The 288,358-nt window shown below is 45.4% G+C and overlaps 3 protein-coding genes across 6 annotated transcripts in view; 1 reads left to right on the plus strand and 2 right to left on the minus strand.

The window, feature by feature from the left end:
* Positions 1-50,704: 50,704 nt before the first annotated feature.
* Positions 50,705-121,769, minus strand: PNO1 (partner of NOB1 homolog). The gene is made up of 7 exons (XM_078649400.1): positions 121,484-121,769; positions 102,054-102,203; positions 86,502-86,585; positions 84,883-84,943; positions 78,825-78,942; positions 52,928-52,998; positions 50,705-52,541 (listed from the first exon to the last, which is right to left on the minus strand). The coding sequence occupies exons 1-7, from the start codon at positions 121,676-121,678 to the stop codon at positions 52,474-52,476; spliced, it is 747 nt and encodes a 248-aa protein (XP_078505526.1). The 5' UTR covers positions 121,679-121,769; the 3' UTR covers positions 50,705-52,473.
* A 520-nt stretch (positions 121,770-122,289) lies between these two features.
* DNAAF10 (dynein axonemal assembly factor 10) lies at positions 122,290-194,220 on the plus strand. Its single transcript, XM_078649401.1, has 8 exons — positions 122,290-122,646; positions 147,053-147,153; positions 165,445-165,575; positions 181,777-181,878; positions 183,128-183,243; positions 185,854-185,988; positions 191,192-191,289; positions 193,747-194,220. The coding sequence occupies exons 1-8, from the start codon at positions 122,461-122,463 to the stop codon at positions 193,952-193,954; spliced, it is 1,077 nt and encodes a 358-aa protein (XP_078505527.1). The 5' UTR covers positions 122,290-122,460; the 3' UTR covers positions 193,955-194,220.
* Positions 194,221-275,689: 81,469 nt separating this feature from the next.
* The window catches only part of LOC144761836 (uncharacterized), a 538,733-nt gene continuing 526,064 nt past the window's right edge, over positions 275,690-288,358 (minus strand). For 3 of the 4 annotated variants that reach the window (XM_078647062.1, XM_078647060.1, XM_078647063.1), the window contains one exon: positions 275,690-275,928. In XM_078647062.1, the coding sequence (XP_078503188.1) occupies positions 275,789-275,928 (140 nt within the window). In that variant the 3' untranslated portion in view covers positions 275,690-275,788. The remainder of the gene's footprint in view (positions 275,929-288,358) is intronic. The other variant, XM_078647064.1, reaches the window with a different exon arrangement.

A 288,358-nucleotide genomic window follows, 5' to 3' on the forward strand; every position in this document is an offset into this window, starting at 1 on the left:
CCAAACTATGGAACTCTTTACCCCCAACATAAGACCCACTGACAACCACCTTATCTTCAGAAAACTACTCAAGAATTGGCTCTTCCCCACATAAGCACTAAATGACAACAGAAATTAACAGTATATCTCTCTGTATATAAGCATTTATTTTCACTATAGATATGTACCGATCTTTGTGTATTGCTTTGTATAAACATGTAGAATAATTATGTTGTTGAAAAAAAAAAAATAATAAATCATCTCTGGTCTACATGTACTGACTTCCATTGTGCATCCATGTACCTTCCATGTACTTGGATCTGTGTGTCTGTTACTTTTCTCCTGAAAAAGCATATCCAATGCACTACCCTATTTATCATTCTGTACCTCTATCAATATCTGTAATCAACATATACTTACCTCCTCAATGCATCTATATACTTTCAATGTACTTCTGGATCTATATATTTATCACTTTCTTCTAATTTAACATTTCAAATTCACTACCCTATTTCTCAGCCTATACTACTCTCAATATATCTTCTAGCCCAACCTTCTGAATCATCTGAAACTTCGTTATACTACTCTTTCCAATGCACTACCCTATCTCTCACCCTATACATCTATCAATATATCCTCTACATACACTCTCTCATTTATCCCAAACCCCATACCACTACTATGATCCCCTAAATAACTCTTCCTAGACTCTCTCCTACTCTACCTCTCCATGCATCATCTGACACCTCCTCTACTATACAGATCCCCCAAAACAAACCTTTCTAAACTCCTCCCTCTGACTCTTTCCCTCAAAAACCCATTCTTACTCATCCAAAAGCCTCCTCCTACTGCTATGACCTCAACAAAGAAATCTTTCACTCTTCTATCTTTCCACTATATTTTTCAATTAAAAAAAAACAGACTAACATGTTCACTTCTCAAATTCCATATTCCCCTATACTAATTCATTACTAATCCTTTATGGGTTCCAGAGTAGCGTGCTACTTGCCAATAAAGCGTTTCAACACCCCATCAGGGTTACCAGCGCTATATAAATGCAAGCCTTTTTCCTTTTCTACCCCTCCCCAACCCTTCTCAATCCAAATAACTGAATAACATATCCACCACTCAAATTACTTTCATGTTTCACCATACTAATTCAACACTATTCCTTATGGGTTCCACGGTAGTGTGCTACTCGCCAATAAAGCGCTTCAAAACCCCATCAAGGGTTAGCAAGCGCTACATAAATACAAACCTCTTTCCCTCTTCTATCCCGCAACCTATCCTTCTCCATACAAATAACTGAATAACATATCCAGCACGGAAATTACTTTATATTCCACTATACTAATTTTCAACACTAATACTTTATGGGTTCCGGAGTAGCGTCCTTCTTGCCAGAAAAGCGCTTCAACACCCATCACGGGGTAACAGGTGCTACGTGAATGCAAACCTTTCTTCCCCTTTTATCCCTCCGCTATCCTTCTCACTCCAAATAACTGACTAATATCCACCACTCAAATTACTTTCATATTTCATTATACTAATTCAGCACTAACCCTTTATGGGTTTCCGGAGTAGCGTGCTTCAACACCCCATCAGGGCTAACAAGCGCTATATAAATACAAACCTTTTTTTTCCTCTTCTATCCTTCTGCTATCCGTCCGAATCCAAATAACTGACTAACCTATCCACCACTTAAGATTTACTTGCATGTTTCACTATACTAATTCAACACTAATCCTCTATGGGTCCCGAAGTAGCGTGCTACTCGCCGAAAAAGCACTTCGACACCTCGTCAGGGGTAGTAAGCACTATATAAATGCAATTACAATACAATACAATGCAATATGAGGAAGCGAATCACAGGCAAATAGGGAACACTTAAGTGACGAGACTTCTACGTTGTTATCTCACCAGATAACAAGGCATGTAACTGGACAATTCAGGCTGGGGCATTGGGAGAATTATATGAGGCTCATAAATAAAGAACTCATATTGGGACGGTAGGGGGAAATATGCCGGCCGCATAGAGAAGGTATATAGGGCACTCGAGGGTGGGAGCACATGGCATTGGGAGCCATAAGCTGGAAAGCAAGAGTGTTAGGAGACAAATAAGGCAGTGAAAAGGTGTCTATAACAATGGGTGGGGTGTGGTATACAGAGTAAACCTGACATGCAAATAGTATCCCTGCAGGGAGTAAGAGCATCATAAGTGACTGGGTGATGGCAAAGTGGTTTCCAATCCACACACAGTATATTGGAAAGGACAGGAATTACTGGGATTAGCATCTTGGGAGTGGCAAGTAAGAACAGGATTTTGTGTATCCTTACAGTAGCTTTAAGGGGTAAAAGGTGTCTTTAGCACAGATCAATAGGCACTAATGGTTGAAGGGAGGGAAAAGCACTTGGATTACAGGGAGAGTGCAATATTGTATCTGGAGATGGGTGCCCAGGGACATTAAGAAGGTAAAAAATGGCATGGTACAGTGCAAATGGCACTAGAAAGGAGCATGTGAATGGCCAGTGAATTGGGGGAAATTGAGACAGAGAGGTAGGTAGGGTGCATAGTGCCACATTGTGGCAACAAAAGTCCTTGGCAGAGTTTGCTCTTGCAGAATGATCCATGCCTGTCCATTTTTTTAGTACTTTTGCTCCTGTATTTTATTCCACAGCAGCTTTCCTTACTGAAGAACACTATAGCAATCATTTGTGTTGTCCCGCTCCACCCAGCTTCCTCTACCCAACAAAGTACATAGATTTTCTGGCGACCCCAACGCAAAACACACCAATTCATCAAAACCTGCAAACATCACAACACTCAAAGAGGCATAACCCTACTATACTCACATTGTCAGGACACTTCAGGAATGCCAGGACCCTGACAACTCTCCAATCGGGACTATGGAATCTCAGGAACACGACTGGGCTGGGGCAGATTCTAAATCTCTACATCTCCATGATAACCATCCTCTGCAACTATCTGATGAAGTGGGGTATGGGGTTTGCTTCGTGCAAAGGATTGGTGCAAATTTCGGACCCCAACTGTACTCGAGTGGATGGATCTTTGTCTCGAATTGGGGTTTAACATGAAATATTCAACAGCTTATCAGTAACAGTGAAGCACATTTTCTTCACAAGAATGACAGAAAGTAGTAGGTTTTGCAAACCAAAGTTTTATAAGCAGATTATAAAAGTTACAAACTCAAATCAGACAGATTATTCATAAATCAATAATCACCTGGTTACATTGATGTAAAGGATTTGGTCCCCTGAAGGGAAACTCGCTAATGCTGACCTAAGGTTTCATGTGAGGTTGGGGAAGTTTAATCAGCAGATGTCAGCAAATGAAGCCTTTAAGGCAGAACCGAATCAAAGTTCCAGTCAGACAGAGGAGAAATGTGTTTGCTTGAAAGATCAACTCTATGTGCAGAAATAAAATAAGGCTAGGGTCTCAAGAGAGGCAGAGTGCATCTGCATTCAAAGGCAGAGAGGAGCAAATCTGACTGCCTAACTTAACAATGTAGGATTAAAACATATGAAGCTTATAACTACACGGTCTTCAAATTCAAACTGTCCTCTGGCACAGATGCACAAAACTAATCATAATGTAAGTTTGAAACTATCAAGAATATGTTTGCATGCACATAAAAACTATTGAAATAGTTAGTATTCAAATTATTGTAGCTAACTCGGCTTATGAAATTAAAACAATGAGTGGGATAGTATATTAACAGCCAAGGGCACAGTTTTGATGTTAGCAGAAATTTCCACTCTGAAGCTGTCACAAACTATGGCTATACACATGAGCAGTAATTTGCAAATTGCAAGTGTACAAGCAGATAAACAATCAATAGTCGTTTGTTGATGTCGATGTATGTATTTATTTCATACACTCTTGGTGTACATCTTCAGAAACAGCCAACGCGTTTTGCCCTAAAAAGGGCTTTTTCAGGGCTGTAATAGCATACAACATAAGCATAGTTTAGACATCTGTGGTGGAAAGTCATAATTTTTCTTATTAAAGAGCGAGAGTACAGAAAAAGTTAAGCTTGAGAATGGACAGTCTTCGTCCAAGAGAAAAAGGACAGCGCCTCAATAATCTCATGAAAAGACAGGAATAGCCGTAGTGTAAGAGAGTGACGATTCAAAGGTGAAAAAGACTGTGAGAGTGAGAGAGGAAGAAGAAAAAAGGGATGTCTAGGCCAAACAGATCACAGGAGCCATGATGTAGTCCCCTAGTCAAATCAAACACCCAAGTGCCAATCCGAGATGAGGGTGTTTTTAAACAAGTGTTTAAAAAAGTCTCCTAGTTAGCCAGCTTACCAAACGTATAATGGCGTACAAAGTGTGCCAACAGGATTCAATCTGGTGATGCTTGGTTGGTATCAAGCGTCCAACTTCAATGAAAATGATGCCTGGTATGTCTAAAACTTTCTGACAACTGAGCAGCTGCAACACATGCCTACTCGCAGTGGGGCCATGCCCGCCACATTTTCCCCTGACAAGCAGAGCGTCTGTTGGGCTGAACAAAGGTCAGCCCAACAGACTCTCTTCCTGTTCAGATCAGGCAGCCAGGAACTAAACATGCGCTAAATATGCAGGCGCCTGGCTGCCTGAGCTGAACTTTGCCAGGCTGAGGATTTCACAGTCCTGTGGGCGTCACCTACTCAGTATGGAAAAAGTGCCTTGAGTCCATCCCCTCAGGACGAGGGGGAGGGTCAATGATTGCCTCTGATTTGGGTGCTTTAGTTCCAATTCCTGAAGTGCCAGGGCTGAATGTAAAAAAGTGACACTTCGTCACAGAGTGGAGTGGGGTGGGATGGGGTCATCAGTCTTACTGACCCCATCCCACTCTGTGATGAGTGAGGGACTGCTGTGTCCTCTCATTGGCTGACCCTAGAAGGCAGAACTCCCAATTCTACTGAGGCTTCCCTCACGGACAGCTGCAGTGAAGGTAAGCTTTATGTTTTTTTTTAATGTTTGGTACGTGTATGTATTGTATTGTATTGTAATTGCATTTATATAGCGCTTACTACCCCTGACGAGGCGTCGAAGCGCTTTTTCGGCGGGTAGCACGCTACTCCGGGACCAACAGAGGATTAGTGTTGAATTAGTATAGTGAAACATGCAAGTACATTTTAAGTGGTGGATAGGTTAGTCAGTTATTTGGATTTGGAATGATAGCAGAAGGATAGAGTAGGACAAAGGTTAGTATTTATTTATCGCTCGCTTGTTGACGCACGCTATTCAGGGAGCCTTTAAAGGATTAGAGGTGAATTAGTATGGTGAAATATGAGGTAATTTCAGTGGTGGATATTAGTCTGTTACTTGGAGTGAGAAGGATAGCGGATGGATAAAAGGGGAAGAAAGATTTGCATTCATATAGCACTTGTTACCCCTGATGGGTGTTGAAGCGCTTTTTTGGCGAGTAGCACGCCACTCCGGAACCCATAAAGGATTAGTGTTGAAAATTAGTATAGTATAAATATGAAGTAATTTGAGTAGTAGATATGTTATTCAGTTATGTGGGCAGTATATTAGTATAGTTGAATATGGAACATGGAATTTGAGAAGTGAACATGTTAGTCTGTTAATTTTGATAGAAAAAAGGAAAGTGGAGGGATAAAAGAGTGAAGGATTTTATTTTTTTTATGAGAAAAAGGGCAGCATTTCTGGCCCTAGTCCCGAACAGGCCCAAACAGGCAACTACCCTTGTCCTCTACACCCTTAGCCTCGACGCCCGGGCTGAGACGCCCTAAACCTGGCTTTTTGTAGCCCTAGTAATCAGGTGACCCCTTCAGCTAATGGGAATCCTAGCCCTAACACTATCCAATCACAACACAGGCCCTAGCATCTAGAACCAATAGGAGACCAGGACCTTGCAGCCAATCTTAACCCTAGTCCAAGCACCCAATCAGTTCAAAAAACCTTATCTCTACGTCCAATAAAGGCCTTAGCCCTACCACTAGTCCCAACCCAAGTCAAAGCAGCCACTGGTACAGGTAGTCCTAGTCCCTACTTCCAATAGAAAGCCTAACCCTACTCTTAGTCCCACAACTGGTCCAACAACCAATCACACCAGAGGCCCTAATCACTACTTCCAATTAAAGCTCTAACCCTAGCCCTAGTCCCACCCTACTCCCAACAACCAATAACATAGGAAGCCCTAGTCCCTACTTGCAATAGAAATCCTAACCCTATCCCTAGTCCCAACCCTGCAATGATTGATTCACAGACCGAGAAACCAACCAGAACCCTCAAATACTCAACCAATGAGGACATTAACCCTAACCCAATAGAAACACCAGATACAATCACCAATCAGTGTACACATGTGCCAACCACTAGCAGACCATATAAGGTCCCAGCAACCTCAGACAAGGTTTGCTGGCCAGGGAGTTGGAAGCTGCTTGCTCCTGTTCAGAATCTCCTAGGAGACAGACAGGCTCAATCCACAACTTTGGACTTCAGCAGGTAAAGGCTTCACTAACTCGAAATCTAACAATACTAATTGAATAAAGCTTTACTCCCCCTGCTGGCCAAAAAACGAAGTGCACAGGCCCCAGTAAATACAGTTTCAACAGCTCACAGAAGCACCCTCTGATGTAGAAAATTCCTGTTGCTGGGGGGGGGGGCAGGGGGGCTGGCCTCACTGGCTTGTGAACACAAAATGGAGGCTGGGGGTGCACTGTTTGAGCACACAGGCCTAAGCACAGAGCAAAGGAGAAATTTGGAGGGAAAACAGATTTGTCACCAAGGAATGAGAGGGACAGACTACAGAGGTTGGACTGCAAATCCCACAATTCAACACACTAAATGAAGGCAATCATGGGCAGGGAAAACCACACATTTAAAACACAACACAGGTGATAAAATATGCAATTACAGGCAGGCTAAAACTACAATTTTTAACTGTAACAACCACAGGCATAGACAGTAAACACAGAAAGTGAAAATCGTTTTTTAAACAACTTTTTGTCTTGGGCAGAGACAGCACTAGTCTGTCTCCTTACCACTTCCTGGACTCTGCTCACTGCAATCTGGGCCACATGTAGGATGCAACTCACAAGATGGCGGAGAATGTATGTATGTATGTATGACTATGTATGTGTATTTATGAGTGAGTGTTGTGAATGGGTGCGTGTGTGTGAATAAATGAGTGTGAGATAAAATGACTGGTCGCCAATGCAACTGAGGCTGATGATTTTCAGACATATGGAAAGCTCTTAAGACGAATGAGAAGAATCCAACGCATCAGCTGTAATGCAGCAAAGATTGGAATAGCTCAGGATTATGCTAATGAGACAGAGGCATATGTACTTTTTGTGACGTTTCCGTGGCAATAGGGGCCTTGCCTTATTTACAAGGCAGCGTTAAGCCACTTAACCTGGCTTAACGATGCCTTGTAAACAAGGCCCCTTTTCATACAATGCTTAGCATGAAAGGGGTGAGCAGTGGGTGTTGCAGTGAGTGTTCCACCGCAACACCCATTGATTTTGACGCTGCCCCCTATTTACAAGGGCAGTACCAAATTTAAGACCAGGGAAAACCTGGTCTTAAGTTAGCGAAACAAGGAGAAATGCTCTATTTTTCCTCCTTTTTACTTTTTCCATGTGTGCTGCCTTCTGCAGCACACATAGAAACAGCAAAAAGCCTTGGATTGCTTATGTACAGGAGGGTGACCCTTCCTATACATAAACAATCTTTTAAAAAATGACATTTTGGGACTTCCATGTGTGCTACATTAAGCTTCCGTTACATAAACAATCTCTCCCCTGCACGCAGACCCCCTTGCACTATGGTGCAAGGGTGCCTGTATTGGTGCTAGGCTACTAATTGTAGCGCCAGCTCAAGGGGAAACGCAAGGCTGCACCATAGTCTCGTAAATATGGTGCAGTTTTGCTTTTCTGATGCGGCGGGTAACGCCTCATTCCACCACTTCAACCGTACAAATTCCACACAGTTTTGTGAAAAAAAAGATTCCTTGCCCTAATGAAAAATTAGTCAGATATAGCATCCCTTTCTCTTTTGTAAACTCCCAAGATTTATAAATTCCCAAATGAAAAAATACAGAATCTTCCTCAAAACCTTTGACTACAGGCTTTCATCAATGATCTATCCCATGTGGAAATGGATACCTAAAGCCGAATACTCAACTGGCATTTCAGATTATGTGTTATGGTAGTTCATGAATCCTAGTGGTTCCAATTCTTCTCACATTCTGGCACGCGTAGTTACTTGATTCAATTGTTTGCATACTTAGGACTTTAAGGGGCATATTTACATTTCCTGGCGCATCCGTGCAAATCAGCAGGGATGCGTCAGGAAACTTGCGACATGCATCTCAATCCTTGCGCCACCGCAGATGTGCCGCATTTACAATGTGGCGCATCATGGCGCAAGGAAATGCAGATGCGTGTCGCATTTGCTGCCGTAACATTGGCGCAGTGCTGGAGTTGCATCACGGGCGCGACGCAACTGCAGCACTGTGCCAACCCTGCCTATGTCTAACACGGTGCGTCAAGCCTTACGCCTGCTTCAAGCAGGCGCAAGGTTTTGACGCATCGGGGTCGGAAAAGCGACTGAGTGAAATCTTGTAGATTTTACTCAGCCACTTTTCCGAGGCGTTCCAACGATGGAACGCCCCCCCCCACGTCAGAACACCGACATGAAACCTGACACAGGTTTCATGTGGCGTAGGGCTTTACAACGTGATGCATCTCCCTAGGTGCATCACGTCGTAAATACCCCGCAGCATGGCGCTGGCTTTATGCCGCCGCTGCGTCACAGAAGTGACACAACGGCGGCGCAAAAGTGGCGTACGGGGCTTGTAAATCTGCCCCTAAATGTTTAAATACTTTAGTCCCCTAAGGATGCCTCGATGGTTCACGTTTGACATAGATAGCAACTCATTCCAAGCACACCATCATGAAGCATCCTTAACCCTTACTATAACCTAAGGAAAGAAGCAATCTTAGCTATACTAACCACTAAATGTCATAGAAAACACTAACTCAGCATTCATTATATTCACAATTGGAAACAGGTAAATACTACGAGCTAATTATGTATTAATATTCTGGTAACCCCCTAGCGGAGATCAGTATCCTAACGTCATGAGATTTATGGTGTATTTAGATGATATAGCATGCCACCTACAGTCAATAGATTTGGTCAATAGAGTAGACTAACGATGAGGAATGAAGTCTATTCCCCAAGATTCTCCATTTCTGGACCGTCATGCTAGAGGTACCCCGCTCTTTCTGGCCCTCATGGCTAATCACTACAGCTTTGCTTGACTATCTAAAATCATATCACATGGGAAATTAATATGCAACGCTAGCCTGGACCTTGTGTGGAAATCCCAGGCTGGGAAAAATGTGTCGCAGAGTTTTCATAGTAATGAAGCTGTACCTTGTTAGTTTGTCCACTGCGTTTCTATAACTATTCCATCCCCAGTGAGCGTTGTGAATACTGGTTACTGAACAGCTAGGTTCCTGATCCCTGGTTCCAGGGGTTTAATGTCTACGTAAATTTTGGAGGGTGAGCCTAGGCTTTTTTCCCCTCTTTCTCCAACTTTACTTTGAATCAGCTATCTCCAGATGACATTAATTAACATTGAGGCACATGTCCATAGGTGACTGCAGGCGCAATAGGAATGGGAGCGGGATTTGGAATGCACAATTTCTGACGAGCTCTGACTGTACAGTTCCTTGTTGATTAAAATTGTTTCACTCTGCAGCATATATAGGCGTGTTTAGTTTGAATTTGTACACAAGTATTATTCTTCCCCGGCCAGGCTGCAGACTTATATGGTTTGCTGACTGACGCCAGGTGTCAGTCAAAGACGTAACTGGGAGCGTGCAGGTCTCACGCACTTATCATGGTAGTGTCTGTGAGGCCCCAAGGTCGCAGGCGCATAGTGCGTGTAGCGCCACGGCTGCAAGAACACTCGGGACACTGTGTGTTAGTTTACCGCGTGGTCCGGACTACCCGCCGGCCACGCCTACTTTATTATATATGCGAGGGCGTTACGTCACGCGATCGCGTGTGCGCACCTCTCGGTGCGCAGCTACCTAGACCGCTGAACATTACATTCCTTTTAACCTTTATTTAAAACAAACAAAATATGGTACTGTTGTTAAAGTCTCAATATATTGAAGAACAGGGCCGACAGGCCAGTTACCAGCATGATGAGGAGACAACTCGCGATCAGCCCACCGCAAAGTCCGCCAGCTGGGATGAAGGAGCGGGGTTTCTCCTCAGGCCATACCCAGCCGCTTCCCCGCGAGCGGGGGACCTCCGTGGGGTCGCTGGAGGGGACCCTTGGTTGCTCCGGGGCTCACCTGAGGACCGGGGGGGGGGGGAGGGGGGGGCTGAGCCTCGGAGTTCTGGGTAGTGGTGAGCTGGTCTCTCCGTCTCCGTCTGGGGTGTTACTCTCACTGTCCTCTGCTCTGTTGTGTTCTTCTGGTTGGCTGGAGGCTTCTCCCTCCGGTGCTGGTTCTTGGGGATTCGCATTGTCCGGGTGAACCTTTTTGAAGAAAGATACATCACGGGTGACTGTTTCATGTCCTCGTTGGGCTGTCACCATCGTGCCCCTGCGGCGAGTGACCGTCCATGGTCGGGGTTCAAACGGGAGTCGAAACTTGCTCCCTGTATACCTGTCTTTCACGTAGACGCGGTCTCTCTCATGGATCTCTGGCTCCTTTGCTCTTCGCCTAAGACTGGCGTCATTGTTGGACCGAGTCCGGTTGGATAGAGTTCTTTGCGGATCTACTTGGCTCGAAGTCCAGTTGGGGTGATTGGGGATGGTGTCTCTGACCACTCGTCCTAGGGCGGATGGGCCTGGCGCCACTTCGGTGGTTCTGTGTGGCGTGAGGCGGTACTCCCTTAGGAAGCTGTATATTGCCTTTTACATAGAGACCTCCTCTGCATGAGCTATTCTGATGACCTTATTCAGCGTGCGCATAAATCTTTCTACCTCCCCGTTAGCTTGAGGCCAGCGGGGAGTCACCTTCCTGTGGTGGATCCCCCAACTTTTCAGATATTCAGCGAACTCCTGCCCTTGGAAGGGTGGTCCGTTATCTGTTTTGACGCTCTCGAAGATGCCATGTGTGGCTATGGTCTTTTCAAACTTTGCGATGACCTCCTTGGCAGTGAGGGTCGCCACCACTTCTACTTCTGGGTACTTGGTGAAGTCATCCACTATGACAAGTACATATCTTCCATCGGGAAGGTGCCCGAAATCAGCACTGGCCCTCTCCCATGGCCTCTGTGGGTTGTTCTCGGTGATGAATGGGGGTGGTCTCTCGGGCTGTCCCGCCGCTTGGCACCAGTGGCACGCCCTGACCGTTTGCTCCACCATATTGTCCATTTCCGGGAACCACAACTTGGCACGGAGCCTGCTTTTGGTCTTTACTATGCCTTGGTGGCCTCGGTGTGCTAGCTCCACCGCTTGCTGGGTTAGGCTCTCCGGCATCACGATCCTCGGGCCTCTTAGCACACACCCCTGGTTGTCCAGCGATAGTTCCTCCTTTACCTTCAGCAGCGCTTCGATGGACGTTTTGGCTTGCGGTGTCCTTCTGCTCAGTGAGGCCTGGACCGCCCTCCAGTCATTCGATTGAATGGCCTTCGCCACCAGCTGGAGCACCTCGTTGTTCCGCGTGGCTCCGATGATCATCTCCAGACTCATGGGTAGTGGTCTTGACCTTTCTAGCACAATCTTGACGTACTCCTCCGTATCCTCCGCGTCTTCTCTTTCTCCTTGGATCGCGGCTCGGGGGTGTCTGGATAGATAATCCGCTGGATTCGTCGCTCCCGGTCGGTAGTCCACTTGGTAGTCGTATTCCTGCAATTGGAGGATCCACTTTTCAATTCTGGGGGGTGGCTTGGATACCGTCCCTCGGAACAGTGGGATCAGTGGCTTGTGATCCGTCGATACTGAGAACGGGTGTCCGTACACATACACATGGAAGTGTCGGCAGGCCCAATGTATCGCTATCGCTTCCCGTTCTATCTGGGAGTATCTTTGCTCCGTGTCTGTCAATGACCGACTGGCGTAGGCGATGGGGTTCCACTCATCCTCTCCTTGCTTTTGTGTGAGGACCGCTCCGAGGCCGTAGGGGCTGGCATCGACTGCGATGTTGGTGGGCTTTGCCGGGTCAAAATACGACAGGGTCTTGTCTGCGGACAGCGCCGCCTTGGTGTTTTTGAATGCTTCTTCTTGCTGTTCACCCCATTGCCAGGGGGTTGTCGATTTTGTTAGCTCCCGGAGTGGTCGGGTGAGGTTTGACAGGTCTGGGATGAACCTCCCACAGAAGTTCACCATGCCCAGGAAGCTCCTCACTTCAGATATGTTGGAGGGGGCAGGCACGTTCTGCACGTCCTTCACTTTGTCTGGGTCCGGTGCTATTCCCTCATCGGAGAATGTGTATCCAAAGAAACTGATCTTGTTCTGGAGGAATTGGCATTTCTCCCTATGTAATGTTAACCCTGACTCCTTGATCCTTTGCAATACTCCCTGTAGTCTCCGGTGGTGTTCCTCGACTGAGTCTGCGTAGACCAGAAGGTCATCACTGACGTTCAGGACGCCTGGGAGTCCACTCAACACCTCTCGGATCATGTTCTGAAAGACTTCCGCGGCACTGGATATGCCGAAGTTGAGACGCCGGTAGCGCCTGAGGCCCACGTGGGTCGAGAACGTGGTGATGTATCGGGAGTCCGGGTGGAGGGGTAGTTGATGATAGCCTGACCGGAGGTCCATTTTGGAGAACCACCGTGCTCCATTCAGTTCCCCGAGGATGTCATCAATTGTGGGCGTGAGGTGCCTCTCCCGCTTGACCGCTGCGTATGTCCACACATATGCGGACCTGTCCCGGTTGTTTCGGCTTCTGCGCTACTACGATTGGGGACACCCACGGGGTCGGTCCGCTGACCCTTTCAATGATGCCCTGCCGTTCAAGGGTTTCCAACTCTTCCTCTACCTTCTTCCGGAGGTGGAAGGCGATTCTTCTGTGTCTGAGGGTGACAGGCTGAATAGACTGGTCGATGTGGAGAGATACTTCTTTCCCTTTTAGGCATCCGATGCCCTTGAACGTGTCCTCGAACTCCTCCAGTAGGGTTTCCAGTTCCTCAGTCAGCACCGCCATGGCGAAAGATATCAGTCGGAGTTCCTCTGCAGCCTGCCCGCTGAGAAGCATGCCGCTGCCTTCTCGGGTGACATATATGGTCTAGGGGGTCTTCAGCTCCTGGTGCTGCAGCTCCGTCCGGAAACAGCCTATCAGTGGGATTGGTGTCTTCTGTCCATAAGCGAATACCCTGACCTTCGCAGCTTGCAGTGGCGGTTTGGTTCTTAGCTGGTTGTAAACGTCCGCCGCCATGAGTTCTATTGAGGCTCCGGTGTCAATGGTGGCCCTCACCTCTTGGTCGTGTATTTTGATGCGACATTTTGGGAGGCGCCTCTTCTTCCGCTGTGGTTGGTCGATGGTGAAGACATAGTGGACAGGATAGTCATTGGTGTCATCGTCCATATCTTCACTATCCTGACTTTCTTTGATGGTGTGAGCTGCCTCCTTCTTCGACTTGGCCGACCTGCATACTGCTGCGAAGTGGTTCATCCACCCGCACGAGCTGCATCTCTTCCCCCGCGCCGGGCAGTCTTGGACGCGGTGGGGTTGACCCCCACAATATCCACAGTCTCTGCGTTTCTCTTGTGGCTTCTTTCCACCGTACTGGCGCGTCTTGGGCCTAACAACGTTGATCTGTTCAGCCGCATTGACTTGCTCCACTTTGACTGGTCGGTGGAGAGCTGCTTCCATGTGCGACGCTCGGGCTTGGGATAGTTCTTTGGAGCGCCCCAATTTCAGGATGTCCGCTAATGGTTTTCCGTCCTCTTGCAATATTGTCACTCTCAGCTTTGAGGAGAAGCATCCCTGTATTATATGTCCCCGTATTTCCTCTTGCTCGTCGCAATTCTGCTTAACAAATGTACATATTACTTATGGTTATATTTTTCTATCATTAACATGTATAGAACACTATATAAATAAGTAAATTTTTTATAGGAACTATTCAGCTACTATTGCTCCACTATTGGGAATATATTACCTACTGGCGGTCGCCAGTAGGTATATATAGTTAGGATTTTTTCCCTATGGGATTTTTGAAAATTCTATGTCTAATAACTTTGGCGTTTGTGGACGGAATTGGCTGAAATTTTCAGGAAAATGGAACATTTTGTTTCTGAGCAGCCCCTGAAAATTTTGGGGGGGTTCGTCCAAAATTATTTTTTTGGGGGTTTTTTGGGGGGGGGAACAACAAAAAACAGGCGTTGAAAAGGGCTCAACAGGAGCAAAAAAAAATTACTGGGGGCGGTTAGGGCAATTATGATTGTCATAAGCCAGGTTGATGGCATTAATACTCATGTTACCACATGATATCAACGCACCACAGTGCATACAAGTATGTTTCATGTGCCCAAAATTCTCTTGGATGTTTGGCACAGTTTCCCGTGCCTCTGCTGGTGTCAATGATATTGACGATGTTGACCTGGCCACAGGAGTTGCTGTTGGGTTTTGTTCCATATCCCGTATTTCCGCCCGGCTGTAATTAAGTGGATGCTTCCTGGTCATGTGCCGATGCATGGTATAGTTCCCATAGCTATACTTTTTATCAGTCCCTCTTGATAATTTCTCTTTGCAGATGAGGCAGGTCACATACCTCGCATTCACTTTCTTTTGCCCTGGAGGGATTGAATAAAACTGCCAGATGAAACTGGCTTTCCTATGGGAAACCCGGGGCACCTCTTCCAAGAACTGTGGTTCTTCTCTCTCCTCTTCCTCTAGTTCTTCCTCTTCCTCCTCTGTGTTGGTGATCACCTGGGGAGGTGGTCCTCTCTTCCCATGAGGAGGTGGAGGTGGTGGTGGGGGTGCACCAGCTGAAGCAAGTACTGAAGTCATTTCTCAAGTATTAATAAAGGTCTTCCTCTCACAATGATGAAAGTCAGAGTGAGGAAAGAAGGAGGGGTTTTCATCATTTGGAAAAAACAATACTTCTCAACCAATGAAAAGTGTTATTTTTAGGTCACCTGACCTAGCCTTCCATAATTATGAAACTAAAAGTGAAATGAACCAATGAAAAGCTTTATTAACAAGTCACATGACTCTAACTTTCATGTTACGCGCTGCGGAACGCTCCCCGGTTAGCTTCCGGTTCGCTGCGCTTCGCGCCTCGGTCCGCGCCCGGGGACACTTCCGGGTGCGCTAACGCAGTACGTCACAAGACGCATTTCGCGGCAACGCGATACGTCGCGCTTTCGCGCCGCGGATCGCTTCCGGGGAGTTGCGTTTCGCGCCTCGGTCCGCGCCCCGGGGCACTTCCGGGTGCGCTAACGCAGTACGTCATAAGACGCATTACGCGGCAACGCGATACCGTAACTATGTTGATTTGTTACCGGTTCGCGGACCGGATCGCGGAATCGAATTGAGCTAACGGGAAGCTTCCCGGTTCGCGGACCGGGAGCGAAACAAAAAAAATATTTAAAAAAAATTATTAATAAACATATAAAATATATTTTTGGATTTAAAGAAGAATACATTTTACAGCTATAGATATTAGCTTTTAAAAAACCAATGAAATTCACTGAAAAAACCATAGGTTATAGACCATATATAGTTAGGAATTAGCATTTACAAAACCTTGAAAATTCACTGAAAAAACCATAGGTTATAGACCATATATAGTTAGGAATTAGCATTTAAAAAACCTTATTTTACTCACACAAAACCATTGAAATTCCATATATAGTTAGTTGCACTAACTATATATCGCGCACCCGCAATCCACTGCTGATCATGTCACATATTACATCATTCATGACATGGTCAGTGACATCACTGATGACATCACTGATGACATCTCAAATGACATCACTGATGACATCACTGATGACATCTCAAATGACATCACTGATTACATCACTGATGACATCTCATTTGACATTACTGATCACATCACTGATGACATCATTCATGTGATAATACGATGAACCTCTTCAGACTCTTATATAACCTTAGATACACTCAGTGTAAACAGACACTCATAGACTGTCACTCATCCATGGAGTTACTCAGACACTTAGTCAGTCATGCAAAGAATCAATCACACCTCCATTTCCTGAACTATACAGTTATACACACCTTACTTATTCAAACATATACTAAAACATATTTACTCTGTTATACAATCCCTGATACAAGTTCACAATAATCCATACAGCCACTCACACATTCACTGGCTCTTATGCACAGTTATTTATATATGTCAACTTTCACATGTACTGTGTTTTACATATGTACTTACTTTGACATGTAGCACTGAGATATCCATTCACTCACCAATACACTCATGCACACAGTCAACCGGCCATACAGCTGTTTCCACATGCACTTTTGAACCCATACATCTAGTCAATCAACTGCTCACACATCTATGCAGAGAGTCATACACCTCCCAGCCACCCACACACACACTCAGTCTCCCATACAAATGCTTTGGCAACCAATCAATAACCCATACAGTTAATCATATAGCTAATGATCAACACATGCAGCAGTTTACAGAACAACAGACATAATGATGCACAAATTAAGACAGTTTAGTCACTAACCCATGCACTCAGTGAGACACATTTAATCAGTCACTCATACAGTCAGCCATGCCCCTACTAAATCCTTCATCAAGACACTTATACATCCACTCATTCTTCAATATGTAAGACATATTTTAACTTTACAGAATTATACAGTCACTGGATGTAGTCATCAGTGATGTCATTTGAGATGTCATCAGTGATGTCATCAGTGATGTCATTTGAGATGTCATCAGTGATGTCATCAGTGATGTCACTGACCATGTCATGAATGATGTAATATGTGACATGATCAGCAGTGGATTGCGGGTGCGCGATATATAGTTAGTGCAACTAACTATATATGGAATTTCAATGGTTTTGTGTGAGTAAAATAAGGTTTTTTAAATGCTAATTCCTAACTATATATGGTCTATAACCTATGGTTTTTTCAGTGAATATATATATATATGTGTGTGTGTGTGTATATATATGTATATTCACTGAAAAAACCATAGGTTATAGACCATATATAGTTAGGAATTAGCATTTACAAAACCTTGAAAATTCACTGAAAAAACCATAGGTTATAGACCATATATAGTTAGGAATTAGCATTTACAAAACCTTGAAAATTCACTGAAAAAACCATAGGTTATAGACCATATATCGTTAGGAATTAGCATTTAAAAAACCTTATTTTACTCACACAAAACCATTGAAATTCCATATATAGTTAGTTGCACTAACTATATATCGCGCACCCGCAATCCACTGCTGATGATGTCACATATTACATCATTCATGACATGGTCAGTGACATCACTGATGACATCACTGATGACATCTCAAATGACATCACTGATGACAACATCCAGTGACTGTATGTTTCTGTAAAGTTAAAATGTGTCTTACATATTGAAGAATGAGTGGAAGTATAAGTGTCTGGACAAAGGATTTAGTAGGTGCATGACTGAATGTATGAGTGAGTGATTAAATGTGTCTCACTGAGTGCATGGGTTAGTGACTAAACTGTCTTAATTTGTGCATCATTATGTCTGTTGTTCTGTAAACTGCTGCATGTGTTGATCAGTAGCTATATGATTAACTATATGGGTTACTGATTGATTGTCCAAGTATTTGTATGGGAGACTGAGTGTGTGTGTGGCTGGCTGGGAGGTGTGTGACTCTGTGCAGATCAATGTGTACTTGTATCAATGATTGTATAAGAAGGTAAGTATGTGTTAGTATATGTTTGAAAATGTAAGGTGCTCTATGTTTAACTGTATAGACAAGAAAATGGAAGTGTCATTGATTCTTTACAGGACTGACTAGGTGTGTGAGTAACTCCATGGATGAGTGGCAGACTGTGAGTGTCTGTATAGGTGTATGAGTGCATATGATAGTGTTGTAAAGATGAGTGATTGTATGTATGAATGATTGTATGGGTGAATGAGTGAAGGTGTGTGTAGACGTAGGAATCAGTGAGTGCGTATGTAGTAACTAGTATTGGTGTGTCAATGGTTTCAAAAATTATACTCTGTATTTAACACTGGGTGAAACAGAGGTTATATTAAAATGTGAGGAGATGCATTGTATTGTCACATGAATGATATCATCAGTGATGTGGTCATTGATGTCAAATGAGATGTCATCAGTGATGTCATCAGTGATGTCATTTGAGATGTCATCAGTGATGTCATCAGTGATGTCACTGACCATGTCATGAATGATGTAATATGTGACATCATCAGCAGTGGATTGCGGGTGCGCGATATATAGTTAGTGCAACTAACTATATATGGAATTTCAATGGTTTTGTGCGAGTAAAATAAGGTTTTTTAAATGCTAATTCCTAATGATATATGGTCTATAACCTATGGTTTTTTCAGTGAATTTTCAAGGTTTTGTAAATGCTAATTCCTAACTATATATGGTCTATAACCTATGGTTTTTTCAGTGAATTTTCAAGGTTTTGTAAATGCTAATTCCTAACTATATATGGTCTATAACCTATGGTTTTTTCAGTGAATTTCAATGGTTTTTTAATAGCAAATATCATAAGCTGTCGAATGTCAAGTACGTGGTAAGTAAAAACATTTTCGTGTTTATGCACACTGATCTGCTTTGAATGCTGCCCCCCCCCCCTCATTTCTATTAGGAGTACTCTCTCTTTGCAGATAGTGAAGGGTAGTTAACGCAGGCCTTTGCCCCCGTTCTAATCCGTCGTGCCTGCTTCTCTCTCCATTTGATTGATTGTTCTCTTTGGTTCATTCTCTATTTACAAACAAGCACAGAGTCGCAATACTCTGTTTAGTCTTTGCAGATAGCGAAAAATCGTGTAAAAAAACAAAAGGAATCGAGCAAAATCAGTAGGCCACTAATGGGATCTCTTTTTGACCTCGCTAAAATAGAAACATTAGGAACAACCTGTTGAAAATAGCAATGTGTATGTACATAAGCGGCGTTCATTTGTGTTCACAGTACCCCTTGTTGATTGTTTGAATCGAGCATTGAATTGTTCGAAGTTGGTTCTCTTAAGGATCTTCTCTGCCTGAAAACGAGGAAGAATAGGAATATTCTCTCTCCCTTTGCAGATAGTGAAGGGTAGGTAACGCAAACCTTTAACACGTCGTGCCTATTTCGTTCCTCATTGATTGATTGTGTGCCCGAACATTGACTGTTTGGGAATTGGTTCTTTTTGGAGGTATTCCCTGTTTGCAAATAAACGTAGGAAAATCTTTGCAAGTAGTGAAAGGGTACGTAATGCGGACCTTTCTCCCCCGTTGTAATCTGTCATGCCTATCTACTCCCCACTGATTGATGCACCTGTTTCACCCGGACCATTTACTAGAGATAGGTCATCTGGCCCGACCAGAGAGCACCCCTAGTGAAAAGGACATATGCAATAATACCGAAGTGATCACTGTATCCTGTTAACAGAAACTTTAGCATGAAACAACCTGGAAAGAAAAGAATAGGAAAACGAAAATCAGTAGGCCACTGATGAACTTTTTATTAAATAACAAACAAAGAAACGATAACAATACGTAATGATAAAACCTATTATTGTCCTAGAAACAAGAAACGTTAGAAGTAAGCCCGTAATAAGAAACCTGAAAACATCGCCCCTCACTGCCCCAAAACGTGTCTGTCCCACCGCCTGCCACGGCCAAATAACGGCAAACTGGGAAAGATACAAGTCAGCAGACATCCGCCCCATTCTAGAAACTTCCAAAGTGCAACAGGTTTTCGGCTACGCCCAGCCGGAAGCAACACATATAAGGCGGGTCCTGCTGCCAACCGTCGGCCAGGAGATCATCACGTAGGGTGTAGCCGGAGGAGAGGCCGAGGCCAGCGGGACCCGGCCAGGGGGATTGACAACACTGGAGAGTTTTAGGGGGGGGGGAATGTCCGTGTCCTCGACCCTCCCCTCTCTCTCCCAGTCCGGCCGCGGTGGCCCTTGAGAGTTGCAGGTTGTCCCCCCACACTCTCTCCCGGTCCGGCCACCAACGGCCGGGGGCTGGGGCCGACGGGATCCGGCTGCAGCCGATGAGCCAAGGAACCCGTTCATGGGGCCAGAGCAAAGGGCGCCCGGCCGCCAACCGCCGGAAGCCCGGGCCGAAGACAGACGGGACATTTCTTCTTTCTTCTATATTTGCTGCAACAACCCTGGGAGGGGGATGTCTTGCACATGCCTCCGACCCCCCCCCCTCTCGTCCTCATCGCCTGGTCCGGCCATAACAAATGTCAAGCGAGACGCCGTGGGGTGCACTGGGAGGGAGAGACGGTGCGAACAGGCCTCTCCCGCCTCCCCAGGTGGAGGCTTCCCAGCTGCACTCTCAGCGCTCCAGGCGCCCGGAAAAAGGTTCTTCCACTGTGGCGATGCTGCAACGTCTCGCCCGGCAGGGTGGAGCCCGTCCGCTCATTTGACCCCGCGATCGCCAGTAGCTACCGAACTCTCAAAATGGCGGTCGACCTGGCAAGAGCGGGCACAGCATAAAGAAATGGCCCGGTCACTGGTTGACTCCACCACCGTAGTCCTCCACGACCTTGAAGATTCTAGAGGAGCCGCGGGAGTCCCCGACCCCCGCAGACACCCCCGATGGGGAATGACTGCCATGATCGCCCGTGGAGTGACGAAACTGTAGCCGCGGGACGTCGGCGCTCCCATGCTGGCGCCAGCCTCAGTTTGAATGACTAGAATCCTGCAGACCTCAGTTCCGGTGAAAGCACAGTGTGACCCGGTAGGAAAAATTGTTGCACCCCCTCCCCTTTTTGACTGATGGTTCAAACCACCGATCCTTTCCTTTGCCCTTTTAACGGAACTTTAGACTGCCTCCCCCCCCCCCCCCGCGGCGCCCCACGCCGTTATTTGCTGGGCGGCAACTTACTAGACATCACCTTCGTGACATCCAGATTTCAGCGCGTTCTGCAGCCTTGGAACTATTCGCACAACAGACCGCTACTGACAACCCACCCCCCGGGACGCCCCACGCCGGATACCCAAATCAGTGCGGCACCCAGGCAACATCTTCTGAATTTTCATAATTTGAAAGAACTAGTAACATGTCCTCATCAGGAATTTCCTCTTCAATCATCTCATCAGGAATTTCCTCATGAAAAGTCTGCAATGATGATTCTTGTAACTCTATGGTCTCCAAACATTCGATAAATTCGCCATCAAGAGATTGATCAAAAAAATCATTCAAGTCATCTCCTCCTTGTGAGAATATTTCATTATTGGTGCGGTCAATTTCAATAAATGTAGTGGATAATTCAAAAGAAATTGCCACGGTCTCTTCGTTGTTTAAATGTTTTTACTGTTTTCGTTTTGTTGTATATATTTATAAGTTATTAAAGTTTTATATTCCTACTACTTTGTTGGAGTGCTATATATTTTTAATGTGACACATAATTGTAAAAACTTTGATATACAAAGAGTCATCCCTGGAATCTTCCGCTTCAGGCTCGGTCCCCTCCCCAATCACAATACAGGATGGTTTTCAGATAGTAGGAACACGTGTGGTGTGACGGATCTCATCGGGTGTGGGCCTTGATCTACTATAACTCCTTTGAAGAGGGGTGATTCTTTACAGCTGGGGCCATAAACTACATCTGCAGGGCTAGCTGATAGCCTAGGACCGGCCTGGACAATCGGACACAGAGGAAGAGGAGTGTCAGAGGGTGCGGTAGTGAATAGGGCGAAAGGGAGGTGTCGGGCGGGCACAGAGTGTGATTCTCAGGGAAGAGCAGCGCAGATGGGGGGAGGTTTATTGCCCATGCATAAGACAGAGAGCGGGGGTGACCAGTGCCTGGGGAAGATGCTTGCGAGGGTGGGGAGCCATGCTACGAATCGACAGCGTGCAGAGAGTGGGTCTGGTCAAGGCATCTAAAATGGCTGCCGTGCACGACAAAAGTGTGGCATTTCAAAAAAGGCAAGATGGCGCAGACAATGTTTTTCAACACTTCCTCATTTCCTTCGAATCGAACGTTAACAGACGTTGGTGCATATTACCAAAGTTAAGCGATATTTATCGCTAACGATGCTTAGCAACGAATTTTTTACCGCTAAGCATCGTCAGAAATTATCGAAGATAAACCTTGCTATTATCAAGGTTTATCGCAAATGCGATAAAAAACGGCCGCAATGCATGAATATCGCTAAAAAGTCCGCGATATTCATGCATTACCGAGCTAATGCTCTTAGCCATGTTATCCACCTCCCATTGGATAACATGGCTAAGAACTGCTCAGGGCAGGTGTTAGTTTCTGGAAATATTCGCGCTTAGCGCGAATATCTCCAAAAGTTGGTAATAGGAGATAGATATCTTGCATGTTGTAATGCAAGTTATTGTGGTATATGGAACTCATACCATAATCTCTCAGGAAAGCAGAAACTGATCCTTTTGGGACCGCCTGAGAAGGCCTAGGGGGTGAGGGGTACTCTACTTTGCCCCCTTTTCACGTTCCGAACTATTTTATTTTACTCTCTTCTGTAATTACACAAAATGGCAGCGATAAGATGCATCAGAGACAGACAGTGAGAGAAAGGAGGCCGGAGATGAAGAAGAGATGTCAAATACACATTGGAGATAATATAGTGGGAGAAGGGAAGTAAATATGAGTAAACTTACCATGTAACATAAAAATGTTGCACTCTATACTATAAGTCTCATTTTATACTACAATCACTTCGCTACAACCTCATAAATTAAAAATAAAAATGAATAATGTCTCAAACAATTTTTGATTTCTAAATATAAATTTATTCTTCTGAATTTTCAAAATTTGAAAGAACTAGTAACATGTCCTCATCAGGAATTTCCTCTTCAATCATCTCATGTGGAATCTCCTCATGAAAAGTCTGCAATGATGATTCTTGTAACTCTATGGTCTCCAAACATTCGATAAATTCGCCATCAAGAGATTGATCAAAAAATCATTCAAGTCATCTCCTCCTTGTGAGAATATTTCATTATTGGTGCTGTCAATTTCAATAAATGTAGTGGATAATTCAAAAGAAATTGCCACGGTCTCTTCATTGTGAGCCATTTTATTTTGAAATTGCTTGCTGTAAATTGCAGAAAAAAATAATCACTTTCATTTATCGTTTTTAGTAATACATAATATAAAACTAACTTTATCAAGTATTTAGTATAACAGAAGGACTGTAAATAAATAACAGAAAACATTTTTCAAATTATCTTCAAGTGTACAACATAGTTCCCCTTACAAATTAACAACTCACCTTTTTAAAAGTAGGAGAAGTGTTAGTACTGTGTAAATCAAACACCAGAAATTGACCACCAAAAATTCCTCACAAATGTACCTCAGACAGTAGTATCACAAAATGGCTGTGGTTTCCTCTCATTTTAGATATATACATAACCAATTAACTTTCATCACACACAAATACAAAACCAAAGTAACATTTTAATTGGTTCTAAATTTCAACACTTTCAAATGTGTTTTCCCCATGCAATTTTCCATAGGACATTTAGATATGTCTACAGCCTGAATGGCTGAACGGAATTACACCAAACTTGGCAAAATGGTACATCAAACCTAAGAGGTCAGGGAGGATCTACTATGCCCCCTTATGGTCATTTGCCCCTTCGCTTTGGCCTCCTCTTGTCTCTCGATCCTACCGAGAGACAAGATGGCGGCCGCTACGGACTGTTTGGAATGTTTACAGACGCCGGAGAACCAATCAGCTTCGCAAAGCTCCGTAACGCGAAAAGTACGCGAAGCGGAGCGCTGTTACAGATATATATCTTTTTTTGAACGTTAATTTCTCAAAATCCACTGGAGCACATATATTGAGACCTAGCAAAGGCACATCGGGCTACCAGTCCCTACAATTTTGCCAAGTTTCGTGCAAATCCATTCAGCCGTTCGATTATTATTATTTTTTTTTTTTTTTGCCCCGCGGGGCCCTTTTAAAACCTCCACATCAAACCTAGGGGGTCAGGGAGGATCTACTATGCCCCCTTATGGTCATTTGCCCCTTCGCTTTGGCCTCCTCTTGTCTCTCGATCCTACCGAGAGACAAGATGGCGGCCGCTACGGACTGTTTGGAATGTTTACAGACGCCGGAGAACCAATCAGCTTCGCTTCACAAAGCTCCGTAACGCGAAAAGTACGCGAACTGGAGCGCTGCCCGGTCCACTGTTACAGATATATATCTTTTTTGAACGTTAATTTCTCAAAATCCACTGGAGCACATATATTGAGACCTAGCAAAGGCACATCGGGCTACCAGTACCTACAATTTTGCCAAGTTTCGTGCAAATCCATTCAGCCGTTCGGGCTAAAAGTGAGGCCAACCGCCCTATGGAAAACTCAATGTTAAAAACACGTTTTGGGACCCCCCTTTTTTCTCGGCCCCCCCTTGAAGACCCCCCCCCAAATTTTCAGGGGCTGCTCAGAAACAAAATGTTCCATTTTCCTGAAAATTTCAGCCAATTCCGTCCACAAACGCCAAAGTTATTAGACATAGAATTTTCAAAAATCCCATAGAGAAAAAATCCTAACTATATATACCTACTGGCGACCGCCAGTAGGTAATATATATATATATATATATATATATATATATATATATATATATATATATATATATATATATATATATATATATATATATATATATATATATATATATATATATATATGTATACAAAATTTTTAAAAAAATAGCTTTAAGTACTGCAACACTTGAAAGTCTTAGTTTATTTAATACAACTTAAATCTAGATATATCAACCACCTTACTTATACATACATATCTTCTGTTCTGTGTGCTTATGTTTCTTTATGTTTATTACTGTACTCCTAATTCAGCATCTCCAATGCACTACCCTATATCTCACCCCATACCTCTTTCAATATATCCGCTGCCTCAACTCTCTGACTCATCTCAAACCTCAATCTGCTACTCTCTCTAATGCACTACCCTACTTCGCACCCTATACCTCTCTCAATATAGCCTCTACCTCCACTCTTTGACTACTATGATACCCAAACAATCCTTTTCCAGACTCTTTCCCACTTTACCCTTACCATGAGCACCAAAATAACCCTTTTTGGACTCTTTCCTCCTCTACCCCTCCCTTGCATCATCTCAAATCTCTTGCTATTTAGATCTCCTAAACACTATTCCTAAACCCTTCCCTCTGACTCCTCCCCCACTCCTCCACTCATCCCAAACCTGCTCCTCCTGCTAGGATCTCCAAATATTTTGTTTATGCAACAGTGGTCCCATGCATACAAGAAATGCGTACAACAATAAATATAGACAGAGTCGATCTATATTATGAGCGACATGTCCAGCCGGACAGAGGTCTTTAAAGTTTACTCAATAAACACTTAGTACAAACACAGAGAATACCTTCCACAAATCACCTAGTGTGGTACACAAGCCTGTGCCCAGCCCTAACAGATCAAATACAGAAGGCAGATATAGAAAGCGAAGAAGGGCTTTTTAAGGCAAAAAAACTTTTCTGTTTTCAATCCAATTGTACAGAATTTGTAAAAGAAGCACCATTACATTACATAGTAATCAAGTTTTGTATTAGGTGCTAAATAGGTCGACGGCGTTTCGGACCCCCTATTAAATCATGGAGACCATCATCAGGACATTCAGTTAAAGCCTTAACATTAATTAGCCTCTAGTTGCCTAGAAAAAGAAAGGAGATATAAACATTTAGGTACAGAAACTCCAGAATTATATACAAGTGACTTGTAGTGAAACGTGCACCACTTCGCTACCCTAGCGGGTGGAGTTCATAATATGTGATGAATTCAGGTGTGCATTTACGCGGCCGGACGACAATACCAGAGTCTGGTCATGCTGGTGGGGTATACGTGCCGGTGTTCAGGATTGGCGGTGACGCATGCACATTCAGTCAGCTGTGGAAGTGCCGAAGGTTCGGATCTGGTCAATAACGGCAAGGTATGCTTGCTGGTGTTCAAGTTATGACGGTGTCGCATGCACATTCGGTCGGCTGCGGAAGTGCCGGTGGTTCGGAGTGGAAGCAGCTGGACAATTAAGGAATTACCGTGACTATAAAAAAGTGAGAGTTGGGAACGCTCGGAGCCTTTATGGTAGAGGCGCTGGCGGAAAACATACATGCTTACCAGTGACTCCCACTGGAGCTTTGCCAATGGGAAATATTAAAAGGAGTTCGATGTGATCGCCCTAAAAAAGGGGGAAAGGATAATTAGGGCATGCGGAGGTTGTTTACGGAGCTATGGGCGGGTGAGCGCGTATTCTTACCAGAATCGAGCGCACAAGTCCGCGGTACAATGTTGTATCCGTCGGGGCCTAGGGGAACCTGTTGGGAAACCAAGGCGTCAGGGTATTGCAAAACCAGCTCGTGTCGAGGCTAGTAGAAGAAGGATTACAGCAAGGGACTTACCGGATTAGTTGGGCTGAGGGTGTGCTCCCTGGCGTGCTCGTGGGAGGAAGTGAAGACTGAGGATAAATACGTGGGGGCTGATTGGACGAGGAACATGTGACGTTCCTGGGCATGAACATGGAAGATGGACACAGGCTGTGCGGCCATCTTAGGAGAGAAGGTTTAACCAATAACCCGGGGATAGTGCGTAGGGTGAAGTGCATGTGACAATTATTTACTTTTAGTGAACCACATGAATTACATTTGAATAAAAAGATTACAGAAGGAAAACATGAATGACTCAGGGCCATCATAGCTGGATGGATATTAAATCAAGGCAGTCCATTCCTACTGCAGGTTCAGTCCAGAATTCAGACTGTTAGTCTTCAGAATCCATTTGAGCTCTTCTCTGTTAAGTAAACGTGTCAAATCACCACCCCTAGGAGGAATGATGACCTGCGTGATCACAGTCCAGCGGATGTCATTTTCCGTGTGCCCCTTGTCCACGAAATGTTCAACCAACGGGGCATTGGGTGTTTTACAACGGACCCGACTTCGATGTTGAGATATCCTCAGCTTGATTTTTTGCTTCGTTTGGCCAACATAGATTAGATTGCAGGGGCAAAAGATGGCTTAGATGATATTACAACTATTACAGTTGGCGAAAGTTCTTAATTCATTTCTCACATCTTTGTATACAAACTCTTTACCATCTACTGAGAAGTCACATACAACACAAGTCCCACACTTAAAGTGACCTCGGAGAGGTGGAAGTTGCCAATGATCATGGAGTGTGGTATTTCTTGCATTTGCCGAGGGCAATGCAGCCCTTACTAGCTGATCTTTAAGATTTTTGTTTTTCTTAAATGCAAAGAGGGGAGTATCCCAATTAAGTGGGTCTGAGTTCAATATGTGCCGGTTCTTTTTTATGCTCTGTTTGACACGATTGGAAATGGGTGAGAAAGTGGTAACACACACCAACTTGTCAGAGGGTTGTTTTGGTTTAGGCTCCAGGAGGGTGTGGATCAGTGTTAGAACCACTGGGCCACTATGTCAATTTTTTTCTGAAGGACTTTGTGCCAGTAACCCAATGCTACATCAGAGACAGCATGCATATGATTAATCTCATCGAAGATCATCCCTACAATCCCGAAAATGAGACTCTATGTACACTTGACGTGGAGTCTCTATATACAAATATACCCCAGAGAGACTCCCTGTTGGTTATGGAAAGCATACTTAACACTCGGTCAAGCCCCCACAGGGTTCCCACTCTGTTCATTGTACAACTCCTAGAGATCTGCCTCACCCAGAATTTCTTCATGTATGATTCACAATACTACCAGCAGGTGCATGGCACATCTATGGGCGCTATTTTTGCCCCTACCCTGGCGATCCTCTATATGGATTGGCTGGAGACCAACACTACCCTCTCCCCTAGCAACCCATTCCATCAAGGGTTGCATACCTGGAAGCGTTACATAGACGATATCTTTCTTATCTGGGGTGGCTCAATAGATGACCTCCGTGGACTCCTACACTGGCTTAACAATAATTGTAATGGCCTGACATTCACCCTGTCTCACAATAGGCATAACATTTCCTTTCTAGATCTAAACGTTCAACATCAAGATGGGACATTGTATACTTCCCTTTTTCGTAAACCTACGGAAAGAAATACCCTGCTAAGTTATGACAGCTGTCACCCCAGGGCCCTGAGGGACAGTCTGCCATACTCACAATTCCTCAGACTCAGGAGAAATTGTTTCAAAAAGGAGGACTATTTCAGTGAGGCCAATACCCTATTTGAGAAACTTAGAACTAGAGGCTATCCCAGGCGTCTAATCAAAAACTCTATGAAAAGAGCCTGGTACTGTCCCCGCGAAACCATCCTGGAGACTAAACCAAAACAACCCTCTGACAAGTTGGTGTGTGTTACCACTTTCTCACCCATTTCCAATCGTGTCAAACAGAGCATAAAAAAAGAACTGGCACATATTGAACTCAGGCCCACTTAATTGGGATACTCCCCTCTTTGCATTTAAGAAAAACAAAAATCTTAAAGATCAGCTAGTAAGGGCTGCATTGCCCTCAGCAAATGCAAGAAATACCACACTCCATGATCATTGGCAACTACCACCTCTCCGAGGTCACTTTAAGTGTGGGACTTGTGTTGTATGTGACTTCTCAGTAGATGGTAAAGAGTTTGTATACAAAGATGTGAGAAATGAATTAAGAACTTTCACCAACTGTAATAGTTGTAATATCATCTATGCCATCTTTTGCCCCTGCAATCTAATCTATGTTGGACAAACGAAGCAAAAAATCAAGCTGAGGATATCTCAACATCGAAGTCGGGTCCGTTGTAAAACACCCAATGCCCCGTTGGTTGAACATTTCGTGGACAAGGGGCACACGGAAAATGACATCCGCTGGACTGTGATCACGCAGGTCATCATTCCTCCTAGGGGTGGTGATTTGACACGTTTACTTAACAGAGAAGAGCTCAAATGGATTCTGAAGACTAAGTCTGAATTCTGGACTGAACCTGCAGGAGGAATGGACTGCCTTGATTTAATATCCATCCAGCTATGATGGCCCTGAGTCATTCATGTTTTCCTTCTGTAATCTTTTTATTCAAATGTAATTCATGTGGTTCACTAAAAGGAAATAATTGTCACATGCACTTCACCCTACGCACTATCCCCGGGTTATTGGTTAAACCTCCTCTCCTAAGATGGCCGCACAGCCTGTGTCCATCTTCCATGTTCATGCCCAGGAACGTCACATGTTCCTCGTCCAATCAGCCCCCACGTATTTATCCTCAGTCTTCACTTCCTCCCACGAGCATGCCAGGGAGCACACCCTCACGCCGACTAATCCGGTAAGTCCCTTGCTGTAATCCTTCTTCTACTAGCCTCGACACGAGCTGGTTTTGCAATACCCTGACGCCTTGGGTTTCCCAACAGGTTCCCCTAGGCCCCGACGGATACAACTTTGTACCGCGGACTTGTGCGCTCGATTCTGGTAAGAATACGCGCTCACCCGCCCATAGCTCCGTAAACAACCTCCGCATGCCCTAATTATCCTTTCCCCCTTTTTTAGGGCGATCACATCGAACTCCTTTTAATATTTCCCATCGGCGAAGCTCCAGTGGGAGTCACTGGTAAGCATGTATGTTTTCCGCCAGCGCCTCTACCATAAAGGCTCCGAGCGTTCCCAACTCTCACTTTTTGATAGTCACGGTAATTCCTTAATTGTCCAGCTGCTTCCACTCCGAACCACCGGCACTTCCGCAGCGGACCGAATGTGCATGCGACACCGTCATAACTTGAACACCAGCAAGCATACCTTGCCGTTATTGACCAGATCCCGAACCTTCGGCACTTCCGCAGCTGACTGAATGTGCATGCGTCACCGCCAATCCTGAACACCGGCAAGTATACCCCACCAGCATGACCAGACTCAGGTATTTTCGTCCGGCCACGTAAATGCACACCTGAATTCATCACATATTATGAACTCCACCCGCTAGGGTAGCGAAGTGGTGCACGTTTCACTACAAGTCACTGGTATATAATTCTGGAGTTTCTGTACCTAAATGTTTATATCTCCTTTCTTTTTCTAGGCAACTAGAGGCTAATTAATGTTAAGGCTTTAACTGAATGTCATGATGATGGTCCCCATGATTTAATAGGGGGTCCAAAACGCCGTCGACCTATTTAGCACCCAATACAAAACTTGATTACTATGTAATGTAATGGTGCTTCTTTTACAAATTCTGTACAATTGGATTGAAAACAGAAAACGTTTTTTCGCCTTAAAAAGCCCTTCTTCGCTTTCTATAACTGCCTTCTGTATTTGATCTGTTAGTGCTGGGCACAGGCTTGTGTACCACACTAGGTGATTTGTGGAAGGTATTCTCTGTGTTTGTACTAAGTGTTTATTGAGTAAACTTGAAAGACCTCTGTCCGGCTGGACATGTCGCTCATAATACAGATCGACTCTGTCTATATTTATTGTTGTACGCATTTCTTGTTGCATAAATAAAGTATGTTCCCCGAGGTCCCCTGCTGACTGAATTGGGGCCCCTTGTTGTTGTTAACAACACAGGATCTCCAAATAAACACTTTCTAGACCCTTCCCTCTTCTATTCCTCCACTATCCTTTCAATCCAACTAACAGACTCACATGCCCACCACTCAAATATTTTTCATATTTCCCTATACTATTTCACCAATCCTGTTTGGGTTTCGGAGTAGTGTGCTACTCCTCTAAAAGTTTGTTGATGCCTCATCAGGGGTAAAGCACAAGTTACTACTTGTGTAACGATATATCTGTAAGAGACATTAGTTAGTATTAGATTCCTTACCTTAGAATATCCCCAGGCGTCAGACTGGATCCGGAAACTTTTGCGTAGCAGTACCCTTGCGCGTCGGTAGGCGTCGTCTGCGGCTCCGCGTCCGTCATCAGCGTCGTGGGCGCCGTGATGACCACGTCGGAGTACTTAGACGCCGCCTCCGCATGCTGACGTCAGTTCTTAGACACAGCTTTTCCGCGCCAGAAACGCAGAGCCATGTTAAAAACCAACACTGATGCCATTGAAACTAGGGCCCTGAAAGGGGGAAACCCTAACCCTAGATATCGGTTCGCAGAACGGGGAGGATGGGTGGGTCGGTAAGGAATCTAATACTAACTAATGTCTCTTACAGATATATCGTTACACAAGTAGTAACTTGTGCATCTGAAAGAGACACGTTAGTATTAGATTCCTTACCTTAGAATAGATACCCCAGCAATACCAACCCCGGTGGTGGGTCTGCGAACCAATAATCACACCAGAAAGTCCTGGAGGACAGAACGGCCAAAGAAGCCATCCCTCCGGACTTGGCTGTCCAGGCAGTAGTGTCTTGAAAACGTGTGCAGTGATGCCCACGTAGCTGCCTGACAGATGTCTTGTAAGGGCACCCCCCTTCCCAGGGCAGCTGTAGTCGCCGTGGCTCGGGTGGAATGAGCCCGTAATCCAACAGGGGGCTCCTTTCTAGCCAAGGAGTAGCATGCCTGGATACACAAGATGATCCACCGGGAGATGGTCCTCTTGTGCACCGCTTTCCCCTTCTTAGCGCCCACGTAACCAACACAGAGTTGGTCATCCACCCGGAACTGGCGTGTGCGATCCAAGTAAAATGAGAGCGCACGTTTTGGGTCCAGACGGTGGAGCCGCTCTTCCTCTTTAGACGGATGCGGTGGCGGGAAGAAGGTTGGCAAGGTGATAGACTGTCCGATGTGGAAGGCCGTGACAACCTTGGGCAGGAAAGATGGCTTAGTGCGCAACACCACTTTGTCCGGATGGACAGAAAGGAAAGGTGGAGTACAAGAAAGGGCCTGGAGCTCACTCACTCTCCTGGCAGAGGTGATGGCAACCAGGAAAGCAGTCTTCAGAGTCCAAAGGCGAAGAGGACAGTTGTGAAGTGGCTCAAAAGGAGCGCACATCAGAAACGTAAGAACCAGGTTCAAGTCCCACTGAGGCATTACAAACGGAACAGGAGGGAATGTGTGTGTGATGCCTTTTAGAAATCTATTTACAATAGGGGACTTGAACAAAGAAGGTTGATCAGGCAGCCTCAGAAAGGCCGAAAGGGCAGAAAGGTAGCCCTTGATAGGGCCCAGAGCAGAGCCCTGCTGGGCAAGAGAGAGAAGGAAGAGAAGAACCTCAGAAAGAGGGGCAGCAAGAGGATCCACAGCCTTTGCTGTGCACCATGCCACAAATCTGTTCCACCTGCAGGCGTATACCGACTTTGTGGAGGGACGCCTGGCTGCCAGAATGGCGTCACAGACTTCAGGAGGCAAGTCAAATGGCCTCAACTGTCGCCGCTCAATCTCCAAGCATGGAGGTGGAGACTGGACAGGTTCGGGTGGAGGACCGTCCCCTGCTGCTGCGACAGAAGGTCCTCCTGAAGAGGCAGACGAACCGGGGGATCGACTGACATACTGAGTAGCTCTGGATACAAGTACCTTCGAGCCCAGTCCGGAGCCACAAGGATGACTTGGGCCCGGTCGCGCTTGATCCTCTTCAGCACTCTGGGCAGAAGTGGTATAGGCGGAAAGGCGTACAGTAGACCGCAGCTCCACCCGCGACGAAAAGCGTCTCCGAGCGAGTGCCGCCTTGGAAATTCCAACGCGCAGAACTGATGACATTGCGCGTTCTCTTCGGTGGCGAATAGATCTAACCAAGGCTCTCCCCATTGCTGAAAGAGGCCTTGCGCCACGTCCGAGTTCAGACGCCATTCGTGATCCATCATGCACCGACGGCTGAGCTCGTCCGCCCTGGCATTCAGAGAACCTGCCAGGTGTTGAGCCACCAGGGTCACGCCCTGGCGTTCCATCCATTGCCAGAGGCGCAGAGCCTCCTGGCAAAGGGTCCATGACCCCACCCCGCCCTGTTTGTTGCAGTACCACATGGCGGTGGTGTTGTCCGTGAACACCTGCACTACACTCCCCCGGACAGAGGGGAGGAATGCTTTCAGTGCTAGACGAATCGCCCGTAACTCCAACAGGTTGATGTGGAGCCAGGCCTCCGCCGGAGAGCAGAGGCCTCTGATCTCTGCCTCTCCCATGTGGCCTCCCCAGCCCTGGAGGGACGCATCCGTCACAACTACGTGCTCCGGTTGGGGAAGGGAGAGGGATCTGCCGCAGACCCAATCGCGGTCCGTGAGCCACCACTGCAGCTGTCTCGCAGTGCCCTCCGAGATCAGGACGCGGTCGGACAGGTTGCCCTGATGCTGGGCCCACTGAAACTTCAGGTCCCACTGCAGAGCCCGCATCCGCCACCTGGCGTGATGCACCAGCAGGATGCAGGAGGCCATCAGCCCCAGTAGCCGCAGCGTCAACCTGACCGAGACCCGGGATAACGGCTGAAAGATGGGAATCAGAGCCTGAATATCCCGGACCCGCTGTTCGGGTGGATAAACCCGAAACCGCGCAGAGTCGAGAACCGCTCCGATGAAAAGGAGCTTCTGAGAGGGGCACAGGTGTGACTTTGGCACATTGATGGAGAACCCCAGCCGGTGCAGGAGATCTGCCGTAGTCTGGAGGTGGCTGACGACTGTCTGGGGCGAGCCCGCCTTCAACAACCAGTCGTCGAGGTAGGGGAAGACTGAAACCCCTAACCTGCGCAGATGAGCTGCGACCACCGCCATCACCTTTGTGAACACCCGTGGGGCGCTGGTAAGGCCGAAGGGGAGCACGGTATACTGAAAGTGCTCGTGGTCAACCGTAATCCGCAGGTAGCGCCGGTGGGCCGGCACGACGGGGATGTGGAAATAAGCGTCCTGCAAGTCCAACGCTACCATCCAGTCTCCTGGGGACAGGGCAGCTAGGACCTGAGCCAGTGTCAGCATCCTGAACTTCTCCTTCCGGAGGAAGCCGTTGACGTTCCTTAGGTCCAAGATAGGGTGTAGGCCCCCTTTGCCCTTCTTGGGTACCAGAAAGTAGTGGGAGTAGCAACCACACCCTACTTCTGGCCCAGGAACGCGCTCGATGGCCCCCTTGGCCAAGAGGGCCGTAACTTCCTCATGCAGAAGTCGCAAATGATCCCCGATACACGGTGGCTCTGCAGTGGCATGGCTGGAGGAGTCGCCTCGAAGGGGAGGGAGTAGCCCCTTCGGACGATCTGCAGCACCCACCTGTCCGAAGTGACGGTGCGCCAGTGGAGGTGGTGATGGCGAACCCTGCCCCCCCCTGGCGTCACATGGGCCTGAAAGCACGGACTAGGAGGGTTTTGAGGCGGATGCTGCGGGGGGAAGGTGTGGACTGACCTCGCCGTTGTCCCCAACCGCCGGGACGGCGGTTCCCACGGCCGCCACCGCGTTGGGTATTACCCTGCGGAGCGTGGCTGGCGGCACGTGTGGGTACACCCCTTCCGTGGCCACGAAAGGAATGAAAGGCAGCCGATTGCTGGCGCGGGGCCGAGAGGCCCAAGGACTTGGCCGTAGCCCTGGAGTCCTTAAAGCGCTCGAGCGCATGGTCTGTCTTGTCGCCAAAGAGGCGACGGCCATCAAACGGCATGGCCATCAAGGTGTGCTGGACATCGGCCGAAAAGTTGGTGGACCTCAACCAGGCGTGACGTCTGACCGCCACCGTCGTTGCCATCGCTCTACCCAGTGAGTCGGTGGTATCCAGTCCACACCGTATAGAATATTTGGCTGCGTCCCGGCCCACCACAAGGGCTTGGCCGAGTTTGGCCTGTACCTCCAACGGACACTCTGGCAGTACTTCCGCAACCGTATCCCACAGAGAGTGGGTGTAGCGGCCCAAGAGGCATGCGGTGTTGGAAGACCGCAGTCCCAGACTAAGGGAAGAGAAGATCTTTTTGCCGTACTGCTCGTACCTCCTGGATTCCCTGTCCGGCGGTGCCGACGGGAATGTGGTCTGGGAATTGGAGACCTGGATGACCAGGCTCTCGGGGTAGGGTGGGTGGACAGGAAACATGGGTCGCCCGGTGCTGGGCGGTGGCGTCTGGCCACGTTCCTATCTACGGGCGAACCCGTAGCGGGCTTGGACCAAGTGCCCAGAAGAACGTCGGTCAAGGCCTCATGAAAGGGCAGCAGAGGCTCGGCCGAGCTTGACTGCGGTTTAAGGAGCTCAGTGAGGAGATTAGTCCTCAAGGCCGCGACGGGGAGCTCAAGGCCCAAGGCCTTGGCAGCCCTCATCAACACCACACTGTAGGTTGCCCCCTCCTCCGAAGCCACGGTAGGAGGGGAGACAAAACCAGTGTCTGGAGAGGTGTCCAGGCCACTGGCCTCCCCAAGGTCTCCTGCCCAGTCCTCATGAGACTGACACTCTCGGGTCAGAGGGTCCTCAGACCCCTCCCAATCCCCTTCATCACCCATCTCCTGAAACTCAGGGTTCTCAACTAATGGGGCCTGCTCATAGAAGTGAAACTCCCCAAACGACGTTTGGAGCGGCGCCCATCGGGGCCGTCCCGACGTCGGAACAGGAATGAAGGGGGCATCGGGGACGGCGCCGCCCGAGGACGGCGCTGGAGGCGACACCTGATGGTCCGACGCCGGGGAGGTCGTAAGGTCCACCGGCGACGATCCAGATCCCGAAGAAGGTCTAGCGGCGTCCCTCGGCGCCGGGCCCGAAGGCGCCGGCGGCGCCGGAACCGCTGTACCCCGGCGCCGGGCCCGAAGGCCCCGGCGGCGTCGGGATAGCAGGAATCGGCGGCGTCGGGGCCGAAACCCCCGACCCGCTAGAGGTCCCAGACGGGTCCGCTGGGCCCGAAGGCGCCGCGGAGCCCGTCGGAGGAGAGAGTTTCCTCATGGCCATGAGGAAGTGCTCGATCTCCTCCGGCGTCGCGTTGAGCCCAGGGACCGGAGGGTGTGGGGCTGAACGCGGCGCCCGCGACTCCGACAGAGCCGCGTGGGCGGTGTCACCCGAACCCCCGGCCGCATCGCGCGAGCGTCGGGGGGAGTCCGCAGAGCGATGACGCCTCTTGGACTTCTTGTGCTTCTTACCTGACGACGACTTCGACCCGGAGGAGTGCGGCCTACCTTCGGAGCTGTGATGGCTCCGAGCCCGCGACCTGTCCCTCGACCTCCCGTGGGACCGAGACCTCTCGCGGCGCGGGACCGACTGCCGGAGTTCGAGTCGCCTGCGGGACCGCTCCCGCCTGGCTTTCGAAGAGAGGGCCCGGCAGTCAGAACAGGCCTTGTCGTCGTGATCGACGCCTAGACAAGTTAAACACAGGTGGTGAGGATCCGTGACCGACATCATGCGGTCGCAATCCTCGCAGTGCTTAAAGCCGGGCATCCCTACGGCACCAAGCGGAGTCGAAAGACTTCGAGAAATGATCAAAAAACGATCAAAAAGTTAGTCAAAAATTGACTAGGGTTACTGCTTTTTCCAGATCTGCGCTTGCTGGCGCTGGAAAAAAGAACTGACGTCAGCACGCGGAGGCGGCGTCTAAGTACTCCGACGACGTCATCACGACGCCGACGACGGACGCGAAGCCGCAGACGACGCCTACCGACGCGCAAGGGTACTGCTACGCAAAAGTTTCCGGATCCAGTCTGACGCCTGGGGATATTCTAAGGTAAGGAATCTAATACTAACGTGTCTCTTTCAGATAAGTGCTATATAAATGCAAACCTCTCCATCTTCGATCCCTCCAATATCTTTCCAACCCTGATAACAGACTTGCATGTCCACCGTTGATATAAACTTCATATTTCCCTATACTAGAGTAGTGTGTTACTCGCCGAAAAGCGCTTCAACGCCTCGTATGGGGTAGTAAGCACTATATAAATGCAATTTCAATTACAGTTATAGGGAGGGAGCAGGACAGTGCCATATCTACAGAGATCTGGCTCTCTCCTGCCCTCTCCCTATCACTGGCTAAGGTGTGTGCACCAGGCCCCCACCTTAGCGCCACAGTGCTAGGGTGCTTGCATGTGTCTACCATAGGTTTTTTACTAGAAGAGTACCCTTCCAGTACAAAGTACTATGTTTAGACCCACTTTAAAACTTTTCCTAATTTGTATGTGTGCAGCAGGCATGTAAATTCGGAAAAGAAAGGAGAAATAAAAATTTCTCCTTTTAACGCTTCCTTTCAAATGGCGTTAACTTATGGTGCTAAACCCCGTCTACTATTGTTTGCGGATAGAGTTTTGCGTCAAAAGGCATGGGTGGTTGCATGGGAATGCCCATGTACCACCCGTGCAACGCCCCCTTGGCGCAAAGTACCCAAATCAGTGCTTTACGCTGCTTTGTGTTATTTTTAGGGTACTTTCTAGAGCAAAACAAGTTTTGCACTGGAAAGTAAATTAGGAAAAAATAAATTTTGTGCCAGCGTAAAATGTTTACAAATCTACCCGCCAGTGCGGATAGGTCCAGATAACTCTCCGAGTAGGGCGCCAAAGCCATCTTCGATAATTTCGGGCAACCATGCACACCAAAGGGCATATTTACGAGCACCTAGCGCTGCCGGAGCGTCACTTTTTGTGATGCTTGGGAAGCGCAAATACCAATATCATATATATATGAGGCCAAGCAAAGCCACTGTGAGTGGTTTTGAATGGCATCATAGATATGGAGTAGGGAAAGGCAACGCAAATCGCTGCGTTGCCTTACTCTATGCTTGGGAGGCATTCCATGGGCGTTGTGGTGGGTCTTCCCACACAATTCCCATTGATTTTGACACTTCCCCAGATTTACGAGAGCATGTAAACCTGGGGAAGGGTTAAAACTTTGCGTAGAGGAGAAATAACCTTTGTTCTCCTCATCTTTTCCTCTTTCTATGTGTCTGCAGAGGAGAACGCCTCTTAGGATTGTTGCTGTGCAGGAAGGTCCCTCTTCCTGCACAAAAAACAATCCTCCAGAGAACACAGGCACCCCTTGCACCATGGTACAAGGGTGCCTGAATTGGTGCTAGGCTGCAGAAACAGCGCCAGACAGGGGGCAAGGACAGGAATGCACTGTATGCATAAATACAGTGCATTCGTGCTCCTTCACTTTGGTGTAGGGCAGCGCAGCAAGCGGACTGGCTGTGATGCCCTACACCAAATCCCCATAGATGAGGGCCCAAGTTGTTCCCATCTCAGCTGAATAGAGCAAAGCAAGTTTCCCTTTTTTCACTAGCCATCTCTATGCTCTTATTGTTAAACCCAGAGGATCAATGCACATATGTGATTTGAGTGTCAGGCCTAGTTACCCAGCATTAGGTACACAGAATTGCAGGACTTACGCTCTAGCATGGGATGCAGAAAGCTCTGAGGTCCTTGTATTCAATAATACGCAAAATGAGCCTGCACAACCGGATAATAGAGCTCCAGGCTAGGAGCAGTTAACGAACCTTGTTCATGTGGATGAGAGAATGTCGTCCAGTTGATTCTTGTCTGTTTACCAGCCCAGGCGAATCTAATCAGCAGGCTTTGCAATTTGTCTGAGGATATTATAGGACATGAACAAACATTCTTGGTAAAATGAACATCTTCATGAGGGCTATTCCACTGGCCGGAGATAGCGGAAGTTTACTCCACCTCTCTACTGTGCGGAAACCAGTCTATAGCCACACCATAGTTGCAGAGAAACACCTCCTCATAGCTTCTATGTAGCTGGATACCCAAGTATAGTCAAGAGTCTGATGGCCACTTCAGTGGAAGGTGCAAGGTGCAGTGGACATCGCTTCGTGGAATCAGTGAGGGAACGCCAATAGATTTGTTCCTGCTCATTTTAAATCCTGAATGTTCTCCAAAACAGAGGGCCTCTCAGATTGTTTAAGGGATGTTATCGACAGGGTCTCTTACATAAAGAAGGAAGTTATCTGCAAACGCGGATATTAGCAGTCTATGACCAAAGAACCTCAGACCCTCTCTACGCGTCTCACCCAGATAGTACCGGCCAGCGGCCACGACACCAGTGCATATAATAATGGCTAGAGTGGTCAACCAAGCCTTATTTCCACCTGCCTACTGCGATTTGAACAGAGGTATGACCGTTCACCTGGATCCTGGCTATGGGCTGAGAATACATTAGAGAGCACAGCAAACATTTAGTCCCATTCAACCGAATTGAAGGACTTCCTAACATACAAGACCACAAATCTATTGACATTGGGCTTGAGCAGGCATACAGTGCAGAAAAAAGTGCAAAGATTATAAACAGTTGTCCTGCACTGAATAAAACCAGATTTTCTGGCAGAACCAACAGCCATGAATGAAGTTATACAATTATCTAGGATATTCGTGTTTGTGTAGAGAAGTGAAAGTGGCTATATGATGAGCAGAGGGCTGCTGGTTTATCTGAATTTTAGAGCAGGACAACCAGGGCCTTTCGCATTGTGGTTAGGAGATGACCTCTTTCCAGCTCCTCGCCAAATAATGTCATCACGTGAGGAGCTAGTTCCTGCCCGTATTTTTTATAAAAGATTGTGGTTAGGCCATTTGCACATGGAGAAAAATACTGGGCATTCTTTTCATAATATTTTAAAGCTCCTCAAGGGTCAACGGCATCACTAAGACCTTGTTGTGCGTGTCCTCCAGTCTGGCCAGGGTCAGTTCCTTCACGTACTTTCTTGGGATCCCCCCTCGAACTCCCTGTAGCTGATGAATATACTACTGTATAATATTGCTTACCCTATCGCTGAGCTCCAGGGAATTGTAAATCTGTACACCATTTTCAGATGTAATGGAAATAAGATATTCCACTGAACATTTAGGTCTCTGAAGATGTGCCATGGTCCTACTTGGACATTCTCCTTCGCTATATGCCCTGGCCATAGCATATTTTCCCAAAAATATAACTTCCCTACCACTACCTACCATAACATAGTATTCCTCTCATCACCCATCCAAATATGTAATGGAAGAACAAGTTACTAACCTTCAGTAACACCTTTCCTGCTAGAGACTATCTACGGGCAGAATCCTTAACTTGGAGTACTCCCCAGACCGGATGTTTTTTATGTTAGATACACAGATGGGGAAGATGGAAGGGTGGTAAAGAATTTGCGTCTAGATAGAGTCTGTACCATCTAAATCATTACCAATGGTAAGTAATTTGTTCACCTGTTAGAGACTTTTAGCTGCAGGGTTCCTTAACTTAGAATAGATACCAAACCAATGTCTCCACCGAGGTGGGTCTGCAGACTTGTATACTAAAAAGTCCTGGAGGACGTAACGGGTGAAATGCCCATCTCGCCGGATCAAATTGTTTAAGCAGTAATGTTTGGCAAACATATGACAACTGAATTCATCTTCGCCAGACCGGGCAGACTCCTTCCCCATCAGGCTTTGTGTCAGGAGGCACCAATGCTTGTTTGTATGCCTCCTCCTTATCAGCGCACCACTTTCCGGCAGCGCGGGATATCTAAACTCACCACCACAGGTCCCGGCCTGTACATGCCCATCGGAGGCTGGGCCATCCCTCTGACATCTTACCCAGAAGGTACCGATAGTTACATTGCTTATTTTAATTGGTCCTTTCTTTTCGTTTTCCAATAGGCTGTGTATTAGAACAGGAAAGTGCTCGTTGCCGTCTTTCCTCCCGTGATTCAATAGAATTCTCAATGTAAGTTTTAATGGGAAAGAGAAAGGCTGCTGACGTGGCCAGCAGCCCCCATACTGCAAAGAAAGGTTCCAAATTAGCAGGAGGGAACTGATCTATGACAGAATTGATGGCCTTTTTGGAGGAAGTAGAGGAGATATTAAATCCTCTTGTCGACTCCGATTTAAAGGGTTCTCCAAAATTAACCTCCCAGTCCTCGACTGGTTCAGTTCCTACCTTCAAAACCGTTCTCAGAGATTCCTTATCAATGGCGATTTGTCCGCTCCCTCCGTGGTCACGGTGGGAGTTCCTCAAGGATCAACGTTGTCCCCCACCCTCTTCAATCTCTACTTAGAACCCCTTACCGAAGTCCTTCGCTCTGCAAACTTTTCCTTCCACATGTACGCTGATGACACCCAGATCTATATAAAAATCTCCTCTCTGGAGGAGATCCTCACATTGAATGAAGCCCTGAAAGTGACCGTCAGATGGCTCTCCTCCAACCAACTCAAACTCAATGCTAAGAAAACCGAGTTCCTTCTAATATCCCCACCCAAGAGCAACCCTGAGATCCAGTCTTGGATTAAAGCCATCACAGCCTTAAACTGTACTCCAACCATTGTGGACTCTGCCAAATCTCTGGGAATTACCCTGGACTACAACCTGAACATGCGAGACCACATCAACGCAATGGCCAAATCTCCCAGATTCCACCTGAGCTATCTATGGAAACTGAAACCCTTCCTTGACGCTCCTGACCTAAAACTAGCAGTCCAATCACTAGTTATCTCTAGACTAGAATATGGCTGCGCAACCCTCTCCAGCTTACCCAAGACCTCGCTAGCTCCCTTAAAAGCATGCCTCAACGCAGCCGCTAGACTACTTACAGGCTCCAGGAAATTTGATCATATCACTCCTCACCTGAAAGCTTTGAAATGGCTTCCCTTCGAGGCTAGGATCCACCTCAAGCTGGCATGCATCACGCACAAGGCCCTTCACACTAACTCCCCTGCGTACCTTGCACAGAAGCTTGTGATATCCGGAGGAAGCAGAAACCTACGGTCGACCAATGCCCTCCTCCTCCAGCCTGCACGCTTCAGGAAAATAAAAACCCACAAACGAGCCTTCACCGGGACTGCACCAAGAATATGGAACTCCCTCCCTCCTGATATCAGAAGAATCCCTTCCCTGGCACGCTTTAAAAAAGAGTCGAAATCCTTTCTCATGGGTAAATTCCTGGGATAATCCCGCTCCACAGCCACAGCCACAGCCACCGGAGAGACTATTTCTGCGACCCTGTACAGGACTCATGTTGATATCCTACCTATTTGTATGACCCTGTCTCATCATATTGCCCTGATGTACAGCTTTCCCCTATCCCTAATGCACTATACTTGTGTGATATCCTGCCTTCCTTATGACCCCACGACCCTCCCTGATATTCTTCTTCTCCTACGATGACCCGACTCGGCAAACTCAGAAGCAAGGTAAGTCAACGCAGCGCGCGAGATTGTATTTTTGAAGCACGAACAAGCAAAAAAAATTGCGAACTTGCGAATTGTTTGGCAATTTCGCGTAATTCGCAGAATGCAAAATTGCCAAAAATCCGCAAATTTCGCGAGCGGAACGAATTTTTAGCTCATGCTTAGTTTTGACATTTGGGGTCATGCCAATTCTAACATCCTAATAATAGCTGAAAATAATTGTATCTGGTCCCTTTTCTCTCTTCCATAGAGCTCGCCCCTGACCACACTGCATCTCGATATGGCATTTTTGAAAATCTCCCAAAAAACTAAGTACAGGTGCTTGCTCTATTTGCATAGACTTTGGACCTCGTCTGCTTTAGAAGTTTATAGGGAACCCTTAGGGTTTTTTTTGGCCACACCTGATGCCTACAAAATACCATGGCTTATGCAAGTAAGAGTTACATCAAGGAAGCTGGGGTTTCAGGAGCTTTGGGCATGGCCGCAGGAGTCGAACTTCATTTCGGAAATGGACATTAAATCGGCCTACTGGGAGTATGCATCTGTAGAAACAGTAGTAGCATCCCACGTACGGCAGTAATCCACTTTAAAGTGCTCCCTGTGTATGAAAAGACGACAGATGATATCACGCCCCCCTTGGCTCACAAATTGTTTTTACAATTCAGGTATCAGTCTCTCCCTACTAGAGCCTTCTGTACAGAGTGGGCAAATGCACGATACGTGGGCAATGAGCGTCCAGCATATGGTGGGCCTTTAATCAGAGACCATACCCAATATCTTATTTTTTTGCCCTGCTTTCTACTAACAGGAAAAAATTGTTATTGCCCCTGTGAGGGAACCTGGGCACTAGGAGGCACTTAAGATGTTATGGACGGAAAGTTCTAGGTTGGGGGTATTCGCTGCAGCAAGATACCTTATGGCTGCCTGGAACTGGCGTTCAAAGTGTATCTGTCACGGTAGTCATGTGGGAGGTCTCGACTGAGCTTTTTTTTCTCTTTCACATCTAGCATCATTCCGTCCCCTTGTGGACAGTTCTTTATGCACTTTAACCTTTTGCACTAATCATGTTTGTGTGACTGTATGTCGAATATTGGTTTCTAACTTACTTTGTTATATGTCTGGCTAAGAGTCCGACTAGAAAATTGCACTTTAATGCCCAGTAGTCCACTGCTTTTTTGCAAATCATTTCGGGCTAAAAGGTTGAATAATCTGGGTCCATATGTGGGTACTAGAAAACCTTGCACTGTATTTTTGTAGTCACACTGTTTTGTGTAGTCGTCCCAGGGACCAGTAAATACCAATACATGTTAAATCCCGATCCCTTAGTACACTACTTTTCTAGATGGGTGGCCGGTCAGGTCTCGAAATCCACTTCCAGGATGTTTTTATGCGATTTAAGCATAGTCCTATTAAAATTACACAGGCCTTGTATCCTGTATTTAGGGGTACCTGCATGACATGTTGTATAACATATTGAGGATCTAAGAGTATCATATTTGCACTTTCAGCTTTTTGATTTGTATGGCATTAATGGCTATAGATTGGATGTTTTTGTTTGTAAACTCTTTTTATTAATAAAGTTGTTGGTACAGCATATATCAATATAGTCCCAACAGCTCACGTCAATTAAAACAGTTGAATGTCTCATATTCATTGGTCATCCCATGTTCAGATTGGATGGTTTTAATGTGATTTTGTACTTGTACTTTTATGATATTAGGTTGATCAAAATAAAATGTCATCATGATGACGACAAACCTGCAGCAATGACCCCCCGATGGCCACAACTGGGACTCCTCTTGCCAACGCAGTGGTCACAGCCTTACCTCCTGTTGAATGAGACCACAAGCTCTCAGGGGATTGTTTTTTGGCTACTGCGTAGCTGATTTTAAAACAGAGGATGATCCATTTAAAAATGGGTTAGTGTGTGAACTGCCTTGCCTTTCTTCAGACCTGTAAAACCAATGAAGTGTTGATCATCCACCTGGAAGTCCTTAGTACGTTGTAAAATTAAAGTGTCCTTTAAGGGTCCAGATGGTGGATGAACTGAAAGCGCTTGCAACTAAGTAACCCTCTGGGCAGATGTTATTGCCACAAGGAAGACTGTTTTGACGGTCAACAGTCTGAAAGGGCAGCTGTGCATAGGCTCAAACGGAAATACGTGGATAACTAAATTAAGGTCCTACTGGGCATAATGAAGGGAGTAAGGGAGAATTGTGTTAGGAAACGAGTCACACAGGGCACTTGAACAGGGAAGGTTGGTCAGGCAACCATAGACCGGCAGAAATGGCAGAAAGGCACCCTTCAACTGTGCCCAGAGCAAGGACCTGCTGGGCAAGGGATAAGGCATACAAAAGGACTTAAAACAATGGTAAAGAGGATCAACAGATGCAATTAGATTAGCAGTTTACAGAGCGCCTGGTTACTCCAAATGGAACTTTCCCGCTTTAAATAAATTCTTCCTCACGGTCCGTGATGAAACTCCCAGTCCACTGCCTCAACACCAATCAGCCTGAGATGCCCTGAAAAAACATGTTTCTAAGTTCCTACTGACCAGTACTTCTGAAGTCTGCTCTTAGATCCAGCGGCAATTGGTTCCACATTTTTGCTGCTAAAAAGCTGAACGATCAACCTCCCAACTGGGCTCTATGTTCTTTAGGATTAGTAAGCCTGGCAGTGCCCGTAGACTTAGGATTCCTAATAGGTCTATAATGGGTGATTAAAGGCAACAAATAACTAGGACGTCCTCATTCGAGATTCTGACAAAAGCATAAGGCTTCAAAACTCACTCTGTCGTGTACCGGAAGCCAGTGGAGTTCTGCAAGGGCAGCCCCCATAGGGGCTCGCCTTGAGATGTTCAATTGTAAACGAGCTGCAGCGTTCTGAACTCTCTGCAGCATTTTCAAACTGTCTTTAGTAACACTTAAGTATAGAACATTGCAGTATTCCAAGCGGGATTTAATCACCGCCTGGATAATGAACTTTTTTGCTGCTAGAGGTAACAGATATGATATTTTTCGGAACATTCTCAGTAGGCCAAAACACGTTGCCCACAATTTTTAATCTTGGATTTTGGGACCGGGGTCGACCCCAGTTCAGAATGCCACCAGGTATAAGACCAGATATAGGGTTGTTTGCCAACTACCCCATTGTCTGTTTTGCCTGCATTTAATTGCAGACAATTTAATGTCATCCAATTAGCAAGAACTTTTAGGCAAGCTCTACGCCTAGGAGCTGCCTCAGCTTCATTTCTAGAGTGATAATCAGCTGAGTATCATCAGCATAAGACACTAATTTCACCCCAGGGTTTGCCACTACCTCCGCTAAAGGGTGCATGTAAATATTGAACGTCGGGCTCAAGGCCGGCCCTGTGGCACTTCTTGCAGCACAGATCAGGACTCTAGAGGTGAAATGTCGCTGAAAGACTTGGAAGGACCTATCTTGCAAAAAACTATTAATCCAATCCATAGTAATCACCTCTGACTCCAATATCCTACAGTCGTTCCAACAGAAGGCCGTGGGATACTGTGTCAAAAGTAGCACTCAGGTTCAGCAGGATCAGAGCTGCTGTTTTACCCTCGTCTGCGTCCATTTTCAGTGATTTGGAGGCTAGAGGTAATGCAGATTATGTGCTACATAAGGGTCTGAACCCAGATTGGGTCTTGTGATGCACCTGGTTATCGTCAATGAATTTAGTCAGTTGAAGATAGAGGGATTTTCCTGCTATTTTGGCAAAAAGAGGAAGCAAAGATACAAGTCTTAGATTTTCAGGACGCGCGGGATCCAAGGAGGGTTTCTTCACCAGAGGGACCACCATAGCATATTTCTAGTGACTTGGGACCTGCCCTGAGCAAAAATATTTAACAGGTCCGTAAGCACTGGAGCAATAGCTTCCTTCCCTCGTAAGAACATGTTAGGTGGGATAGTATCTGTGGGAAAACCACGTTTAACTGCTGAAAGAAGTTGAAGTATATCCTTCAGGGGAAGAGCTTGCAACTTAAACAGCTCTTGATAACTCATCCTTTGGGGGGAGGAATTTATGATTTCGGCTGACCTCTGGGAAAGTGGCATACATTATCTCGATTTTTTCCAGCAAAAAAGCCAACCAAGCTCAATGGAAGAGGGCATCAGTGCCGTAACACGCTCGAGGGAGGTAAGACCCTTTACAATATGAAAAAAGTCCTCAGGAGCATTCTTAGTGGATTCAATCCTATGCACATAAAATTCCCAGCATGCTCTCATAATCGGTTTGTGATATTTTTTTAAAGCCTCTAAGAAATTTATTTTGTCCTCAGGTAGATAGTTCCTCCTCCGGAGACGTTGAAGACGTTTACATCTTTTTTTAAGAATTTATAATTCTTCTGAAAAACCATTCAGCTGATGGGTTGTGACTGGAACTATCACAGGGTTTCAGTGGCGCTAAGGAGTCCACTACTTTCGTAATTTAGGAATTTCTTTATTTGCTGGCTATCTGTGGACAGGCATCAAGCATTGGGGTAGTAGATGTCAGTTTTGCCGAAAGGCTTCTGGAGCTATTTGCGACCATTTTCGAGCCATTTTTGGCACAATCTGCTGTTTTAACGGGCCTGCATCTTTCCAGGACTCCATGATCTGAAAAGGAAGAATGAAATTCTCCGACCACGCTACAGGAACCGGGGGCAGGGTTTTTATCAGAGTACTATTTGAAAAGATATCATCAAGAGTGTGTCCCTAATATGCATAGGGGTGCGTACTAGCTGTGAAAGTCCTAGCACCTCTGGTTTTGTTTTTAGTGTGGAGGCTTCTTGGCTGAGCTGGTCCTCAAGATTGCCTGAGTAGATTCAAGTCCCCTAGGACCACAAAGGTAAAGTACCGGATGGCATAAGGTGGTAGCATCTCCGCCAAAGCATTAACAAATGCCCTGCCTGTACCAGGCGGTCTATAAATTCAAAAACCTGCCACCGCCCAGTCACTGTTAAAGGATATAGAGAAGAAAGCCACTTCACACCCAGAGATCAGAATTACTGTTAACTTGGAAGACTTTCTTAAAAGTAACTGCTAAGCAACCACTCCTCTGTACAGGTCTATCTATTCTTAAAATGGCGTAGGCCTCCGGTAACACATCCAGCATGACCGGTGCTGCCTGTCCATTAAGCCAGGTTTCCACCAGGCACAGCATAACTGGTTTCCGATTGGGAACTATCTCTGCAATTTCATACTTTTGCTTACTTAGGGATCTGTAGTTCAACAACATACAAAGTAGAGAGCTGGTTTCGTGGCCTATATCAATTATACTCATGTCGCACTTAAGTGAGATGTCAAAGGAGAACTGACACATACCACAGCCGTCTGCATTTATAGAGTGGAGACAGTCCTCGGCCACTGCTGTTCTACATAATAAAAGCTCTGAAGGCGTGTAGCAGTTGGGCCCCCACTCCAATGGGCAGGGGGCCTGGCCCCTGGCGCAGTCTAGGCACAGACGGGCGCAGACTGGCTTGCCTTTGGCACGGCCGTGCATCTGCTATGATATTGCAGCCCGCCTCGAGGGTGTGGCTAGGCTCCAACTACGGAGCTCGAGAAGGCAGCAAGTGCAAGCCCCATTGCCACCCACACGTAAGAAGAAACGGCAGGTAGGTAGGGTATGCAGCCAAATAAAACTGAAAGGCTAAAAGAAGTGATTAACAGAATTAAAAAATATAAGAGCAATAAGCACTTTTAATAGAGACAGGGGAGCCAGGCACCTCACAGCGCCTAGCGTGCTACAAGGAAAGAAAAGCTGGGTATAACTCAGGAGCCAGGTAACTCCTTGCGCCAAGAGCGCTACAATAAGACAACAAAATGGAAAACCAGGCTACCAAGGCAGTGTACGTTCTCACAATGGAGAAAGAATCCCCCACCAAGCCACACATTTGTCCCATCAGCAGTTGTAAATCGTTTTCTTGGAGGAACGCCAGGCTGCCAAGATGACATCACACACTTTGACCCTCAACTGTTCCACTCGATCTCCATGCACATGGGTGAAGAGTGTGCAGGATCCTGCCCTGTTGCTGGAACAAGAGATCCTACCGTAGGGAAAGCCTAATCGAAGGACAGATGCTTATGCTCAGGAGTTTGGGATATCAGACTCTCCTTGCCCAGTTTGGGGCCACTAAAATTACCTGGGCCCAGTCGTTCTTAATCCCCCTGAAAACTCTGTCCAGGAGTGGCATTAGAGTAAAGACGTATAGGAGTAAGGGAGCTGCTCCGGATCAGCGCTGATGGTGCATAAAAGGAGGAACGCTGGTCAGCACGCTGGGGAGGTACCTATATAGGCACTGTGCATGTCACTTCCAGCATGGAGCCGAAAGACGCAACTTACCAGCACACATGGGGATTGCAAAAAAATGTCAGGATCCAGTCGGACACCTGGGGAATATTCGAAGGTAATGAATCTGCGGCTAGAGGTCTCTACCAGATCACATCTTTTATTGCACTTCCTAAAGTTCAAATCAGATTCTGGAGAATACATAATAAATTTCCATAAACTAGGCCTACTAGATTCTAACAATTCCTAGAGCTATAAGGGAAGAAGATGCTACTCTATGCCACATGCTACTCCAGTGCCCACACATTAAATCATTCTAGTATGAAATCCTAAACTTTAGCCAGGCAAGTCTATACACTAAAATCTATTTAAACTACCCTATAATTACCCTGGCTATCTTTGCGGCAACTCCTATCCCACTTTTGGAGGATTCAAGCTTCATTTTAATAGATCTATTTCTGGCCATAGGTGTCAAAAACATACAACTTTCCAAGAAGTAAATGAAGAAACTCCTAATTCATCCATGGTTGTTTTTGGTTATACTTTACAAGGAGTGCTGACAACTCGCTCTGCTCCACTCCGACACAATTCTAAACAACTTAGTAAGAAACTTGATCTCCATCTTCCAAAAAACAAATTATCACGAATTCAAGATGAACCTGCACTCTCTCACTTAGAGAGATACGCTCCCCCCATGAAAACTAACATCCCCTGCCACTACCTTTTGTCATTTTATTGGTTACCCGAACAAAGAACTTACCGTTACCAGCTAAGTGTCTCATTTCCTGTTTGCAGTCTTTCCAATCGTTTTCTTTATTTTGAGATGCATTAAGTATATAATCATTACATAAAATCTATCCATTGCCATTTCAAATGTACAATGTCTTCCAGAATGTGTGTCACAACAGATCTCGCAAACTGATGCTACACAATTAACACAAACTGAATTATGTAATTTTATATCTTCTGTATTGTATAAAAACTAAATAAAATCTTGAGAAATAAAAAAATGAATGAGTGCATCTACCATATAATATATACAATCACTAATATAACAATACAGTGGAATCCATTGGTGTCTGGACTCGGGATTGTAGTATCTACATAAGACTCCAAGGGTAAAACAAAGTGTTGCAGTGAAATCAGCTGCTGTCGCAAATTGGTCCTTAACGTTTTGTTTCATTCTTGTTTTTTCTTGTTCAATGTGTCGAGCAATTCCTTCAATTTTGAGTGCCTATGTTGATCCCCAGTTGTTTTATTTACAGCACATTTTTGTAAAAACATTTTTACACAAAAGGTCTAAACCTTTCTCCCAACATACACCCCTATGTTTGTATAGATCTACATTACTCCTTTACCCCAAGTGACCCAGTCAAGACTGGGAGATGAACCAACACACAAAAAAATGTAAGTGGTGTATTTGTATAAGGCTTAAGTAGTAACTTAAGAGATGTAGTGATTGTAACGAAGTAGGTTTAAGTTGACATTTGTTCTATGTTTCTACACAGGTGAATCTCCTAGGCTATTCGTCAAGAGAGATAGATATTTTATTGTCCTGAGGAAGGTGGCCTCATCCAGCTTTAGACCACCAAAACACGGCAATGCTTATTTTTTAGGGTTAAATTTGAGGAACGAGGTGTTGCATGTAAATAATGAAATAGTGTCAATACTTTGATTGGTTCCTTCAAACTAACCGCTATCAATGACAAATGTATATGTCTCATATTGTGTCTCTCTTTTTTAAATGTGTGTGTAATAACTATTTGGATTGTTTTTTATTGTGACTTTCTATGCACGTTTCATTTTTTTTATGAAATAAGATTACATTTTGGATTTTTTACAATTGTTTGGTTCTTCCATTCAAGACGGGTGGAGTGGAATTTTTTTAGTGTTTCATGGTATGCAAGTTGAGAAATTTTATATAAATCTTTCAAGAGTAATTGCATTTTAAAACCATTTAAAGCACTACATAAAAAGCCAGCTCCCTACAGGGAGTCTGGGACACACCCCGGCTTTGGTTATTTGGGTGTAAATTTATGACAGAATTGGTATATTCTGGTCTTTTTTAAGGTATTCTTAGCAAATTGTGGAGTTCTGCAGACACAGATATGGAATTGTGGGCTTTAATGTGGTTGAACTTGCAGTTATTGTGATTTTTCTAAGGTCCTGAGTTTGTGAATTCTGCTGTTTGTGACACGGTGTAGAATTGTTGCTGAAACGGTTTCCCAATATAATATCACTACAGAAAAAACGGTTATGGTATAAACTTTGCCTGCACACAGTCTGTCCCAAGCGTCTGAAGAGTGCTTACTCTATGGGTCAACCGAAAACCCCAATTTAATCAATACAAATGACCATAAAAATGGAGGAGAACAAAGTTTTGAAAAGTCAATCATTTTTTTTTTAATTTATACATTATTTACGACAGACCATATGGGAGCAAAAACATTAGTTGAAGTGCAATAATCAGTTTCTTCCACATGTAGGTTGTTTTTACACAGTCTTTATTCACACTAATCTTAAAAAATGTTTGGATAAAACATGATGATATATTCACAACCAACAGCCTACGCGTTTCATCCCAAATCACAGTATATTCACTGGACTGTTGAGCCAAAATATAAAAAGAATTCTCCTTAGTGGCTAACACCACTTGGGTTTTGTTACTGATAAACTGAGCTACTAAACTGCTAACTCACTGATCTGCTGATGTAATGCAGTGGTTCTAATAGAAAGCCTTATTTGCAGCTTAATGTATATAAGGGAATGCTATATCAGTTACTTTCATGTTAAGGTCAGGCATATTTATTGAATTACTATTTACTCTTATAGTGAGAAGTCATTCACGCTTTTGTGGCATGATTGTGTGTTATTCGGATACATGCATGCCAAGTATTCACTATGTCAGTGGGTAAACAGTGTTAGTATTAATAGAACACCAGCCATATGATCTGCATTATGATTATCACCATTTAGTGAGGACCACTTCTAAGAAAATGCAGCTATTTGGAGAATTAGTTAAGGTTAGCACCTATCTTCACAGAGGTGACCACAGGCTCGTAGGGATTCGGGTCAGCTCAGTACGCTACACATGTCAGCGCTGTCACGTTACAACTGCCTGCATCATCATTCTTACCACAATTCAAGGGGGCCACATTTGTGCAGTTTCTGCGATACCTATCTATTTGAATACTTGTACAGCAGATGCATGTCCGAGTTGTGAGTAACTGAGGCTCCTAATCGATACAAAGCACAATCGGCACACCTCACAATATCTCCACCACTATTTTAAAGCTTAGCTGGGCCCGGCGTCCAGTTCTTGCAAAAGCACTTAGGCTATTTAAGGTTGACTGCTTGAGGAGGGGAATCTTAAAAGTGCATAATTGCATTTAATGTCAAGAAAGCAGACTAGTGAATGCAGAGAATTATTCAGATATTCCAGTCAAGAGTGGAGCAGTTATCTTAGGCAGCCATCTTTCTTCCCAGTCAAACCAGACAGACCCTTGATTTGAACTTTTAACAGTATATATTGTTTAATACCAGTGCTAATTATTATGGGGAAAAACTATTGTAGGACTTGGCTCTGTGGCACGATAAATGTCTACCAACTGTTCTTACATAATGCTTGCCTTTAAATAGGAGGCTAAAATGTTTTAAATTGCAATATAACATTTCTATTCTCAATCATACTTAAAAAGGCTTAGCACTAGAAAAAAAATTAAAAGAAGCAAGATTTTTTTTAGATGACATTTATTAGATTCATAATTGCACAGCAATAGGTCTTGGACACAAGTAATACCCTTGCAGATGTCAATGTTCCCCAACCTTTCACTATTTTTGTGAAAACGGATAGGAAGAACACACATTTACCACAGAGTTGATTAACTGCGTTGTCAATGCAAATCTCTTTGAATATATTACTAGAATTTTTATTAAATACCAGTTTGGTGTCCTGAATGTTCAATACAAACCAGACAAAGCCTGAACAATAGACGACTACAATTGCAGCCTTATTTTGAAGTTGCAGGAATACCTTCGAGTGGCAGCATGATGCAGAATAGTCTATGCACAAATGTTGTGTATAATCTTATTTCACAATGTCTTCAACCTCACATCAACACTTTAAAAGCAGACCGTAGCATTCTGCTTAAAAACGTTCCGCCGCTCGGCTCGCAACAGCCCTGATGTTACCATATACCTTAGATGGAGGACTTCCTGTGAACAGAAGCACAGAATTAATTATGCAGGTCCAGCTCAGGGTATAAATAAATACAACATATTCCAGATTTTAAAGGTAGAGCAATGAGAGAATTATTTGATTTTTATTTACATTTGTATTAACCATGAATAAAGTAACAGGCAACAGAATCACTTAACTAGGGTAATTCAAAATCAAAGCAACTTCAGAGCAACCTGATTCGTCCCAGTTGCCAAAGCATCTTTCCACTACACCACTTTTCCTATCACTAAATGGCAAAATCTATAGTGTTGCCTCCATTTAGGAACTATAGATCACAAACATTCACACTTATCTATCAGCTGGTCATACACTAGGCATACAAGTCTTAAATAGTTCTTTTCATCAACTTAGTATCTCTTACCTAGGATAAGGTTACAAATAGCTGTTCGGGCCATCTTGATATTCTGAAAGGATCCTAGGATGTGAACCTTCCTGAAGGATAGAAAAAAAAGACAAGTCAGGAAAATAAAGCTAAATCTGGAGAAATATCAGATCACTAAAAGCCATCACAAATTATACAAAAGACAAAAAATAACAGTTACATTTACTTCAACTTCTCAATAGCAGTTATTGCTCCTTTTCTTGGGCAAAAATCTTTCTAGAGTAAAATTTTAAAACAAAACATTTGTACTCTAGATTCCAAATATCTTACTGCAATACCCACTTACATGTTTAAATTGGTTTAGCCAAGAAATTCACCCAACCCTCCCCCCCCCAAAAAAATATCATCACAAAAGTTCTGCTTCCATTAGTCCCAAATTGGTACACCAACCTGATCTAGCATATAGAAACACTGTTTTAATGTAGAACAGAGAAACATTTTGAAGTCTAATGCCCTGAAAATGGAAAATGTTACTTCCGCCAAAGAAGCTTAAGGGGGGGAGGGGGGATGTGGCGGTGAAAGGAATGCAGAGAGAGAAGAGAGAATAGGCACAGAATTTAGGAACATCCATCCCTTATTGTATGTCAGGTCCGGAGACAAGGATTATGATTTATAAACGTTACTTCGCGGATTATAAAATTCACGGCAGCCATATTCACATTAGCTTAGAATAGAAAACTCCCAAAAGTCTACTGGAGATTACAACAACCAATCACGTATTGGCAGTCATACACAGTCCACTGCCATTGTCCATGCAGCCTCTTTTCTTTGCTGCTCAGCAGCAGCAGAGGAGTGTTCCTCCCTTTTCTCAGCATGTTGCCTGAGATTTGTCAATACTAATTGCTATGATTTTGTTTTTTTGTGTGTAAATTTGCCCTAAATTGCCTCATATTTACAGGTTTTGTTGCCTATTCTGGCAGCGGGAGTGTCCCTGCACTCCTTGCGTGGCAGTAAGGTATTACTTTTGAAGGCCGGGGGCCGCGATTGAGGTGTGACCCTCAAACTGCAAGGTGGGACTGTCACTACGCACCCAGAGAGGCCCCCTCGCTATCCATGCATTTGTCAGTTTCCCATAAGAACCGGGAGACGTGCACAGAGGGAGTGTTCTTCAGAGCCTTGACCCAGCCTGGAGAAGTAGGCCCGGTGCCACGGGGTCTATAGAAGTCTGTGTAAGCAAGTCTGAAAACCAGACCAGACAGTAATAGTATGAGTGATCCTGCACACCTCCCTGTGGTCTGTACAATTACTATGGGCCAAGTAAGCCAAGTTTCTTCACGCCTTGGGGCCTGTTTGTTCAAAGGATAATCCTCATTATCACCCTGTGGGTCTGTAATTGCTGAGCTTTTCATTCTTAATCATGTCACCTTTGGACCTGTACTGTCTCACTTCACTGCCTTGTGGTGTCTTTACGGTCATTAGGCCATTCTGGCACTGTCCCAGGCGGACCCTTCATATATTTTTAGGTGTGTGTGGCCTCAAGGCCTCGACCCTCACGGACTGGTGACCTCTGGTCTCCCAAAATATATACTACACCTCCCAGTGCCACATGGACAATTCCATCTGTCGCCATATCAAACACTCCCCTGGAGGCTATGCATTTATCTGAGAGTGTGTACGTCGAGGTGGAGGAGGATTTGTCCTTCCTACCATGGGACGATGACTTCTATGAGGCAGTGCCTGCCTCCATCCATAGGGCAGAGGCGATGGCCCCGGCTGAACAAAGCCTGTACAGGCATATCTTTGATGACTGTGCCCAGATGTCTCATTCCCCGAGCACTCCAGAGCCTGGGTCCTCTTGCCCAAAACGAAAGATTACTGGGGTGGAACAGGACATTTTTCTGCACCTCAAGTGGGAGATTCTATCCCACACTCAGCTCCCCGCCCATGCCCTGGGACCGGCTGACAAACAGCTGGACTGCAATCCACCTGTTTCACCAGATGATGGGACGATGACGATTCCCACTGGGACTTGGAAGCAGAGTAGGACCCCTCGCAGCCTTGGCGCCCTCTAGCTGCCAATGGCACCTCCAAGCATCCCCCTACCAACACGATGTCTGACATGTTGACCGTGATAATATAGTCAAGTCGTGCTCTGCGAAATGGACTTCAGTGACTAAGGTAGCACAGTATGTTGCGGGCCAGCTCCGTAAGCCTCTGCAAAAGAAAGCATGCAGTCATTCGGTGCGGAATGTCCCAGACCATCACTGGAGGCGGAGGTAGCCCTTAGCCCCGAAATTGCTACAAATATAGCCACTTTCTTAGCAAAGTTCATCAAAGATCCCAAGAAAGGGATCAACTGTTACTGGTGCTCATGCCAGGACAAACTCCTGGACATTTTAGGGCCACTGACAAAAATCTTGGATAGGGCACGAAAGGCCAAGGTTTCAGGTCCTCCGATTTCCCCTGAGGCCCTCTCCGGCTTTGCCCAAAGAGCCATCATCTATTTAGGGAACACCAACTATGCCCTTTCTACAGAGCATCGCCACTACCTGCTCCTCAAGGTGGACCCTAAGTTGGGCGACATGGCGTCCTCAGAGGTGGGGAATGGTGGCCCAGGGAGCCTCTTTGGCGATCCCTTTACAAAGGAACTGGGGAAGTTTGTGGCCATTTTTTCATCCCTTGCCAAGGCCTAAACTTCTATTAAGAAGATCTTCCACCCTCCAGGGGGCCGGCCTTGGTAGAGACTGCTCAGCTGGTCGCTTCTCCTCTCAACCCCTCTCCCAGGGGCAAGGCTTCGGATGCGGACTGTATCAGGATCAAGCCAGGTTCCCGAACTTCTATCATACCAGAGACAGGCCTCCAGCTCTTCCAAGGGCAGGGGGTCACCTGGCTTCATTTTTCCACAGGTAGGTTTCTCTCACGACAGATGCATAAGTCCGGAGAACTGTTCAAGGTTTCCAGATAGAATTCTATGGGTCTCCAAGACAGGAGCCGCCCCCCAATAAGGTTTTTCACATCAGAGAACGCACTCAGACGCCGAGGTCAAGGCCTTCCTCGGAAAAGGGGCCATATACCATAATGCTCCTCACCCCTCTGGCTTCATAAGCAACATCATCTTGGTTGACAAGCGCGATGGGGGCCAGAGTCTGGTGATCAACCTCAGTGAATTCAACTAATAGTTGTATCACTACTTCAAGATGAAAGGGATCCATCTTCTGCAGAATGTGATCCAACCATTCAATGAAATGGTGCATCTAGACCTAAAGGATGTCTATATGACTGTGCCAATCTGTCAACCCCATTGCAGATGCCTCCATTTTTTTGGGAGGGCCCAAATGTACAATTTCATTACATTCCCCTTCGGCCTGTCATCGGAACCGTGGTGCTTTATGAAGGTTCTCAAACCGGTGGTGCGACAGGGGATGAGACTCATGATTAGGGCTCCCGGTTTTATGTTTTTTTATTTTTTACATTCCCGACATTTGACATTTCCGTCTGTATTTATTTATCCATATTTATTTTTTGGACATTTAATATGTACTTATCCATATTCATTTCGTGTTTTACAGATAAATGAAGTTATAAAACTACATTTCCATAATTATTTAACTGATCGACACACAGTCACTCTTTCAGGTCTGCCGTGTTTTAGCTATTTAAGCTGCCAAATATTACATAACAATACATCCACTGGTAAATATTAGCATTATACCACAAATGTATGTTGACATATACAATTATTTAAAGAAATGTTATCCTGTTTTTTAGCTTACCATGCTGTCCACCTGCTCAGCTGTTGGACTATAATTCATGAAGGTCAGCACGGAGAGTCACTTAAAAGAAGTCCAATGTTCTGTATTTGTCCACTTTCAAAAATAAATGCAGACAGAAAACATATTGCTTTCTGTCTGTATATATCTGTAAAAAGCCTTACTCATGATTTACTTGGACGACATGCTCATTATGAATCAATGCCCCAGTATATTGTCCTTGCAACTGCAGATGGCGGTCAATCTCTTTGAAGGGCTGGGGTCTGTGATCAGCGAGCGCAAGTTTCTTTTGGACCCGTCTCAGACGACGGAGTTCCTGGGGTTTGTGATAGACTCGGCGGCGTCCTTCAGTCTACCATCCCGGAAGATGGCAAAGATCTGTCATAAGTTGAGACAGAACCTTTCCAGACCATACACTTCTTTACACAAGATAGCTAGGATAGGGGGCCTCCAGTCATCCTCAATTCAGCTGATCTTTACCAGGGGGCTTCTACAATACCGGGCACGGCAGCGCCACAAGGAAGGGACTCTCACATTCCCAATCGGTGCCCTTGTCAGAGGAGTCACGAGAAGAGATCCAATGGTTGCTATCCCACATGGAGGCCTGGAATGGGAGGGCAATCTTCGGTTCCAGCCCAGACAAGATTATACAGTCAGACACCAGCAAATTAGGCTTGGGTAATCGTTGTGGGCAGCTCTCCACCAGGATACAGGTCACATGACAACAGAGCTTACACATTAACTGTTTGGTGCTCCGCGAGGGCTCCTTCGCTGCTGGACCAAGGACAGTATTTAGTCTTGCGTCCTTCTAAAAATGGACAATGTTTCAGCGGTATGTCATATCAACTACCTGATAGGGGTTGTGGCCTTTTTACCTCTTGCCTGGACCATCAACTTCCCAGTTCATTTAGCCACACCGGATGATCGACGGTTCGCTCTGCCTCATGGCGTAGTGGATTACAGGCATAGATGGAAAATCCTGGGATTTTTCGAAACAGGCTGAGATCCTCTTGTCCAAGGCTTGGGCCGATATCACGGTCAAGTGATACAGATCGGCCTGAGTGAGATGGATGAGTAGGCGCATATCACAAGGTTAGATCCCGTGGAAGCTGATATAGTCCAAATACTCATTTTTTTGCCAGAGCTTTCCTCAGAGGGTTTGGCCTATCGGACCCTGTGGGAGAACATCCTGTTGTACGGAAACTGTTGCAGGGAATTCGGTTATCTTTGCCACCTGAGCTGCTATATTCTTCTCTTTGAGAGGTCAACAAGAACCTCAATCTCCTTCTTTCCTGGCAGCCTCATTGTTTTTTGCCCCGTAAAGAGCATTCTGCTAAGTTGGCATGTTACTGTGCCTGATGCCATGCTGTAGGGTCTTGGATGTTAGAGTCTTGGATATTGCAGGTATAGTATTTTCCCTGCAAGGGGTATATTTTACGGTTAGTAGAGGACTAAATCGCATAGAAGAGTAATTTCTTACCCCGCTTTTGCAGATTCTCCTAAATTGTGTTGTCCAGGGCTTGAACGTATATGAAGAGAGGACGGAGGAGATCCATCCACCAGGTGAAGGGCAACTCTTGATTGCCCTGCGGAAACCGCATAGAGTGGTTTCCTCCCCTACGATTGCTAATGGATACATTGGGTTATGAGTGACGCAAGCATCAATGTGAAGATGGTACAGCTAACTTTAATTAATGAATAGCCAAAAAGAAAGTACTTTTTTCGCAAAGTTGTTTTTATTGTTTGGAGTGGTAAACAATAGAAGGTGTATTGTTACTATCTAGTAAAAACACAAATACTGCAAAAAGTACATTTTAACATGTAAATCACACAAACATCAACAATTAGTTGAATTACCTTTTCTAGCTATTTTTTTAAACAGAGAATGCCATTAGGAAGTTATAGTTTGCTGTAAAAACCAGAGATAGATACCTCTGACAGCCAAATAGATGGTCATGGTGTTCTACACATGAAAAGGCAGATGTAGGATCAAGACAGAAAAATGAGACACCGATAGAGGTAGACTTATACAGACAGATGGATAAAGAGATAAATTGATAGACAGATGGACACACATACAGCTAAAAGAGACTGATTAAGGTGGAATCAGAGATCATGGTAAATAAAGGCAGACAGACAGCTAGTGATAGAGATAGTGAGAGAGCGTCAGAGTGACAGAGCAACAAATAGATCTGCTAAGTGGAGAAAGAGACAGAAAGAGACATGCAAGGAAAGAGGCAGATGGTGATAGAGTAAGAGATACAGATGAAGAGACTGAGAAACACATTTAGAAAAAGACAGCTAGGGGAAAGTCAACAACAGAGGAAGATGGAGATAAATACATGGTGATACACAAATGGAGACAGAATTCAAAATATTCAGCAGCTAACAGGGCAATCTAAGTAGAGCGTACACTTAAAAAAAAAAAAGAAAATCAGAGCTTGGGAGAGCACTAGGTTATCAAAGAATCACAGGCTTAACAAATGAGCGAAAACCCTTCAGTTCAGAACTGCTAAGCCAAAATATCTCAATGCAAGATACAAGTTATCCAAATAAATAATGAATAGTCTCAAAGTCCCAGAGAACACAGTCGCCTGCCAATGAAATTCAACTTAACTGACAAGGAAATTATTTTTGGTTGTTGTGTATGCAGAAAAAAACGAACACGGTCACGATAGATAATGGGTCATAAAGGCGGACACATTTCTACATTCCATCTATAGTCTCAGAGGCTGAACCAACTTTTATTTGCTAGTCAAACTAACCAATGGCCAAAGAAGGCTGATGCAAAGCCCATTTTAGCTAATTGGATTATGTATTTTTTCTCATAACACGAGGCAATCAACACCAAAGAAATCCCATGTCAGAACTAAAAATAAGACGGTTAATAACCTGCAACAATAGAATTGCAACATGACGATAGATTCAAGTGATTTGTACATTTCGGCCATCTAGCGGATGGTTGGAAAATCCAACCGGTGCAGACATTTTTCATTGACAGCATCATTAACTGTCTAAGACCCTCTACTATGCGTACCAGTGCAGCATAATGCCCATGCATCTGTACAAGTTTTAGATTTTATTTTTATATGCTAATGTGGAGAAGTGTGGCTCACCGGTTAGAGGCGGCAGACCCAGAAGCAGAGGTCGGCCCAGGACCAGGGTTCAATTCCCGACGCGGCAGGGTACGGAACCAATGTCAGCGGGCTCGATAAACCTCGCCGCCTCTCTAACCATGGGTCCCACGCTGCAACTCTGGGCAATAGCTTGCTTAATCTCCACAACGGCCCCCTCGCTGCTGGGGATGCCTGGCTTCACCTTGGGGATGCCCAACAGGGACCATCTCACAGGGAAAACCAGGACGGGTTCCCCAGCGGCACACAGCGCCAAGAAACCATGCGGTGAACGTGCGCTCTACAAATTCAGACTAACAGAACATAACAATGTAGTTCTAATCAGCCGTAATATTTTTTTTTATGATGAGCCAACTTCCAGAGCGGTATGGTGAATCAGATGTGCAACTAGAACTTCTTCAAGCTTCAAAACTATTGCAACAGGGCAGTAGATGTTTTCTTTTGATGAATGAATCATTATAGATTCACATGATTCGCACAACACAACAAATAGGATTAATCTGTGTGGAATCACAGGAATGGGAGAAGTCCTTACTAAGTTATTCAATATCCTTGGGCACCTATGTAGCCGATCTAATGTGCCAACACAGCAATGCTTTGCAGACATGTGTATGGAATTCCAAGCAGCTTTCATGCTTGTGTTCTGTAACTTTTAAGTAAAGTGGCTGCTACCACAGAAGCGATATGGACGATAGATGCGTCAGCCAAGGATCACGTGCATTTTGCCTTAAAATTTGGTCTTAGGCGTTTGGATAAAACCATATTTAAAAACCATGTTACCTGGTTGTAAATAGTGTTAATATTTACACCTGACAGGATGTTTTTAGAACCAATATCTTGCACAAAGTACATAGTTCCATTCACTCAGGGGATTCAGCACCGTAGGCATTCCATACACTCTCTATTTTATAAATAAGCGCATCCACTTCTTCAAATAAGATCTATTCTCCACCATCTATATAGCCCACTGCCTTTGAGGCACTTTAGCGGGGATCATCCTATATCCGACAAAACAAGTTGGTGAATTACAGTCTAATGAAACCAGACTTTAACTTAGTGACAACTTGAGTAACAATTATAAGATTTGTGTTGAAAACAAAGGCTGACAGTTACGTATTGTTTTAAGTTAAAACTGCCCTGGATAGATTATGGCAAAACACATCTACAGCTAGATATATTCTATAATATTAAATTATACCCTCCTCTCTGTGGTTCGGCTTGGTTGAGTCTCAACAGCAAAAAAGATATCAAACAGCATGTAAAGGCAAGGAGAATCTCAATTAAAATTGTAGCGAAAATAATAAACCCAAAAAAGAATCAGACATGAGTCAGAGGTAAACGATAGGCAGCATGCTTTCAATCTCTTCCCATGATATCTGCAGTCCAGATATTTTATATGATGACACCAACTTGCAGTATTTTGCGATGCGAATACATATGTCACCAATTAAAGCGCACAATACCCAATGTTTTTTCAACCCCATTAGCTCCAATAATTAGATAGACCAAAGTTAAGCTAGCACGGACCTATATGGAACAAAATCGATCTTGCTTTTTTAGCAAGCAGCACTGTCGAGGTCATAATGGAGAAACAAAGTTACAGTAATCTTTTTCAGTCTTCTAAACGAGACCTGTTGGGAATGGACTGTCCCTACAAGGTGTACATTGGTGTCTCCTACCCTGCGAGCCCAACTGCTAGTATTCGTGTGTCCCAGTTTTAGAATTTGGCCCAGTCTCATGCTAACCTAGCGAGCAGCATGAGGACCTAGGCCTGCCTTTGACAAAAGTCTTGGACCTGGTGAGGTGCACCACCTCAATCGTGACAGAGATTACTGTTGCTGCCACAGGTTCATGCGTGTAGTGCGGTGGTGGCAGCATACTTTTTTTTGTAGTGATCATAGAGTAAATTGCAACGGTTAGTGATGTACCTGTATCCTGGAGTTAATTACCAGAGTGTATGGATATATGCGCCTGGTGTTCCATGAGCAACTTACACTCTGTATGATCATAGGAGTAAACCAGAGAGGCACAGGCCTACTACGGGTTCTATTTTGGTAGCCCAGATCTGCTCCTGTGCATAAGAGATTACTTTCCCATAAAGTGGAAATGTATTACTGGCATTTCCAAGACTGGTGGGAGAGAATCGCAGATAGTGAAGTGAGTAAAGGGGAGTTATACTCCCCCTTAGAAAAACAAATAGATTCTTTGATGCAGAAGGCTGCTGATTAGTCTTCCTGTAGATTGCCATTTGGTGGATTGCAGAGATATGAGTGGGGTTTCAGTTCTTGTCAGTGTATGAGGGGTCTTTTAAAAAGGGTCAGCCTTTAGGTGTCTCTTCCTGATCACGATCAGGTGTGGCTATGTTAGTTAGGTGCAGACTACTCACTCCTCTTTGTGCCTCTATTATGGGTGCCCCAGCCTGGAAATGATCCGGATGTGAACAGCATTACTCGACACAAATGCCGAGTCTGAAGACAGCTGGAGAAGGACACATTAAGATGCCAGACTCAAACCAGTTTTGAAAGTGCAAACTCAATTCACATTCTTTGTCTGCTGTACCTGTATAAGAGTGGTAGTTGCCAACAGAATTGTATTCCCGGTTCAAAGTTCTCTGAATTTGGCGTGTCCCAGAGTACCCAGTGGACTACTTCGCAATCAGAACTGGAAAGTGCCGGACAGACAGCTTCCCAGAGATGAGGGGACATTACCAGGAGTCTGATCTGGAAAAAACAGCTTTCTCTGTCCTGAAATGTCTGCAGAGTCCTGCCTGACAAAGAAGGAAGGAGTGAACCAGCCCTGCGGGAGGAGCAGACTGTTGATGTGGACATGACTAGTTGACCATGGTACTGCAGTCCATCCACTATAGACTCTACAAGAGCTTCATTTTCATGCTCCTCACTTAAAGCCGGTCAGTGAACAGAGCAGAGGATCCGCAGTACTGCTGAAGTGTGCCAGAGTGAACACCCTTATCATCCTGGCTAATGCAGCCCTGGCACTAGCCAGAAAGTACCCGTTCAGCCTACATTCCTGAAGAAGGGATTGGCATTGACCTGTGCCACTGGTTTGTCCAAAGAAACTATTATGGATGGGCATTGCCTTGACACTTATCAGACGGTCCATGCCACTGAAGTAGAACACTGAATTTGTGACAACTGCCCCCAGTATGCCCTGAATAGATTGAATGGGCGGTTATAGCACCAGCACTTACTACTTATATGTTGCATGCACTACGCACGAAGACTTCTGTAGTACTTAAAAAGTGTCCTGTAAAATTGTGTCAGTCGAGTAGGGTGCCCCTACGCATGGTGCAGCCGCCATATGGACTAGCATTTCTCTTCCCTTCACCTTCCCCCCACATTTTGGTATATTTGTCAATGTGCCCTTGTTTTATAGTTGTGGCCAGTATATATTTTCTGACTGCAGAATTCAGGGAGTTGGCATTCCCTAAATACCTTAGAGTCTTGAGAAGCATGTGGCAGACCCAGAGAAAGTCTCCAGCAACATAATATCAAGGACTGTGCTGAGATGAGAGAGCATTAGGTAATCTGAAGCAGGCAGGCAGAGCCCGTAGTACAGATAGGTGCCTAAGGGAACATGGGTTGAGGAAAACTTATTTTGCGAATTGTCGCTTAAATAGTTGAGTTCCACTGTCCCGCCACTGGATATATAGGCGGGTGTGTGTTCAACAGAATAACACAATAAAAAGAATCGATCCAGAAACTAAACTAATTTGGCAAATGCATCTTGGAACACACTACTGTGATTGCATTTATATAGGGCTTACTACCCCAGACAAGGCGTTGAAGCGCTTAAATACTGAGACGTCCCTGGGTGTAAAAAATGTGTTATCATCGGGTTTAGCACACATAATGCATTTCAGTATTTTACAAGCATTTGCAATCAATCTGTCTCGCAATTGCAAGAGTTAGAGCTATTGGCATTGTAAATGACAATGTCTTTTAACCATGTGTCTTGGTTTGGAGTGGATGTATGTGGTTTGTAGTAGAATTATGTGGGTTGAATTGGAATGGTTAGTTGTGGAAATGTGTGGTGTATTCGTGTAGTGGAATTATGTGGCATCGTTAATAGATGGGGTGAAAGCTGCACAGAATAGACAGAAAGGTAATTAAAAAGGCATAGGTAGTTTGTGCACGAAGTGGTGAATGAACAGCAGACAGAGGAGCAGAAAGAGTGTTTGAGAAAGAAGGGGAGTATAGGCCACAGAAGCATAAACAGGGTGTACCAGTGCACGCAGAAAACACCACAAGAGAAGGGGAGTGCGCTTTTGAGGGACAGAAATCTTAAAAAGGCACAGGAAATAAAGCGTGCATGAAAACCTTAAGTGAACCAATATGAGAGAGTGTCGGGAAAAGCATGTAAAAAAGTGAGAAAGAAGTGTGAGAGAGTACGAGTGAGAGAGTACGAGAGAGAGAGTACGAGAGAGAGAGTACGAGAGAGAGAGTACGAGAGAGAGAGAGTACGAGAGAGAGAGTACGAGAGAGAGAGAGTACGAGAGAGAGAGAGAGTACAAGAGAGAGAGAGTACGAGAGAGTACGAGAGAGAGAGAGTACGAGAGAGAGAGAGTACGAGAGAGAGAGAGTACGAGAGAGAGAGAGTACGAGAGAGAGAGAACGAGAGAGAGAGAGTACGAGAGAGAGAGAGTACGAGAGAGAGAGAGTACGAGAGAGAGAGAGTACGAGAGAGAGAGAGAGTACGAGAGAGAGAGAGAGTACGAGAGAGAGAGAGAGTACGAGAGAGAGAGAGTACGAGAGAGAGAGAGTACGAGAGAGAGAGAGTACGAGAGAGAGAGAGTACGAGAGAGAGAGTACGAGAGAGAGAGTACGAGAGAGAGAGAGTACGAGAGAGAGAGTACGAGAGAGAGAGAGTACGAGAGAGAGAGAGAGTACAAGAGAGAGAGAGTACGAGAGAGTACGAGAGAGAGAGAGAGTACGAGAGAGAGAGAGTACGAGAGAGAGAGAGTACGAGAGAGAGAGAGTACGAGAGAGAGAGAACGAGAGAGAGAGAGTACGAGAGAGAGAGAGTACGAGAGAGAGAGAGTACGAGAGAGAGAGAGTACGAGAGAGAGAGAGTACGAGAGAGAGAGAGAGTACGAGAGAGAGAGAGAGTACGAGAGAGAGAGAGTACGAGAGAGAGAGAGTACGAGAGAGAGAGAGTACGAGAGAGAGAGAGTACGAGAGAGAGAGTACGAGAGAGAGAGTACGAGAGAGAGAGTACGAGAGAGAGTACGAGAGAGAGAGTACGAGAGAGAGAGTACGAGAGAGAGAGTACGAGAGAGAGTACGAGAGAGAGTACGAGAGAGAGTACGAGAGAGAGTACGAGAGAGAGTACGAGAGAGAGTACGAGAGAGAGTACGAGAGAGAGAGTACTAGAGAGTGAAAGAGAGGAGTGGGGGGGGGGGCACCCAGGGGAGGGAAGGGACGGCGAAATAAGTGCACAGCTCGAGGAGGTACAAGTAGCTTGTGTGAGCAGGCATTTTAGAGAGGAGTCAAGGAGTGTGAGGGAGGGATGAGAGGGGGCAGAGGGAGAGGGGGTAGCGGAAGTGTGAAGTAGAGATGAGAGGCAGTGGGCGTGTGGGAGAGAGAGGAAAGGGTTGGTGGAAGTGCAATGTATAGATGGGTTGTATTGGAATTGTTGGTTGTGGAATTAGGTGGATAGTAATTAAATGGTATTAACTTATTGAATTTTTTAGAGTGATATTGTGTGTTATGCTGCTGGATAAAAAAAGACAAATGTGTGAATTCACCCGCGTGCGATGTTCAGAAAGGAAAATGCTACTTACCAGTATGCATCTGTTCTTGGCATGTAGAGCTGCAGAGTTGTACACTAAGCATTAGATCACCACCTGGTGTAGGGCTAGGATGATTGCAAGTTGTTGTCTCTTGGAAGAAGTCTTTGTAGTCACGAGATAGGTGACTCCTCCCTTGGACAATACTGCGCATGGGCATCGGCTCCATCCTTAGATTGTTTTTCGCCATGATGGGAAATGATGAAGCTAGTATAAGTAAAGAAAGAAGGATGTCCATGCATGTGCATCGAAGTAAGATGAAAAACTTGAACGGATACAAGTCCCGGGGAGGAAGGAGGGCATGTACAACTCTGCAGCTCTACATGCCAAGAACAGATGCATACTGGTAAGTTATTTAAAACAAGGGGTGGTGATGGACAGAGTCTCTGAATTAAGCAGAGTACTCTCACCCAGTCAAGAGATCAGGGCTAGATCCAACACCGTTTTTTAGCTCATTGCACCATCCAGTTTCAGAACCTGGCTGTATGCAAATTAGTCTGTCCCTGGCCCAGTGCATCATGGGAACAGGGCAGACCAGACTACAAAAGCCAATTCTTACACTGGGAAGGAAACAAGCTTCCGGGGACCGGTTTCTGCCATTTCAGGCATCTTCGGCCCGGCTTGCTTGAATCCTGATGGTGCAATGAGCAAGGGACTCACATCTGAGTATACCCTTCCACGCTTAGGGTGGACAAAATTATTTACAACAAGGGGTGGTGATGGACAGAGTCTCTGAATTAAGCAGAGTACTCTCACCCAGTCAAGAGATCAGGGCTAGATCCAACACCGTTTTTTAGCTCATTGCACCATCCCAGTTTCAGAACCTGGCTGTATGCAAATTAGTCTGTCCCTGGCCCAGTGCATCATGGGAACAGGGCAGACCAGACTACAAAAGCCAATTCTTACACTGGGAAGGAAACAAGCTTCCGGGGACCGGTTTCTGCCATTTCAGGCATCTTCGACCCGGCTTGCTTGAATCCTGATGGTGCAATGAGCAAGGGCCTCACATCTGAGTATACCCTTCCACGCTTAGGGTGGACAAAATTATTTACAACAAGGGGTGGTGATGGACAGAAGTCTCTGAATTAAGCAGAGTACTCTCACCCAGTCAAGAGATCAGGGCTAGATCCAACACCGTTTTTTAGCTCATTGCACCATCCCAGTTTCAGAACCTGGCTGTATGCAAATTAGTCTGTCCCTGGCCCAGTGCATCATGGGAACAGGGCAGACCAGACTACAAAAGCCAATTCTTACACTGGGAAGGAAACAAGCTTCCGGGGACCGGTTTCTGCCATTTCAGGCATCTTCGGCCCGGCTTGCTTGAATCCTGATGGTGCAATGAGCAAGGGACTCACATCTGAGTATATCCTTCCACGCTTAGGGTGGACAAAATTATTTACAACAAGGGGTGGTGATGGACAGAGTCTCTGAATTAAGCAGAGTACTCTCACCCAGTCAAGAGATCAGGGCTAGATCCAACACCGTTTTTTAGCTCATTGCACCATCCCAGTTTCAGAACCTGGCTGTATGCAAATTAGTCTGTCCCTGGCCCAGTGCATCATGGGAACAGGGCAGACCAGACTACAAAAGCCAATTCTTACACTGGGAAGGAAACAAGCTTCCGGGGACCGGTTTCTGCCATTTCAGGCATCTTCGGCCCGGCTTGCTTGAATCCTGATGGTGCAATGAGCAAGGGACTCACATCTGAGTATACCCTTCCACGCTTAGGGTGGACAAAAATATTTACAACAAGGGGTGGTGATGGACAGAGTCTCTGAATTAAGCAGAGTACTCTCACCCAGTCAAGAGATCAGGGCTAGATCCAACACCGTTTTTTAGCTCATTGCACCATCCCAGTTTCAGAACCTGGCTGTATGCAAATTAGTCTGTCCCTGGCCCAGTGCATCATGGGAACAGGGCAGACCAGACTACAAAAGCCAATTCTTACACTGGTCCCCGGAAGCTTGTTTCCTTTCTGGTGAAGAATTGGCTTGGTAGTTTGGTCTGCCCTGTTCCCATGATGCACTGGGCCAGGGACAGACTAATTTGCATATAGCCAGGTTCTGAGCTGGTATGGGGCAGTGAGCTAAATAACGGTGATGGATCAAGCCCTGATCTTTGGACTGGGTAAGAGTGGTCTGCTTAATTCAGACACTCTGTTCATCACCACCCCCTTTTCTGAATCGCATACTGGTAAGTAGCATTTTCTGTTCGAGGCATATGAGCTGCAGATTGTACACTATGCATTGATTGTGCAGCAATGTCTCCCTTAGCGGTGGTCACCTGTATCCGTTGCAGTAGTTTGAAAGAGAGTTCCAAGGACAGATGGGCCTACAGCAGCTTGCTGCTTGGCTTGCACATCAGCACAATAGTGCTTGGTGAATGTGTGTGGTGTAGACCATGTTACTGCCTTGCATATGTCCTCTAGGGGTATGTTTCCTAAGAAAGCCATAGAGGCTCCTAGTTTGCGAGTAGAGTGCGCTCTAGGAGGAAATGTTAATGTATGTTTAGCTTTAATATAGCATATTTGTATAAATTTTACAATCCACCTTGCAATCCCACCTTTTGAGATGGGGTTGCCTTTGTGTGGAGGAGAGAAAGATACAAACGGTTGTTTTGTCTTTCGAAAAGATTTAGTTCTATCTATATAGTATAAGAGAGCCCTCTTAACATCTGTGTATAAGCCCTTTCCGCTACAGAGTCTAGGTTTTGGAAAAACACCGGTAACTCTACGGATTGATTTAGGTGAAAAGGAGTGATAACCTTTGGAAGAAATTTTGGATTAGATCTAAGAACCACTTTGTTAGGATGTATTTGAAAAAATGGTTCTTGTATAGTGAAAGCCTGTATCTCACTTACTCTTCTAAGAGAAGTAATGGCAACAAGGAAAAATGTTTTCCATGTTAGGAATTGCAGTTCACATTTATGTAGCGGCTCGAAAGGGGGCCCCATGAGTCTTGTAAGGACAAGATTGAGGTTCCACACAGGAGAAGGTGGCAATCTGGGTGGGATTATTCTTTTTAATCCTTCCATGAATGCTTTGATTGCAGGTACTCTGAAGAGAGACAGATGTTGCCTGTTTTGTAAATAGGCTGCAATTGCTGCAAGGTGCAGGCGTATGGAAGAATATGCCAAATTAGACCATTGTAAAAGGTAGCAAATTATATTCTGGATGGAAGCATCCAGGGGATCAATTTGATTATTGTTGCAATAAATGGCAAATCTTTTCCATTTAGCGGCATAACACGCTCTGGTAGTGGGTCTCCTAGCCTCTTTAATGATGTTCATACAGTCTGGTGGTAGGTTTAAATAACCAAATTCTAAGACTTCAGGAGCCAGATGGCCAAATTCAGTTGGTTTGGGTCTGGGTGTCTGAGTTCTGAATGGTTCTGTGTTAACAGGGAGGGTGTGAGCCGTACCTTTTGATGTGGAACTAGAGAGAGATCTAGTAGTGTGGTGAACCGCGGTGGGCGTGCCCATGTGGGAGCTACTAGGATCAGTGTGAGAGACTGTTGTCTGAGCTTGCACAATACTAATGGAATGAGTGGGAGAGCGGAAAAGTGTACGCAAATCTGCCTGACCAGTTCATCCATATCGCATTGCCTTCGGACAGTGGGTGTGGAAACCTGGCGGCGAAGGCTGGGCATTTTGCGTTTTGGTGTGTGGCAAACAGATCTATGTGTGGGTGCCCCCACCTTTGGAAGAATGGCTGAAGAACTTGTGGATGTAGTCCCCATTCGTGAATCTGTTGTGACTGCCGACTTAACAGATCTGCTATCTGATTGTGAACTCCTGGAAGGTGTTCCGCTAACAGATACATTTGAGGAATGGCCCATCTCCAAATGTTCTGTGCAAGTTGGGACAATTGCAGTGTCCCCCCCCCCTCTGTTTTTGTATATAGTACGTGGCTGTCATATGGTCCGTCCGGATTAGGACAGCTTTGTTTTGTACTTGAAGTTGAAAAGTCTTGAGTGCTAAGAATATTGCTTGCAGCTCTAGATGGATGATATGGAGCAGTTTTTGTTGATTGGTCCATTGGCCCTGAGTTATGTGATGTAAGAGATAGGCTCCGCACCCTGTGAGGGATGAGTCTGTTGTGAGCACTACTTGTGGAACAGGCTCGAGGAACGGCCGCCCCCTTGTCAAGTTTTTGGTGTTCCACCACTGCAGAGAGCGATGCGTGCGGCTGTCTACCAACACTATGGGCCAGATGTAGGAGCCCAAATACCGGCCGTTACCGACCGGTATTTAGGAATTGGCATGTAGGGGCCATTATTTTACAGAATCGGTAAATTTATCGATCTGTAAAATACCGAATCGGTAATTTTACCGATTCGGTAAATCCAAATGTAGGTGACACTCCTGAGAGTGTCACAGGCCCTTAAGAGTCGGTATTTTACCACACAATCCTATTGTGTGGTAAAATACCGAATCCAGGTGTGCATGCACATCTGTGCATGCACACTGTGCAATGTGACACACAGACATGCCCTAAGGGCATGTATGTGTGCCACATGTCACATGCCTTTACTTCGGGTGCTAAAGTGACACCCCCTGCACACATGCAACATTCGATATTTACAGATTCGGTAAATACCGAATCCGTATTTCCCATTGATTCCTATGGGCTTCACAGCTCATAGGAATCAATAGGAAATACCGATTTGGTATTTACCGAATCGGTAAATACAGAATGTTACCGATTCGGTATTTCTATTTTAAAAAATACCTACATCTCCCAGCTTCATATTTACCGATTCATAAATACCGAATCGGTAAAATTCGGTATTTATGAGTCGGTAAATGTCCCTCACCTACATCTGGCCCCAGGTCTGTTAGTTGACCTTGATTCCACTGTTGTGCTAGGCATTCTTGTAGTGGGCGCATTTGCAACCGTGCGTATGGTACTATGAAGATGCAAGATGCCATCATGCCTATTAGTCTCATAAACACCCTGGCTTGCAGAGATTGTTGGTGTTGAAAAGCTGTGACTAAGGCTTGAATGCGCTGTATCCTTGCTGGACTGGGATATGCTAGAGCTGTAGACGTGTTTATTGTAGCCCCTAGATACTGATGTACATGCGAAGGCTGCAGGTGCGACTTGGTGTAGTTTATTGTAAATCAATCAATCAATCAATCAGTGGCACTTATAGAGCGCGCTACATACCCGTAGGGTCTCAAGGCGCTGGGGGGGGGGTGCCGCTACTGCTCGAACAGCCAGGTCTTCAGCTTCTTCCTGAAGGAGAGGTGGTCTTGGGTCAGGCGCAGGTCGGTCGGGAGGGAGTTCCAGGTCTTGGCGGCCAGGTAGGAGAAGGACCTTCCTCCCGTAGTCGCTCTTCGGATGCGGGGGACGGCGGCGAGGGCGTGGTTGGCTGATCGGAGGTGGCGTTTGGGAGCGTAGAAGTTGACTCGGCTGTTGAGGTAGCTCGGGCCTTGGTCGTGTAGGGCTTTGTGTGCGTGGGTGAGGAGGCGGAAGGTGATTCTTTTGTTGACGGGGAGCCAGTGAAGGTCTCTCAGATGTCCGGAGATGTGGCTGGTTCGTGGGATGTCGAGGATGAGTCTGGCTGAGGCGTTCTGGATCCGCTGGAGTCTCTTCTGGAGCTTGGCGGTGGTACCGGCGTAGAGGGCGTTGCCGTAGTCCAGTCGGCTGGTGACGAGGGCCTGGGTGACGGTCTTCCTGGTCTCGGTGGGGATCCACCAGAAGATCTTCCGTAGCATGCGTAGGATGTTGAAGCACGACGAGGAGACGGCGTTGACTTGCCTGGTCATGGAGAGGGAGGAGTCCAGGATGAAGCCCAGGTTTCGTGCATGGTCTGTCGGTTTGGGTGCGGTGCCCAGGGCGGGAGGCCACCAGGAGTCGTCCCAGGCGGAGGGTGAGGAGCCCAGGATGAGAACCTCCGTCTTGTCCGAGTTCAGCTTCAGGCGGCTGGTCGTCATCCACTCGGCTACCTCTTTCATCCCTTCGTGCAGGTTGGCTCTGGCGGCGGCGGGGTCGTGGGTCAGGGAGAGGATCAGCTGGGTGTCGTCGGCGTAGGAGATTATGCTGAGGTTGTGTTTGCGTACGATGGCCGCGAGGGGACTCATGTAGACGTTGAAGAGGGTGGGGCTCAGAGATGATCCTTGGGGGACGCCGCAGATGACGTCGGAGGCCTCTGACTTGTACGGTGGTAGGCGGACTCTCTGTGTTCTGCCGTCGAGGAAGGAGATGATCCATTCCAGCGCCTTGTCCTGGATTCCGCTGTTGCCGAGGCGCCGTACTAGGGTGCGGTGGCAGACCGTGTCGAATGCCGCGGAGAGGTCTAGGAGGATGAGGGCCGCTGTTTCTCCATTGTCCATCAGGGCTCGGATGTCATCGGTGGCGGCGATGAGGGCGGTCTCGGTGCTGTGGTTGGCTCGGAAGCCGGACTGTGAGGGGTCGAGGGATCCGTTCGTCTCGAGGAAGGCGGCCATCTGTTTGTTGACGGTCTTCTCGATGACTTTGGCTGGAAACGGGAGGAGCGAGATGGGGCGGTAATTCTTGAGGTCGGTGGGGTCCGCTGTTGGTTTCTTGAGTAGAGCGCTGAGTTCGGCGTGTTTCCAGCTCTCCGGGAAGATGGTGGTGTCGAAGGATGTGTTGATGATGTCTCGCAGGTGGGGTGCGATGACGGCGTCGGCCTTGTTGAAGACGTGGTGAGGGCAGGGGTCGGTCGGTGAACCGGAGTGGATAGAGTTCATCGTGCGGATGGTGTCTTCGGTGCTGATCGGGGTCCAGGCGTGGAGGGTGGTGGTGGGGGGTGGTTGATCGGTCTTGGTGTGCGTTGGTTGGTTGTTGAAGCTGTTGTGTATGTCCGCGATCTTGTTGTGGAAGTATGACGCGAGGGAGTTGCAGAGGTCTTGCGATGGGGTGATGTCGTTGTTTCCTGCGCTGGGGTTGGATAGCTCTTTCACGATGTTGAAGAGTTCCTTGCAGTTGTGTGCGTTGTTGTCCAACCGGTCCTTGAATGCTGTTTTCTTGGTGGCGCGGATCAGCTGGTGGTGTTTCCGGGTGGCAGTTTTGAAGGAGGTCCTGTTGTCCGGTGTCGGTTCCCTTTTCCAGACTTTCTCCAGAGCTCGGCAGTTCTTCTTGGAGCTCTTGAGTTCATTGGTGAACCATGGGGCCTTCTTGCTGCCGGGTCTGCTAGGCGGGGTCCTCAGTGGGGCGAGTTCGTCCGCGCAGTTGCTGATCCACGTCGTGAGGTTGTCGGCGGCCTGGCTGGGGTTCGCTGAGCTGGCAGGAGGGTGCTGGCTCAGGGAGGTGGCGAGCTGGTGTGCTGTGATCTTGTTCCAGCTTCTGCGGGCCGCCTGTTGCTGGTGGTGGTGAGTCGTCGTTCTCTTGAAGGTGAAGTGGACGCAGCTGTGGTCCGTCCATTGAAGCTCAGTGGCGTGGCTGAAGTCAATGTCTGTGCTGGACGAGAAGACTGCGTCGAGTGTGTGTCCGGCGAGATGGGTGGGGGTGGACACCAGTTGCTTGAGTCCCAGGTTGGCGAGGTTGTCGAGCAGGGTGCTGGTGTTGCGGTCGTTGTTGTTCTCCAGGTGGAAGTTGAGGTCCCCGAGGAGGATGTAGTCGGCGGAGGGGAAGGCGTGCGGGCTGACGAAGTCGGCGATGTCCTCGCTGAATTGCGTGCGTGGTCCCGGGGGTCGGTAGATCAGGGTGCCTCTGAGGGTGGTGTTCGGGTTGGTGTGGATCTGGAAATGCAGGTGTTCGGCGCTGGTCAGGGTGTTGTCGGTGCTGGTTGTGAGGCGGATGGTGCTCCTGTGGACGATGGCGATGCCTCCTCCCGTCTGGTTGGCGTTTCGGTCCCTCCGGACGATCTTGTAGCCCTCTGGGATAGCGATGGCGATGTCAGGAGCTGAGGAGGTGTTCATCCAGGTCTCAGTGAGGAAGGCAACGTCAGGGGCTGTGGCGTCTAGGAGGTTCCAGAGTTCGATGGCGTGTCTGTGGACGGAGCGGGTGTTGAGCAGGATGCACTTGAGGTGGGTGCTGCTGGAGTTCGACTTGGCTGGTGTTGGTGCGAGGCAGGTCCGGGTGCAGGAGAACTTGCAGGCGTGGCAGCTGAAAGGTCCGTGGGTACGTCGTGGTGTGGCTTGGTGGCAGCCTGGGCGTCGGCCGGTGTTGAGTGCGCTGAGAGTGGCGGCTGAGTACGTCCTGCGGGTCGGTCGGGATCGTCGAGGTCCAGGGGTCCTGGCCCTGGGCGCGGTCCAGGCGCGGACGGGCGCAGACGGGCTTACCTTTGGCGCGCCTTCGGCGCACAATCGGCGCGCCCGCTGCGCGTCAACGCTGCGCGTTCGCACGGTCGCCATTTAAGGCGAAGTGCGCGGGTGGGCGGAGCAGCTGGGAGGCGGGAGCGGGGAGGGTTACAGAAGAGAAGAAAGGGGCGGGGACAAGCGGCGGTGGCGGGAAGGGAGGGCGGAGGACAACAAGGAAGGCAGAAACACGGGTAAAAGGAGGATAAACAAAACAGGCACAAATCTGCGACCAAACAAGGGAAATAAGGGGAAAAATAACAAGTTACACGGAGTAAACTAAACAGGCACAACTATTAGGCAAAACAAGGGAAAAAGGAAAAAAAAAAGAAGATACACGAAGTTTTGGAAATACAGGCACAAATGCTTGACAAAACAAACCCTGCTGCGGAGGCAGCCGGCAACCGGCAAAACGCGGCAGTAGCGAGGCAGAGGGCGGGCAGGGGCACACGCAGCAGCTGGTGGCCGTGCGGCGCGGGGGTGTCCCACAAGTAAACCCTAAGTCGTGCAGAGTTTGAATTGTCTGATGTGTGTGTTGGACACACTGATTGAATGACTTGGCTTTTATGAGCCAGTCGTCCAGATAAGGGAAGACATGTATTTGTTGTCTTCTGAGATGTGCTGCTACCACATTTTGTGAATACTCTTGGTGCTGTTGTCACTCCGAATGGGAGGACTTTGAACTGGTAGTGTTGTTCTTCCAGTACAAACCTTAAGATACTTTCTGTGGGCAGGATGTATGGTGATATGGAAGTAGGCGTCCTTTAGATCTAGTGTTGTAAGGAAGTCGCCTTGTTGCAGCAGTGGAAGCACCTGTTGTAGAGTTATCATATGAAAATTATCTGATTGTATGTAATGGTTGAGGGGCCTGTGGTCGAGAATTGGCCTTAGTGTTCCGTTCTTTTTGGGAATTAGAAAGAACAGCGAGTAAACCCCTGTTCCTTGTTCTTCTAAAGGAACTATTTGAATAGCATCTTTTTGTAGAAGTGATAGAACCTCCTGTTGAAGCAGAGTGAGATGGTCTGTAGACATTGGACGCTGCCTGGGAGGTATGTGTGGAGGGGTTGCTGTAAGTTCTAGGCAGTAGCCATGTTGGATAGTCTGTCTTACCCACTTGTCTGTTGTAATGGAGTTCCAGACAGGTAGGAACTGTGTTAATCTGCCCCCTACAGGAGTGAAATGCTGTGGGGGGAGCAGAGGGAAGTCAATGTTTAGTGGCGGAAGAGGATCGGTTGTTATTGTTACCGCGACCTCTTCCTTTATTATTGCCTCTGTATCCTCCTCTAAAGCATCCCTTGTTAGAGGATGTTTGGGATTTGAAAGATGTTGTAGTGTCTGCTCCAGTTTGTTTGGAGCCTCCTCTGTACGAGGAGCGACGAAAAGAGCTTCTAGCTGGTGTGGACTGTAAAGCCCCCATAGACTTTGCGGTGTCCGTATCATCTTTTCCAGCGTAGTGTCTACTTCTGGGCCAAATAACTGGTTCTGAATAAATGGTTGGTTTAAAATGGTGGTTTGCACTTCTTGTTTAAACCCTGAAATGCGTAACCACGCATGTCTCCTGAGTATGACACTGGTGTTTACAGCTCTAGATGCCGTGTCTGCGACATCTAGCGCGCATTTTATTGAGGCATTGGATACTAACTTGCCTTCCTGTATAAGGTCAGTTGCTTGATCTTTGTACTGATCTGGTAGGTGCTCAAGTAGTTTTTCTAATTGGTCATAATGAGCCCTATCGTAACGAGAGAGGAGGGCTTGTATATTTGCTATACGCCAGATGTTTGTAGCTTGTGCAGCTATTCTCTTACCTGACGCGTCAATTACTTTTGATTCTTTGTCAGGTGGGGGTGCTTCCTCAGAAGTTTGAGAGTTTGCCCTCTTCCTAGCATTGGCCACAACTAATGAGTCTAGTGGCAGATGTCCTTTAATGTAGACGGGATCTGTGGGTGCTGGTCTATATTTTTTCTCGATTCTAGGGTTTAATATTCTAGAACGTACAGGGTCTTTAAATACCGCTGGAGCGTGTTTTATAACCCCCTTGATCATGGGAAGAATTTGAGCAGACCGCTGAGACTGCTCAAAGGTATCTAGGAGAAAATCTTCTTCCATGCTATCGGAATGCATAGGGACTCCATGGTAAACTGCAGCTCTGTTTAACAGCTGACCAAAACCAATGGTATCTTCTGGAGGGGAAGGCTTTGATGGGTATGACTGAGGTTCAGGGATGTCGGGCACATTTTGTGAGTTTGAAAAATCCCATATAGGTACATTTTTTGGGTGTGAAAAATCCCATACACCCTCATCTACCTGGTATGAATCAGGGTCTTGCATGTCCTCCCCTCCACCCAAATTGTATTCATCATCATTCTGCTGTGGGGAATGTGATGATAATGGAGAATGTACATGAGAGATTTGAGGTGATATGTGAGGAGGAACAGGAGAAGAAGGAAAGAAAGGTGTAGGAGAGGAAGGGTGCATAGGAGATGTTGCACAGTCCTTTTTTGGCAGGAACCACAGGTGTGGGTGGTGCATCTGCTGGTCTTTTCTTGTGAGGTGTAGCACCTACATGACCTGTTTTTGGGTCTATGTAGATCTTCTTTTGTCGAGGATCTGGTCTAAAAAGTTCTTCCTGCTCTACAACCTTCTTGGGCGTCGATTTTTTCGGTTCCAAAGGAGGTTGCCGTGTCTCTTTAGCCTTGGGAGGTGTTATAACGTCCTGTGGCATATTTTTTGGTGCCAAAGGTGTTGTTTTCGGCTTTGTAGGCATGTTCGAGGATTTGGGCACCTCGGAATCAGGCTTGGAGTTCTTCGGCGTCGAAGGTGTAGAAGTAGACGGCTTCGGAGCCGGTGCTTCTTTCGGTTTCGGTACCGGTACGTCTTTATGTTTCGGTGCCGGTACTGGTTTAGGCTTCGATGCCGACGGGTCTTTTGGCTTCGGTGCCGAAGGGTCTTTTGGCTTCGGCGCCGAGGCGTCTTTATTTTTTGGTGTCCATGGCAGAGGCTAGCTCGGTGTTGAGGCCCTAGAAGGCTTAGTTGGTTTCTTCGGAGCCGGGCTGGAAATCGGGGCTTTCGAAGCAGGTATTCGGTCTCGACTGGGCCCTTTGGGCGGAGTGCTGACCTTTGCCTTTGGTTTGGGCAGAATATGTGGTGCAGGGGCAGTAGTACTCACGCGCAGACCCGGTGGAATGGAGTCATCTGAGTAGTCTGCCTCTGATACGATCTGGAGATCAGGTGAGTCTTCTTCGGGACCGAGGGGAACCTCTTCTTCGAAGATGTCTTCCGGTACTGGAGCTGATCTCCTCATTTCGTGTCGATGTGCTCTCCGATCCCGGATGGTTTTCTTCGATCGGAAGGATGCACAGGCTGTGCAGGTCGACTCGTCGTATCGGCGATAGGCAGAGGTTGCAGACCTCGTGGTAGTCGCTATGTGGAAACTTTGCTTGACATACCGGGCATCTCTTGAACGGAGTTATTTCCATGTGGTGTAGGCCGCACGGCGTCGATAGGCCTAACAGCCCACTTCGATGACCGGAATGGAAACGATGGTGTCGAAAAGTATTGTAGTTGATGTCGAAGGTAGTTATTGGAAGTTTGTGTAAGTTCTGCGCTTCGAAGGTGCTGAAAAGTCTTTTTCTAGACGGAGCGGAGAAACTTTCATCCAAACCCAGTGGCGGAAAAAAACAATCTAAGGATGGAGCCGATGCCCATGCGCAGTATTGTCCAAGGGAGGAGTCACCTATCTCGTGACTACAAAGACTTCTTCCAAGAAGACAACAACCTGCAATCATCCAAGTCCAACACCAGGTGGCGATCTAATGCATAGTGTACAATCTGCAGCTCATATGCCTCGAACGTGTAACTTTTGATGTGTTGAAAAACTGAACCCTGAACACTTTCTAATAAGAACTCAATACTGAAGCGGGATGGGCTGATTTTAAATGTGCTGCTGCAAGTTTGGAGTGATGAAAACTGGAGATTGAAAAGCGAAAAATACCAAATGTCATCAACTAAACGGAAAAACACAACATTCTGAAGCAGGAGCAAAGACCAGCAAGAAAAAAATTGTCAGTCGAAACCAACATAAATAGACAGCAGGGAAAAGGCACATGTAATAGGGCTAGTCCACATGAGAGGGAACCAAACACGAGAAGAAGGGACAAAAATCCAAAGCCCCACTAACAAGCATTTGCAATGCAATAGGTCTTGCATTTACGCGAGCTTAAGCTATAGGCATTGTAAATTACAATGCCTTTTATTTATGTTTTAAAAACCAATACCAAAATAAAAGGTATTACAATGCCAATAGCTCAAACTTGCGTAACTGCGAGACATTTCATTGCAAATGCTTGTTTTCTCCGTCTGCTGCTCTGTGGGATTACCTTAGAGGGTGTTTTAGGAATGGGAGGCGAGGGCGCCCTCTCCCTTGAGTCGCTCTCCTCAAGTGCTTCAGGTGCACTTTTCCTCCATCTTTCAGGCATCAGTTTCGTCATCCCTCTGGGGTGGGTGAGCACTATATCTAGTTGTCCTGTACTAAGATGGCCACCACTCGGTCTTAAGTTCTAGCTACTGTAATGGAGTTAGCGCTGCAGAGTTTCGATTGGCAGTTCTATTGCATCAGAATCTGAGGAGCGGGGGAACGACTCTTCAGTGTATTGGAATAGGCAACAAAACATCTGCCTACCCCCTACACCTCACCAGTCTTAACGTGTGAGTGTAATTCTTTGATGTCTTAGCGGTGAGATATACATTAACAGCAGTGTAATAGTTCAACAGCATGTCAGAAATAGCAAGGAACCAAGCAAAACATTGCTGAATCATTTGAGACAATCATTCTCATTCATGTTACAATTTAAACACTGAAAGGTAAAGGAGACATTTTCTAATCTCTAAAAGAGAACATGTTAAACAAAACATTTACAATTATAGTAAGTCTACGATTTCAAGTTCACGCAATTAAGTATACTTACGAGTCAGCAAGAACTATACGTGTCCTAGTAACATTTTCTATGGTGAATTTAGTTTTTCCTCCCTTTCCTGCTATCCTTCCTATTGCTCTTGAGAGATGGTCTCCTTTCAAAGGCTTCACTGGAAAACAAAATCTTAATGTTAAACAAAAACATAACAGATAACATTTACATATTCACCATCTCAAACATGTTTCTCATTCTTATTTTAACTTCTCTGTTGTATAACTGAGCCTATACAAATTAACTGCGGTCATGTGCTTGTTCTGGCCGTCATACATACTTTTACATGCCAATTTAAAAGAATGTCAATATAACATCTAAAACAAGCACAGTATTATACAATCGCTATGAGTTCCCATCTGCTGAAGTGCAATGAAGACGGGCAGTTGTTTTCCCAAATGATCATATACGATTTAATTTTTTCAAATACCAAACAAACGTGCCTTTTTCAGATTAAAATAAACATGGAGTACAGGTATTGAGAAAACACAAACACAGGTGATGACCAAAACAAAGGACGGTTAGCTGTGCATACTTGCGAGCACCGCCGGACTATGCTTGCAAGCAGAATTGGCTGTAAACAGAAGACCGAAAATGATTCTTGTTCCTACAAATTTGAAATGTAAGTTGCGATATTTAAATACCCCCATTTTGCTCCCAGCATCTTAGTTATAGCCACACAAGATTTCGCTCAGTTTTAACCTGAAGGCACTCTGTGTTTCTCTCTCAGCACTGATTGCCATTTGGCACTGTGAACCTTCCATTCGGTCCGCGGCTGCATGCAAACAGTATATAAACTACCTGGTTAATTCCAGCTTCAATAATCCTGACACAGGAGGTGACTGGGATGTTTTTATTGGAGTAAAAGCCACATGAGATAGTATTATGTGCTCTACTATTTATTTACCCACAGTAGGACAGCACTAACCGTAAGGAGAGCTCTCAAACGGGTATCACGGGTGCACTCCACCACACTTCACTTAAGTGACAAACCTGCGGTCTGATGTTTCCTTATTCCCCCTACAAAGAGCACACAAGGCTACAGCTCGTGTACTGACTGAACGTCCCTCCCCATTACCAACTCCAGTATTTGATATCATTCTCCTCAAATAAATAAGATTCTAAAAGAACACACTTTGATCTATTTCACTAATGTCCAACGCATTGAAAGATGTTTTTACATCGCCTTGTAGTATGGTGACCCAAGAAGAAGTCCTGAGTAGACCTCTAAAGGATCAGAGTTCGAAATGCATTGACAGCATCCAGGCCAAAAACATTCTGACTTTAAAAATTTCAGTGGAGAGACTTTGTTGAAAGCACAAGTGTTGAGTTGCCGGATCCTCGCTTACTTTCCTGACCAATCGTTGCCTGTTCATACATTCATAGTGGTGTTAGGTTCACTTGATTTGGCCCTACCACTATCCAGGCACCAAAAAAACCAAAATCTATTCTGTGTTCTGTAACATTCAGTGCCGCTGTAAAGCTCCCAACACTCTTTAGGCTCAGGTGACTTTGCTTACAATGCACCTCTTGAGTATTGCAGAAGTGGTCTTGTGGGTAAAAGTATGAAATAGATGTGATTTTTTTTCTAGTTTAGAGTGATTTGATTATTTATAACACTAGTGGTGCAGGTTGGATTGAATCATGATGGCATGTGACTTGCAAAACAACACACATAGTTCCCATAAATCACCCTGGTTCGATTTAGAAATGTTCCTAGGAGTTTAATTTGGAGAAGGGCAGAATAAGAGCCGGTTCATGTAGGAAAGTGCCTCTTTTTGACATGGTCACCGCCTCTTTTTTGCCTGGTATTGGATGCAATGTTGACTGAAGAGCGCTGGGTTGCTGCTAACCAGGTCCACAGTGCCAGTGCTCGTTCCCTAAAACACGGTAGCTGTGCAATTGTTCACCAATTAGCAAAACCTTTAGCACCCCTGTGAGCCCCTAGTAAATGGTACCCCTAGTAACTAGGGCGTGGGCACTAAAGCGGGTCCCTAAGGGCTGCAGCAAGTGTTGTGCCACCCCAAGGGACCCACCATCAAACTCGTGCAGACTGACATTGCAGAAGGCATGAAATGGTGTACAAAAATATGAAAACACAACATGGCACACACCCAGTGGGCGGAGAATGCATACAATATATGTAAGTCACCCCTACAGTAGGCCTCAAAGCCCTAAGGCAGGGTGCATTGTATTAAACGAGAGGACATATCTGCCTGAGCAGATATGCCCCTGTGATGTCTAGTTTAATTGCTAGGTAGTAGAAGTGAACAGGGAAGCCAGCTTAAGTATATGTATATGTACTGGGCAATGGTAATTACGATTTCCCCAGCTACATGATGGTTTCACTGAAAATTATGGTGATTGGTATCAAACACCTTAGAAGTGCCCCCTGAAAACCTACCAGCCTCGTAGTGTGCTGGCTGACTGGTATCATCCAACCTGATCCTGAGCTTATAAAGCGCCTGATTACACTAGCCAGTGTGTCCCCGCGCTGTACTGCTGAGGAACCCATCCTGGCCTGTTCCTGTGAGGTGCCCACTCCTGGGCACCCCAAGGTGAAGCCAGGCATCCTAGCGTTAGGGCCGGTGTGGAGATTAAGCAAGCTATTGTCCAGAGTTGCAGAGTGGGACCCATGATTAGAGTAGGCACCGAGGCGAGAGAATTATCGGGTCCGAGGACATTGAGCCCAAGACCCTGCCGCGACGGGAATTGAACCCTGGTCTCGGGCCAGACCTCTGCATCAGGGTCTGCCTCTCTAACTAGTGAGCCACACTTCTCTACTGAGAGACCTGCCACCACAGACAGGTGTCAGACCCCCTGCAAGTGAGAGCCCGCAATCTCTGAGGCTAAAAACAATGCTTGCTTGAGAGGGAGGTGTTCACACCTCCTCCAGCAGGGTGACGAGTGACCCTTCATACAAAGGCCAGGGACTTCAAAGCCCCTCCTGCCTTTGAAATGCGATCCTGGCTTGCTCCTGACCTGGGAGTTGCCAGCTCCTGCCCGGGGGCCCAATTGGCACCAGGACAGGCATGAAATTAGCTATGCTAGGAGGCGTGGTGCACTACCAGCCAGTCACACCCCTAAGGTGGGCTGCCTTATGTACCCCACGAAAGAAGGATTCCACTATTTAGATTAAAATAGAAACTCTGGGATAGGGTTATGCCCAATCCCTACAGTTAGTGGTCATATAATGGGTGTATTGACGCCAAGGGTAAGTAGCCCTTTGGCTACTACCCTTCACTCCCCTTAATGGGATAGGGTTATACCCGCTCCAGACAGCAAGTGGTCATATAGTGGGTGGGTGACCCCAAGGGTAAGTAGCCTGTTGGCTACTAAACTTCTCTCCCCTTAATGCCCCTAAATTGAGCATTTAGGTGGCCCCCTGACACAAGGAACATAGATTCATCTGCCTGAAGAAAGAATAGAACATAGAAGCAAGAACTGCAGACTGCTAGTGGACTTTTGGCATCAAACTTGCCTTACTAACTGCTCCTATCTCAACAGATCTGTGGGTGCCTTTGATGCATGGACACCAGCCGGACAAAACCATCTGCACCAGACCTCCCTGACCCAGGTCCACAAACACTGCTCCCCTGCTCCCAGGACCCCACAAACCGAGCTTCCGGACTTGTCCCCTTCTGGAACCGGTTTCTCGATGGCCCCCCTCTTAGCTTATGGTGTAGTGTGCAAGATCATTCTGTCCTGGACCGCTGCACCAAGACAATCCAGGGCAGGTACACTAGAACTGCTGGTGGTGGTTTGGGTCTTGGCCCCTAGTACCTTATGTCCTTAAGGGGACCCCTGAGAATCGTTTGCAAATACCTGTATGCGGTATATGCCTTTTTCTCGATAGGAAAGCATGGAGGACCAATGAATAAAAATACAGCTTTCCTCTATCCACACTGTATGTGTTCAACAAATGCATAAACACTACCCTCTGATTAGCCCCAAAGTGCTTGCCCACACTACCACAAAAGAGAGCATTTGGGATTAGTTATGTAAGCCCTGTAAACCAATAAGGGTTGTCTGTACTTTCTACATAGTATACCTCGTTTTGGTATACCAAATAAAATGCCAGCTTTCTACAGTTAGTCTCTTGGTAATCAATGAGCTCAGTTTTTCCTATGCAAACTAGATAGATTTCAGACATTCACACCATCTTAGTCCGTTTTTAATTCCATTCCCTATGGTTCTCCCACAAGTCTTGGAAAGGGATGAGCTTGTTACTCTAATCTAACGTTTGTGAATATTATTGATGGTTCGAAAAAAAAGATACTTGTGTTACATTAGTTTACGGCAGCTACTTTAAATTCACTATTATTCTCCCTGGAAGCAAAACTTGAATGTGCCATCCTGCTCCCTCCACTAGAATGAATTGATGTACCAACTGCAACTGCCCTTCTAGGACCGTGAAGCCTCTTGGCTACCTTAAAGTAATCGTGAAGTTCTTTTTTCACTATGAAAGGATGCATGTCTAATGGAACAGTTACCATTTCTAAAAGGGAGAAAATAAAACCGGTCAGTGGCAGAAATGTGTCTGCGTAGGTTTTAATCCCATTTCTAATGGGTGTCGAGTATATAGATATAAAGGCTTCATTTTGCCCAAAAAATGCTTCATTTTCACAACCATTGTGCTTTTCGAAGTGGAGAGATCCATTTCTCTTGTAAAAAAAGGTTTACCAGGATCCCAGAAATGGGAGGGGATACTATAATTATTTATTAACTGAATGAGGACCCAGTGATGTAAACCCCTACAGTTCTATCAGCTGCTTACAGTACAGCAATGGAAGGAGAGAATTGAAGAAATGAGAATGGAGATGGGAGACAGAATGAGAAACAACAATGAGAGACGGAAAATTAGGAAGAAGAATAAGGGATGGCAAGAAGGAAGGAGTGCATGAGGAAGAAAAATTGGGAGGGATAGAGGAAGACTCCGTAAAAGAAAACAATGAGGGAGGAAGAGAGGGATGAGAGAAAACAAGGAGGAATATGGAAGAAAAGTAGGACAAATGAGGGATGGAGCAAAAGCAGGGTGAGAGGGAGAGAAAAGATGGCAAGGGAATGTTTGCATTGAGGCAGATCATAATCACCTATTGTGAATTATAAATACCACAGGGATCAGTAGGACACACAATTTGCTTTCAGCCAGTCACAACTGTATTATCTATATATGGATGAAACAGCAGAAATCTATGTAGCCTCATGAAACAGAAAAACCGCCAAGAGAATGAAGCTGAAAATACAGTGTATATAGCAGCCTCAGAAAACAGGAACACTTCATTTTGATGGTTTCTGAGGTATTGAGTAGAGCATACTTATCTCTATAGTTTGTAGTGAACTCAGCGTCTCAACGTTGAAATGTTTCAATTCTAATTTCCATTAATATAGAGGATGAATCCACCTCATAACATAATGGCAGATGGGGCTTGTGGGAGAGTCCATGCTCTGGACAGGACATTCTGGTGTGCTGCTTAACCTTGCTTCTCTTAGATGACACTGGGTAGTCGTCTCTACCGGTCAAGATTTCCCTCACGATAGAGAATGGGATAGAGAAAATGTGCCTTTACAAACACTGGCTACCTCTGTCCTTGTCAACATTGAAGAGGAATTCGTTTTTTATTGCAATATTCACTTTAAAGCTTCTGTCCCATCAGCAAATCAAACATTAAACTCATGTTGGTCAGGAGCAAGGGGCACTGGTAATGTTAGCTAGATACCCACTGCTTTTGGGTTTCCTGAATAGTTTGGTATGGTACAGATCATAACGACATGCTAGTGATTTACTTTGCAATACTCTCAAGACAAAACACATATTTTGAAATAATTTAAGGCAATTCAGGTTAAGTGTCAATTGAGTCCATTCTCATTGCTCCCTACAATTAATGGTTCTTTATGGTGAACATGCCTGAAAAAAATATCTTTGTCCCATTGCAGAACACCCTTCTTGTTTACCATGGTTTACATTGAAATCATGCAAGTGCCTTATCTTACCAATACAGCAGGGCAAGAGGCAAAGCAAAATGAATGGCAGATTTGTTATGAATGAAGTACTTACCATCTGTGATTTCAAAAGATTCAAGGAAGAGGTCATCCAGTCTAATTAGAGCTAGAGCATCCTGAAATATTAAAAGGTTACAGTTGGTGTCACGCAGGAAGTCCTCAACACACTATCAAATCCTGCCTGTGAGGTGCCACCACTGGCTGAAAGGTCTGCCAATATGTTACAGCCCATCGGCATATGTACCTGTCAAACAAATAGCAGACAAATACCTCAGAATCTTTACTCTATTGTTAAATTACCCCTTACAATGGATTTTCATGAGAAGTGTGTTAACCTATGAGTAGTCAATGCCTGACAGCACTTATTAGCAATGGATTTAGGGTTGCCATTCTGGCCTCAGAAGTAAGTTCCTGGGTGAGGTAGATTCTACAGAGGATGGACAGAAATTATATATCTCCACTGCAGAGTACTGCGAGGTTTTCACCTAGCTGTCCTACGCCCTCCTTGACTTCCTAAATTAACTGGCTCAGAGAAGGGCAGCTTCACCCTCAAAAACACAAGCACCATATTGAGTTCCTCTGAAGTTGCTATTGCTTTATTAGCTTACATAAGTATAAAATTACTAAATCAGTCCCCTACTTCCAATTTTAGATTTACTACTGAAAACGTTTATTAGATATTTGTGCCTGTGACATTGCCGTATGTTAGGTTCCGAACACTTTCACAGCTTTTTTTGAAAAAGTACAAAAAAAAAACATACATACATCACAGTACAAAGCAGGTCAATGGAAATATTCCAGCTCAAAGTTTATTTAAGCAAGCTTGAGCAGACATTTAGAAACCACGCTCCTACCAGCCAAAACGGACTGAGATGGGAGTTTTTGCCTAACAGATAAATGCAAAACCTACTAAATGTGTAGACAACTAATGTAAAATAAGTTGTGGATATACAGTCTGGCCTGCATTACAATTCCCGCTTCAATGCACCAGTCGAGTCTGCCTCTTCCACACCTCAAACATATTTTTACTTCTCCGGGCTACTTCGGAGGGTCCTTCAATTGTGAATACCACTCAGTGATGTGGTAAGTGGAAATTAACAAAAAGGCTACTGTAGCATGTGGCTTGAAAGGCAAATTCCAAGTGATACACTACTCCGTCTTACAGCAGCCATTTATAGAGCAATTTCACCCCAGAATCGAGGCATGAGTGGTTATGCCTTTTGCCTTGAGTGAAATCCTTTTGAAAATGTACTACATGGGGGAAGGTACTTTATGTGCTGTTAGTAAATTATCAAGGGGAACTCACTAGATGTTGAATACCCAACTAGTACTTTGGCTTCTTGAGAGAACACGTGCAGTGTGTTGCCATCAGAGCAACTATTGAAATTACTGTAGGAATCTAAGGAATGGTGGTTTGCTTTTCTGAAACATTAGCGCATGCGCAAGTGGGATCATTCAAACAAAAGTGTCTTGGCTGTAGATTATTACCCCGCTACCACCAATGAACTGCCGAATTGAGAAAATAATTAAATAAAAGTGGGTGTGCAGGGATAACGTTACCATGCACAATAACGTATACTTCTATAATACTTTATCAATTTATAATCTTTAATAAGTTAAATATTTTGTAAGAGTCCACTATGGAGCTCTAATTTCATTTAAATATTTACTTACTTCAACTTGGAATCCAAGAATAAACGCCTTCACAAAATCAGTAGCTTTCGTTAGAGCACCAACATCCGTAGTTTCTTTACATGTCTGCAAAAAAATATTTTAAAATATTTTTATAAGTAATTAAGGCAGAAAAAACATGCAAATTGCTCAATTGGCCATGTCGTCCATTCCAGTTGCTGTGCTGACAGTGGTGATACTGTGAATAGATAATATACTCTGGGTGTTAACAGTTATTTGGTACACTGGTTAGTATATACAGCAGGTATTCAAATCCATGCATCCGTCTGAGCACCTATGAATAACTGCCCTGTAATGTCCATTTAAGTGTCCCCCTCCCTTCTCCTTTGCAACACCCATTTAGTATTACATATGTTTATTGAAGATACAACATGTGAAAAACAGTGGTGACATGAGAGAGTGGAAGATCTGTCCGAGGACATACCCGCCGAGCAGTAGTAAGGAAGGCACAAACCCCTGAGTACGTCATGGGCAAACAGTCTTATACACAGCAAGCCGCCTACAACCCAACCAGGGCCGGCTGCGTCATAAACAGAATGTGGATGGAGAGCATCTAAGGCCATCACTACTTCCCCGTCTGTTGAAAGGTCTGTAGCCCAGCTCTCTGCCTTACGGCCGCTGAATGTTCGACAGTCCCTCTCCGAGCGCCTTCCTATGCTTCTATGGTTATCAGTCACTGCAGGACCCCCCTACATCGGAGTTCAGAAACCAACCCAAAACAACACGGAAAGGAAAAGAAGGGAGGACCCCTCTTAAACAGTCCCAGTTTCTCCCAAGCCCTCATCCCTCAACCCCCCCGGCAACCCTCACCCCCCTCCCAAACTCCCACCGCCCCCCCTCCCTTTGGTCCATGGTCCGTTTTCGCCGCTGCCTAGGGCCTCCTCAATCTTCACTGGTAAGTCAACGTGTCTTGGGATCTGTGTCGGTGTCTGTCAATCTCAACAGACTGAGATACTTAGGACAGGTCACCTCCGTGAACTCAGACGCTAGCAGGGACAGGAATGGTTTCCATAACTCCACATAGTTCGCCTCCTCCCCCGCCCTGGACAATGACAGTTTCTCCATGCCCAGAACCATCCATAGACGATGTAGCCACCCCTGATATGTGGGGATGTGTTTGGTTCGCCATTGCGCCACTATGTTCTGCACTGCTGACCCCAGTGTGATCGCTATCAGATGACCTCTTCGTGATTTCAGTGGGTAAGTCAGTGCGTTCGGCAACCCCAGGAGCACGTAAGCGGGGAAGTGGGGGATCTCTGTTTCGAAGTGTGTGTCTACCTCTCCCAATATCTGGCTCCAGTATTCCTGTAAAAGTGGGCAGTCCCAGAGCACATGCACCAATGTGCCAATCTGACCACATCCGCGCCAGCACCGAGGGTCCTGTTTGCTATCCATTTCCAAGGCTCATACATCCGCCGATGCAGGGCGTACCAGTTCCCTACACCCCCGTGCGGGCCAGGCCTCTATCCGAGCGCCGTGGGGGGACGGGTGCCCCGCGGCCTCCGAGCCCCAGGCCGCTCGCGGTATCGCGCTGCCGCCTTGCCCCTGGCGGATTCCTCGGTCCCGTTAGTGCTGTCCGCAGTTCTGACAGCGCCGGGGCCCAGTATCGCGGGTCCCGGTATGTCAGAACCGGTGCTGGAAATCGGCCGTCGTCGGGAGCAGAAGATCTACACGTCCGCTCTCGCCGCCATCTTGGCCACGCCCCCTCTGCAACACCCATTTAAATTGTTTAAGTCTCATCCACAAAGCTCTCTTTTTGTGTGGTTTCTTTCCATTCATCTAATCAATTGTTTTTTTAACAACCCTCTGTTATCTATAACTTTCTCCTCATCTATTTCTATCGATTTCCATCAACAATTGCACCTATGTTTAGGGGAACACAAACTATTCATGTTTTAAGAAGAATGTATGCTGTCATAAACCAGAGAGCTACTATCTTGAACATATATGTTTTATATAACTGATTTTTAGAAGTGAGAGCACACCCCTCCGGTGGCGTTGCCATGCCTTTTATCTGGAGCAATGTGAGAAACTGAAATTCACTGTGTTTTGTAAAACGCACTTCCTCCCACATTGGTTCTATCTGGCACAGAGGGCCCCCAATTCTGCTGCTTGCTCCTTCAGGGAATAGAAGAGCATCTACGAAAATGCCAGAGGGGTTTATGTTCTGTTCCATAGGGAAGTGCTTAGTGTAACATGTATGACCCTGCTTAGCTATCAAACTTAAGTTTGTATCAGCAATTTGCAGGCCTTTTTTATGTTAATCTTAGCTACAATAGTGCTTGAAGCATTCAATTGGCTTTATTGCCCGTTTCAGATGCCTTCTTTTTCAGTTTTACAAGATCCCTTCACTCTATTAACCTGCATGCCTCAAGGTTGTGTCATTACAGTAGTTCGTACTTTTAGGTCTGCCCATGCCCATTTGCCGGTGCTTCTCCGTAACAGATGGGAGGGCCACACTGGGACCAAGCTCTCAGACAAGCAATGCCAAAAAGTATGGATTGGCCTAGATTAAAGTGTATTCATTATTGAAAGTAGAGAAGCTCCCTTTAAGGTGTTATTAGGCTGGTGTCGATATCCTACAACACTACAAAAGTTTTACTGGGGCAGCCATACCAACTGTGGCCTATCCCACCCCCTGCCCCTGATAACACAATGGTTCGCATGTTTGAGGAGATTTATGGCTATGGAGAAACTATCTACACATCTGACAGTCAGGAAAGTCAGTTTTTATGTGGCTATGGGCCCAGTAATTGCATATTTGTTAGTGGGTGTAGTGCAGTCACCCCCTCCTCTGAGATTAAAAAACCTGAACTTGTTATCTATCCTTGTAACCTTAAGCCGATGTGATGGACTATCTGACTAATGTATCAAAGGCACAAAATACGTAGTCTAGAAGAAACACTTCTGTGGGAATGACCTCAAGCTGAAGAGAAGTTCTACCATGAGATAGAAGTGAACACTGTCAGTGGCAGTGTGAAGTTGGGTACGGGTGAAGGGTGGTTAATGTTAAATGTTTAAATTAACTGTTAGCTCTATAATCTATGACCAATAAACAAACGGTGCAGCAACAGGAATAATAGTGTATGGACTATTAAACCTACTAAACACTCTTACGCTATGCATTTGATTCAGCACTGCAATTTAAGCCATCCTGGTGCACTAACTTTGCCTCCTAATCTTGGTTTAGGTTTCTGAAAACCTCTTTTAACTCCTTCGACGCTCATGCTGAGCTCAGCTCGTCATGAGTTACGCCTCTCGTACGCTCATGACGAGCTAAGCTCGTCATGTAACCCGGGTTTTTGAAAAACCCAGCGCACAGCGGGGAAAACCGCTAGCGCGCATGCGGTTAAGCACCTATACGGTTGCGATTGTCCTGCCTCTTATAACAGATTCAAAAATATTCCTAAAGGTTGCAGGAGAAACCTTCCCTGTATCGTTTGCCTCAACATAGTCATCTATAGCTTTGAAAATGTTATCTCTATTGGCCACATCTTGTAATATATACTTCCCTAGTCTCCAGACTGTCCCTCATTTGAGTTGCTAACCCTGTTATTGTGACCATATTGGAGGGTACTTGGACCCTGAAATTGTGCCTTTCCCTGATGCAGTCATTTGGCCTACCACGGTAACTAATAGGAAGACTACTTGGACACATTTTCTTCTGGTTGCACAACCCACGTTAAAGCTCCATCACAAACCTGTATGAATTTGTGGCTTTATTCTTTTTTTTTTTATTCACTGTTCAATTGGTATCATTATTGGCTTTTGAAACTCACGACCTGTTGGTTTTGTTGGCAGAGTACTGTCTGGCCATTTCTTGGAGGCCTTTCCTATAGCTGCCATTTTCCCGCTAGATTAACAGTCCAGCAGTTCATGGAAGGGGGGACAGAAGGGGGTGATGGGTGATACAAGCGGACCCGTTGTGTGCATCTGACTACTAAGACGCACTTAGTTATAGTTGCAGCCCACACTTTAAATCTCCTTTACGAACCTTTATATAAAAAAAAAAATATTGGGATTGTTTTAATTCACTGTTCAAATAAATATTTAAGGATTTTGATTGTACTATTGAATTTTGAACTCACACCCTGTTGGTTTTGTACAATCATGACAAGGTGATGGACGGAGTGCGGAAACTTTCAACCACCAGTCACAGAACTGGCTTGAATCATTGTAGTTTTGCACATTATGCCACCCCTGTTTAGACCTAGCCATATGCAAGTCAGCCTTGACCCTGCTCCTCATGAGAACAGTCCAGCCCAAACTGCCAAACTAGGTCTTCCCTGGACCGGAAACAAGCATCCTGGGAAAGAATTTGGGGTATCACCCCATATCAGCTAGGCTAGCTTAAATCCCCACGAGAGTGCATGGGATGGGCGTTCGCTTCATTACACAGAAGTGTGCTGTTAGGGGGTGGACAGAGGTGATCATGTAGATCGTGCTTTATTCCGTTTCAACAAAACACATCACAGGGGAACCCGTAGACCCAGCTGAGACTGGGGTAATCTATAATATCTGCAGCAGTATCTACACAGGTATTAGTACAAAACATTTCACAATTATTAAGAACACAAAAAGCAGTACTAAATAGAATATGGAGTTTATATAAATATCTCAAAGCACAAAGAAACGAAAATCAGCATAACTTTACTCAACAAGCATTTACAATGCAACGGTTTCGCCTTTGCAAAAGTTAGAGCTATTGGCATTGTAAATGACAAACGTTTTATTTATGTGTTGTTTTTTAAAACAGATAAATAAATGGCATTGTCATTTACAATGCCAATAGCTTAATCTCTCGCAAATGCGTGACCTATTGCATCTGCACCCACACACACACAGAACCACACAGCCACACACACACACACACACGCACAGAGCCACACGCACCCACCCACCACACAGACCCCCTGCTTTTAAATGATATCGACCCCCATTAACATGCTGGACTTGCACCTCAGTCACTGCTGTGACCCCATTAACATGCTGGACTTGCACCTCAGTCACTGCTGTGACCCGAGGGTTTGCCCATACAGTGCATTGTCCGAGTAAACAGAACTTAAGCTCTCCTTTTGTTAGCGCCACGAGGGCTCTGGCCTGCTTAGCAGAGAGTATGTTTGCTGCAGACAAATAACACTCCTGCTTCCTCTCCAATCAGTGACAAAGAGTCAAGACTCGTGCTGCTGTTCATTGAAACCTTGAAGGGTCGCATTACCGTCCATGCTCCTGCTAACAGTGAAGAGAGGCGCTTTGTGTGAATGTGATCAGGGTTTGATTAAAGTCCCTCAGTTCACTTGCAAACGGCGGCATACGTGAACTGTGGCTGATTTAAACCTTTGTTTACTCATTTTAATTTGGTTCGTGCCTTGAAAATAACATGTCTATAATAAAGCCACTTGCAGCTCTGTCTGAAACCCGTGAATGCCAGCCTGGTAAGAGTGAACTATTGTATACGGATTATTAGATGGTGGAACCTACAGCTGATCCCATGCCAGGTACTGGTGCGTGTGTGTGCAGTCGCGGCTCCTGGAGGGAGTGCTGCGGGCAGTGGGGCGGGCCGAGGGAGGGGCAGGGTGGGGGGTAGTAAACTCCGGACCGACCGGGGTCATGACTGAAACATGACACCTTTGGGTAATGTTCGCGCTATATAAAATCGCATGAAATAAATAAATAAATAAATAAATTGGAGGAAGGGAGGCAAATGGGGGAGGGGGCCGGGGGGGGGGAGGCAAATTCAAGCCCAGTCGGAACAAACGCTTCACAGTTCCCTTTGTGATCATAAAGGACCCCAAATTCAAAGAGCTTTGGGGATAGGAAATGAATTCCAGAGCGCCCTCCCCTCTCCCCAGGTCGCTTGCCAAGCATGGTGGCTGCTTGGACTTCAGCAAATGCCTGGAAGGGCTCCGAGGTTGCTGCTGGGAACTCTTCGCAGCAGAAATATGTGTTTCACGGGAAGGGGGAATGGTACGCCCTCCACAGACATGGGTCACATGGCTTATTAAACGTTAGTTTGATCTTTGACATCCTGGAAACAAATGGCCCTGATGATCGCAAAGAGGCGGTTCATTCATGCCCGCCCCACTCCTCCTTGGAAATCTCACGGGGGGCTCTGTCAGCCTGTGCTTGGGGAGACCGAGGTAATGGGGGATGTATGCAGTCACACCGCGGCTAGAGGGCATTGCTACTGAGATTGCAGTACCACAAGACCTACAGGCACTTAAGGGTGAGCTCCTCGCTGCGCTGACTGTAACACGAGGCACACAGTTGAACTTACATACACAGGGGTCAAAGGGCGATTCCGATTCGCACCTCACAGTAATGCCACAAGACAGACACACAAACAAAGGGTTGTAGGGGGAGCCTCTTGCAGATCTTACAGCAACGGAAACAACAAATACAGGGAGATTCCGCCGGAGATTTATAATACGGCACACAGACGAGATCTTCCTGCAGAGTTTACAGCAACTTATGCACACAGAAACGGGGACAGGAGGGACGGCGGGAATGGGCACACGGACAGCGGGAGGGGGCGGGAACGGGCACACGGACAGCGGGAGGGGGGGCGGGATAGACATACAAAGTGCAAAAGCCGCTTACCTGCTAGCAAAGCCAGGAAACTGAAATCGCGCAACCCATCCCTGCAAACGACACTTTCAAAATGGCCAAAACAAACCTTTAAAAAAAATATATATAAATAAACTACCGCCCACCGCCGCAATGACGATCGCAAAGGGGTGGAGAGCAAAAAAAACAGCGGAACGCCCACGAATCTGCTCCCGCGAAGATTGACACATCTCTCTTCCAATGGCTAGCCTCCATTTATGGCGCTAGCCAATGGAAGAGAGAGGCGGGACAAAGCCCCGTACTGTCTAACATAAGATTTCGCCTGCGCGAACACTGCTGCGCAGTGGACGCCAGGCGAAACCTAAAAATGGATGTAGTGAATATAAAGTGAACACTTATTGCTTGTGAACCAGTGCCTGTGAACAGTGCATGTGAAACCCATTAACAAACCAGGGGTTATACAAGCTGTCTCATTAGATGCACCCTAAATCATGCCGGGTATTGTCCAAGAGAGGTTCTACTTGAACCGCAGTCACATGCTATTAACACCCCGATACTTTTTGTCTCTACATGTGTTCTGCTAGCAATCAGATGAGCAGAAGAATTTGGAAAAACTTTACGTAATTACTCAATTTTTCAAGTTTTTCCCCTTGTTCTCCTATGGGAGGCAGCAATCTTGGTGACCATTTTGGTGTATGCTCTAACTTAGACCCCAAGATTAAATTCTAATCAGTTAATCATCACATCATGGGGTTTACCACCAGTTGTTGAACATTTTAAATATCAGAACTGCACAGTTACTCTCCGGAACATGAACAAATAAGAGCCTAGGGTGGGTGTACAAGTGTACCAACTGAAAAAGATGAGCAATTGTACCAGCAACGGCATATATGCCATATGCTGTCCATGGGACGGGAGAAAGCGTTTATACGCGCCTTCACTGACTGAAGAGCTTTATTGGTGATCCCCAGATGAAGGGGTAATATGGCCAGAAATGCATCGGGAAGGGACTGTTTACATTTGTTTATAAACCAGCTCTTTGAGTTTTGAAGTTTATATTTACCATTTAGTATGGATATAAATGAAAACTACCTATTCATTTAATTGGAAATTCTATGAATAAAAAACGGAATTCGAAAATTTGATTCTCCAATTGTGTTTAAGATTTATGAACTTCACAAACAATTCTACTGGTTAGGATTCCAAGAAATGCAAAGAGGGGATGAATTCCAGCGGGAAATGCTTTTGAATTATTTATTTAACACACTCTAGGATTGGAGAGTGAACCCCTACTGCACGCTACAAGCGGAGTACATAATTTGATGAATATTGAATAACGTGGAGTGTGTGATCCTCTGATATTATAGTGTTCAATGCCATGGAGTACCATGCAGCAAAAATGAAAACCCAAATAGAGGTATTGCACACCGTAGCCACCCATGTGGCTGGGATCGATGGCAAGATCTCACAATTAAACAATCTCATCAGAAGGGCCCAAAATGACATTAGAGAGCTAACCCCAAGGTGTAAATGCTCTCCAATATTGGAAAAACTGAGCACGTTACTAGGTACTCTAGCCAGCTCATTCAACGAACTAAAGGCCTTTCTGGGGCCCGAACTGATAATAGGACCAATCAACCACCAAAAGAGACCGTGGAAAAAAAGGGGCAACCAACTGCCGACACAACCTGAAACAACAATGACTAGCCAATTCACACTTCGTCTTACTCCAGCAGCTAAAACCTCTCCCCAGCTCCCTGCGGCTTCTAGACCTCACCCAAGAGTCCATAACTACAGAACCAGGAGTAGCTGCAAAACAAAAGGGAGATACACCAAATATCGACTTTAGCAGCAGGACAGACCCAAGTCATCTTGGCACCAATAGCCCACCTCAAGACACATCACCAGTAAGTCCAACCGAAGCAGTGGAAGGCATAAGACCCAAAAAAAGAAGACAAAAACGTAACTTTTTCCATCCAGATGAGTCTTTCATCATGTTTGTCTACTTTATCTTTAAGGCGATCAAATCTTTAGTCACTGTTGAAGCCTGTATAAAGTAAATGATCAGACACTGTTACCAAGAAACCCCGATCTACGCAAGCGTATGAATTAGTCTACAAAGCATGAGGGCACCCCCAAAAATTCAATAAAATCTGAGATTTGTGGAGAAATGTACATGTGGACATCTATACCATGCGGGGAGGAATAGAGATGCATGGAGTTGCTATTATAAGCGTGCCTAATGGTAAGATCGCTATATGGAGCCTGGATTGTTGCCTTTGATATATAAAGGAGGCAGGGGAGGGGGTCTTTGCAAGTCTCCTGGTCCAGCGAGGTATGGCAATGGTAGAAAATATTGTGAATTTTGTAGTGCCTGTATAATGTCAACGGTGTATTTGTTGCTATTTGCCCACTGACTTATAAAATCAAATTAAATGCTGCAGAAAGAACAAGCATTTGCAATGCAATAGGTCTCGCACTATTAAAGTTTGAGCTATTGGTGTTGCATTATTTACCAATGCCAATAGCTCAAACGTTAATAATGCAAGACCTATTGCGTTGCAAATGCTTGTTTTGTAAATGTTACATTAATCGGTAGGGATATGCACTTATCTGTATTACGCAGCACTCCTCTACGTGAAATCTCAATTTTCCCACCACCCTACCATATAAAACATATCCACAGGAACACTCTCCACGCACAAGCAACGAGGGGGGGAGGGGGTCAGGAGATCACGCACCAGCAACAAGGGGGGGGGGGGTTGGGAGATCACGCACGCAGCAGCAACGAGGGGAGAGGGGGTGGGGAGATCACGGACACACCAGCAACGAGGGGGGAGGGGAGATCATGCATGCACCAGCAGGGAGGAGAGGAGGGGGTGGGAGATCACGCACGCACCAGCAACAAGGGGGGGGAAGGGGGTGGGAGATCACGCACGCACCAGCAACAAGGGGGGGAAGGGGGTGGGGAGATCACGGACGCATCAGCAACGAGGGGAGGTGGGGAGATCAGGGACGCATCAGCAACGAGGGGAGGAGGGGAGATCACGGACGCATCAGCAACGAGGGGGAGAGGAGGGGAGATCACGGACGCATCAGCAACAAGGGGGTGAGGGGGTGGGGAGATCACGGACGCATCAGCAACGAGGGGGCGGGGGGGAGATCACGCAAGCACCAGCAACGAGGGGGGAGGGGGTGGGAGATCACGCACGCAGCAGCAATGAGGGGGGGGAGGGGGTGGGGCGATCACGGACGCACCAGTAACGAGGGGGTGGGGAGATCACGAACGCACCCGCAACGAGGTGGGAGGGGGTGAGAGATCACGCACGCAGCAGCAATGAGGGGCGGAGGGGGTGGGGAGATCACGGACGCACCAGTAACGATGGGGGAGGGGGTGGGGAGATCACGCACGCAGCAGCGAGGAGGGAGGGGCCGGGAGATCACGCACGCACCAGCAACGCGGGGGGAGGGGGTGGGAGATCACGCACGCACCAGCAACGCGGGGGGAGGGGGTGGGAGATCACGCACGCACCAGCAACGCGGGGGGAGGGGGTGGGAGATCACGCACGCACCAGCAATGAGGGGGAGAAGGGGGTGGGGAGATCACGGACGCACCAGTAACGAGGGGTTGGGGAGATCACGCACGCAGCAGCAACGAGAGGGGGTGGGGAGATCACGGACACACCAGCAACGAGGGGGGGAGGGGGTGGGAGATCACGGACGCATTAGCAAAGAGGGGGGAAGGGGGTGGGAGATCACGCACTAAGCAACGAGGGGGGGGAGGGGTTGGGAGATCACGGACGCATCAGCAACAAGGGTGGGGTGGGAGATCACGGACGCATCAGCAACGAGGGTGGAGGGGGTGGGGAGATCAGACCCATCAGCAACGTGGGGGGGAGATCACGGACGCACCAGCAACGAGGGGGAGGGGGTGGAGAGATCACGCACGCACCAGCAATGAGGAGGGGGTGGGAGATCACAGACGCATCATCAACGAGGAGGGAGGGGGTGGAGAGATCACGGACGCAGCAGCAACGAGGGGGTGGGGAGATCACGGACGCAGCAGCAACGAAGGGGGGGGGTGTTTTTTGTTATTTTCCTCTGAAGTGTTCACATTCACATAAAAAAAAACAAGTGGCGCGCACGTCAAGCCTGTGTGGGCACAATCATAGCTCCTCCCACGGCCTATTGGTATCGACTACGCGCTTGGTGCGCGTAATAGACACCAATAGGCCATGGGAGGAGCTATGCGCGTGCTTCGGGCCAATTGCGTGCAGTCTTTTACAATAACGATTCAGAAAAGGGGGTGGTGATGAACAGAGTGTCTGAATTAAGCAGACCACTCTTACCCAGTCCAAAGATCAGGGCTTGATCCATCACCGTTATTTATCTCACTGCCCCATCCCAGCTCAGAACCTGGCTATATGCAAATTAGTCTGTCCCTGGCCCAGTGCATCATGGGAACAGGGCAGACCAAACTACCAAGCCAATTCTTCACCAGAAAGGAGACAAGCTACCGGGGACCGGTTTCTGGCATTTCAGCCTCTTCGGCCCGGCTTGCTTGAATCCTGATGGAGCAGTGAGAAAGGGACTCATGTCTGAGTAAACCCTGCCACACCTATAGTGGCCAAAAACGATTCAGAAAAGGGGGTGGTGATGAACAGAGTGTCTGAATTAAGCAGACCACTCTTACCCAGTCCAAAGATCAGGGCTTGATCCATCACCGTTATTTATCTCACTGCCCCATCCCAGCTCAGAACCTGGCTATATGCAAATTAGTCTGTCCCTGGCCCAGTGCATCATGGGAACAGGGCAGACCAAACTACCAAGCCAATTCTTCACCAGAAAGGAGACAAAGTTACCGGGGACCGGTTTCTGGCATTTCAGCCTCTTCGGCCCGGCTTGCTTGAATCCTGATGGAGCAGTGAGAAAGGGACTCATGTCTGAGTAAACCCTGCCACACCTATAGTGGCCAAAAACGATTCAGAAAAGGGGGTGGTGATGAACAGAGTGTCTGAATTAAGCAGACCACTCTTACCCAGTCCAAAGATCAGGGCTTGATCCATCACCGTTATTTATCTCACTGCCCCATCCCAGCTCAGAACCTGGCTATATGCAAATTAGTCTGTCCCTGGCCCAGTGCATCATGGGAACAGGGCAGACCAAACTACCAAGCCAATTCTTCACCAGAAAGGAGACAAGCTACCGGGGACCGGTTTCTGGCATTTCAGCCTCTTCGGCCCGGCTTGCTTGAATCCTGATGGAGCAGTGAGAAAGGGACTCATGTCTGAGTAAACCCTGCCACACCTATAGTGGCCAAAAACGATTCAGAAAAGGGGGTGGTGATGAACAGAGTGTCTGAATTAAGCAGACCACTCTTACCCAGTCCAAAGATCAGGGCTTGATCCATCACCGTTATTTATCTCACTGCCCCATCCCAGCTCAGAACCTGGCTATATGCAAATTAGTCTGTCCCTGGCCCAGTGCATCATGGGAACAGGGCAGACCAAACTACCAAGCCAATTCTTCACCAGAAAGGAGACAAGCTACCGGGGACCGGTTTCTGGCATTTCAGCCTCTTCGGCCCGGCTTGCTTGAATCCTGATGGAGCAGTGAGAAAGGGACTCATGTCTGAGTAAACCCTGCCACACCTATAGTGGCCAAAAACGATTCAGAAAAGGGGGTGGTGATGAACAGAGTGTCTGAATTAAGCAGACCACTCTTACCCAGTCCAAAGATCAGGGCTTGATCCATCACCGTTATTTATCTCACTGCTTAATTCAGAGACTCTGTCCATCACCACCCCTTGTTGTAAATAATTTTGTCCACCCTAAGCGTGGAAGGGTATACTCAGATGTGAGTCCCTTGCTCATTGCACCATCAGGATTCAAGCAAGCCGGGCCGAAGACGCCTGAAATGGCAGAAACCGGTCCCCGGAAGCTTGTTTCCTTCCCAGTGTAAGAATTGGCTTTTGTAGTCTGGTCTGCCCTGTTCCCATGATGCACTGGGCCAGGGACTGACTAATTTGCATACAGCCAGGTTCTGAAACTGGGATGGTGCAATGAGCTAAAAAACGGTGTTGGATCTAGCCCTGATCTCTTGACTGGGTGAGAGTACTCTGCTTAATTCAGAGACTCTGTCCATCACCACCCCTTGTTGTAAATAATTTTGTCCACCCTAAGCGTGGAAGGGTATACTCAGATGTGAGTCCCTTGCTCATTGCACCATCAGGATTCAAGCAAGCCGGGCCGAAGACGCCTGAAATGGCAGAAACCGGTCCCCGGAAGCTTGTTTCCTTCCCAGTGTAAGAATTGGCTTTTGTAGTCTGGTCTGCCCTGTTCCCATGATGCACTGGGCCAGGGACTGACTAATTTGCATACAGCCAGGTTCTGAAACTGGGATGGTGCAATGAGCTAAAAAACGGTGTTGGATCTAGCCCTGATCTCTTGACTGGGTGAGAGTACTCTGCTTAATTCAGAGACTCTGTCCATCACCACCCCTTGTTGTAAATAATTTTGTCCACCCTAAGCGTGGAAGGGTATACTCAGATGTGAGTCCCTTGCTCATTGCACCATCAGGATTCAAGCAAGCCGGGCCGAAGACGCCTGAAATGGCAGAAACCGGTCCCCGGAAGCTTGTTTCCTTCCCAGTGTAAGAATTGGCTTTTGTAGTCTGGTCTGCCCTGTTCCCATGATGCACTGGGCCAGGGACTGACTAATTTGCATACAGCCAGGTTCTGAAACTGGGATGGTGCAATGAGCTAAAAAACGGTGTTGGATCTAGCCCTGATCTCTTGACTGGGTGAGAGTACTCTGCTTAATTCAGAGACTCTGTCCATCACCACCCCTTGTTGTAAATAATTTTGTCCACCCTAAGCGTGGAAGGGTATACTCAGATGTGAGTCCCTTGCTCATTGCACCATCAGGATTCAAGCAAGCCGGGCCGAAGACGCCTGAAATGGCAGAAACCGGTCCCCGGAAGCTTGTTTCCTTCCCAGTGTAAGAATTGGCTTTTGTAGTCTGGTCTGCCCTGTTCCCATGATGCACTGGGCCAGGGACTGACTAATTTGCATACAGCCAGGTTCTGAAACTGGGATGGTGCAATGAGCTAAAAAACGGTGTTGGATCTAGCCCTGATCTCTTGACTGGGTGAGAGTACTCTGCTTAATTCAGAGACTCTGTCCATCACCACCCCTTGTTGTAAATAATTTTGTCCACCCTAAGCGTGGAAGGGTATACTCAGATGTGAGTCCCTTGCTCATTGCACCATCAGGATTCAAGCAAGCCGGGCCGAAGACGCCTGAAATGGCAGAAACCGGTCCCCGGAAGCTTGTTTCCTTCCCAGTGTAAGAATTGGCTTTTGTAGTCTGGTCTGCCCTGTTCCCATGATGCACTGGGCCAGGGACTGACTAATTTGCATACAGCCAGGTTCTGAAACTGGGATGGTGCAATGAGCTAAAAAACGGTGTTGGATCTAGCCCTGATCTCTTGACTGGGTGAGAGTACTCTGCTTAATTCAGAGACTCTGTCCATCACCACCCCTTGTTGTAAATAATTTTGTCCACCCTAAGCGTGGAAGGGTATACTCAGATGTGAGTCCCTTGCTCATTGCACCATCAGGATTCAAGCAAGCCGGGCCGAAGACGCCTGAAATGGCAGAAACCGGTCCCCGGAAGCTTGTTTCCTTCCCAGTGTAAGAATTGGCTTTTGTAGTCTGGTCTGCCCTGTTCCCATGATGCACTGGGCCAGGGACTGACTAATTTGCATACAGCCAGGTTCTGAAACTGGGATGGTGCAATGAGCTAAAAAACGGTGTTGGATCTAGCCCTGATCTCTTGACTGGGTGAGAGTACTCTGCTTAATTCAGAGACTCTGTCCATCACCACCCCTTGTTGTAAATAGTCTTTTACAATAAGACGCACGCAAAGACCAATGGGGTAACACTATACAAAAAAGCACACGCACAAGCGTTTCACAGTCGAAAGTGACTGCTGAAACCACGTTTTTCGATTACAAAATGCCTCGCGCTGCGCGAAGCACTGCTACGCAGTGCAACGCTAGGAGCGAGACCTAAAAAAGGAACCAATGGCTCATTTAAGAAGTACACGTTGTAGAAGTTAAAAGTTAGCTTTATGTCTCTTTTAATGTATCCTTACAACTGCATCTCAATCTTATCTTCAATTAGCATTCCATAATGAAGTCACCTCAATTGTCGCCCCTTGCTTAATCGCCACCATAGGCATTATCAATACTCCGATTTTATATACTCTGTAGTAGTGGACTATGTGGAAATTATGCTTTAATACAATAGTGTGTTTTAATGGGCTAGTCAGTGTGTTAAATACTGTGAAGCGTGCAATTTTGCCACACATAAAACATCAATACATCAAGATCAAATAGGATATAATTAATGTGGCTTTGAAGGTGAAGTGTGTGCAATATATGTTGCTCCTGTCCCACAATGCTCAGCTTCTTTTACAAAACTCTTGTAGGCTCCAATATCAACCAACATTTCTAGAGCTTTGGGAAGTGGTTTTCTGGGACTTCTATCTGTAATCTGCCACAAAAGAATGTTGGTTTAATACAATTCACAGATGTGTGAAAAAATGCAATGCTTCTTTTTCCAGCAAAACAATTTTAGTGTATTATTAGTGGAGACCACAGTACACATTGTGAGCTTTGTTATGTAGGATACAACTGAATCAGTTATACAGCAATCCTCAATATCATGATACACATTTGTACCTAATGAAGAGTATGCAATATATGTGGTTGTCTTATCAATATTTGGGAACAAAATTACACTGCTTCACTAAGTTAAAAGAAATTGAAATAAAGTTTAAAAACATCAAACAAATAAAAATAATGTTTAAACTTTCAGTGCACACTTAAATATACAAGTCATGACAGGCACTGGTCGTTCATGGCAGAAATACCATTGCTGCTTTTCTTTAATAGAATTGCTTACTTTGATTTCCACATTTCTTGACTTCAGGTTGAATCGGACTTGAAGTTGCAAGTGTTCCACAATTGGGGAAAATATTTTCATCCAATTCTCTTTTAAAGGGGTGTACCTGTGTGCGGGCACCGGGACTTTCCTCATTTCGTCTTTGTCACCCTAGAACAAAAGACGATTTATGTATTTTTCAAGTCTCAGTCAATTTATCCAAGGGAAAGGAAGACATTTCTCACAGGATTAAATACTTGTATAAATTCTATAACATGTTAAAAAAACACAGTTTTCATTTCTTTAACATATAAATAGTATACTCAAAGGATTTATATTTGAAAAGTGTTACTGCACTGACATTACTGAAAACTGGTAACTATTCCCTTTGGTAACTAGTAATCATAAGAGCTAAATGTTGTCCAATACATAATGCAAAACAGAGTCTAATTTACTTACAATACATGAGATTCAGCAATTCCTGTATACAAACCTGTGTAGCAAAAAAATAGACATTTGTGGCTGCACGTTTATTTTTGCACTACTTTGGTAATTACATGAAAGTTAGAATCTTTCTGCATGTTTCTACTGTGCCTTAAAAAACTGACTTCTGATATATTTTTGCAATAACTAGCAGCTTTTTTGAAGTGTTTAATTTTGCACAGGAGAGTCTATTTTTATTCTTCATGTTTTCAAAAATGCTCTCTTTCATAAAAAAGTGTTACACCCCAAAGTATTAACCCAAAGAATTAAATAGTTTGTGGGAAAGGTGATGGCGACAGCATGTAATACAAGGTATAATGTACCCACTTCCATTTATCTTAAGGATAGTGCAAGTCACCTCGGCGTACCATGACCTTGTAATGGACAGGCCTGGGTGTAGTTTTGATATTCAGAACTCCGCGATGTTCTGCAAATGGCGGAGTGCAGCACGTTCTGCTGTACGCGCTGGTTTTTCTGCCGCTCGGGTAGAAATTCTATCCGAACTTCAGCTTCAACTGACCATTTGCGAGCAGGGAAAAAACTCCACTGCACTATGCAGTTTTCTACACTTCGCGAGCTCCAAAGAGCGCAGAAAACTCTGCGAATGGAGTGGAGTTCACCACCCAGACCTAGATAATGAAACTTTGCCATGTTGCTTTATATGGTCATGGAGCTCCGCTGTGACTTGCAATATCCTTAGAAAGTACGGCAGGGGCTACTTAATCCCATAAATATATTTAAAAATAAGAATAATTAATGTTGTTTTACAACAGCCAACAAGAATGCATTCCATGAGTTACGAAAAGCACACTTAACCCCTTCGGTGCGTGTAACGAGACCAGCTCGTCAAGAGTCATGGACGACCTGGTCTCGTCAGAACGGTCCCGCTCCGCCGTCGAGTGGGGTTGATTCCCCGCCTGTGCGGGCGAATTAATCAGTGGATGGGGTCGTGACGAGACCAGGCCTTCATGAGCACCGCTCCACCGTGACTCATGACAAAGTGGTCTCGTCGGCAGCACCGCGCTCAACCCCCCCCCCCGCAACGTGGCGGAATTGCCCCCGCAGGTAAGGTGTTAAGATGAATATAGATGGTAGTTTCCATTGTCAGCCAGAAGCGTGAATATTCATTCTAAATTTGGTTAGCTATGTTACTATATCACTGCTGTTAGGTCATAAAGGAAGCTGAGAACAGCAGCGGACTTCTACTTCACAGCTGCCATCTCTCAGCTCTCCTGGGTCCCCGCAGAACTCAGTGAGGCAGGGCAAAACTGGTGAGGCTCTGCACTTGCCAACCACCAACTCCCTTGTGAGCAGCAAATATGCAAAGGCAGCTGACAGGGGAATTCTAGACCTGGCTGATATAGCTCTCAAGGCAGCCACTGTGTCTGCATAGTTGCAGGTGGGAACAAAAGCAGAGAATTTTGTGGTAGACAAGAAATTACAGTTTTTTTTATTTGGGTCAACTTGAGTGGCAGGACACTAGTTTTTCTATTATAATAGGGCAAGTAGGGAGGATCATGCTATGTACGATATGGGTTGGAGGTATGAGAACAGAGATGGCACAACATCAGGTAGTTATTATTTTTTTTATTAACTACCTAGCTAAGGACAGGAGGTCGAGATATAACAGTCTTTGTTCAAGTTGGTGCTCCCATGCCTCCTATACCCCTGCCGTGTTGTTCATCTGAGTAGAGTAAATAATTTGGAGGAAGCCATACAAAGCATAACATTGTAGATGGGTAACTGAATAAGGGGGATGGTTTTCCCCTATGGTGTTACGAGTGACAACAGACAGCTTGACCTTTGCTCTTGTTGTTCATTTAATCAAAACCCCTAGGTGAAAAGCATCCCCATTATTAACAATTACCCCTCTACAATTCTACAAGTTTTCCAATGAGGGGTTTCACCTCATATCACAGATTTGAGGGTGAAGGTCAAGTTTCCTTTGCAATAACTACAAATCAAGGATAAAAGAAAAAAAAGATCATGAAACACATCACCCCAAATTGGGATGGGATACCAGAACGAAAGCATGCCCATAATGAAATTCACAACATTAACACATGTCCACCCCTAGTCAGACTCTCTATTCCGCTCAACAAGCACATCGTGATTTTGAGATATGAGAAATTCCTCCAATTTATGCGAAATCCCACAATACCCTTGTTTTTTAACTAACTCTCCATGAAAAATAGTAACAGCTTCACATTTTTCCCATGGTGTTTGTTTTTATGTTCTAGCACTTCTGTAGTTTAAAAAAAAATGCTGCCTCACCATTGGCTCTGCAAGCAGCACGTCAAAGTGCCTTGAGTGAAGTCTTTGTGTAGGCAGCACATATGTTTAGGTCTCGCCTATTCTATCCCGTAGGGATAGATAGGCGAGATTATAGTAAGCGTTCCGAAAAGTCTACCTAGCTGCGGAGCGCGTACAGTTCATGTGAGCCAGGCGCGTGCACATCATCGCCAGCCACATCACACATCACCATTTGTCTGTGCCTCGGCATCAGACTTCAAAGGCTGCAGCTCCCCCGCTCCCCCCCAATCAGACTTCAAAGGAAGCCGCTCCCCACCGCGCTCTGCGCAATGCCAGAACATCCTTTTAGGGCTGAGACAACCCGCCCCTCCCCTCCCTCGCACAACTCGTGTTTATTTCTTTTAAAATTAATTTATAGCACTCACCCCCTAGGGTCTCTCCTCACTGGTCTCTGTTTAGGCACTTCTCTCTCATACCCTCACACACGCACCCTCGCTCTCTTCCCTTACCAGTGGCCCGTCTCTCGTTTTCTTCTCATCCGTTTTTGCATCCTCGCGCTGTCCCACTCTCTAACCTCCAGTTTTTTCTTTCTCTTCTCTGGACCACTCCTTTCAATGTCTCCATTCTTCCCTTCGTGTTTCGCTCTTTCTCGTACTCCCTATCTCTCACACACACTTTATTCTATTTGTCTTTCCTCTTCCTGTCAACGTTATATGTACAGCGCCCTCCTTTCCCTTCTGCTCTCTTATAACTTCTCAGTTGATTGGACTAGAACAATTCTCTCTCGCAATTAAATAGAAGCCTATTTAATAATTTACTCTCTTGTGTGGCATGGGAGGGTTTTTAACATAATGTATAGTAATAAGAGCTTGCCAAGTTTAACCCCGGCGCACAGGCGTTATTTGCCAAAAAGAGAGGTGTGCATGGCCCTGAGTGGCAGGCGCTCTGATGCTCAGTGAGAGGCAGGCAGACAGACAGAAAGAGGTAGACAGACAGGAGGAGCGAGACAGATAACACTCCCTATAAACAGTAGATAAAAACACATTACCACACACGCAACCACACACGCAACCACACAGGCACACACAGGCACTCAACCAAACGCACACAACCACACACACCACCATCTATCTATCGCCCGGACTCACTCTATCGCCCTCCCTCACTATCTATCTATCGCCCTCCCTCACTCACTCTATCGCCCTCCCTCACTCACTCTATCGCCCTCCCTCACTCACTCTATCGCCCTCCCTCACTCACTCTATCGCCCTCCCTCCCTCACTCTATCGCCCTCCCTCCCTCACTCTATCGCCCTCCCTCACTCTATCGCCCTCCCTCTATCTAACTATCGCCCTCCCTCTATCTAACTATCGCCCTCCCTCTATCTAACTATCGCCCTCCCTCTATCTAACTATCGCCCTCCCTCTATCTAACTATCGCCCTCCCTCTATCTAACTATCGCCCTCCCTCTATCTAACTATCGCCCTCCCTCTATCTAACTATCGCCCTCCCTCTATCTAACTATCGCCCTCCCTCTATCTAACTATCGACCTCCCTCTATCTAACTATCGACCTCCCTCTATCTAACGATCAACCTCCCTCTATCGATCGACCTCCCTCTATCGATCGACCTCCCTCTATCGATCGACCTCCCTCTATCGATCGACCTCCCTCTATCGATCGACCTCCCTCTATCGATCGACCTCCCTCTATCTATATCACCACCACAACATCACTATGCGCTACCACAGCATCACTGAACGCCACAGCATCACTGAACGCCACAGCATCACTCGTCGCCACCACATCACACAGCGCCACCACAGCATCAATCTGTGCAACCATTCAACAACAACTGGTTGAAATATGTTCTCTCAATGTTTCAAGCTTCATTACAAATGTCAGAAAAAGATGTTAATATTTCACTTCTGTTCTTGGGTTTTCGTCACAATAAAATACACTGAACATAATCTTAACAAAAGTCATTTACAAAAGTTTAAGCTATTGCTATTATAAATTACAATAACTTTCATTTAAGTGTTAATTATTTAAAAGAATTAAAAGCCATTGTTATTTGTAATATCAAAACATCTAAGTCACGTAAATACAACACATATTGCAGTACAAATGCTATGGGTGTCATATTTGCGAAAGTTAAAACTATTGGCATTGTCAATGACAAAGCTATTAATTTCGCTATTTTCAAAACCAACACATTAATAAAAAAATTGTCATTTACAACACCAATAGCTCAAACTTTCCTAATGCGAGACCTATTGCATTGCAAATGCTTGTTTTCCTTTAGCTATGCTCAATTTGCAGTCTGCCTGACAGAGGAGCCAGAAAACAGGCACAAAGGTGCTTTTCCCTGTTAGAAGAAGGACTTTCCTCTCCACTCCTCCAACTCCCCGTAGTGAACTGCTTAGGGGAGATGGTGTGAATAGCTGGTATGTTTGTACTTTCTTAGGCCTTGATTTGTCTGTGGTTGCCAAAGACCTATTGCCACTTTCAGTGGTCTTAGTGCCTGTCCACTGCTTACCATTGGTTGGCTTTGTAAATAATTTGCTTGCTTGCCTTTTATTCACCTGTTTGCCCATCTCTTCTTGTGTTTGTCTCTCCCTTTGAGTATAGCCTCTAAACAATCATTTTGATTGGCTAACTTGTATCCTTTCACTGCTCACACGAGGGGAACTACTTTTTGATTAAAGCACACCAGGAGAGTGCATGTATTTTCAGGTCTTTCCTTTATATGCTTCTCCTCAGCACACTGTGTTGCTCTCTATCGTGTGCTTCTCCCCACCCCCATGTGAATCTCCCGTCATAGCTATCTCTCCTAATCTATCCCTATGTGCTTCTCCACCTGCCCTGTGTGTTGCTCTCCCTCATTGCTCTCCTTAGTGGAGAAGTGTGGCTCACTGGTTAGAGGAGGCAGACCTGGAAGCAGAGGTCAGCCCGGGACCAGGGTTCAATTCCTGGCTCGGCGGGGTCTTGAGTCCTAAAATGTCCATGGACTCGACAATTCTCGCTCCGGTGCCTACTCGATTCACGCTCTGCGACTCTGGGCAATAGCTTGCTTAATCTCCACAACGGCCCCTCGCGGCGGGATGCCTGGCTTTCACCTTGCGGATACCCTGCTGAGGTTATCTCACAGGGGAATACCAGGACGGGTTCCCTAAGCAAGCGCTTAGAAACCGCTCGGTGATTTGCGCTATATAAATTCCTGTACATTTACATTGCTGGTTTTCTCCTCTTCCCAGCTTTTGACTGGATTGGTTCATGGAGTAAAGCTATGTCAGATGCCATAGGTCTGATCTGTTTATTACAAATGCAGTAGGCCCGACATATTTATTGTGAAATGCATATGTTAAAGCCATTAGTCTTTTAAGGGTAGATTATTATTAGACTATGTTAAAGCGTGTAAACACGTATTTTCTTAACTGTAATCTCAAAGATTACAGTAGTAGGCAAAGGATTTGGTGTTCGCTGCATCATATGACTAACCATGGGGTAAATTAGCTTGTCAGAGCTATAAGGAGACATTGTTCTGCCAACTGTAATTCTGCATATATTTGTATTGCTAGGACTGTAGACCTGGTGGCTGCCTTACAAGACCAAGCATTTAGGCCGAATTTTTTGGCTATATTGTAGAGTATTGTGCCTGCTGCGCATTATCTTGAAGAGTTATAATAAAAAGTGTTAAATATTTGTTACTTTTATAGAAATGAAGATGACATTATATACAACTGAAAATCCTTATTAAAAAAGATTTTAATAAAAAAATGTCTTTTTTTTGTACTTGTATGTGGTGTGTAATTATGTATTTAAATCGTACTTCCAATATATTTGGTCGCATCCCCCTGCATGCACTCGCCTTTAATTATTCTCCTGGGAGAATGTCCAATAATTACAACTCTTTCAATACGAAAGTGTTCATAGTGCTTTTTTATTATAGTTCAAATTCTTTCATCATTTTCATTATATTCCTTCTGATTTTGCTCTCAATCCGAAACTTTATTGATCTAGTCGATAGTTTTCCGCATTATTTAACTCCATAATGCTTCAATGCATTTCGAGCAGCTAAGCACTTCCTCGGGGAGCCACTCTATTGAACAGAATCAATACACACTATTCTTAACATGAAAATATACGTCAAACCAGAATTATTACATAACTGAATCATAAAGAACAAATAGATGATGCATTGTGCCTTAGTGTGAACGCTCTACATATATTGGGAATGTTTTGTTTTATCTTCGCCCATCGCGTAACGCCACGCAGCAATGTGAAAGTGTAAATGCGGCGGGTGAAATGAACGTTTGTGATACCGAATCAACATGCAGGCTTGATTACTTACAAAGTTTGATGAATTTCTTCAGTTTCTTGATGCTTTAAAAGAAACTGTAAAAGAATTATATCGGTAGGTTGTATTATCGGGTGCCACTCATGATCGTAAATCCCATTAAAAGGTCTGCAAGTACGTGCTTCTTCCATGCCTCGCTAGGCGGTGATTGCAAGAACTTACTGTTATATTCGCTCGTCGGGTCTCCGTTAGTTTGGCTTCGGTAAGATTTTCACGACGGTAAACTCAGCGTTTCTGACAAAATAAACACTGCAGGTGGAAATAGTGATGGAAATGGGACTATGTACGGGCCATATTTTAATGTCTGTATTTCAGACGAACTGAGAGAGATTGTGAAAGACGCGTCGGTCATGTAGACTAAGTGACACAAATAAATCAGAGTAAACGTGGCAGTCTAGTTTAGACTTATGGTCCCTATGTGGATGTGGTATGTGCAACCTGTGTGCTGTTATTGTAAATGTATTAATTAATAATGAATGTTGAGCAATATTAAAAGCAGTGTAGATGCGTATTCATGAAACACAATGTAGGGAAAAGCAAATCATAAATGACATAACATTAAAGTGACAAATAATAAACAAGGTACAATGACAAAGAAGGATGCAGCAACTACTACATTTCCTCAGTCCGGAACATTATTCTAACAGTGATCAAGATGTTTAAAGGTAACAAGCATATTCAATACGTTCGTTGAGACCATTGGGTCTGCAAGACTGTAGTTTCATAATCCAATAATTTTCCCTTCTAAGGAGGTATATGTTATTGTCTCTATCTTCTTCTTTTTCAACAACTTCTAAGACTAGAATTCTTAGTTGAGATATGTTGTGTTTGGTCTCCATAAAGTGCATTGCTACTGAAGATTTCGTATTTATTGTTCCGATATGGGATTTGTGCTCATTAATCCTTGTTTTTAATTTCCTTTCTGTCTTTCCCACGTACACTTTCCCACATGGGCATTTTAATAGGTAGATTAAATTCTCAGTATCACATGTCGCCGTGACATGGAGCTTGATATCATTGCCTTTCATGGAATGGTTCATTTTGTTGCCTCTTATGATTCCACTACAATTGTTACAGTTCAGACATGGAGATGTACCTTTCGCCTTCAGTACTACTTTGCGTTTTGTTTTTAATATCTCCCCTATGTTTTTATTTCTTGTGTAAGCAAAAATGGGTGTCAATGCAAAGCTCTGTTTGAAGTCGGGTTCCATTGTTAACATGTGCCAATGTTTATTGATGATCTTGTTACCATCACCATCCTGGTGTTTTCAGGTTTCTCCCTACTTCTCAATAAATCATTTTGATTCATTTCTGCACACTTTTGTTTGGCTTTCTCTCGCACTGTTGGAGGGTACCCTCCTGGGCATCCGCAGAAATTTTTCCAAGGGGGCTAAACTTGCAAATGAAGGGGCGTGGCTAATGTTAATCAATAGGGGCGGGGCTAAAATGGCAGACAATCAGGATCGGGTAATGCTCAGGCCAAGCTGAGAAAAAAAAAGTGGTGAATTCTGCATTTGAAACTGGACAATTATTAGAGCACACTTATGAACCCTAATATTACCCCCTGGACCCTTAAAACTCATGCATTCCCTTAAACCCTAAAATTAGCCCTCTGGCACTCCAAAACCCATACCCCCCCCTGACCCTTAAAATTGTCCCCCAGGCACCCCAAAACCTATACCCACCCTGACCCCTAACATTTCCCCTGGCACCCCCAAACCCATACCTGCCCTGAACCCTAAAATTACCCCAGGCACCCCAAAACTCATACCCACCTTGAACCCTAAAATTATCACTGCCACCCCAAAACCCATACCCACCCTGAACCCTAAAATTACCCCACTGGCACCCAAAAAGGTGAACACTACGGGGCAGATTTACAAGCCAACTGGCATGGGTGCAAATTCAGGAGTGAGTGTAAAAATTCAGGACAAAGGGTCAAAATTCGGGACAAAAATTCATGACAGCGGATCAAAACTCAGGACAAAAGGTAAGGTTTACAGACATATACTATTGCGCCACCTTCTCTGATGTAAGTAAGTAAATAGACAACCACTAAAGTACAAGTGAAAATAAGTTTATATTAGGTTGAGACAATTGTGCACTTCATGGTTTGTCAGTATACGTGCAGCTGCTAGTATTTCTAACATTGCCAAAGTAAAATAGGAAAATCCAGGTAAATCTGTGATGTCTGGTGTAGAGTCCATTTTCATAGACTTAGCCAGAGGCAGTGTTTATAGCTGCCACGAGGTTTATTCTTAAGGAAAACAAGAAAAAAACGTGAGCACCATCTGTTTCCAATCCAAGCCAAACCATCTATTTTAATCCAAAAGCAGGACACAGCACAACCACAGCAGAGCATAGCACCAATGGGTCATAAAAGCAGCAGAGCACAACATCGCCACCACACCAGGTCATTGCAATGGAAGAAGAGGACTGGCTGAAAGCCACGACACATACATTATAGATACACTGTAAATAAAATGAAAAGGTTTTGACTCAGACTTAACATTTTTGTGAGGGAAACCGGAAAACGTAATTTTGCAGCAGCTGTAACCCGCACCTCCCCGAAAGACGCATACCCCCCTCGGTATTCCATGCTTCTATTCTCTTTTATCGTCACTTACGGTGCCCATGGCACACCCGCACGTGCACTAAAACGCTCCCATACACAAGCCCCTCTGACTCCAGGCACCTCATGCCGCGTCTGCTCACTGTAGCTGCCACCTGCAAGGGCGACGCTGGCATCACCACGCCAGTTTTATGGCTAGAACATTTTCCCCTGTACAGCAGCAGAGCGTAAATGCCACGTGCCCAGCCACGGTCCAATAAATTACCAGTTTCATGTACTTACAAATGTTCATTCGCCAAGTGGAATGGGCTGGCTTATCTTACATTTCCCAAAGGATGTCAATAAATCTGCTTCTGGCGCGCACAAGACGTGGTGGTGTTTGTAGCGATTGTTGTAGTCTTGCTGTCAGTGCCTGAGGGTTTGCCTCTCAGAAAACCAACCACCAGTATCGCTCTGCCTGAACACCAGGGCACGTCCTAAAACAAGCACTAGAAAACTACCAGCGAATGGTGTGCGCACATGCAGGCAAGCTACAAGGGAAAGCCAGCGCGACCAGGGCTGACCACCATCTGTTTCCAATTGCGATAATTGGAAACAGAAGGCGCTCTACTGCTCGCTCCAGAGCACCCTAGCCCACAGTAGACAGAAGACGGGACATGCACCCGCCTTGTGCCAATTGTGTGCTGTCTTTTTAAGAAAGGCGCATGCAAAGGCCAATAGCGGGTGAAAAAAAAGCACATGCACGTGATTAGAGTTGAAAAGCCCTTACTTAAAGTCTCGCAGAGCAGACATGCGTGTGTTGTGCAGGCTTTGTGCAGTCACTCAAAGTGCAGGGAGTTAATAGATGTGGGCTGACCCACTGTCCGATACTGTGGTGTGTCAAAGCAAAACGTGAACAACAATGAATACATTATTGTATGAAGCTTGATGCCTAAATGCATTTCTATCTACCAATATTAGGTCTCATTTTTTGAAAAATGAATAGCCTTTTTTGGAAAACCAATAGAGTGGCTAAAACTGCCTTGAAGTTTGGTAAAACAATATTCTGGCAAAACAGTCCAAATGGCTAAACCTAAAAGCACTAACGTAACATTTCTTTAATTAATCTCTGCCACTGAATTACTTGGGCTGCATCCAGGTCTACTGTTATTGTGCAAACCATGTCACTTTTGTTTGGACCCAGACATATACAAATCAGTCATGACTGCTCCAAATGGAACCATCCAGCCTGCATTGCTAGGCCAAATACATGCCAATTCACACTGTGCCACTATGTGGCGCACGATATTGGTTCACACGATATTACACGGTGGCAGGGAAAAACGCTGTTAATAGTGGTTTTGCAGCTAGTTTTCAGAGGCTCTGACCAACCAACGTTCATTTAGGGTTTGAAAACACCCCAGGACGTCAGCACCAGCTCAGCAAGCTTTTTTTTGTTGTTTAGGAAGAGGATTCGGGGTGGGGTTCAAAAGTGCCTTGTAGGTACTTCTTGGCAGGAGGCCCCGCCCCTTCAAGGCCCCGTCCCCACCTCACACTGTGAGATTGTTCTGCAAGTTGGCAGGTATGAGCCCGGGTCCTCCCTGAACTGGAATACAAGAAACCCAGGACCGGTTTCGCCCTTACTAGGGCTCATCAGCCTGGTATAGCTCGATTCAAGTAGCACAGTGTGCACTAGGATGACCAACCGACCATAAATTTCACGACAGTCTGCGATTTGGATCTCACGTCAGTAGTCCGTGATGATCCCTTTTACGGACGTCTAATGTCCATCATTTTGGAGTTTGAAGGGTGCAGCACTGTTCCCCTGCGAGAAGCCTCTACTCCCTGATGGGGCCGCCTCGCACTCATCCTTGGAGCACCTGAGCAGCCTCACCCTGCCCATTGTCATTCTGTATGACGGCTGTTAGTCACATACAGAATGACAATGAGCCAGTCTGGGCTGTTAAAGCATGTGGTGGGCCTCCTCTTGCCACGGTCTATGGCAGGTAATTCTGTCAGATTGAAGAAATGTACGAAAACGCCCATGCTGCTACATGAGAATCCAGTTCATGAAAAGAAGGCGGCGAAACAAGTTAAAAAGAAGGGGTTATAGTTCTTTCACAGTCTCATCATTTTTTAACTGACGCATTTTCAATACTATATTCACCAAAGCCATGGTGGCTGCTTTTTTATTTTATGCAACCAACAACCATTGACAAAGCCAATAGTTCTGGTTTGTTGTAGGTGTAATGTTACTTGTTACATTATATATCTGGAAGCAATGACAAAAGCAGCAAAATACCAGTAGAGCGGCACACCAAGCTAGGCACATATTTTTAGCTTATGTATTTTAAAGCAAGCGCTTAATTACATCGAACATCCCTTTGGAGAAAAGAACACGTTTTTTCAACTCACTTAAAGCCCTGGAAACAACACCCTGTCACAGTCACCTCTCTTCCTGGGTCTGTGCATCATGCATGACTCATAACTTCCACTTTTTGAGCTTGCCTATGTGCAGAGGCATAGTGAACACTTACCCCCACCCCTTGCTTTAGGAATTACAGCAACCGTACAGTTCTTGATGGGCCTCTTCTGTCTGCAACTCTGCAGACAAAGGCTTAACACATAATTAATGTGAAAAGGTGGGTGCGTGAGCAAATGAAGGGATGGGTGGATGGCTGGATAGATTTGTGAATTGGTGAATGGATGAATGAATGGGTGAATGGATGGATAATGAGAGAAAGGATGGATAGAGGAGTGAGTGGAAGGATGGATGGGAGAAAAGGTAAATAGATGGATGTATGGATGGATGGGTAGATGGATGGGTAAAAGGATGGATGGATGAGTGAAAGGATGGATGGATGAGTGAAAGGACGGATGAGAGGCGAGTTAATGGATGAGTGAAATGATGGATGGATTAATGAATTAATAAGTGAAAGGGTGAATGGATCGACGGATGAGTGAAATGGTAGATGTAAGGATGGATGAGTGAGTGAGTGAAAGAGGGTAGATGGACATAAGTATGGATAGATGAGTGAAGGAATGAAAGGATGGACGAGTGAATGGGTCAATGGATGGATTCATGAGTCGATGAGTGGATAGATGGGTGGGTGAAAGGATGGGTGGCTAAGTGAAAGGGGGCTGGAGAGAGAAAGGGAGGATGGATGACTGAAAGGGTGGAAGGATGAGTGGCTGGGTGGATGGATAAGTGAAAGGATGGCTGTATGGGTGAAAGAGTAAATGGTTGCATGGATGAGTGAATGGATGGATGGGTGAAAGAGTGGATGTAGGAGTGCACATATGGATAGGGTGAAAGGGTGGATGGAGGGATGGATGAGTGAACTGATGGATGGAAAGATACATGATGGATAGGTTTGCAAATGGTTGAATATGGATGGACACAGATGGAAGGACAGAATGAATGGTGAAAGACTGAATGAAAGAATGATTACACCTTGTAGCCCCCATTATCTTAAGTAGCATTTCCTATACATTGACTACCACATTTATGAGTCACTGTCTCTGTATCATATGTGTGTGATGTAACACACGCTGACACCCTGCCCTACATACTTGCGATGAGTAACTTTATAAAAGAAATTAAATATACATGAGAGAGGGTCTATGTGAAGATGAGGGGCACCTTTGGAGGGTGGTAGCAAGGCTGGACTGGCCGGCCCGGGCATTTCCCTGGGCTGTTTTATTACTGGGGTTGGCACTGCAAAGTTCCCTGCATATTCAGCAGTTTTCAGGCACAAATAAAAGCGGCCTCACTTAGATTTAGGTGTGGTTCACCAGTGCCTGGTGAATAATGTACCTGCTGGAGCAAGAAAGGAGTTTTGAATCATCTAAGGTAGCACAGTGGTTTAATATGCCTGCTGCAAAGAATGTGTACCATGCATATCAAAGAACAGTATTTTATGTGCAGATCTCAGTGGGTTACTACTTTTGTCACTGAGGTTCCTTTGTTACTGTGCAGTTCATAAGTTACATACGTAATCTAGCACAGTGAGCTATGAACAGCCATCAAAGAGCTGCATGTACAGGTTACCAATATGTTTTCTTCACAGTCTTTCATTATCCTGATGTTGCTAAAAAAAGGTTTGTTAGGGTAGATATACATTAACCCTAACCACTGTGTTATGTTTTGAATGCTGAGTTTGTGTTTCTTCAGACCAAGCACTCTTAAAAAATGCCTACCAGTACAGGAGACATGTGAATCCTAGACCTTGTAGTGCCATTTGCCTTATGTAAATTGTTCTATACACAGACTTACACATGTATGATTCACTGTCTTGGTAAATGTGTGATGTAAAGTACCAGGACATCTTATACCGGTACAAGGGCCATAAAATAAATGAAATACATGTGAGAGCGGGCCGTGGAGAGATAAGAGGCGGCACTGCTGGCGATAGTGAGGGAATCATTAAAGAGAATCATCAAAGATTGTTGTATCCTCATGCACAGTAAAATCATTATTTACTATGCTTTAGAAGCCAATATAATAGATATATAATGGCAAATGTGTTGTAGAATGCACCATGTTTTCCCATATTTTCTTGGGGGTGCCTAAACAAAGGCTGTAAGTTCTCAGTTTGTTTGTAACACACAACTTTTAAATATCTGTAAATAAACTGTGCAAATGTTTTAAAACATATCAGCAGTTAGAAAACCACAAATTGACCACTTGTTTGTAATTCAGAAGTGTGCTGGAAACAGAGTTTTTTTAATAGGATCAAAACAATCAAGAAAATTTACTTGGTGATGTTCAAATGATACATATTTGCCGAAACCACATTTCCACACATTAGTATTTGTGCGCTATATAGTTTTAAAAATAAAACTGCATGTTGACATTTTGCTTCCATTTCAATACATTCACCATGCACTACCTCCTGCAAAACCATCACATCCACGACCACATCCCCACTGCACACCTCTACGCCTCCTACATCCACTCCACATTCCAGTCCACCCCCCAATCTGGAGACAAAACCAGATAGGATGTCTCACAACAACCTAGAATAAGTGCCTCCCTCTTACCACCCACGGGACGTAAGCACACCTCCCACACCCATAATACATCCACCAATCTTGCTCCCACCTTCACCAGACCCTAGACTTGACGAGATTCTACTTTTGTTACGGCAAATCAAAGAAGAACTACAAGCTTTAGCTGAGGTTCTTCTGCGCCAACCCTGGAACACTAGATTGGCACGACAGACCAAATCAAACTTCCACTTGACCCACTCATTAGTCACCGCGAAATATTTGACCCCTAGGTGGAAATCAGTTCCTTTTCACAATACTTTAACGCGCCCAATCTGCAGGACTAATCCGCTATCGGAGAAAGACTTACTCTCGCTACTCCATTCCTATGAGCCTCCACATCCGAATCACAACATTATGCCTCCAGATAACCCGCCCAAAATGGCTCTAATCCCAACTATTCGTCCCAACACTCGCAGGCCCACTAAACACAATCCTAGAGGTATCATCAAAAACACCTTAGACAAGTTCCCCTTATTCAGGAACCCAATACATAACGCAGCACGCCACGTCTTAAATGTATACTACTAAATTGTAGATCAGCCTCAAGACATGCAGCCGACATAGCTGACTCATTCTTACTCAAGAACGAGATTTGCTAATTTTGACCGAAACTTGGTGAAAGGAATCCTCTGCACCCATCATTGACATACTTGTACCCCCACACTATGACATCATCAGACTGGATAGAATTGTTAAGACAGGGGGTGGTATCGCTTGCATATACCGGAATAATCTCTCAGTAAACAGATCCCAATCTCCTGTATTCCTTTCTTGTGAATACATATGCCTCGACATCACTAGCAATGGCAAACCAGTATGCTTTCTACACACCTTCTATCATCCACCAGGTGATAACCTCACCTTTACCGAACATTTCATGGACAGTCTCAACTAATGCCAGACATCAAAATACCCAAATATTTTTCGGAGACCTCAATCTCCTCTGGAATGACCCCAATGATGCATTGGTCAATGGTCTCAAAAACGTCCTCTCTGACCTCGACCTCACACAAATTTGCAACAGCTCTACACATGATAAAGGAGAAATCCTTGATTTAGTAATCTCTAAAGTTGATTCCATCAAGCTAGATACGATCCATCCATGTGATTGGTCTGATCATCATATCATCACCTTCTTCTTCAATAAAACGGTGAAACTTAATTTGGCTCAACCCACAAGACCTAAAGTATGGAAGTGGGAACTGAAAAGCATTTTTCCTAACATAATCACACCCTCCAGCTCCAACTTACTTCTTCCCCCTGAAGGGATATCTGATGTTCATGATCTCACCAACCACTACTTCAATTCCATGAACATGATATTAAACGAGGTAGTCCACCTTCAACTAAAGAGAGTCTCCACAAAAGACTCTTTAAGCCTTGGTACGATGGAAGACTATCTTTAAGAATAACTGAACGCAGATAGAGTTCAGCTCCATCCACCAATCACCTCAAGAAAGAAGAGAAACGCATACTACAGAAAGATCAAGCGCACTAAAGAAGACTTTTTCAGTCATCAATTACACCAGGCCAAAAATCGTCCCCCAAAACTTTTTGAGCTAATCAAAACTCAATCTAAGGATGCACCTCACTGCCCCCAACCCAACTGTGAAGAATTTGCTTCCTTCTTCACTCTGAAGACCGATAACATAAAGAAGGACCTTCTCAACGATCTAACCATGCATACTGTCACACGTACGAACCCCTCACCATCCCTTCTAGATGCCCCACATCGAAATCCACCAAAGGTCGACCTAAAAAAATTATGCATCTTGGTCATCCTTCAATACTTACAATGAAGAATCCATTCTCAAAATGCTTATTGCCCTGAACCCTGCCAATCACTTCACTGACCCTCTCCCAGCAAACTTCATAAAAGACTTCACTCCGCTGCTGCTGCCTCTCTGGACCAGATCATAAATAACTCTTTACGCCAAGGATGCATCCCTGACATCCTCAAGGCCGGGCAGATATCCCTCATTCTAAAGAAACATACGGCTGACCCTGCGGACTTAAACAATTACCGCCCTATATCCAACATCCCTACCCTGGCCAAACTCTTAGAAAAATGTGTACACCTCTAGCTTGTAAGACATAGACCATTTCAACCTACTCAACAAATACCAATCAGGGTTTCCGTGCAGGTCACAGTACTGAATCAGCCATGACCCATATAATTGACGATGCTCTACAAATCCTAGACCAGAACGGAGCCTGCTTACTCATCTTACTCGACCTTTCCTCGGCTTTTGATACCGTCAAACATGATAACCTGCTAGAACTTCTGCTACACAGAATGGGATTATCTGGATCAGTTCTAAACTGTTCACTTCGTTCCTCCAAAACAGATCGCAACGATTCAAGGTCAACCACTCCCTGTCCAAACCCGTCCCAGACACATTAGGAGTCCCACAAGGATCTTCACTATCTCCAACACTTTTCAATCTATTCATGTAAACAGTCACTGAAATTCTCTACTCGTCTAACGTACAATATCACATGTACCCAGACGACACACACCTATACCTAAAGATCCATACTCTAGAAGACATCAAATCGCTCAACACAATTCTCGGAAAAACTCAGACCTGGCTGGCAGAAAACCATCTAAAACTGAATGCCATCAAAACCGAATTCCTCCTAATCGCTCCTCCCGCCCAAGTACCCATAATGCAAGACTGGATCAAACACCTAACAGCACTCAACTGCCAACCACTTATCTGAAACCTTTCCTGCCTGAAAAGGACTTCAAGCTGGCAGTACAAGCTCTAGTCAACCCAAGAGTGGAATACAGGAGCGTCTCTCTCTGCGGCCTGCCCAGATCTTCAACGGCCCTTCTAAGAGCTTCAATCAACTCTGCAGCGAGACTTATCACTGGCTCCAAAAGAAGCTCCCACATATCCCAGGACCTAAAATCCATTAATTGGCTACCTTTTAAAGCCCGAGTTCAGCAAAAATATTATGTATGACACACAAAGCCATTCATCACAACGCACCCAGCTATCTGGCACAGAAACTGGCGCCCTCAAGTGGGATCAGATCTTCCAGAAGTGCCAAAAACCTCCTACTGAAAAGGCAAAGATTCAACAAAAAGAAAACATACAACTGAACCTTTTCAGTGATGTCGCCCAGAATTTGGAATGTTCTTCCCCCAGAAACTAGACTTAATCCCTCTACTGCATCTTTCAAAAAAGAAGTGAAATCTCTTCTCATGGCTAAGTTCACTTGAGTACGGGCTACTGTAATTATGTGACTCAATATTTGATCTACATGGAACTATATATTATTTACTGTCCATCTATGTATCCTAGATATTGTATCTATATTATGCTTGATATACATGGAACGTTTTGTTATGCACCATATACTTATGTATCTACGATAGGGTGATTACACTACCGTTGACTGTCATAGAACTTTATGTTATTTTCCATGTACCTATGTATCTAAGACATTTACCTTGTAAAGCGCTCGGATACCCGCAAGGGTCTTGTTCGCACTACATAAAACGTTCAAATAAATAAAATAATAATAATAATAATAAACAGAAAAGTTCTGTATGTAAAAGACAGTGCCACCTTCTGCCCTCAAAATGTTCTGTATGTAAAAGACAGTGCCTCCTTCTGCCCTACAATTATACCTCATCAATGTATACAGTTTCTGGTCTGTAGTACACTTTTGTGCATCAGTAAGAATCTGCAGTTTAAAGCTCACAGAAATGAAACAGCCCAAGCAATGTACTATTTCCAATATACAGGTAAAATAAGGAGGGCTGATATATGGGTAGCCACTAGTCTGGTTATTATATAGTAATGTCAGCTCCTATCTAACCACTCTGACCCACAATAAAACCAGAACACTCAGCAGTGTGCAGCTAATCATAGGTCATGCAGTCTGGTTAATAACCCTTTTTTGGGCTAATGCTCTTACCCTCACACAAGACCTGTCCCCTATGGGTCTTATCCATCACTTCGTACTGTAACAGCCCCTATACCAGTCATCGCCAGCTGAACAGAAATGGAATACCTGAAGCAATCTAACACATAAAACTGGTCACTTGGAGGACTGCGCTGTAGTCTAGCAATGCACATCCAAATTACCTGCATCCTATGTTTGTTGATTTACATCTCACAAGGTCTATCCAAGCAGATCTTTCCGACCACTTCTCTCACCAAACATGCCTGCTCGGGGCCATGAATTGTAAACAAAATATCAGACTGGACAACCTAGTACAGTAACCATATAAATATATTATCATCATATGAAATACCACAAAAAGACCTGCGCAGTTGCTCAAAGCTGCACGCATACTGAAAAAGTGCACGATTGTGTTAACCCAATATAAACTTTTTACTTGTACTAAAATGGTTGTCTATTTACTTACTAATATAATATTGTGTGACCTACTCTGATGTGTCTGTAAAACGTACCTTTTGTCCCTAAGTTTTGTCCTGAATTTTTACCCTTTGCCCTGAATTTTTACCCTTTGCCCTGAATTTTTACACTCAACGTCCTAAATTTCCACCCATGCCAGTTGGTCACCATAGTGTGCACTGGCCCACGCCATTTAGGGCCAAACACTTAAGTTTACAAAAAAGTGATGGATGGAATGCTTTAATCTCAGTCACTGTTAATCATGACAGGTTTGAGAATCTAATGCAAGTCAGTGTCACTCATGCACTGCCACCCACTTTCTGAAGAGAACAACTCTGACCATCCTGATCTAACATTATGCGAAACAAAGTCTCTCACCATGAGACGATCCCCGCTGATCGGAGGAAAGTCGGGTCTTTTGCAGGGCCCGGGTTCGTTGCTCGTGTCCATAGCGGCTCCGGCGTCCCGTTTTCTTTTACGATTGCCACTGCTCTTCTTGCGAGATACGCTGGTGAATTCCCCGCCGGTGCTTCCTTCTCCGTCGTGCACCTCCATCGAACCCACGGCCTCCATCCTCCGCCGCTTGAACCGGCGTACAACTACGAGCCCTGCCTAACCCAAGAGACCGAATTAGCCCAGCGTGTACTCCTATTAGGGGCCGGCATGAACATAGAGGAAGGACATCCGGTGAAACCCACCGTCCATGTTAGGACATATTCATTAGAGCGTCTTGGCTGTCACCAACGACTTTGAAGAACGTGCAATAGCTCAATGAAACACATAACTTAGATTGTTTTAAAAATGTATTTTTCTATAAAGTATTTTCGACCCGGAAAGCAGTTTGTAGATTATATATTTTTATATTATATATTATATTATATATAAAAATAATTTATCTATTTTAATTTTCTCAGAAAAAATAGGTTTTGTAGCGAAATATCCAAATTACAGCTTTTTAAAAACCCCTGATGGCGGCCATCGTAATGCAGTCACTCAGCTACATCTACATAGGAGTTATGGTGCATATGTCTTTATTGTTTCATGGACAGTTTCTTTTTCCCTGCTACTTTGTAACTATTCAAAATGGCCGCCACAGCGGATATGCTCGATTGCTGGCTTTCCCAGTTTACTGCGGTCTAGTGTTTATAGTATTACTGCGACTAAAGCATTCTGCGTCATGTAGAGTTGTCGTTACAGTGACCATAGACACTGAAGAGTGCTCCAGTCTTGCTGGAAGGGATAGCGCACCACTTCAGCAAGTCGTTCCTCTGTGCCCAAAGTTGAGGGCGGAGCGTTGCTCGTGTATTGTTGTCAAGAGCCGAGGCAGAGAGGTTCCGACTGCCATAACTGCCACCATGTGCAGCCCACTGGAGAAGCCGCAGATCATCTGCCACATCCAGAAGTCGCTCAACTACACGGTCTTTGATTGCAAGTGGCTGCCGCGCAGCGCCCGGTTTGTTTGTTTGGGCAACTACCCGCGGGGCACCGGCGTACTACAGATCTACGAAATCCAGCACGGAGAGGTGCAGCTGCTGAGCGAGGTCAGCACCAGGGGCCGGGGAGGTGGGGGCACCGCGCAGCCTAGCAATGAGCTGAGTTTTGTATTTTGTAGTTAACACCACCCGTCATGCTTGGGTTTCTAATGGGGAAGGAGCACTTTGGTCCCAGCAGGCGTAAGGCTCTCTTTAGAAAACCGTGACTTACTGACTGGATTCTATTGCGACTGTATAGCTATGGACTCGTTATCTTAAGTATAACTGTTTTAGCACTGTCCTTCATTAAATTGGCGATAATGTAGTAGCTATGTTTTGTGGAAAGAGGATTTGATTTATGCACCACCCCTCACACAGAATTTAAGGCGTTTTTATTAAAGACACGACTCTGGCTCTTGGTTTTTTTCCCCACCAAGCTGCACTTCCTTTGTTTTGCGAGGCTCTAAATACATGCTGAATGACGTTGTGTCTCCAGTACCGCTTCTTCTGCCATGCCCCGCTCCAGGGGAGCTTGGCGTCTCGCTGCGGTTTCCATGACACCACCAGTTTCGTTGAGCACGTGAGCTCCGCTGACAGCGGATCAACGACGCCTTTGTGGTACTTAAAAACATAACAATGTACTTTGAAGCTACGTTTCTCTGTCTGTAACACATTATTTCAGCACACCTTCGGTGAATTGATACCTCCACGACGTCTAGATCTTCAAGTAGAACTGTTACACTACTATTTTGCTATTATCAGTGAGAACTAAGTGTCTTTGTTTTCTGAAATGAAATAATTGCCCCCCCTCCTTTGAGTGATCAGGTTTTGAACACCAAAAACGGTGACATTTCATAACAATAAATGGACAAAAATTTTTCATCAACCGAGTGGCACAGATTCACAGCACCTATAATCACAGAAGAGGCACTAAGAAAAGAAATACAGTGCCACTAAAAAAAAAAAAAAAAAAAACCCAGTGAGGTACATTTCAATTGATTTGCTTTCTTATACAGGTGCTAACAAACCCTGCGTTGTAACAAATAAAAACGTGCTTCCCACTGTTTTTAGTCCACCCTCTTCCAAAACCGGAATATGAGCCAATTTGCTTAAATCTGCAAGGACAGCTGGTGCAAAAGCGGGACTGGAATTTTAATTTTTTTTTTAAGTCTCAGTAGATGGTTTGGAGTATAGGCTCACTGAAAGAGAACTCGCACACGATAAGTATTTTTCCAGCAGTATTTAATTCAAAGCTAGAATGATCAGAAAAGTCCACCAAACTTAGGCGACAGGTAGCAACTCTATCAAAGTCCCAGACTACAGCACGAGAGTAGAACTGTTTCAACGCTAGAACGTGGAACTATATACAGAAGTAAATTGAGTAAGTACCATAGAAATTACCAGTAAACACATTACACATAGTACATCATGCATACAGCATATCTGCTACATCATCTTTCCCTTTTAAAAAAATGAAACTTGAAATCTTAAAACATGTAATAGTTTATAGTTTAAAAATCTCTGTGGCACAGAAACAACACGGCTTGAGGTGACCCTGTTTGTTGCTGCTGTGTATTCAATACCACCCTGCTTTAAAGAAGATTCAGATGTACATACATTGTCATAACACTCATCCTCAGCTTCTATGAGCTATGAAGAGGACGCAATAGAATCAGAATTACTCTTCGAAAAACAACAATCCTCAGAATCCAACGGGCTGAAACTTTGTATTCCATAGCAGAAGACAAAGCAGAACAGAATCCATCATAGAATTCAAATGAAAAGTTTGGCCACTTTCACACCTTCAAAGCTGCTCATTGACTCTACCAGACCAATCAAAACTATTTTGATTCGAACAAGCTTAAGTGTCAGAAATAATTTTTGCTTGTTACTTTAACCAGACTTCTTCTGCTCCGCTACCTCTTTCCACAAAGGAAAATTGATCCTTTAGAAATTCCTTCTACTTGCATAGTAGCGATAAATCTGGGATGACCTTAACGGATTTTGGGGCATATTATCAAGGGGGGTTATCTCCGCTTTTTTGGCTTTAAAAGCCAAGAAAGAGGAGATAAAATTATCTCCCTATTACCTAGCTGTCGCTAACACCAGTTAGTGACAGCTAGTGGGAGATAGCGACCATCTTGGGCCCCACTTTGCATGTCAGTGATATTTATCACTAATGACATGCAAAGTGGGCGTGCCAAGATGTTAGCGACTGGAAACAGCCGCTAACATCGCTATCTCCTATTACCTACTTTTGGAGATATTCGTGCTAAGCGCGAATATCTCCAAAAGCTAACACCTGCCATGAGCAGTTCTTAGCCATGTTATCCAATGGGAGGTGGATAACATGGCTAAGAGCATTAGCTCGATAATGCATGAATATCGTTGACATTTCAGCGATATTCATGCATTGCGGCCGTTTTTTATCGCATTTGCGATAAACCTTGGTAATACCAAGGTTTATCTGCGGTAAAAATCACCGCAGCTCAGCGGTAAAATTTTGTCTCTAACCAAGCAATAGCGATAATTATCGCTATTGCTTGGTAATATGCCCCTTTGTAGGTGTCCTAATCTTCACTCAATCACCAATGTTCAGATTAACTTCTTTTGCATGAAATCACTTCTCAAAATATCATTTGCTTCCTTCTTGTTTGTTTTCCACCCTGCTACTCACTTTATCCTCCACAACAACATCATCCCTAGATCTAGAGTGCTTAGCCCTAATCTAATCTGTACACACTTTCGGATTTCTTTTCCTTAAAATTTAAAAAGTGAAACCCCTCTTGTGCTGTGTTGTGTAATCATATAAGACCATAACTTCTCAGCCCTGCCAAGTCCCATGAATAACGGGAAGTGCAACACATTTTAGTGGGTATTCCCCACTAAGATGCACACACTCGCTCTCTCTCACATTCTGGCCACTTGGAAAGCAAGATAAATCTAAAAATACTTTATTTGAGGGCTATGGGATGGTGGAAGCTGCCAATGTCTTGTGTATCTCAAACCGTGGAGCCTCGTTCTCCTATTTTGTTTCCTAAATGATAATTGTGCAGTACAGTGAAGAGATTCGAGCCCGTCAGCCCAGCGAGATGCTGCTTTCTCTTTCCTGTAGCTTGAGTACCCTGCCAACTGCTTCAGTGCTCCCATAGTAGATAGCTTTCAAATGAAAACAGAGTCCATCATACTTTACAGTATAGTGCTCTGAGTTAAATCCCTGTGAATAGTACTTAAGTTCCAAGCAAGTCCCCAAACTCTTGATTCAATGTACGGTGATTAGTATGCCACGTTGGTTTGGTGAAGCATATCCATTAAGCACAAAAGCTTTCAACAGACTAAATGGCATTCAAGGTTGCAGAGGGAATCTGTGCAGTCCGATCTGATATGAACATGTTGACTTACAGCTCAGACACTAACTAAAGATCGGAGCAATAGCCTGTGTGGGAACGAAACAGTCCTACATATTTCATGGTGGTATTAAGCATATTTGGGGAGAATGCTTTTGAAGCAAGGAGGTTGATGCTGTGAAGCAATTCTTATTTGTGTATTTTTTTTTAGGAGTTTAGAACCAATGAGGCTTTTCGTTGTGTCAAGAAGAATGAAAGAGGATGGTGTTTCTTGCGTTTATTTAATAAAGTCTAGTGCATCTGTGACAAAAGGCCTGGTATACTGCATATATAGGTTAAACCATTGATACAAATATGATGAAAGGCATACTAGACATGCTCTAGTCACATTTGATGAAAATACCTATCAACATTGGTGGTGGAAGTGCTGTAGACATGAGGTATTGTCTGGTACATATTTAAGGATTAGTCTGGATATTTGGTGAATTTCTTCCCCCATGTTCTTGAGGGAAGTCTCAACATTTGGAAATGCAAAGAGTTTTTGGTAAAAAGAAAGAAAACAGGACTGGCGTTGATACAGTATAAAGGGCAGATCAAGTATTTATGTGTTTCCATGGATTTTGAAACACAACAAGCATCTCATGTTCATGTATGGGCTCTTTCTGTGTGCCCGAGCCTCTGTTTAAGGCATGTTTGTTCTACTACTGGTCTTCGGAGTGTGATTTGGAGTGATGATTGTTTGTTCAAGCGATTTCATGTCTTAGAAAATAATGGTAGCTCAGTAGTTTGTGCCACTACTTACGAGAACATTCCATTATCTGGAGGTCACGGAAAAATTCCACAGGTTGTATGTTGCATTTCATTCATTTGGGCATACTAAAATGAGTGCTAGTGATGGGTTCCCAGATGGCGTTATTGTCAAATGCATGGCCAGTCCAACTTAGTCATTTAACAATGTATTCTGATACTTGTATGTTTTTTTTTAAACTTCACTTTTGCTATTAATGTACCAGACTGCAATTGTTTCACTAATAATAAAGTGCTGTTTGCGGGTTCTATGTTTTGCAAAAACACAAACTAAACAGGACAGGTTGCAGTATTTGAAACTAAGAGTACAGGAGAGAAAGAGAGAGATAGGAAGGGGACAGGTTAAGCACAGGACCGAGTTGCCAAGTATTCCTGTGTAATGGGTGACTTTTAACCTTCACCAGTCCTTACTTTTTTTTAGTGAAGATCACTTTGTATTATGGGCTGTTTAAAGATCACGAATTAATTATTATATTTCACAGAAGTGGGTAAGTTTGTTGGAGGAGAAATCCGAGCAAGAAAAACCAAGACACAATTGGCAAAGTAATATAGATTTACTTAGATACTGCAGGGGTGATCAGTCACCTTGGTGGAGATGCAAACTGATGTCCGAAGTACTGCACGCAGGCATAGAAATTTATAAGTAGAAACCACAAACCAAGTGCGTCACAAGACATAGTGACCTTTAGTAATTTCTGTGATGACAAACAGAAACCCACAGTGTGGGTGTGGGTTCTCGGAATTTAAGCATACTAAAACTCATGCTTATGTAACTGCTCAACACATGGTCATATCTTGCTAAAATGCTAACCCAGTCAAGCTATCTGACCTTTACGTGTGGTTTCTGCAGAAGTGAGCACATGTGCGTCGGCATGTTCTAAGTTAGGATGAGATATCTGGTGTCTCATCCTGTGTACGTGTTCTCAGGCAGGGGTGTGATGAACCGCAGTGCTTAGAGGGGAAGTGAGCTCTTATGTGATTTGTGCACATCAGCTCGTTCCCCTAGCAGATGAAGATTGTGGTGGCATATTTTGTGACCTATTTAGTACGATAGCTCATCTTCACTAACCACTAGATGTTCTGTCAAGTTTCCTGAAACGAAAGTATGATGTGAACTGCCGGTTACTGCTTAACCCTCTGCCTTTCAGCATGACATTTTTTCCATGTATAAGTCTGTTGCTGATTACATAGGTTTAAAACGATCTCTAACCTGAAAGATCTGCATGGGGGTTTGAGATATTAGATCTGTATGGGTCTCTACGCAGTGCATCCCATTCGTCCCTCTATCATATTCCCCCTTCTAGTTGATACTTCAACTAACTCCCCTAACATCAGGGATTGCCTCATACTCTCTACCATGTCCCCTGGCTTCCTTAGAACGTTTCCTAACCATAAATGCTCATCCTAAATTAGCTGTAATCCTCTTGCAGCATGCCATTACTGTCTGAAAATTGGGACACTTCAAGAACAACGGTACCACCAGAGGCAACAAGCCATTGAACAACCCCAACATCCGGGACAGCACCCACTCAAACCAGCCCACAAACCACTTATCGGGGGTACCTACCTTGCTGACCATTTTCTTTTGTACGTCATGCAATGTTTGAATAGCCTTGGTCAATGTTCCATTATCCTCATCAGCCAGCACATATGTGCACAAGGCTAACCCCATCATCTTGCCCCTCCCCTCTCCCCCATGGCCGTCATTAAGTCCAGCGCATATCTATGCTGCATTATCATCAATCTAATGGCACGCAATTCCTCTTTAACAGCATCAAGTCCATCTTCGTTTGCGTTTCTAGTATTTATCAACTCCCTCCTAGTTATTTGCAATCACCAGGCAGTTGCTTTTGCCTGAACGAATTGTAGGAGACTTCCGAAGAACAACTGAGCGTCATTAACTAGTCTGTGTTCCTGTGGGACGTTTTCTCAAACCTCAGTGCCAAAAATTTTCTGCAGTGCTTTTCTTCCAGTGGGTCAACAAGGTCGTTGGACGGCTAATTGGATGGTCGTGTATCATAGATATGTCCTCTCCTGGTATCACCACTGAGTGGGTGTGTAGAGTCACAAGAGAACAGAGGCCATTCCGGTTCGGGGGTAGTTGCATGTGGAGCCTGGACTACACTGCCAATATTGGTCCATCAGGCTGGAACAGCCCCCGGCATATAAGCAGTGTTTACTGTGGTGTTGTACATGAGGTTACTGCCCACCTTTCCTGTCCCACTTCCTCTGAGACAGAGAGAAAATTGTGTTAATTTAATTGCTTTTCTAGAGTGTGTGGTAGTTTCTGTCCATGTATATCTCTGTATGTTCGCATCCCATATTTGCTGACATTTGTCCTATTATTTTATCAAATCTTAATGGACTGCCTGACTGGGTACCAATCCGAAATGATATAGCTCTACATGTGAACTTGACCCCTGTATGCCATTTGTCGTGGACAAATACTGATCCTGTGATGCTGAGAACTGATTTGCCCGTGCAATCAGCTGGTAGGGGCTTAGCCATATAGTTATTACATTGGGTCGGTGGATTAGTAATCCTTAAAACGCCCCGGTCTAATATCCATTTTTCCCACCTTGGCCAATTTCTCTTCTGACCTACCTTTTTTCATTCTTGATATCTGATCTCTTATCTCTCGTCTATGTGTCAGGATCTGTAATATTTCAGGGGTAGTATCAAATCTAGTTGTGTTAACTCTCGCAGTAACGGGGCTAACGTGTGTTGGTTGCAGCTGTGCTTTTATTCTACATAAGAGGTGCAAGAGACAGTGTGTAGTGTTTGGGGATACCTCTTAGGGGTAATATCATTTTGCCTTCTGCGGAGGCATGGGGAATGAGCGGGCATTCTTAACAGCTGCTGTTGGACGTGGATGTGCCTATACTATGCATAAGCTGGTACCACATATTCTCAAACAAAGCAGTGTGGAGAGGTTGATGGTCAGTGTTATTATCAGCGATTCTGCATGTGCGTATCATAGTTTATGTAGGAAAAAAGAAATAGTAATACACAAGGACTAAATGCATTAATATTAGTATACAGAGGAGGAAAAACAAAAATTAAATACATAACTTGAAATACGTATTGTCTCTTCTTGGAATGGTAGAGCGAGGCTTAACTCCAGTTGCTTCTCGGTTCTCACCACTCTTTTTCCTGCTCGGGGTCAGAAGGGTAGGATGGCACATCTGGGGCCAGGCGAATGTCTGAGAGATGAAGCCATGGTTTGTCGTCGCAAACTTTCAGGGCAGTAGCTGTGCTGTCTTTTACGGGAAAGTTTCTTTGAGACTTAGAACCTCTCCACTTGCGAATAAAGTTTCTGATTTTTCCAATTGCAAGTGTGTCTATTGTTCATACACTGGAGGGGCATTGACGCGCCTGCCATCTACACGTGTAACGTGTTTAGAGACCAACTTTGACGGTTTTGTTAGCTGGGAGAAGTAAACCGATATTTTCCGTTTGTGCTGCTTCAGGGTGCACTCTCTGTACTACTTCAGGTGCACTCTCAGACTGCAACATATGTCTAGTTAGTGATACAGATATACTCATTATTGTCCCTATTTGATGTGGGGGTCAAATGATGATCTATTCCTGGGTGTTTCATAAGGCAAACACTGCTAATGGGGACAGTATAATAATTTATTTTTCAATGTTAAACACAGTTTACTTATTTAGTTTTTTAGGAAGTCGTTGAGGCGCTCCACAAAGCCCATTGCTTTAGGGGGTGGTAAGCTTACAAGAGTTAGTGTGTCATTCCTAACAAAGTAGTGAGCTGGGAGAAGATATTATTGATGGAGTGTGTGTGTGCCATTGTTGGATCATATCCCTTCTGGAACACCCCACCGGGGTATCACCTCACGGACCAGAAAATTAGTAGCAGACTTGGCATCACAGTGGATACAAGGTCCGACTTAAACACTGGTGGCGCCTGGTGCGACAATGTTTGTTGGTGCCCCCAGTGATTGTCTGCCACTTATTCCCTCACTGCCACCCTTTAACAGTGCCCCTCAAGTCTCCATAAACACTTTCTCAGATGCATTTAGTTTTATAGCCCCATTCATACCAGTGTAGAGTGTCAGAGCACTTTACATCATACCCACATTACACAGAGACAATCAATCATACGTGTGTACATCAGTGTATAGGAAATGTTGCATAAGACAGAGAACTCCAAGTTGTAGGAGTCACATGTTATCCATACTGGTAGGCAGTATAGTTTGAGTGCTTGGTCTCGACAAGCGCAAACTCATCATTTAAAATGTAGCACCATATTTGGGGGTTCTCTTTAATAAGAATTGATTTCTACTTTTTGCAACATTAGGATAATGAAAGACTGGCCCAAAAATATAGCGCTTTAATCAATAACTTGCAGTATGCATGCAGCTCCTTGATGACAGTTAATAGCTCACTGTTCTATATTAGGATTTGAATTTATAAACTGTAAGTAACAAAATGATCTCTCTCTCAAATGCAGTAACCCACTGACCTGTCTCTAGCGGTGTGTGAAGGAAGATGCAGCTGGTTTAAGGCTACCAGTAGGTTTAAGGCTACCAGTAGCAATGCTTGAGGCATGACGGGTTTCCCTGTGGATATCTGTCTGTATATTAAATATATTCCTGTCTTTGTGCATCCTCTGCCTTTCCACAACTGTTTCTCATGCTCTGGGGCGCTTTATTATATCTCTTAGATGCCAGTGAGCCGTGTCTGTGTGATGTGTGGAAGCATCCAAGGGGACTGAAGGTGGCAATGTTTCACTAGCTAACAAAACTGTGGTATGTGTATTATCCAGGGGCGTTTTCCATATTGGTGATAGGGTATGCAAAGAAACCAGCTGTGTTGACTGTATGACACTTAACTACCTTGATGATGCAAGTCAACTGAGTAGGACATAACAGGGTGTCTCTGGTTTTCTCTCGATGTCCCATCTTCTGCTTTATCACTAGGACCCTCTGGGTTTGGCCATTTGCGGGTTCTTCTACTTGGCCTCTTCTGGGCTTGTACACCTACCACTTGCTTCTCTGAGTAGCTTTTCTTTTCACTGCCCATGGGTCTGCCTCTGGGTCTCTTCTGAGTGGGAGGGCTGACAGGCTCCTAGGACCACGGGTATGTGTGGTGTTGCGCGGCTGTGTGCCATTCTTTTAAATGTTTTTCTATCCAATATTTGTCTCTGGGTAAGACTTTGACTGGGTGTTCTACAGGGGATCCCATGACACTTTGGTGGACCTGATCTTATATTGTAGTCTTCTATTTAGTCCGGTCTTTGAATAGGCACACCAAAAGTCAATCTCCATAATTTTATTATTTATAGTACTTTGCTCCCCTTTCTATTGTATCCTTTACAACGTAAGTGGACCCAAGTCTACTTCATGTGGTATTTCCGGACTTCACATAAATTGTGTTAGGCCATGAAGATGAACGTCAGTCATATTTATTCGTAAATTCTGCATAACTTCATCCATATATGCCTTGGGCTGATACATGTATTCAATAGTACATATAAGGAGAGGGTCCCCGCGAGGGAAGCGTGTTGTATGCTACACACACTAACACTACTTTAAACTAACAAACAAAAATATCACAAGGAATTCTCAGGTATTGTCATTTATTTTCAACACCAGATATCTACCACTGTAGAATTACTTCACATTCAATAAATAGCCCCAAACTGGGAGAGGAAAGAAAGGAGGGGAAGGGGTGGTGCTCAAGGGAGTGTAAAGTCAAAGAAAATAAGCACAGTCAAAAACAAACATGTGATAAATACAATGCTCAAAACAAAATCATAACAAATTAAATACACAAGCCAAAAATCAAGGCATCCATTGATAAACTGCTAACCAATGACATTCAACGGTCACACACTAGAATCAAAACTGTCAGGGGCAGGTCCCCGCGACTGCATGGGTTCAACCCCCTTTTTGTAACGATACATGTATTCAAGGCCTAAGTGGATTGTTGCCTGATGCAATGGACACTATAATGTTATCATGAATATATACTGATTATTTGTGGGTTACTCATGTCCTAAAGTCCCGCAATTTTGAATGTTCGTGAGAAGTGCGCAAGCTAAAATTTCTAATATTGGGGGCGAGTTCGTTACTATTTCGGGGCGGAAAAACACAATGGTTGTCAGTGGTCCCACTTAAATGTTAATGACTTCTATATTCCATCACATGCCACAAGGTGGCATCAGTGTCAAACATAAACATCTGTATTTTCTAAAATTAATATTTTTGCACAATAAGGCTCACTTTGTATTTGTCCTGCCCCTTATTTTATCAGGCAGGACATTTCCCCACTTCCAAAATGTTTTACATTTTATTTCATGTCTATTAATTTTTTTAATTAATGTCTTGTGCCTCCTCATTCATATCAGTTAGTATGGAAGTCACCTTTTCACTTTTTTTCAGTATTTGTCCTTGGTGATTGTGATATGTTATATTTTTGTCGCTTCCCTCAAAATTCACAGAGGGGGATAAGTCAGTTCTTTTGAGGGCCTTTAGAGGATATTTCACCATCTGTCGACAACCGCAACAGGTTTTGTACAATTTTCAACAAACTCCTCTATTCCAGCTGTATGAAAGTCCAGCTCAAAATTACTTTTAAGATAGTTATCTGTATCCCTATCTATGCCGTTCAATAATTCTTCCTCTGTCTGTGGACTCTTAAGATAGTTATCTATATCCTTGTCTATCTGTTTGAAAATTCTTTTAGTCTCCAATCTCGAGGGGGTGCAGTTATAGTTCTGTCATTGCGTTAATAGTTGCTATTATCGCTATTTGTTATGGTGTTCATGAGGACCCGCACTACTACAACCCGGTGTTAGCCAATGACCATGTCCTTGTTGGATGTTGTAGTGGTACGAACGCTCATTTTTAGATATTTTTGTAATCCGTTCTTGGGAGTGCTCATCTAATCATATGACCGATCTGCTGTTATCACATCAATGTATTTCTTCCTGAGACCAAAAGATGATGTACTGTTATTACCTAGGCGTTCAAGAATTTCTCCCATCAGGGATTATCAAATGGTACTTGTATTGGTAGTATACTGGGGTCAGTGCCGTTGGAAAGGCCAACAACCTGACTGTTATAAAGACTGGTAACTCATTTGAGAACCTGTTGTGATTGATCACTTGCTGACTGGTGAGACATTTGCCTAACTCAGTCAGTTACTTCAATTTCCTTCCCTAACGTTCTACATTATCCCTCACAAGATAGGAAATCCGTCAATTTTTTCCTAAATTATACACTACAAGACACCAAATTAAAAATGACACTACTCTGTGGCCACATTTCTATTTACATGTACATATACATATTCATCAATTGTAAACTATACACTAGAGCAAAAACCATTGGTCACTTCCCTCTGCATTCATAGAGGGGATAAACTTCACTATTTGTAACTGCAAATTGTGACTTCCAGACTTAAGTTCTGGGATTGCAAAAAGTTACTCAAGTGTTCTGTTCTTACTCAGAGTAAAGTCTGATGACATCAGCACAACCATCCCTTTGCTGCAATGACAGAACATACACTGGGAGAGCCAGTATCAAGTCCTACTTTGCCTTTGACCACTTTCAAATGGTTAGTCGAGTTCCCTGTATCTTTTGGACTAATTACTGGGGTGCCTACATATTGTGGTATACAGTTCATGCACAATCTTGCATCTGGATACACAAAAAAATCATCTATATTACAATGCCAAACGTTAAGTATTTAAAAAAGAACGAAGTCAGCACTGTCCTTACCTTAATGATGTCCATTCCAAATCCCACCCATCCCTGGGAATGAGCCGAACTGAACTTTAATAAAAATGGGTGTCTGCTTACCTTCTTTCAAGATGTGCAATCCATTCAACGGGTACGTGGCATTCCGGACAGTAACAATTGGTGAGACCAAGTGGAACTCCTGGCTGGCAACTCCCCAATATGTTGGAGGGAAATTCTGACAAAGAAAAACCAAGACACAATTCTCAAAATAATATTGGTTTACTTAAATATTGCAGGGGAGAGCAGTCACCTCTGTGGAGATGCAAACTGATGTCTGAAGTACTGCACACAGGCAGCACAATTTATAGGTAGCAACCAAAAAGTAAGTACAATGTCACATGACATAGTGACCATTTAGTAATTTCCATGATAACAAACTGAAACCCACTGTGTGGGTGTAGGTTCTCTGAATTTAAGCATACAAAAAGGCATGTTTTTATATGACGGTTATATCTTGCTAAAATGCGAAATGGGTCAAGCTATCTGACCTACACGTGCGGACGTGTGGTTTCTGCAGAAGCATGCACATGTGCGTCAGTATGAGACATCTGGCGTCTCATCCTGTGCACGTGTTCTCACGCAGGGGTGTGATGAACTGCAGAGCTTAAAGGGGAAGCAAGCCCATATGTGATTGGTGCATCTCGGCTCGTTTCTTTAGCAGATGAAGATTGTGGGGACCCATTTAGTACAATGGCTCATCTTCACTAACCATAATGTTCTGTCAAGCTTCCCGAAACTGAAGGAAAGTGTGATCTATTTTCATGCATAAGCTGAGTTGAACTAACCACAACATTTTCTGTTGAGTTTCCTGAAACTAAAGTGCAATGTAACCTGCCGGTTTCTGCTTAACCCACTGCCTTTCAGCACAAAGATTGTATTCATGTATGAGTCTGCCACTGATTACATAGGTTTAAAACTATCTCTAACCTGAAAGATCCGCAATGGAGTTGGAGGGTCTTAGATCTCTGTGGGTCTCAATGCGATGCATCCCATTCTCCCATCTATCAAGTTCTAATATTTAACTTATTACATGTACTTAATTGTTTAGTTCTATTCAGGATATGTCGCTCAAAGTGTCACACTTAAAGCATTAAAATATCACACCTAGGCAAACTTAAAACTTGGCAGCTGTGACTTCTGCCTCAAAATCACCAACATGTTTTCATGCTGTGATTGCTGTCTGCACACCTTCTTTTAAAAAAACATTGGAACATTTGAAGATGTTTGGTACAGAGCGACTCGCAGATGTTTAACAACTACATTACTTATAAAATCCTGCATCATGTAGATGTAAAGCAAGTGCCATTGGATGTGGCTAACTCCTTGGGTGTGTTAGAAATTTGATGACACTGTGTGTGTTAGAGGAACGTGTTAAGTCAAAATAAATCCACTTATAATAGTAATGCACTAAGATAATCATATACTCCATATCTTGTGGCAACAACTCCTACTATCCTGTAAAATGCAGTGCTACATTTTGCCATGCCTCTTCAGGAAGTGATGCTAGATTAAGAGGTGTTTCAGAAGTCTTCCAGTGTTTCTCAAGAACTAAATATTCACAACACTAATCTACTCATTTTCTTTCTTGAACAGCAATTGAAGGTCACCAATAGTATTGTTTGAGTTCATGGCGAGTGCTTGTTACACCTAAATGACCCGCACAAGCAACTCTCATTAGTGCATCTCTCCAAGCCATATGTGGTGTAAAAATATCATGCCCGATTACCATATTCTGAACTAAAGTCAATTTAGCGGAAAGGTCAGCATATGATCTTCAGTTACTGTTTGACATAACTAATGACTGTAAAATGGTATCCTTACCATACGACGTTTCCCATTCAGATTCATACAAGGAACCATTGCAATTCAGTGCATGCACCACAAAATTGACATTTTCCGTCGCTTTCTTGTGTGTGTGAACCAAGAAAACATGACGGTGAACAACCTTTACAACGCAACTTTTACCACGCAGTGCCTTTACGACGCAACTTTTACAACGCAAACCATTACAACGCATTGCGCCGGGGGGCGCTCTAGGATAGGGAATAGGTTTAATTTACCATCCAACACCTTCCCTACTATCCACGGAGACTGGAGTTGGAATAGTAAATTAAACAATTCACTATCCAGCGCCCAAAAGCACTATGCGTTGTAATGGCATGCGTTGTAAAAACAGCGTTGTAAAGGCATGCGATGTAAAAACAGCGTTGTAAAGGCATGCGATGTAAAAGCATGCGTTTTAATGTCATACATCCAAACATGACAATCCAAGCACACATCTGTTACCTGCACAAGCAACAAGTTAGCCTGATTTCAAAGTTATTTGCTTGCGCCATACATTGCATTAATTTTAAATTCACAAATAACAATCCTGTTAGCATACAAGTAGGCCTATATTGTATGTAGCACGAAAACTACCCATTGAAGCCTTATCATGGAAGTCACTGCTATTTATCGCCTTCCCTACCCAATCCTGCTTCACTTTGTGAGTGAGAGGTATTTCTCTTGTAGGAAACCGTGTTGAGGTGTTTTGGCTAAATATAATACATTTGACAATTGAACCATTTAACAAAGTTAGAGTTATTCAGTATGTGGGTAAAACACTAGTCCTGGCGACAGTGGATAAGTTGATGAACAGTGGGCAGGATAAAAGAACCAGCAGTTCGTCTGGTTGGATGGTCCTACAGCAGAGTGTAAGAGAACAGACAAAATGAAAAGAAAGAAGAATGCACAAACGGTGTAGTTTCTAAACTATTCGACATGAGCTGCATGGCCCGCTGCTGTTGGCAAAGGAAAATTGGAAAGTTGATTTTGCCTCATGTATCCATAGGTGGATTGCCCTGAGATACAGCATGATGGCTGTGCATCCCAAATCCATGGTTCCACGTTAATGATATAAGGGATCATTGTGTTGGGAAAAAAATGGGACCGGATGAAAGTATTCCTTTGTTTTGTCATCCATCATGACAATCATTGTGGCTGACTCCTGCAGGCCAAATTTAATGCGCTGTGTCTGAAGCAGAGGTCCTAATGCCAGTAAGGTATTTCTTTTAACGTTGTCGTTGTGTGAAAAATGTCCCTACTATCTTAATTAACCAGGTCTGTTTTCTTCCATGTGGCTACCATGTCACTGCTGGTAATGTAGGAAGCAGACAATAGCAGGGAAAGCAAGTCCAGTGTGTTCGATTTCCAGGTTCTGAACCTGTGGCCCTTTTGAAGTTGCAGTCGAGAAGAAAAGTCCAGTCACAAGAGTCAGAGACAGCAGTCCAAAGAAAACTATAGCATGTCTGCCTTTACAGGGATCCTATAAATGAATAGATGGGCCCAGACATTTTCCCTCTTGCTTCTGCCCTCCAATTCCACATTTCATCGTTGATAGCAGCACAGTTTTACCCTGAGTCAGGCAAGACATTCAGTTGTGCTTCAGTAGTGTCCGACCTCAGTGGTGTTAAGGTAAGACTGATACTTTACAATATTCCAACAGATTGACCGTGCCTCCCTGGAGAATTTTGGTTATATTAACCTTTAGTGACCCCAGACAGTTTGATTACTGTCAGTTCTTTTAAGATTTCGTCCAACTTTACTTCAGAGATATTAGCAGTGGCTTTGATGTAGGATTTAGCTCTCCCCTGTAAATGTTTCAGAGCATACCACCCATCCCAAGGATTTTGGTGTCTGCATCAGTTATGGGCCCACGACCTCTTCAGACAACCAGTCGCATTAGCACAGAGTCCTCTTCAAGTGCTGTCCGGTCTAGACAAATCTGCGAAGAATCTCAAATTGCATGCTGGAGACAGCATGGCTACAGTATGTATCAGTCCCTCCGAACCACACCAAGTCAATTGCAGGAAAAGGTTGGATAGCATCATTTAAATATGGCTTGTTACTTTACTCGCCAAAGAGCAGGCAAAGTAGCTGCAAGCAGTGCAGTTGGGGTAACCTATGTCTTCAGGGCACAAAAGCTAAATGTCACTACATCATTCCCCGTGATTGGTCACAGAGGAGATCCCGTTCAAGTGAAGCAGTGCTATCCTAATATGCGGTACCCGGGAAGACCAGATGGAGATCCATATTCAGCAAGGTACTTTGCGTGCAGTAAAATTATGTTTCTCCTTGAAAAATGGTGTTCATCTTCCACCATTAGAAGTGGGTGGTGCTCACATGTAGGAATGCAACATCATTAAGTCATCAGGGACTGCATGCTGAGTTCAACAATGAAGCTTGGTTTTATTATATATTGTGGTAGAGAGTTGGCAAATTCCCCACAGAAGGAAGAAACTGCGAACCAAGTGCACACTACAATAAGGGGCAGGTGCAGTGTGCTAGGGAGGTCTATGAATCTGGGGACGACGCCCACGCCCTGTGCGCAGGTAAAGAATTTGGGAGTATGGTTGGACACCAACCTTTCCTTTGACTATCAAACCAGGCGGGTGGCAGGCGCCTGTTTTGGAGTCCTGAAGGTCCTGCGGAAAACATTGGACCTACTGCCTGCGGCGGCCAGGAAGACTATGGTCAATGCCCTGGTGACGTCGCGCCTGGATTATGGCAACATTCTTTATCTGGGTGCGACGACCAAGTGTATGCTCCGACTCCAGGGAGTGCAGAATGCGGCAGCCCGCTTGATTCTTATGCGCCCAAGAAGGACTTCTTGAAGGCAGCACTGGCTGCGCTACACTGGCTACAGATAAAGCAAAGAGTCTTATTTACGGCACTCTGTGTGTGTCATCGGATCATGCAGGGGACTGCTCCGTCGTACCTGTCTGATCTACTTACCCCCTATGTTCCAACACGCCAGTTGAGATCAGGTGGGGTGGGCCTGGTGTGTGTACCCGTTGTCCAGAGAGCAAGGATGGGTGGACGGTCTTTTCGCCTTCTGGCTGCCAAGCAATGGAATGCTCTCCCTGTGGGCCTCCGGTGGGAGATCCAGGAGAGCTGGTTTAGGAAAAATTAAAAAACCTATCTCTTCCCCCGGGATAAATAGGGCGGTAAAGGAGGGTAGTAGAATTCTGGGCAACGTTACCACAGCGCGGGGACACACTGGTTATAGTGTAACCATTTTGTTTTATAAATGTGCCTATTATTATTATTACGAGAGCAGCATTTGAAGTGTAATGTTGGCCATTCCGAGATAGCCACAGCTTAGCAGGACCTCTATCTGGTTTCATGATTATCTTCACAGCATGCGGTCCCACTGCTGGGTACCTGGTGGGAGCACAAACCACATTCTTGGAACACAGGGTAGCAGCAGGATTGGATTGTGGTGTAGGGAAGACAATTAAGCTGAGACCATGATGATTGCCAATTAATCTTCGCCCATGGAGAAACTCAAAAACATCTTGACGATGTGAGTCCTTCGGTCCTCATGAAGCACTGAAACAGACCCATCAGAACAGACGTTCTCTTGAAGGCCTAAAGAGAACACTTCTATTCTGCACACGGACACCACCAGTGTTTTTTTTTTTAATTATTTTTGGCGGCAGGATGCTGGATTGTGACTTGTCAGCAGGACATACTCCACACATGGGTCATACAGCCAGCATAGACCCCCATCACAGCCCTATAAGTTCTCCCTATAGGACACTATTAAGGCCTGCCTACTTGTGCCTTCATTAATTCGACCTTACCTGACAGTACAAGCTGTCTGGTTGCAAACAACATATTATCATCTTACCAGGCACTTAAAGTGAGCGTAAGTTCCACCCATTGCATACCATTGGTTGGCTTTATTGTTTCTCTCGTTTGCTTGCTTGTAATTTAATGGCTTGCCTTATACATCTTGTTTCAGATGGATGCATCTGCCTGTGGATCAGCCAATGCCTTTTGTTTACACTGTACAGCATCATCAAAAATGATAGGGGGAGAGGGCAGGTGAGGAGCGGATTGGAATAGTGGGTGGGTGGAGGAGGGGAAAAGAAGCACACATGGAAGGGAGCAACAAGGTGGCTGGGGTGGGGCAAGATCCACACGTGGGAGAGGACAACACCGGGGGCGAAGGGAGAAGCATGCAGGCTAGGAGTGCAACATGGGTGCCTCGGGGTGAGAAGCACAGGAGGGAGATTGCTGATTTATACACTGATGAATTACTTAAGCAAAATGAAAAAAGTAGTTTCTAAAAATGAGCTGTGGAGGGATAAAAGTAAAGAGGAAAGGCTCCAGGCAAGGGACAAACTAACACGTTACTTACCTTCGGTAACACTTTTTCTTGTGGATGCAATATCAACCTCTGGATTCTTCACCTTGTGAATATCCCCTGCGCCAGCATTCCGTGGACATTTTTTTCCTAGCTTTCCGCGCCAACGAGGTCGTCACAGCGTCATGGCTTCGCACACGGCTCCGCATGACGTCACCGGAGCCATAAGAAGACCATGTCGGCGTGATGATGTCAGTTACCCTTTTTCCGCACTGTCGATGCTAACGTTTTTTTCTGGGACTCTCCATACTTTGTTGGGATAGTTTGTATTTTTGATTGTATCTCTTCCTTTCTTTGTTATGTCTGCTCTGAGGAAGTCAGGGTTTAAACCTTGTAGAGAATGCGGTAAACATATGTCAAATACTAACCCACATGAGGATTGCCTTTGATGTCTATCTTCAGACCATGACGTCGAGGCATGCTCTTTGTGCAGGAAGATGAATCCAAAGGCGTTAAAGGAGTGTGAAGCCAAACTTTACATGGCTAAAGCAAGAAAGGGGAAAAGGAGTCGAAAAAGGTCAAAATCTAGTTCTCCAACGTCGCACGACTCCAAGAAGAGGCACAAGAAGAAGAGGAGACATGCTTCTCGACGCCGATCGTCAAAAGTCGGTGTTGTCGAGGTCGCCTTCTCCTGCTCCTCGACGAACAGAAAAGGACTTTGTTTCTCCTTCACCTTCAGTGTCTCCTCAGGTGACTCCGGCTCATTATCCTTCCTATAAAAGGACTCCAGAGCAGGCAACAACGCTGAGATTCTCACCGTCGAATCTGGCTGATGATGATGAGGTTCTTTCGGCTCCGGCTGTTCCACCTGTGGCTCCAGCGGCTCAGACTCCAGAGGTACCTTGATCGGATCCGGAACGCTTCTTATCCACAGTTTCCGACCCTGGTTTCTGATCCCTCGCATTGTTTAAATGTGATGTATGGTGTTTTCACCAGGGCCTCGTACCCCTCTGGAGCACCTTCTGGTCCCATGTGTTCTTTGGCATATAGTTTGGGTGTGCCTCACCAGTATCCTCAGGCCCCCTTTATGGCGTTCATGCCAGTGACGTCGTCCTGGTCTTTTCCGGCTTCGAGGATGTCGACGCTTTATGGACCATCTCTGGCTCCATCCCGTGAAGCTTCTCTGATTCGAACGGCGCCGGTTATGGATCCACCTTCGACGCCGCTTCCGGAGCCGTCGACGCCGCGTGTGGTGCTGCAGACGCCGCAACCGAAGATGCGTTCGAGGAGAGAGGCGCAGAGGTTATTGGAAGAGGAGCAGTACCGGGATGAAGAGAGGGAGGAAGGAGAGGTTTCTGACACAGAAGATGTGTTTGAACACTTGTGTGAAGCAAGTGGGCTTGACTCTTCCACAGAGTGGGACTTTGCTACTCAAAAGGCTTCTTCCACTAAGGATGTTGCTCCATATCACACAGTTATTAGGAAGGCTGCGGAACTTTTGGACTTGCAGCTTCCTGTGGCGGAGTATAAGCCTAATCTTCTCACTGAAGTGCTTCATTCTCCTTCTTCGGTGGTTGAGCCACTCTTGCCATTTAATGATGCTCTTACTGAGCCAATACTTGATGTGTGGCCCAATCCTCTTTCGGCTCCTTCAGTCTCAAGGTCAGTCTTAAGAAGGTATAGACCTGCTCCTGGAGATCCGGTTTTCCTTTCTTCTCATTCCTCTCCTGAAAGTCTGGTTGTGCAGGCTTCTTGCTCAAAGCAGTCATCCGGAGCGTTTTCGCAGGCTCCCCAGACAGTGATTCTAAAAAGTTGGAGCAGTCTGCTAAAAAGGTCTTTTCTTCAGCCAGTATGGCATTAAAATCTACCAATGCCACTTGTCTTTTGGGAAGGTATATTCATGCTTTAATGGACTCTGCAAAACAGCTTCTTTCTAAGTTATCTGAGGAGGACAAGGGAAATCTGAGTGAGGTGTTGGTGGATGCTCAAGCGGCTGCTCGCCAGGTTATCCAGTCTGGTCTGGATACAGCGGATTCTGTTGCCAGAGTCATGGGCTCGTCTATTGGGACAAGGAGGCACGCATGGTTGAAATCTTCGGGGTTCTCTCCTGACGTGCAGGCGCTATTATTGATTTGCCTTTTGATGGTTCCAAGCTTTTTGGTGAGAAAGCGGACTCTGCCCTGCAGAGGTTTAAGGACAATAAGGCAACGGCAAGGTCTTTGGGTCTGCAGACTTAATCAAGAGGCTATGGATATAAAAGATACAGTGGCTTTGAAAAGTCTTTTCCTTTTGTGGGCCCAGACAGCCTCCGCAACTGCAGCAAAACCCCTTGTATAAGCGCTACAGGGGTAAAGGCAGAGGTCGCCTTCGTGGAGCCGGACGTCAACCCTCTTCCTCCTCTACCTCCCCAACGCCTCCTGGTAGTGCAGGAAAGCAGCTCTAGATCCGCTGTCCTGGATCATGTAGGTCCTGTGGGAGGCCGGCTTACCCATTTTCGACAAGATTGAAAATTAATCACTTAAGACATTTGGGTTTTAGATCTTGTGGAAAATGGGTATGCCCTTCCCTTCAGGGAATTACCTTCTCCTTACCCTCCTTGCCAGGGGTTTTGTACGGAGGATCATTTGTTTCTCCTTCAGAAGGAGGTTCTTACCTTATTACAGAAAGGTGCAATAGAGGTGGTTCCAGAGCAGGAAAGGGGTCAGGGATGCTACTCCCGGTATTTCCTGATCCCCAAGAAGGATGGCAGGTTTCGTCCTATCCTGGACCTCAGAATCTTGAATCTGTTTCTCAAGCAGGAGAGGTTCAAGATGCTCACCCTAGCGCAGGTTCTTCAGGTGCTGCAGCAAGAGGACTGGATGGTGTCCATCGACTTACAGGATGCGTATTTTCACATCCCAATCCTGAAGTCGCACAGGAAGTATCTCCGTTTTACGGTTGGGTCGCAACATTACCAATTTGCGGTCCCTCCGTTTGGTCTTACTACTGCACCTCACCTCGAGTCTTCACCAAGGTGATGGCAGTGGTGGCTGGAGGTCGGGGATCCCTGTTTTCCCCTACCTGGACAAATGGCTATTGGAAGCGGAGTCACCACAGATGGTGCATCATCATCTGCAGGTTACAACCCAGCCGTTGTACAGATTGGGTTTTTCGAAAAATGTACCCAAGTCTTACCGGGTGCCCTCACAGCGCAACCTGTTCATATGGGCAGTACTGGATACCACTGTGTGTCGAGCTTTCCCACCTCCGCAAAAGATTCTCGACATTCAGGAAATGATTCCTCTGTTTAACAATGGAGCGGTTGTTCCAGTTCTGAAGGTCTTTCGCCTGCTCTGTCTGTTCGCTTCCTGCATCCCGTTGGTCAACCATGCACGTTGGCATATGAGGGCGCTTCAGTGATGTCTCTGCAGGCAGTGGTATCCGCACAACGGAGAGCTCAGGGAGTCTGTCGGGAACTCCAGAGAAGCTGCGGGGGATCTGTCTTGGTGGAGCGTGGAAGGCAATCTGTCTCAAGGAAAGCCCTTCCATCTTCCTCCATCGGTGGCCACAGTGATAACGGATGCCTCTACCCTAGGGTGGGGTGCTTATCTGGGGCATCTGGAGATCAAGGGGCTTTGGTCTCCAGAGGAGAGGTTGCTTTACATCAACCTTCTGGAATTGCGGGCGATGCGTTTGGCGTTCAAGGCCTTTCTCCCTTCCCTTCGCAGTTAGTCAGTTCAAGTCCTGGCGGACAACACTGCCGCGATGTGGTATGTCAACAAGCAGGGAGGAGTAGGGTTGTACCGTCTCTGCAGAGAGGCGTTGTGTCTCTGGTCCTGGGCTCAGGACCATCGGATTTTCTTGATGGACAGTCTCAGTCGGCAGTTCTCCACGACCACAAGTGGAGGCTTCATCCGGAGGTAGTTCAACACATCTTCCAGACGTGGGGAACTCCTCGAGTGGACCTGTTTGCAACTCTCGAACGTGCACTCCCCGTCATTCTGCAGTCTCCGGTTTCCGAGGCAGGGGCAGTTGGGGGACGCGTTTCAGTTGAGTTGGAGCTCGCAACTCCTTTACGCGTTTCCTCCCATACCCTGACTCCTACAGGTGGTCGAAATTTGTTCGATGGTGTGGGGACAATTCTATTGATCCTCCGAAAGCCCATCTTTCTGATGTTTTGTTTTTCACTTTATTTGGCTCTGTAGGGTTGTGCTGTGTCCACTGTTAAAGGATATTTGCCGGCTATGTCGGCATTTCTTTGTTTGCCAGATCAGCCTTCTCTTTTTAAGTCTCCAATAGTCTCAAGGTTCATTAAGGGGCTTACTAACATGTTTCCGCCCACTCCTTTTTATAATGCCGCAGTGGGATTTAAATCTGGTTTTGACTTTTTTAATGGGTTCCACGTTCGAACCTATGCATAGTTGTCCTTTGAGGCTACTGACATTCAAAACTTTCTTTCTTGTGGGTATCACTTCGGCTAGGAGGGTGAGTGAGCTCCAGGCTTTGAGTTCAAAGACTCCTTTTCTGACCGTACATGCTGAAAGGATGGTACTCAGGACCAGGGCTGCGTTTCTGCCTAAGGTGGTAACTCCCTTCCATCTAGAACAGTCAATTACCCTCCCTACTGTCTATCCTCCCCCTCACCCTTCCAAGGAGGAGAAGAGGCTTCATCGTTCAGATCCAAAGAGGGCGATTAGCTTCTATTTGGATAGAACAAAGGACTTCCGTCAAGATGATCAACTCTTTGTTGGATATGCTGGTCGTATGAAGGGCAAAGCAGTGCACAAGCGCACCATATCCAGATGGATCATCTTGTGCATCAAGATATGTTACTCCCTGGCTGGTAAGGAGCCTCCTGTAGGCATTAGAGCTCATTCCAACAGGGCTAAATCGACTACCTCTGCTTTGTCCAGGGGTGTTCCTGTTTGGACATTTGTAAAGCCGCAACTTGGGCCTCCCTCCACACTTTCGTGAAGCATTACTGCTTGGATTCTGAGGTGTGGAGGGATGGCCTTTTTGCGTGCTCTGTTTTACAAGCCTTTTTGGTATAGAAGGGTGGACTCCCTCCTCCTGGAGTGGGACTGCTGTGGGATTCTATTCATAAGGTGAGGAATCCACAGGCAGATATATCCATCAGAAGAACAAGTTACTTACCTTCGGTAATGCTTTTTCTGGTGGATACAGTATCTGCCTGTGGTTTCCTCACTGAGCCACCCGCCTCCCCGTTGTCCACCCTTTTATACCTTAAAAACTGAGGTATTAGTTATTTGATGTATTTGTGTACTCAAGTCTTTATTGCCTCTATTTGTCTATTGTTTACTTATTTGAAATGTAAGCTTTCTTATTTCAATTTACACTGAGTGTATTTGTGTGAATTCTGTGTACTACGTATACATTGTCTCTATGGTCGGTATGCCCGTTTTGCCTCGGTGGCACGGAAAAAATGGGTGGAACTGACGTCCTCACGTCGACGTGGTCTTCTTATGGCTCTGGTGACGTTATGAGGAGCCGCGTGCGTAGCCATGACGCTGTGACAACCTCGTCGGCGCGGAGAGCAAGGAAAAATTTCTGCGGAATGCTGGCGCAAGGGATATTCATAAGGTGAGGAATCCACAGGCAGATACTGTATCCACCAGAAAAAGTGTTACCGAAGGTAAGTAACTTGTTCGTTTGTTCCTTGCCTGGAGCATATCCTCTTTACTTTTGTCCTTCCACTGCTCATTTTTAGAAACTACTTTTTTCATTTTGCTTAAGTACTTCATCATTGTATGAGTTATCCAGCAATCTCCCTCATGTGCTTCTCACCCCCAGGCACCCATGTTGCACTCTTAGCCTGCATGCTTCTCCCTTCGCCCCCTGTGTTGTTCTCTACCACGTGTGCATCTTCCCCCAGCCTCCTTATTGCTCCCATCCATGTGTGCTTCTTTTCCCCCTCCTCCACCCACCCACTATTCCAATCCGCTCTTCACCTGCCATCTCCCCCTGTAATTTTTGACAATGCTGTACAGTATAAACAAAAGGCATTGGCTGAGCCAACAGGCCTCAAAGGCAAACCTGTTGGCTTTGCCAGTGCTAGTTATTTTTTTACTCACACCATGTGTTCCAGACTGACCTCTGTTTCAAGATACACTGCATCATGTAACCACAGTCATAGCTGTTGCAGTGCTGGCCTTTCCACATTTTCAAGGAGCGTATGGTATCTTCTAGCCCTTGAAAAAAGAACAGATAGAATTGATGAGATCTAGGAGTGCCCTAAATTATTGCCTATTTAATTTATATGAAGTGTATTGTATACCAATACCCTTTTTTTCTCGGGTTACTTTAAGTCTTTGTTGAAATTAAGTGCTTGGCTCTATGATGGGTTGTACAACTGTCATTAAACATGTTGCATGCTTTAATGCACCGCAAGTTACTTCTGTTTATATATTTTTATAATTTTTTTAAAGCTGGAAAAGCCCAAGCCCATCAAATGTGGAACATTTGGTGCTTCAGCACTTCAGCATCGATATCTTGCTACAGGAGATTTTGATGGAAACCTCAATGTGTGGTAAGGACGGTGAAGGGCTGAGTTATTCAGCTGGATGTACTTCTTTTTTATAGGTATACATGCTTTAACACATCACAAATCTGTAGTTAATGTGGACAAAGGTATTGAATGGCACTTAGGAGAAGAAATTATTTCCAGAAAATGTTTTGAAGTTGATTGCGTTGGTCTAGGTCAATTGGTGCAATTATTTATATATTTCAAATGCAAAAAAACACATTTCATTGAGCAATATGATTGAAAAATTCAAATAATTTTCAGAACAAGGTCGGGACACATGGCACGCCGTTCTAGTTACAATACTCAAGACTTATCAAGGTCTTTATACCCGTGTGACTGCTCATTACTGTCGTCAATTCTTGACCTATGGAATTTGGCAGCCTCCTCTGTGGACGCGGGTCAACAGTCTTCATATTGTGAAAGGAATAAAACACACGTAGGCACGCACTATTGGGTGGAAATGGCACTTATGCGTTATTGGACTCACCTCAATCATTTTCTCAAAATGTTCTCAAAATCTGAGTGATTTGTGCGATCCTGTTTGCCGATAAGAAGACTTGGAATCTTGCGCTTATCAGACTTCTTTCTCCGTGTTGGCTGAAACCATCTATAAAGCAGTTCTACCAACATCTCGGTACTAACTGTTGAAAAATTGTAATCACACGTATATTGTGTGCTTCTCTGTAATATCCGAATCAAGTAAAATTATCATTAATCTTAATATTTGAAGCGTTGATAAATTATTTCGAATTGTTTTGATCCTATTGCTCAATGAAATGGGTTCTTTGCATTTGAATTATTATAAAAATAATAGCACCAAATGACCTAGACCAACACAATCAATATAGGATATAAGTGAGGAGTACTTCGTTATTCTTAGTTTTGTTCATGCTGGGCTGGGAACTTGTTTCTTTGGTCCAGTTACACACATCATGGCAACAGGTGTGTTTAGCGTTCAGAGCACCTGTGTTGTGTTTGTGTCTTATACTGCTCTCAAGATGGGTATGTGCTACTTCTGTACCATTGTTGCCTCTTTGGATTAGAATGTTTTGAAGTTGTTTTGCCATCGTGACCTTGCAATTGACAAGATCTTTCAAATAGCGAGCAACTAACGTGAGCCACTTGAGAGGATCCCCATCTATCCAACAAGAGTTCAGATTTGGAATTCTTCATGTACAGGCTCCTACCCTTACTTTGGAGCATATGACTGAATTGCATGCCACCATGTTACTTCAGTCAATTCCTATCATGCAAGTACACCAAGGCCCTCTTACTGTAAATCGTCTCTGCTTAGTCAGTTGCCTAAAACTGGCTTGCATCTTCGACAGTCGGTTAACCTGTTCACTAAAGTTCATGGCTTTCTCCATCAAGATATTTAAAGTTTGCAACTTCAGTCAGGGGTTTATGAAAGACTTTCTGGGTAAGGTCATTCTCCTCCTGGACCCACTCTGATCCTCTAGTTTACCCTTGAAGCAGTTGCATCTCCACCCAGAGCCAGTTCCAGAACCCTTGCATTCCAGTGTGAAATCTTCAATTGCAACACTTGGTACATTTGTTACGCCAGCTGTTCCTAATTTAAATCTTGCCTCCTCAGGCTGCAAAGCTCTTTTAGCCAGTTACCACCCAGTTACCACCCATGTCTTGGACTTTACAAATATACAATCTTAAAATAAATAACAAAAATAACAAATGCTGTTAACACAAACTGCCATTACGATGGGCACAAAACATGTAGTACTGTAGGGTCTGCAGAGAGTCCAATTCCTTAATGGGGATAGAGATTGAACCTCTTTCCCATCTTCCAGGGGTAGGTGTGCGACACACCGCAGGCAGTGTGAGGAGACCGGGTTTGTTTTGTAGTGCTGCCTAAACAAGATGAGCATCGGTCAAGCCAATAGGTGCATTTCTGTTTTGAAACCTCACTAACGCAATAAAAAGAAACTCCTGCATTGGAAAAAATGGTTCCTGTATAGACTGCATCTGTGAGATTAAGAACTGAATGTGTGATGATTCAGAGTACTTCTGAGATGTAAAATAGTACCTCGTGCAAGTATTTCGTAAGAGGCGGACTCGAAACCCACTCTATATATTTTAAAGTGTCGCAGGGATTCTGCTCCTACACAGAACTGTGCATAGAGACTTGAAACCTCAGTGAATTAGGGTGTGCCAAAACTCACCTTAGTAGCCAAAATCCCCTACCAGACTAGCAATCGGTGTCTCATTGGTTCTTCCATACCCCCAATGATTAGACAACCCAGAACATGGAACTTGAAATACCTCAGGCAATGTGGAACACATGAACACTTTTTCGTTATACACTCATGCTAGTCCAAAACTGGGAGCAAATGAAGTTTGAAATATTTATTTCTAATGCAGTGTTCTCAAGCGCAGTATCTTAGCTAATACAAGCAGACATATTATAAGCAACAAGATTATCAACATAGTTACTATTCCATAAAATACAAAAGGAGAAAGCATGTTAAAATGCTAAATGGAAATAGACTACACCTAGATTTCACACTCCCTTGCTATTAGGTTATTTTATATCTACAGAAGGTCTCTTGGGTTTACAAGGGCCCCATACCTCTGGTCCTAGTAGAAATGGATCACATCATTTTCCACACCAGCTCTCTGCATGCGAATGTTCTCCAAAGTGTGTTTTAGCATGCCTGCGCAGTGCATTATTAAACGCGCCAAAATCAGAGGCGACGACAGCTGCATATATGTTATGTCTAGAACGTGCGCTGATCAGACCGCACAACAACCACTGTGTTGAAATAACCTTGAAGGCCTCGGCACTCACTGTTCAGACAACGCTTACCAAGCCAAGCTGCTAGTACAGAAAAACGGTAAACAACGTTTACCACGAATTTTTTACAACACGGTACCTTTACCACGCGGCCGTTACAACGCAAGTCGTTACCACGACTTGCGCTGGAGGGTGCTGTGGGATAAGGAATTTTATAAATTTATATTCCAACACCTTCCCTAGTATCCACGGGGACTGGGTTTGGAATATAAAATTATAAAAAAACTAAATCCGCGCCCTCCAACGCAAGTCGTGGTAACGACTTGCGTTGTAGCAGCCGCGTGGTAAAGGTATGCGTTGTTACAACCTGCGTTGTAACAACGTACATCCCAGAAAAACATATTATTCTTGTGTGAAGCAAAACAGTCCTCTACAATTTAAACATTTGTAATAATGTGTGCAGTGTGCAAAAGCAGCAGAAAGGAAAATGGTGTTTGAACTTCTAATAAGCTCATGCTAACTTAACACAGTGTAAATGCAAGGCCCAACCCCCATGACACCCTCCCTTGATCCGAGCACGGATAAGACAAAGGGCAAATTCGGAAAGCAGAGTTCAAGAACGACAGTCAGAACCAAGTTCAAATTGCCACAGGGAAAAAATAGGTACAAAAACCTCCATAATTTGAATGCATGTCAAATCAAATAAATTCTAGCCATGGACATAGTGAAGTCAATAGGTCTGGGCAGAAAAAAAAAATCAAATCGAAAGAAGAGAATTAAAAAAATATATATATCTGAAGTCCAACCCTCATGGAAGAAAGAGAGAAGCCATTCAATCCGACAATGTATATGCAAAAAATGTAGCAACAGCCATCCAATTCAGCAAAGTGAAATAACATACATGTTCCTCAATTACCGGAGCCTCTAGCACCATCAGAGGGCAATTCGGTGTTTCTTCAATGAAGCTGCGTGCCAAGAAATCTTGCGCCGCTGCGAAAACATTCCAACGCCCAGGACTCCATGCATCGCTGCAAAGGCCATAATCCCTCCGCCAGAACAAAGCAATTCATGAGCAACTAAGGGGTTTATAAGCTGATCATAATCCGCATTGGGGGCCACCGTATTGCAAAGACACAAATCCAGGGCCCAGTCAAAATCGCAATTCAGGCAATGAAAGACAGGCTGGATGCATGTAAAAAAGGAAAATCGAAACGATAATCCATAAGCCGCACTCAATGTAGCACGAGGCAGCACTCCATAATACTCAAGCATTCGGTTGCGGAGCAGCAACAGTCATGACAGATCTTCTCGCAACACAGGACGTGCATCCATTTTGAAATAAACAAAAAAACAGAAGTACGCCTGCGGCCAGAGCTAGCAATAAGGGAAATCCACCAAATACGCTGGAAAAAATTGAATGAAAAAACGCAGGGAATACACCAAATATAGTTTGAAAAGTCACAAGGCCACTGCTAACAACTTTTAAAAAGTGCGCCAGCCCTATGGTGGAGGATGCATTAAAGATAGTGTGAATTAACTCACCGAAATGCAAGGCAAATCAGTATTTAATAAAGCATGCACCTCTGTGCGGGTGTTTGCCAAATGAAGGACAAATGTTTCACGAGCAGATGTGAGGGTGACTTCTTTGTGGGACAATAGAGCTCTTGTATGGCTGATCTTGTTGAACTCTGCTTTCAAGGTCGGAATCGTCGGCCAGATTGAAACATCAAGCTTCCCATGCGGAGGCGGGAACATTACATTTTTACAGCAAACCACGCGCTCACTGACTAACCTCATAAGCACAGATAGCTCCCACGACTACCAAGTATTCCATATACCAAAAGAGCATTACCTGACTCGTCGTGGGCCATCTAGAAAGAAACCCCTAAATACTTGAGAGCGTCACTCTGATTTGTATTGGCGTCTTTGAAGAAAATTGTCCACACATTGGATACTAGATCGCAGTATCCACGGTCAAGGGCCCTGCTGGGTTGGAAGTATCACCAGCTGAGCGACCTTCTGACTGGATCTCAGCCAATTAGCCCTGAGGAATCGCGAATGCGATGAAACACGTGTCGGCTGGCTGTTCGCAACATTAAAGACTCCAAGATCTACGCATTGAGAGTTCTTTGTTTTGATAATTCTGTCACTTATGTTATTTGCTTGGTTTTACTCGTGTTACTTAACACTGTACACACTGTTTAGAGTGCAACGACAATCAATTTTAACCTCATAAGCAATTCTGGCAACCATCCCACAACAATCCTCATTATTTAAAAGTAAATAACTCCCGTTTGCCAGTAATGTGAATGTTGGTATGATTGCAGGTGCTGGTGTGCCTTTCAAAATACAGGCTAAATTCGGCTCGTTCTGGACGATCAGGCCGATGTGTCCTGTAAAGAACGAGGAGAGCGTTGATCAGGAACCTGAAATTGATCAGGCAACTTAATCGTAGTGCGGTCGCGCAAATTATAAACGCGCTCAGTAGACTCAGGCACTGGTGATGGGGGGGGCGGGACTCCTGTTTCTGTTGCTGTTTCCCCTGTTTTTAATTTCTGTTCCAAATTTTCGTTGGTGCTGTGGGTTGAACGTCTGTTTCAGACTTCGCACCCTGGGTCTGCTTCTTTTCTTTAGCAGAAAAGGGCTTGACACCTAAACTATTGCGGCCAATAGTTTTGTACGCAGCCGTAATAATTCTCGGTAACTGTCGGGGTTTGTCGGCATCGGGGGCTTCGCGTAAGGCATTCGCCATCTGAAAGTTTACCGCATCTCCCTTTATATTTGAAAGGACCAGATTGGAAACTACATCAAATGAGCCCACAAGATCTCATTCCCAATTCAACCACAGCCTCAGGTCCGTGTTCGTCCTGAACACGCTTAATGACCGTCGGAAGGACAGCCATTGACGGAGTGCCGAAGCACCTCGTGTACACTGCCGCAAAAATTCTACTCCATGACTCACAGTCACCGGCTTCCGGTACCAAATCCTTGGGTAAACTAATTGTAAGAATCCTGTGCTTTTCCACAGGACTCGAATTAGGAAACCTCTAGTAAAAGAGAGGGACCCAAAAACCCAATGGTGTAGGGTACCAAAAGACAATTCCAGTTCTGAGACGTTTGTCCGGACTACTCGTGTTTCGTCTTTATGCAGGCTGCTGGCGGTCTTGCAAGATCTTGGTAAACGGGGCTATCATACGTTAACCCGCTACCTAATTGAGGTGCCTAGAGCATAAGAACTCGGGCGTTTGGAGGACACTGGTTGTGCCTTTTTGACTTTTTAGACCAGATATATACGCAAGAGTTACAATAGAGTTTATCGAACGCTGTATATTCGTGCTGCTCGTTCTCCCTGAGGGATTCCATTGGAATTTACAGTGGCGAAAAAGATATTCTATATTAATGTGGGATTCATACATTTTATCCTGAAGAAGGTGTTGGCTTTTAAAGTATATGCCCACCGAAACGCGTCGATGCACTTTCTGAGTAGTGATACACTAAGTCCTTGAAGCAACAACTCTAACCAAGATAGCAATAAGTGTGATAGAGTGAGATTGCATTGTTTGGACCATTGTATCTTCCTCAGTTGTATAGGAACTATATCTTCCTTTCTTTTGTTTCCCACCTGTGTATATCTCTGTACATTATTGTATGATTTGTAATGTCCATGTATTATTGAATATGTTTTTTATGTATATCTGAATAAATTTGCATACTTTTTATGGAATCAATCTAATTTTTATATTTCCTCCTTGGCTCCTACTTGAATTGAATGTAGTGCTTCTGATTGTGTATGTTTTGTTGTCATAGCCCAAAGGGGAATTTCTGTTTTGAAAATTAGGAAAAGCAGCCTCCAGCTGGTCAAATTTCTCGGCAAGCCAAAAAGGCATATCATCCTTATCTTGGGGACGCTTGCCCATCACTGCATTGACCATCACGGGACTAAGCTTCATTCCGCTTGGTCCAGCTAGAGGGGCCGCAACACCAGGGGCCCCGCCCTGGAAATTGCGGGTAATATATTGAACTAGGGCCCGAATGACACTAATGGAAGAGTCATATAGGGCCCGTAAATCAGCAACGGCGACCTGCCCCGCACGAGGATGTGGGGTGAATCCAGCCAAAACCGGCCAGGAAGCGCCTGGAATGGACAAAGGACCCAATCTAGCCGCCGTTACACTGCGGGGAAGGGCGCCATCAAAACAAATATGGTGCTGCCATGCAGAAATCGGAATTTCCTGTGTCCTAAAAGGGACGTAGTCCCGGGGCACGGCTGTGTGAGTGTAAGTGTGAAAAACCTGTGCAGCTGCTTCTCCAGCAGGAAACGTCACCCAAGAGTAGAATATCTCAAACGGGTAAGCAACCTCAGCACTTACTACCAAAATCACTGCCATGCCCTCCAAACCAACATTGTATGCTTGCAAATGATTGCGAACCGCAATTCGACTATGCTGCGGTATAACAATGTCAGCCATAGTGACACAGAGAATAATAAGCTACAATGTAAAACTTAGTAGCACAACTGGGTAGTAATTCGAAAGGAAACCTTTTGAATAGATTCAAGCTTGAAAAGACCTATGTAACTATAGGTAGGTTCATCCGACACCACTGTTATTCGGAAACAATAGCGAAGGGGTTAAGGACTGAATGAAGTACTACGCAAGCGTCATGTAATAAGACCACCCACGCTGGGCGCCATGTCGCAGGAATTCTGCTCCTACACAGAACTTTGCATAGAGACTTGGAACCACAGTGAATTAGTGTGTGCCAAAATTCACCTTAGTAGCCAAAATCCCCTACCAGACTAGCAATCAGTGTCTCATTGGTTCTTCCATACCCCCAATGATTAGACACACAGAACATGGAACTTAGAATACCTCAGGCATTGTGGAACACATGAACACTCTTTCGTTATACACTCATGCTAGTCCAAAACAGGGAGTAAATGAAGACCCGTGCAAGTTTGAAATATTTATTACTAATGCCGTGTTCTCAAGCGCAGTATCTTAGCTAATACAAGCAGACATATTATAAGCAACAAGATTATCAGCATAGTTACTATTCCATAAAATACAAAAGGAGAAAGCATGTTAAAATGCTAAATGGAAATAGACTAGATTACTCCTAGATTTCACACTCCCTTGCTATTAGGTTATTTTATATATACAGAAGATCTCTTGGGTTTACAAGGGAGGCCCCATACCTCTGGTCCTAGTAGAAAGGGATCACATCATTTTCTACACCAGCTCTCTGCATGCGAATGTTCTCCAAAGTGTGTTTGAGCATGCCTGCGCAGTGCATTATTAAACGTGCCAAAATCAGAGGCGACGACAGCTGCATATATGTTATGTCTAGAACGTGCGCTGATCAGACCGAACAACCACTCACTGTGTTGAAATAACCTTGTTCAGACAACACTTATCAAGCCAAGCTGCTAGTATAGAAAAACATATTATTCTCATGTGAAGCAAAACAGTCCTCTAGACTCTAAACATTTGTAATAATGTGTGCCGTGTGCAAAGGCAGCAGAAAGGAAAATGGCTTTTAAACTTCTAATAAGCTCATGCTAACTTAACACAGTGTAAATGCAAGGCCCAACCCCCATGACAAAAGTATTTGTAACAAAAGACCTATAATCACTAGCTGGACAAGAATGTGTAGATTGTTGTATTGTATATATTTTGCCATTTCCATATCTGTTAAGAGGACTAAAGCACTTACTGTATATATCACTTAAAACTTGTGCTTAGTAATGAAATCCTCCGAGAAGTATTTGGTTTGTGAGTGTGTGTTTTAGAGTCCATGGTTGAAAGTGTGGTGTTAGTAGTTTGGCCTATATGCAACATATTGGGTGACGTTCGTGAGATCTAAACAACTTTGTGGGAGCATGGTACATCAACTGTTGCTGTTATGTTAGATAAAAGCCAAATGTACATTACCATCAGTTTCGCAAGCACATTCTACTAGGAAAAAAAGTTGCTTCTTTGGACTTTCTAGGGAGCATTCCTTTAGTTGACATTTGTAATGCAGCTTCATGAACTAATCCACATACTTTTACTAAACACTACTGTGTTCATGTCCAAGCAAGAGAACAAGTTCTTGTTGGTCAAACAGTGTTAAGAACTTCATTCCACTCATCTGCACCATCTGATGCCTGAAGCCAATCGGGAGGAAAGCTGCTTTACAGTCTATGCATAGAATGTGTGCCTGTAGCCAACACATGCTACAAATGGAGTATGTTACTTACCTTGCAAGGATCTATTCGTAGTGTGTAGTTCTGCAGATTCACATGTACACTCCTGTCTTTCTGGCAGGTATTCTCTGGTGTCAGATTTTATGTGTATAATCCTGCTATATCCAGATATGTGTATATATATTTTAGCCTTACACATAAAGGCCCATATGTACAAATCTTCCAATTTGCATTTCCTAAATAGCGAATCCTAAGAAATCGCTATTTAGGAAATGCAAATTGAAATGTACGAAAATTGTGATTTTCTAATAGCGATTTCTATGGAGTCACAATCGTTATATGGAAATCACAAATTAGGAAGTGCACTAGTACCTATGGGCTTAAGTCCCCCCTTAAAGGTTAGGTAAGAAAATAATGGTGCATGTGCAAAGTGCTCCAGTGCCCTCTGGGCAAGTGCGAACTCTATGGCAGTTTCAAAAAAGCATTTTGGGGTGCTTTTCTTAAATTGCACCTGGTGACCATCGCATTGGATCCAATGGTAATAGCATTTCGTAAATGCCCATTTTGCATATAGGAAATGCTATGTACATCGGTTTAGGAAATCGCAAATAGGAAATCCCTAGTTGCTATTTTGGGAATTGTAAAATGCAATTTCTACTTGCTAGAAATCGCATTGTGCGACCACATTTCCCCTTTTGTACATATGGAAAGCCTATTTAACATTTCTTAACGGGCTGAAATTGCTCTTTGGTCCATTAAGAAATGCTAAAGGACTTCGTCCATATGAGCCATAATTCTTAATACTTTATCTAGCTTCACAGTCTCTATCCTAACATGCCATGATGGTGGGGAAAACAACGAAGAATCTAACAATGAAGCTGTTACGCATGCACGTTCGCTCCAATAGGAGGAGTCTCGACGCCACTTCAGCAACTAAGTTCTCTTCGAGAAAAACAAGTTGTGAAGTCTGGGCCCAACCCTAGATGGCAGGAGTGTGCATAGCATGTGCATCTTCAGCCAACACATGCTATGGATATAGAGTTATCCCATAGTTTCTCCCCATTGGAGGCACTGTTAAACCATGAGGCAGTATTAAAAGGTCTCTACTCAGAGCAAATAGGATCAAAACATGTTGCAGGTCATCAGTAATATTCCGTCTTCCTAGGACCAAGTGAGGACTGCCTCTTTTGCAGGCTCTGTTAAGCCAGTATGGAGATTTTATGGTGTCAACCTAGGAACAAGTGTTGGGTGCCAGGGGACAAAGAGACAAAGAATGCAGAGGTTCTGTTCCTAGGCCTTTACATACCTTAACAGGCCCAAAGAGGGATGACCTCCTCAAGTATGCCCTTATTCTCCCCGCCCCTTACAATGATGCGCAGGCTGGATGCTCTGGAAAGAGAAGGCCTAATGTGAGGGTAGGAGCACAGACAGGGTTGGGTCCACAGAGAGTTCGCCTCAATTTGACTGGGACCACATTGGCAAACAAACGTGGAAATGAAACTGCTAAAAATTGACGAGGCCTCAAACTGTGTTTCGATGCACTTTCGACCAAGACACACTCCTTTGGTTCAGTCAGGTCTCTTTCTATTTATAACAAGGTCATCTCTAAAGAGTAACTAAGGAAGGTTAAGTAGAGCATATAGTCACTGGAGACAAAAAGTAGAGAGGAGATCAGAAACAGTTCTTGGATTAATGAGGAAAAACATTGAGGAGATCAAGTATGTGTTATGAATAAGAGTCTAGGCGAGAGGGAGAGCAGAGAAAGAACCTGTGGTGAATGGAAAAACAGGATGAGAAGGACAAAAGCATGTTCTAAATGGAGGGACAACTGAGCGAGTTCTTTTTACGGTGCAAAGACTTTTTTTCCCTATAAAAACATATTTTTATTGCCATTTATCATAATTACATGTGAGCAGTTAAAATTATCAACATTTTTCATTTATCCATTTTGCTGTGGAACATTACACCTGTAGTGTACCATGTGCCATCATCAACTGTACCCAGCTTTGTATGGATAACAAACTACATATCATAAACAGTAATGTGAGACTTTCTAGGTTATTGCACATTGATAAAGTTGTATCCGCTACAGTACATTCTCCAAACTGCAAGCCCGTATAAATGCCTGATGGTCCAACCCACCTCGAAGAGGGGCTCCAACAAGAGGTCTCCCTTATAATGCCTTTTAAACGTGACTATCAACGAACGTATGCAAGGTGGTATGCTATCTCACAGGATCTAGAAAAAAACTAGTCTGATTGTGCTCAACGCTAGTTGGACGGGGGATCGGGGGGAACTGTCCAACCAAGAGACTGTGAACCCGTTCACTCTGGGCACTAATACATGCAGAAGAAAAACAGGGTACCCACCTACCATATCATCCATCTTGAATCTAGTCCACAAATCCTGTCTCACAGAGACTAATACCTTCGCCACTTGTTATTTTCACTCATTAGGGGCCATCTCTCCTACCTGATCCTGGGCTATAGATGCCCGTCAAACACTTGTTGGGGACCTGTCTCGACCACTACCCTCCAAGTTGGGCTCCCGCTCCAGGCGCTCTCAGGTATCTAGGGTCTCTCTCCATTGCGCCGCAATGGGGCACCTTCGCAAGCCCCTCGCCTCCTCCCTAGTCAGTGCACTCCCCTCCGCACCCGCCCAGTATGTCACGTCCTGTCTCCGGGTCCCCACCTCTGGGTCAGTAGCAGATTTCGAGGCCATGGCTTTCCTCCCTCTGGCAATGACCATAGCCAGATCTATAAATCTATTCTCGACCTTGCGTTTAAGCAGGCGAGGGAAGAGCCCCAGTAGGAAGACCCCAACAGTAGAGTAAAGCATGCGCCCCATCGTTGCACTCACCACCACCACCCGTCTCAGAACAGCCTTAAACCAGGACATGCCCATGTCATATGAAAGAAATCCCCGTCCTCACTACGACACCTAGGGTAACTGCGTGCTTCACCACCAAGCCTTAGCCTAGGGGGTGTTATATAGGTCATATGCAGGTAATTAAACTGCATATACCTCATTCTTGTATTACGAGAAACCGTTCTGGGGTAGTCTAGGACCCAATTCCATTCTGGATCTGAGAACTCCCTCTCCAGCATTGTCTCCCAGCGTCCACGCAATCTAGTCAAAGGGGTTACAAGCTGCCTCGGACAAAGAGCAATATAACCATTTCACCAAGTAACCAGCCGATTGCAAGGTCCGCAAGGAATGCAGCACTGGGTGTGTTTTTGGCTCCTCTCTGCCTCCCCCACCCCTCAGTTCCTTAAACGTTCGTATCAGGACCTCATATTGGAGGAACTGACCAGCAGCTTCTACTAAGTCCTCAAAAGGAATAAGAGTATTCTGGTGATAAATGTCTCCCACTGTGTCTAGTTCCCCCCCCCCCCCAATCCAGGCTGACAGTTGTTCAGCTATAAATATAGAAATTGGGTACCCATGGGGCAATACAATCAGGGGCTGGAACGGAGAGTACAGGAGGTGTCCACTCTCCTGGCCACTCCTCGTCTCCAACATCCTTGAGCCGTGTCCAACAACGATCACCGCAGGTTATCCACTGCCAGGTTAAGCAATTTGGCTAGTAAGCATCATGAGCCCGCCTCCCTCTCCATCCAGTCTGTCTTCCAGCTGCATCCCTTCCAACCATTGTGCAACCCACTGTAATTGGGAGGCTAAAAAACATAATGCAAAGTGTGGCACCCCAAGGCCACCCTCATTCAGAGGTTGCCAAAGACACTCTCTGCCTTCATGTTTCCTGAATAAGGTCCCTCAATAAGGAGTTTACTTGATGAAACCATCTAGTCAGCATTGTGACCGGGAGTTTAGTAAAAATAATATAAGCACAGGAGCGTAGCCATTTTGGATAGGGAGACCAAACCTTGATAGGTAGACGTAAGGAGCACCAGAAGGGAACACAAGGTCGAAGAGATCGAAGAGCCCACCCAAGGTTACCCTCCCTGAGATTTTCAAGGGAGTGATAAACTTATCCCTAGGAATCTGCGACCAATTAAGCTCCTCCAGAAGTTTCGGGGGTGGGGGAGCGAAGGGCCCACAGGAAACAAATAGGTCTTACCCCTATTAACTTTTAAGCCCGATACTCTTTCAGATTTTCCAAAGAACTCCAGGGCTGTAGCAGTGCCTGTCTCTGCATCTACTAGATAGATCAAAAGAGCATCTGTATATAGGGAGATATGTTCTCGCCCTCGTATAAGTATTCCCATTCCTTCTCCGCCCAACCTGAACAGAACTGCTAGCAACTCAGTCACTAGTCCCTCGGAAGACTCTGTATTGCTGGGACACAATCTTACCCGTTAAAACCCGCGCCGTGGGGCCTTCATACAATAATTTCATCCACTTCAACCAATCCTCCCCAAATCCAGTCTGCTGCATAGTTTCAACCAAGGAAATCCCACCGTATCGTATCAAAGACCTACTCCAGGTCAATTTACAGAAAGGCTGCCTGTGGGAGGGCTTGGGCCTCCGGGTGAAACACAACCGAGTACGGTCTCCGCAGATTGAGGGATGTATTCCGGGATGGGATGAACCCGTTCTGGTCAGGGTGAATCAAAGTGGAAATATGTGGAAGTAACCGGAGAGCCATGATTTCACAAATGAGTTTAAAATCCATATTAAGATTGGAGAGTGGGAGAAAGTCTGTTGTGTTAGCCCCTGGGGCCATGGTCTTGGGGAGTGGGATCATTACGGTGTCGCACAAAGAGTCTGGAGTCTTCCAAGCCAAAGAGATTCCGCATATAGGGCCACTAATAGGGCCTGCTTCTTCACTCTGAAGGTCCTCCGAAAAATCCTGCCTTGCATCCCTTTCACCCTGAGGAAAACAGTTGTGGGAGCTCTAATCATGTCTAGGGTAGACTACTGTAACGCCCTATACATAGGTGCCGGCGAAAAACAGCTTAACCGACTCCAGTCCATCCAAAATGCGGCGGCCAGAGTTCTGCTTAATCTCTCCAAACGACACCCTACCTCTAAAGCAATAGGCGAACTACATTGGCTCCCAGTCAGGAGAAGAATTCAATTCAAGGTCTTGTGCCTGGCCCACAAATCCCTGTATGGGCAGACCTCCAAACAGCTCTCCAATCTTCTCTCACCCTATACACCTGAACGCCTACTTAGATCCAGCTCCCAAAATCTACTTCACATCCCTAGGACCAAGAGAGTCCGTTGGGGCGGCAGATCCTTCTCCCATCAAGTCCCAAAGCTTTGGAACAGTCTACCATCCTCACTGCGTTCCGAAAAGAGTATAGCCAAGTTCAGAAGAGAGTTGAAGACCTGGCTCTTTGTGCTACCTTAACTCTGCCACATCCATCTCTCCGTCTTACAGCGCCAAGACGCCTCGGCATAAGAGCGCTCTAAAAATAACTCACTCACTAATCTTGGAGCCGGTATTTGGACATGAGCAGAGTAGAATTCAGCCAAGAGGCTATTCGGGCCAGAGGTCTTCCCAGTGGCCATACTTTTAATGGCAACTGAAACTTCTTGCTCTGTTACCAGTCCACCCAGAGCCTCCTTAGCCAGGGGATTCAGTTTCTAGAGCTGCATCTTACCCAGAAAGTCCACTTGTACCTGCAATGGGATCGGGTTGGTGCATAGTACAAGTCTTAGTAATAATCGCAGAAGACGGCATTAAATGCTTCAGGATCATAAACCATTTCACTGGCCCTACCCCAAACTGGTGTGATCGGGGACCCCTAGGATAGTGGCCCGATTTGCCACGCCAAAAAGCGACCCATCCTCCCCTCCTCCTGCACTTTAGTGAGGTACCCTCTATAATCATGGCACTGCAGCTGTTTAGGGCCTCACCATAGAGCACACGTGCCTCTCAGGCCCTCTGGATCGTCGCCTTCCGTTCTCTGCCCATTACTCAGCCGATGCAGTCTATCCTCCAGTGCCTTCAGTTCTAAATGTAGCTCTCTCTGGGCCCCCATCGAGTGTCTCAGGCAGTGTCTGCTTATCACTGTTTTAAATGCCTCCCAGTCTGCCAGTTCCGTGGACGCTGCCTGTGCATTCCCCAATAAATAATTGTCAATGGCGGCCTTTAAAGGTTTCAATTAAGCAGATATCCTCCAAGGCCAGGGGATTATGCCGCCATGGGGGAACAGAGGGCGGTTCCTCAATAGCCTAAACTCGAGAAACAAAGGACAATGATCTGATATTGTACACCCTAAATTTTCAGCGTGAGGAATTACGTTTCCATGGGCGTGTGAGCACAGAAAAAAATGTAAACGTTTGTGTGAATGGTACATGGGTGAATAAAAGGAATAATCCCTTGCGGTAGCAAATTGTGTCCTCATTCCCCAGTGTGCCATCCAATCCTGCAACCCTGCCGCACCACGATGAGCCGGGGTGCCCGGCAAATGGGGTGTTGACCGATCCAAGAAAACATCAGACATGCTATTAAAATCTCCCCCAAAAAGTATATCCACTGCTGCTAAATCGGCCAATGGAGCTGTGAGCCTGTGTAGGAGAGGGACTTGGTCTTGATTAGGGGCGTATACGCTACCGAAGGTAATCTCCCATCCAACCAGCCTCCCAGTAACTAAAACGTATCAGCCTTCCTTAGCAATGAATGTACGCTGAGGTTCAAATGGGGCTCCTGCCCTCTCCGATATCAACACCCCTCTTGAGTATGCTGAAAGGGAGGTAGCACATATTTGTTCCTTCCATCTCCCGTGCATTATTTCCACTTCGCTCTAAATAAGATGTGTTTCCTGCAGCATAGCTATCTGCACTCCTCGCCTTTGTAAGTATCCATGGACATTGTGTTGCTTGGTTGCAGACCCCATCCCTCTGATGTTCCATGTCATAAACGTTTATGTGTAATGTGTTGCAGGCATAATAGGCTGTTCACTGCCGACCTACCCCTGACCTCACTCCTTTCACCATCCTTCCAGCTAGGCAATGGAAGGCCACACATGCATAGAAAACAAACAATTATAAAATAATATGTAAAACATCCCTGAACGTAAACTCCCACCTCCCAAGAGCAGTCTGGCAACTGCCAGCCGCCCAAACCATGAGTGAACCATCAAATTGAATTAGAAGGCCCAAACTAGGTAAAGTGTCAGCCTCCCAATAGGGGGCAGGCTATAGTTCAAGGGTGATATATATGTTTTCTCCCCACTCCAGCTGCGCCAGCCCTTGTCCACAACAATTGCCCAAAACATCCACCCAGGTCAAAATCAGGATAATGTGTGATTGGGTGGCTGCCGTTTCTTCCCCACTAACGACTCCTCAGATAATATTGTCTGCTGTCCCCGGAGTTGCATCTGGGAGCTGGGTGCTGTCTGCCCGTGTGGACTTAGATTCAGATTCCCCTGTCTCCACAGATTGAGAGCCAGCTTCTGATACACTCTTCGATCCTTTCATAATCGTCACCCCTGCCTGGAGAGCAGCGGTTCTTTCCCTCTAAGTCTGTGATGGTCTGGGCTTCTTTGCTGGGCACCTCTGGAGCTGCCTGCAGGGCCTCTTTATTGCTAGTTCCATTTATGTGGGCTCAGCCTGTTCACCTGTGTGCTACGTTCTGGCCTTGTACGCTTTTAAGCCACTCCCAGGCTACTACAGGGTTGTAGCGAAAGTGAGCCTTCCCGTCCAACAGGATTCAAAGACGGGCCCGAACATTAGGGAGTACTGTAGGCCCTCTTCCCTCAGGGCCCTCTTGACCTCGAAGAATTTGGTCCTCCTCCTTTGCACTTCCATCACATAATCCGGGAATAGGGAGACCTTACTATTATTGACTTTGAAGGGACCTGTATTTATAGCTTAGCTTTGTGCAGCAGAGTATCTCTATCTTTGTAATAGAGTAGCTTCGCCACTACCGGGTGCCGGTGGGCGGGCCGGCAGCCTGTAAGCCTGCTTCAAGGTATAGTAGGCCGAGAGACCCTCCGGGGCCTCCACCTTTTGAAGCCAATGTTCCAGGTAGGCGATCATGTCTGTATTCTCCACCCCATCAGGCAGTCAAACCACCCGAATATTATTGCACCCTTCTGCGTTCTTCGCTTTGCAGTCAAGTACAAGGACCCTGTCTGTGAGTCCCCTGACCTGGAGATACATTGTTTTTTTGCAAAGGATGGAGATCATCTAGTAAAGACTCTGTCACCTTAACTCATTTTGCAAGTTTGTGATGCTCTGAGCAGCCCAGTCCCACGGCCACCGTGCTGATATCTAGATGCAAGGTGGCTTTGGTGTCTGCAATGGCCTAGAGTATTTTATTTAGTTGTAGCTGCATTGGTTCCCCAGAGGACCCCGACTCCTGCCGCTGTGCGTTTGGTGTCACCTCTTGTTCAGGAGGAGCCTCTGACAGCCGAGCTTTGGTATTGCCCATCTCTACTGGAAAGGCTGCCTGCTAGATTTGTGAAAGGGTTCCCCACACTGAAAGTTCCAGAAGACCCCAAAGGCCCAATTACAGTAGTCCCGATTAATTATGACCCTAAGAAGTGGCTACCACTACAGAGCAGTATGGCACACCAGTCGCAGAGGGTGCCACCAAAGGTTGAGGAGGCCCAAAAGTAGTCTGCAGATGTTCAGTCTAGTGCCTCTGTCTTTCTGTTCCCCTCACAATGCACCACTCTGGTCTCTTCATCCCTGGGGGTGGGGGGGTGTCACTCTACCCACCCCCCAGGGTTGGAGGTGCCGCCGAGTTCTTTGCCGGGGCCGGTTTTCGGCCGATTTTAGTACAGGGCCGATTTTGCAGCTATGCAACAAAAAACGGCCCTGTATCAAAAACGGCCCCCAGGTGGTCAAAACCGGCCCCATCCGTGTGGCGCACCGGGGGATTGCCCGGTGCCCACTATGGCCAGTCCGGCCCTGTTTCCTCTGCAGTGGTCGAGGGATCTCGCCCCGGCATTGATCTCCGTCCAGTCTGCACGTCGGTCCGGGGGCTCTTGCAGTCTTAGGCTGACTCCGCCATCTTGTCCAGCACCAAGTCTCCACCCAGCGGCGATTGCTATGTGGGGATGCCGGGTGCTGGCTTGCCTGTTCTCTCTCGTCACGGCACCCACCTCGTCAGGTGATAGTTTTTCATCCCCTGAAGGCAAGGGTCTGAGCCCTATTGGGTAGGATAATGAATGGGCTGGCGCGGAGCTGCAGGCTCACAAATCCGCTATCTTCAGCTGTCAAGTTACGCCCCGCAGTGCCATAGACCAAGTTAGCTTGTATACAAAATAAACTTTTCAGGTTGGGGCCAAGAGACAAAAGATTTCTCTGGAGAAGTGCAGAATATGGTTCCCATAGGTCAACGATGCATTCAACTGTTTTTGTGATCCTTTCACGGTTACTGGATTTTCATAGTTCATTGTTACTAAGTTTAAAATGTGCATATGTGTTGCCTTTTTTCCAGGAATTTGGAAGCAGCAGAAATCCCAGTATACTCAGTCAAAGGACATAAAGAAATTATAAATTGCATAGATGGAGTTGGGGGCCTAGGAATCGGTGAAGGAGCGCCAGAAATTGTTACTGGAAGCAGAGATGGTGAGTCTGCATCTTCTATAGATTGCTCTCCCAAGAAATGTATTTTTAATTGCAGGGCTAGATTTTCTTTATTTCAAATATAATATCTTTTATCACATTCATTACATTTTCCACTTTAATGTCGACGTTCCTAGCCATGGTGAATGAAACGTTTATTCTGATAAGAACACGGCGGCTAGCACTTTGCTTTAACTCCTTTATTGCTCCTGATTGCAGCCTTCAGTTCACAACCCTGAACTCCAGAGAGGACATCGGCAAGGCAATCTGAAACGCCAAATGTGTCCTGCATTGCCACTTGGTGACCTGCCAGACCCCCCTCCCCCTTTAATGTCATGCAAGAGAGTCCAAGTCACAGAAAGTAGAGGTTTTTTGCAAGATTACATTCACACACTGACTGCTTGCTCAAAATTTGCTTCAATTGGTAGATGTAATGAGATTTGACCAGCACTAAGAATCGCAATTCTTCAAATTAAATGCTAAGAGATTCTGAATTTCATTTAACACACAGAGGCTAACATTATGCATTTACTCCTTTAATGCTACTCCACGCAGCACTTATAGCACAGATAGGCTAGACTGCCTAGCTTGCTGAGCTGCGCTAGCGCCTCATTGAATACTTAAGTGTTTTTAAAGCTGAATACAGAACTGTTCACTTATTTTTAAAGCTCACCTCGTTTTACTTTTGCTTTGTTGTGCACTCGCGGTCTGTTTTATTTTGTGCACCTTGACTCCCCAGTCCACCGCAGCTATCCATTCTGTTTGTGTGGAGGGAGTAGACGGATCTTTGGAAAACAAGGGGCATTTTCCTCACTTCCTGGTGGGACACTTACGAACGGCCATCTTGACAGGGTGACGCTCTAGTGCTCCCTACCACTTCCCTACCAGTTTATTTAGAACCCATGGCGGCCATCTTGGCAGGGTGACGCTCTAGTGCTCTCTACCACTTCCCTACCAGTCTATTTAGAACCCATGGCGCCGACGCGCAGCGACAGATAGGCTAGACTGCTTGGCTTGCTGACCTGCGCTAGTGCCTCATAGAATACTTATGTGTTTTAATGCTGAATACGGAACAGTTCACTTATTTTTAAAGCTCGCCTGGTTTTACTTTTGCTTTGTTGTGCACTCGCGCTCCGTTCTATTTTGTGCACCTTGACTCCCCGGTCCACCGCAGCTATCCATGCTGTTTGTGTGGAGGGAGTAGACGGATCTTTGGAAAACAAGGGGCATTTTCCTCACTTCCTGGTGGGACACTTACGAACGGCCATCTTGGCAGGGTGACGCTCTAGTGCTCCTTCCCTACCGGCCTATTTAGAACCCATGGCGCCGACTCGCAGCGGGGGCGCCGCCGGCGCGTCTAAGTCAAGGCAGTCTGCCACCGGCCGAGACCAGGAGCCACGACCCCTGGCAGTTTTCAAAATAATCTCACTTATAGTGCTCAGACACTGACTGATTTGACAGGAGCCACTGATATCAACTGTTCACACTCAATGAACCTTGCTAACAGTCCCTCCTGCTGTCCCTACTGCAATTTTAAATTTCAACCCCACAGCAAGGATGCACCTTTACTTGGCCCTCCCTTAAAATTTTTCCTCCTAAACTGCCGTTCCCTTCCCAAGCACTCAGTTGAACTTCCACTCCTACTAGATGACCTCAAACCAGATGCCTTATTCCTATCGGAAACCTGGTTACAAGACAAAGTTGACCCAGTCATTATTCAAACCCTGCCACCTGGATATTTAATTCACCGAGTGGACCGTAAGACTGGAAGAGGTGGAGGATTAGCCATAATATTTAAAGACCACTTCAGCTGCCGGTCATCTACGGACGGTCCACCAGATTGCGAAAGCATGAACTTCTCATTAGAATTTCCCCCCACTAGCACCTTTTCCGGTTTACTGCTCTACCGAATCCCAGGTCCCATAGGTCAATTTCTTAGTGCACTTTCCACACTTTTCGCCAACTTAGCACTAACTCCAACTAACTTCACAATATTGGGGGATCTAAACAACCACATGGATGACCCCTTCAACCATCTGGCAAATGAGTTATCAACAAGCCTCTCGGCACTCCAAATTAAGCAGAAAGGCTTTGCCCCCACGCACGACAAAGGCCATCTCCTTGACGCTGTGTTCAGTAATGATGAGAATCTCTTGGTTGGCACTCCCATTCCCCTCCCTTGGACTGATCACTTACTAATCCCCCTGGTCTGGGAGACCTTGGCCCCCACTCCACCCCAGAGTGCTACTTTGATATTAGAAAGGAAATGGTCAAATCTCTATATTAGACAATGGACCACAGCTCTTGATGCCACCAGACCTCAAAGTGACCCCAACCCTGAGATGGCAAATAACAACTTCAATCTATGGATCCAAAGCTCATTGGACACTATACTTCCCAAAAAACCCACTCATAAGAGATTCAAGCAAAAATCGGCACCTTGGTTTTTTCCTAAATTAAGGGAGCTTAAGCAGACTTGCAGGAAATTTGAAAGGAGATGCAGACAGAATTTTGCAGAAGAGAGGAAAAATTATTATAGAGACGCAATTAGGAGTTTTGAGGCAGAAATCAAAACCGCCCAAACCACCTTCTATGAGGAGAGGATCAATGCAGCTGCCAACTCTCCTAAGGAGATCTTTCGTATTGCTAAATACCTCGCCACCATGTCACATAAACCTCCCAAAACGGAGGAAGCGCCAGATCATTGCAACAACCTGGCAGAATACTTTAATCAAAAAATTAATCTGATATGTCTGCCTTTTCCTCCCCATCTGACTGAGTCTACTGCTCTCAGCACTAGAAGTTTGTATCCCGAACTACAGTGCTCTCTAGGAGAGTTTCCTCTGTTAGACGCAGATTCCCTGGATTTTCTTATTTCTAGGGTAACCTCAGGCTCTCCCATGGATCCCGCGCCTCCGCAGTACCTCTCATTAGTCACCAATGCTATTCGCCCAGTCATATTAGATGCTTTAAACTCCTCCATTATTTCCGGCATGGTACCTCTGGCATGGATATGTGCGCAGGTTAGAGCCCTTTAGAAGAAACCCAATCTAGATCACTCTAATATGGCCAACTACCGTCCCATCTCTCTCCTTCCATGGCTGAGTAAGCTGATTGAGAGACACATAAATTCCACGCTGGTACAGTACTTGGAATCCAACAACCTGCTGCATGTCTCTCAAAAAGGATTCCGTCCTGATTTCGGGACTGAGACGGCCCTTCTGGCTGTAACAGAGGAGGCAAGGAGACTTCTGGACCAGGGCGGCTCAGCAGCAATCATTCTTTTAGACCACAGTGCCGCCTTCGACACTGTTGATCATAACATCTTGTTTGAGCGTTTAAAAATTCTTGGAGTGACAGACTTGGCACTTACCTGGTTCAAGTCCTTTCTAAAGGACCGGTTCGTTCAAGGTTTTGAAGGAACAGCCACATCAAACCGGTGTCCTCTTAGCTGTGGGGTCCCCCAGGGTTTTTCCCTGAGGCCCACGCTCTTTAACACCTACATGGCCTCATTGGCAGAGATAGTCCTTCCATTCGGCATAAAGATCATGACCTACGCAGACGATACCCAATTGGTGGTGGGATTAAACCACCCTGAGGGATCATCCTGCGCCCTAGGTACCTGCCTAGAGGCGGTAGCCGAATGGATGGATCACTCCCACCTCAAGCTAAATGGGGACAAGACCCAACTGATGTTTCTGAGCAGATCTCCATCACCCTCCTCGGCACTCATATGGTTGACCTGTATCGGCCCTATTCCCACCCCAAAGCAGCAGATTAAGAGTTTAGGCATGTGGCTTGACTGCTCTCTCTGCTTTAATCATCAAGCCACTAAGCTCTCTGCTACATGCTTTGGCCTAATGAGAATGTTAAGAAAGATCCCCCCTGCTCCCTTTCCAGGCGAGGAGGATTATGGTGCAAGCCCTCATACTTTCCCGCCTGGACTACGGGAACGCGTTGTATCTGGGCGCCCCCAGTCCACAATCCAGAGATTACAAGTGATACAGAATTGTGCAGCTCACCAACTGCTCCCGATTCCTCGGAGACAATCAGCAAAACCTGCCTTGAGGAATCTTCACTGGCTTCCAATTCGGTCCAGGACACATTACAAGGCCATGTGCCTGGCCCATAGAGCTATGTGGAAATCAGGCCCAGCCATTATTCAGTCCCTGGTCACCCCCTATCAACCCCCCAGGAGTCTTGGTTTCAGCTCCACTGTTCTTGCCACCCCAAGGAAAGTATGACGATCCAGATGGGGTGGTCGCTCTTTCTCCCTGAATGCCTCCACTCTTTGGAACTCTCTCCCCCCTAGCCTTCGAGGGGAACCAAACTTATCGGCCTTCCGAAGACTTCTCAAAACTCATCTTTTCAGTACTTCACATTTGTATGACTTGCCTATCTGTCAGTTTGCTCCACAAGCGCTAGGAGGCCTCCGGGTAGCTATGCGCTATAGAAATCCAATTTCATTCATTCATTTCATTTCATTCATTCATTCAGCACTTAAAAGAAGTTAACGTCATAAAAGAAACATTCCAGCACAGAACATTCAATACATATAATTAGTCCATGCAGCGAGCAATCTGCCTCTTTTAAATGTTGCTCCTCGCAGATAAGTACCCTATTATGTCTTGTTATATTTAACTATTTTCGCCTGCTTATGCTTGGCATTTTGTTTTGTTAATATTAGCTAGACACATGGCTTCCAATTTATGGAACCCATTTCCTTAGGATTGTTATCTCTTATTTTATTTATTTAAATTGTTAATCACTCTAAGGATCGCTACCTTTTGTTTATTTTAGCCTAAATGTGGTAAATGCCGTTATTGCACCACTCGCTAACTAAGTAGGCGTGCCATTTGAAGTGGAGCGTCTCCCTGGGGCCTGGTTCCAGGCCGTCTCTGCCTGCCGATCCGAGGCGGTCTCTGCCTACAAGTCCCAGACTAAGGAGATCACCTCAGCGCGACTCTGGTTACGTGGCCCCTGTAGTGCCATCGCAGCCTGCCAGGTGTTCTGCAGGCAGCTCCAACTACCTACGGGGCGCTCGTTGTATGCCGCATCCGACAGACACGTCCCTTCAGGCAGTGACACATTTCTGAGGTTTAGAGGAAATCCCTGGGCAACGGCCCTACATGTAATGCCCCGCCACCTTTGTTTGGGCATGAAGCAATATGCTTTTTAAGGATCCTGGGTGGACGAGGGGGAACACTGTAAAGCGTCACATTGACATTTACAGTGTCCCCAACTCAGCTGTTTGGTCTGGCCTATGCCCTTTGTTGAATTTCTCCTCAGCCCAGAGCGCTTGCCTTTTATTTAAGGATCTTGTGTTTTAAGCCTTTGTTTAGAGCTTTCTTGTTGCAGACTATTCCTTGCCTCTCCTTTTTGACTTGTATACATTTACTGTTCCTCATTATAGACTAGCATATCTGATCAGGAAGTAGAGAACCTTGAGATTTCACAGGGGAAAAAAAAATCAACGAAGAGTTGATCAAAAGCTAATTCATCATGAGATGTGAACTTGTGTACGGAGGACCCTTGATCAGGTCATGGTTATAAGAGGATCTGAAAACGCAGGGGCTCTCGGGTCCATTTCAGGGGAAAATTCTGCTCAAGGCGGTAAAAGGGTTCAGAGGAAAAGAAAATCCAAGCACATTGAGAGAGGGGCTATACCCTTTAAAAATATGGGAGACCCAAGCACCTTGAGGAAGGTCAGAGGTCTAAGCACCTTGCAGAGTATGGGTGTCCAAGAGACACAAAGCTGAAAGGTGTCCGATACGGCACAACAAATTCAAAGGTCCCAAGTGGCATTCACGTTTCTGATGTAGAAGAGGAGGAACCTCGTTACGAACCCCCCTTAGATGAATATGTTTTGGACCTGGATCAAGAGTACTTTGACGGGACACACTCTTTCCAGGTTATGATACCCCCTCTACCTTCAAGGCTGTAATCAAAGATCCTTTGGGAGAGGAAATGTTTTCCCCCAGACAGCGTCAAGCACCCTAGGAGTGATGAATGGTGGCCCCTTTACCATGTAGCCAAGTTTATGAAAATGTGGATTCGGAATCCTCTTGAGACGGGAGCCCAGAACATTTTAAAGGCCGGATGCTGGAGACCTGTTATACATGATATGGTGTTCCTTACCACTAATTTAGACCCAGAGAGCATCACCTTTTTTTTCAAGCTGGGTAGAGACCCTGAGAAGGCACTTGAGAGGTCCCTTAAATCATGCCAGGATCGCCACCTTAATGTGGTTGGACCACTGGGAACAATTATTTACATGGTGGAGGAGGCACACACCTACAAATTTCTGCTGGATATAGACCTCCTCAGAGGGTGGAGCCAAAAGGCTACAGTCCTCCTTGAGAATGCAAACACCGGCCATAATGTCAAAAGGTGTAGAGTTGTGCTAATGAAAATAAATTCAAAGCTTGGTGATCTTGCAAAAAGAGAGCCTACTGAGAATCCAAAAGGACATGATCAAAACACAAAACACTGAGCAAGTATGTTGCGACATTTACAGCCTTCGACAAGGTGTAGTCTAATATGTGCAAAGTCTTCAGCCCAGGTGTTTTTGGATTGGATGGCAAAAGGAGACTTTCTGCCCGCCGCGGCTCCCAGAGGTCACACATCTCGAATTAAAGACAGCCAAGAGGCCTCAGTTGAGGCTGTCAGGCCGGAACCACAACCTATCGCCAAACAAGACACAACCATCGTGGAGGAGGAAATGGGTCTCATGGATAAGGCTTGGCCAGATATCAGGGCGAATACTACAATTGTACCTTCTTGCCTGGGAAGAGTGGGAGGATGCCTCAGACTTTTTTCCCCACGTCTGGGAAACAATTACACAAGATCCTTGGGTCTTACAAACCGTCTGAGGGTTCAAAATATATATTTCTGGAAAGAACCCTTTCAGGCAGTTCTTTCAAGAGAGCTGAATTTGACCACTGTTCAACAGCAAATTGTAGAAGACGAGGGGAAAACTTTGTTGCAGAAGGGAGCCATCCTACAAGTACATTGAGAGCACAGGGTTTTGTTTTCATAAGTACACTGTTCCTAGTGGAAAAGGAGGACAAGGGTGGAGACCTGTGATCCACCTAAGCGATCTGAACAAGTTCCTAGTCTACATGTACTTCAAGATGGAGGGGATCCATCCTTAAAGGAATATGTTGCTATAGAAGGATTGGCTAGTGAAGTTAGATCTGAAAGATGCCTACTTAAAAAAAAAAAATCAAATAGTTTTATATAGCGCAAACTAGACCCGAGGGTATCGAAGCGCTTTACATGAGCACCAGTTTCGTTACAGATGGACACATTCATTTTGTTAGGCACGGGGAGATTAAGTGATTTGCCCTGAATCACACTATGTTGAGCCTCATTGCTGAGGCTCGAATCCGGTACCCCAGCTTCGAGGTCAACCGCTTTAGCCGTAAAGCTACAATTCCCATGTCCACGGAGTATCAACCTTATCTTCAATTCACCTGGCAGGGTCGACTTTATCAATTCCATATGCTTCCCTTTGGACTGTCGTCGGCACTGTGGTGTTTTACCACGGTAATGAGAGCTGTAGCATCCTACCTCAGGGAGAGGGGTATATGGATGATTGTTTATTAGGACGACAGCCTCATCATGTCCCAATGCCAAGCGCAGATTTTGAGGGACTTGCACATGGTCATGTCCCTCTTGGAGTGTTTGGGCTTCATTGTAAAAGGGGACAAATCCTTTCATGCCCCGTCCAGGTCTCTGGAGTTCTTGGGCTTCACAATAGATACTGTGAAACGGGTTCCTGCTATTACCCTTAAAGAAGACTGCCAAAATTCGGAAAGAGATAAGATTTGTTCTCAAATGAGAATCTCTAACACTGAGGTAACTAGCCAGCCACTTCTTTGAAGTGCTGTATGGAGTAGCATTAAAGGAATACATGCATAATGGTAACCTCCAGTCTTGTAATGAGATGCTTAACTGGCAGCATTTGCATCAGGCAGATTTCACCAACCTTATAACTTTGCATTATCTGCAAACTACAAAGTATTCCGCAGTAGGGTTTTCTTTTACAGCTTTGTGTCTTGCTGATCTGAAGATGCATACTGTCCAGCAACCTCCATCTTTGCTTTCCAGTTGAGACTGTACATTCAGCCCATTTACTACAACCAATAGACACAGGATTTTGACCCTTTTCCAAACACAAGCCAGACCAAGCTGCTCGCTAATACATTTCGATACTAGAGCCAAAAAGTCTTCAAGGACTACCACAATCTTTGAGGAACGTCCCAGGAGAAGAAGCACAGACCGAAATTCTCCCCATAGCAGCCCCAGTCTCCAGGGGGCTCCCTCACAACTGCCTCTGGTTGTTCTTCTATGGCCCTAGCCTTTAGACAGGAAGATGAGGTTTGCCCTTCAGGGATCCTTCTGACTATGTCTCGTATCAAAGCATGCTTGTAACCTTGAGCAAATCTGCCACTGGTGGAGTACCATGTTCCTTTCCAAAAACATTCTGTGGTAAAGAAACTTTTAATAGACATTTGTGCCTAGTGATGGGCCTGTTGGTTCGGCCTGCCTTATATGTGCATGACCACACGAACTTAGCTGTCATCCGAAGTCCGGTTTTCTTTATCAGTACAATTATTGCTTCATCTATACCAAATAGAATGGGGACATTGGTTTCCATTTCCTAACTTTGGTCATGTTTCACAATGGACACTCTCATGTGATAGATCAGGAGTGCTTTACACATGCCCTGAAGAAGTCCATCTCTTTGGACGAAACGTGTTGGCTGTTCTTTTCAACTTGATGTGTTTAAAACCAATTATGATTGAATAAAGAAAGATTTGAAGAATAACATCGGACACAGATCTCTTAACTTTTGTGTCAGTTAAAGAAGTGGTGCACAATTGGCTTTTGTTTTACATTGTTGAGTCCAGTGTTGGACGGCACCGTGACAGTGGGTGCGTAAACTGTGTGCACACGCCATTTGGGTATTTCCCATTGTTTAATGTATATAGACGACAGCAGGTTAAGGTGCTAGTTTCTCATAGGGTTCCACTGTCATTGATTACATGGGCTGTGAACCTGTTCTCTTCTTTCGCAGCTGTTTAACCAATTATTTGCCAAAAGATCACTCTTGCCCCTCCAATGGAAGCCAGTTCAGCTAACTTAAAGTCCGTCTTCCTTAGCACACTGCGCTAAGTTTCTGAGTATGGTATTGTCCTTCGCTAAAACACAAATCACCCTCTTGGGCAAGCCATTCAGTACCTCATGGTCTAAGTTCTGGGCACCACACGCTGGATGCAGTCATTACATTATCAAATAGTAAGATGTTGAAAGGCTCTGAAATCTGTAACAGTATGACTCTAGACTTTTCTTGAAGTCTCTTCTCGTACTTCATCATGAGTGTGACCATTGTAGCATCAATATCCAGTGGCACCGTTACTTTGTGGGCATAAAAGAACTCCACTGGTTAGAATATTGTGAATCCCTTTCTTGAGTAGTTTTCTGATCATGAAATCAGTACATTGTAATAGAGCTGGATACCAATTCTATTGATCATCTTTCTCACAGCTCATGGACGCTGTTCAGCTAATGCGCTTAGCTTCCCTGCTGTCAAGTTCTTTATGAGGATGCTTCATAAACAGATAACACCACTGTGGCCTGATTGAGGTGCCCCACCTACCAGGTAAAAAGGACAAGATGTAAAAGTGTTGCGCTCATTAATGACTTGACTCCAAGCTAGAAACCTCAGGCCTTTGACACTTTCAAAGTCAATCATGCAGGTGACCGAGAGATTTTTTCTTCTGGTCTGTTGGTCCAGGGTAGAATCCTGAAGTTCAACAAAACCTTGCACAGCATGACGTCTTGCAAAGTCATGCTCCTTTTGATGGGTTGGCCTGGTGACCTCATTGAGTCTGCCTCTCACTTCAAAAGATGCCAGCTTACCAGCTTGGGTTGCTGGGTAATCCAAGGACCTCCACTAGCTGGGGTATGGGAGTGTCTGATTTGTGAGTGCATTTCCTGAAATGACTTGTGCCCCATGTCATGGCCTCCATCACCGAAACGGAGCCATCCTAAACCGGTCTCAAGCTACCTCTCAAAATCAATAGGGTGGAATTTGGCCTTGTCCATACCTGCTTATTATGCGACAGTAATCTGCCAGGCTTGCCGAGATAAATGGGGACTCTGTTTCATTATTTGCTATTATTATTTCCGTTCAATGCTTGGTGAGTTTATTGCTTCCATCCAATAGTCTGAATAAGTTACACTACTGTCCCCATGTTATGCCATCTGCTAGAAGAGACTTTTGCTCAGTAGGTCAAATCTACCAGCTCCCCTGTCCTCTTTGGGGAATAAAAATGGTGAAACCTAAAATGGAAAGTACATCTAAATGCCAGGCTGAGTACCTCCACATTGTCAATTCTTTAGCAGCTTCATGGCATCAAGCGTACACAACAACATCTAAGGTAGTTTGGTTAAGACATGGACTTTTTCTGCACACGTTTTAGAGTTGGGTTGCTGCCATCCATGTTACATCGTCCAAGTCACCCAAGCAAGAGAGCAGTGCTTAATTTGAGCTGGTGGTTGCCGGTGGAGTCCTCGGCACTCATTTTTGGGCACTTATATTTCAGCATCAGACATTAACCAAGAGCAAGAGAGGAAAAACATACAAAGTGGATAGACATATGAAGAGAAAGACGGAAAAAAATATATCGCAAAGGGAGAAGGCACGAACCTTCAAGAAAGAGTTAAAGGGGTAGGAAGTGTCTAACAGTGGATTGAAGGGGTTGAGGTGGTTTTAAGGGTACATAAAGGGGTTAGGTGCGCGACATTTAATTGCGTCTGCCGTTGGCTTCTGAGCCGAGCTTCAGCTACCTGCATTCATTCTTTTACAAATTAAGTATTGCATGAGAGCAGTAAAGGTGTGGTATGTGCCAGTAGGTGTGCACTTTTGAGCAAACTGTCACACACGTATTTCTAAAGTATGGTGTGGTAGCGCACTGTCATTTATAGGTTGCACATTTTTCATTAAAAGGGCCACTAAATATGCTTTCAAACCTATATAGCACACAAATGACAATGTGTGGGATTTGGGTTTCAGTAAATAATTACCATTTGCATTTCACTAAGTAAAGAGTCTTGATTTGTTTTGCTCCTATTAAAAATGCGTGTTTCAATTACACTTTTGAATTACAAAAAAGGACTTCATCTGTGCTTGACTGCTGTTATATTTAAAAATTTTGTACAGTCCATTTGCGGGTATTTAAATGTAGTTGTTAAAGAACAATGTGACATCCTACAGATTTTCATTTCACGCTGCCTTCTGCAGCTAGATTGTCGAATAGTTCACTTTTTCAAAATTCTCCCATTCTGACAACTAAAAGTAAGGTCCAATCTCCCTGTTAGCCAAACAAGCAGCAATTTCTTAGAAGACAGCCGATATTTGACCTTAGTCTTTGAAGGCCGGCAAACGTGTGCCAGGATGAAAACTAAATGTAAAGGCATCTTTATTGCTCATTCACCTTCTGAACTCCAGCATAGTTATTTCTGGGTTACTACCGCACACCTGCATCCCTGTTCGGAGTGGTAGGTAGGGTATATGTTTTAACGTATCGGGCAGAGGTGGATTTTCAAGTCCGTTTGATTTTTACATCAGTTTAAAATTTTGATTTTCAGGTGCATTTTCATTTTGTTTATTCACTCACCTTTGTCCCGATGCCCCCACCTCCGGACATCCTCTTTTGTGGGGGCCTGTTCAGCCCATGTGGCTTCTGGCCTCTGTCCCTAGCTTCAGGCAGTGTTCCTCCCACCTAGTGTCCTGGTGTCCAGTGCTGCAGCTCCCTGGTTACCAGCCTTTTACACGCAGAATATGTCACAATGAAGACTCTCAAGTGTCCTTATTACATCACCGTTTTGTGGGTGATACCATGTGATTCCAGACTGAGGAGGGAGCAGGTCAAGGCATTGACGCATTTCTTAATGAAGTTAAACTTAGTAAGCAAATAAAATGTATCCAGCAGTGTGCCTGAAGACGGCCCAGTGCTCCCTGACATTCTACCTCAAATGTGGTCTATTTTGCTCTCTCATGTTGTGGCCGTACTCCCCTTTTCAGGCTGCATGTAACTTAGGTCTCGTGACAGCCGGTGCAAGGCCTGTGATGTCATAAGTGTTCCATCCACGGAGCTCTGCTTCTGTTGTGAAGGGATGATGGGCCACGCTGCACCCCTGGCCTGGGACGAGAGAGGAGCAGCACTACCTAAATATTAGAACGCTGCCAGCCCCTGAGTCTGCTCATGGCACCTGCAAACTAGAAGGCAGCCCCTTTACATGCCTCCCAGGATGGCCATCACACCTTCCCCCTTGATGAAGGCTGTAAAGGCAGAAGTAGGGTGATTGGTATATTACTCCACCTTAAAGAACCAAGGTAGGATGGAGAAATAATCTTGTAAGATCAGACATTCTTTCTTGCACGTGAGAGTTAAGTCACTGGGATATAGGGTTGATGAGCCTTTGTTAGAACATTCACAAGTATTATTACGCAAATTAAAAAATGGACTCGTGTCTGCCATCAGCAGCGAAGATCAATTATTTGCTGTGATGGCTGTAGATGAAATACCTGGCCCCTGTTCTGTGTTTTTTCGGTTTCAACTGCTGATCACCTGTCCAGACTTTTGGACCTTGCAGCCTGTGCAGTGAATATGTTGTTGTTGGTTGGTATCAGCGGCAATAAAAAAGTTGTAGCATAACGCTCACCTCTGCCCCGGACATAGAAATTCCCACCCTAATGTCGAGAGTGTGGTATTTTGGGTGAGGACAACAGATGTGGTGTGGTAGTAAGTAAATGGACATAGCGCACTACTCGTGCAATACCTTTTGATTATGTCTGTTATCTTTTGAAATATGGCTCATGCTTGGAGGGTTCGTTGAGTGGAGGTTCGAACTATGCTCGCCAGTTACTGTTCATGCTTCTGAATGGAGGGACGCTCCGTGCGTTGGGTGGAGTTATCTTTTAATAAACTCCTTTCTTCAAGATATGAGGCACAGGGTCAGACTGATTTGCATATGGCCATGTCTGAACTGGGGTGGCAGAGTGGGCTAAAGAATGGTGATGGATTGAACACAGATCTGTTGACTGGGTGTGAGTGTTTGATTGGTTCAGATGCTCCGTCCATCACCACCCCCTTTTGTACCGCTTTGTTCGCCATAAGTTGGCCGGGTATGCTCAGGCGTTGAGTCCCTTGCTCACTTTGCCACTGGATTCAAGCAAGCCTGGCTGAAGACGGCTGGAAAGCCAGAAACCGGTCCTAGGAAGCTTGATTTGGTCCAGGGAAGGCATGGCTTGGCAGTTCGGGCTGGACTGTTCCCATGAGGCACAGGGTCAGACTGATTTGCATATGGCCATGTCTGAACTGGGGTGGAAGAGTGGGCTAAAGAATGGTGATGGATTAAACACAGATCTGTTGACTGGGTGTGAGTGTTTGATTGGTTCAGATGCTCCGTCCAACACCACCCCCTTTTGTACATCTTTTGAAATATGGCTCACGCTTGGAGGGTTCGTTGAGTGGAGGTTTCGAACTATGCTCGCCAGTTACTTTTCGTGCTTCTGAATGGAGTGACCCTCCGTGCGTTGGGTGGAGTTATCTTTTAATAAACTCCTTTCTTCAAGACTACTTGATTGTTCCTGTGCCTTCATTCTACAGTGGTGCAACAGTGTCACAGTGAAAATTGCACTGCCTGTGTGTGAGCCAGTGTCGCAGAAAGATTTGTCAGATAGTGTTGCACATTTTTGCAAATGTTTCTTTTTCTGAAGGCCTACAGGGTGGAAGGTGTATGAGCATGTGTGTTCTAAATGTGAAGAAGTGGATGTCATGCATTGGGCCCAAAGATATGCTTATATTGTGTTAAATTGAACATGACCGCAAGCCAGTGTCTCACATATGTTATGCAAGAAGAGAGGAGCATGGGTGTTTTTTTTGTTTGTTTTTTACATTTTCCATACGTTTATTGATGAACCCATGAGACATTTGTGGAGTGCCACCAATGAAATCTCAGTGCGGAAGTTGGGTCTTGTTTGCAAGGAGATCAAGAACATCTTGGGAGTTAATGCAGGAGAGCTAAGCTGGAGGCTGGTAACACTCATTTATTTGATAGCCCTACGACATAAAATGTCATCACTGATTTTTTAATTTTTTTATTCAGCGCATCTGTTAATTATCGGCTACGTTAAGTAACCCAACATTAGTTGCATTTCGGCTGGTCAAACCTGCCAAAATTTAACAGTGGAAAACATACAGTATTTACAATGTCATGCGGATTTTCGTGCGTTGAACATCCAAATCCTTAGGTAATTCCTCATAAACTCCTAATAGTTGTTATTTATCGCCCTGATAAATAATGTACCCTGTGGCATCATTATTCATCATTGATGAGAACGCCCCAACTTGTAATCAAGCTCGAAGAATGAGGAGGCTGACTCGTGTTATTTGTAGAACAGAGAGAGTCTAACTGTTGACAGCTAGTGGAGTGCTTGCAAGGAAGAAGACGTGTGATCCTGTAGGTTGAGATGTAGATTACGTCTTCCAAAGGTGTTGGCCTCTCAGATGCAGCCTGTTGACAAAGCACAGACAAGAAACTGCAGGCACTATATTTTTATTTTTATTTTATTTTTAAATTTGTATGGCGCTACAGCTACCCAAAAAGGGTTTCCCGGCGCCTGTGACATTTGATTAGATAGAAGGAAAGTTGCCAAATTGTAGTATTACTGCAGTTGTTTCTGGAACAGCCAGGTTTTTACGTATTTCCGGAATTTCGTATAGCTTTCTTCTTTCCGGATCTGAGGGGGAAGTGAGTTCCATAGAGTGGGCCCTCTCACAGAAAAGGAACACCCTCCCGTTCTTTGCAGTTTAAATCTCGGAACAGCAAAATTTGCTGCTGTTTGAGATCGGAGATTTCTTGTTGGGAGGTAGGGAGAGGCCAAGGCTTGTAGGTAGCCGGGTGCAGTTCTGGTTTTAATTTTAAACATATATATCAGGGTTTTAAAGCTGATCCGATGTTCTATCCTGAGCCAGTGTAAATCATTCAGATGTTTTGATATTCTCTCAAACTTTGGGATCTTACACAAGAGGCGTGCAGCCGCGTTTTGGATCATTTGGAGTCGTTTGATCACTGCTAGATTTGAGCTCAAGTAGAGAATGTTACCGTAGTCAATGCGTGATATTATTAGTGCATTGACTACGGTCTATAGTGGCTTGCACTCAGTGAGGCAATACCATGAAAGAGCACATCCTTTTAAAGACTTTGAGTTGAAGGACAAATTGATATCTGGTTTAACCTAAGTAGTCAATGAGAAATATGTCCAGGATTGGTCGCACACTTTGAATGTCTACAGATTGTTAAGTGAGCCCACATGTTATGCCCAGTGACACTTCAGTCCTCCTGGTGCTTAGATTTAAGCAGTTTCAGTCATCTGATTTTTGACTGACATAAGTAGGGCTCCTATGACTGCATCAGATTACTGGTCTAATATCAGAATAATATGATTGCTGTCTGCCTTGTTGTAGCAGACTGGGCCAACAGAGTGGATCAAGCGGGTAAGGGTACGGCGATTGAGGTGTTGCAGTAGTCTAGCAACAGCCTAATCCTGCTGAACCCTTGAAATAACAGGGTGATGTGAGTATAGGTAAGGACTAAGAGAAGAGATTTTGACATGCTCCGGAATTAACATGGAGAGCCAACCCAAGTTCTTATCCTGGACAACTGCGTTGGGGAGACAGAGGAAGAGAGTGGTATGAGGATGTACCGTGTCTAGCCGGATGCGTGTGGCAGCTCCATTTCCATCTGCTGGTGCTTTGAGATCATCACAGGTGGCAGTGAGATGATTCAGTCGAGCAAAATTCACTTGGGTGTTGCCTAAATACTTATTTATCTTAGTATACTCTATAAGTTGCAGGTCTCCAACTCATCAAATACATTTTGACAAGAAATGCCGTTTTTGTAGTATAAAGGTTTACTGACTTCAAGTCCTTGCTTCAACACAGGCTTGAGATATAAGATGTTCAAATTGTTGATGATATGCAATGGTAACATATGATTCCTCTGGACGCATATTACCATGTTCCCATATCCCTACATTTCATGTAACAACCAAACACAGATTTACTTCTACAGAAAGATGCATTTGATCTATTCATTAAATAGTGGCGTTTACTGTCTGTAATTACAGGAACTGTGAAGGTATGGGATACTAGACAAAAAGGTACACCAGTCGCCAACATGGAACCTGGAGAAGGAGAAACTAAGAGAGACTGTTGGACTGTAGCATTCGGTAGGTAATTAGTTTGCTTCACTTTTACCTACGTTCATCATTGTGGAATGTGCAGAACATAGTCCAACAGTTAATATTGCCCACCAGATCACATTGTAAATGGTCATCCCACACATTTTCCCGTGTGCTTTTGCACCACTTTTGCTGTTCCTATATTATGGCACAACAAAAAAGAGTTTGCACAATTTTTCACGCATAAAAGGAGGGATCCAAATTTGGGGTTAAACCAATTGGCCTGTTTAACTGAGTGATTAAACTGCCCGCAAGCACATACTTTCATGTTATCTGATGTGTTGCTTCTTTTTTTTTTATAACTCTTTTTATTTGCAAAAATAAACTTGTTGGTCATTACACACAGGGATTCACAGTTATTACTTTGTTGCATCCACAGATTCGCATACAAATATACCACCTCCGATGTCATAGCACACACGGTGGTAGCAATACATAAATCATTAAGGCGTTAATGGTTCATCCAGGGAAGGGATCAAGGGATGTGTTGCTTCTTAGTGGGAGCTGATTTGATGACGTGCACACATTTCTGTACAATAATAACAATCTGCCCTTTGTAGGTTGCATTTGCCAAAACGCTTTGTGTAGACTAAAAAAAGGCTTGACTTATCGACATGGAATTCTCAGTTCAAGTACCCAACCAAGATGTGTGTGTGTGTGTGTGATCTACAGATTAAATGTCCACAAGCAGCGTTCAGCTCAGTATGCAGTCTTCATTTCAACACTGCTGCCTCGTGGTCCGTTCAAAGTGCCTTGTCCGTTGTACATGGATTTTCAAAAGAGAACTCATGCTTGTAATTGTACCCAGGCGAATGTTGTGAAGCCCTGGAAGAGTTGATTTTGGCAGACAGTTGGGGGGGGGGAAACAATGGATAAAGAACAATAAAATAGAGCCATCATTTTTGTTAGAGGTGAGTCGTCAGATCACAGCTACACTCTAATAAGGGAATTATTCACTTTTACCTATACAGTTATGACAGCCTTACATTCATTATAAACACATTAAGCCACGGTTGTTTATTTTGACTAGATGAACAGTTTTCCTATATTTTACAGTGAAAAATACTTAGTGTGCCATTTCTGGTTTCAAATGGTGGCATTGCTGTTCTCAAAACCAGGGTCTGCTGTTGGTCCTTAGTTCTTTGACTTTTTATGCGGTCTGAATGACATCTGTAGGATTTTGGAGAAACGCTACCAAAATCTCTGACTTCATGACATATGCTTGTCTTTTATCTAGGACATGCATGCAATCAACAAGAACGTGTTGTGTGTGCAGGATATGACAATGGTGATATTAAGCTGTTTGACCTAAGAACCATGTCTCTTCGGTGGGAAACTAACATTAAGAATGGGGTAAGGTCCCAGAACGTTGCATTGTTGTATTATGGTGAATATAAAGTTCATGTTCAAATTGTTACACCTTTGTTATGTACTGTGCTCTGTACAGGTTCTGATGTGTGAGAATACGCATCCGCTACTCCTACCCATGTACTACCTCTCCTATGTATTGATCAAGCTTGCAAACATATTTTCAGTATACCTCCTTAATTGGAACATGAGTTTTGCTGAACATTTTTTATTCATAAGGCTCCTCCTTCCTTTCCTGCCTCCTTTTCACAGCTTTGATGCAGCTCAGTGCAGCATTAAGTGCTTACAAAGCAATCACTATAACATTGCATTAATTCCTGCGCAAACTGCAAAGTTTTGTCAGCTAATTGTAGCCATTTCTCTTCTGAGAAATGGATTACTGCCATATTTTGAAATCTTTGCTTCACTTTTTGTTAAATCCACATATTCGTTTGAGTATCAGAGCTGGTATATTAGGGAAGTCACCTACATCTAGGCCAATTTCATACCTATATATAATATATAGCTTATAATGCTGTACGGGCATTATCCGCTGTAGACCTTGCCATATACCCCTCTGAACCAACACTACACCTTCTCCTATCTGGAGTACTAGTGGCGGCCCTCTCATACAATCCTGAGTACATGCCGCTGCCATGGTGATCCTGGAAGATGACTAGCTTGTCTGACTTGTGCCCTAGTTAACGCTGTCATAAACATTAAAACCGATTCTTATTCTGTGAAGTATGTAGAACGCAAGTCTTCTAGATGTGTATATTTTTATTTCTCTGCAGGCTTTTGCCCCTGTCATCCTTCCAATCTTTGGTATGGGTCCTCCTCCAACTTTCCTGACAATTTCAAATGCTTGCCCCTCGCCACTCCAACCCTCCCCCTCCCAACACTGCTGCTGATTCAGGAACTTCTTTTGGCGACATTCCTCGCCTTTTTGTAAAAATCTAGTGCAGGGGTTCAGTGGAATTAGGAGTTCTGCAGTGGTTTGCACACCAATCTATTGCCAATGACTTGCTTGTCGTGCATTAGTAGTATTTATAAATGTCTTCAAACTTGTACACTTTTGTATTATTACAAATAAAGGAATCCTTTCTGGACTAGGCCTGTCAAATGATACATAGACAGTTCGAGTCTTATAACTTAATGCAATAAAATGGTGATCTCCCCGTTGAATAAAACTTTTGAATATAATTGATTTTCTGTTTCCATTTAGAGCTGAAAATTGGCACTCTCTTGTCTCCATTATTCCCTTGCACTTACCACTTAAGTGATAAACAATGCATATCAACTTAAAATGGTAATATATACATGATGCAGCATTGAAATGGATATTTTTCTAATGTAAAAGACCATATGTAGGAACAAAATTCACCTCTAAATGGCCCCTAGGATTCTGTTCATCTGTTGGACATATGGACACTGGCACCCTGTGTTGTTAAATTCATGGACAGTATATACATATGAAAAACCACTCCAGAGGCAGCATCAGATTATTCAAGTGTCTATGGAGTGAAGATCCTACGATGCAGAAACTTACTTTGTCTCATGAACTGATAGGGGTTATTGAGATTTGCGAGAACTTGAAGAGTGGCAGAGCCCTGTGACCACTGCAGTGGAAGGTATTGTGGCCAAGATGATGAATGATCAGGAGGTTAGGATAGTTTATGGGCCAGATCCTTGGATCATCATGATTTAGGTTTGCAGTTCAAGTTCAATGGAGGATTAGTCCATGTAATAAGTCGCATTTGGTAAGGGCTATGGTAAAATTAATTGATAAGAGTGAGTGTAGCCACCATTCTCTGAAAAGGGTACAACAAAGATCGACGAAAGGGCTTTCTGGTAGCTGATTGGAGATTAAATCAGCAGGAATTACTGTCCGGGTGGAACTAGGCTGAAGGGTAACTCAGGTTGTACCGCAATGAAGAAATGTGAGAAAACAGTTTAAGTTATTCTTATACTGACTGTAGCTGAATCCAGTCCATCCTCCCAGTCAGACTCCTTCACAACATCTCACATTCTGTTGGCTAGATTAAAATACATAATTCTATTCAAGAAGTATCTCAAAAGCTGGAATGGCACCTAGAAATAGAGATTACTTGATGAGAAGTACTACACACTATGGTGAGAACACATAGGATCCATATTAAACTACTTGCTCTTGGTTTCTACTTTTGTCCCTTTACACAACTGAATGCAGGTCAACTTAGCACCTCCTATTGCAGCCGATGTCAAGCTGGAACAGGCACACATTTCAGAAATTCATAATTGAAAGTCTTATTTGAATCTGAGTAACTGCAAGCATGAAAATGAGACGGTAACAAGCAAGTAGGCATATTTAGGAGTGTTGTCATTCTTAGGGTCCCATTGATAATGTAGTACTGACCACAGAGGTTCAATTCATAGAACATACAACAAAGGATATTCCTAAAAGCTGTCATTCATTGCATCCTTACTATTAATTAATTCAATATTCTTTCTGCCGTACATGCTTTCTGCAAAGCATTTATTTCAGATCTAATCTGATATTTTTTCCTTTGCCTGTCAGAATGAATTTGTAAATAACTTGTAATTTGCTGTGTGTTTATGCATGTTCCTTTTTTTCAGGTTTGCAGTGTCGAGTTCGACAGGAAGGATATAATAATGAATAAACTGGTGGCCACTTCATTGGAAGGGAAGTTTCATGTTTTTGACATGAGAACCCAGCATCCAAAAAAAGGTTTTACTTCTCTTGCAGAAAAGGTATACAAAACTCAATAGTAGTTTAATCATCCCTTTCTTCTTAGTGTGCCTTCACAATGATGCAGTTCAGTTAGCTGAATTTTATAAACATCGATCTGCAAGGACTATAATGAGATGAGGCATAATAGAGAAGTCTTTACTAAAAGTGATATGAACCTGAATGAGTCTCGTGTGCAGAGGGAGTTTTGCCAGTAGGGGTCAGAAGTTAAAAGGATCTATCCAATATGTATTGTCTGCAGTATCTACATAGCCTTAAACACCCGAGATATTGGGACCAAAGACATCTCCATGGGTAGTTGCTTCTTAAACTAAATCCTAGAAAAGATGGGATACAACATAAGGGTGGCAGAGGCAAATCTGTGGGCATAATATCAATTTCTAAAATACTTCTATATATCTTGGCAAACTCTTAAGAAGACAATAGTTATCGAAATCCCGTAGTTGAGGCATAAGCCTACAAGCACAGAAACAGCCGACCCCACCCAGATTGCATGAGGCAGGGAATCGACTTCAAAGACGTCGTATGGAAAAACAGGCAGAGGAAACTGCAGCAATCTGCAGGTCGATTGAAAGTGGCCCTCCGCTCATTCTGGAAAACCCACAAATCGGAGATTATTCCTCCTAGACCGCCCTTCGGAGTCCTCCGCTTTTTCGTCCAAGTTCACTACTCTTTTCTGGAGCGCTATGACAGTGTCTCTGAGGGTACGCATCTCGGTTTGTAGTATGGTTGCATTTTCCTTGATGGTAGTGACCCCGTCCACCACCTTCCTTAATTCACAGTGTAGTAGGTTGATGTCTATGGCCACTGCGTCTATTCTGTGCACCATGTCTTCATGTGTTGACTGAATTGCTTGTAATACGTCTAGCAATGAGGAAGGCTCCTTGTCGCTCTGAAGGTCTCCATTGTCGCTCTCCGTACCACTCTCCGCCCGATTCTCTTGACCTTGCAGGAGGGGCATGGTGTAGTTAATTATTTTGATAGTCTGCGACTTGGCGGCCTTATCTTTCACCACGATTGATCCATGTTGGAGACTTAATTTGTAGTGTCGAGATCCCGTCAATGACTATGAGTGTCCAGATTGATCCACTGTAGCCCGTCTGAAGCTAACTTTCCAAATACTGCTCCTATGCGTTTAATAATCATGTGCTTGAGGTACCCGATGAGCGATTATAGTAGTTAGTATCTTTTCTGCTGCTTGGAGTTCTCTATATGTTGTATAGCCTTCCTAACCTCTGGGCCACAATGCCTGCTCACTTGTGTTCACTGTTCCTGCCTCTGGTGGGCGCCAGACTTTTTATTACGTATCTCTGCCGAAGGAGGGATGGAGCAAAACCAAAGGGGATGATGGACGGAGTGGTGAGCATTGCAACCACTCACCCCCAGTCAACTGATCTGCGTTTAATCCATCATCATTCTTTAGCTCACTCTGCCACCCCAGTTCAGACATGGCCATATGCAATCAGTCTGACCCTGTGCCTCATTGGAACAGTCCAGCCCGAACTGCCAAGCCATGTCTTCCCTGGACCGGAAGCAAGCATCCTGGGACTGGTTTCTGGTTAATCAGCCATAATCTGCCAGGCTAGCTTGAATCCAGTGGCAAAGTGAGCAAGGGATGGTGCGTGGTCTTGGCTGCTTGATTCTCCCTGTTTTCCTTCCTCAGTGGCTTACAGGTGATTTTCGATAATTGGGCTATTATGCTCATGCCCAACCTTTCACCCGGTGGCGCTGTGTGTTATGCGGCCATGCTAGCTCCTCTCTGCTTTCACAGTTGCTGCCTCCCCAGAGAGCCCTACCATGGCCCTGCTTCTCAATCTTCTTCTGTCCTACTGAGACCTCTTCTGTGGCCTTTTATGGCTTACCGTATTCCACAGTAACATCCCTCATCTCGGGATGCCCGGCAAGCCCTCTCGGAACTCTGCACCGGGCCGCCACGCAGAACCCCTCGTTCACCATGTGTACCGTGCCGACTTCTACATCTTCATGCAGCTCTTCTGAAGTATTGCGGTAAGTCTGTCAGGGGCGGGCCCCTCCCAGGTCATCTGCCTGGCTCAGCGAGCTCCACTACCTCCTTCGGTAGGCCCAGGGACTGCCGATATTCCGTTGTTCCTTTGTGGGCGATGCTCAAGTTCTCAGACTTGCGCCAGCATGTCGTGGCCCCCATGGTCAGGCGACTCCGCTCCACCGACAAGACATCCCTGCTTCCACTTCCCTGGAGAAGCAGGATTAGGAAAGCGGGCACCAGCCGAGCAAAGGCCCCGGCACCTTGGCTTCTCACAATGTTCTGACCGGTGCTTTCCTTCTCGCCATGGCTCCTCCGAAGTTCGGGCACCAGGAGTCGTTTCCCTGGATCAGCCCCGTCTCTTCGCTCCCCAGCTAGGTCAGAGTTTCTGACTTGCTGGAGTTCTGGAGCTTCTAGGCGGATTTCTTCTCAAAGGTCACATGGTGCCAACAGGCTTGTCGCTCTGGACTCCTCTCTCTCCGATGCGTTCTTCGGACCAGGGTATATCACTGCTCACTTCCTCAGATGCACAATAATAATATTTTGGGGTTTTCAGTGGTATTTGGTCAGGATTATAGGAGGATTTTACCTAATTGTTCTGCTGTCGCGGGGAGCTAATGCAGTAGAGTCTACTCTGCAAAAACACCAGTTGATGGACAGAATGCCATACATTCACCCCAGTACAGAGATCTGGGCCTAAATCCATTGTGTTTTTGCTCACCATGCCATTCCAGTTTGAACCCAGCCGTATGCAAATCAGTCTTGACCCTGTGCCCCATGGGAACAGTTCAGCCCGAACTGCCAAGCCAGGTCCTCCCTGGACTGGAAACAAGCATCCTAGAACCGGTTTGGGCTTTCAGCCCTCATCAGCCATGATTCCAGTGGCATGGAGAGCACGGGACTCACGTCTGAGTATACCCGTCCCAAGCAGGTAGTTTGCACTAAGCGTACAAAAAACAGTAAAGTAAATATAGCTGGAAATCAAATAGGTTTATTATTCTAATTTCCTCTTTTCACTATTGTGAATTCTGCTGGAGTATTATCCAGTGTTTCCGTATGTTTGAAATTCAGTGAATAAACATAGCACAAAAGCAATTAAGGAAAGTGTAGTTCTCCAAGTATTCTCGAAAACCATCGTAGTAGTCCAATGCATTTGTTGCAGTATCTTCAACCTTTTACAGCTATCGTAGTTTACAACTAACATCCTTCGCTACCCCAATTCCGCCCCTTTCCCATTGCCCAGTCATCACACAACCTCCAAAATTGTCTAAGTCCTCTCATTTTTCCTGTGAAAGTAAGACCGTACAGAAGGAAAGCTGTTGCACTGGCACTAAAGTAGCAAAGTGGAGCATATGCATCCAGAGCCACAGACCGTTCCTAGTGCAATGTTGTGGTCCACATGGCCTTACATCATAGTGATACAGTTTTGTGAGGAGCAAAGAGTATGCACACACCAAAATAAATGACCTCCAAGCACCTCCCGAATTGTGGCAGACACAGGACCTGAGTCCTTGAGGCATAACGTGTTTTGCCCCGGATCAAACAAAGTTTAGGGTATTATGGTTTCTCTGTGAGAAAGCAGTGAAGGCTGTGGGTGAGTAGTAGTAGTAGTACCCTGTCCCCTGAGAGACAGTTTGTCTGCTTGCCCTCTGAGTAGGCATCAGTGCTGCCTGTCATGAAGCAAGGTCATTTTGCTTTTTTTCACGTGAAGGGGCTAGCTGGTGGCCTGCATACCCAGTGTGGAGGCAAGGGCGTGTCTGCCTTGTAAGCGAGCAGTAGTGGTGCATATCCTGTGATGGAATGTTGTACTGCTGTCCTGTGTGGTGCTGCCTGCTCTGTAACTGAGGAAACTATGGTGCTCCCTGACTTGTGAGGGGGTATAGCTGCCAGCCCTACTGTTGAGGGCAATACTGCCTATTTTACGAAGAAACAACAATCTACCTTCCCTTTAAAGTGATATTCCCTGTGAGGGGCAGCTGTGTCTGAGAAGGAAGTGGTAGATTAAGTGGAAGGAGCTTCTCAACTACTGTTGTTGCCTTTGATCTCTGCTCCTGTTAGCTGGTTGCCTTTCACTCACCTTCATTGGTGGTGCTGGTTCACTCTTAGTGATAACAGAACAGGTCTCTGTGAAGTATCCACTAAATGTATCTCCTCCATGCGTGTAGGGGTGAAACAGTATATCTGGAAACAGAGGCAAGTATTAGCCACTCTGCCCCTTTCTTTCCTTCAAAATGATGGAGTCTACTCTCTCGTGAAGATTGAGTTCTTAAATGGGCGCATCCAAGTATCTAAAAACACCATTTGTGGGAAAAAACACTTCATTGTAACTAACGTTCAAGATCCTGTGAGTAAGAAATCATCTTACAGATCAGTTACATTGGAATTGCTTTGGCCTCAAAAACGAGCCCAAACAATACAATTTCAGTGAAAATATATGCATTTCACTTCAAATTGAAAATATATGTTTAGTTGTGGTGTAAGAGATATTTGTGTTATTTATTATTAAAACAAAATATGTAAATGGGGAGGCCATGATTACGTTGATGTTCACTTGACATGTGGAATTTCAACTGGTCAAGTGGGACATTTAAAAAGGTGGAAAAACCTCAGATGCTAAACATGATCTGTGTCACGGTTTTGGGAGCAATTCAGTTGCTTGAAATGCTGTGACGGTTTAAAGGATTCGTAGGGGTTCCATGAAAGATAAATGACAAAGTAGCTGACAAGTAAGTGGTAATTTTGATAGTGTTTGTCAGAGAAGGGCAGTAGTTTATGCTGGTCGAGTTATTGATCAAATACTGAACTGAAATATCACTTGTGCTTTTGATTGTCATAACTTTATGTTCTCAAATTGCAGTTTCATTATTTTGGCTAAGTTTATATTCTCACATGCCTTCTTCTATTTGAGTTTGGGTTAGTTACGAGAGAGATAATCAAGCAGTGACAATGGTTTTTACATAAATAAATCAGCTTAAATGGGCCGTGGAAGTGTGTCCTGCCAATTGTTGGTTAGGAGGAAGATAAACTCATTAAGTAACATGGATGTTGAAAATGTGTCTGCCGAATCTATGTACACTGATCGGACAAATTCAAAGTGGTGCAGGCACAGATTAATTTCTTTTATTGGTAAGTTGACGAATAAAAGGAATTAGTAGTGACATTAATGCACATTATTTAACAAAATGTATTCTTGTGTCATTTAGGCTCACAAATCCACAGTTTGGCAAGTTCGCCACCTGCCACAGAACAGAGATATATTTATGACAACAGGAGGAGCTGGGAGTCTGCATCTTTGGAAGTAGTGAGTACTCCACTTTGACATTATTTCATTGTAACACTCAAGTGGTTTCATTAAAATGTAAAATACTAAAAAGTCTGAGCCTGGCATATTGGAAGAGGTTTTGCCCATTTTGTGTCTGAGGGAATACTTTGCTAAATAATGCTTAAGTTCTTGCTCTGACCATTTTACAAACTAGCCCTTCCTCACGGCTCAGAAATGGGCTTATCAATCCTTGTATTTAGCTCTCTTAAACCAATTGTAGCACATTTAAACTTTTTGCAAAATGAACTGCAGTTTCTGCCTCTTCATTCAGTATGCACTACTTGGCATCCCAACAATCTCACACAGTACCATCTCGGCTGCTAAAATCTAGAAAGATGAAGCTTTTTTGCATCCACAATAGTGTTTTCTAGTCCACTACACTGTCCATTACCCTTCCTGTGCCCCAATTCCCCTTTTTAGGCCATTGTACTCTTTCCCTCTCTTCAACGTTATCAACTGCTCCAGATGACCCACTAGAACCTTTTGCTAATAACTTTACTGTGTGGAGAAATTCCAGTTGGCATGGTTCCAACTGCAACTTTTCTTTAGGTTGAGGGTTGAGCCTAGGCAGTGCATTTGCTGTCTCTTCAAGACATGCTGTATCCACTCTATGAGCTGCAGCCCACCCATTGCCTTTTTATTCATCGCTTCGATTGTCTTTCCTCTTTGTTCCTCGTTTTTGTGTTTTGTTTCGCCCCATAGAGAACCTCCCAATTGCTAGTATGTTTACACTACTGTGTTCGTTTTGCGGGACTATTTTCTTAAATTTCCTGCTCGTACTTGCCATTGGCTTTTAAATTTGTTTTTTGTGTGTGTCTGCTTGTTTGCCGTCACTGGAGGGTGTTCACTGGTGGTAGTCTCCTCAGCAGCACAGATTGCATTCGCTCACCCCTGCCACACCAGAGAGAGAACATGAAGCAGCAGGAACAAATTGGTTGTTTGGTCGTCCACCCCAGCGCAGTCGTCTCAGACTACAGAGCCAGAGATGGTGTGTATGCTCAGGCTGTCGCTACAATCTGTGATGCCTGAGGTTTCAAATGCACTAAGTGCATGCCTGCCAGTTACTGATTGAGATCTTCAGAGTGATTGTATCAATTTTATCGTTTGCACAGTTGTGAAACTGGTTGAACTCTGTTGACCTCATGGGCCAAGTGGTCTGATACAAAACCTTTTGTTTATTCCTAGGCACAGGTATTACTGTCTCCAAGCACTACTTTGCTTGCTTTGTCTGACCCAGCCTTTACACTCTTTGAGCGCCATCATGGTCTTTTAGCATCACCATGCTGGTGTAGTCTGACCCAGTTATTATAGTCTCTGTGCGCCATCATGGTCTTTTAGAATCACCATGCTGGTGTAGTCTGACCCAGACATTATAGTCTCTAAGTGCCATCTTGCTGTTTTGGTCTTTGGTCGAACAAGCAACCATGTAAAAACCGAGACACTGTGGTTTGGCTTTTTTTCTTCACCTTTGTGCAAGGGGAATCCCCTGAGTACTCCCACAGTTCAAAACAGCAAAGATTGTAGGTGGTACCCAGAGCCTGACTTAACTGTGGACTGTGCAGAGTTTGTACTCACTGAAAATAGTCTCAATTATTTTTCATAAATGATAGAACACTGCATGGACCTTAATTTATTGTGCAAGATGTATGTTCTGTCTGAAGCAAAACCGATCCCAGGATACTTGTTTCTGGTGTAGGGAGGACATGGCTTGGCTGTTCGGTTTGGACTGTTCCATGAGGAACAGGGTCAAGACTGATTTGCATATGGCTGGGTCTGAACTGGGGTGGCGAAGTGAGCTGTTGACAAAGGTTAGAGTATCCAACTTTTCGACTGAGCTTTTAAAAAACTGTGTATACTCCAAGGACCTCATGGTTCCCACTGATTTGATATGGAAGTATTTGTGCGCTCACTGCGCCAGGCATTACAGTCAGACCAGACCATTATGCCAGTGCAGTCTGATCCAGGTATTGCCATCTCCTGTCACCTTTTGCTGGTGTGGTGTGCCGCCAAAGGATCAACAATTTAAGTGCCTTAAAACAATGAATATTCACGCAAAGGCACTATGAACTCTTTCATAAGGACGTGAATGGGATGTTTTGTGCTAGTGATAGAAAATGAATTATACAATTTTAATTTGTTTGTGGTGTTTCCTCAGTCATTTTATTTAGCATTACAAACCTATGTATAGCATTCATGCCCTTCCTCGTTGAGCTGCCCATATTGGTGTTTGTTGCCAACAGATGTCACTTTTTTTTAAGTAATTGATTCTTAGAATGTGCTGTCTTTGTTATTCAGGTATGTGCATAGGCAGACTCGCTACACCGTGCAGGTGTGTCCTCTTCTGGAATGAACACTTTGCTGCTGCCTGTTGGTCCTGAAGGAAACACTGACTCAGCCTTCTGTGGTTCTGACCCATCTCCTCTTCTTCCTTTCCAGTGAGTATCCTGCTCAGCGGACGCAGAAGGATTCCGAAGGCTTGGAGGAGGGGGTCGCAGGGTCCGTCGCTCTCCTACAGAATGTAACCGTGTCCACACAGCCCATTGCCAGCATTGACTGGAGCCCGGACAAACAAGGGCTGTGTGTCTGCACGTCGTTTGACCAGACCGTGCGAGTCCTCATAGTGACTAAACTTAATAAAGTCTGAGGCAGATTAACGTCCAGAGACAGCGCCACCAAAGACTGGAACGTATCCAAGGATGCTTATTTTTTAAGTAACTGTAAAGTAAATGCTGGTTAATTTTAAACGAACTACAATATGTACATACCTCCGTTGAAAGTTGGACGTTAAAGAGACCTTGTTTGATTAAGAACTTGCTGCCTAGAGGTAGCACCATAAGCAGGAAATATGTTTTCCTGTGATCCTTTTCAAATGTATATTACAGATGTTTGTAATAAAGCCTTTATTTAATATTTTACACTTCCATAGTGTCATAGGAAAGTCCTGCAGTCTACTTCTGTACTGCGTGTCCTTCAAAGTGAGAAGGGGCTAAGGATTTTATTTGCTTATAGTTCTCTATTTGTGTATCTCTGCAAATCACTTGTTTTTGGTCCATACTTGATTGCTGGCCCACGCTAATTGTCAATTTCACTACATCGAATATTCCAGATGGCTGTAGCTGGGGTACACATATATTCTAAAGCTCGATATCCATCCTGGGAGTTTGTTAAACAAAAATCCAGGTCTTGTATTTGTTAGAATAAACCACACAGTTAATTTATTTACAGCTATTACTTGTTCGATTCTGGCACTTACTGTGCTATTCAGTGCTACAACATGCATGTCATTATTTTTAATGACAACACTGGTTTTGTTGCACAAAGCATGTACTAAAATAAGGTGGCAAGTAACCTAGAGGTCTGTGAGTAAACTGAAGGCAAAACAAGGGTATGCAGTTCCTATGTAAGGCAATGTATATGGGGAAAGGTAGGCTAGTGTCCCAGGTGCCAGGAGGTTGAGAATACAACAGGGGGATAGCTCGTTTAAGGAGCAAGGGCCCTCACACACGCTAAAAGGTGTCATGCTTCATCATCGGGCAGCTCCTCGTTCGGCCGGCTCTACAATGCCCAACGGGCCCCGCGGGAGGGCTCTTTGCCGTAGGTCTTTTCATTTTGCCGATGCGAAGTATCAGGGGTGAGGGGTCAAGGAAGTGATGTGAGTAGAAATGGGAGGGTGCTGGTGAGAGCTCAAAATAGCTATAGGGATCCCACAGAATATCTTTTATTGATTGGGTTCCTATGCTATAGTAAAAACAATGACTGAAGAGTCGTAGCTGGAGAGGGGGAAGTACAACCTCTCAAGCTCTATTTGGTTTGTGTGCAGTGAGAGGGGTCAACATGTTTCATGTCATGTTTGTCCAAAAGGATCTTAGCATTTCATCAGGACCAAGGGATCCTCTTCTACTCACATAGGGACAGAATTAGTGTGTGTATGTATGTGAATGTCCTTGCACTGAAATTTGGACTCGTGGTGTAGTCCAGCATAAATAGATATTTAAGGTACCTTCTGGATGCACCCAGAAGGGGGAGGGAAATAACCCTCTCGTGACATTCTGGAAGTTCGCACAGTGGCGATTGAAGGAGCTGCAACTAGTGCTCCTCAGGGTTGTCGACCTACCCCTCGTCCGGTTGTCACGGAAGGTCACAAGTTTGAGTCCTTGCAGCTTCACACAACCTCTCATCCACCAAAGTCGATTAAATTAGTACTACTCGAGTTAGATAATAATGAACATCTGTTAGTACCTAGAGGCTAGACGTGTGCATTATAAATTTAATTTTACCTATTATTATTAGACAAAGTGGTACAAAAGGGGGTGGTGATGGACAGAGCATCTGAACCAATCAAACACTCACATCCAGTCAACAGATCTGGGTTTACTCCATCACTGTTCTTTAGCCCACTCTGCCACCCCAGTTCAGACATGGCCATATGTAAATCAGTCTGACCCTGTGCCTCATGGGAACAGTCCAGCCCGAACTGCCAAGCCATGCCTTCCCTGGACCGGAAACAAGCTTCCGAGGACTGGTTTCTGGCATTTCAGCCGTCTTCAGCCCGGCTTGCTTGAATCTAGTGGCAAAGTGAGCAAAGGACTCACGTCTGAGCATACCCTCTCAACTTATGGCGAACAAAGTGGTACAAAAGGGGATGGTGATGGATGGAGCATCTGAACCAATCAAACACTCACATCCAGTCTACAGATCTGGGTTTAATCCATCACTGTTCTTTAGCCCACTATGCCACCCCAGTTCAGAAATGGCCATATGCAGATCAGTCTGACCCTGTGCCTCATGGGAACAGTCCAGCCCGAACTGCCAAGCCATGCCTTCCCTGTACCGGAAACAAGCTTCCAAGGACCGGTTTCTGGGTCAAGGCTGATTTCTATTTTATTTTATTTATTTTATTTTAGAGGTTTTATATAGCGCCGGCTGGACCCGGGGGTATCAGAGCGCTTTACATTTTAGAGACAATAAGACAGGGGACATACATAGCATCAATGTATATAAACAACATATAAGTCTCCGCCTGACAGATTTGAAAATGATAAATATGGGCAATGAGCACAACAAAATGTGTAAGATGTGATAAACCAAAAATATCAAAAGGCACAAATTGAAAAAAGAGCCGGAAAATTACAGGGTCAGGATAGGGAGGTTAGTGGTCCGTTAGGTTGGTAAGGAAGAGAAGCGGGAGGGGCAGAAGTGGGGGGGGGGGGTTGGAGGGGATGTGGGCTGAGGGTGGACAAGGGAAGGAGGAGTGAAGGTGGTAAACAGGGAGGGGGAAGTGACGAGGAGGAAGGGCGAGTAAGGCTAAAAGAATTTTTAAAAAAGGAGGGCGAATGCATCTAGGGTCGGACAGATGTAGCCAGTGGAAGAGAACAGATATGGATTAGGGTCCCCAGTATTTATTGAGGAGATGTAGTTTGAGTTCTTTTTTGAAACTAGAGTAGGAAGGGTTGCAGCGAAGGTCAGTTGGAAGGGCATTCCAAATGCAAGGAGCGTTGCCGGAAAAGGATCGAGACTGGGTGGTTTTCTTTTTTAGAAGGGGGGGGATAAGAAGGAGGGTGTTAGTACTTCTCAAGGAACGGGAGCAACCGGCTTTAGTGAGTTTGCTAGAGAGGTAGGTCGGTGTATTCTGATGGAGAATTTTGTGTGTAATGCAGGCTGTTTTGTAAGTGGATCTACCGTCAATGGGGAGCCATTTAAGGGTTTTAAGGGCAGGGGATATGTGGTCGAATCGCTTGCAGTCTGAGGTAAGCCTAGCTGCAAGGTTAAGCACAGATTTAAGAGATGCTAGGTGGATCTTGGGAATTCCGGTGAGAATGGCATTGCCATAGTCGATGCGAGAAAGAACAAGGGATTGGACTGCTAGTTTGAAATCATCGATCGGGATGAAGGGCTTGATTTTCTTAAGGTGGCGGAGAGTGAAGAGGGCTCCTTTAGCAGAATTATTGATGTGTACCTTGAGGGTTAGGAGGTTGTCAAGGGAGATCCCTAGTGATTTGACTGAGGAGGACAAAGATAAGGAGCAGTTAAGGTCAGAGATCCAATTCTGAATGGGGAGCTGGTTATTTTTAGGGGAAAAAAGAATAATTTCAGTTTTTTTAGGGTTGAGTTTGAGGTGGTTACCGTGGAACCAGAATTGGATCTTGATGAGTGTTGTTGAGGTGAAGGATGTCAGCATGAGTTTTAATCTTATAATAGAGTTGGGTGTCGTCAGCATAGAGATGGTGGTTGATCCCGGCTTGTTTAAGAATGAGTGTGAGGGGTTCCATGAAAAGGTTAAAGAGTGGGAGAGAGGATGGATCCTTGCGGAACTCCTAAGGAGATGGAGGTAGGGTTAGATAGGCAATTTTGGATTTTGATTTGTTGAGAACGGTGTTGTAGGTATGAGACAAACCATTTGTGTGTCGTACCATTCAGGCCGAATCGATCTCTAAGAACATTTAGTAGAGCAGAGTGGTTAACAGTATCAAACGCTGCAGAGAGATCAAGAAGGATCAGCAGGCTAGATTCACCATTGTCAAGTGAGTGGTGGATGTCGTCAACAATGTTTAGCATGGTGGTTTCAGTGCTGCATCCTTTCCTAAAGCCAGATTGGAAAGGGTCTAGTAAGTTAAAGTGTTCAATGTGTCTATCTAGTTGGAGAAGGACACATTTTTCCAGGGCTTTAGAAAGAAGGGGAAGGTTGGAGATGGGACGAAGGTTATTGAGGTCGTTTGGGTCTGCCAAAGGGTTTTTGATAATGGGGGTGATTTGGCCTAGTTGCAATGAAGTGGGGACACAGCCGGTGGCAAGGGAGCTGTTGATAATAGAGGTCCAGGAAGGGGTGATGATGTGTTTGAGGTTTTGGACAAGTTTGGAGGGGAGAGGGTCTTTGGTGTGGGAGGAAGGCTTGAGTTTGGAAATGATGTTAAAGACGTCTCTTTCAGTGACTGGCTGGAAGTTAAGCCACGTGGCATTATTTTTAGTAAGAGAGTTAGGATGATTGGAGTCAAGGAAATTGGAGGGCAAGGGGGGTGAGGGAGATCAGAGTTTTGATGGGCAGTAGTGGGTGTAGGGGGAGTTATGGTGGAGGGTGGGATATTAAGAGAGATGTTCGGATTGGAGGGCGGGATCACAGTAGAGAGGAAGGATTGCTCAATTAGTTTAATTTTGTCTGAAAAAAAGAGAGCTATTTCTTCAATCTAGTTGTCGAGGCCAGTGGGACAGGGGGAGCGGAAGCAGTTTGATTGCGCACAATATTGAATAGTTCTCTTGGCCTATTCTGAGCTCGATCTAGTTGTGACCTGGAGAAGGAAGTTTTTTGTCTAAAGATTTGTCTTTTATAGAACGATCTAGCAAGTCTGAGGCGGGTCAGGTTAGAAGGAGAGGGGTGCTGTCTCCATAATCTTTCAGTCAGTCTGAGTCTACGTCTTTCATTATTTAGGTCTGTGTTAAACCATGATTTGGAGGGGATATTTCTTTGTTTTTTGAGTTTGAGAGGGGCAAGAAGGTCAAGGGTAGCAGTGACAGCTTTGTTATATTGTTCGGTTAGTTAATTCGTGTTAAGAGAGGGAGGGATAGCGAGAAGCTGGGCATGAAGTTTGGATTCAAGTAAGTCGGGAGGGATATGACTGAGATTTCTGATCAGTTTCATGGGTTTAATAGTTTTGGAAGGAGGGGGGGAGGCAGAGGTGGTTATGGAGAACTGGATAAGGTGATGGTCGGACCAGTCAATGGGAATGATGTTAGATAGGAGGGCTAGATCTTTGCTGGTTATGATAGCGTCAAGGGTAGCTCCTTTGGAATGGGTTGGTGATTGACAGATTTGTTTGAGGTCATTAATTTCGAGAAGGCCAGAGAGGAGGGAGATTGAGGGATCTTTAGTATCATTCCAATGGAGGTTAAAGTCTCCCAGGAAGATGTTTTTAGATTTGGAAATTGAGGATTGGGTAAGAAGGTTAGATAGCACATCAATGAATGGGTAGTGATTTCCAGGCGGATTATATATATTGTGAAGGCGGATGGGGGGGGGGGGGGACCCTGTATTTTGAGTTCGGCTACGAGGTATTCAAAGGAGGCATATTCGGCGTTATTGATAAGGGAGAGCTGTAGTTCGTCTTTAAAGATGATAGCTACACCACCGCCTTTTCGGATGGATCTATCTTTCCTAATGATGGAGTAGCCCGGGGGTGAGAGTATGTCAAGAATGCTTGTAGGGGGGTCATTAAGCCAGGATTCTGTAAGGAACGCAATGTCGATGGATTCGCTAAGGATGGTTTCAGAGATTTCTATGGCATGTCGGGCAGCGGAGCGGCAGTTAACAAGCATGCAGGTGAGTGGTTTGGGAGTGGGTTTGGGAGATGGGAGGGCATGGATGGAGGTGAGATGAGGAGGGGGGTCTAGGTGAGATAGGTGAGAGGGGAATACGACTAGTCCCCAATATGACTGGGATGCTTGATAAGGGGGGAGGCGTGTTCATGGTTGATGAGTATGTGGGGTAGGAATTTTGAAGGTCGGAAATCTCCCGGTGAGAGAGGGTGCAAGTGGTGCGGAGTGGTCTTTGAGCCCGGCAGAGCAAGGGCGTTGTTTTCCTCGGTTTGGAGGTGGTGGGGCTTATTAGATCAGGGCTAGCGGTGTTTCTTCGGGGAGGGAGGTCGCTGGATTTGAGGTTGTAGAAATCGTTCCTAAGACGAGAGAGATCTCTGGTAAGAGTGGAGAGGTTAAGTTCGATGTTGCGGAGGGAGTTTGATATGTTCTATATGGCCATGTCTGAACTGGGGTGGTGTGGAGTGCAAAAAACGATGGATTTAGGCCCAGATCTCTGTACTGGGGTGAATGTATGACATTGTTCTGCATTCTGTCCATCAACTGTTGTTTTTGCATTTAAAATAATAATAATAATAAGCTACTTATAAAGCGCCTGGCTACACAAAAACAGTGTGTCCCCGCGCTAACTGCTGATAAATTTCGAGAGGCAGATGTTAAGAAGCCCTAGGGAGGGTTTATGTAGAAGGGAACAAAAACGTTTTAAGTTTCCCCCGGAATCTTAATTCAGATGGTTCCATTGGAAGATGTAGCGGGAGTTCGTTCCACTGCTTAGAGGCCAGGTGCCTAAAGGAACGGCCACCCATCCTGGCCCTGATGATGCGGGGAAGTTTAAAAAACATCGCACCGGACGATCTTATATTCCGAATGGGGCGATGTACAATAAGGAGGTTCTTTAGGTAATCGGGGCCCTTGCCCTGTGCGATGCACATAGCAAAGAGCTTTAAATTTAATCCGCTCCCTAACTGGAAGCCAGTGGAGTTTGGCCAAAGCGGTCTTCACAGAAGCTCTGCGCGAGAGCCCGAGCACCAGGCGTGCGGCAGCGTTCTGTACGCACTGAAGTTGGTGAAGGCCTTTCTGACTCAGCCCCATCAGCAGGGCGTTACCATAGTCAAGGTGCGGAGTAACCAGAGCATGAACAATGGTTTTTCTGGCTCCGGTGGGGAGGAGATCTAAAACCTTCCGAAGAACCCTCAGTATGCCAAAGCACCTCCCGGACACCTTGCTGACATGGGCCTTATAGGAGAGGTCTGAGTCTAATATTACACCGAGGTTTCTTACTGAATCCGCGGGAAGGGGAGGACTCCCCAGTTCAATGGGCCACCACATGCGAGACCATGCTGATGCTGCTCTCCCAACTACCAATAATTCTGTTTTTTCGCCATTAAGGCGCAGGCAGTTGTTGTTCATCCACACTGCCACTGCAAATAAACAGTTCGAAAAGTTGGTGGAGTCTTCTCTGCGGTCGGGCGTGAGCTTAAACATCAGCTGGGTGTCGTCGGCATAGCTGACAATGCCCAACCCATATGCCTCCACCACGCGAGCCAGGGGTTCCATATAGATATTAAACAGGGTAGGGCTCAAACTTGAGCCCTGAGGGACCCCATGGCTCACCTTCCGGAGGGCAGATTTAAAGGGTGGGCAGTGCATCTGAAAACTTTTCTTGTCCAAAAAAGATCGTAGCCAAGCATACGCTGATCCTGCCACCCCCATCTCAGAAAGACGAGACAGCAGCGTTGTGTGCAGCACGGTGTCAAAGGTTGCACTTCAAAGGCTGCACTCAGGTCTAATAAAATCAGCGCTGCTGTCTCACCTTCATCCACTATCTGTCTGAGGCACTCAGTGGAATAGAGAACGGCCGACTCTGTTGAGTACCCAGTTCTAAATCCCGATTGAGAGGGGTGAAGGAGGTCTTCCTCCTCAAGATATTCCATGAGCTGTCTGTTGACTACCTTTTCCACAATTTTTGAGCAGAAGGGAAGAAGGGAGATGGGGCGGAGGTTTTGGAGTTGGGAAATGTGAATATTGGGTTTCTTTTTTAAAGGAATAACCTGAGCTGTTTTCCACGCCTCAAGTATGTGGCATTCCTGAAAAGACAGTGTCACCATGTGACTAATGTAGTCAATTAAAGTGTTCTCCATAACTCCTTTACATCGAGCCGGTGGGCACGCGTCACAAGGGGAGCCAGATTGTATGGTATTGACAATGCATAATAGTTCCTGTCTTTCAGGTGTTTTGAAGCAGGTAAGATGCGATTTCTTTGCGGAAGCGTCCCTTACATCCCCTTGGTTGCATGAGAGACCATTGCTGTTTTAAAAGGTGGCATAAATTTTGTCAACCTTATCCACAAAGAAATCCGCTAGAACATCACAAATCTCAGTAGAGTAAGTATCTTGGGCTTCGAGTCTGGATGGAACCGTAAGTTCTTTATAAATATTGAAAAGTTCTCTGGTGGGGTTATCCGCTAGCTCTATTCTGTTCTTAACATAGATACTTTTCTCCAGTCTCACTAATTTCTGGTATTTTTTTTATTCCGTTCCATAACGTACTTTGAGTTCTGGAGCATAGTTCTGCCTCCAACTCCGTTCCATGGTTTTACATTTGGTTTTAGCCAGTTCAAGTTTTTCTGAGAACCAGGGTGCAGTTCTTGATTGCCTTGCCGGGGGTTTAAGTGTCCAAGGCGCTATCTCGTCCAAAGCATTGGACATCTAATTCTCATAGCTGCTCCATGCCTCCTGTAGAGTGTTACTTAGGGGCAGGGGATGTTCTAATAGGGCGCTTTCAAACAAATCTAGAGTAAACTTCTTCCAGTTCCTGCGCTTCTGCAGTAAGGGTTTCCTAACTCTAGTTCCTGGGGGCTCGCTTTCTATTTCAAACGGGACGATGCTATGATCCGACCAAATCGTTTGGACTGGGGATAAAACCTTAATGCCTTCCCAATTAACAAAAATAGGGTCCAGGAGGTGGCCCAACTGATGCGTGGGGGCAGTGGATAGCAGTTTGACCCCCAAAGATTTCAGTACTGCAGCCACAACTTGTGCCTCTCTGCAGTCTGTGTCTTCAAAGTGAAGATTTAAACCTCCCAGGATAAGAAACCTTTTGTATCCGATCGCTGACTGAGTTATTAGTTCCAAGAGGTGGTCTCCGAACTGTGCAGCACCCCGTGGTGGACGGTATATCAGTAATCCATTAACGACGTTTTTGGGTCCAATTTTTTATGGTGAAAGAGCCACTCTCACTGTTAGGTAGGGTAGCCTTTAGTAATGTGCAATCTAGGTCTGATTTATAAATGAGGGCTAGTCCCCCTCCTTGCTGTTTTTGTCTGTCTAATCTAAGTAGACTGTAACCAGGGGGGATCGCTTCAAGAGCATCCGGAGAAGATGCTTCGTCCAGCCATGTCTCGGTAAGAAACATAGCATCCGGGTCTCTATTTATCAGCAGATCATATATCTCAATGTTATGTTTCTTCATAGACCTGCAGTTCAGTAGTAGCATATTTAACTTGGCTTCTTCCCTCGCTTCCTTTCTAAAAGACGGTAAGGTCTGGTTGCATTTCTCGCAGTAGGGGGGTAGTGACTCGGCCAATAGAGTGTGGTAGCAGCTATTTTCTGGTTTCTGACATAACGATAATAGGTCATGTTTAGTATAGCATTGTCGGTGCCTGTGCATACTCGGCGGGCCGACTGGCTCTAAAGGACCAAAGGGTCCTGCCCCGCGCCCTGGTCGATCGCGGACGGGCGCAGACGGGCAGGACTCTGGCTTGACTCCGGCGCGCGTACGGCGCGCCCGCTGTACGCATCCGCTGCCCGGAGCCATGGCCGTATGTTTTTATAGGAGCGCCAGAAGAGGAGAGCCCTCTCAAAGATGGCCGCCGTTAAATTCTCAGCCCGGGCCCCAGGATATGACGGCCCTACAATCGGCCAGTCGTTGCAGGGGTAGGCGAGTAGTCTGCCTGCACTAAGCAGAGTGCAATGAGGATGTAATTTTAAAGGGGGCTGAATCCTTCACCCTAATATCGGTGAGTGATTCTATAGCGCCGCGATGGTCTGCAGCGCGAAGCGCTGATGCCAGGGGGGGGGGGGGGGAAGGACACAGAGGGAAAATCACACGATTCAAAGTTAAGATCAATTAAAATAAACAACCACCCTGCTCACGCCTCGGGTCAAAATAGCAGGAGTCTCCTGAATAGAGTGCGTCCTCTGTTTTTATAGCCGCGCCCGAGCGCCAGAAGAGGAGAGCCCTCTCAAAGATGGCCGCCGCTAAATTCTCAGCACGGGCCCCAGGAGATGACGGCCCTACAATCGGCCAGTCGTTGCAGGGGTAGGCGAGTAGTCTGCCTGCACTAAGCAGAGTGCAATGAGGATGTAATTTTGAAGGGGGCTGAATCCTTCACCCTAATATCGGTGAGTGATTCTATAGCGCCGCGATGGTCTGCAGCGCGAAGCGCTGATGCCAGGGGGGGAAAGGACACAGAGGGAAAATCACACGATTCAAAGTTAAGATCAATTAAAATAAACAACCACCCGGCTCACGCCTCAGGGGTCAAAATAGCAGCATTTGTCACCCCGAGTGGAATGGGTATGCTCAGACGTGAGTCCCATGCTCTCCACACCACTGGATCCAAGCTATCCTGGCTGAAGACGGCTGATAGCCAGAAACCAGTCCTAGGATGCTTGATTCCGGTCCAGGAAAGACATGACTTGGCAGTTCGGGCTGGACTGTTCCCATGAGGCACAGGGTCAAGGCTGATTTGCATATGGCCATATCTGAACTGGGGTGGTGTGGAGTGCAAAAAACGATGGATTTAGGCCCAGATCTCTGTACTGGGGTGAATGTATGACATTGTTCTGCATTCTGTCCATCAACTGTTGTTTTTGCTTTTTTTATTAGACAGCGGTCATGGTCACTAAAGAGTGATTCTGGCAATGTGCAGTTTCTGAGCAAGTTACGACATTCCTCTTACGGGAAACTGGGTTTCACATGAGATGTAACTCGTAAGGTTATTAAACTTCAACCCCTGTTCGCTGGTTGTGTGGTCATACTATGAAAACATGTCAGATGTCTTTGCTTCTAGCAGGGTCAAAATCTACATCTGCTTTTAGGTTTTTGCTTCACAAGATATTACAACTTTTTTCCTTGAATGACAAAAACCTTCAATGTAATACCACATCTGGACATTCTTTTTCAGATATTAAAAAAAAGATTGTTGCGAGTCAAAGGTTCCTATTCTATCATTCCACCATTCATATGAGCTCTGACAGTGTGATTTATTATCAAATAAACATCATGAAAGAGTGAACAACCAGTTGTATGAACTCTGATTGAAATTTCGGAAGGATACTATTACTTGCAGATTTCTCACCCCATATACACGACTCAATCTAAAAGCTTTTTCCACAGCAATAGCTCTTGAACGTCGAAAGGGGGCGCTAAGCCACATCACGTGTGACTCTGTCTGCCCACCCAGGATGTGATGACACAGGTCATATAAGGCTTCCACCGTCATCAATTCCTGTTTTTTCCAGATTCTACAGAAGCAGACCTATGGCTTTTCTTAGTTTTTCACAGAACATGATTTCCTCTACTTTCAATAGTCCCTAGATCAAATGCCTTCTCTTAAAATTCTAGGGTTTAAACCCTGTTCCAATTACAGTTAGACAATGCCCTTGTCGGACCCACACAACATCTGCATGTCGTATCTTGGCTCTGAACTCAAACCCTCTGCATGCTACTTCTGGCCCTCGTGGCACCCGAAGGCCCCTGGAGCTCGCACGTTCTTTTCGACCAAGTTCCGCAGGCCATAGTGGATCTTCTCCACTCGAGGTAAGTCTGTCAACAGGGAATGACCTTTCAAAGGGTCTTCGAACAAAAACAATATAACAAGGAGAAATGCTCTTCTTCTGTGAGGAAACTATTCCCCTCCCAGGACCTTTCATTCAGTCTCATCGTTGTTCCTTGATGCTGGTGTTTTCTGCATTGGGCAAAATGCAATCCAATATTGAAAAATAATAAGCAGGAATTTCTGACTCCATCAGCCTATCCTGGGCAGGTCAATACCTTATGGCGGGTCATGTTGAATATTTGCACGATGGCCATGTCAGTCATGAAGGGTGGTCTACGTCCTGCAGGATGTCAATTCAATTAGCACTCACCTCCCAAAACAGCCGACCTCCACTACTCTATAGACTCCAGCCTTGGCCACCCTTTTTATAAAGGCAGTGCCCTTCCAAGGTGCCAATTCCCATTTGCACAACGCCGCCTACGTGCGGATATTACTTGAGTGGCAAAATAACTGGTCCATGCTTGCATTGAGGCAGAACTTCTGGCAGAGCACTTCCATAGAGCCCGAATATTCACCTGCAGTGAGGCACTTTTCAGATGCTCTGGTGATGCTCGATAAACATTATTGCTGCACAAAACATGACTGAGTGGCTGAGATCCTTTTCCCTTCTTACAATACCGATGCTGGCCTGTACTTGGACTTACAAAACAATCTCCAAAATGAGACATTCCTTACTCCCTGGGGATCCTTGAAAGGATGTTTTTTCGTTTACTTCAATATACACAAGTGACTACTCATGACAAAGATAAGATTCGCCACTTACTGGTGCAGTAGCTATTATTCCTGAGTAGCAGAGTTCAATAAGGTCAAAGCTTCTCAACTGAAGTCTTCTGTTTCTACAAGAATCAGATGGGCAATCTAAGAGATGCTAGATCAATGGTGCAATGCAAATGTGTTACTGCCTATGATGAACAGGCAAGACCTCCACTGAATGGTTTTGCACTGAGTCAAGTACAGCAGCAAGGGCCAACTTGATTGCCTTTAGATCCAGCAGATCGATGTAGCATTTGTACTTCTGGGCACAGCAAAAGCCACTAATATTTTCCTAGGTGGTTGCTCAAAGTAAGAAGGGGGAACCTATCACAAATCGCTGTTAATTGCCTGATAGCACAACTCTGATTCCTCCGGCTTGGTTCCCTACATTTCATGTACTGATAGTTGAGCATATATGCCAACAAATTTAGTTGCAATGATCTTACAACTACTCTGCTGGAACTTTTCATAAGTTCTCATCTTTGTGACCAACAGATGCTAATGTTGAAAGGCATGTTAGGGAGCAGAGCTCATGTATAACCTTGATATTATCTTAGCAAGGAAGTGAAGACCAACATAGACCTTGACATCACATGAATGGTGTTAAGGTCAACATTTGCTCAATGGTTCCTGCATTGTTTTAGTAACTTACTAAATTGAAAACTTGCCATACACTGTGGACATAACCTTACAAAGCATATGCCTTACTTGTGTGGTCCATTACAACAACGTGCCCTCTGTTCTGGAGCAGCGGCTGGAGTACACAAGCAGCGTGTGTGGATTTATATATACACATACTCTCTCTCACACACGCGCACACACACTCACTCACTCTCTCTACTGGCTACCGCCAGTAAGTAGTTATAGTTAGGACCATGTTTCCATAGGAAAAGTGTTTTTTTACTTGCCTATATCATTGGCGCCGTTTGAAATCTTCACGAAATAAAAACAATGTTTTAAAGTGCCCTGCCGATTCTAGTTGTGCGTGGAAAGTTTCGGGACAATCTGGCAAGCAGGGGCTGAGAAAAAGGGGGGTCAAAAAAGTGAGTGTCCCATGTTAATTCCTATAGGAGCTTTGAACACGACTAAAGCCCAAACCACTGGAAGGAATTGCAGAGAATTTGGCAGAAAAGTAGATTTGGTTACACAGATCACGCTTTCATTTAATTTATGTAAATATGTTCAGTAGTTGTTGAGAAATTTAAGAAAAACCAGTTAAGGATATCTGTGGCTCAAGGCTAATTTGCAAATATTAACTAGCTGCAGAGCTCTGATTGGCTGCCAACACTTCAGCCAGGAAGTGTTGGCAGACATCTTCAGACTCTACATTAGCCGAGTCTTACCCAAAAAAAACAGGGAAAAAAAGAAAAGGTGGCAGGGTAGGAATACCCTGATTTCCCCAGAAGGTGTTGGTTTTGTGGGTTTTCCTGGAACCCCGTCATGGCGTAAAAGCATGTTTTTTTTGTTGTTTTTTTAATTCACATCTATTTTCATAAAATATTTGTGAATACCGCTGTGAATAAAATAAAATGTGCAGGCTCCTGTGCTTGTTTTATTGTGGCCTCTGGGTGGGCCAGGTCCCGGGGGCATGAAGGACTTATAAAAAAAAAAAAATGGGTACCACCACCTCCCCAGGGCTATCTTGATAATGGAGTGGGGGCCACGAGGAACCCTCCATGCTCCGGGGACCACCACCTCCCCAGGAACTTTCTTTTTTTAAAGGAGGGGAGGCATGTGGCGTTCTCCTGGGCTGTTCTCGGCCCTGGAGACCACCACCTCCCCAGGCCAGGCCAGTGAAAGGAATGGGAGGCAACGTGTCTCCCTCCACCGAGCTAGTAATGGTGTTGGGGACCGCAACCCCCTAGGGCCGGCTCCCGCTACGTTCGGGGCTGTTTGCCATGACTTGGCAGGAGCTTTGACAGCTCCCACTAAGTCAGAGCAAACGCTTCTCTTCCAGCCAGCAGGAGCTGATAAAATGCTCTCACTTGCTGGAAGCTGAGGTTTCATCTGTTTCCCTGCACGCAGTCAAGTGGCTAGGGAAACAGAGAAAACAATTGATCTAACGGACAGGGAGCTGCATGTTTAGCAGCTCCCTGTCTGTTAGAACAATGCCGGCTCCCGCAGGAAGGTGGGAAGCCGGCAGGGACTGCGGGGGCTTTGAGTACACCCACGGTTCCAGGGGAAAAGAGCAAAGGGAGGCAAAATAAAAGTTAGAAACGAGCAGAAATATGCAAAATAAAGGTCAGCAGCGAGCAGAAACAGGCAAGCTAAAGGTGAGAAATGAGCAGAAACAAGCAAGATGAAGGTGAGAAACGAGCACAAAGAGGCAAAATAACAGTCATTAACAAGCAGAAGGCAGAATAAAGGTCAGCATCAAGCCTAAAAGGGTAGAATAAAAGTGTGCAATGAGCAGAAAGAGGCAAAAAAAGGTGAGAGACTAGCAGCAAGAGGGAGAATAAAAGTTAGAAGTAAGCAGTAAGGCAGAAAAAGGTCAGCAAAGAGCAGAAAGAGGCAAAATAAAGGTCAGCAACGAGAAGAAAGGCAAATCAAAGGTGAGAAACGAGCATAAAGAGGCAAAATAAAGGTAAGCAACGAGCAGAAAGAGGCAAACTTAAGGTCAGCAATGAGCAGAAAGGCAAAATAAGGTTTAGAAACGAGCAGGAATAGGCAACATAAAGGTCAGCATTGAGCAGAAAGAGACATGCAGACACTCATGCACCCACTCAGAGACCCACTAAGAGACACACACCCCTACTCTGAGATCCAAACAGGCACTCGTGCACCGACCCACTCAGACACTCACACATCCAGTCACAGACCCACTCACACACCCACTCATAGACCTACTCAGACACTCACACCCCCACACAGGCACTCCTACACCTACTTACATACTCACTCAGAGACCCATACAGCCACTCACACACCCACTCTCAAAGGTTACAGTTAGGAAATACCATTTAAAAACCGTTGAAATTCATTGAAAAAACAAAGACTACACCAGGGAAGTTATAGTTAGGAAATAGAATTTTAAAAAACCTTAGAAATTCACAGAACACCCCAAAGGTTACAGGGACGTTATAGTTAGGCTCAAATTTCACTTGCATAAAAACATTGAAACGCAGCAGTTCTAGTTACCTAAGCTAACTACAACTTACACCTCCGCAATGCACTGCTTGTGACTTTCTCACTCATTACATGGTCACTGACATCAGTGATGAAATCATTGATGACATCCATAGAATCACTCACCACCCATTCACCCCATACAACCTCTCCTACACCCACTGGCATACTCATCACAGACCCATACAACTAATGAGACATACTCATACAGCCACTCACAGACCCATCCAGATAGACAAAACCAGAGGCATACTACCACTTACACACTCACATACCCATATGACCACTCACACACCCATATAACCACTAACACACCCATATAACCACTAACACACCCATATAACCACTAACACACCCATATAACCACTAACACACCCATATAACCACTAACACACCCATATAACCACTCACACACCCATATAACCACTCACACACCCATATAACCACTCACATACCCATATAACCACTCACATACCCATACAACCACTCACATACCCATACAACCACTCACATACCCATACAACCACTCACATACCCATACAACCACTCTCATACCCATACAACCACTCACATACCAATTCACACAGCCACTCACAACCACTCACTCACCCATACAGCCACTCACAATCACTCACTCTCCCATGCAGCTATCAGAGCTACTCACTCACAGTCACTTACACATCCATTCACTCATCCACAAAACCACTTATATACCCATTCACACATCAATGCAATCACTCACACACCCACTCACTCATCTATACAGCCACAGACAAATACTGTGCAGAACAGCCACTCACAAACTGACTAATCCAGTCAAACAGCCATTCACTTACCCATACCTCTACTTGCACACCCACTCACTCACCTATAGAGCCATTCACACAGCCACTCAGTCATCCAAATAGCCATTCACAGACGCTCATCCCCCATAGAGGCACTCACACAGACACCACAGTCGCTCATACAACAACACGCACACTCAACCACCCATAAAGCTACACAGTCAGTCACTCATCCACACACCTACTCACACACCCACTTATTCACCCACACAGCCACTCCAATACAGTCATAGTGTCACTGATGACATATGTTAGAAACGGTATCACTTATTAGTTGTACAAAAATAATAGTAATTTAACTTATGCAGTACCTTATTATATGTCTTTAACTCTCAGAAACATTTACAAGACACTTACTGGATGATGTCATCAGTATTGTCATTTGAGAAGTCATCCGTGACGTCACAGACCAGTTCATGAGTGATGTAATATGTGAGGACAAGCAATGCATTGCAGGGGTGTAAATTATAGTTAGCTTAGGTAATTTCAATATTTTTTTTTGAAGTAAAATCTGAGCCTAACTATAACATACCTATAACCTTTGGGTTTTTTCACACACACACACACACATATATATATATATATATATATATATATATATATATATATATATATATATATATATATATATATGTGTGTGTGTGTGTTTAGATCTATAATATGTATGTGTGTATCTATATCTGCATATATATTACTTTATCGCCCCCAACCCTTATCCACCCTAAATCCCAAAAATACCTTTGCCCCAAATACCACTACCCACCCTATACCCTAAAATACTCTTGCCACCAAAAATACCCTCACCCACCCTGAACCCTAAAATTCCATTGCCACCCTAAAAATACCCTCACCCACCCTAAAAATACCCGTCTTTGAATACCCTCCCACACACTAAACCCTAGAAAAGTCCTTACCACCCAAATACCCCTACTCACCCTAAACCCTAAAAGACCATTGCCACCCAAATACCCCTACCCACCCTAAACCCTAAAAATACCCTTGCACCCAAACACCATTACCTACCCTAAAAATACTCTAGCCACCCAATACCCTCACCAAACCCTAAAAACGTCTTTCACTCGTATTGCTGTATTTCTCTGGTTTCGTACGAGTAAAATGTGAGCCTAACTATAACATCCCTGTAACCATTAGATTTTTCAATGGATTTCAATGGTTTTTAAAATTTTATTTCCTAACTGTAACCTGCTGAGATTTCATTTCTGTGAAATGAGTCTCGTGCCAGAATGAATCCTGCCCTGCGTATTGATTCAAGAGGCCACCGTTTTATGCACCACCTCTATCCAACTGGATTACTTTATGCTGGCTAATTAGTAAGTGCTACCTAGTTGGGTAAATGTATGGTGCATCTCTTACACTACAGCTGTGTAAAAAACACCAAGGAAATGTCTCCAGTGACCTTGTGTGTCTATAACTTTGCCAATGTGAATGTTGCTCAAGCATCTTCAACAGACAAATTCACAAGGTGGAACAGCAGAGAAAACTCACTTGGATGATTTGTACTTCACAGAAGTAAATACCTCTCTGTTTGGTGGAGATGCAATTGTATTCCTAGGCATCAAAACTCCATCTCGAAAATTGGAGGGAAACGTGCTCGGGAGGCCTTTTAGTAAGCTGTCGATCATCCTGGGAAAAGAGTGGGAAGACGTTGCATCCTGCTAATATATATGGGGCAGGACCAAATGGGCAGGCCTCCTAGGTACGTTTGCATCCTTCTAGTTTTCAAAAGTTAACACGATTTCTGGTCTCAGCAGCGGAAGACAAGAAAGAACCCCCTTGTCACAGACACTACATGAGATATTGTGCTCGAGAAAAGCAAGGATGCAAACACCTCCATCATGGATTACAGATAACTTTTCGGTGGCAATGCAGAGAAAACACACTTGCTTACCCTTGGCCATGAGTACGAGTTAGGATGATTAGTACTTTACATAAGTGGAGCTTAAACGTGGGCACCAGCTTTGTTTATATCTGTAAGTGCTTTCCGTTGAGGTTTCATTTCTATGAAATGAGCATTGTGCCAGAATGAATCCTGCCCTGCGTATTTATTCAAGAAGACGCCACCATTTTGTGTAACACCTCGACCCAACTCCCAACTGGAATATTTTCTACTGGCCTTGTTTGCTAAATTTATAGTGCATCTCCTACACTATAGCTGCGTAAAGGACACTGAGGAAATGTCTCCAGTGACCTTGTGTGCCTCTAACTTTGCCAATGTGATTGTTTTTTGAGCTTCTTCGCCAGATTACTTTACAAGGTGGAAATACAGAGAAAACGCACTTGGATGATTTGTACTTTACAGTAGTAAGTGCTTCCCTGTTTGCTGGAGATGGGGGGCTATTTCATTTTTTACAGGGAAGGGGGGCTGTGCCCCCCAACCCCCCCTGGGCCGATTTGATCAAGGGGATCCCATCCCCCCGAGCACGGTCTTTTAACTATTTATTTTCTCATAAGGAAAGGGGCCACATGTCCCACATGTTCTTGGGGCTTGGCTATTTAGAAATGGAGGAGGGGATGCCACGCAGCCCCCCTCCCTGGGCAGATTTCAGCCCAGAGGATCCCGGGCCCGGCCATGGTTCTCTGGGTGTCCTTAACCGTGTGGAGGCCTATAGATTCCTGCGGTCCCTGCTGGCTCCCCACCCCCTGCAAGAGCCGACATTGCTTTCACACACATGGAGCTGCTAAACATGCAGCTCCCTGTGTGTGAAAGCAATGTGTCTGTTTCCGTTCTAGCTTGACACTGGGCAGGGAAACGGACAAAAGCTTAGCTTTCAGCAAGCAAGAGCATTTCTCCGCTCTCACTCTCTGGAAGTGGAGTGCTTGCTGTAGCTTGGTGGGAGTGGTTAAAGCTCCCGCCAAGCCACAGAAAACAGATATGTCCCGGGGGTGGGCACCCCAGGACATAACTGGAGCCGGCCCTGAGGGTCGCGGTCCCCAGAGTGCCTATGGCTCCAGGAGGGGCGCCACACGGCCCCCTCTTTTTCTCAGAACAGGCAGCCACGGAGAGGTGGTGGTACCCGGAGCCAAGAACGACCCTGTAGGGGGGCCCTATATGGCCCACCTTCATTTTAAAATACAGAAAGCTTTGGGGAAGTGGTGGTCCCCAGGGCATGGGGGGTCCATGCGGCCCTGCTAAATGTAACCAATAGCCCCAGGGAGGTGGGAGTCCCCGGGACAAGGGGGGGTCCGTGCAGCTCAGCCACCTCATGTTTAAAATAGCCCCGGGCAGGTGGTGGTCCCCAGGGATTATTCAAGCTCCTGGAGGGGGTCACCGTGCGTCCCCTACTTTTACTTCCCGCATGCCCCGGCCCACCTGGGGGCTAAACCTTACAGAATCGCGGGGACAACACTTTTTTTTTCTTTCGGCGGGAGCCGGTAAGCCAGCGCAGCTCCAGACAAAAATGTAATGTGTCGTACCCTGCCCCCCTTTTTTTTTTTATTAAATGTTTTTTATGGTTGAAGTGCTGGCAGCCAATCGGATTTCAGCAAGGGAACTGTCGGATCCTCGGAGGATCCGCATCCCTATATATACAAATTTGAATGACTTTTAATAACTTCTCAACTACTGAACGGGTTTACACCAAATTAGAAAAAAGGCACTTCTTTGGACCAAAATCTACCTTTCTGCCAAATTTGGTGTCATTTCGTGTCTAAAATACCTAGGAGAATAAACATGGGAAATGCATGGATTTTAGATTCTCCCCCCCCCCCCCCTTGTTTCTCAGCCGTCCCGCCAAATGGATTGCCTTGAAACTTTCCATGCACAACAACATTTTCCAAGGCACTTTTTGGGGAAAATTTCATTAAGATTCATCTACCGGGCCAAAGATATAGGCAAGTCAAAAAACGATTTTCATATGGAAACATTGTCCTAACTAGAACTACCTACTGGCGCCTGCCAGTAGGTAATATACATATAAATATATATAAAGGCGTTATACTTACCTACAAAATACTTACATTTTCATTGTAAAAGCATGAGTGGTAGAGGCATATGCATTGTAAAATGCTGTGTGGTAAAGGTAAATGCATTATAATGGATACATGGTTAAGGTATTCCGTGGTATCAGCAGAGTTGTAAAGGCTGTTTCCTGGTATACTGCACACTGCGGTAAGATACATTAGAATCCTCAAGGCATCAAAGCATCATACAAACACCATCGTCCCCAAAACATCCATTGCCATACTTGCGGCCAAGTCACGCAGTGCAGCGTAGCAAGTCACCATGCTGTGCTGCACTGCGTGACAGGGAAAAGGCAGGAATGTGCTGTATTTTAGCCAATACGGCACATTTCTGTCTTTTCACTTAGCTGCAGGGGCGGTGCGTCCATTAGGCCGTGGGACATTGCCCCACAAGCCGCCTGCGCCCACACCTCCCTTGGCGTCTCTGAACTTAAGTAAACTCTCAGTTTCCTTAAGTTCAGAGACGCCGAGGGAGAACTGACAAATCATGTCAGTCAGCATGACGTCGAACCGCCCACCCCCTTCAGAGTCTGAAGGGGGTGGGCGGTCCAGCGTCATGTTGACTGACATGATTGTCAGACAAGCCAGAGGCAGGCAGCACCACAAGTGCGCATGAGTGGGGAAGGTCAGCGTATTTTTCCGCCGTGTCCAGTCATGCGCACTAGTGTCTGCACAGGCTGGCGCATGCCCATTAGGAGAGCGAGAGTTGAGCAAAGGCGCAAACCTCGGTCTCCTAATGGGCAGGCGAGCGGAGAGTAACCGTGCCCTAAGTTAATCCTGGCGCTGCTGGCAGCACCGGGATTGGCTGAGAGGGGTTGCCACCGACTTGCCAGCAGTGAAGTGGCTGTTCCGTTCCTGTAGGCACCAACGGAAACGAGGTGGCGCAGACCTGCTCAGGTAGGATTTTTTAAAATGTATTTTAAAACTCCGCCTCACCCCCCCCCCCCCCCCCCCCTCACCCCCGAGCTGCGACTGGGTGTCAGCAGACATTACACGTATTACATGAGCACCCTGGCTACATACACAAGATCAGACGATAGGTGCCCAGGAGTTTAAGCAATTTGCCTGAGAAGCAGGGGATTTATAGGGCTGGCAAAGAGACTCAAACAGTGTTTTGTGCTTTCTTTCTGAGAGCAGACACCAAGGTCGAGCTGATTTTACCACATCGTTTCATTTTTTTCAACTACAAAAAGTGCATACAGCTGTACAGATATCCCAATCCTCCGTTGTGGCAGTCTGCATTGTTGGCCTCGTGTCATTTCTGAAGTGAAATGCTGCATACGATCTCATGACGGATGACTACACAGTCAGGCAGTCGCGTGTCAAGTGTGAATGAATGAAGAAATGAACAGTGCCTGGTTCGCAAGCCTTGTCTATGGGGCTAAGAATAAGTCCAAGACCAGGTTGCACAGAGAAGCCCATTAAGGGCCACTTCGAGGTGCTTAAATTTAGGGTGCTACTTTTAATACTTGTGGTGAACGTACCCAGTTTCTTCACACTAATTTAGCATCGCTTCTGACAGAACAAGGTACAAAACTGTTATGCATCACTTCCCGCGGCTGTCTTTTTTCAGCGCCATTTCACAAAAATTAACTCCGCGAGATATACTTGCTATATGCATGAGGTGCAAGGGTTTCACTTTGGAAGTGTGCTAAGAATATTTTCTTAAAGTTGATTGTGCCTGGGGGAGAATCTTCAGTAAACAGGTATCAGGGTGTACGACTGCAGCAAACTGTAGAGAACCGGTCTAAACCAACAAGAATGCAGAATAACAAAGTACCGGTCTTCCTGTAATAGTGATGTAATAAGATGAAAACTAAAACGCTGGTTTATTTCACTGGATTTTAAAGAAAAGGACTAATTTATCTATATAACAGCTGACGCACTTCCAAACAACATTGTAATTCCACAGCTCTGAAGTATTCGTGGAGACACTGAAACGCTCTATAAAGGACTGCGTTCATATTTTACCCTAATCTTCACTAACCTGACTCGCTGGCAGGTAGCTGGTTCCCACACACTTGAATTATTTGAAAGAGTAAGTTTCCATTTTATTTTTTACAGTGCTCAGTTACAGATCATGAGCCATAGACGCCTCGAAGTCAGCTTAACCATATCTGTCTATGTGTTCAGTGCTGCATTTATTGTAATGTGTCTCTAATGTCCACCCATTCTTGTACTCTTTGGCCTGTACTTATTCTAAATATGTGCAAGATTGTTTGTAGAGATGCTGAATGGTTAATTTTAGGAATAAATTAATAGTATCACAAACTGTGTTTATGTAAATAATCCAGAACTTTGCAATAGTGCTGGCATTTTTTGTATTTAGGGAAGCATGCACTGATTGGTTAGGTTTGCTTTGTGAATAAGCAGCTGTGATCAGCCACATATCTCAACTTTCATAGCCATCCATTGTTTTGCTGTACGTTTCTCAATGTTTGGATACAATGTGCACTATAGCTCTAAAACAACTATGCCTCATGAAACCTGCCCACCCAGATGATATATATGCGTGCATATTTATTTTCTGTGAAGTCATAAAGTGCTTCAAAGCCTCATTGGTAGACTAATTGCCAATTACAATACAATGCAATACAATGTAAATCATCCAGCGCATGTCACATAGCCTTTTCAAAAATCAAACATTTGCATTTTTCAACATGTGCAAGAGTTTCAGCTCAGTACATCAGAATGATTGATACCGCATTGGTGCCATTTATTAAAAGTGGAAGTTTTTAAACATAAACCTACTAGAAACATTCGGCCTCCCCCTTACAACAATGCCCTTAGTTCGATCGATGCTGCCTCGGATCCGGGGGCATGTCCTTGGCCCCACCAAGACTGGGGGAGCTAGGTCCTGTTTTAAGACCGACTTGAGCACCTGGGGAGCCGTGCTGTCTGAGTGGAGCGGGCGTGGAGGTGCTGGCCCGGAGTCCTCAAGATGGCGCTGATCGTCACTCTGGAGTGATTGCTGCGTCGGCTACGCTGTGGGCCTAGCGGATCTCGACGCCTGTGGGCCAGCCCTTAGGTGTGCCGAGGTGGACCACAGCTGGGATGCGGCTGCCTGCGAGGGGCGATTACGAGGAGCGATATTTGATTGACCAGAACTGGGGCTAAATCGCAAGATCATTAGGGATTGTATGTCATTGGATAGGGCCAGTAGGATTCCATGGCTTAATTACGTGAAAAACATTGCAAGGGAGCTAGGTCGCCACGATGTATTTAATAACCCAGAAAATCTATGTAACAAGGATGTGGCTTGGGGAAAGAAGGCATTCTTGCGCCTTGCAACGACAGAAAGAGAGGTTGCTGAACTATCAAATCCCACAGTACGAGCCCATCAGATTTGAAAAACTTCCATCATGATGGAGACCTACCTGGACCTAGTCACTAAACCTAGACATCGTTTTTTATTGACCAGGCTGAGGTTTAACCTTTTACATTATTTGTTGGCTGAGCCCCTCGGTTGGAGCAGGCTAGAGGACTTGGGTCCCTGTTCTTGTGACAGTCTTTCAAGGCAAGACACCATGCATTTTGTAATGTTTTGCGATCATTACTTGCAGTTACTGAAGCGTTTTATTTTCCCAATTTTAAAAAATAAGGGCTTCCTGCAGTTTCGACCAGCCTTAGTGTACCTGCAGATGCTGAACAGCCCTTGGGAATTTTTTTATATTGCCAGTTTTTTAGTTGCAGCAGTCCGAGCAAGAAGCAAAAGAAAATAATCCCATGTGTGGCTGTTCTAATATGTGTCATACTCTTGTCTCTTTAATGACTGTTGCTTTTAAACTGTTTTATTCATTTGTGTAGTAGATTCTTCTGTTATGCTGTACACTCTTTAAAATAAATATTTAGCCCTGAATTTTATTACTCATGGCTTATGGAATGTTATAGAATGTATCTTTTTGGAACACTGCGTATCTTTGTATGCTTTTATGATTTTAATTGATCGAATAAAGCAATTTTGACTGACTGACTATTCCGGTGTGGAGAGCCGCGTGCCGCCGGTGTCTCACAGAGTTTCTGGAGGCTAGATTGCAGCGGGTGCCCGCTCCGGCACCAGGACCTTGATGTTCGAGGGATATCGGAGGGGGCCCTACCCTGGACTCACAGCCCAGAAGGTATTTGTTGCCTGTTGGACTGATTTGCTTTCAGATCATCACCATTTTCTGGCTACTTTGGTGGGCAGGGATCGGCCAGAGGGGTGCTGCTGGAGTTCCTGGCCCCGACCCTGGGGGTTGCATGGAAGCTTCCGCTAACGGGCATGAACTGGAGTTGTGGTGCGGCCGTGTGCCCTGGTTCGAGCGAGTGCTGGTACGCCTGCTGGGGGGAGAGCCCTACATCTGGGATTGCTTTCCCTTGGAGCCCTGCACCCTATCCTGTGGCCGAAATCCTTGACTGTGGGGACCTCTGCTCTGTGACCCCACGGTCTGAAGTGGGGAGTGACAGGACTGAGTTCCACTACTGAGCCACTGGGCTGTTTGGGGAACAACTGTGCTGGACGTGGAGACGCCCGGGCCCCAGTCTTCCCGGTGCTGGTGCACTTTGCTGCTCGTTGGGAGGAGCTGGGACATGAGCCCTCATGGTGAGTTGTGACTCTGCTCTTGGCTTTGCGGGTGGCGGCGGGACACGTGAGTCGGGGCTGGCCGCGCCACATAGACAATCAATAGGGGCGAGGGCTGGGCGTTGTTCTCACCCTGGTACGGGACACGGCCTCACACATTTAGTTCACGGGCCGCGGGGGTAGGCGCTGCTGCCCTTCAGTGTCTGGCTGGTGATGCTGCACTCCTGGAGTTATGGGGAAACCACGGGGCAAGCAGATGGGGTTCCCCAGGACCCTGACGACTCAGCATCGGACCGCAGGCGGCAAGATTCCCCTGAGCCCCCAGCGGACACTTCAGTTCAGCAACAGTTGGCCCAGATTTTGCAGGCGATAGAAGACACTAAAGACACCCTACACCAGGACATTGCACATTTGGTGGTAGGTCTGGGGCTCCTCAGCGCGGAGCATACTAAACTGGCTGACCGGGTAAAGCAAACAGAGGCGACCTTGGAGGGCATGGCGCCAGTGCAGCAGTCCCTCACTGCTCAGATGGGGGATATCACCCACAGGGTTGAGACACTGGAGAAGAGAGCTGAGGATGCCGAAGGGCGTAATTGTAGGAATAACATAAATGTGCTAGGTCTGCCAGAGGGAGTGGGAGGTACTAGCATGATTGCCTACCTGGAGGGCTGGCTTTGTGACATAGTGGCACCTGCTGGATTGACTCAGTTCTATACTCTGGAGAGGGCCACAGGGTCCCTGCCCGTCCTCCGGCGCCGGGGAGGCCTCCTTGGCCGGTGGTCGCCTGACTGCTACACTATAAAGACAGGGATTTCCTACTGCAAAAAGCATGCACCTCAGGGCCCTATATAGTGAACAATTGCAAAGTTTCACTTTTCCATGACTATACGCTGGATGTCCAGCGCCTCTGCTCATCTTTCCTGGCGTTCAAGAGGGCTTTGCGCGACAAAGGGTTGCAGTACTCCTTGATGTTTCCAGCACGACTACAAATAGCTTTAGATGGCAAGACTCACCTTTGGGATGATCCCAAGGAGGCGTGGGACTGGATTTAATCCTACAAAACTGGCTGCGAACCGGCGGAGCGATGCAATGAACCTGCCATGGAGGAACAGCGCCTGTGACTAACGCGGATCATAAGGCGACAACGCACTGTCCTGCAGGTGCCTAGTGCTTCTCAGACGAAGAAGGAGAGGTTGGCTGCTCTGCAGGCGGCGTCGGAACTCTTTTAGGATCGTCAACTGTCGTCTGGAGCGGACACTGGGTCGGCGAAGGAGTCTGATGATTCCGCTTCTGATGAGTCCAATGCTGACAGTATTACATTGCCGCATGTTACTCCGGGAACAGCTGATGAGATTATTTGACTGCTCCATTGCCTTGTTCTAATTCTGCTTCGCTCCTTTTCTTCCTCTTTCTCTGTTGTTTGCCCACTACTTTGCTCAACTGATGCTGCATTGTCATTTTTTGCACTACTGGGTGGCTGGAGGTGTGAGGAGGATCTGTCTCAGTTGTGGTTCACCCTCGGATGCGGGGCATTGTATTGTATTCTATTTGGGGCATGGCGCTGTTCTGTTAGTGGTACCTTAGCGTGATAACGCCGGTTCACAGCCGCCACCCCCTTGATCCTCTCTAGTTACTAGAGGGTACTGTCTGTTTAGCTAGTTTGGATGGGGACTAGTGTTTTAGTGCCAGTTCTGGGGTGGGGGAGTGCAGGGTTTTCTTTCTCTTTGTATTGGGTAGTTCATGGGCCTCGGCATGTCACTTTTGGTAGCCCATTCGGATGGTGTACAATGTTGTATCATTGGTCACTACTTGAACTGAAATGTTTATCAAGGAGTGTCAGGGGCATACATACAATGGTGTAGCGGCACAAGGTGCATGCTTACTGCGCTGAGGAGTTCAAATCGCTTTCCTCCAGGAAACGCACATCACACGCCAAGAGGGTTTCACCCTGCAGCGTAGATGGAGGAGTCAGATTTTCCACACAAAGTATTTTGCTTTCGCGCACGGAGTGTTGATTTGGGTCTAGGCGGGGGTGCCTTTCCAACCAGTGCAACAGCTAACAGACCCGGAGGGGAGATATACAGCAGTTGAGGGCCGCCTTAATAGTAGGCATGTGGTACTGTGTAGTATTTATACGCCCAACACGGAACAGCTGGCTTTTTTTTACTCAGCTGTTTGAGAAGCTGGCGTCTTAAGTGACTGGCTCAGTGATTATGGGTGGGGATTTTAACTCTATACCTGATATTTCCTTGGGTAGGTCGCATCCGCTTCTCCCTGATGTACCTGTCCATAAAGTCCAAAGGCCAGAAGGGATTGGCAGCTTCGGTGGGGATTAGTTGACACCTGGCGGGCACTTCATCCGGGGAGAGTGGTTATTCTTTCTTCTCTGCGCTACATGAGCTCCATGTTAGGCTAGATGCAATACTGTGTTCCCCAGACATACATGCGGTAGTTAACCATAGTGACTATCTTACTAGAACATTGTCAGATCATAATCCACTACTTCTAAGGTTTCATTGGTCCCCAGTGCACCCCGCAATCCCAACTTGGTGCTTACACCCAGAGCTCCTAGAAGATCTGGTCTTTTGGGCGGTGGTGGTGGGGGCTGGTGTTACTAAATATTTCCTCGAGAATGCGGGCACGGCGTCCTCGACCGCAGTGGAGTGGGATACCTTTAGGTCATGCTGAGGGGTCACTGTATTGCTAATATGATGAGGGTGCGTAAGACACTCCTGCAAGATATAGAGACTGCGGATCAGCACTTGCGCGCGGCGGAACGTGCCAGGCCCGAACAACCTAGTGGGCAACAAGACTTGCTGGAGGCAAGGGAGGCGGTTGCCGTACAGGTTGAAAGGCTGCGCTGGTTTGACTATAAAAGATATATAGCCTGCGCAGAACGTGACAAATCTGGTTGTAAAAACTAGGTCAGGGACAATCAATATTTGCCCGGCGGTATCGCCTCTTTAACCCACAAAATATTAATCAATGAAGAGGCAGGCGCTGGAGACTGGAAGGCAGGAAACAAGGTTTATTTTCTCCGGAGGAGAACACATCAGTTCAGACAGCCAGTATCGTCACGAGGTGCTCTAACCGCATCTCTGAGGCCTGGCCTCTTATACACAGTATATGAATTTTATTGCAGGTAACACATTCTTGTAATGCTTTGAAGTATGAAAGGACATCCTCGGAATCTCCCCTTCAGGCCCGTTCCCACACACATTTACAGTTGAAGTCCCCACCCCGGTCACAATAGGTGATGATTATCGCGCAGCTGGACATTCCGCCGATTCACGGAATGTGTGGGGTCGATCAGATATCATAGGGTGGGTGCTTCGATCAACTCGAGGGTCCTTTAATTGGGGGAAGCTTCCTACTGTACGGGGGGGTAATAAACAGTATCCGCAGAGCTAGGTGGCGGCCTGGGAACGAGGAAGACAAACGGGCGCACAGGAAAGGGGGTTTGTATCAAAGGGCCTGGGACCATGAAAGGAATGAAGGGAGGTGTCGCGCTGGGAACAGGATGGGGTTCTGAGGCAGAGCTGCGCTGAAGAGGGGTTTATGACCCAAGGCATGCGAGAGCGGGGGGGGGGGGTTTGTGAGGGCGAAGGGCTGTGCTGGGGGCCAGTGGCGTGCAGAGGGTGGTTCTGATCGAGGCACCTAAAATGGCGGGTGCGCACGACAAAAAAGTGTGGCATCAGGGGAAAAGGCAAGATGGCGCAGATAATGTTTACCAAACCGTACTAATTTTCCACAGTCCTCCCTTTAACATATCCAAGACATCTTGCTGGCCTATTTCCTATCCATGTCTACTGTGGCGGTCATAAGTAAAGAAGTAGGAACCCAGGTGAAGGAGCTATAAACATTACATTTTAAAATCTTTCGTCTTAGGAGGCGGGTCTATCGATAAACTCGTTTGCAGGAAAGTCATAGTAATGCAACATCGGACAAAAACGATTCTGTAGTGAGAGCATTGAGTACATTTCATAGATGCTTATAGTCATTCGGAATGTGAACTGATGGGTTATTACATATGTGAGTTCTGTTCATATTTGGTTGGAGCATAATCAATACAATGGTGGCTGGGAGAGAAATGAGACGTAGAAAAAACAATAATCAGGGGTGTCATTGTTCGAAGGGGAGGTCCTATTGTCATGGACCATTATTAGTGAGTTCTCAGCATTCTTTGTCGTCTTCTGTTGGCACGGTGGAGCACCGGCGGTGGAGCTATGTGTCCAGCTCTATTCTAGGTCCCGCGTTGCAGGGCATGACCTTTTCCTCGCTTTCCTGGTCAAAAAGGTCCTTTTCGCCCTGTGTCCTTTTGCGTCGATTGTCAAAAAGTTCAGGTGGAAGAAGTGTGTGTGTGAGTAGTCCTTAGGGTAGGTCGGAGAAAAAGGGATGGAGCAGGGCCAGATCGGGAACAGACCAGGGGGACGGAAAATTTTGGTAGGCGGGCCCATGACCGAGTTCAGAGAGCGGGGACTTTTTCGGCACATGTTGATCGTCGAGCAGGGGCATCAGGTCAGCCCTTTCCTCTCATTTTGTCGGAAACAGTGCCTCGTCCTGCAAATCCTTACTGTCGCGGTCTCGCCTTGGCCAATGTCGCAGATGTTCCACGATCTGTAGTCAGGCCGCGTGCTCCCACATCCGGTCTCTCTCTCCTCCGACAGTGGTACCCTTAAATGAGTTTGAAAGACAGTCTTTAGAGAATTGGCAGAGGAAGGTAATCACATAAGTCTATTTCTCTCCCAGCTCCAAGCAAATGAGAAACATCCGTTATATTGGGGTTCACAACCAACATATAAATAATTGATGATGGGCTTGCTGGATTTACTATAGCTTTCCTTCGTAACTATTTCTTTGGTGTTTGTTGGTGTTACATTCATTGTCGTGGTACGAGATCTGGTACCTATTCATTGCATTTTGTTTATTACAGTTACGTCAGTTCTTCTGGCAGAGACCCACTTTCCTAGTACGAGCCTTACGAAGCTATACCGTTCTCCAGGGCTTTATATTTTACGAAAAAGTGCAACGTGCTATCACCATGATCTGATAGGTATCTTTCTGAGGAACGAACATAGGCTAAACACCTTTTCCATTCTATCAATGCGTCCTACCTTTCAGCTAAACATTTTCTTTCAACAGGGTTCATTGCAACAATTTCTTCATTTCGGTCTTAATCTTAACTTTGCAAACATCATTCTAATTCCTACATAGCCTCTTACAACCTGACTATTTCATTAAAAAACCGGGGTCTTATGGAAAGCAACTAGGGACATAGCAAACTGTGGTGAGGGACTATCGTCTTGCTTTGTGTCATGAGGGCGTTATTTAGCAGAAGGCCACGGTTCAGTTGGTAAGCGTTCAGTGACATTTCTGGAATTCTAAACTCTGTAGCTTGCTTATCAACAAATCATTTCTAGGAACAACGGCTGGCCTGTGTTAGTCGTAAGTCGACCCATCTCTTACAACCGGGGGTGAGGGAAATTTTTAAAACTCTCGTCCGGGGCAGCTGATACAAAACTGAGGGCGTTCTGGGAAGATGGGGACGTTTCGATCACTTTTGCTGTTTGGGTAATGAGACAATTCAGGACGGGGAAGGTCGCGTTATCTGAGGCATTTTTTTTATCATAGAAGCCACTGACATGTAGTTCCCTTATTACGGGTCAGATTAGGGAACCTCAGTCGTCTTACCTGTCCTTTCCCTTTTGGCCAATTATAGGTTTCGTAAATTTTTAGCAGAAAGGAGAGGTAGTGACGCGGCATTAGGGTGATTTTATTTAAGACAAATGTTGTGCAAATACTTGCGGTATTTGGAGCCAATTGGGGGATGCACCAGGGGTGGCGGTTTGCCAATTAGGTGCTAGTCGTTCGGAAGAGTGGAAGAGTGGAAGAGTGGAAGAGTGGAAGAGTGGAAGAGTGGAAGAGAGAGAGAGAGAGAGAGAGAGAGAGAGAGAGAGAGAGAGAGAGAGAGAGAGAGAGAGAGAGAGAGAGAGAGAGAGAGAGAGAGAGAGAGAGAGAGAGAGAGAGAGAGAGAGAGAGAGAGAGAGAGAGAGAGAGAGAGAGAGAGAGAGAGAGAGAGAGAGAGAGAGAGAGAGAGAGAGAGAGAGAGAGAGAGAGAGATATGCAACAATAGGCTAAATAGTACACGTGCGACATTGGGGGTGGCAGTGTATTAAGATAGGCTATTCAGCGCATTACACAACATAAGACATTACGGGTCTGTGTTAGAATTTCGAAAGCATGCAGTTTGGGACGGACGAGCATTAGGCCGGGTACAGGGGACATGCATTGAGTAAAAGGCACCATTGTGTCACACTTCTCGCACTCTCGGTCCTTTGACCTGTTAAGTCAACGCTTCAGTCACTCAAAAACATTCTCTCATAGTTTCAGACATACGTGACATGTGCCCATTCATGCAACACGGATTAGGGGTGATCGTGTTTCATCATATCATACAACTTATTGGCTCTTTCGTTACAAGCGCAGTTTGTGGGTGTGCTTAGGTGCCACCTTGCAGCGTTAGTCCGCTTCATGTATCAGACATGGCGAGGCTTCAGATCTTCACCATACCTCAGTCGAGATTCCAATGTAAACTGTAGAGGGAGGAAAAGAGGGGAAGGGAGGGGGACAACATTCGAGCATATCAAATGCATGGGTACGAAAGTCCTTTACTTACCTCATACTCGTCTTATCTCCTCGGGATAGAATCCCTGGGGTCTTGGTTTCTGAAGCCAGGGGGGGGGCAGTGTGTCCTTATAGGCCGTATGTAGGGAAACGTTAAAAAATCAGAAGTACTTAGTGCGAGATATCTAGTTGGTAGGTGTATCTAGCCATCGGGGTCCTTAAATCTCTTTCAACGCTGTGATGTTCTAAGGCATATCAGTTCTTCGGCCAACTCTGTTCCCTAGTACCTTTGAGTGCCGTACCTTTATAACATTCTATCATTTACACCGCTTCACTTTACCCGTCCTCAGAAGTCGAGGTCCTTCTCCATGCGTTAGTTCCTGAGCCAGTCGCATACTTGGAGGCAGAGTATCGTGTCTTAGATTCGATCTTCCATCTGGGGCTGAGCAACCATCTTCTAATAACCTTAAAAAGAGAACAAAGCAGGGTGCACAAAAAAAAAACTCTCCCGCTGATCCCACAATTTAAAAAAAGCATGCAATACCTGTTCATAGTTTGAAAAACCTTTATTTGCACAATCGTTCAGCATGTAGATATGAGAGTGTAATCGTATTTGGCCGGACACGGCGATGGCTGAAGCACGTACAGTAAGGGGGGTATTTTGCAGCATTAAAAACATTAAAAAGGGTTTATTTAGTCATTTGCAGGAAACTAAAAAGGTCTATCAATAGGTGAGGGATCAAGGAGCATTCATTTAATAATTGGAAGCACAGTCAGGCTAGTTGTAATCAAATTTCCTATATGCATACCGTGGGCGTGTGTCACAAGCGAGGTTATGTATCGGCTACAATAATATCATAATAAATCGTACATTGAAAACAACATTTTTCACGGGGTCCTTTTACATGTTCGTCGAGTGAACCCTCCCTCGTTTTCGTCAAGTGTACAAAAGGATCATATATATATCTCAGAACATCGAGTCTTTTTAGCTAAAAAAACACCACGAGGTGTTCGTAAGTTCTCATTGATACCGGCGCCATTTTGGGCGGGGCCGGGTTAGTCCGGAAGTAGCATCAGGAAAAAATGTTTCCTACAACCGGCGGTTGGACCAGAGTCCTTTTCGGCAGTTCAAAAATTCATGCTAACAGAAGGGGTGGCTACGTCGTGGTTATTTCGTTAGCGACCAAGGCAGTTGTTCCTCACCGGAAGCCGGCAGGGGCCGAGGGCTCCTGGGACTTTTTGTAGAATCTTCAAGGCTGTGGGGATGCTGTCGGAGGTGGGGGCTCGTGCCCCGGTGGGCAAGCGTCCGCGTTACATTGCTGGTCAAAGTTACTCTAGCGGCCTAGACCCGCCTTCCAGGGGGCCCAGACGCCATTTTGAGGCCCTGCAGCAGCCGCCCTTCGTCGAGTCTGCAAGAGTGGAAGAGACCTTTTGGGGTGAAAAGAGTGGAACTCCGTATCTTGGGAGCAGGACATTCGGCTAGGGTGCAGCTGTGGTGCCCCCACCGGGGGGGGCGAGGGAGACTCGTTCGCGCCGTCTCCCTCTCCCGGTGCACTCCACGCTGCCCTCTTTCATGGGCATGCATGACGGCCACTCCACATCCCGTGCTCCACAAATCCCAAGTCCTGTGCTGCGGAAGTATGGCCACCTGCGGTGCATGTCCTGTGCTGCGGAAGTATGGGCGCCGCCATTGCATGTCCTGTGCTGCGCAAGTATGGGCGCAGCCGTTGTATGTTCGGTGCTGCGCAAGTATGGGCGCCGCTGTTGTATGTTCGGTGCTGCGCAAGTATGGGCGCCGCCTGGCTGGAGGATTTCGGTGCCGGGCCGGGGGCTGGGAAACCTCCTATCCGAGGAGGTGGGAGAGGCCCGTCCGCGTCGCCTCTCCCTCCCAGCCCACCCTGTACCAATTTCAGCAGAGGTATTTGTGATGGCCGGACCGGGGCTGGGAAATCTCCTATCCGAGGAGGTGGGAGAGGCTCGTCCGCGTCGCCTCTCCCTCCAAGCCTGCAGTTTGGGACGGACGAGCATTAGGCCGGGTACAGGGGACATGCATTGAGTAAAAGGCACCATTGTGTCACACTTCTCGCACTCTCGGTCCTTTGACCTGTTAAGTCAACGCTTCAGTCACTCAAAAACATTCTCTCATAGTTTCAGACATACGTGACATGTGCCCATTCATGCAACACGGATTAGGGGTGATCGTGTTTCATCATATCATACAACTTATTGGCTCTTTCGTTACAAGCGCAGTTTGTGGGTGTGCTTAGGTGCCACCTTGCAGCGTTAGTCCGCTTCATGTATCAGACATGGCGAGGTTTCAGATCTTCACCATACCTCAGTCGAGATTCCAATGTAAACTGTAGAGGGAGGAAAAGAGGGGAAGGGAGGGGGACAACATTCGAGCATATCAAATGCATGGGTACGAAAGTCCTTTACTTACCTCATACTCGTCTTATCTCCTCGGGATAGAATCCCTGGGGTCTTGGTTTCTGAAGCCAGGGGGGGGCAGTGTGTCCTTATAGGCCGTATGTAGGGAAACGTTAAAAAATCAGAAGTACTTAGTGCGAGATATCTAGTTGGTAGGTGTATCTAGCCATCGGGGTCCTTAAATCTCTTTCAACGCTGTGATGTTCTAAGGCATATCAGTTCTTCGGCCAACTCTGTTCCCTAGTACCTTTGAGTGCCGTACCTTTATAACATTCTATCATTTACACCGCTTCACTTTACCCGTCCTCAGAAGTCGAGGTCCTTCTCCATGCGTTAGTTCCTGAGCCAGTCGCATACTTGGAGGCAGAGTATCGTGTCTTAGATTCGATCTTCCATCTGGGGCTGAGCAACCATCTTCTAATAACCTTAAAAAGAGAACAAAGCAGGGTGCACAAAAAAAAAACTCTCCCGCTGATCCCACAATTTAAAAAAAGCATGCAATACCTGTTCATAGTTTGAAAAACCTTTATTTGCACAATCGTTCAGCATGTAGATATGAGAGTGTAATCGTATTTGGCCGGACACGGCGATGGCTGAAGCACGTACAGTAAGGGGGGTATTTTGCAGCATTAAAAACATTAAAAAGGGTTTATTTAGTCATTTGCAGGAAACTAAAAAGGTCTATCAATAGGTGAGGGATCAAGGAGCATTCATTTAATAATTGGAAGCACAGTCAGGCTAGTTGTAATCAAATTTCCTATATGCATACCGTGGGCGTGTGTCACAAGCGAGGTTATGTATCGGCTACAATAATATCATAATAAATCGTACATTGAAAACAACATTTTTCACGGGGTCCTTTTACATGTTCGTCGAGTGAACCCTCCCTCGTTTTCGTCAAGTGTACAAAAGGATCATATATATATCTCAGAACATCGAGTCTTTTTAGCTAAAAAAACACCACGAGGTGTTCGTAAGTTCTCATTGATACCGGCGCCATTTTGGGCGGGGCCGGGTTAGTCCGGAAGTAGCATCAGGAAAAAATGTTTCCTACAACCGGCGGTTGGACCAGAGTCCTTTTCGGCAGTTCAAAAATTCATGCTAACAGAAGGGGTGGCTACGTCGTGGTTATTTCGTTAGCGACCAAGGCAGTTGTTCCTCACCGGAAGCCGGCAGGGGCCGAGGGCTCCTGGGACTTTTTGTAGAATCTTCAAGGCTGTGGGGATGCTGTCGGAGGTGGGGGCTCGTGCCCCGGTGGGCAAGCGTCCGCGTTACATTGCTGGTCAAAGTTACTCTAGCGGCCTAGACCCGCCTTCCAGGGGGCCCAGACGCCATTTTGAGGCCCTGCAGCAGCCGCCCTTCGTCGAGTCTGCAAGAGTGGAAGAGACCTTTTGGGGTGAAAAGAGTGGAACTCCGTATCTTGGGAGCAGGACATTCGGCTAGGGTGCAGCTGTGGTGCCCCCACCGGGGGGGGCGAGGGAGACTCGTTCGCGCCGTCTCCCTCTCCCGGTGCACTCCACGCTGCCCTCTTTCATGGGCATGCATGACGGCCACTCCACATCCCGTGCTCCACAAATCCCAAGTCCTGTGCTGCGGAAGTATGGCCACCTGCGGTGCATGTCCTGTGCTGCGGAAGTATGGGCGCCGCCATTGCATGTCCTGTGCTGCGCAAGTATGGGCGCAGCCGTTGTATGTTCGGTGCTGCGCAAGTATGGGCGCCGCTGTTGTATGTTCGGTGCTGCGCAAGTATGGGCGCCGCCTGGCTGGAGGATTTCGGTGCCGGGCCGGGGGCTGGGAAACCTCCTATCCGAGGAGGTGGGAGAGGCCCGTCCGCGTCGCCTCTCCCTCCCAGCCCACCCTGTACCAATTTCAGCAGAGGTATTTGTGATGGCCGGACCGGGGCTGGGAAATCTCCTATCCGAGGAGGTGGGAGAGGCTCGTCCGCGTCGCCTCTCCCTCCAAGCCTACTCCACGAAGAAGAGGATGGGACAGCCATTTCATGCCGGGCCCGTGGTGCCTCCTGGACATCCCACTGGCGATTCAATCGATGGCTGTCAGCAGGCCCCGCCCCACACGTGCTGTGTGTTTCACCTTCCGGATGGGCGTGACCGGTGACCTGCGGCATTTCGGGAACTTCCGGAGTGGGGGTAGGTATTTTGTTTGGACAGGCATGTCTGGGTAATGGGGGGTTGTCTATGCAGGCCTGTAATTGCTCCTTTCTTTTACAGAGTGGGGGGGGGCAGCAGAGAGTAATCAGTCCCATTGCACTCGAAGTTTGAGTTCATTAATGGAATGTATACTAATCTGTCCGAGACTACTCTGTGTATTGTTTCTGTAAGTTATCCGAAAGGGGTGGCTTTTTTTTTTTGTGTTAGGGAACAGTGGCAGTAGTACGGGGTTCGTCACCGGGTAATTTAGAGCTAGACTGGGTTTCCCGTCTTAGCGTTGTTCGATCTATGAAGACTCAAACATGTCGCTGAAATTGGTCTGGCGAAATCTGTGCCATCGGGCATAATCAAACGTGGTGGTTCTATCTGGCCTGTCCATGTCAGTCTGATTCATCTTTGTCTCGCGCCTTTTCCCTTTCTGCCGGCCTGTTATTCCTGTCGGCCCTCTGCTCCTACCCTCGTTCAGTAGAGTCGGGCATTGGGCTTTCCAGTGCCCGGAACATTTACAAAAAGCACATTGGTTTTGCCCTAAGTCTGGTCGTCCTGTGCGTAGTGTCGGGGGATTACTTTCGGGTCGTTGTGTCTTGGGGTTGTCCTGTCGATATATTCCTTTACCTACTCTGACTTCGTCTCTTTTCTTTCGTTGTATTGCTTCTTTGCGCCACATACCGAGACTGTCGAGCATAATAGGCGTTGTCTTATTACTACGAAGGGCTATTTCTAACGTTTCTATTTTATCAAGATCGAAGGATCCTATCAGTGGCCACTGTTTCTCTTGATTTTCTTTGGTATACCTGTGCCACAGCTTACTATAGGCTATGGTAACTAATCCATAGTTTGTGAACATGTCTTTATTAGGGGTGCCTTCCAGCGGAGCTAGATGGTCCACCTCTAATAAACGGTCCGGGCTGAACCAACTACCAATCAGTGGGGAGAAGACAGACATGACGGCTCACAACGAGGACAAAAATTCAGCACTGCCTATCTTATCACTGCGTGCAAAGACTAGACAGAATATTTCTATTCTACGTTGTTTGCAGGCAGTGAATACCTCATGAACCAATATCAAAACAATTAATAAACAACCAGTGGGGAGAATAAGTAGGCCCGCAAAAGGTCTGCGTCCTCTACCCTTTCACTATCTGCAAAGGGGAACCTGTTCTTTCCTGTTTGCACACAGAGAATCTCCAGAAAACAATCCGCGAACAGTAGTTCGGGGTCAAAAACAGTTAATCAGTGTGGGAGAGGGAAATCTCCCGAAAACAATCCGTGAACAAATAATCAATCAGTGGGGGAGAAAGATAGGCACGCTGGCTGCGTTTACCTATCCTTCACTGTTTGCAAAGAGAAAGAGCCTGTTGTTTCTCCGTGTGCAGACAGTGAATCTCCAAATAAGTCAACAAAGAGTAATACTAGTATTAAACAATCATTTCGCAATTCGTCGTGTTTACACGACCTTACCCGGACCGTATGGACAGTTTCTTGTCTTCCGAATCCAGCGCCCGATCGTCCTCTTTTCCTCGTATTCCTCGCGGCACTCCTGATGGTTCCCAGTCAGGACCGTAGATCACTCGAGAGAGGTCTGTTCGGAACCAGTGAAGTTCGGATGATCGGCTGCCAGACGAGGGTCTATTGGGCAAGAGCTCTCCCGATCGTTGCAGTCGTTCACTCTGTCGTCAGGACCTCTCCCACTGGATCCACGTGTCGCTGATGGGCCCCACGCTTGGGACGCCAATTGTAAAAACTAGGTCAGGGACAATCAATATTTGCCCGGCGGTATCGCCTCTTTAACCCACAAAATATTAATCAATGAAGAGGCAGGCGCTGGAGACTGGAAGGCAGGAAACAAGGTTTATTTTCTCCGGAGGAGAACACATCAGTTCAGACAGCCAGTATCGTCACGAGGTGCTCTAACCGCATCTCTGAGGCCTGGCCTCTTATACACAGTATATGAATTTTATTGCAGGTAACACATTCTTGTAATGCTTTGAAGTATGAAAGGACATCCTCGGAATCTCCCCTTCAGGCCCGTTCCCACACACATTTACAGTTGAAGTCCCCACCCCGGTCACAATAGGTGATGATTATCGCGCAGCTGGACATTCCGCCGATTCACGGAATGTGTGGGGTCGATCAGATATCATAGGGTGGGGGCTTCGATCAACTCGAGGGTCCTTTAATTGGGGGAAGCTTCCTACTGTACGGGGGGGGCAATAAACAGTATCCCCAGAGCTAGGTGGCGGCCTGGGAACGAGGAAGACAAACGGGCACACAGGAAAGGGGGTTTGTATCAAAGGGCCTGGGACCATGAAAGGAATGAAGGGAAGTGTCGCGCTGGGAACAGGATGGGGTTCTGAGGCAGAGCTGCGCTGAAGAGGGGTTTATGACCCAAGGCATGCGAGAGCGGGGGGGGGGGTTGTGAGGGCGAAGGGCTGTGCTGGGGGCCAGTGGCGTGCAGAGGGTGGTTCTGATCAAGGCACCTAAAATGGCGGGTGCGCACGACAAAAAAGTGTGGCATCAGGGGAAAAGGCAAGATGGCGCAGATAATGTTTACCAAACCGTACTAATTTTCCACATGGTGCGTTGTGGCCTGGTTAGCCAACCCTGCCCGGAGGGGGACGGTTATTTTGGAATTGTATAGCCCAACGGGGTAACTTTCTTATACCCAGCAGGGGATTAATGATCAGTTTCTTGCCTACTATACGGATCTGTATCACAGTAAGGTGACGCAGAATGACGACGCCCTTGGGGAGTTTTTAACTATGGCCGATCTTCCACACCTTGATGAAACGCAGGCCGAACTCCTGGGTCAGGATATAACGTTAGGAGAGGTTAGGGGAGCGATAAAGCATAAGGCACGAAAAAAGACGCCTGGGGTTGATGGACTGCTGATCGAGTTTTATCTGACCTATATTGACCTCATGGCTCCTAAGCTAGTGTCTTTATAATGAGGCGAAGGGTGCGGGTGTACTGCCTGTCTCTACCCGTGAGGCCATCATTATCCTGTTGCTGAAGCCAGGGAAGTCACCTTCTGATAGGACTACTTATCGCCCTCTATCCATGCTCACCACTGATTATATGATTCTGAGTCGAATCCTAGTGACTCGATTGCTCCCGCACATGGTACAATTAGTGTACAGGGATCAGGCGGGGTTCATTCCATCACGGAACACAGCCATCAATGTGAGGCGCCTACTTCACATCTTGGAAGCTGATTCCTACCCAACGACATCTGCTGCCATTTTATCGGTTGAAAGAAAAAGCGTTTGACCATCTAGAATGGCCATACTTATTTCACATCATGCAGAGTTTTGGCTTGGGCGATACTTTTGTGGCTTGGACGGCGTTGTTATACAACTCTTCCACTGCTCGGGATAAGGCTGGTGGCCTGATCTCGGCTGCTTGTGCTGTGAGCCGCGGGACGCTGCAGGGATATCCGCTCTCCCCTCTGCTGTTTGCCTTGACCATAGAGCCTCCAGCTGCCCAGGCCAGGCTGGGGCGGCGCTACTCGGGGCTCAGTGTGCGTGGCTGTATTCACTACATTGCACTTTATACTGATGATTTGCTCATGTTTCTAGCAAATATAACTGATGCCCTTGTCGGAGCAAAGTGTTTACTCCAGGATCTTGAGGCTGTTTCGGAACTCAAGGTGAATTGGGCGAAGTCTTGCCTGTTCCCTACTGCCCTGTTAGAGGGAGGGCGGCCTTTATTTACTGACTGTGTGCAATGGGAGTATCGATGCTTGACGTACCTTGGGACCAGTATTTATCATACGCCAGCCAACCTGCTGGAAGGCAATGTGGGTAGTGCTATTCAGAGTCTTAAAGGTAATCTGGAATTTTGGGGGACCTTACCTCTCTCGGTAGCAGGCCGAGTGGCTCTACTTAAAATGGTGCCTCTTCCTCGGTTATTAGATTATTTTCGAACCTTACCAATCTGGATACCTGCGTCAATTTTTAAACAATTCCAATCGATGATCACGGGTTTTCTCTGTGCGGCTGGCAGGTGACGGGTGGCACTGAAGACTCTAATGAGGCCGAGGGCTGAAGGTGGGCAGGTGGTGCCTGACTTTGAGACATACTATCTGGTGGCCCAATTACAGTGGCTTATTCAAGCAGTAACGCTGGAATTTCGGGGTCCGGCTGAGCGGATGAAGGGCAGGTTTCAGGGCAGGTGCTGTCTTGTATTATTTTTCAGCTGCCATTACAGCTCCAGACGCTTACTAATGAGTTACGGACGTTTCGGCAATGCTGGAACAGGAGTCAGCGAAGGGCGCAGATTGCGCGTCCCTATGTCCCGGAGATCTCTTTAGCCATGTGTGCTGTTCTCCTGCATGGGGAGAGAAGGGTCTGCATATGTTAGGGGATTTAAATGAGGATAGTACCCTCCTCCCCTTTGATGCACTGTAGGACAGATATGAACTCCCGCACTGGGACTTTCTGCTTCACTCGGATCTGGTCTTGGCCATCTAAAAGCACTGGAGGGAGGGGATGTCGGAGCAACGGACCTCCATGGCTTGCCAGTACATTGTAATGGTGGCAGGGACCTTTAAAGCAGTTACTTGCCTATGTAGGCATATGACGTGTGAGGCGCTGACTCCGCTGCAGGAACTGCAGCAGAAATGGGAGGAGGACTTAGGCAAAGAAATCCCAGAGAAGGTGTGGGCGGAATTGGTTGAGAGGGCGTGCAAAAGTACTAGAAATGCCCGCTTCTAACGAGAGCACTTTTTCGTACTGCATAGGACCTACCTCAACCCAGCTAAAATTAACACATCCTTCGACACAGACACAGCGCTGTGCCCACGATGCAACAAGGAGGGTGCGGACGTCCGCCATATGATGTGGGACTGTCCCCAACCTATTGGGAGGAGGTGGTTTTGCTATTGTGTGACATTACTGAAAGGGAGATAGAACCCGCTATAGGCCCTTGCTTGCTGCACTGGTTTCCCCACACATCCAAGACCAAGATCATTAGTACATTTTTGGACTTGAGTCTTCTTCTGGCCAAAAGAAACATTACAGCGCATTGGAAGTCTAGGCGGGGCCCCAGTGTTGGGAGGTGGAGAGCCGACCTCCTTAGATGGGCGGAATATGAGGGCACAGTTAGATTGCAGCAGGCTAGCCAAGGGAACAGTGACAAAGCTTTGTTGGCCGCGAGGGCCTAGGAGGCCATGGTGATCTTACTGAAAGCCCCGGACGCTGAGTTAGATGCGGGCTCTACGGCAGGTACCCCAGCTATTTTGCCCTGATCAAAATATATTTAATAACTGGTTGTCTATACTACTTTATCTCTAACTAAATCTCTCACTGTTGTTGTGGTGTTCTATCATACACATCCAATGCTATCTGTTCTGTGACCTTTTGTGCCTTATCCTGATGATCTTATAATGACTGCTCTGTGTGACACACCCGGGAGGGGGAGGGATTTAGTTTCATTTTGTTTTCTTCTGATTTATGGCTACGATATTGCTCTTCTGTCTCTCATTTATCATTGATTATTGCTGCAATGCTTCTTTCTCATTTATCTGATTATCACATGGTGCTCTTATATTGGGGACTGGCACATGAACCTACTTCCTGTGTATATGTAATCTGCATTTGGTTGCGATCAGAGACGGTTTTCGCCTAATAGGCTCCTGTTAGCCTTTGTATCCTGTTTAAGTTCGGATGCGTTATTTGGAAATCAATACAAAAAAAAAAAATTTACCATTACTAGTGGCGATTTGCTGCATCTCAGTGTGCTGCAGCATTCAGCACACATAGAAACAACAAAAACGAGGAGAAATTATTCATTTCTCCCCGTTTTGCCAGGTTAAGACCAGCTTTTCCCTGGTCTTATTTTTGCCGTTGCCTCCTATTTATGCCACCCTTGTATATAGGGGACTACGTCAAAAAGCAATGGGTGTTGTGGTGGAACGGCCACCGCGACACCCATTGCCCTGCTCTTTCACGCTAAGTGCTGCTTGAAAGGGGCCTTGCTAACAAGTGGTTTAATGTCACCTTGTAAATAAGGCGAAAGGATTATCGCCGCCAGAACGTCACAAAAAGTGACGTTCTAGTGGTGTAAGCTCTTGTAAATATGCCCCCCCCAGAGCTTTTCAACTACTCCAAGTTTCTCTCTGTATTCATTCAGATCTTTAGAGTACAATTGTGCTGAATTGCCAAGTATCTAATCTTTTTCTTCCGATGGCGATGTCACATATATCGTTTCAAATGGTTTTGTTGTAGTTATCACTTAAAGGTTGTCATCTTGGTGTGTTGTTTGGAAGAGATATTTGCTCCTATTGCAGATACATCAGGATGCTTAGGGGCATATTCACAAGGAAATATCGCCGCTTTAGCTGCACTTTTCTGTCGATAAAGCAGCGATATTTTTATCGCAAAATTCACAAGCTGTCGCTAACAGCAGTTAGCGACAGCTTTTAGGCGAAAACTACACTTTTAAACATCTCCACTTCTGTCAGCATTAAATAAAGCTAATGATATGCAAGGGAGGCGTTCCCTTGCAAAATCGGACTTTAACCCAACCTTACCCTATTCACAAGGGAACTCCTTATATTAAGATGACTCAAAAAAGTGGCTATAACTGCAACTAGAGGACGTTTTTTAAGACCAGAAAAATTCAGGTCTTAAAATGAGAATAACCATTGGGGCCGCATTTCTGCAGGTTTTGTTGCTGGACCACGCTGCAAGCAATGTTGCTGTACTGCCCTGCCACAAAATTACAGGGCAGGACTGCGCACCATCAATAAGATAGTGCGCATTCCTGTGCCCCAGTCATGAATAGTGTTGCAGCACTGCGACAAGACTGCATTGCAACTCTTCTCAGTACGCCCTTCTTGTGACAGCATGGATGCGCTGCACTCACTGAACAGCATTCCATGATGTAAGTAATGACAGTTACGTCAGCAATCCTGACGTATCTGTCTGTGCTAAAGTCACACATTGCTGCAGTTGTGTCACAACCATGACGCAACTCCAGCAATGCATGGGGCCAGCCTATCCCTGCGTCACTACGTCACCCTCATGCCTGCCATCAGGCAGGCGAAAGGTACTGACGCAGTTCAGTTAATGAAGGGTGCCCGAATGTCAACGCTGTTGGAGATCCATCGGTGTTGGTTGTGCGCTACAATGTCAGAGTTTGTAAGCAGTGGTGGAGTTTTGGTGCTGAGATAGTTGACGAGATGTACAACGGTGGCCTTGATCCAGCGGCGAGGGGTTGCGATGATGGCGTTCGCGTCGGGTGGGCAAGATGAAGATGTGATCTATCCAATGATTGTTGGTCCAGGAGAGTCCGGTGTTGTTGCTGAAGTTGAAGCTCCAGCTTGCAGAGGTGACATGCTCGACCGTGTGTCCTGCTATGTGGGCTGTTGGCTGCTTGTGTCTGATGTTGGTGACCTTCCTCAGAAGGCGGTGGTGTCCTGGTCACTGACGTTGTCCAGGTGGAATTTCAGATCACATAGTAGGATGTTGTTGGTGGATGGGAGATCCTGGGGTACAATAAGGTCAACAATGGTATTTGAGAATGGGGGTCCAATGTCCAGGGGGCCTGCACATGAGTGTGCCGCAGTGGATCTGCTTGGGCTTTGTCCAGATCAGGGAGTTGTGGTGGTCCATGGTTACCCATGGGTCATTAGAGTGCGTGGTCAGTCGGAGTGTGCTCCTGTAGATGATGGCAATGCCTCCTCCTTGACGGTCGGGGTGCTCCTTGCGGGTGAAACTGCAGCTGTCAGTGATGGCGATGTTGATGTTCGGTCTGGAGCAGAGGTTGGTCCTGGCAGGCGAGGTTGCGTCCAGGGTTGATTGCGAGGAGGGTGCTGGCGTCGTAGCGGTGAAGTGTCCAAGAGGAAGGCTCCTTGGTGCTGAGCGTGGTCCAGGGGCAGACGGACGCAGACGGGCCCGGCTACGGTTTACCTTTGGCATGGGAGATGGCCAGTACAATGCAGGCAGTACATCATTAACTACGCAACTCAAAAACACATTGTAAGGTCAGTAATGGGGCAATTTAAATTATTTTCTGTATGTATGGGTATCGGATGTCAGATTTGAAATTTTGTGTGTACAATTGGTGTAAAATATGATAGGGTGTGATTTGGGGTAAAATATGATTTTTGGGGTGTGATTTGGGGTAAAATATGATTTTTGGGGTATGCAATTGGTAAATTCTGAGTTTTGGGTGTGCATTGGGGGCTCAATGTCAGGACCTCCAATTTACAAGCTGCAACAGTCTTTCACGCACAGAATCACCTGGCAAGACTGGAGCCAATGACAAGTTCCTGGTCAGAAAGAATGAGAAAATGGAACTCCAAGATGGCCGCTGGTACTTGCTGCGGTCAGCCTTCCAGTGTTTAGTCTTGTTAATAGTCGAGTCCAGGTGATGCGCGTGATGACAAAGAACTGCGCACTTCACCAACGACGTGACCCGGAGTGGAAGCGCACTTAGAGACTCGGAGGAGTTTTTATTCAAAGAATCTTAGTCCCGTGAGAAACGTAATTCTTAAGCCCCAAGTTCGTAGTAAAGTAACCGCGCGATGTGCTAGCACAGAGGAGCGCGGGTAAACATTTCCCAGTATCGGAGCAGCGTCTGTGGAGAGAAACTTCGACGCATCCAAGTTGCGTGAGGGGGAGTTCGGTGTAGAGCTCACCCGTGTCAGTGGAACCTCGCCGGAGCGTCGGTGAAGAAAAAACACAAAAGACAGAGATAAGTGACTTGAACATTCGAGAATTCAGTTTAAAGTAAAACGAATTAGAGAATGTAACTTACCTTGATAATTGCAAAAGATATCGGCATAACTGCAATCGCAGACAGCAGGATCAGAGAGCAGTTGGAGATCTAAAAGAAAGAAGTACAGGAGAAATAAACGACATAGTTAAATTGGCAAGAGATAATTTACCGAGAAAATAAGCTAAACAATAAGTAAGTCAAGAAACTAAATAACAATACTTACAGAGTAGACCTAGGAGGTTGAGAATCCAAGTTTAACATTTAATTTAAATGTATTCGCAGTTAGCAGGAAGAATTCCAAGAAGACAGCAAAGGCATTCAGGATAACAGAATAGGAGAGCAGATAGAAAGTAAGTAGTTGGAGTAAAAGACAGATAGAAGTAGGACAGAGGTAGGAAGGATAATACATTGTGCCATTGTGAATTACAGGAAGAAACTGTAACTGAGAAGTTAAGTCAAATCAGAAGACTATACCAGACAGAAGAGAAGGCAGGACTCTTGACAGAAATGGTAGATGAGAACTAAGGAGCGTAATAGGAAAGAGTAGAGAGGGAGAGAGAGGTATGAGGTTAAGGTTATTGTAATTTTCCCCACAGGTTCCAAGCCAGTGAAGGTCTGCAGGTCGGACTGACGAGCGGAGCCATTCAAGAGGATCTCTTCTTGTTGTTTGTTATTTTATCCAATTTCCCCTTCCCCCCGAGGCAATAGGTTGGAGTCTTATATTAAATGAGCTCCGAGTTGTTGCCTTAAGTGGATTCGGAAGCCAGCATCTCTGTTCCCGTGCAGTTTCTACGAGTATCCTTTTCTAAGATCTGTCAGAGTGAAGTGCCCAAGTTGCACCTTGCACCTGAACAGAGATGGCAGAAGGGATAGATCTGCAGGGTTTAGGAGTGATCTTAGATACAATTCAGAAGGAGTTAAGTGCAGTTAGGGAGGAGAACCAAAACCTAAGATTAGAGATTGTGAACTCCAGAAAAGAAACTGCTGAGCTACCACACAGACTTAGACAGCCCTTTAATACAGGACAGAAAAATCAGAACCCTTCGTCAGATAGTGCAAATAAAATGACCACCCAAGTTATCCATTCCTTGTCCCCAGTTATACCCTTGGCAGCCCCAGAGCGATTTAGTGGGGATCCACAAAAGGCGCAAATATTTATAACTCAGTGTTCCCTGCATTACATGTGTCGCCCTTCAATTTTCCATGACGCACAATCCAAGGTCGCATTCGCATTGTCTTATCTGAGTGGGGATGCGGCAGCATGGTCCTTGCCACTCATCACCAGAAACGATCCAATCTTAAGAAATTATGAGGAATTTAAGGATTCATTTTTACGAATATTCGACCGGAGGAGGATATCTCAAGTCGTTGACAACGAGCTGCTTGATTTGAAACAAGGGAATCGAGATCTGGTTGGTTACCTAGCTCAATTCAACAAGCTAGTGGTAGAGGCAAACTGGCCCGAGAGCAAGCGAGCAGCAATGTTTTACCGTGGCTTACGAGATGAACTCAAAGACGCCTTGGCTGGGATTCCAAATAGACCCACCAAAATATCGGCATTGGTGGACCTTGTATTAGAAATAGACTTCCGGCAAGGGGAAAGAAAGGGTGAAAAAAGGAGAGAATTCCGACCGACGGTTCCAAGGTTTGATCGGGCTCGATCAGAAGTTAGTCGGAGTAACGAAGGTTCCTCAGGGGTGGAGCCAATGCAGATCGGAACAATCCGTGGACCCTTGTCCAAAGAAGAGAAGGAAAAGAGAAGGACGGGTAACTTATGCATGTACTGCGGAGCAGGGGGGCATTTTGTCAGGAATTGCCCAAAGAAGCCTAAGATTAACTATAAGCCGAAGGAAAACTAGTTGCACTACCTGTTAGAGGAGTCGAACAGGTGGGTGCGATTCTAGAAGAGACTCCAGAAGAACATCGAGTGGCCAATACCCTACAGTCGGCAGATCCTCATCTAAATCTATCCATGAAAGTGAAATTCAGACATCTAACCTTATCTGGGGTGTCGGTAATGATAGATTCTGGAGCCACGGGGAACTTCTGTGATTTGAGATTTGCTCGTAAGGTGGGAATACAGGCGATAATAAAAGCAAGAGTGAACCTGTAAGAGCCGTGGATGGGACTAATTTGTCCTCAGGTCCCATAATTAGTCACACTGAAGTAATCCATCTGGTCTCAGACAGTGGCCATGAAGAAAAGATCCAGTTCAACTTAATAGACGCTCCCCAGTTCGAATTGATCCTAAACCTGCCTTGGCTCACTGAGCACAACCCCACGATAAATTGGAGCAACCGAACAATTAAGATGGGTTCGCAATTTTGCTTGGAACATTGCTTTGGGCACAGTGAAAGAGGACTAGAGGTCGAAGCCAGCCCGTCTCATTCTCTATGTCAACTGGAAAGATCAATATTTGTGATCAACGCTCAAGAAGTTCCAGAAGAGTATTTAGAGTTCCAGGAGGTGTTCAATGAAGTAGAAGCGAACAATTGCCTCCACACAGAGACTATGACTGCAAGCTAGAGATAGAACCCGGATCCAATCTTCCCTGTAGTCGGGTGTATGCATTGACAGAAAAGGAACATCGACACCTCAAGGAGTATCTAGACAAATACCTAGCTAATGGATTTATTCGGCCTTCCCAATCCCCGGTGTCGTCGCCCTTATTCTTCATGCCAAAAAAGGAGGGAGACTTGAGAACCTGTATTGACTATAGAGCCATCAACAGAATCACCAAAAAGAACACGTATCCACTACCCCTGATATCGGTGTTACTAGATCAAGTGAAAGGAGCTCAGATATATACGAAGCTCGACCTGAGGGGAGCCTATCACTTGGTCAGAATGAGAGAGTGCGACGAGTGGAAGACAGCCTTCCGGACCCGTTTCGGGTTGTTCGAATACCAAGTCATGCCCTACGGGCTCTGCAATGCACCGGCGGCTTTTCAACATTTCATTAATGATGTACTTAAAGCATTCATTGACCAATGCGCCATCGTGTACATAGATGACATTTTGATCTATTCTGCAGACAAAGAAAGACACAAGGAGGAAGTCAGGGGTGTCTTGGGAAAGTTGAAGGAAAACAGGTTATTTGTAAAACTGGAAAAATGCGCCTTTAACGTGACTCAAGTAGAATTCTTGGGTTTCGTTATTTCGCCAACAGGAATATTTACGGACCAGCGAAAAATTGAAGCGGTGGTTAAGTGGAAGTCTCCAGAAAGTGTTAAGGAGGTCCAAAGTTTCATTGGATTTGCTAACTTTTATCGCAGGTTCATCAGCGAATTTTCTCACAAAATGTTGCCACTTACCAAGTTGTTGAGAAAAGGTATTCAGTTCAATTGGACCCAAGAAGCTGAGGAGGCATTCAATTCATTGAAGCAAGATTTCACTACGGCCCCAATTCTTCAGCATGCTGATCCCAATGAACCTTTTTACGTAGAAACTGACGCTTCAGACCAAGCAGTTGGAGGAGTTCTATCTCAGTGAAACAAGGTGTCTGGGCAACTGCATCCGGTGGCCTACAGGTCAAGGAAATTATCTCCGGCTGAGTGTAACTATACTATCACGGAAAAGGAACTATTGGCGATTAAGGACGCTTTTAAAAAATGGAGATATCACCTCATGGGTGCCCAACATCAAGTGACAATCTTTACGGACCATCGCAATTTAAAATTCTTGAAGACTGCCCGGACATTGACTCCCCGGCAGCTGAGGTGGTCGCTGTATTTCGCCGACTATAATTTCATAATTACCTTCCGACCAGGAGCACAAAATGGAAAGGCAGATGCCTTGTCCAGAATTGACACAGAGAATCAGAAAACGCCCTTGGAGAATCAATCCATTATACCAAGAGAGAAAATCATTGTAATACTGGTTTCCAAGCCTATTGAAGTCGTGGCTCCAGAGATAATGACACCAGCCGAGATGGAAACATGGGCAAGAGAGGAAGAAGGAAGAAAAGTTATTAATCAACTCCCTTATTTTCATGAAAGTCTATATATTCCTACAAAGGAGCTGCAGTTACAGGTCATACAAGAAAATCACGATGCGAAACTGGCAGGACATAAGGGAGAAGCAAAAACCAAGGAACTAATTAAGCAACACTATTGGTGGCTAGTGATGAATAAGGATATCGAGAACTACGTTAAGACTTGCGAGATCTGTGCGCAGGGAAAATCTGAACGGCAAGCCCCTAAAGGTTTACTACAACCCCTGCCCACGCCACCCTACCCCTGGCACACAGTTACCTTGGACCTCATCACAGATTTACCACTTAGTAAGGGCTATGACACAATATTGGTAGTGGTAGACTCTTTCTCGAAAATGGCACATTTCTCAGCTCTGAAGGGAATTCCATCTGCCAAGCAGTTGGCTTCACATTTTAGTACCGACATTGTAAAAATACATGGCATACCTAAAATTGTGATATCTGATAGGGGAACACAATTCATTTCCCATTTTTGGAAATCCTTTATGGTGAGCTTAGGAACCGAAGTAAGATATTTCACTAGCTACCTGTCAGGGCTAGGGTGGCTTGTGGTCTAGGGCCCGCCCCACTCTGCGTTCGGGGGTACCCCTGTGGCAAAATGCATCAGTCCTCTTTGAGAGGGCGTTGGTGGCTGGGGTGCTTCAAACCTGCTTGTGCTGTTAAGTTGCATCCATGTTTATAGGTTTGCGCAGGTTTCCCTGTCCTTTAGCTGCTGTTTTACTGTGTTTCCGCCTAATGCGTGAGGTTTTGCATGCTCACGCGTAATGCGTGAGGTTTGGCATGCTCACGCGTAATGCGTGAGGTTTGGTTGTCGGGTCGCGTAGGTGAGCGCCGAAGGCACGCTAACTTACGCGACCGCGCCCTGCCTCCTGTGCTCACTATTCTGGACTGTTCCTGGGGTGTGGCTGTGGTTTCTTCCTGCTCCCTTTCCTGTTTCCCTCAGAGCAGCGTTTTGGATAGGAATTTCACCGGAGGCTTTTGGTGTTCATTGCAGGGGGCGTGGCAGTTTCCAGGTTGCTCCGTTTTCAGCTTTCCAGCCTTCAAGAACCAAGTTGGAGCGTTTCAAGGCGATTTCTCATCCATCTGAGTAGTAGAGTAGGTCGTACTCTACAGGTAGGGAATAGGAATTCCTGGTTCCCAGTTCTTGGCTAATTATCTTTTTTTAAAGGTGATATTTATAGCTGCCAAATGCATTATAAGTGATTTCTAAAACTAAGAAAGTTCGCATCCTTTAATGTTTTATTCCTCAAGTAGATAATCGCAATCCATTGCTGGCAAGGGTTGTTGATAGTGTTTCAGGGGGAACGCAAAGCATATTTGAATGTGCGTAAAAGCTGTTTCTATTGCAAGATTGTCTAGGCGCATTCCCTTTTTGTGACGTCTGGCTTATAGGTCAAAAGGGTTATTTCTTGTTAATGATGTTTATGAGGTAATCGTTTAGCTTGTCCTTCAAACTTTGGTAAAGGAGTTTATTTGCTGAAGTGTGTTGTTATTTCTTTGATGAAGAATCTGTCGCAATTCACAAGAGATTGAATTCGCTATTCGCAAGTGATTGAAAATTAAACAGCACAATTAATAAAGTGTTATATGTTGAATACTACTGTGTAAGAAGCTTTCTGGATTATTAGAGAGAGCTTGTTTATAGGCTTGTGTTTTAGAATCTCCACAAAGGTTATAGCTAACTTAGAATTTGCAGAATATTTTGTTACTAACTTTTCCTTTTCAGATCTCCTTCCCCGCAGTTCCCTTCCCAATTCCTTTTTCCCCTCGCTTGATCACTCCAAGATTCTGTGTAGTAATTACATTCGGAATTGGAGGTATCGAGAGGTGGGCCCTTATAACTTCACGACAGACCCTGAGGAAGACGTCGCCTGACAGAATAGTGAGCCCACGAATTATTTTCCTCCTGGTCTGTACGTGGAGTCATAATGACCACCATCAATGATTTAATGTCTGCAATCATGCGAATACAAGCAGACCTAAAAGAAACCATGGATGTAACTGCTTTGTTAGCAGCTAAGGTGGAAAATATTCAATTACAGAGTACTCCTCTTCCGGATGAGGTTCACGAAACTGGTGCTAGCAGGGGACATACAAACATAGCTGTTACTGTGCCCCCCCAGATTCCTTTGGCAGCTCCTGAACGTTTTTCTGGGGACCCCTCTAAGGTGCAAATCTTTTTGACCCAGATAGAGTTGCATTTTGCTTGTAGACCAACTGCATTTCCAACCCCACAGTCTAAGATTGCGTTTTTAATTTCCTATTTGACCGGAGATGCCGCAAACTGGGCAGTTCCTTTGGTCAGACAAGATGACACTTTGCTTTACAACTGGAAACGTTTTGTGGAAGAATTTGAAAAGGTTTTTGATCGTAGAACAGTTACTTTATCCGCAGATCGAGAACTACTTCAGTTGAAACAAGGTAATAGGGACCTTGTTTCTTATTTGTCTCACTTCAACAGATTAATCGCTGAAACTTCTTGGCCAGAGGAAAAAAGGGCCGCCCTTTTTTATCAAGGTCTAAAAGACGAGCTAAAAGATGTTCTGGCTCAAATTGATCCTCAACCAGTAATTTGCTCTGAATTGATTAATCTAACGTTGCGTTTAGACCACAGACTCTCTGAACGAAGATCAGATAAAAAAAGAACAGACAAACCAAACTGGAGATCAGAAGCTAAATCTAGGCCTCAATTTTCAAATTCTGAAACCGGTTCGGAGCCTATGGAAATAGGAACTTTAAGACAACCATTGTCTAAAGATGAGAAAGACAACCGTCGAAAGAATGGACAATGCCTTTATTGTGGTCGAAAAGGTCACTTCGTGAAGGACTGTTTAACTAAGCCAAAGGGAAAATTTCCTAACTCTAGTAAGTCAGCAGTTCTGGAAAAAACAGATCCGAAATCGGAAAACTAACTGGCCCAAGATGTTTGAAGGGAGATCTCTTGGGTACTATTGCCTTCCCTTCTGTGAACTCATGTGTCTCTAATTACAAAGCTCATTTTAGATTAGTCGTACAAATCCGGTTAATTCAAGAAACATGCCAAATGGAAGTTTTAGTTGATTCTGGAGCTACAGGAAATTTTGTAGACTTAGAAACCGCTCAACGCTTAGGAATCATCTGTGAACAAAAAGAGACTCCAGAAATAGTGCAAGCGGTGGATGGAAAAATTCTAGCTGGAGGGCCAGTGACCATGCAAACATCCAAGGTTATTATGATCTGTGAAGATGCTAAGCAACAAATACATAAGGAGGAGCTTCAATTTGATGTTATCCAAGCACCTCAGTATGGTTTTATTCTGGGAATGCCTTGGCTTTGCTTGCACAATCCAACCATAGATTGGCGAAAAAGAGAACTAGTTTTTCTGTCTGATTTTTGTCATTCGACTTGTCTTAATGCCTCAAAACCAACTCTTAGTCGATTGGCCACAGCTGAGGAAAAAGAAACATTGTTACCTAAAGCTTACAAGGACTTCGCAGAAGTTTTTAGTGAAACTGAGGCAGCCCTCCTTCCTCCTCATCGAAGCTATGATTGTCAAATCGATCTTGTACCTGGATCTAGTGTCCCAAATTGTCGCATTTATGCTTTGTCTGAAAAAGAGAACCAACACTTAAGACAATATCTTGACCAATATCTAGAGAATGGATTCATCCGCCCCTCCAAGTCTCCGGCAGCGTCTCCTTTATTTTTCATTCCGAAAGCAAATGGGGAATTGAGGACCTGCATCGATTAGAGGGCGTTGAACAAAATCACTGTCAAAAATAAATATCCATTGCCTCTCATCCCTGTTCTTTTGGACCAAGTTAAAAGGGCAGAAATCTACACTAAATTGGACCTCAGAGGAGCCTACCATTTGGTTCGTATCAGGCAAGGTGATGAATGGAAGACTGCTTTCAAAACCCGATATGGTTTGTTCGAGTACTTGGTGATGCCATTTGGGCTGTGCAATGCACCAGCAGCTTTTCAGTTTTTTTTGAATGATGCCTTGAAAGAATTTTTGGATCTTTTTGTTATTGTCTATATAGACGATATTTTGATTTATTCTGATTCCGAAGCCGAACATGAAGGCCATGTCAGAAAGGTTCTGAAAACTCTGCAATCACATAATTTGTACTGCAAATTATCCAAATGTGATTTCCATGTTCGGGAAGTTGAATTTTTGGGAGTTCTCCTCACTCCAACTGGAATGAAAATGACTGACAGAAAGATCAAAGCTGTTGCCGATTGGCCCACTCCGACCTCTGTTCGAGACATACAGTGTTTTTTGGGGTTTGCAAATTTTTACCGCCGCTTCATTGATCATTTTTCTGCTGTGGTAGCTCCCATCACACGTTTGTTAAGAAAGAAGGTGAACTTCGAATGGTCCATTGAAGCTGAACATGCATTTCAGAAGTTAAAGAGAGCCTTTACTGAAGCTCCCGTTCTCATGCATCCCAATGTAGAGAAACCCTTTATCATTGAAGCTGACGCCTCTGATGTAGCTATAGCAGCCATTCTCTCTCAAAGACATCATACTACTGGTCAAATGCATCCGGTTGCCTACATGTCTCGAAAACTAAATCCCGCAGAGCAAAATTATGTAATAGCTGAAAAGGAGCTACTAGCGATTCTAGAAGCCTTCAAAGAATGGAGACATTACATAATGGGAGCAAAATTTACTGTAACCGTGTACACTGATCATAGAAATTTACAGTTTATGAGCTCAGCCAGACTTTTGACCCCGAGACAACTCAGGTGGATGATGTTCTTTGCCGAATATGACTTCATAATTACCTTCCGTCCAGGCCAAGACAATAAGAAAGCTGATGCCCTGTCCAGGAAAGACTCTTCTTTGCATCGCTTTGAAGGAACCCCTCAACCAATAATAGATCCAGGCAAAGTAATTAATGTACTCTCGGCAGATCAATTTTTGGAGAATATTCATGAAAATTTTCCTTCTTCCCAGTGGAAATCATGGTTGAACTCCAACGTTAACCAAACCATCAAAGAAGGGATACCTTTCCATGGAAAGCAAGCTTATCTGCCCTCTTTGCAATTACAAGAAACTGTATTCAATTGGTTACATTCACATCCTCTGGCCGGTCACCCAGGCCCTCGAAAGACTGTGGAGAAAATACAAAAGATGTTTTGGTGGCCAACGCTGCAAAAAGATGTGTTAAAAATGGCTAATGATTGTGAGGTCTGTGCAAGATTTAAATCCGATCACACTAAACCTAAAGGTTTTCTACAGGTCCTACCTACACCAACTGAACCATGGAAACATATTTCGTTGGATTTCATTACTGATCTACCACCTGCCCAACACCATACTGTGATTCTAGTAGTTGTAGACAGTTTAACCAAATATGCACATTTCATTCCTTGTAAGCAGCTACCTACTGCAGGACAGTTAGCGCAAATATTTCTACAACATGTGGTGCGCTTACATGGACTACCTTCAGTTTTGCTTTCAGATCGAGGGTCTCAGTTCTCTTCCAAGTTCTGGCAACAATGGTGTAAAGATCTGCACATCACTTCCAATATGTCCACTAGTTATCACCCTCAAACTGATGGGCAAACTGAAAGACTGAACCAAACTTTGAAACAATACTTGAGGTGTTATGTTACGGACTCTAAGAAATCTTGGTTAGATTTACTTTGGATTGCGGAATTTGCATATAACACTTCGCCTCATTCATCAACCGGTTTCTCACCGTTCAAGGCACTCTATGGCTATGAACCTAACACCATACCGTTAGCTATGATCAATGATGGTAGTGTTGTGCCAGCAGTTAAAGACTCTGTACAACTTATGCAAACTATCCACCGTCAGGTTCAGGATCGCTTGTTGCAAAGCAAGAAGAAATACAAAGAGCAGTATGACAAAAAACATCGTTCAGGTCCTACGTATGCCCCTGGAGACAAAGTTTGGTTGTCCACAAAGAACTTGAACTTCAAACACAAAAGTATGTTTCAACCTAAGTACATTGGTCCTTACCCAGTTCTTCGACAAGTGAACCCTGTGACATTCAAGTTGTTGTTACCTAAGTCTCTACGAATTCATCCAGTATTTCATACTTCCCTTCTTAAACCTGCTAAACAGAATCTGGCTCCCCGTCCCGCTCCAATTTTAGTTCATGGTAATTGGGAATATGAAGTGCGAGACATTTTGGATTCTAGGCGTCGGGGTTCTAGGTTGTGGTATCTTGTCTCCTGGAAGGGATACGGTGCTGAAAATGATTCCTGGGAGCCGGCTGCCAATGTTCATGCTCCACGCTTGGTACGCCGTTTCCACCTCCTCCACCCTCTAAAGCCGGGCCCTAGACCACTCTTGGGAGGGGGGAGTACTGTCAGGGCTAGGGTGGCTTGTGGTCTAGGGCCCGCCCCACTCTGCGTTCGGGGGTACCCCTGTGGCAAAATGCATCAGTCCTCTTTGAGAGGGCGTTGGTGGCTGGGGTGCTTCAAACCTGCTTGTGCTGTTAAGTTGCATCCATGTTTATAGGTTTGCGCAGGTTTCCCTGTCCTTTAGCTGCTGTTTTACTGTGTTTCCGCCTAATGCGTGAGGTTTTGCATGCTCACGCGTAATGCGTGAGGTTTGGCATGCTCACGCGTAATGCGTGAGGTTTGGTTGTCGGGTCGCGTAGGTGAGCGCCGAAGGCACGCTAACTTACGCGACCGCGCCCTGCCTCCTGTGCTCACTATTCTGGACTGTTCCTGGGGTGTGGCTGTGGTTTCTTCCTGCTCCCTTTCCTGTTTCCCTCAGAGCAGCGTTTTGGATAGGAATTTCACCGGAGGCTTTCGGTGTTCATTGCAGGGGGCGTGGCAGTTTCCAGGTTGCTCCGTTTTCAGCTTTCCAGCCTTCAAGAACCAAGTTGGAGCGTTTCAAGGCGATTTCTCATCCATCTGAGTAGTAGAGTAGGTCGTACTCTACAGGTAGGGAATAGGAATTCCTGGTTCCCAGTTCTTGGCTAATTATCTTTTTTTAAAGGTGATATTTATAGCTGCCAAATGCATTATAAGTGATTTCTAAAACTAAGAAAGTTCGCATCCTTTAATGTTTTATTCCTCAAGTAGATAATCGCAATCCATTGCTGGCAAGGGTTGTTGATAGTGTTTCAGGGGGAACGCAAAGCATATTTGAATGTGCGTAAAAGCTGTTTCTATTGAAAGATTGTCTAGGCGCATTCCCTTTTTGTGACGTCTGGCTTATAGGTCAAAAGGGTTATTTCTTGTTAATGATGTTTATGAGGTAATCGTTTAGCTTGTCCTTCAAACTTTGGTAAAGGAGTTTATTTGCTGAAGTGTGTTGTTATTTCTTTGATGAAGAATCTGTCGCAATTCACAAGAGATTGAATTCGCTATTCGCAAGTGATTGAAAATTAAACAGCACAATTAATAAAGTGTTATATGTTGAATACTACTGTGTAAGAAGCTTTCTGGATTATTAGAGAGAGCTTGTTTATAGGCTTGTGTTTTAGAATCTCCACAAAGGTTATAGCTAACTTAGAATTTGCAGAATATTTTGTTACTAACTTTTCCTTTTCAGATCTCCTTCCCCGCAGTTCCCTTCCCAATTCCTTTTTCCCCTCGCTTGATCACTCCAAGATTCTGTGTAGTAATTACATTCGGAATTGGAGGTATCGAGAGGTGGGCCCTTATAACTTCACGACAGACCCTGAGGAAGACGTCGCCTGACACTACCATCCCGAGACCGATGGTCAAACAGAACGAGTGAACCAAGAATTGGAACAGTACCTGCGACTGTTTCTTCTGAAACAGGAGGGGGACTGGGTGGATCACTTGTGGGCAGCAGAGTTCGCCCACAATAATGCTAAAAATGTGTCCACAGGTTTTTCTCCCTTCTACATGAATTATGGAAGACACCCGAATTCAACCCTTCGACAGGTAGACTTGTCAGTTCCAGCAGTTCAGGATATTGTGTCCCATCTAGAACAGGTACACCAAGATGCTATAGAAAATTTACAGAGAGCTAAGGAGAAATATAAAGGTTATGCAGATAAGAAGCGACGAGAGGGTCCAAAACTAGGAAAGGGAGATAATGTGTGGTTAAGTACCAAGAATTTGAGGTTGAAAGGAAACCGAAAGTTCAAGCCTCGATTTATTGGTCCTTACCCAGTAGAGAAACAGATAAATCAGGTATCTTATAGGCTAACCTTACCGTCAAGACTTAAGATCCATCCAGTTTACCATGTTTCATTGTTGAAGAAGGCTCAAAACAATCTGCGGAAGACTTTACCACCTAAACCCATCAATCTAGAGACAGGAACCGAGTATGAAGTCAAGGAAATCCTGGACTCAAACAATTTGAAAGGAAAATGGTTCTATCTCATAGATTGGAAGGGATACGGTCCTGAAGAGCGATCTTGGGAACAAGAAGAAGATGTTCATGCTCCTAGATTGGTTAAATCCTTTCATCAACGCTTCCCCACTAAACCAAGGGGGAAAGAATCTACCTTGTTGGGGGGTACTGTCAGGACCTCCAATTTACAAGCTGCAACAGTCTTTCACGCACAGAATCACCTGACAAGACTGGAGCCAATGACAAGTTCCTGGTCAGAAAGAATAAGAAAATGGAACTCCAAGATGGCCGCTGGTACTTGCCGCGGTCAGCCTTCCAGTGTTTAGTCTTGTTAATAGTCGAGTCCAGGTGATGCGCGTGATGACAAAGAACTGCGCACTTCACCAACGACGTGACCCGGAGTGGAAGCGCACTTAGAGACTCGGAGGAGTTTTTAGTCAAAGAATCTTAGTCCCGTGAGAAACGTAATTCTTAAGCCCCACGTTCGTAGTAAAGTAGCCACGCGATGTGCTAGCACAGAGGAGCGCGGGTAAACATTTCCCAGTATCGGAGCAGCGTCTGTGGAGAGAAACTTCGACGCATACAAGTTGCGTGAGGAGGAGTTCGGTGTAGAGCTCACCCGTGTCAGCGGAACCTCGCCCGAGCGTCTGTGAAGAAAGAAAACAAAAGACAGAGATAAGTGACTTGAACATTTGAGAATTCAGTTTAAAGTAAAACGAATTAGAGAATGTAACTTACCTTGATAATTGCAAAAGATATCGGCATAGCTGCAATTGCAGACAGCAGGATTAGAGAGCAGTTGGAGATCTAAAAGAAAGAAGTACAGGAGAAAGAAACGACATAGTTAAATTGGCAAGAGATAATTTACCGAGAAAATAAGCTAAACAATAAGTAAGTCAAGAAACTAAATAACAATACTTACAGAGTAGACCTAGGAGGTAGAGCATCCAAGTTTAACATCTAATTTAAATGTATTCGCAGTTAGCAGGAAGAATTCCAAGAAGACAGCAAAGGCATTCAGGATAACAGAATAGGAGAGCAGATAGAAAGTAAGTCGTTGGAGTAAAAGACAGATAGAAGTAGGACAGAGGTAGGAAGGATTAATACATTGTGCCATTGTGAATTACAGGAAGAAACTATAACTGAGAAGTTAAGTCAAATCAGAAGACTATACCAGACAGAAGAGAAGGCAGGACTCTTGACAGAAATGGTAGGTGAGAACTAGGGAGAGTAATAGGAAAGAGTAGAGAGGGAGAGAGAGGTATAAGGTTAAGGTTATTGTAATTTTCCCCACAGGTTCCAAGCCAGTGAAGGTCTGCAGGTCGGACTGACGAGCGGAGCCATTCAAGAGGATCTCTTCTTGTTGCTTGTTATTTTATCCAATTTCCCCTCCCCCCCGAGGCAATAGGTTGGGGTCTTATATTAAATGAGCTCCGAGTTGTTGCCTTAGGTGGATTCGGAAGCCAGCATCTCTGTTCCCGTGCAGTTTCTACGAGTATCCTTTTCTAAGATCTGACACTCAAAAAGGAATTTCTGGGTTCATGTTTGGGATTGGGGTGCAACCGTTAGTTTAGGGTTGCACTCGCTGGAGTGGGAATAGTGTTGTTCATGTCTCCGGAATGCACCACCTAATCTACTGTTGCAATGTGCCTAGTATTGGTATGCATTGAAATGGAATGCAATGTCATGTTATACGTTGTAACTACGTATGTGCCTTTGGCACAGAAGTGTTAATCCCGCTGTACATGTCTGCACAGCGGCCACCATTGAGCAGTTCTGGGGGGTGTGCTGGACAGCTGTGAGGTGGTAAACGCCGCCAAGATTACTGGATGGTGCGTGGACGCGGGGATGTGTGTGAGCGGGTGTCGTAAATATCGTAATGAGGGAAGTCTTACCTCGAAACCGTGTTTTCGTAGCTCATGCTCCCCTGCGTCTGCTTCCAGGAACAGGAATTCAGCAGCCAGGCTCCCTCTCGGAGTCAATCCCAAAGCTGCAATGCGGCAGTATGATTGCTAATTTGCAACGGGACAAGTCATGCAGCCAGTGGCCGGAGGGGCGGGCATATTCTCCATGCAGGCTATAATGCAGCCTGCATTGCGAACAGGGAAGTATGCATGACAGCTTTGGGCGGCCTGAGTGGACCAACCAAACAGTCATTGCGCACTTGAGTGGGTATGAAAATACGCACATGCCCTGCTCAGTGTTTGGAGTAGTCCCACCCACACTCCCAATACCTGAGGATACATGGCATGATTACATCATTTTATATACATATTTTTTCCACACCGCACTGAGTAAGTTATCTGGGTCACTTTTATTTATTTTATACACCGCACCTGCATGATTCCTCGTCAGTCAGGTTTATTCTCTTAGGTGACCTTCGTTTTTTACAATCCTTTACTTCATTCTGTCTCCCTCACAGTCCGCTCTCTATCCCCTTAGCACTTTCTCTACTAGAAGTCTGAAACTAACGCGCATGCGCGGCGTCTTCCGGGTATCGTTTACCTCGAACCGGAGCATACCTTTTGAATTCCATTTACGAATTCTCTACACCTATGACCGGTAAGTGGGCACTGCACACTTTTTTCTCTCTCCCGTTTTCTGTCCGTTTATCACGATATTCGTTTATACCACATGCAGTGTATTTCACGCACCCGATGTTGCTGTATATTTTTGCCGTATATTATTACCAGTCCTTCACCTTAAATCACGGGTTACCAGACCATCCTTATTACCATTGCTACAGTCTAATGCATGTTCCAACCAGCAGTTTTAAGCCTTTGGGTTCCTTCTTGGGATATCACGTAACTTCACAGTCATAAATATCGAGCACGGACCATTTCTTTCAGTTTACCTGTTATGCATCTTAGCCTTCTTTTAGCTTTCATCTAGTTTCCTTTCAGCTGTGCATTATTCTCTGTTAGTAAACCCAACCCCCCGACAGTGTATATATATGTAGCAGTCTCCTGTATTTGTAGCGCCCTACATTCTTGTCTCTTTATTATCTTTATTATCTAGATTCCCCCTGAAGAAGTGCAACCTTTGCACGAAAAGCATCGGGGATTATTTAACCTATGGAGTTAAAATTACTACCATAACCTTTGGATTCATGTTTTGAATTACAACGTTACCATATGATGGACTATGGAACATGATTGAAACGTTGAACTATATCGTTACTATGGATAAATTCTTGAAGTAAATCATTGAAATACCATGACTACAGACATTTATTTCAAATAGTCTGTATAATTTGCATCACGCACTATTGTGCATTCCAGAGTGCCCAGGAATCCGTCCTTACTACCTGTAAGGCTTTCTTGTTCTTAGATTTGAGGCACCTCTTGGACTCAGAAGGTGTTTTCCTGTGCACCTAATACCATTAAAGAACATTTACTTGTGGATAACATTATTTACCCTGGAGTGCAGCGGTTCATCACATTTACATCAGTTGTTTATCATCATGTGATGATTGTTCCTCTTCTGCACTGCTTGAGGCAGTGGGGCAATGCTCTCCTGCTATTGCGGAAGAGCCGCCACTGGGTGTGCGTTATCTACGTGTGATAGGCCTGAGCAACTCGCCCACCGTCCCTCCTGCGCTACGGGTCCCAGCTCCTCCCTACCTGGACATTGACACCTTGGCGCAATCCACTGCAATCTCTACTAATCTGTGACTCAGCCAGCAGGAGCATCAGCCATGTGTGATTTCAATAGGTTGGGTACAGCAGTCGCCGTCTAGTCTGCTGGTGGACCTCCAGATGCAGTTGATGCAGCAGGGCCCCCTTAGGCATGACGTGGCAGCGGTCATGCAACACATGTTCGGCGTAGCACAGGGGCCTCACCCTCCACAGGGTTCGGCCAGCCCAACATCATCCGGACCTATGATGCAGGGAGACAGTACACACCATTGGTAATGCCCTCCGCGCAACCCGGTGTAGTCTTGGATCGTAGTATGCGATGCGTACCTCACTTCGTTGGTGTGCATGAGCGCCTCTACCACTAACAACTCCAAGGGTCACAAAGTGGTCTTCTCACACAGGTCAGCAACATGTCTCCATGCGTCCTGCCAGACTTCACCACCAGGTACGGATGATCGTCGCACATCAATGTTTACCGCCACAGGTCATCGACTACACAGCTCCTCCACATCCAATTCCAGGCTCCAGACGCAGGTCCAGCGAGGTAGCAAGGATCCAGACGAATGTCCAGCGAGGCATCATGGATGTTGGATGGCTTGCAGGGGTTGTTGATGTGTGCTGCACTTGTTCCTGTATGCTACATTCTGCATTTTGTTGTATTTGATGGCTATTTACTATTGGCGGTTGACTGATAGGCAATTCATTGCATTAGAGGCATGGAAATTTGTAGTTGGGCTGACTAACACAAGTTTTCTTCCCGCAAATGGGCTTATTGCTAGTTATCGCCCGCTAACGCAGGTATTCCTATCGTCATCGCTCTGATGTTAGCATGAGTTTTCACACCCCTTCCCTGTTACTATCGCCATATAGCGTGGGCTTGATCATACCCCGCTAACATGCCAATAAGTATCAGGGTTATGCGGCGTTAACTTTTCTGATGATGACTGACGATGGTGATAGTTATCCCCCGTCATTGAGAACATCCCCCTGAATAGATGAAAAGTGCGCTGTGGGTAGCTGTCCAGCTCACTACTTTAACTTCACATGCACCTAGTTGGCTGCACCTCCCTCAGCTTGGGTGAGTCAGTGCGCCTCTCTGAAGTACCACACTGCCCCTGCAGGGTGAATGAGGCAACGAGGAAACCCTGCCTGGCATTATAACATGTAATGGAGACTTCAGTGCAGCGAGGTTAAAAGACACTAGTACAGTGACAGACTGCGCTAGAACCTCCTATATGCTCAGCACTGATTTGTCTAGTAAATCCAAATTCCGACCTGACAGAATATTACATGATGGGGCGTTTTGAAGTAAGTATATATTGTTGTTAGACCTGGCCTCTTTAGCGAGGTTTCCCCTGACTTTTTGGCCTCTACCCCCTGTATTGTTGACGCTGTGCTGGATTTCAATTTTGCTGGTGATTGGTTATCCATGATTGGCATGGGTGTATTACCAGGACGTCCCTAGTAAAGTGCAATAAGTGTGCCAGGGCAGGTGATTCAAATGCTACTAGTGGGCCTAGAGCACTGATTGTGCTACCCACATGAGTAGCACTAAAGTGGTGTCTCAGGCCTGCCACTGCGGTGCCTGGGTGCAGTTGCTAACTGCCATGCTGCCCTGGCCAGTGTCCACACTGGCCAGGCCTAACCCTTTCCTTTCTGTACACATTGGACACCCCTATAGAAGGCCCTAGGTACCCCCCTGGGCAGGGTGCAGTGTATATGAAAGGTAGAGCATGTACTGGTGTGTGTGTGACATGCTCTGGTAGTGAATTACAGCCATTTTCGTTTTTCACTATTGAGAGGGCTATCTTGCCCGTAGACTAAAATGGGGAATGTTGAGTATAATGTTTACCTGCATATCTTCCCATAGGAGCAAGAAAGGAAATTAAAGTCTGGTATCCCTCAACTCAGAATTTAATAGCACATCTTTTAGGAAGGATGGTTTTTAAATCCTGTGTTTGAGAACAGCACTTTTAGAAAGTGGCTGTTCTCTTGTCTAACCTTTGTGTGTGCCTTGGCCTGTTTGTGAATTGACTGTCTGGTTTGTGAGTGACAGGGGCTGGGGAGCTCCCAGGAGGGTGGATGAGTCAGTCCTAGGCTGAATGACTACATCTACATCTTGAGTGGGCACCTGGGCCTGAATAGTGCTGTGCCTGCCTTCCACAATGCTGGCTCCACCTCCTGCTGGGAAGCTGACGACCCTGCCCCTCTCTCTGAAAGGAGAGGAGAAGACAGAAAAACAAAGTGCTCAGGAATTGACCTGAACTGGTTTTGACCAAGCCAAGGACTCTCTGCCTCTAGAGAACAAAGGAAATACTGGTATAAAAAGGGCTGCCCAGACTACATAAAATTCGATCATCCTGGAATCAAGAAGGAACCTCTGCCAAGGAGAATGCTGGAAGACTGAAGAGGAAGGACTGTCCTGCTGTGTACTTATGGGCTGACCTGCAGTTGCTTTGCTGCCAAGGAGAGGGGAAGGACTTTGCTGTGTGCTGTGTCCTTTTGCTTGAAGAGATCTTCAAGGGCCTGAGAAGAGCTGGCTCCCTGTTAAGAAGTACCAGGAACAAAAGGACTTCACTCGCAGCTTCTCCCTGAACTCTACTGTATGAGCTCTGCCCTTCCCAGAGTGCTTGATCCAATTGTGGAGCCTCTGGAAGTTGTGCCTGCTGTTTGGGGAGCTGGACAAGGAGAAACAAAGACAATCTGCAATTTTCACGGATTGCTCGCTTGCAGAGCGCATCCCCAACAGTGCGAGGAAATTCCCGCCGCCGCGAAGATCGGGATCGTAGCAGCGCCTGTTGCCGCTGCAAGAGCCGACGCATCCTTCGCTTGCGGAATGCATCACCCCGGTGCGGGAAGATTCCTGTCGCTGCGAGTATAGTCGCAGAGCCTGTCGTCGCTGGGGGAGGCCGCCGCACCGCTTGCTTGAGGACCGCATCACGTCGCTGCGAACATTGTCGCAGAGCCATCGCATCGAGGGCCGCGAGAGGAGAAGATCGCTGCGCATCGCCACCGCACCTGTGATCGTCGCCGTCCTGAAGATCGTCGCATTGTGCCTGTGCGAGACGCTTCCTACCGAACCTGCGCACCGGAATCCATACAAGGTATCGCATCACTCCCCATACAGACCCTACTCGTCGCAACACGTCCGCTGCTTGCAGCGGAGCTGTCGCATCGCCTCCCCAGGGTCTCAGGAGTGACGCATCGCTTGTTTTTCAACGCTGCAGCTTACATTTGGAACTTTTGTTGCATCTACAGGTACTTTGGGCTAATCGTGACGTAACTGTGGATTATTGTGACGCAAACCCTAGAACTCTTTTAAAATCATATCCTTGAACTGCGTATGTTGGATTTTTTTCGTTTTGGTCTTGTGTAGTTTAGATAAAGATACTTTATTTTTCTAAACTGGTGTGGTGTCCATTTGTGGTGTTTTCACTGTGTTACTGTGAGTGTTGGTACAAATACTTTACACATTGCATTTGATAAGCCTGTCTGCTTGTGCCAAGCTACCAAGGGGGTGAGCAGGGGTTATCTAAAGAGTGTATCCCCCTTACCCTGACTAGAAGCAAGTGTCCCTATTTGGACATTGGTACCTAACACTGCCAACTAAGAGACCCCCAGATCTAACAATTGTATATTTGCTTCCATATTTATTGATTTTTGAAAGAGGTAAAATTAGAATAGAATTATTTTTATTTTTTCTAATAAAAATTTCAAATCATTTATGTTTTTACAACAGTTGGGCTACTAGACTGAAAGCTGCCTTCAGCGGAAACATTTGCTTTCCATCAACTTCAATGAGCATGCTTTAAATGGCACACACCTTGTCTTTGGTGTTTTTCTTTCTACAGTACCTGATGCATCCAGGGAGCGACATGCTTCTCCACCCCATTCTCGAGAGGGAACAACCTTGATGCAAGCTGCCGTGTTTGCAGGAACCTTTGACGGAGGCTGTTCCTCCTAATGACGATACAGCTGTAAGAGGTCTAACCAGGAAGCCAGTCCCTTTTATTCCTCCCAGACATCTAATAATAGGCCGAACAAACTCTAATAATAGTTTGCACAATCAACCAAACCCCATTGTTTGTGAAATCATGAGGAGACAGTGAAGGAATCACACTTGGGCAGTAGAAAGGTGTTGTAACTTCCCTGCCATTATCCCAGCTGTTTAGTTAGATTTAAAGCTGGCCCTGCAAACATAACCGAGCATTTGTTTTATGAGCAGTGGTGCTGCTAACCATTTTAGAGTAGGGTGCTGGCGTCAGTGTCACCTCAAGGCATAGAGGATGTGAACATTCTGACACCTGCTTAAGGAGTGAGTGTCCCAAGGGGGCAGTGCAGAGTCCATTGGTAGGGTTGAACCTCATTTTCAAAAATACACGTCTAATCTTGGCTGGGCAGTGTAATCTACCACTAGTATTTGTAAGTCAGAATGGGAGATGCGATTTACTCTGTCACTGAGGAGAAAAAACACGTCAGACATGTGGTTTTACCATGGAACTCCAATGAGTGCACACAGTAATAGGCGCTGACACTGGAGGCCATAATCTCAAGGCAATATCGCCGAGAGTGAAGATTGGACCTTTTCTGGCACTCATGTGGCGAGCCCCAGTTATCGACAGCTAACGCCAGATTAACTATCGCCAGCTGTTTTCTTCACCTCACCCTGTTATCATCGCCTGGGCTTGATCATCGCCTGGGCTTGATAATACCACTTTAACATGGCGATAATATTTAGGGTTAGGCGGCGTTAACTTTTCTGCTGGAAACAGCTGTTGGCGATAGTTATCGCACGTCATTGTGAATATCCCCCTTAGTGTCTCTGAGGCATTTTCTTTTATTGGTCATTTATTGCTTCTTGTTGAAATGAGGATGAATGGAATAAGGTGATGGCCTGACTCGTCAACTGGTAATAGTTTTAACTTTCAAGCACCCTCCCTTTGCCTTTGAACAGTCTACAATGGACCTTAGTATGTGTATGAGGAGACCAACGAAAGCTGGGTTGGATCATCATTCTTGAAGAAGGCAATAGGCATATCAATCCTCTAGGTCATGTGGGTGGAGGTAGAAATCTGCTAGGGAGATGATGTTCAATGATGAAAGGTCTTTCTTGGTTATAAATTCTGGAATTTGTTCCAAGAAGGAATAGTCACTCAGTGGATGGTAGAAAATACTTAGGGGCAAATTTACAAAGGAGTGGAGAAGCGCAGCGTTAGACTCGTTGGCTTAATGCTGCGCTCTGCCACTTTAGAAACCCAGGGCTGCACCATATTTGCAACAATATGGTGCAGCCCTTATTTCCTCCTGTGCTGGCGCTAAACTTAGCAGCCTAGCGCCAACGCAGGCACCCTTGCACCAAAGTGCAAGGGTGTCTGCATCGAGGGAAAGATTGTTTATGTGCAGGAAGGTCTCCCTTCCTGCACATAAACAATCTTTAAATGGCGTTTTGTAACTTTTATGTGTGCTGCCTAATGCAGCACACATAGATGTTGCAAAAAGTCATATTTTTTTATTGTTTAAATGCAGGAAGGGAAAACTTACTGCACATAAACAATCAATGGCAATTTACTGTTTGTATGTGTGTTGCACAACGCAGCACACATGGAAACAGCAAAAACGAGGCGAAATAAAGCATTTCTCCTCGTTTCGCCTGTATAAGACCAGGTTTTCCTTTGTCTTAATTTTGGTGCTGCCTTCTATTTACGCCACCCTTGATAATATGGGGCAGGGTCAAAATAAATGGGTGTTGCGGTGGAACGCCTACTGCAACACCCATTGCCCTCCCCTTCCACACTAAGTAAAGCATGAAATGGTGCCTTATTTACAAGGCAGCGTTAAGCCATGTTAAGTGGCGTAACGCTGCCTTGTTAACCCCTTCCGTGCTCATGACGAGCTGAGCTCGTCATGAGTTGCGCCGCTCGCATGGTCATGACGAGCTCAGCTCGTCATGTAACGCGGCATGCGGTTAATAAGGTGAAGCCCCTATCACCACGTCAACGCCACTAAAATCGGCGCTGTGGTGGCGATAGGTCTTGTAAATATGCCCTTTAATTTGGCAGGGTGTGCATAGTCTGTTCTAAATTCTACTCCAAAGCATTGGTAAGTAGTGTAGTTTCCAGCATGAAGACATTTTATTTGCATAGAGCCTTTGTGAATAACTGCAACCTCTAATCCTGTTCTTTCTTGTCTGTCTAGGTGTTTGGGGGACTAGCAGATTTATAGATGCGTGGTTTCACTTAACCATGTCTCCTCTGGAAAAATAAGATTTAGATTGAGATTTTTGATGCTGTCAGAAATCTCTGTGCATTGTTTAATGCAGATCTACAATTATGCAGGAGGCATTTTAGTGAGGAGTGAACTGTCCTTTTTGTTATTTTTGGGAATTGGTTTTGGTTAAGCGAGTATGATTCAGATCTTCTTTGGAAGGACATGAGCTTGCTTTTCTGATACCCACAATAGTTTGTATGTTGGACAGAGTTGACGGACAACTGGGTTCACAAATGATCTCGTAGCCAGCTAATAACATGACAATGTTGGTTGGGAAATGAGCTCTTAGTGCATTGGAACTTATTATTTATGGGAATGGTTGATGCAGTAGATAATGTGCCCTGCCTTGATACCGGGGGTCTAATCTTTTTCTGTGTGCTAAACCTACCTGGCCGAGCTGCCCTGCGAGAGTAAGCCAGACAAAACTCTGAACGCTGTGGTACTTTCCTACCACCATTGGGTCCGACGCTGCTGAGGGACCACAACACCCAGACTCACACGCGGCGCGGACGCCGCCAATGCGTATGGGAAGCGCCTGGAGGCGTTCTTAAGGCGGACAGGGCTCCCGCGTCGCTTCTGCCTTGTTATCAACTCTGGTCAGATAATTATTGTGGTTTGCTTGTATTATTGTAGCTGTTACAGAGTTGCCAAAGCTTTGTATTAACTGCTTACTTACTGAAGCTAGGGTGTTGTCTGATATTAAGCGTGTCTCACTAGCCTCGCCTTAGCTATTCCACAATGGTTCGAAAGAAGACACAGATTGCCCCACCTGGGGTATTAGCGGCCACAAAGTCTACAGTCACGACTACGGATGCTTTTTTAACCAGGGCAGCATCTGTTATCGATAAGGAGATTGAGTTGGTGAACAGGCGCCTCTCTAGATCTCCGGCGGGTGTCTCCATCACCTTTGGGAAAATTCTAACGTAGATGAGCAATCTAATGCCTCAATAAATGGCCCACATTGTGGGGGTGCAAGTGGGGAATTAATGGGCCCTGACTTGCCTGAAATTATATCTACAGATACGGGGGAGGTGGTACCACAGTCCCTGTACCCAGTAATAACCATCGCTAGTAAAGAAGGTCCCTTAATTGTTGACAATCTGGGGAAAGGTGGGAAGACACCCGTAGTGCTACCTGAGGACCTAAATGTCCACAGCTCGCCCCCATCCCCACTGCCCATTGGGACCGGTTGCCGCGCTGACGGCTTCAAGAGGAAATGTAAGGCAACAATGCGTCAAGCAAAAAAAACAAAACCCAACGAAAAGCAGGCACCTATCACAGTAGCAGGGGGTGTATCAGGAAGTGAGAAGTATTTGCTGGACACCCTCAAATTAGTTCTGAGCACCGCACTGGAGGAAAGGTTAGCGCCAATTATGTCGAAGCTGTCTGAGATAGAGCTCAGGCTTGAAGCTATGAAACAGTCCCCTGTATGCCACCCTGTTGCCGTAAGTAATCCCCAAACCCTGCATCCTCAACCCAATCCCATAGTAGGCTCCACACAAGTACCACACAACCCCGAAATTGCTCCAGAAACAAGCAATAATAACCATCTCGGGAGCTGCCAGGGTATTGGACCACAGGAGCGTGTGTTGAGGGGTATTACTGAGGGCATGACAACAAACAGGCAGACCATAAGGACAAGTGAAAATAATTCATCTCAGGGCCCACGGGGTGATAGCGGTGAAATCCATGGAGAGATAAATAGTAGTGGGCGAAATTCCGAGGTAATTGATTTGCCTCCTCAATCTACACCACTGGTGGTTATCCTGGGTGCCACCTCTCCAACAAAGCTCCACAGAGGCCCTTTATCAGCTTAGGAACAAGGTGACCCACTAGTTATCCGGTAACACCTCAGTGGGTTCTGAAGTAGGTCGCAACATTATCATGGTGCGACGTGTGGGCTGGATGGGAAACTCAAGAAAGCTAGGAGGTGGTGACTGTATAATCGTGAATTTCAACGACCGTTTGATCGTTGAGAATTTATTCCGAGAGATACACGTAAGAAAGTTTAACACCAGATCTGGGATACAGATGCTCCCCCTGGGCTTCTTTTACCAACCTAATCCCCCGAACAACTTCAACTTTGACCCACACGCCCACAAGCGCATGCATGGCCCCAGACTTGATAACAGATTAAATAGTCTTAAACACCAGTTCGCCCACATGACATCGGATAACATCTGGGGGGATCACTATGGTTTACCAATTCCGCTAGCAACAAATAGATTTTCCGCTTTGCCCACATTAGAAGACTGTGACTGACTAAAGGTAACCACAGACCTTAATGATTTGCCATCATCCACCGAAAATCAGCTTATTGGGGGAGGACCACCGGATCAGATCTCAGTCACGGGGAATGTGACTGCATGTAACAAGGGCCCAGAAGACACCCTGCCTGTGGTTCCATCCAGTATAACGTCTTATATCATAATATCTTGGAACATAGCTGGGTTGGCAGGGAATGCTGAAGATCCAAAATGGGTAGAGTTTATAAGAACCTTTCCGGTGATTTGTCTGCAAGAGACCTGGATGGTGGAAAGTGACACATTTTTAGAAGGTTATAAAACCTTATTTGTACCAGCAGAACCGTCACGTAGTGGCAGAGCTAAAGTGGGCATGGTAATTTACATTGATATGGCCTTGAATTGTGTTGCCAAATTAATAACTTCCGACAACACTAACATCCAAGCAGTTACCCTAAAAAGAGGAAATGTTAAGGTGCTCCTGATTAATTTTTACAATGCTGTAAATGCCAGAGGTGAATGCAGGATTAATGAACTGGGTAATTTCATCAGATTAAATTGCGCTAGAGATTTCCACCGGCTTTTGATTATGGGGGACTTCAACGTGCATCCATGCGGGAATCCAATGCATACAGCTATGGGAGTACTGGGACTCCACAGGATGGAGGGACTTCATTTCGAGCATTCAGGCAGGGGAGACATGCTGAACCATCTACTTAATGAATTTGACTTGGTTTCAGCCATGTCAGTGGTGGACATTTGTAGTCATTAGTTTGTCCCAACATTTAAAGGTCGCTTCGGGGGGTCCTTTATTGACCACATCTTGTTCTCTAATGGCCTTCAGTCCACCATATCGGGTTTTAAAATTGAAGAAAGCATATATAGTGACCATAACCCAGTCTGCATCTTCTTTGATGGTAATCTTTTAAACCTATGGGAAAAGCTGTTAACCCGGGGAGTACTGAAAAGCACAGATGGAAGGCGCCGACTTTAATGGTCTAATGTGAACTCTGACCAACTATGTGATAGGATCCATAAAACTTGTGACTCAGAGTTAACATTGTGTGTGTCTTCCATATCCCTCCCACCTGACATTTTGCTAGCTTTCGAGGGGATTACCACTAAAGTAGGTTCCATGTTAACTATCCCGATATCGGGGTCTCTGCACAGAGACCCAAAATGGTTTGACCATACCTGTTCAAATGCTGCTCAAGCGCTAAAGGCAGCACTGAAGATCAGCCCTAGAGATCCGCTATTGATCCGGACACTACGCCAGACCTATAAAAAGGTCCTGGCAAAGCGAAAAGCAGATATAAAGGATAAAGTCTGGCAAGAACTTCTAGACCCAAATACCTGGGTAACAGCAAGTGTTTCTGGGGAATCATTAATAGACCACTGTTTGACAGGGAAGGGGAGCAGGCAGTAGACACTAACATCACTGAAGATGACTGGGTGTCCCATTTCACTTTCTTTTTTAGTAGTAACACCCCACAGTCAGAATCTCACAGTGGTGGCCAGGCTCAAATTTCCCCCCACTTTACACCGAATGAGGTTGAGAAAGGCATCATAGGGCTGACAAGTAATAAAGCTCCCGGCCCTGATGGCATGCCCCTGGATCTTTTTAAATCCAAAGTATCGTTATGGGCGCCAGTTCTGACCACTGTGCTCAACGCTGCTGCTGAATACGGCTGCCCAAAGTCCTGGGGTACTTAAACAATTGTGCCAATATTCAAGAAAGGAGACCGTAACAGTACAACCTGCTACAGGCCAATATCTCTTATCGATTCTGTGGTCAAGGTCGTGGGAGGTGTAATCTTGAACAGATTGACATCATGGGCCGATGCAAAGAGGGTCATCTCCAGAATACAGTATGGGTTCCGGCCAGGACACTCTACATTGGCACAATGCCTCAATTTGTACACAGTCCTGGGGAAGTACACAATAGCAAGGCGGGGCACTGTATACATGGCGTTCATGGATCTTTCCTCCGCGTTTGACTGCGTCAACCGGGGGAAATTGTGGGAGTCCATGGGCGCCATGGGGGTCGAGCCAGCACTGGTTAACTTCCTGAGGGACCTACACCGGGACACAAAGGCCAACGTAAGATACTCATAGGACCTTAAGGTATCTAGGGATTTTGGTGTTCATAGAGGTGTAAGACAGGGGTGCATCCTGGCCCCCTTTCTTTTTAATTTATATATTAACGATTTAGAAGAGTGCCTGGTTAGCACTGGAGTTGATTACCCTTATGTCGGCGAAAGGGGTCTACCAGTTCTGCCATACGTGGACGATGCCGTCCTCCTAGCAAGAACTGCTAGAGGTCTACAGTCCCTATTAAGTGCCTTCTACAGCTTCATGGCTGCCCATGATTTATCCATTAATAACAGCAAATCTTACATCATGCAGGTGGGGCAGCATACTAAGAAACAGTACCCCTTTATGGTTAATAAAGAGAAGGTACCTAGGACCAAGACATTTTCTTACCTGGGAGTCTTATTTGACGACCAGTTAAAATGGGGACCATTGATACAGAGGAAAAGGGGAGAAATCACACGGGCTAACACTGCTATTTTTAACTTTGCCAAGAAAATGGGCAACGCCCGATTGCAGCTTTACTAAAAATCTACCAGGCAAAAAGCGTTGTAATAGGCAGCTACGGGAGTGAACTCTGGGGGTATGTGGCGGCTGATGGTATAGGGGTGGTTGAGAATAACTTTTTAAAACAGCTTTTGGAGGTACCAAAAGGAACCCCTAATCAAATAGTGCATGAGGAAACTGGTACTTCGTTTATTAACGATATAGCACTTCGGCCATTAGTTTTTTGGCTAGTGCTGGCTTAATAAAGACCTGGTCCTAAATCACTTCCTCTTAAAAGATGTTCTGACCATGGATCACATGCTCAAAATTCCATGGTTAAAAAATCTAAAAGACTGTTTTTCTGTACTGGGGCGCCCGGACCTTTTTTCGAATCCAGACTCGATTGCTCTTACCGATGTGGAATTTATGAAGAAAACTTTTACCTCTCTAAAGCAATTGAATCGTGATAAGGTGGAATTGATTAAACCCAGAGTTCGTAAAAATATCATGTTGAAAACTACTTCCTCACTGGAGCCTTACCTTACATGGTCCATATCGGGATATGAGCAATTTTTGTTGATAAGGTTCCGGCTGGACTATTACCATCTTTTATTAGCTGTCCCAAAGGGCTGTCACAGAGGCCAAGTGTTACCGTCCTGCGGCTGCGACAACGAGTCTCCGAAGGACCTGGTACACTTTTTATTTGTTTGCCCCTTTTATGAGGTAACACGGAGGTCTTTCCTAAAGCCCCTTTTTAAAGTACAGAATTTTACCCAGGTGCGCCAAGCCCTCTGTTACCTACAAATGTTGAAGCCTAAAAGCACTTTATTCCTGATTATCTAGAAACAGTAGGGTGACTTAATTATATGTAAAATTGATGCTATTCTCATATTTGTTTCTTAATGGCTGCTTCTTCTAAACATATTTTTAACTTTTTTACATGAAATGTTTTTAAATGTACGGCTTTTGGGGTTTGTATTTCTTGTTTTAACTATGTATTATATTGACTGTGGTAATATAGCTTTTATGGTTTTCTATCTCAAAAAACCAAATAAAGTATATATTGAATTGAATTGACTTGCTGAGCCCAGAGTAAACTACTTAGTCCTAATTATTCCTGAATAATTGACTTGTGAGATTTTGGCGTGAGGATACAGAGATCAGTTCTCTCAAGAAGGTTATAAATCTTGCTTATAAGCCTTTGATACGTGTATCTTCCACTGTTTAATAACTCTGCAAAATGTGGACTGAGTTGCAGTGGAGTTTTAGGTTTTTCCTCTATTGGTTACTTATTTACCCGAGGTCTGATGCACTGGTATGTATGTGGCTGATTAATTGAGTTTCTGGATTCTCTAGGACTTTCAGTAGTCATGGTAGAGGTGGGATTAAATAGGAAGTGTGCTGGAGTAATCAGTGAAGATAATATGGTCATATATAAAGGTATGGGGGGTTACTGAGCCTGGCATCTAGGAACTAGGAAGGTTATGTCTGGTGATGTGTGGGGTTGATACGTGTCGGCAAGAAAAACGAGTGTTGAATTCAGGTTGGGGTTGCAGTGAGGATCTTGCGTCCACTGAGCCCTCCCAGAGGGTAAAGAAGTCAGGAAGAGGAAGTCTAGTGATTTCATGTTGACATCATAGCTTTGGATCATGAGCTTCCCATTTCTGTATTTGGTGATCGTTCCTCCTTCCTTACAGGATTGAGAGAACGTTGACAATTTCTGACCATATGGAGTTTTGCTGATGCGGACCATGTAGACTGAATTTCTCAACATATCTTAGACTAGCGTAGGGAGTTTTTAGATAAGAATATTTGATCAGGTTTGAGGCAACCTCTCCTTGTGCAGAAGTGTGGATCATTGATAAAGTTTCATGGGTCTTTTTGTGGAGTCTGTTTGCAAATTTATGTTGCATTCTTTTGATCTGTATATTGTTATAAAATCTTGAATGCATTGGATTAGCTTTCATCAAGCTACGTGTTAGAAGGCTTTTGTGTCTAGCATGATGTAGGTGAGTTGAAAACCATTAAGGGAAAGAGATATGATCTACGAAGTCATAAGATGCTGATGCCTCAAGCAGCACCTTGAGAGGCCATGGGCCACACAAGGGTAATCAGATTTGTTTGCCGGTCTTACCTCCTCGTTATTCTTTCTCCCCCCAATTCTCCCTATATACTAATTGTTTTCCATGTAGAAGCTAGAGTATTATAAATGTAACTACATTAAGGGGATGGAATAAAGACTGAAAACAGTTGTAATTAGGTGAAACAATGGGCATGGCACGTGGCTTGAGTTACAACAGAGATAGGGGTGGAGAGGTCAAGGTGGAATACTGGCTGATTCTTATGGCTCCTATGTTACGTTTAGAAAAGTAAAAATATAATAGCCAAAAATGTCGATTATTTTAAATTATAACAAAGTTATTACAATGTGATGTTAACACCAAATTGCAGTAATAAATTGGGGTTGGGGGGGGGGAGTCTGATGATGATTTTATGGTTTATATCTCTTTATTGGTTTTCAAAAAGAAGAAACAAATTGACCACTTACAACCATTTGGCTGGTGGGAAAAGTAGAATTTAAAAGAAGGAGAGAAAGGATAGAGGCAAGAGGTTTAGAGGAGGAGAAACATTAGAGGTGTATGGGGGGATCAGCACTTGTTATTATCGAGCGTGCCTATTGGGCATCATCATCCGTCCTGCGGTTCTGCTGCAGTGATGCCGTCGGGTCTCGGGGGATCTCTAGTAAGTCCAAGCACAGGTAAGTACATCAGGCATGTAAGCTTGTTAAATTCAGTAGATAAAAACTACATTGTGGCTATCCAGGTTTTATCGGAGCGGGGAAGACTGTGAGATATGCTGTGTGGGCGTAATAAAAAAGGCATATATGTCTGACATAAGCTTTTTGTTGGAGGATCTGGTTATGCACCATTTCTCAAACTTCGTTAGAGGCCGCCCTGCGTGTATACAAACTGTTGGTTGTGTCATCCAGTGTCTTAGGGCAAGGTACTGCCAGTACGTGGATTTAGATAGCCCATATCCCTCCACTAGTTGGTGGAAGTCAATTGTCCCATTCTAGTCAAAGAGATCCCCACCCTCTTGCAATTAGCTTCCTGCCACGTAAGAAAGCTCTGTCCTTGACATGCTGGCCGGAACTCCGGGTAACCCATGAAAGGAGTCAATGGGAACTTAGGGTTTGGTAGGCCCTGTGCGACTTGGACCCTGTCCCAAGCCGTCAGCGTGGATCTCAACACCGAGGAGATATATACCCCCATTGGCGGTAATGTTTAGGAAGCCATGGGACCTTCCACATATACCCGCTATTGCCCGATCTATGAAACACCAATGCTTATTGGACATTAGCCTATACCATTCGACCATATAGCGTAATTGGGCTGCTTGATAGTAGCGCACCAAGTTGGGAAGTCCCAGGCCCCCATCAGCTTGCTTCAAATAAGTTTGTTGGCGTGCCATGCAGGCTTTCTTCCCACCCCAGACGAAATCCACTAAGAGGTGTTGCAGTTTGGCAAGTATCTGAGGAAGGGGCTGTAGTGCGACAGTTTGCATGACGTACAATATACGGGCATGTATAGTCATCTTGACTGCAGCTAGCCAAGACAGTGTGAGATGTCTCCATCATTGAAGAGCAACCCAGGTGTTATTTAGTAGTGTATTGTCGTTCTCACTTAATGTACGCTCCAGCGTGGAGAATATTTGAACTCCCAGATAGGGGACACATGAGTCCGCCCATCCAAAGGGGTAAACCACCTCTAATCGCTCCAGGTCAGCACTAGGAATAGTGAGGCTAAGAGCTTGGGTCTTGAGTATATTCATCTTAAAGCCTGAGACCTGACCAAAGACCTCAAATTCTCGTATGAGTGGTGGTATGGAGATATCTGGTTGAGTAAGGAACCACGTCGTCCGCGTAAAGGGAGATCTTGTGTTCTCTATCTCCCATGTAAATGCCAGTGATTGCGGTATGCTGACGAATACATTCCGCAAAGGGCTCCATATACAGAGCACATAGAAGAGGTGATAAAGGGCACCCCTGTTGGGTGCCTCTCCCGATTTTAAAGAGTTGAGATATAATCCCATGGACGTTAATTAGTGCCTCAGAGGCCCTATATGTGCTATTGACCCATTGCAAGAAACACGGTCCCATCAAAACCAGGCACAGATGGGGCCACTGGACCCGGTCGAAAGCCTTTTCGGCATCGACCGACAAGAGTAAGGCTGGTTTCTGTGAACGTTGGGTCTTGTCAATAAGGTGGTGTAGTCTGCGGGAACCATCGCTGCAATCCTTTCGGGGATAAAGCCGGACTGGTCCAGATCCACTAGCCCCTGCATGTGTGGTGCTGAGCGGGCCGCCAGTTTGCTGGTGAAGATTTTGAAATCAACATTCAGCAGCGAAATAGGACGGTATGATGTGCACTTCTTCGGGTCCTTTCCCGGCTTGGCAAGACCACCATTGTATCCATACGCATGAAGGTGGGGATCGTTCCTTCAGTACTGAAGGAATTAAAAAGGTGCATGAGTATCGGGAGTAAGCTCAAGGCCAAGATTTTATAAAAATCCATCTTTCCCCGGGAACCTTGCCCGACGCCAAACCTTGAATCACCTTCAGTACCTCGTCTAGTGTGATGTCCGCCTCTAATTTATCTGTGTCCAATGTCCGGAAGAGAGGCGACCTGTGCTTGAGCGACATATGCGGCTGCTGCTGTTTTGTCCGAGGGATCTGCCATATACAAAGCCATGTAGAATTTTTCAAATTCAAGGGCTATCAAGTCGTCGCCTTGTATTGTGTCACCCTGTCCGGTTTCTATCTCTGCTATATGGCACTGCAGTATTTGTGAGCGTACCTGGCATGCCAGCAACTTCCCCGCCTTATTCCCCCTGCATAGAAGTGCTGTTTGATGCAGAGCAGGGAGTACTCCGCTCTGTCGGGATCCAACGCTTTCAGCTGCTTGCGAGCATTGGTGAGCTGGCGACGCACCTACATTGCCCCGGTTTCCCTATGTACCATTTCCAGTTCTCTAACCTGTCCCTCTAGTCAGTTCCTCTTTTCTTTCCTGTCCCTGTTCAATCTGACCGCTATCACCAGAAACTGTCCCTCGATGACAGCCTTCAATGTGTCCCATAATAGGTGTATGTGCATTTGACCATCATCATTATGGTCCATAACGGTTTGTATGGCCTCTGGATCTCGTTAATATGTGCGTCGTACGTAAGCAATTTGTGTTTAAGATGCCATATTCTGTGCCTCTGGTTTTCCCCTTCAAGGCACCAGGAGAAGCTAATGGTTGCATGGTCTGAGAGTGACGCGATGCTTATGGATGTGTTCAGGATCCCTACGGTGATCCGTGGTGTAGTTAAAAAGAAGTCAAGTAGGGCATAGGACTGATGGGCCACCGGAAAGAAGGTGTAATCTCGGGCTTCGGGGTTACTTTGCCTCCAGTCGTCCACGAGTCCCACTTCCCCCAGCGACTGCTGCATGGATGTGGATAACGCGGCACGCCCCCGCATGACCCTTCCGGTGTGTGGTTCTGTCAAGGGCAGGGTCTTGTACAAATTTTAAAGTCTCCCCCTATTATAAGGTTTTTAGCCGTGATTCGAGTATTGTGCTTATGGCGTCCTTAAGAAACACCTCTTGTCCCTCGTTGGGCCCATAGATCAATGCTAATGTATAGGAATGACCTCCTATTACCACCCGCAATGACAACAGCTTACAAGGTATTTCCATTTGTACCCCTAGTATCCTCCCAGGGAAGTGTGTTGCAAAGAGCACTGCCACTCCTGCCTTCTTCCCGGACAGGTAAGAAAAACATTGGTGATGAAACCAACGGGACCGGAGATGCGTCCAATCTATGCGTTTCAAATGCGTTTCCTGCACAAGGCAAATATCGCATTTGATTTCTTTGAGGTAGGATATGAGTGCCCCGCGCTTCACCGGATAATTAAGGCCCGCACATTAAGGCTTACTATCAAAATGCTAAGGGGCGCCATGGAAGTAGTGTGGCTGTATGTGCATCGAACTCGGGATCCCTTCCCTCTCAGTTGTCCGTGGCCCCCCACTCTTGTCACCCGCTGGATGTTGTGTGTAGCCTAGGACCCCCAACCCGGCAAAAAAACATTTGTGTAGCAAGGGGGCAGTTGTCCCTTCCATCTCGGCGTAAGGGGTACAAGAAGGCCACAAGAAGGCCAGATCCACAAATGTGTTAGCCCAGGCCTAGCGAGGTGGCACTCCCTCCTGGCCCTCCACCCAAGTCTGCACCCTGTCAGATGTATCGGGCAGCTCCGTGTGCGATGTGACCTGATGACCTTACTTAACTACAGATCCCTTCTCCCCGAGCCCTTGCAGCAGATCTCGCTCGTGAAGTTCCCACTCAATGTAAGTCCTGACCGGTGGAAGGGTGCGCCATAGAGACGCGAAAGGAAAAAAGGAGATAAGAAATATGTAGAAGAGAAGAATGTGTAACATGGCATCAACAAAAGAACTGCCCTCCTTTGGGCACCAAGGGCGCCTTGGCGCGTGGGTCCATCTGGCCAGTGACCATGCAGCCCCATCTGGTCCTACAGTGGGTGGAAAACGGGCTCCGCCCGATACAGCCACTTTCAGAACTTGTCCCGGTTCCACCGGTAACCGAACTGCTTTCAAAATCTGCTAACAATTACCAATGCCTTCATCATTCCATCGTGTGGTCTTCGCCTCAGTCTCTGGCTTGCAACTGCTGAATAAGTGCCTCTCGTTCCTTTTGACTTTCTTTTTCGCTGAGTTGTGCATGTGTGTCTTTCCCAATGTGGCGTCCTCGTCTCTTCATTGTGGCATATTATTATTATTATTATTATTAAGCTTGTAGAGCGCCTGGTTACTCCAACGGAGTGTCCCCGTGCTAGGACACCGTAGACCACGGCAGCTAGCCAAGATCCCCCAGGTCCATAGGCCCTAAGATGCGAGAGCCCTGCTACCAGCCACCAGGGGGAGATTGAAAGAGCCGGGTTTTTTGTTTTTTTCGAAACATGTCTCCGATGGACATGTCCTCAGTTCCATAGCTAGGTTTAGATTCTTCCTCATCCGGGTGCGGGCCTTCCGAGTCCACGTCCACAAAGTCCACTCCCAGGGCCTTCTGTGCTTCTTGAAGGGTTCTCACTGCATGTGTTTCCATGTCCCACACAAAGAGTAGCCTGAATGGATGCCCCCACCTGTAACGTATCTCATGGTCCCGTAAGAAGGTGGTGACAGGACGCAGGGACCAGCGGTGCTACAGCGTAAGCTGGGAGAGATGTTGATAGATTCCCACCTGTAGGCACACGAACGGGATAGTCATCTTGTCCCGGGTAGCCGCCATAATGACTTATTTCTAGCGATAGGAGTGCAGGCATGTGAGGATATCTTGGGACTGTCCTGGAGTCTTTGCCGGGTGGCCTGCCCTATGCGTGCGGTCCAGAACGATCGCTTGACCTGCTACGACGTAGCCACATGTTGGAAAAGCTGTGTCACAAACTCCTCCAGCTGTCCCTCATCTGCTCTGAGAGGAACTCCTTTAATACGTATATTTGAACATTGCAACCTATTTTACAAGTCGTATGCACAGTTCTTCATTGCAGCCTCGCAGGTCCATCAACTCCCAAGCATGTGAATGAAGCTCTTCCTCCCTACTATCGCCTGTGGAGACATCCTGTTGTTGCAGGGATTCTGCACATATACAGAACTATGCACAGGAACCCAGGCCTTCGGTGTACCAAAAACACGCCGCCTCAGTGCCCAGAACCCATATCCGGCTAGCTATAGTATCCCATTCGTTCTCCGTACTACAGCGGAGCTACCAATGATTGGATATCCTAGAACAATCGACTCAGGGCCTCTCAGATTTCATCGGAACAAGACGCTCTTTCGCTTAGATGCTCATAGCTGTTCACAATGTGAATAACCAGAGACACTATATAGTTTAAAATATGTATTTCAACTAACATGCTCTGCGATGCAGTACACGTGCTAACATTAGCAAAGAAATGCATAAAAACAATATAATCAGCATAGTTACAATTCCATATAGTAAGAACGGGGACAGCATATTATAATGACAGTGGATGAAGCCTTATAGCGCGTTAGCACCCTCCCCGTGCTACAAGCTATATTTATTATATAAGTGGAAGACCTTTGGGCTTGGATGGTGGAACCCCCTACCTCAAGTCTTAGATGATAGGATTTAAATATCAAGATAAGCACAGCTCTTCCTCTGGCAAGGTTTTCTCCAAGTGTGTCTAACTTGCATCCCGTGCAATATTAAAAGCACCTGAAAAGTCAGTAGCGCAGCTGTGTTCCTTGTTATGTCTATTATGTGTGTTGGACGGACCAACGCCGATAAACCAGTGAAGTTGTTTTTCTGGCCTTAAACACGATGTGCAGACAAGAACTCAGAGCACAGCAGAAATAGTGAAAGGCAGACAGTTCCCATGCGAAGCAGCAATAGCAACAGTGTTTACGGGAACTAAAGCATGTAGTGTTGTGTGCATAAGCGACAAGATGGCGTTGATCCAAAGCACAAACTAATGCTAACTTAGCAACGTCTGCTGGCACCCCTGAACTCTCACAACACTGTCTCAATGTCACAAAGTTGTCCTGCAGCTTAGTGAATAGTTGCTCCATGAAGCTCCTCATGAGCGGTTCCTCTGTTCCGAGGTCAGCGTGGCCCGGGTCCCCTGTGACGGTAGCATCTCTGTAGCCCGACCGTCCGTTCGTTTGGCCCGGGGTTCTGCAGGAGATCTTTGGAGTTAGTCTCCTTTTTGGCGCAATTGGACGACATGTTGCTAGCACCAACTGGTGTGTGTTAGGCAGAGCCGAGACCGGTCCCTGCACTCCAGGCAGTCTCAGTTCTCGGGTGTGAGCAGACCGACAACCACCAAGGGGCTCTGTGACCTGCGGGCCCTACTACAGTCCCGTCTCCGCCAGCCCGGCGATAGAATCTGAAATGGCGGCTCTCTCCGTGCCAGCGATATCTATCCGGCTTGCTGCACTCTCCAGTGACTGCCCAGTCAATCACCCTCCCTTCCTGGGGCCTCTAGATGAGTTACCTGAGGGAGAACTTATCCTTCTCCCCCCAGGTGCCATGTAAAGTCCAGTGGTTGGTCCGAATGGGCTTCACAGAGGGGGGGACCGCCACAAACCACTGCCCTTCTCCCCGCTTGTAGCTCCGCCGTGGTGCAAATCCTGAAGTGCTGGGCTCAACTATCCGGTACAGTGGCAAAGTGAGCAAGGGACTCACGTCTGAGGATACCCTGCCAATTTATGGCGAACAAAGCGGTACAAAAGGGGTGGTGATGGACGGACCATCTGAACCAATCAAACACTCACACCCAGTCAACCGATCTGGGTTTAATCCATCACCGTTCTTTAGCCCACTCTGCCACCCCAGTTCAGACATGGCCATATGCAAATCAGTCTGACCCTGTGCCTCATGGGATCAGTCCAGCCCAGACTGCCAAGCCATGCCTTCGATGGACCGGAAACAAGCTTCCTAGGACCGGTTTCTGGCATTTCAGCCGTCTTCAGCCAGGCTTGCTTGAATCCAGTCGCAAAGTGAGCAAGGGACTCACGTCTGAGCAACCCTGCCAACTTATGGCGAACAAAGCGGTACAAAAGGGGGTGGTGATGGACGGAGCATCTGAACCAATCAAACACTCACACTTTTGGCCATGGCGAGCGGAGCTCCGAGGAGTCACTGCTGCACCGACGGCATCTTGGCCACGCCCCCCCTGATGATGATTTTAAAGAACGATAAATAGCAGGCAACTGTATTATTGTACTTGCCATTGTATTATTGTCATGATTAAAATGATGGGGATTGATGGTATTGCCATGTTCTCTGGATACTGTTCAGTAAAAAATGTTCTAACAGTGCCAAAAAAGTCTTTATATTAATTATATATGATTTATGATTTTCACCTACCACAAAATGCAATTACAAATGTAGAATTTGACAAAAGATCATAAAATAAAACCACAAATGCAACTAAAGTAAAATTGTGTTTATTAAGTATAAAGTATAAAAAATTTGCATAACAGAAAAGCAGTATTAAAAGTAAATTGTGACGTATGGTGCAACAGATTGTTTTTATACCCAGCCCTTAAAGCGGAAGAAGTTCTGCAGCTCCTTGTCATCCACTGATTTATTATGGATTCCTGCATAAACTGTTTTCAGGACATTTGTTTTGAGCTTATCTTCAAGAATATTCATATATTTCTCCAACACGCCTACAAAAAAACAGATAGACCTGGATTATTTATCAACATTTTGCACATACAGTCCCAGTGACATGGATGTATGTTGCTCACTCCAAAATCAAGTTTGCTTTTGTAAAGTGGTGATGCTGTTCTCTTTATACAAAATACGTGTTAGCATCCTGCTCCATATTTTTACACTGAATCTCACACCGTCCTCTGGGCCCCATGACTCAGAGGCATTCAGCACCAGAAGAACCACAGACATGCAACTCAGTGGCGGCTGCCTCGGAATGGGGTGATGAGGCACGGGGAGGGAGATGAAAAAAATAAATAAATAAATGTACCTATCGTCTCCGCCTCTCCTCTGTCTGCAAAACCGAAAGCACCCAGGTTTCCTGCCTCTCCCAGCCAATCATGACGCTGCATTAGATGCGTCGTGATTGGTCTGAGGGGCCAAAAAGGCCGCTCAGGCAGTGCCTGGGAGCCTGGGCATGTTTTCCACTGGGCTGAGCAACACAGCCCGGTGAAGAACATGCTAGTGTGCATGACAGTTTTGCCGGTCCGAAAGGGCCGGCTAAACTGTCATGCGCACTTAGGAAGTGCAAACCACTCCTCACTCTGCTCTGACAGCAGCGAGCCCAGTCCCGCCCCACCGACCTGGCCACGAGTGCTGCAAAGAAAAATAAAATTATAATAACTCTTGCTATTTATTATCATTTTAGTTTGATTTTTTTGCACTAGTGGGGGAACGCTATGCCACCTTAGCGGAGGAGCCGCCACTAGTAAAGGGGCAGCACTTGGGGCAATGACTCACAGATATCGTTGGCTGAAGAAAAGGTATTTTGAATTAAGAAACTCACAAAAAATCTAGGTATGCGGCTGCTTTTCATTTTAGTGAAATAATAAGTACATGTGACAGCTACTTTAGTCTCTCCCCTCATGAAAGCTGCTATACCAAACGATGCCATCTCTCCCCAGTCTTCAGTAGCATCAGTGGTGGCTCCTCCGTGATGGCGGAGGAGCGTTGCCTCACTGCCTGTATCAGAGCCAGCAAATGTCAAATAAAATTATGTTTTTGCATTATTTTATTTTGCATTTGCCGGTTCTAGCCACCGGTGTTGGAATACCATATTGCCAGACTTCTTGGAGTATAAAATGTGTTGACTTTATTATTCACTGCCTTCTTCACGACAATCATATCAAGTCCGACTGGCTACATTTCATTGGGTTTTAGTTCTTCATCACATTGAAGGCAGCCAGTACTGTTCACAGCACCATTTATGGTATGGGCCCAAGTGTTGGCACAGTTGAACAGTCCCTGAATCTTCTTACGGGTAAGTAAATTAAGGCCAGGGGAGGTTCTCTTCAATTAGCTTTCATGGACCTCTCCAGTGCCTTCGACTTGGTGGACAGGGCAAGGTTTTGGGACATGATGAGGGAGGCAGTGGTCTAGGCCTCATTGGTAGAACTCCTAAAACGCCTCCATTGGGACACTACTGCCCAAGTGCGGAATGACCAGGAAGGAGAATGTACCCCCACCCCCTTTGGGACCAAAAGCTGAACAGACAGGGCTGCATACTTGCTCTATTTTTATTGTTACTCTATAATAATTCCCTCGATCAAGTTTTGAGGGCCAGAGGGAAGGACTCTCCTAGGTGAGTGACCGATCTGTGCCCTTCCTTCTCTATGAGGATGATGTGGTGCTTATCTCTCACACCACAAATGACCTACCGAAGTTACTTGATTGTTTTAATGAATTCATAGGCGGATTGAAACTAAATGTCAACCATCAAAATGTATACATCATGACCTCTGGGCTAAAGAATACCCGTTCACACAGTTTTACTATTAGTGAGACCCCTATTACCATGGTCCCAAAATTACTTCTGATATATGATGGACTCAACGTTTAAGTGGGACAGGCTTTTATCACAGAGAGTTTTTAAAACAGCAGGGGCTATGGAGGCCATTTATAAATTAACCAGAAAACTAGGACAAAAAACTATTAATGAACTAATATCCCTTTACAATGCCAAGGGCTAGATGTAGGTAATTGTAATTTACCGATTCGAAAATACCGAATTTTACCGATTCGGTATTTTCGAATCGGTAAATGCAATGTAGATGAAAAGTCGGTAAAAAATACCGAATCGTTAAGATTCGGTATTTACCGAATCGGTATTTACCGATTCGGTAATTGCCATTCATTCCTATGGGCCTGGAGGCCCATAGGAATGAATGGCAATTACCGAATCGGTAAATACCGATTCGGTAAAATAGGGAAAGAGTCAAGGGTGGCATGGTGTCACTTTGACACCCTGCTGCACCCCTGAATAGTGCTGGTGTGCACATGTGGCATACATACATGCCCTAAGGGCATGTATGTCTGTCACATGGCACAGGTGTAAATGCACAGATTTGCATTTACAGAGGAATTCCTTAATTACCGCCAACTAATAGTTGGTGGTAAATAACGAATCCTTAAAGCACAAAAGCACTCTTTAAAGTGCTTACTACATCTCATTTACTGATTCGGTAAATACCGAATCGGTAAATGAACCACCTACATCTGAAAAGGCTATTACCGGTCGGTAACGGCCGATTTCGACCATTACCGGCCGGTAATAGCCTTCCTACATCTGGCTCCAAATGTCTATCGCTAGGAACGTATGGTGTGAGTGCCTGAGGCTACACCGATCCAGAGTGCTTGCAGGTCATTGAAAACAAATTCCTTTGAAGATTGTTAGCAGTCCCAAAGAGTACTGTCAGCTTTATAACTCATACAGAAGTTGGTCTTCTTTACATAGCTGTTAAAAAAAATGGCACACCTCCTACTGTGGTTGAAGATATGGCATTTGGCTCACATCAATTTTTCACGCCAAATTCTAGCTGACTGTATCAAATTGGATCACATGCATTCTATCCCATGACTTATATTTATCAAAAAAACATTTACATAACTTGGTGTACAAAATGTGCTCCATTTCCCAAGTGAAATTGACATTAAATCAAGTGTCAGGGTAAAATCTCTATTCAATGTTTACAGAGCAACCATAATAATGATTTATATCCAGGCTATGGATACAGTTTGCCGTTACATAGAGAACATGTCCACTGATGGGATTGCACCTTATGTACAATGGATTTCTAATACTGAATATTGGTTTTATTTAACACGGTTTAGATTGTGCACAGTTCATTTTCTGGTAGCCTTTCCACAGCAGGGTACTTGGTTCTTCTACCTTGCTCTACTGTCCCTGCGATAATATTAGCAGTAATCCCTTATCCCCTTTGTTTTTCTGTGGTTTTTATACTATTCCTAAAGTCCAGATGTTGAGGCCCCTTTAACGTATAAACAATTTCAGATTTTGCAGGCCCAGCCTTTGCTTTTTAAAGCAGCTGGATTCTTTATTTCTACCATGTACCCCTTAGTTATGTTCACCAAGTATTGAGAATTAGGAGAGAACTGAATGTTTTAACTTCACCTGTTACATAATGCTCGTTTCATGAATTTTGAAGTTGATATGTCTTTCCTTGATCGAGTGGGTTTCTATCTAAAACTTTTAACGTATTATATTGGGAAAAATAGTTCTCTGTATACGTTAACCTTATGTTGTCAACATATTCAGTACTTTAATCACTATAAGCACTTTATGATCATTCCCTTGTATAATTTTAACCTGTGTTTTACACAATGTGTCTGTCTTTTTATGGCCAAGCTAGCCGAATAACATTTTGATAGACTGCCTGACTAGTATGAGCCCTATGGAGCCACTCATCTGTTTGGCGGAAGCCTCTCTTCTCCTGACTCTATCAGACCGAAACCCCACTAGGATGTTACTCACTGCTGGGGAATGTTGGAGAATCACAAAGGAATGGAGAAGATTGCACCTGCAACTGATAGGCAACATGGGCTGCTGCATTTGGAAACTTGGGCCCAGATTTACTAACATTTTGTAACCAGATTTACTAACATTTTGCGTTGGGGTTGCATCACCTTTTGACGCAGTCGCAATGCTAAATGTATGTCTGGATTTACTAAGCCAGGCAAAACCCGATTCGCATAGCGCTGCCTTGCATTACCTTGTGTGAAGGAGGCGTTCCAGTCCATCCACCGATGGATTTTGATGCAAACCCATATTTACTAAAGTTTGTAAGCCTGGGTTGGCACCAAAATGGACCACCCGAGGCAAGTGTAACAAGAATAAATATCCTTCTTTTTTCTGCAGTGCACTTACAAAGAGGAATAAGCCTCTATGAATAGTTTTTGTGCAGGATGAAAACTATTCTGACCACAACACAGGCACCCTTGCATTGTAGCTGAAGGGTGCCTGCAATGGTGCTATGCTTCAACAAGTGCACCAGTGCAGAGAGCAGAAGCGTGCAGTGTCTTTGTAAATATGGCACATTTCTGTTCTTTCCCTTTCATGCAACTGAGTGCAGCCAGTTTAGAAAATCAGGGCCGTGGTGTGCTATCTGTATCTTTCGCCTAGAGGGACCATGGCAGGAGTACTTGTTGGCTTTTGCAGGCAGATGGCATCGGGCATCAGTAGGGGTAGCCAACACCCTGGCCCTAATTTCTCAGAGGCAATTCTGGCCACTGCCATCAGAACCTTTATACAAGATGTGGTTTCCCCATGTATCATGGACAACAATACAGCTCTCGTTGGCTCCCTTAGGCATGGCTGCAGCTTACAAAAGAGGTGTAGGGAGCCAAACCTAAGGATCTGACAAGCTGGTAGTTAGAAGATTTTTCCTTCCCATGAAGATCAGGGGACAATGGTTACCTCTTTCATCTACACACCAGCCTTACATAGGCAGAAGAGGCTAGGATATAGGAGAGAGCGACGTATATAAAGGATCAGGGGCTAAGGTGCTATCCCAAGGTAGACCCCACCCAGCAGAAGTATAAGCACCAATAGGGACAGGAAGACTTTACAATGTCCAATACATTGCTGCAGGAAGAACTTAACAGAGGCTCACCCCTCTAACCCATAGAAAACCCTGACCTGTGCCGTATCTCTTCTAAGCAAAGAGACTTTCCATGGATGTGGAGTAAGAGATTAGAAAGGGCCAACCTGAAGGCTCAGTTTAACATCTAACCTGTTATTATGTAATAACCACAAGCATATCAAACACTGTGTGGACAATTCTAATAAATCCCATTCTTCTATATTATTGGCATGTCTCGAGATCCATTTAACTTTCACAGGCCCACAATACTTTGCAGCACCATTTTGGCTATATACCAGATCAGAAATCTTGCCTGGAAACACGGTACATTGAGAGAGTGAGACAAAGGGAATAGACTTCTCGGGGACAGTAGTGGTGCATTACAGTTCCTTGCAAGTGTCTATGAGTGCCACCAAGACAAGGGGTTTAACTTAGTGAGGAGTGCTAAATCACAAAGCAAAAAAGCCAGTTTTGCACTGAATAAATGAGGCATAACAAGTAGCAACAGTTACCATCCACTTTTGCAGTACAATTACGCATAGCATTTTGCTCATGGTGACTGCACAGGCCTTAGCATGTTAGACACCACTGCCATGTTATTAATGTGTTAAAAATAATCCACCCGAAAACAACTTTATTGCTATACAGAACATTTCCAGAAATTGCAATTGGGGTGCATCATAAATTTGCCGTTTGCAATATGGGCTAAATGAGCACCAGATTGTTCTGAAAATCTCATAGGGTTAATCCAATTAAAATAATGAATAATGGGATCAGCACGTTGATCTCAACCAGGGTGAGGTGGCTAGTTGCCCTCCCGTCTTTAATTAATATAGTTTTCCCTTTGACCTGCCTCTGGTGTCCTGAAATCTTATTTGATTGTTTTGTTGATTACTGGTATATGTAAGGTTCAACCGAAAATGTTGTGTATGCACACACATTGTGTGTTTGGGAGAGGCACAGAATGCATGAAAAAACGGTAATGTTATTATATGCCTGCAATTAAAAACAGTTATTCTACATTCCAGAAGCCTATGTCACTACCAAGTAAAACATATAGGTTTCTATCTTCAAGGGCCTATGGTAGGAATTAAAAGAAATTGCTAGCTATGAATAATTTGGTAGCGAACACTATTTTTACTCTGCGGACAGAGGACGATATCGGGCTAGGCAAGGACAGGTTTTCCTTGATACATGAGCATCTTTTTAACCAATTGAAAAGTTTTTTTATTGTTAAAAATAAAAAAGGACCAGTTCCATCCACTACTAAGGCGGCACCCTGGTATAATTCTACCTGCCACTTAGCTTACAAGTCTTTGGCAGTTGCAATTAGGAGCAAGGACCAGGTATCTACAACAGAAAAAAGGCAGGTCTACAAGATATCAAAATCTAAGGCAAAACGTGATTGGGATGAGGCTCACTGGGCCGCACTCCTTGAGGCCTGCTCGGGGAGGGACATGACGCGATTTTGGCACCTGGTTAAATGGGGGAGTGGAAACATCTGTAAAGTGCCCTCCAATCATGTGGAACCTGATCGGTGGATTAATCACTATAGAAGCCAACTTGCAAAAGATACGGGGCCCCAGGATTCCTTTGATGTGCTCGGGTTTGACTATTCCCCTCCCCTCAATATTACTTACAAGGAAGTAGACGCAGCTCTTCTACAAGTTTCTAAAGGGAGGGCCCCAGGCATTGATTGCATCCCGCTGACCTTGGCACGATGGGCAACATATATCCAACTTTTAATGAACGCCATTGATAAAGGAGCAGCGATCCCCTCTTCCTGGGCAGGGGCAGTAATCCTTCCTATCTACAAAAAGGGGCATCCCTCCCTCCCAGGTAATTATAGGCCCATAAGCCTGAACGATTGCATTCAGAAGGTTGTGGCAAGAGTGATCTTAGGAAGAATGCAGTCTTGGATGGATGATTCCCACATCCTATCAGATTTACAAGCAGGGTTTAGACGTTGCATTAACACAGTTGTAACACAGGTGCTAAGGCTTATCCTTATTTATTGGCGCACCGTCACTTTGGGGAAAGGGTCTATATATGCAGCTTTTGTGGACCTTAGGTCTGCATTTGACCTAGTCCCGCGCTCTAAATTGTGGCATAATCTCGTAAGGTTGGGTATGCCACTGGAAATTTTGACCTTTGTTGTCAAGTTGTATACAGACAATTTTGCACAAGTTCGGTGGGACACGGCAGGGCACACCACTAATACATTTTTCGCTGAAAAAGGGGTAAGACAGGGGTGCGTCCTTGCGCCCACCCTATTTTCTATTTACATCAATGGGGACTTGAAATATTTTGAAAACTGTCCAACTGATGCTTCGACTCTTGGTGGAACAAAGATCCACTCCTAATGTTCGCCGATGACACCCTCATTCTTTCCAAAACGGGTCAAGGGCTCCAATGTGCCCTGCATAGATTTGAGGAGTTTTGTGTCGATCATGACATGGCGGTGAACGTTGATAAAACCAAGTTCATGATTCTCCGGAACTCCAGTGAACCTACCGGCGAAGTTAGGATGAAGGAGGGTGCTCTAGAGCAAACTGAAATTTTCTCATATCTGGTAGTACCTCTAGATAAAAGGATGAGCTGGAAGCCACAAATTGACTGTCTTTTGACCAGACATGCCCAACTATTGGGGGTGCTGCTTAGGGAACACAGTCTCTCTTTTACAAAACCGGTAGCTCCTGTACTGCACATTTACAATGCCAAAATTAGTGCCTCAATTTTGTATGGTTCAGAGCTATGGGCGTATGTTAATATGGACGCCCTGGTGGTGGCACAAAACAAATTTCTACGCTCATTAACGGGGTTGCCGAAGTCCACTCCTTTGATTTCCTTGTATATGGACTTGGGGTGCCACTCTATTCGGGATATCGCCCGGTATAGTCAAGTATCCTATTGGCGAAGACTTTGGGTAACTCCCGAATTAGCCATCTATGCATCGGCTGTAACAGAAATTCGAGACATGGATGTGAACAACAAAATTGAGTGGTTCAGGTGCATAAAAAATGTTCTCTGCGAGCTGGGTTTGAGTCGGCTATGGACTTCCCCTGTGGATAGTCATTTCCCAAGCAAACCCGAGCTCAAAGCAGCCTATTGGCATCTAGTCTATTCTAGGGAGTTTGCTTCTACTAACAGCTCTTCTTTGTCTAGCACCTTTCTACAAATTAAATCAGAACCCACCTATGAATCATATTGGGATGTAATCACTTCTTCCCGTGATAGAAAACTTTTTCACCAAATTAGAGTGGGTATTCTACCCACCAATGACTTTACTTCAAAGTGGTCTAACTCGGACAACAACCATAGTAATTTGTCCCTTCTGCCCGGGCAGGATTGAAACTGTGGCCCACATTTTAATTGCTTGCCCCGTGTACCGTCAACCGAGACAACACTGGCTGAAATCTGTGTGTTTATTAATGGGAACCAGGGACTTTCGTGAGGCTTATAGACTACTAAAAACTGCAGTGGATGGCCCTATAGTGATTGCATTAGCTAAGTTTTGGGGCTGGGCATGGGTGATTCGCTGGTCTTTATTGAAGAACAGATAATAATTTTTTTAGTATACTTAAATTATGATGCTATTGTATATGTTCTTCTTCTCTTTTATGATTGATTGATGCTCTGCTTAATAGGGATGTAGCTCTCCGGCCCGTTGTTTGGTCGTATACTTTTATTCTGTTTTAAATTATTTTTTTTTTTTAACTAAATTTCGTGTATTTGAGTGTTCTCCCAGTCTCGCTGTTGTGATAGTGTAATGTCATTGTAAAATTCAACCCCTGTCTTTGTAACTTGCTGACTTTTGTGATTTTTAAAATAAAATCGAAATAAAGTTTATAAATTGGAAAAATTGGAAATAAAATACATTCAGAAATGGTGAAGATCCAATCTTTATTTACAGATTATTATATATTGTGAACTAAACCAATAGGTCTGATATCAAAGTACTCCAGAACTCAGCAAGACACATAAACATACAAAATGGTATCAACGTACCAGCATATTATTCACGATTCTAAATATCACCTTTTTGAGCCTTTTGTCACCTCTCAATACAGAGATCCCCTAAAGACGTTGACCAAATTAACTGCTTTAGCTAAATGTTGGTACCTTTTGTCAGATTTACTAGACATCTGACGGCAGACACTCTAGACTATGGCAATTCTCAGTTCACAAAGGCAGACCTACAACACAGTAGGTGCTCATCACCTTTTAAGCTCAAACATGGACCTTATCAAAGTACTTCAGAATTCAGTAAGACAGATGAACATACAAAATAGTATTGAAATACAATCATCACAAATCTAAATATCACCTTTTTGAGCCCGTAGTCGCCTCTTAATCCAGAGACCCCCTAAATAGGTTGAACATATGTAATGCTTTACCTAAATTGTTATACCTTCTACCAGAGTTATTTTGACATCTGATGGCAGACATTTTAGACTATGACAACTCTCAGCTCATAGAAGTAGACTTACAACATGGTAGGTGGCAATCCCAACATTACTGGGTCATCACTAAGGCACATATTCGTACCAATGCAGTTGTACATTGTGCTTGTTTCTTCAAACAGGTGACTGGAAAGACAAAGAGACTCTCTCCCTGTTCCTCTGCTGTGGAGAGGCTGAGCTGGAACAATGGGAAGACATCCACATGATCACCAGGGAGGACGAAGACTTGAACAAATGTAGGTGAGAGATCAAAACCAAAACTATGTTATCGAAATCACGATTGCTTAGTTTTTAGGTCTCACCTAGGCAGCGCATGCGCTGTCTCTATGAGACATGCTGTGTTCACTGTGACGGGCTTACAGTCCGCCCACAGCTATTACTTGGTAACTTTAACAGCCCTTTGCAAAGGCTTGCTTCTGTGTGGTTATTTTAGCTTATGTTTCCCTTGGTTTCACATGTTTTCCTGCCCACGGAGCACGCCCTTATTACTTGTCTCCTTTCACTTGTGTGCATTTACGTTTGTTTGTGCGTACTATTTTTTGTGTGTTTCTCTCTGTGTTTTGGGTAGGTCTTCTTTTCGTCCTTTTTCGTGTTGGTGAAGCTGTTAGTCCTTTTATGTGTATATTTTCGGCAATATGCAAACTTATGTTTAGGCATGGGGAGATAAAGTGATTTGCCTAGAATCACAGGATGTTGTGCCAATGCTGAGACTTGAACCTGGTTGTCCCATCCCAAAATCGGCAGCCCTGGCCGTTACGCCACATCATTGCCTCACTTGATCTCCTGTGCCTATAAAAGGAACGTGGTCCCGTATAATATAACTGGTGCGCATGTAAAGCACTCTGTTACTTTGGGTCGAGTTAGTGCTATATTAAGAAAAAAAATGAATGTAAGTGTATGAGTGGTACATGCAATTCTATCCTAAACAAAACAGTGGTTGTTTAGATGGGCGTGGCGACATTAGACCTGTTCAGCCCCCTTGGTAACTCTTCCCCCATTTCATCAATACTATTATTTCAGAACTATTGCTTAGGAAAACTCTGTTTTGGCAAGAGTTATTATACTCGTGAGTTTACTAATTATTTCTAAAAAATTATAACATGTTAATCCGGCCATTCAGAATTTTTACCAATACTGTCCATTACATGCCATACTACAAGTTATCCAATCCCAAACATATTTCTGATTTGTTTCTAATAGAAACACTTTAGTCTGCCCTTTCAAAAGCTTTCACAGAAATGGTAGCAAACACAATTATGAAATGGAGGATGCTTATAGCTCCTACTGTAAGTCTGCAAGATGTTTGTTGTGTTCAAACAGCCGGCAGGGCCCAACCCCTCAACTCTCCCATCAGAAGCCGTAAACAAAGGAGACCGTTCTTGTAGATGCGGAGAACCCCAAAACGCGTTTTGTCTCAGTATGGATAGAGCACATCCCTTGACTCGAGACAGAAACCATGTTTCTTCTGAAAAAGGAGGAGGGGGGTTGTACAGTCCCCTTTGCTGTCCCACGTTTGCCAAACCAATCTGCTCCCGTTTCCTGTCCAGCCAGACCTCTCCAGCACTGCTACACTGCCTCCCTGCAACATAGTCCAGATCACCCCACCTTCACTGCCCCGTTCAAAGCCCTCTTCCACTGTCCGCCCACACTTTCTCTTTGAGAACCCCCTCTTGCACTGCCGTCCTAACCTCTATCCCCTCTCTGAAGGAGTGAGCTATGGGGGAATGAAGGGTCCAGATGAAGGACCTGTACGAGTCGAGGGTCTGCAGAAAAGAATTTGGATGTAAGTGCTCAGGTCTATCATTCTTTAGTTATGAAGGTATTCTCAGTAACTAACCATTTCCATAAAAAGCGCTTCAACACTGCGACAGTGGTTGTAGGCACCATAAATATTGTAATATATTAACAAAGATTTTCTCTTTTGTTATCGAAACCATGATCTTACTCAAGACACCATGGAGTGCTTGCAATAAGCGCTCTAACTGCCACCAATATATTTGGATTGTCTAATTTTGTGGGTGTATGCAAATTTTCATTAAACAAAGGATGCAACGCAGTGAATCCCGGTTAACTTTAATTGTTTGTGTATAACATGTAAAGCACATACCTGCATTTTCTCTTTCTGCTTAGTAATTATTTACAACACACATTTTAGGGTACTCCTTTTCATCAAAACTGGAGTGAAAGGCTGCAGATATTAGCAAACCTCGAACTTCTGACCTGTACGCCCAGTGCCCTAGGAATGCGGCCCCCTGAGCTGTATCAGTGGGGAGCGCAAATGTATTTTGCAAATGGAAGGACAGAGGGGGTTCGCAGTTATGATATTTAAAAATCCTAGAGATTCGTGAATGCCATATTTGGTAAATTGCCCTATCAGTTTTTGAAAATGATCTCTGGTATTCTGTAGAGGATTCCTAGGCTTATTTATGGTTCATCTGTCCAGTGAAAGGTGGAATACTTCTGTTTTGTTCTCCGCAAAAAGAACAATAGATGGATAGAATGCTGAACAATGTCAAACATTCACCTCAGTACAGAGATCTGGGCTTAAATCCATCAACGTTGTGCTCCCCATGCCATTCCAGTTGAAACCCAGCCATATGGAAATCAGTCTTGACCTAGCTCCCCATGGGAACAGTCCAGCCCGAAGTGCCAGGCCAGGTCCTCCCTGGACCGGAAACAAGCATCCTAGGACTGGTTTCAGGATTTTTGGCTGTCCGACTCCACTTTGGTGCTTATGCGGTGCTTCATGAATCCCAAAAATATAAGACTAGTGACAGATTTCAGTGAATCATACAGAGCTGATTTTTGGGAATTTGTCAAAGAGTGTGGCAAAAGAGTATGGTGTAATTGGCTTAAAGAAAGGCTCTTATAAAAGCAAAGAGGATTGGGACTTGGATTTCACTTAAAATTGGGGTGCCATTCTGGATAGATTGTACAGAGTTTATTTTGCTTTTGCTCTTCAAATAGTAAACCTGAGTTTGGTTTAGTACTTTGTGCGATTGGCTAGATGTGAGCTGATCAGGCAAAGTTCTCGATTTGGCTGT

The sequence above is a fragment of the Lissotriton helveticus genome, chromosome 6 (assembly GCF_964261635.1).
Source record: "Lissotriton helveticus chromosome 6, aLisHel1.1, whole genome shotgun sequence".
Lineage (NCBI taxonomy): Eukaryota > Metazoa > Chordata > Amphibia > Caudata > Salamandridae > Lissotriton > Lissotriton helveticus.

Excerpts from the sequence above, each read along its gene's own strand:
- PNO1 (XM_078649400.1), bottom strand. The coding sequence starts at position 121,678 with ATGGAGGCCGTGGGTTCGATGGAGGTGCACGACGGAGAAGGAAGCACC. Across the intron at positions 84,944-86,501 it reads TTCTTGGATTCCAAGTTGAA|GATGCTCTAGCTCTAATTAG; the intron begins GTAAGTAAATAT and ends TTAATATTTCAG. Across the intron at positions 52,999-78,824 it reads CGTATAGTTCTTGCTGACTC|GAAGGTTCACATCCTAGGAT; the intron begins GTAAGTATACTT and ends TCTATCCTTCAG.
- DNAAF10 (XM_078649401.1), top strand. The coding sequence starts at position 122,461 with ATGTGCAGCCCACTGGAGAAGCCGCAGATCATCTGCCACATCCAGAAG. Across the intron at positions 165,576-181,776 it reads TGTTACTGGAAGCAGAGATG|GAACTGTGAAGGTATGGGAT; the intron begins GTGAGTCTGCAT and ends CTGTAATTACAG. Across the intron at positions 183,244-185,853 it reads AAACTAACATTAAGAATGGG|GTTTGCAGTGTCGAGTTCGA; the intron begins GTAAGGTCCCAG and ends CCTTTTTTTCAG.